We start from the raw sequence: 230,301 nt of genomic DNA on the forward strand, positions 1-230,301 counted from the left end.
ATCCAACAATTTAGATCACTTCGATTAAAAAAAAAGCTAATCTAAAGGGTTAAAATATATTACAAAATTAAAAAATAACCCTGTAATTGTTAGAAGTGAATAAGGGTGATTTTTATATATAGTGAAATGTAACAAAATTTTATTTCACACTAATTTTGATGCCAATACTAAAAGGATTACTAGGTAGTTAAGAATTGGAATTTTAGTGTGTATGATAAATTAGGTAAAAATAAAAAATTAATGATAAATAGTACAACTGTAACTTATTTAGTTCATGCTGGACTGAATTTGGATTAATTAGAATGACAATATTAAATTTAAAAAATGAAAAAATTTTGTATTCATGTATTTTTTACATGGTTGTTAACCAAGTAATTTCCTCCACATGTGCATCTCCCATCCCTCACTCGTTTATCATACACACGTTACATATAACGTGCTGCAACCTAAAGTTTTGCTCAACGTAAACTTTCTGCTACAACGTAAACCTCCTTCTTATTTGCTCGCGTTCTTTCTTATTGATCTACATTGCCTTCGTCGTTCTCTTCTGGTCGCGTTCATCTTCTCGTTTTTTTATTTCGATCTGGTTACGTTGCATTTATCTTCTTCCTATTCTTCTTCGTTTTCTTCTTCGATCTGCACTTCTAAATCGAAACAATAAATGACTTTATTTGAATTTGATTTTATATAATGGATTATGTTTCGTTCACTCAGTACTATATAATTGTTTCACCATGAGTGCTGTGTTTGGTTCATTTTGCAGAAAGATGTTTAAATTTGATTTTATATAATGGATTATGTTTCGTTCACTCAATACTATACAATTGTATTGTGTTCGGTTCACCATGAGTACTGTGTTCGGTTCATTCTGCACTATTCAAAACTCTTCTTCCTCACCTTCTACTGCTTCTTCACCAAAGAGAGAAGGAGGAAAAGAGAGAAGGAGGAAAAGACAAAAAAATACAACAGCAACAACAACAAAAGAATGACGATAGGGTTTTAGGGTTTCAGGGTTTAGGATTTTAGGGTTTAGGGTTTATGGGTTTAGGATTCAGTGTACAGGGTTCAGTGTGTTTCAAACTTTCGGTTCGCCCCGTGTATTAATTTCGGTTCACTGTGTTCATAGTTGAGGGTTTAGGGTTTACGGTAGGGTTCAGGGTTTAGGGTTTAGCATTCAAGGTTCGTTCACTCAATACTATACAATTGTATTGTATTCGGTTCACCATGAGTAGTATGTTCAGTTTACCATGAGTACTGTGTTTGGTTCACCTTGAGTACTATGTTCAGTTCATTCTGCACTATTCAAAACTCTTCTTCCTCACCTTCTACTACTTCTTCACTAGAGAGTCAGAGAGAGAAGGAGGAAAAGACAAAAAAATACAGCAGCAATAATAACAAAAAAATAATGATAAGGAGAAAATACGTGAAGAAGAAAGAAACGGAGAAGGAGGAACGCGAAGAAAAAGCCGAAGAAGAAGAAAACGCTCCGTGCGTAAACGAGCGTGAAAAGAAGAAGAAGAAGCGTGGGGAGAAGAAGCGTTGGGTAAGAGTGATTTTGTGTGTATTGGGCGCGTGTATTTCACGTTTCATTTAATGGTATTGGATTTTTTTAGTGTTGGGCCAACTTAGTTATATAGTTACATAAATGTGTAGCATCCCCGATTTAAAAAGTGTAAAATGGTTGCTGTAAAGACACATTTCGTCATCTTGACGTCTTAAAAGAGTAACATAACTTTTTTTTATTAGATTTTTACTAAATTATCTCATCTTTATACAGGGGCGGAGCTAGGTGGTGGGAAAGGGGGGCGATGGCCTCCCCTAATTTTAATTTTTTACATGTAAATTATATGTAAATTTCAGTTTAGCCCTCCTTAAAATTTTATTTTAGTCTTAGTTTATTGTATAAATATTTTTGGCCCCCTCTAATATTTTATCTAGCTCCGCCCCTGTCTTTATAGAAAGAAATCTCATATTTGTGGTTAAGAAAAAAAAAAAAAACCGAATCTTTAAAACTGTAAATACTACAGATTGTATTGAGTCTAAGAAGACGTGGAATCTCAGTTCAAAATACTGTTAAAAAAAAGTATAAGCAATTTTAAATAAAACTAGAGAATTTAATTTACTAAAACGCACGGAAGCGCTACGTTAATATCGATTCAAAGGATAAATTGGCATAGAAGATTGCTGTTTATAATATGATGAAACAATCCACCAACCCAAAAAAAAAAGTAAGAATAATTAAATAAAAAGGAGGTTCAATTATTGTAGCAAAATAGATGCTTGTTTATTATTATAATAATATTTCTTTCTGTCATGCTAATTGGATAAACTAAATTAAAAATGGAATATAGATAAGATACAAAGCACTAAGCACATCCTATCAAGCTTACGTGAGTTTACATTCAACTATGTCATGTGTTAGCAAGACAATGAATCATATGTTACACATGTACTAGTAAATTCGTTGTAGTCTTGGGCACCGCTATTTGGAAAATATAATCATAAATCTTGATGAGTATAACAAAACAGAACGTGATCTCGTTATCCGTTACAAGTTAAAACACAGAAATATACCAGCTGAGACCATTTTGTGCTAAGACCAAAGTTATTGAATTATAGTACTATAGTATACAATTTGTGGACCCGAACTAAACTGTATTATATATGAATTTTGGCAAAATGATGAGTTGATTAATGATGTAAGGTTACTTCATTGACGAAGAAAACATAGAATAACTATTATATTTGTCGATAGTTAAACACCAAATCAGAGTGGCGCAGCGGAAGCGTGGTGGGCCCATAACCCACAGATACCTGGCTCTGATATCAGAGAAGGCTTCCACTAATACAATTGTTTTGGACATTTTAATGATATACGTTGGTCTTTTTGTTGATGAGTTTGGGTCACACGAAGCTTTTTTTTTTGTTTAAGGGAGGCCCAACTATTATTTAGAATTTTATTTTCTTAGGCCTCAGAAATTCCACAATTTCTACTGCCCAAAAAATAAAACTGTTTTTAAGATTGTTCTTTTTTTTTGACGAACAAAATTTTCTGACAAGGGAATTTTTCTCACACAAACGGCTTAAAAACAAATTTCTCATTAACTCACATTAACATTGTAGAAAAATTTGTCTTTTCGCCACTTAAGCAACACTCATTTAGTACAAATTTAATTGAATTGAATTCCTAAGTTGATTTTTTTTATTTACTGTTTTATCCGTCCATCTACTTATGTAGCTTTTGTCATTAATATTGTACATTATTAATCTATCAGAATTAAAGACTACAAAATAAATAAACAACACCACTCACCAGAACATGATAACAAAAAATAAACACGTATACAAATAAATTTACAACATAGACAAAACACAAAAACAGGACCCCATACTCTAAGTAGGTAATTTGTCCAACTCATATAATTGAAGGATTTTCAAAGCATTTATTAGTTTCTATGAAGTGCTCATGCCCCACACACACCCCATAGAGAGAAAAAGACAACATAATAAACCACTATTGTAGCCTTCTTGTATATATAATTTGAACCAACATCAATGATGTCTATAACTATATATTATATAGTTTATAGTTTATAGAAGAAATAAGAAAAGCAATAGCTGCCGACACTTACTCCCGAACCTATGCTTATAGTAGCAGCCAGTGAGGTTTGGCTCCAAACTTTTATTCCGAGCCTTTCATTATTGTTATTATCCGTTATTTTATTTTAATAAATATTTTACCCTTCACAGCATAACCAGCATTTCACAGGCTTTTTGCTTTCCTCATTTGACTCTTCACTCCACCAACACCAACAATAACAAGCTTCTCCTTCCTTCTTTCCATGCATATTATATATATATATATATATACACATATACACACATTCTCTCACTCTCTCATAGTGACACACACACCACATATTTGTTGAAATTACCGTACCATTTGTTGGTGTTTTTTGAGTAAGTTGTTCATTTTGCTGATATATGCAGCATATTCCAAACACTATGTCTGTTAGGCTCATGAATTTAAGAGCACAAGTTCTTAAGCTTATTGTCCTCTAGTACAAATTTCAATCTCTTTTACTTCATCAAAAGTTTTGAGGGTACTACTCAATTTGGTTGAAGATGCAGTCAACAAAATCAGAATCAGATATAACAAGCTTAGCACCATCATCACCATCAAGGTCTCCAAAGCGACCTGTGTACTATGTTCAAAGCCCTTCAAGGGACTCACATGATGGAGACAAGTCATCTTCAATGCAAGCCACACCAATCTCCAACAGTCCAATGGAGTCACCATCACACCCTTCCTTTGGCCGCCATTCAAGGAACTCCTCAGCCAGCAGATTCTCAGGGATTTTCAGGTCTTCTTCAGGTAGAAAAGGGAGCAGGAAGAGGAATGATAAAGGGTGGCCTGAGTGTGATGTCATTCTTGAAGAAGGATCCTATCATGAGTTTCAGGACAAGGCTTACACTCGCCGTTGCCAAGCTTTAATTGCTGTCTTTACTTTTGTTCTTGTCTTCTCTGTCTTTTGCTTAATCATATGGGGTGCTAGCAGGCCTTACAAAGCTCAAGTAACTGTCAAGGTAAATCCCAATTTCAATCTAAAATTAATCAACATGGTAAGTATGTTAGTTAATCATTCATCGATTATACCGACTCTTTAGTAATTATGCGAGGGAGTACAGTAGAAAGTTGTCACTTTTTCATTTGGGGAGGGATATAGTTTTTGATAAATGTCACTTAGATGAGATAAATGCTGATTGCTGATTAAAGATCGGTTGGTGTTGTTTTAAAAAACTCCCTATAATTACCATAAAGATGTACATGTTTACATATAGTTTAGTTCTACTTGCCTAATTCTTGAATTTGTGTGAGTATATGCTGCAATCCAAGATGTTTTACAGAACAAAATGGAAGGATTATAGGATTCCTGTCTCTAATTATATGCTAATTATGAGATTATGTTGATAGTAATTGAGATTGTGAATGTTGCAGAGCATGACAGTGCATAATATGTATGTTGGAGAGGGTTCAGACTTCACAGGCGTCACAACAAGAATGCTGACAGTAAATGGAACACTAAGAATGAGCATATATAACCCTGCTACATTTTTTGGCATTCATGTGCACTCCACACCCATTAACCTTGTCTTCTCAGACATCACTGTCGCAACTGGTGAGGTAAGAAACCAAGACTATGTTGTTCTTATCCCTTTGTGACTTAAACTAGCTAGGACTTCTAAATTAAAAGGTAATGTTGGTGTTTATTAACATAACACAAAATGGTGACATTAAGTAGCATCTTATTATATGTATATTATATTCTTGTACATGTGATGATTTGTTCCTTGCAGCTGAAGAAATACTATCAGCCAAGAAAAAGTCACCGTATTGTATCAGTGAATGTGGAAGGTAACAAGGTTCCATTGTATGGGGCTGGATCCACACTAATAGTATCCCAAACTGGTAGTGTTGAGGTTCCATTGACATTGAAGTTTGAGATTCGTTCAAGAGGGAATGTGGTGGGGAAACTAGTAAGAACAAAGCACCATAAGGAAATTACTTGTCCTTTGGTGATCAACTCTTCTGAATCAAAACCTATCAGGTTCAAGAAGAATTCATGCACATATGGCTGATGGATGCTGATTCATGTCCATTTTTTGAGAAAGAATTCAGTTAATCTTTCTGTAATATATGTAAAATTGTGTAATCCACCGTTTTGTGAAAAATTTTCCCTGGTTGAGAAACTACATTTGAAAGAGGAGCAAAATGTGTAGTGTGTACATGCACTTGGAAAACCCTTTCAACTTACTAGTAGTTACTTGTGTTTCCAAACTTATAGTCAGTGTGGTGGAAATAAATGCATGAAAATTTGTATAAGCATATTCACATAATAAGTAAGATGAATGTATAATCCATGAGTTTATTCTTGAGGGGATGCCAATTAAGTTCGTCATGCAATAACTACTAATTTTTAGTTTTAATTGAGTTATTTTTTGGTAAATAAAAAGACTTATCATAACATCTATTGCAATATTGCATACACATCATCTCTAAAGCTCAACTTCAAAATATGATGTTTAGGCAATTCAAACAACTATCATCTACCTATAAATACAAAAATACTACCTATACACTAAAATTAGTCACTAATGTATTTGTGTATAAATATATGTATAGTTTAATTTATTTTCAATATATATTTATATTTTAACATGTATTTTGGACTGGTTACCGGCCTTAATGGCTGATTTTAGTATACACATAGTATATCTGAATAATTAATTATTACCATGCTTAAGAAGCATTTTAGTTGGGCAAATAAAAATAATGATTTTTTTTTTAATTTTTATCTAAGTCCATACCTTTATTCATATAAATAAAAATAATAAAAAAATAAAAATGGCACATTAAACTTCTAAAATATATATTATGCTAATATGACATTGTTAGGCTTTATATTTTCTATAAAAGTTCAACTTACAAGTCCTAAATCAAGGCAAAGTCATGACCAACACCAAATCTATTTTGGGAAAACCCAAAAGATGCAGGACACATGCTTTTTCTGGGGATGAAATATGAAACCTTATGACATTATAGCATAGATTTTATATGGACGAAAGTCTTAGAACCATCTTCATTGTTGTAAAAATCTATGATATTGTGAAAGGAAAAGTTAATACTTTTAAATTTTTATCTCTTAGAAGGTAGTCAGAGGATAGTGATAGTTATTGGTAGGCAATTAGACAAGTGAAGAGTACTAGGGTCAATAATTTGGTGAGGTATTGCGCTTTTTGAGATTGTGCCTAATTTATCAAAAAAGTCAAATACATAATATTTAATAAATTTTAAATATTTATTTTTTATTTTAAATATTTTATTTTTTATTTTTAAAAGCAAGTTAAATAATTTAGACACAATAATAAAAGACATTATAAAATTCATTCAATAACTTTTATGATTTGTAGTTATCAAGTAACTATTAATAATATTTTTAATAGTGTGAGATTTTATTTAATGATGTAAGATTGTTCATTTTTTTAATAGTGTGAGATTTCATCTAATAGTGTAGAATTGCTCAATTTTCTTTTGTTGATTACATATAAAGTTACTGCTTTCTAGACAAATTTTGCTGATTACATATAAAGTTACTGCTTTCTAGACAAATTTATTAGTCAACTTTACGTGAAGTTATTAATTGAGAGCAGTTAGATAAAAATTTAATCAAATCGATTAAATCATAAAATAATTTTTAACTATCAACTTCATACGAAGCCAATTGCTCTTTAAATTCCACCTTTTTGTTAACATGGATATCCCGGAGATTTAGGCGTGTTAATAGCTTGTCTAAACATTTTCACACTTGAGAAATTCACATTCTTCTTCTCTTCCCAGTTCGCACCATTTCTTCACTAATTTTAAAATGTGCCTCCACGAATGAGATCTTCTCCAAAGTCATAAACTTTTCACAAATCCCACACATATTCAACCTAAGATCTTCCTCCCACTACTACTCAGCACCATGTTCACTAGAAAAAACCCAACCTTGAGATTCACCCTTTATTTCACCCTCACCCTTCTCCTAATTCTTAGTTACAACGTTGTCACACAGTGTTCCGAGGCTGTCCCTGATGACGATGATTTGGAGGGCATTGAGGAATTGTTAGCAGTGGACGAGGAGGTAGAAAAACACCAACCAGAAGAACAAGGTGGTGGTGGTGGCACCGACAAGTTGTCGGAAGCAGAGGTTCTAACGAAGGCACAAAGGATCGTACTTGAACTCAATAGTGACAAGACCGAGAAGGTTATTAATGAGAATGAGTATGTTCTTGTTCTGGGGTATGCACCTTGGTGTCCAAGGAGCGCTGAGCTCATGCCTCGATTTGCTGAAGCTGCAACTTCGCTTAAGAAAGAGTTGGGAAGCACTCTTTTAATGGCGAAGATTGATGCTGAGAGGTATCCCAAATCAGCTTCGTTCCTTGGGATCAAAGGCTACCCAACTTTGCTTCTCTTCGTTAATGGCACCTCCCAACCTTACTCTGGCGGTTTCACAGCGTAAATTGCTCTCACAACTTCTCTCTTAGACTTAGCTCACTAGGCCTGTGTAGGGTTTTATCTGAATTTTTGCTATGTTTGCTAGTGTTTCTAATTCTTTATGGTATTTAGAGGCTTGTTTATATCTTGAAGTGATATACTGATGTTAGCTGAATGGAATAGATGCAGATTTACCTGAAATGTTGTTCACAGTGCACAGATAGCTTGAGAATTGGTCATGTCAATTATATTGGTGGAACTACTTCAAACATTTTTATCTAGTGGCCATGTGAATTAACATTGGGACTGTTGATTTCAGGGATGATATAGTGATATGGGCAAGGAAAAAGACTGGCTCGTCTGTTATTAGGATAAATTCGGAAAAGGAGGCAGAGGAATTTCTGACAAAGTATCATACATTTGTTATTGGTCGGTTTGACAAATTTGAGGTAAGAAACACTTGGAAAACTCCTTGTTAGTGTTTCCACTTTTCTGGGCTGTGCTAATTTTTGTGTGCAAATATATCAGGGACATGAATATGACGAATTCGTGAGAGCTGCAAAGTTGGATAATGAAACCCAATTTGTTGAAGTGAATAAAGTGGAGCATGCCCAAGTTCTTTATCCAGATATCCCATCCACTGTTAATTTTCTAGGAATTGTTAAGAGTGAACCTGAAAGATACACTGCATATGGTGAGTCGGCAATTGTTTCGATCCTTATGTTCAATCAGTTAAAATCTGGTGGACCAACATTGCACACTTCTTTTGTAAAACATTTTTTCTTCCTTCCTATCTTATCTTGTTTACCGAATAGTCTGATGTAAGTCAAGAATGCAAAACTTGCTGATTATGCAGACGGAGCTTTCACAACAAGTAAAATATTGGAGTTTTTGGACTACAACAAGTTTCCATTAGTTACAAAACTGACTGAAATGAACTCTATCAGTGTCTACTCAAGCCCCGTTAAGCTTCAGGTTGCTATTATTTTCAGTTTTAACCTTAAATTGGATTTTCACTTGGTTTGAATTCTGTTACTTTTCTGTCTCTTTATTGGAGTTTGTGCTCACAATTTTTAAGTAAGGTTTAAAATTTCTGCATAGAAAAAGCACATGTTCTGCATATTTTATTATGCTCTCCACTATTTTTGTTTTTCTCATTGATATCCATCTATCATGAGAATATATTACATTAATCTCATAGGTTCCGTTCTTTTTTTTTTCCCTTTCCCTGTAGGTTTTTGTCTTTGCCGACATTGACGACTTCAAGAATCTTAAAGATACTATTCAAGATGTTGCAAGAACTTTCAAGTCAAAGGTAGTTGCTCTTCTAGCCTACAATTGGGACATTTAAACTTTTCCTGCAATATGGTTTAGAATTCTTAATCTAAGTCTTTCATTCATCTGCAGATAATGTTTATATATGTTGATATTAAAGAAGAGAACCTTGCAAAACCCTTCCTAACATTGTTTGGTCTTGAAGAATCAAGAAACACTGTGGTTAGTTTATGAGTTAACCATTTTTTGAGATTTGTTTTATAAATTCTGATAATTCTACCAACTGATGCATTTTATTTTGTTTTTTGTGTTTATTTATAGGTAGCTGCATTTGATAATGGAATGAGCTCAAAATATTTGTTGGAGTCAGAACCAACACGAAGCAATATTCAGGTATGATCTTCTGTTCATGTACGGTATCCTCCCATTGATTAGCAATCAAGCAAGTAATAATGTTGAAATGGCTCTCTCAGGATTTCTGCAATAACTTTGTGCAAGGTTCTCTGTCACCTTTCTTCAAGTCTCAACCAATACCAGATAATGTGAGTTCTAAAACAAATTTCCTGCTTTCTCTCTTATAATTTACAGTCTTTGACTATATAAGAGCATTAGTTGTGCACTCATTGTAATATGTTGTCCTTTTTCTGTTAAGATATAATGTGAATTCCTTGAGTCATATGTAAAATATTCCAGATTTTCTTTCTAATGACACATATAGCTAGCTATATATTTTGTAGTAATAGAATGAATCAATGAAACCTAGAAGTTATTTGTTTATCTCCTAAAACTAAACGTATGCTTCCATTAATCGCCATGGTACTGGGAATTGCAGACAGATGCTACTATTCATGTTGTTGTCGGGAAAACATTTGATGATGCAGTTTTGAGCAATGAGAAGGATGTGATTCTGGAGGTTTGCAAACTTCAATAGTGTTTTTCAGTTTGTTTTTTTGTTTTTCTCTAAAGAAAGACTTTTATATTGGCTATGTTCTCGATGGATTTGTAAACAGGTATTTACACCTTGGTGTATCAACTGTGATGCAATTAGCAAACAAGTAGAGAAGTTGGCAAAGCACTACAAAGCAGCAACTAATCTAATATTTGCAAGGATAGATGCTTCAGCAAATGAACATCCAAAATTGCAAGTTAGTGTCATGAAAAAGCTTACTTTAAATGTCTCAATTTTTCTTTATGTTCTGAAAAATAAACCCTGCATCAGTTTTTGGAATTCGAATCATGTTATTTCGTTAAGAAATTTTTGATATGACCAAACACTTCTCTTTGCTTAATGGCAGGTGAATGACTACCCCACGCTTCTACTTTACAAAGCAGATGATAAGATAAATCCGGTAATTACTTCTTAGCACCCTGATTTTGGTGGTAAACATTTGGTTTCTTTAATGATAATCGAATTAATTATATGATGAGCACCCCTTGTTTTATGCAGATCAAACTCTCTACAAAATCTAGTTTGAAAGAATTGGCTGCTTCCATCAACAAACATCTAAAAGTCAAAAATCAAGTTGTCAAAGATGAGTTATAGAACACAGCAAACTGTTTTAAGAACGGCGAAGAACGAGGAAACCGTTGAAAGAACAAATATACTCTCATTTTCAATTCTTTCCTCCATTTTCACTCCGACTTTTTTTGTGGTTTGGATGAGTTAGTCTGCTACCGGAATTAGCTTATGCCGAATGGTGTCCGCATACAACAAAAGGAAGTAGAGATCATAATACTACAAAGAATGGACTGATCTACATTTTAATCCTATTAGATTTCATAGCAAATGAAACAACATTAGTGCCTAATTGTATCTAAGTCTGTACTTTTTAGAACAATTTATATCTCTGAAAGCTTGAATCAATATATATGAGCATGTTTGGTTTTTCTGTGAAACCATTATGAGTTCAACATGCTGAGTTTGCACAAACAATTAGCACTGAATTTTTATTACCTTGTTTATTAAGACATAATTTAATTATTCTGAGAAAATTCTGTAAAATTTAGCTTTGGTAATCCCAGAAGTTTTCAAATCCCATATACTTATGCTCTGCAATCTTTTCAACCATTCTTACTATGCCAACAGTTCCTGCAATGACATCAAAAACAGGAAGCAAATGTTGATAATAAAGCAATGGTGAAGCACTCAACAAAGAAGTCATGTTAATGAAACTTGGTACTTGCCTTGACCAAAAAAAAAAGAAACTTGGTACTTGCCTTGGGATATTGCACTCACCAAAACCGTGTCTGCCATTTATAAGTAATGAAACTATTTATTTGAAACTATTTATTCAGTTGCCACCATGCTAATTTTTTTGGGCTGCTAATTGGGAGGCATCTAAAGGTTTGGCGCTGCAGCCGAGGCCTAGACCAAGTGGCAATCATATTGCCTCTTAAACAAGCTGCACCAAGTTCGAACCCCAGCTGAGACTGGTATGAGGTTTGATAAAACCTCAAAGTGTGGGTGCGTGGGTGTGTGTGTTGTGATACCTACGATTGGGGTTGTCCAATCTATTTGACCAAAAAAAAAAAAAAAGGTTTGGGGCCACCTCTTCAGAAACACTAATGTGGGTAGCATTTCTAGCATCATAAAGGTGGAAGGCAATGGTGTTTAAATCCTTTTAAAAGGATGACATCTTTGTAAGAAGTCTTAGAAAAGGTGGTACTTTGAAAAAAAAGATAAAAAACAAGCAAAAGATTGTGTGTAGAGAAGCATGGAAATTGGAAGGTACTTGAGGAGGGATTCCTAGCTCTAGGAAGAGGGGTCCCAAGATGAAACCACCACCAAGACCAAGCAAGCCACCAACAAGGCCACATGCAGAGTATAGTATTAATTGGTGCAATCTTCAATGTGTTTTTTGATCTCCCTTTGATGCTATCACCCTCTTTTCTTTGTACAGAAGCACTGCTTGAAATGAAGTCACTCCTAATGCCACTGGTCTCTACATAAACAAGCAAAAATCCAAAGAAATATGTGGTGTTTTTATATGTAAAATTTGAGTTAAATTCATCCATTTTCTCAATCTTGTAATAGGTTAAACACCCAACATTCCAATTAACAAGTTGTTGTATGGCTCTGTTACAAAACAAGGAAAGGTATATTTCTTACAACAATATTTCTTCTTCATGGACATAATAGAGAGGAAAAATGAAGGAAAAAAATGAAATGGTTAAGGGAAAAAGCTAACTCTGCAATTTCTAAGGCAAGTATAATGATCCAGACACTGAAATCCAACCCAAGTGCTTTCCAACTAACATTTTTAAGAAGGTGAATATTATGGTGCCTATTACTTTATATCTAAGTTACTAAAAAAGGTAAATAAATAATATTTAATAAATTTTATATGATTTATTTTTTATTTTAAACATTTTATTTTTTACTTTAAAAGGGAAGTTAGACAATATAAGCACCATAACAAAGACACCATAGAACTCACTTTTTAAGAATGGCCCTGCATGGATAATCATGAATCAGTGATAGATAAGATATAATGCCATCTATTTTTATTATATAAAAATTGGCAAATCTATTATAAAATGAGCTTATAAGTTATAACATATTGATTTTTATAATTGAGTCATGTCAACAATTTTACATAGACGTTAATTTTACAATTTTGCAAAATAAAAATAATAGATTTCTAAATAATAATAATAATAATAATACAAAAATATTAAATTTAATACCTATTATTATTCAATTAAATTAAAAAATAATAGTTAATAAATATAATTAATATCTACATTAAACCTATAATAATAACAATTTTCATTTTCAAATATTTAAAGTGTATAATGACACAATAACATTTGTTTACTATGCATATATTCCAGTAAATCATGATTAATAGTATATTTATAATGCTATACTATATTTTTTGTATTTTCATTCTCGATTATTTTTGCTTTTTTTTTATTATCTCCAAATATAAAAAAAATTTAAAATTATACTATAAAGCATCTTTTACTCGAAAATATCAACATACAAATATAATTTGTTTTTTAAAGTCCAAATAATTTATATCTAAAAAATATTCACAAAGATAAATAAAAAAATCTATCTTCTTAGAATTGATTGCATTTTATGATAAAGTATAAGAAAATTTTCTCTTATATAAAAATTATTACAAGACAGACATAAGTAAATATTTAAGAATGGAACCAACTTCACAACATTTTTGTTGCATTTTTATTTTTTATTTTTGAATAATTATATTGAATTATATACAAATTATAAATATTTTTTACAAATAAGTCTTTAAGTTAACGTTAATCCACGTATTATTTAATTAATTTTTAAATAATATAATAATTAATTTAGCTCTCTACGGAGTCCACCCAAATCTTAATCTAGTTTCTATAAAAAAAAATATTATTATTCATTATGTAGTTTTATCACTCACCCTTTTATTAGATTTCTATTAGACCAAGTATCTACCTCAAACTAATAAAATTCGGGTTAATACTTAAAATCGTTCCGAAAAGATTACGTGTTTTTTATTTTCGTCACCGAATTATTTTTTTAAATCAAATTAGTCCCTGAATGAATATTTTTAAATCACGTTTGTTCTTCCATTAACTTCGTGACGCTGCCGTTAAAAATCTACTGACCTAGAACGTGAGTTGACAACCCATCCTACCAAACGACGTAGTTTCGCACTTTAAGAGTATGAAAGTTGTGAAATGCCACCGTTTTGAGAATAGAGAGTTTAACATTTTACACTTTGTCTCCTGAACAAATCCTCATTTGTTCTTCTTTACTCTCACCATGACTCTATGTTTCTCTGACCCATAAGCTACCATCACGAAGTCGAAGAAGACCGCGCCGTCGTCCGCAACCATTAGAGTAGTGGTGGAACATTGTTCGTGCGTCAGTTATGGAGTTTGGTGGAAATCTTGAAGGCAACGACACATTGTTATTTCTGTGTTCGACGTGAGAGGTAAAATTTTTGTATCTTGTAAAAAAAATTGATAACACTATGTAAACCCTTAGTTTTTCTATTATATGATTGAGTCATAGTGAAGAATCTGTTAGTGCATATGGTTTAAGGTTTTATCCTAGAGTTTGGTTTATGATCGATTATATGGGTAACAATGGCAAGACTCTGTTTTTATGGCTTCAAAAAATAATACATGTTGTTTGTGTTAATGAAGTAATGTTTACCTATTTAGTTGTTGTGTTGGTGATGAGTTAGTGTTATGCATGTTCTGTGTTAAGTTTTGATAGGGTTTGGAGGCATTGATAGTCTTAGATGGCTTGCCACATTGACTTTTTTTTCCTTAATATTGTTGTTTGGCGGTCCTCCGATGACATTCATATTTCATCATGGTGAAAATTTTAAAAATGATGAGAAATGAAGTAGAATCTATGAACCAGATAATACAGAAGTCTTGATAGGGGTTGATGGGGATACTCTTGATGTGTTTTTGTTAAAGGATACTATAAAGAACTGGGATATGCTGGGGGGACATATGCTGGTGAAAAGTTCCTTGGCTGTCACTTGAGGGTGGGCTGAGAAAGTTGGAGACTGATAAAGATCTGCTTAAAATATGTAAGACTTGTAGAAAGAATCATAACGTCATGAACATATTCTTTGAACACGGAGTTTCAGAGCCACACGTGGTGGAATGCATGAGTGAGGATGATGAAGTAATTTTGCCAAAGAATGCTTCTTTGTGGAAGCTGCCCAGTACACAGCCTGCAATGCAAGGTAGCAAAAATGCATCCCAGCCTACAAAGAGCCACTCACAGCTATCGAAGACTAACCTTCTCTACTCCCTTTCAAAAAATATAGCCAAAGCCAGTCCCACATCTGCTGGAGCTAATCCTTATCCCAAGAAAATAGACTATGTGCAACCCAATAAAAGGTCCTCCCAACCCACACAGAAGCCCATTGAAAAGCTCAATTCTCAGCTCACCAAAAAGTGCAATTCTCAGCCCACACAAAAGTCCAAATCCCAACCCAAATTCCAACAAAAAGTTTCTCCCAACCTGCAAAACCTTGCACTGATCCTATGAAACCTGCTGTTAAACCAAGAAGTGGCCATCAACCTCCAAAAAATTTACATGCTCAAAATAAGAAGAAAAAACCTTTGCAATTCACAAGGTCTGGTCGAGCTATTAAGCCATCTCCAATTCAGGATGATAGTGACTCTTATGACTCATATGAGAGTATTGAGGACAGTCTGTATAAACCCACTAAAGTCTTGAAAAATCTCAGTGACACTGACAGTGACAGTGATGACTTCAACAGTAGAGGGCTAAGAAAAACTGATTTTAAAGAGAAGCACAGATCAACTTCTTTTAGAGGGGCTGAAAAGGTTATCGACACCGATGACTCGAGCTATGAAGATATTGAAGAGGATGAGCCATCTGATTCTGGTAATTCATGATTAGTCTTTCTTATGTTACTCATGTTATTTTATATCACACATGTTGATTGGAATACTGAACTTTATTTTACTTGGATTGACAGACTCGGAAGAGAAAACTGAAATTGAAGGTGAATCTGACTGTGACTCCTGGCACTCGGAAGATATGGATAAGGTGTTGGACTCTGATGAAGAGAAAACTACTGTGTATCCATCATACAATGAAAAGGCAAAATTCGGAAATCTCAAGCTTGAGGTAAGCATGATTTTCAAGTCGAAGTACCACTTTATGAATGCAACTAGGGATTACACCATACAATGGGGGGTAGGAATATCATTTTTACTAAAAATGACAACATTAGAGTCAGGGATGTATGCAAAATAGAGAAATGTCCCTGAATTGTGTATTGTTCATGTAACAAGCAAAATGGAATTTGGCAGATTAAAATATTAGTTGATGAACACACATGTGCTAAGAAGAGAAAGAACAGGGCTGCAACACAGGAGTGGACGTTGGGTAAGTTGGTTCCTAAGCTTAGGAAGCACCCAACAATGAAGCATAGAGAGGTTTATGATTGGTTTGTGAGGAAGTACAACATTAAGCTAAACAAGTCCTACATTACTAGGGCCTTAAAGTCAGCAAGAAAAGTAGTGGAAGGAGATGCAGTTGCACAATATGCACTACTCTCGGATTATGCTAACCAGCTGTGGACCACCAATCCAGGTTCAACAGTCTAAGTTAGTGTCATTTTCATGCCTAAAAGTCCTCCATAGTTTCAAAGGTTTTATGTATATCTCAATGCGTGTAAGAAAGGGTTCAAGGTCTGGTGTCGAGCATTGATTGGTCTAGGCGGAGCCTTTCTGCAGATATTAAGGTTTAATAATCAAAATCATCCCTTGAAAGATCACGCGTTCTCCATTTTCGTCTCCAAATTATTTTTTAAATCAAATTAGTCTCTGAATGAATATTTTTAAATCACATTCGTCCTTCTGTTAAAAATATTCAGGAAGATATTCAGGGACGAACGTGATTTAAAAATATTCATTCAGGAACTAATTTGATTAAAAAAATTATTCGGAGACGAAAATGGAGAACGCGTGATCTTTGAGGGACAATTTTGAGTATTAACCCTTAATATTAATATTAATAAACGGCTACTAACTGATGAGTACTATTTGGCTAAAGGGACACCACCTTTAAAAAATTGTATATATCCAAAACATTGTATTTATTGGCTAAAGGGACATAACTCTTTAAGAATGGTGTATGTTTAAAACATTGTATATATCTATTAGTAATAGAAAAGATAGCTATTTGTGTACGTAACAAATTATAATTACTACATTGAATATGGATAAATAAGTCTTTGTCTACTATTTCAAATACACAAGTACTAAGTGTACATTTTACTTAACTATTAAGAGATTTTCTTTGTTCAAGAGAATTAAAATTTCTTACTATTGCTAATTAAAAAATTATTAGGTTTCATTGTATCATGGGAGAGTATTGTCATCAACCTCATAGCAACTAAGTATAGGGACAAATATCTCTATAAAGAAAACGATCTAATCGTGCCTTGAAACCATCTTCATATACCCAACAATTTTAGAGAGATATTTCTTAAAGATGGAACAAAATCAAAACACCACATTCAAGGTCATGAATCAAGAGTTTGTGAAGTTGGATCGTTTTGATGGAACAAACTTCAACCATTTGAAGAACAAGATGATGTTTCTTTTTTCGGTTATCAATCTTGCATATGTAATTGACCCAAAGACTACACCAATTGCCGATGCCGCTGAATATTTTACACTAGAACAGAAAATAAAGATTGTTCAATTAAAAAAAAACGCGATGAAGATACATTTGCATGTTAAGGTCATATTCTCAATACTTTATCCAACCGAGTCTTTACATGTCAATTCAGTCACCATTGGAGATTAAGAAGTTTTTGAAAAAAAAAGTACAACACTGAAAGACAAGAAACATATAAGTTTGTTATGATGAAATATTTTAAATTTATTATGAATGATATTATGCATGTTATGGATCAAATTCATGAGTTACAAATCCTTATAAGTAGACTTCGTGATCTATAGGTAGTAATTTCAAAATCATTACAAGTTGGAGTAATTATTTCAAAATTAACTTCATCTTGAAATTGTTACAGGAATAAACTTTTACATCTTAGTGAGAACTTCACAATTGAGAAATTACTAAGGCATATACGTATAGAGAAGGAAATTTAAAAACGTGATGTTGTGTATCTTTCTCAAAATTATAAAGTGAATCATATTGGTGAAGACAACACCAATAAGAAGAAAAGAAAGTTCTCAAAAAATTTAAAACAAGACAAAAAGAGACAAAAAGAGTGTTATTATTGTCACAAGAAAAGACATTACATCAAAGAATGTAGACTTCTAAAAAGAAAAGCACCAAAGACCAACTTAGTAAAAGAGAAGAATCTAATTGCTATGATTGCAGAAAAAATATAAAATATGCATATTGGCATGGTTACAGAACTCAACATGGCAACACAAGAAAAATTACTTGAGTGGTGGTTAGATTCTAGAGCTACTGTTCACGTTTGCAATGATCGCAACCAATTCAAAACATATGAAAAATTGAACAATAGAGAAGTCTTGATGGGCAATGACTACACAGCCAAAGTTTGTGGCCAAGGAACTGTAGAATTAAATTTTACATTTGAAAAAAAATTAAGTTTAATAAATGTACTTCATGTTTTAGATTTGAGAAAAAAATTTAATTTCTGTTAGTCTCTTGTGTAAAAAAAATTTAAAGTTGTAATAGAATCCGATAAAGTGATCTTGCTTAAAAATGATGTATTCATAGGAAAAAAGATATTGTACTAAAGGCATGTTTAAATTTAGTATTAATAAAGTGAATATTCCTGTGTATACTATTGATTCTTTTAATTTATTGCATAATAGATTAGCACATTTAAATTATAAATCAATTGAGTATATGGAAAAAAAAAACTGTATTGATCTTAGTAACAAAAATTTTAATAAGAAATGTAATATTTGCATACAATCTAAAATTATTAAGAATCATTTTTTTAAAGTTGAAAGAAATACACATTTATTAAAATTGATTCATAATAATATTTATAAATTAAATAGAAATATTATTAAAGGAGAAAAAATATTTTATAACTTTTATTGATGGTTGCTCTACATTTACTTATGTGTATTTGCTTAGAAATAAAGATGAAACTTTTCAAATGTTTAAAAAATATAAAATGGAAGTAGAAAATATGCATGATAAGAAAATAAAAATTCTTCGTAGTGATCGAGGTGGAGAATCTTTTTCTAATGAATTTGATAAATTTTGTGAATTACATGATGTTGTGCATGAATCTTTCGCTCTATATACTCCGCAGTAAAATGGTTTGACAGAAAAAAAAAAACCGTACCTTAATGGATATGGTTAATTCAATGGTATTGAATACAAAATTGCCTTACAATTTGTAGGGTGAAACATTATTGACATAATGTCATTATCCATAATAGGATAAAAGTTTTTCTTTATGAAAATTGTAAAGAAAGAAAACCTAACTTGAATTATCCGAAAGTGTGGGGATGTTTAGCCCTTTATTAGTGTCTAATGTAGTTGTTGAATCAAGAGAGGTATAATTTATTAAAAATAAATTTATCAATGATTCAATTTCTAGTTCAGAATATCTCCAAAATGATACAGATGTTTCATAAAAAATAAATAATCAAAATAATAAACGTTTAAGTGATAAATAATTAATTGAACCAAGAAAGAGTTTAATAGTGAAAAAAGAAAAAGACTTGGGTTCAAATTTTATTTTTTCTTAAGCTATTACCTTTTTGGTAGAAAGATCTAGGAATTCTGTGATAAATAAGATTCCTATTGTGACGAACATAGAGGGTGATCCTCAAATGTTCAAAGAGACTGACTTCAAAGGATTCTGCCTTTGGGAAAGAAGTAACAAATGATGAAATGGACTCAATACTATCAAACAATACTTGGGTCTTGGTTGATTTACCTCCAGGATCAAATCCTATAGGATATAAGTAGGTATTTAAAAGAAAGTATAACACTGATGGTTCACTATAAACCTTTAAAGCAAAGTTAGTGGCCAAAGGATTTAGACAACAAAAAAGTCTAGACTATTTTAATACCTGCACGCTTGTGGCAAGAATGACTTGTATTAAGACTCTTATAGCATTAGCATCCATTCACAAGTTTCATATACATCAAATGGATGTTAAAACGACTTTTCTAAATAGAGATCTAAATGAAAAAATTTATATGGAGCAACCGAAAGGCTATGTGCTACCCGAAAATGAAAAGAAAGTTTGTAAATTAACTAAGTCTTTCTATGGCCTAAAACAAGCACCCAAACAATGGCATGAGAAGTTTGATTTAGTGGTATTATCAAATCACTTCTAACATAATAGTGCGAATAAATGTATTTACTCAAAATTTACTTAAAATTATGGAATAATCATTTGTCTATAGGTTGATGATATGTTAATCATCGGAACAAATCTAGAAAGAATTCGTGTAATGAAGGAGTATATAACTTCTAAATTTAAGATGAAGGATTTGAATGAAGTTGATACAATAGTAGGCATAAAGATGTATAAGAATGAAGTTGACTTTACTTTAAGCCAATCTCATTATATAAAAAATGTATTAAAAAAGTTTGATAATATCACACATAAAGAATTCAATACACTTTATGATCCTATTTGTAAATTAGAAGAAAACATGCGAAGACCTATAGCACAATTATAATATACTAGTGCTATAGAAAATTTAATGTATGCAATGCATTGTACCATATCTGATATAGCATTTGCTGTGTGCAAATTATCAAGATTTATAGAAAATCTAACAATTAATTTGGAAAGCTATAACAACAGTTCTTGGTTATCTCAAGAAAACCATAAACTTGGGATTACATTATGGTGATTATCTCACAGTTTTAAAATGTTATTCTGACGCAAGTTGGATTACAAATTTTAGTGATAATAAATCCACTTCAAGATGCATTTTCATCCTAAGTGGTGGAGCAATAAGTTAAGCCTCAAAGAAACAAATATATATTACATATTCTACTATACATTCTACTATGGAGGTTGAATTTGTAACTTTATCAGGCACACTGCACAAGTTGAATACATATGCTTATGCAAGTTGAATAATACCTTATTGAGTAGTTGACTCATTTTGTGGTTCTTATGTTCAGAGATTTTATTAAGGCCAGCTAGGTTAAATAGACACAAATGAGGCCAAATGGCACGAACATGATTACTCCAAGATTAGACGAAGAATAGAGCTTGGGTACATAATTGAGCAATGTTTTGTTTTACTTTTAAGCAAACTAAACAGAAGAATTAAATTATGGTCCAAATATTATAAGATACATTGAATTAGAAGAATTAACAAGAGGACATCTAATTAACCCACTAATGAGATACAAAACAAAAGATTTGCAATAATTGAAGTTTGATCGAAAGAACACTAAGTCATCAACATTCACAGCCTGTGGACCTGTGCTGCCGTCCACCACCACCCACTTCAATTGTGTCAGGCATGTATCTGTCATCATAAATCAACAATAAATCAAACAAAATATGAACCAATCATAAGGGAGTAGTAATATGCATGAGATAGGAAAACTCACACTTCTTCTTCAGGTTCATTCTTGAGTGCATTTTTTGCTATACACTGGAAAGCAGCTTCAACATTGAATCCCTCTTTTGCAGAGGTCTCAAAGTATGGTATGCTTCCTTTGGAAGCACACCATGCCTTAGCTTTCTTCTCAGAAACCTGCACCAAAACAGAATATTGTAACAAATGCAGACATGTAGAAAATAGAATTATCCACCCAAAAAAAATGAAGGTATATATGGATAGTAACTCACAACTCGGCTATTCCCACCATCAACATCAATTTTGTTTCCCAATAGCACAAATGGGAAGTTTTCGGGGTCAGATGGACTAGCCTGAAAATGAAACAATACTCTTGTTTAGTCCTTAGTAATTGATCTGGTTATTATAACTTAGTTAAATCCGACCTATGGCTCATAAAAAACTGTTGCTTTGCATTAATAAATGGTCAACGAATAAAAATAGCTCAATTCTCTTCATTGCAGTATTTATTCCTTGTAATAGAAACCAAAGATTCTAAAAGTGGTAAATTCATGAGGTATGCTCTGAATTCTATCTCTAAGAAATCCTTGATAAAATATTCTGTGAGCTAACTTGAGTATCGAAGTACTTTTTGTAGGTATCCACTCCATTTTCATCAGGAGGTCAAAGTATACCTCGTTCGCAAACAAAAGGAACTGAGCATAATCACTTCAAGATCCGAGATATACATTGGTCAAGGATCAACAAGTAAGAACAGTAATCTAATCATGTTGAGATGACACTGAAGAATGTAGGATTTGAATCACCTGAATAAGGAATTCTTCTCGCCAATGGCTAAGATTGTCAAAAGATTTGACAACATTTACATCATAAACAAGGACACAACAATCTGCGCCACGGTAGAAAGCCACACCAAGACTCTGAAACCTTTCTTGACCAGCAGTATCCCAGATCTGCACTCAAATCATTATAATGAGGATGTTATGAAAATGATGAGCAAGAGAGAATTTGCTTCATTACCTGCAAAGTGAACATCCTATCTTGGAATTGAATTTCCTTGGTGAGAAAATCAGCACCAATGGTAGCCTTGTACTGATTACTAAACTTACGATTCACATACTGATTCATGAGAGATGTTTTGCCAACCCTGTTTAAAAAAGAAGCAGCAATTGGTTTGTTCCATTGATGTCATGATTTGGAACATGAAAATGCATGAATAGATAGATGGTGGAGTAAAACATACCCGCTGTCTCCGAGGATAATGACCTTAAGTAACATGCGGCGGCGAGAAGCCATGGTGGATGAAGAGTATTGTCAGAATTCAGGGATCTGTTTTCTGTTTCTGTTTCTGTTAGTGTGAGTTACAGGACACAGACACGTGGATCAATGCCAGTTACCAATTACAACATGCCGCCTTACACGCCATATCACTCTTTTTTCCCCTCCTCCATTTCCCATATTTAAGTTGTTCATATAAAACACATTTTTCTTGTATTAAGGGTACATGTTCAAACTTACAGAATATAATTAAGATTCGTCAATCGCCCTTCGCCGGCTGCAGAATTGCTACTACAATAAACTCAACTCATGCATCTGTTTTTTTTTTAATTTGCCTAGTAGTCATCACAGATTAATTTATGAACCTTAAAGCCAAGAATATTTTCCTCCTTTAGGTAGGTTCTTGCCGACTAATCAAATTTAAGTGATATTATATATGATAACCGTGATCCAAATTTATTTTTGCGATGTTACACATAATATTATTACATTGAAGACGTGGATCCCTTAATATAAATATGATAGACCAAGAGCAATTGGTATGAAGATAGATATGCATTTCCAGTTCAAAAATATAAGAATAAATATCCAAAAAATAAAAGGATAAATATCCATTCCAAAAATAATAATTATTACTTCAAAATAACAAAATCTTTAATAACTAAAGGTATCATGTTGCGCACCTGTTACTAGCATTTGCAAGACCGCAAGATCATATAGAACATCACTTAAGTAACAATAAAACGTTCTACCTTGTTTTCATCTAGGAACAGGAAGAATGAATATTCGAATTGGCTTAGTGAGACTATCTAGATCGCTTAAATTACTAAACTACTCAATACAATTGCAACTAATCCACCAATTTCTTAATAGCTGGGGAGCTGATATCGTGACGATTTCATAAAATCCGTTGAAAGGAAGTTAGCAATCACCATTCATTGATTACTAAACCTTACGCGAATAAGAACATGGCAAAAAAGGGAATGTCCAACAAGAATATACATAATCCAATTACAAATGTAACAGCAAAATAGATCAAAATAGACCACTCGTGGTTAACGGGAATGTCCCCAATAACGAAATGTCGATGTGAGAAAATTGGCCTACAGAGTATAGACCTTGCTTTATAAGAACAATTGCTGATCATTAATATGTTTATTGTTTTGGATTCTAACATACCAATCATCCGCAAAATACATTCTAAAATAAAATATATTTCCTGTATACTACTAAATAGAACCAATAACTGATGATTTATGTGCCATTTAAAAATGATCACGACACGAACCTGAGCTTAAGAAGAAATACACATCTTTGATGGATGAAGAAATTAAACTCTATCCAAAGGAACTGGTAAGCATTTTATATAACATGGCGGGCAAAACATCCAACGGAAAGGGAAAGAAACAACAAAAGACAGGGCAAAGAAGATCAACAGTTTCCCAGGGGTCAAAGACGACAATAGATGAAATCATGAAAAGCCAAGCAAAACAAATCAAAATAACCAACCAGGATAGGTAAGTATTTGTACTATTGAAGCAAAACCACCCTAAAATAATAACTTGATTAAAATTCAGGTGTCACTCTAACAGTACATACACAATATATGTTGAAAGAAAACAAGTATGATCGGAATAAAATTTTAATACATGAACGGTTATACCTAAATATTTTATGAAGTTACATGAACATGGTAGAAAGACATGAGAGGCAAGAGATAACCCAATTCTAATCTACTCCACAAAATTTAGTGTAAATCCTATGAATGTTTAGATATTATTCTGAGCATAAGAGTATATATTTGGCAAAGTAAACCATTCGAAACCAAAACTATAATTGTCATGCAATCAAACTGAATATCCAAAAAGTCTGATAATCATCTCGTTTAAATTTAATAGCAACTACAAAATTAAAGTAAACAAGACCAAAAGTGACAGAAGCAATGAGGCTATCAAAATAAACAAATGTTCCAAAAGCCTTGCGTCAACAACACAAGAATAACAATCTACCACTCTAATTCGGTAACCACCAAACAACGATCTTCTAATCCAAAAGGCTTATGCAGATGCAGCTGCTCCCTTCTTCCTTGGTGCAGCTTCAGTACCTATTTAAACAGAAACAAGATCGCATTAACGAAATGATGATTAACGGAAAACACAACAACTAAAGATCTGAATATAGATCGTGGAGGTACCTTCTCTGAAGCCGCTCTTGAATCGGCGAGGCACGTGGCGGAGGTACCTCATCCTGCCGGTGCCGGTGGTCTTTCTGCGGATGGCCTTCACGCTCCAATTATCTGTAAGGGTTGATTTGGCAAAATAGTACTAGAATCGTGAGAATTAAAACTAAAATGCGAGGAATCAGAATCGCGAATGAAAATGGAAGATATTAGGGTTTACATTTCCTCTTGCGTGCAGCGGGGAAAGCGCAGGCGGAGCAGCGACTCTTCTGGAGGTGAAAGCTGCGGCGGCCGCACCTCACACAGAGGGTGTGAGTCTTGTTCCTCCTCTTACCAAAGCTCCCTGTTCCCTTACCCTGTGTTACATTCACAAATACTCAAAGTTAATTCATCATAGATAGACACACAGTGAGCTGTGTGTGTGTGTGTGTGTGTGTGTGTGTTTGAGAGAGAGAGAGAGTACCATTGAAGCAGATGCAGAAACCCTAGAGGATGCAGCAAAGAACCTTTTTATGTGGCTGAAGAAGACGAAGCTGCTGAGAGAATAATATTTATACCTCTACTCCTCGATAATAAGGGTTTAGGGTTGAGGTATAATGGATCCAACATGTGCAACCAAGCCCACCCTCACTAGTAATCTAGTTCTGAAGTTTGATTCAAAATATTTTTGGACAATGGCCCAATATTATTTTTCTACTACAGCAATTTCTGTGTAAAAAAATCCGTTAACCAAAATATAAAAAGATTGAGTTAATCCTAAAGTTAATGGGCCTGGGCCCGTTGGTTGAAAAAAAATTCGAAAGTTAATTTTTTATTGTCCCAATTAAAAATAGTTTGAGAAATGGACGAGAATCTGTGTAGGAATGGAGCTTGTTTGTTTGGGAGGGTCGCCCACTTTGCCTTTGCAATACTCGAGGGATTAGTCATTGGACTTCTGGCCTGATAGATATTTTGGTGCAAACAAAAAAAATAGTTCCAGAGATTAGTAGGTCAATTAAAATAATCTCCAAAATACTAATTACAAAATTATATTTTTGAGATTCACAAAAGTATATTACATTAATCTCTAACAATATGATCAGTCAAAAGTCGAGAGAATAACATAATACACTTTTTGCCAATTTCAAACCAATTTCAAAGATGTAGCTGATGTAATTAAAATTTCATGACAATTTTAGTGCATACAACTGGTTTGAGTTACATGCTTAACTCAAAAGGAAATACATTAATCTTACTAAAGGGTTACTGGATTCGTGAGAAGTATGGACATCGGACTGATTATGTTAAACTTAAACATATATCTAATGGATGGAGTGTAAAATGAAATTGTTAGTTAAGTGATTGGACAATAATAACCCTTCTCCAAGTATAGTGTAAACCTAATTTTGTGAGTGAGGTCCTCCTTTGGTATATCACCAAGCACAAAGACACGAGTGTCAAACCACTAATCTATAATTCTGGGATAGAATCCCAGGCTTTGTTCAAGAAAGAAACAAGTATGTATGTGGAACTGCTTTTTAAGTTAACTTGATAGTTTAGCTTAAGGCATGAAGTGGTGGGTGGAGAACTTAAACACCGGCAAGTGTCAGAAAGTGACATCTCACAAAACGGAATGCCACTCATCTTATCTTCATGTCTATATAATCAAAATCAAAATTAGTCTTCACATCTCATTACTCTGTGCCAGCGTGACTCTTAACATTATTGGGGACCATGCTATATATGGAATTTCTCCTATAGAGACACATGCATGCTCATTAACATTAACAACTTATATACTCACTTCACGGGTTTGCTGTGTCACCATTAATCTCTCCCACTAATCATTCCCACTTTAGTATAAATAAAGTAATTAAGGACTAATTAAGGGGTCCCATCAATTCAAATTTAGATAAATAATAAGAACCTAGTACACAAGTTCTTGCTTCCATCTTTTAGCCTCCCACACCCACCACCTTTAGCTTTGCATCTCAACCAATGCCACTACACTTTCAACAACACGTAGTCAAAATATCAATACAATCCTTGTAAACAAATTACATCCTAAAGTCCCGAAATTAATACTCTTTTCTTTTCTTTTATGCAATTATATCTTTAACCTCAATGTAAGGATCATGTATGTAGAGAGACAGAGGGATTGAGAGGGACAAAGATCATGGGATGCTGTGGACAAACAAAAAGGTAATAAGGTTTGAAACCAAGACACAGGAAACACAAACCACCCTTTATAGTACATTGCCTTGGCTTTCTCTTTTGGTTACTACTCTTTATATGCAACATTATTGAAGAGTCTGCAAAAACTAACATATCCACAGAAAAATGCTGCCAAGAGAAACCATTCACAAGGCCAGGGTTCTGCTTCAAAAAACACTCCGAAGCTTCAAGTCTTTAGTCTCTGGAGGGTATCAAAAACTTCCCAGATCACTTTCCTTGAATCCCTTCCTCCGTCGCAGTGGCAATGCAAGAACTTATTACTCCAGCGACCAGTTCTACAATGAGTTCTATGATATTCTGCAGTCTGATCTCAACAGAATACGGATCAGGAACGATGACATGATCATGATCCGTTCAAGAGAACCACCACCCGCGTCAGCATCAGCATCAGCATCAGTAGTAGAAGATGCTGCAAAAGTTGAAGAAGGAACAAGCAAGAAGCAAAGTCCATTGAAGAAGAACAAAGGAGAGACTACTACTACTACTACTACTACTGCTACTCTACCATTGAAGAATAAGAAGGTGAATAGTAATAACAATAATGATGCTTTGGCAAAGAAGATGAAGGAATTGGAGATGATGGATTCGGGTGATGTTGAACACGTGCTGGACATAGAAGAAGCTCTGCATTACTATTCTCGACTCACGAGTCCTGTTTATTTGGACATTGTTGACAAGTTCTTCATAGACATGCAAAATGAGTTTAATGTTCCACTTCCACAACTTCCACACTCATCTTCTGTCAGAATCAAACGCTCAAAATCCAAGGGAAGATTTGGCTCCCTATCTGGCTGTAGATAGGTGTAAGATCATATATATTAAGCTACGAATGCTTTAATTTGGTTGTTTTTTTGTATATGAAATCTCTTTTAATTTGCTTGCTACCTGTGCCATTGAGTTCGTTTCATTTGTTTGGTTTTGAGTTCCAATTTTCTTTTGCTTTTCTGGTTTTTAGTTTTTACATGTTTGAATTCATCCATCCATTAATCAATAATGAGGTGGATGAACTACAGAATCATGATTATAAGAATTTTGAGTTCTTTTATTGTTGTCATGTAACCATGTTCCGTTGATGATTGTAGTTCTAATTTGTTTCTCACAAAGATGGTATATTGAATCTTACTAGTATAATAGAGTTTCAAAACTTTTATTTGTTTGGATATGAGTTAAGAGGGTAAACGGAAATGCATTTAAGAATGTACTAGTTTTGTAACTACCACAAAAATCTCTACTTGATATATATAGTATTATATACATATATATTATAGCTGTCATAAGATGCGACCTATGAAGAATGGAGCCCAATCAAGTTAAGACAAATCTCTTTCAGGTAACAGTAGTGACTTCAGTAAATTGTTTTTAATATATATGAAGACCATATTTTACTTTTTTTCTCAATAACAATGAAGAAATTCAAATAGGACACAAGGTTGTATAGCAAGATCATCATTATCTTCGGCATCATTATAAGAATATTTGTTTCTTTTTTCATGGATATGGGTTCAGTGAGAAATTAAAAGTGCACAAAACAAACATGGCGGGTAAAGAGATCAATAAATTTAAAAAGACATGCATACCCTCAAAGAGAAAGTTAGTCGATGGGGACATTGGGTTGGCTCTTTTTCCTTTATTTTCTTTTCTTCCCCTCTTTTCTCTTTAATTTTCTTTTGGTGGCCACATGTATAGGGTTTCATGGGTCTAAAATTCTTTCTCCTCTAACTAATATATTTCATAATTTTTTTCTTTTCACTTTAGCCATTTTTTTTAATCTCCATCAATTTCCTTGCATCCAAAATTTTATTTAAAAGAATAATATATTTTTTAAGAAACTCCCTATTTTACAATGCATTAGCATTCACCGTTCTAATAATAACTTCCCTCAATAGAATAATATATCACATCTAATTAGATATCAACTACAATAATAATAAGCAAAGTCTAGCACATGACTTATTGGTATATTTTCCTTTCACAATTTTATAGATGTAATATTTATTTTAAAAGTGGATGGGTTGTATTAACAATCTTTCACATGGCCATCTAAGAAATTGTTAACACTTTTCCTGTTCTGAATAGATCTCATTGTTTGGTCTAGCCATGTCACATTAATTCCTGTCACAAAATTTATAAACTTATAATATCGGCTATGATTTGCACTAATGTATAAAGCATTTCATGACGATAAAACAATTATAACAGCTTTTGGAGGCAATGCTTTAAAAAATGCTAACTATAATAACGGTGCGTGTTTGAACCTGATGAAAAAGGATTCCTAGGTTTAGCAAAAAGTACATATATCTTCAAATAAAAGAATAAGCGCAAGACTATTCAATAAGTACTCCATTGATTAATTAAAGATCAATGTAGAACTTTATACATTGATACATTAGCATTATAGAGCGGGCGTAAAACGAATACAAGTCTACATTCTCAAAAGGGTAAAGAGAAAAATGAAGACCTTCTAATCCCCAGGGCCCAGGAGAAACCCCTAGGTGCTACCAAATAATGATGAATCACAACTATTAAGAGTGGTACGTCATGTCACATATTCTCCAACTCAATCATAGAAATGCATGACATGACTCCAACTATATTTCAAATGATCTTAGTAACCAGCAGATGAAACCAAAACATTATGCTCCTTTAAACGTTTCTGAAAATGTGCTAATCGGGTCTGTAACTGCATGATGCCAGCAGCCTTCTGAGAAAGAATGGCATTTAGTTTTGTTATATAATCATCCAGCTGATTCCCTGGTTGATCTGCTTCAACCAAGAGGTTCATCTCCTGTATGTGCAGCGCGGATAAACATGAGTACCAAAACATTAAAGGGCACTTCAAATTTAAATATAGAGACCATTTAAATACCTCTCTAACAATATTCATGGTCTCCTCTACTTGTGTCCGGTGAGCATTTACAAGGTCCTCTTCTTCCTGAAATAACAGCATATGCTTCAGCTAACATGAATTATATATAGAGTAAATGGTCAAATTAGTCCATGAAAGATCACTCGTTCTTCAAATTGGTCTCCGAAAGATTTTTTTAATCAAATTCGTCTTTTAAAGATTTTAAATTAGTCATGTTAGTCTTTCCGTCACTTTGTTGTTGATAGTGTCAAAATTTGCTAATGTGACATGTTAAGTGACTCCAAGTCTCCAACACACACCTAAGAGTCTTAATTGACTATTGACATAATAAGTTTATGAAATTTGATCAAATCAAAACCTAATTGAGGGGAGAACTTGAAACATTGAAATCCCTCAATTTGGGGTTGATTTGATTTAATTTCATAAACTAATCATGTTAATAGTCAATTAAGATTCCTAGGTGTGTGTTGGGGTTTCGCTTAACATGTCACATTAGCAAATTTTGATACCATCTACAAACAAAATGACGGAAGGACTAACATGACTAAGTTAAAATCTTTAAAGGACGAATTTGCTTAAAAAAATCTTTCGGGGACTAATTTAAAAAACGAGTGATCTTTCAGGACTTATTTGTCCTTTTACTCATTATATATATATATATTAAAACCATTCTCTCAGTAGCTAGAAAACTTACCTGTAAGAGTTCAGTTAAATCATCCTCTGAGTGCATCGTTTTAGGTTCAGATCTTGGAAGATCCTTCCATTTGACCTGACCACTAGGTTTCTTTAATTTGTCTTCAGTTGTAGCATATGATTCCACCTTTGCATTATTCTTCAGTGATGGTTTCACCTCCTCGTAGTAATCTTCAGGAGGACTGAAATCATCTCCATCATTTTCATCCTGCCATACCTCAGTTGTGCGATCCTCATAGGCTGATGCAGTAACAGAAGACAATGGAACCGTGGTTGATTCTTTGAGGTTGATAGTAGAAGATAAAACATCTTTCTTGGAATTATTCCCTTTTGACAGGCTCTTCACCCTGGATTTTTCATTCATTTTTGTAATGGTGAAAGCATTAGTTTTCTGTTATCCAGCTGAAGGAGTAGGGGATATGAAACTAGATTTACAAAATTAAAATCTACTTTAGAGTATAGAAGATTCACCATTACCTGTCAGCATATCTTAATGTATTTAAAGTATGTTCACATGAACCAGAGCTTGGTGATATGCAAGATATCATAACAGTGCGCGAATTGCCAACAAATGAATCCCTCAAGACTTCAGTCAGTTTACTGCCTCTGAAAGGGATGTGCCCCTGATCATTATCAAGAGCTCTTATGCATTCCTTTAAGGCGAGTAAGCTTTTATTGATCTCGGCACCTTCTATTCTGCATCATATAATAATTTGAGGCAACCAGCGAAACAAGTTCATTAGGCTAATATGCAAGAGTTATGCCTACAGTCATCACAGAGATATATTGAAAGAAAAGAAGAAACGAATACAGTAGCTAATTTAAGATGCTACTAATAATAACTATATAGCCATCTATGTTTAATATAACTTTGTTGTTTAAATTTCTTAGGAATTTCTTTCATAATTACTTATTTAACCTGAGATAACTAACAGCATATGCATACTAAATTGTACCTTGTTTGTTTGTCATTGTCTGTGGTATCTGCTCCACGTTCACTTCCGGCAAGATCAATGAACGAGAGCTTGCCAATGGGGCGGGGAGGTTTGGATTCATTGCCATCAATCAACTTCTTGATAGCAAGCTGAAGTATTGCATGTGACCGTGAAGATTCCTCGTTTGCACCTGTGGTGCCCGTACTTCTTGTGGCGTTTCCTTTTTCAATCAGTTCTTTGATTTGTTCTACATCTGCTACTCGGTACTCTTGCAAACCCACAATGCAAACTTTCTGCTTACCATCCTCCCTCATGCAAAGTTTTCTGCAGAAGTACAACGTTAGCCCTCAAAATCACAGATTAGGGGGGTAGAAACAAGAAGGTATTTAACTTACTTTCGGTCATTAAGGAGATCAAAAAGCTTCCCACCATAGATTTCAAAGAAACTCACAAACAGTTGATAACCTTGATTTCTGTAAGTATGATACATTAATCTCAAGATGTCCCTGGATGCTTTAAGTGGCAGTGGCTTCATAGTGTAAGTTTTTCCACTTCCTACATAAGCAGAAGACGGTATTTAGAAGTTACAATTGGGAAAAAATTATAGCGACCAGAACAGAGCTTGCATTTGCATTTGCAATTGCAATTGCCATAAATATGACCGCCATCAGTAGGCCGTAACAGCAATTATTTCAAAATTGAGAGCCTTATAGTTACCCGTTTGGCCGTATGCAAAGCAAGTTGCTTTAGTACGTTCAAAGATTATTGGAACAATGGGCTCCACTGTTTCACGATACACCTAAAGAAATGAAAAGATTAAAATAAAAGTTAGTATTGGCATAGATTGTCACTTCATTTATTTTAACTGGACATATAACTACATTATAGTTACCTCATCATTTGTAACCTCCTCGTTTAAGACAGCATCAAACACAAATTCATGCTTCTCCACATACTGAGTTAGGTCAACCTATAAAACATTAAGCATATAGATTTTAAGATCTCAAAGAAAAACAAGACATCTACTACATTATTATGCCAAAATCTTTATATGAGAACTAACAAGGGAGGAAGTCCTGGCATTCTGGAAAAATATTATTATTATTATTATTATGGTATTATGGTAATTGATATAGCGAAGCTAAAAAATATCTTAGTTACTAAAATAAGCATAGAATCATTTTCTATTTTGAACACATTGGCAGAACCATATTTGATTTCTTAGCTCACAACTCACTATTGTCATTTAAGGCAACTTAATCTTATTCTAGAACTTAAGGACAACCATACCGCATTGGAAGCATTGATTGCTAAAGCCAATTCCACTCACCTTCAGTTTAGTCTCATGCACCGTTAATGAATTGGAATATGTCTCTATAATGTCTTCCTCATTCTTTGCTAATTCCTTCTTATTTAACGGTCTCTTTCGAACCTGGAAAAATTGCAAAAGACAACATTAGAATTTAGAAAATATTAAAACTAGTGCTCTATCTTTCCATCCATCTATATACAAATTAGAAAGAATTCATTGTGAGAGAACCTACCACAACTTTGATCTTTGCTACAGAACTTGATTTTTCTTTGTCAACAGGAAAACTTTTCAAGACGTTTTCAGGAGCACGACCTCTGTTAGTCTGTTTGCCCATCATATAAGGTTCAGAATCATCAGAGCTTCTATAACGGGAAGGTTTATACAAGGAGTTGCCATCAAATGCATTTGTTGCTGGAATCTAGCAGGACACACAAATTACAAGCAAAATTTAAGCCACATTTCTCATGCGCATCTACTTACATCACAAACAGAAGATAATTTAAGATTTCATTAATCTAAAACATATCCAATCCTATACTAGATTAGGAACGCTATTAAAAGTAGCATCATATGGACAATCTTCAAAACATTAAATATAAGGGTGAAAACATAAAATAGAAAATTATTGAAATAATAACCTCAGGAATAAGCTCAGTGTCAAAAGAATGCAGATCCAACAGGCCGGGGCTGAAATCGCCGGGCGAATCCTCGTCACTCTTCTTCTGCGTGGAAGCACGGTAATTACCCGGAGGGGTTGAAGGCTCCATGTAGAACTCATTTCCTCCATTGAAGCTCCTCTGCGCATTCCTGTACATTCTCCCACCTCCTTGAGCTCCTCCGCCATAGAAGTTATAGTCCTGCTCCCATTCCAAATCAAGGTTCAGCACCACGAGATCGTAAGCTGATCATCACTGATAGAGTGAAACAAATAGAAAAAGAGCAAAATGAATGATAAGATCCGAACCTGTAGCGGAGGAATGTTATTGGATTGAAGGTGCTGAAGGCCAGCGGATTGAAGCCACCTGCTGTTGGAAGATCCATCGAGAAAGTTGTCGGAGTACTGACGCTGATGGTGCACCCCCGCCGTACCAGATCTCTGCCTACCTCCTCCGTTCATCTTCCTCTCACTCGTCACTCGCACAATGCAGAAATCAGATCGGAAGGATCCTGAAGCAGAACCGTCAGCTCCAAGTTGCAGAGTTTTGAACAAGTGAAGCAAGTGGTGTTAGTGAAATGAGCAATGAGCAATGAGCAATGAGCAATGGGAACTTGAGATTGAAATTTTTTTGAAGAAGGGAGAGAAAAGAGACCAGGCTCTCTCTCTCTCTCTCTGGATTGGCACGTGCCAAGTTGAACCGGCGTGTGACTACGAAAGACTGGGAGCATGGAAGAGAGTGAGGGAGCTTGGTGCTAGTAGAAACGACGCCGTAACATGGTGGGTAGGGCCTCCGTGTTGTTTTGATTTTTGAACAAATGCCGTCCCACATGGGTGGGGACCACCGTGTATCGTTGCGCGCTTGGCTTCACATTCAAAATTTTTGCTACCTTCCACGAGATATTGCCACGTGGCATCTTTATGGCTTCGGGTTTGGCTTTCCGGGTAGTATACAACAATTCGCGGCGCTGCAGTGTATTCTGTTTGGGCCCACTGGCCCATGTTTTCCGGCCCTTTCTCCTTCTTTCATAGCCTGGCCTGTCTATATCCTTCGATTTTATTTTTAGTTTTTACTAATTCTCATTCTCAATCATAATTTTAAACCTCTTTTCTCTCTTTTGTTAATAATCGTTTGTTCTGGTCACATGACTTGTTATTTTTGGACAGAAATTCCATATTGCATTAATCAAATGTTTAGGTAGAAAGAGGCAAAACAAGAAGGTAGAACTAGAAGAAGTTTTTTTTTTTTTTGGTAAATAGAACTAGAAGAAGTTAATGGTTTGGTCTGATTATGCCCACAAAGTTTCAAAGCCCAATATCTAGTGGGCTAGTAGCTGTATCAGATAAAAAGAAAAAAATAAGGTCCAAAAAGAAAAGTTCTGTGATTTTCATTAGTTATCGGTCATTATCGCCGAGCCAAGATGCTAACTGCTAAGTAATGGAGGTGGGATATGGGCATATGGCAGTAATGAAATCATTTATGACCACCAAAAATGTTGTCGTAAACGTGTCATGATAGAATATTGGAGCACATCGTACTGTACGAGAGAGAGAGAGAGAGAGAGAGAAGGGTAAGTTACCTTTTGAAGTTGAGTTTACCTAAAACTAAAACGCTCCTTTGAACATTGATTTCGAAAAGGAAGGAAAGCAACTGCCAAAAGCAAGACACTAATAAAGAAAACGAAAGCATCTTCCTCTTCCCACCCAAGCAATAATTATTAACCCTAAACCCCTCCGAACTAAACTTCTTCCTCATTGCATCGCCATTCATGGACGAGTATCTAATTTTTCTCTTCCTTCTTCGCTTCACATTTCTTAATTTCCTTTCAATTAAAGTAAATTGAGCTGTTTTTTGTTTCACAGATCAGAGGAATATCCAAAGGATTACTACTCGAACGCGCAGACGGTGAGAGTGCCGTCTTCTTCCAGCTCATCGGCGACGACGAGCGTGCACGTGACGGCACTGGACGGTCTCGTTAACGTCAACTCGCTCTTCACCATCGCCGTGTTCGTCGGCCTCTCCCTCACCACGCCGGGACAGCGCAGCCTCGAAAATCGTTCCTCGTGCGACGCCGGCGTTGACATCGCCAAGAAGCTTCTCGTCTTCGAGGTTGTTTCCTTCAGCTTCTTCCTGTTCTCGTCTCTGGTGGCGCAAGGACTCAAGCTCGCCCTCAACCTCCTCAACAGCAAGGAGGTTGATGATGCTTTCCGTGCACACATCAACCTCAAGGTGCTCCGTTTCGGTATGCTTGGCTCCGCCATCGGCTCCGTCATGGGATGCCTCTTCTTGGTTCTTTCAATGGTGAATGTCATCGAGATCCGCCTCGGGATGCTCTCTTGTGGCAGCAAGTCCGCCTCCCATGCCGTTGCCGTCATGGTTGTTTTGGTCTCCTCTGCTCTTTTGGTTTATATCTCCACTGCGATCTATGCTTTTACTCATTGATTGATTGAAATTTGAATGAATGAAATGCTTTCTCTCTTTAAATGGAATGGCTTCTAAGTTCTAACTTCTATTATAAGTTTTGTAATTTATATTTGGTATGCTTGAATCAGTTGAATGTTTGGATAAAGGGAAAGTTCTAGAAATCAAAAGAGAAATGAAGAATTAATCAGTGAAATTAAAATCACATTGCTGAATTTTGGTGAGTTTAGGACATTTGAATGGTTCAGTTACTATTAAAGAAGCACCTGAGAGTAATCTCATAAGCTGAAAACACAGCACCATTCACTATGAAAGCTCTAGCAACAGCTGTTCCTAAACCTCGCCACAACACAACATAGCCTTCCTCTTTTATGCTCTTTTGGAGACAATCTAGGATACCATTGTATTTAGAAGAATGAAGTGTTTGAGCCTGGATTCTTGTCTTTATAACATCTAAAGGGTAGCTGAAGATCCAGCTAGATACCCCAGCTAATCCCCCTGCTACCAGCATAGTATTCAAGCTTTCCTCAGAACTTTTTCTGCAGCCAGGGTGAAGTAGTTCCCTTGCATATTCGTATGTCCAGAAGTATAAACCATGTGCAGGTGCATCTCTCAACACAGTAATGCTGAGTCCTCTGTAAATTCCGCGGAAACCTTCGGTTTTCAATATGTTCTTAGCAACCTTTATGGGACCCTTTTCGGCTTCAGATAATTGGCTTGTGTCGCGCACCTGAAGGCGAATTTTCACCAACTCAATAGGGGAAAGCAGTATGCTTTGGAGAGCACCGGTACCAACTCCTCCTAAAGCAACAGCCTTAAGAGAAGGAGGGTCATTAAAGGAAACTGGTGAGCAAAATGCTCTTGACAACACTGCATAACTTTGGAAAACCATAGCGTTCTGCAAAATGAATAGCAAAGCAATAGCTTTGATTAAACAGAATGAGGAAATGCTGTTTAAATACAGTTGTGGAATGGATGTGAAAAGTTGACCTGAAAAGTAACAGAAGCCAAAGGTGCAGCCATGCCGCGGTAAAGAGAAGTTAGTCCTTCCTTGGCTACCACGTTTCGAAGGATGGTGATAGCGGAGCCGGCTCTTGAATTCTGCTGCTGCAAGATTCGGAGGGTGTCCAAGGGGTAACCGGAGATTATACCGGCAATGCCACCAATGCCTCCTGCCACAAACTCTTTCCCAGAACTGCTAGCAAGAAATTCTGGCCAGAAATCCATTGTCACACCCTTCCTTTCACTGATCAATTATCAGAATTCCTAATACAGATGGAAAGAAAGAAACACACAATAGCCTTAACCTATGTTGAAACAAACCAAAAGCCTAAGTTTGTTGTTTCGGCCTCATTTAATCTCAGTTGGGAACACAACTAATACATTAGATTACAGCCAACAGTATCTAAACACCAAAATCCAGAGTTGGTGGCTCCATAAACTACCATGTTCAAGTGTTCCTAAACCATCTTCCTGTTGAGCCCCCAAATAAAAAACTATACGCTTTCCCCTAATGTGTCACACTATTAATTTCTTGTGACAATAGAATATGTTAACTACACATAAATTTGGAAATATATTTTGTTTTTAAAGCAGATACTGAACAATTATGGAATTTCCTTTATGCCATTTTTAAAAATTTAATATTAATTTTTATATGATATTAATGTAAAAGATATTATACCTTATTCTAAAAGACAAAAGATTTTTTTTTTGGTCCACGGTATCCCTAAATTCGGCAGGTCAAGGACGGGCTAATGTGTTGCTATATGCATAAGGCGGAATTCGAACCTCCCGCTACTTACTTAAGCGGACTAGTGAGCTAACTATTAAACTAACCAAGTTAGTTAATAAATTTTATATCCAATGTTTGATCTTCTAAATTTCAATTCATTTAATTTGGTCAATCTAATTAATTAACGTAATCAATATATGTCAATTAGTATAAGATGATCATCTAATTAATTGACGCATAATATACAAGTTGAGAATTGAAACTCCCTGAACTCGACTAAACCTCTAAAGTGGTTTCTCATATTCACGATTTTCATCATTTTAGTCTCTAAAAACTAAAATTCACTATATTGGTTTTCGAGGTTCAATTATGGGCACTATATTGGTTCTTAAACTCTTTCTAACAGAGTTAGTAAACGAAGTGCTGAGCTGGTTCTGATTTGTCACGTTAGACACAAGACTAAATAATGTTATTTTGTTTTGGCGCTTAAACTAGGCAAAAACAAAAAGTGAAGAAAAGTTTATATAATGTGCAAACCATTTTATCTTCTCTCATTTTTCAAAACGACCTCATTTTTGTCTTGTTTAAGCGCTAAAACTAAACAACATAATTTAGCCCTTCATGCATTGGTTCAATGCCAAAAAAGATCCAAAGACTAATATAATGTCTGGAATTGAATCTTAAAGACTAGTATAGTAAATTGAATATGAAACTAAAATGATAAAAACCGTGAATCTCATAAATTACTACGTGGCGTTTGATCCCTGCAAAGAGATCTCAACTTTGATGGATACACTATGCTTGAAAGCAACAGAAGCTGGATGCATGGCTGGCACTTATTAGATAGCGATTGGCTATAGCCGTATAGGACTGCATTTGTAAAAGTAGTTGATCGATTCATCAAGAACTTTCATGGCATAAAGGATCAAGGAGCTTGATTCTTACAAGGTAGAGTTCAATTCAAATTGTGAACAGAGTAGTTGTATAATAGTGTTGATGAATGGATCAAGTTAACAATACCTCTTGAGTTGATATAAAACGTATAAAAAAAAGGACTTCATATAAGAGGACATGTATATTAGTACTCATTACTCAACTTTCAGTCTTTTTCACCATTATAGTCCTTAAAAAAGATCAGTGTTTCTTGCCAACTTTTTAGAGTGCTGAAATTTATGGTGAAGAATGGTGGTCGCTTTAGGTGAGCAAGATCAATTGCATCATTTTAGAGCAAACAAAAAACATCGTCCATAGATGTCTAGAGAAAGATTTGTCTAGTGCACAATCTTGTGCACACAACACAATAGAAATGAGTGGACATGCATTGAACACACATCAACAAGTAAATATGTGTTAGGACTCCCAACATACCTTATAAACTGGACCAAAATCACCCTCTCCCACCTTATTAATGGATGAGAAATTTGTTTGAGGTTGCAATGTAGCATTATCAGATAAATTAAAAGACTGCATATCTATAATAAATAGGTTGCAAGAACATATAGAAAGGAAAAGTCTAGGAGGCCAGCAGTTTTATTGAATTTTGGCCAGCATGTAACCAGCAGAGGAAGGTGAGCCATATTCACTTTTAAAATTATCCTATTTTTAATACCAAATTCTTAAAATTTAATTTAAAAAGAACGAAACAAACAGATTTAAGTCATAATTTGGATTAGACAAATTCGAAAATAAAATAAAAAAAATTAGTTTATAGTGCAAAAAAAACAGTTCCACTTTAAATAAGTTTAATTATTTTTTCTTTATTTTAACCCTTGAAAATGTGCAATGAGAAAAAAGAAACTCAAACAGTTATTTCAAAAAATTAATCATCTCAACCCTAATTTACCAATATAATTTACCCTAATATCCTCTCCCAACCGTCTGTTACCTATCCTCATCAATCATCCCACTTCTCCGGATTAGAAACTCCCGCTATCAAACATAGTTATTAAAAAATCACCCCGCATTTGGGAGGGAAATCCAAAAAAATCTTTTTTATTTTTTACCGTGTTTGGCAAATTTCTAATAATAAAATTAAGGGCTTGTTTGGGTGAGCTTCTAAGAAAAGAACTTTTTTTGAGTTATCTTTTTTTAAAAGATCTTACAGAGAAGTAAAAGTAATTTTATGTTTGGATATCTCATGTAAAAAGGTCTTTTTATCTATCAATTATGTTTGGGTATAACAATATAAAAAGATTTTTATTCATTTACAAAATATTTTATGAAATTTGCTGAAAAATTTGCGGAAAATAAAATTTGTAAATTTTATAACAAATTTTTTACTATTGAAATCAAAATAATAAAATTTGCAGTAAAATTTGAGAAAAAGTAAATTCACAACTAATTTTGTAATTTTTTTTAAAAAAATTCTTATCAAGATATTTTATACTAGATAAAGAATAATTGTCGAGATGTTTTTTATATGGACTCCAATTAAAATAAGTTCGTCTAACCTTATATTTCTGATTTGGATTATATTATCAAATTTAAAGTCATTTTTAAGGTTTCATTTCAAAGAATTAAGGTCAAACTCATCATATGCAACTCTTGAATTTTTGAAGGTTGCATTTTATTTTTTTCATGATTCATTGAAGTGGAAAAACTATTTAGCAGGTGTTAATATGATAGAAGTTAGATTTTTTTTCTTTTTGAATATTAGCCTTCCTCTTAAAAAAAATATAAATTTTTTAATTTTTTATTATTATGATTGTACAAAAAATTGAATATATATTTTGTAAAATATGTAAAAAAATTAGAAAAATAAATATTAAAATTTATAAAATATTGTTATTAATTTATAAAAATACAATGATATAATACTTATCGAATATTCTATTTTTTTGTACAATATAAAAAATTTAATTAAATAAACAATGGAATATAGAATAATATTAAATTAAATAAATAAAAAAATACCTTGTATAATAAAAATGCAATTGATAAAAATTGAACTTAGATACTTTAAATAAAATATAAAATAATTAAATCAATTGAACTATCTATTTTTTTTATGAATACAACAATACTAAATTTTTTATGAAAAATTTGAGAGGCTATGCTTATTACAATTTCGTTAGTCGGTTAAGCTGAAGGTTGTGCATCGAAGACTCATTGGCAGTAGGGGTGAAAACAAGTTAGGCTAGGCCAGGCTTTATTCTTAACAGGCCTGATACAGTTGATTAGTCTGAGTCTGACCTGCAGTCTGGTATAGGCTCTTTATAAAGTATTAGACCTGACCTGTTATTCAGCCTGGCCTGGCCTGAAGCCTGTTAAAAGACTTGATAAATTTTTTTATAAAAATAAAAATATTATTTAAAAAAAAATATTTTTTAATAAAAATTGTTATATATAATATGTTATATATTTAATATTTATAAAAAATTTTAAACTTCTAACATATTTAAAATATACAAAAATATTTATAATAAAATATAATTAATTTAAAATATCTCATAATTTTATTAATAATAAATAATTATTTATATATTTAATTATATTTTAACAAGTCCAGACAAGTCTGCCAGGCCTATAAAACTAATTAGTAAGTTTGGGCCTGACCTATTAATATATTAAGACTTTTAAAAAAGTCTAGACCTGTACCTATTTTATAACAGGTCAAACCAGATCAGGCCAAACACAGGTCAGGCTGCAGGCCTTGCCTGCCAGGCCTTTTTCCATCCCTAATTGGCAGTGTGCAGTGCGTGACTGCGTGTATATATTTGAAGGTTTCGTCTTCCTCTATCATTCTCTCTCTCACATAGTCACATTTTCTCCTTTTCTTTCAAAAAGAGGCAAATTTTAAAATGGCGTGGTTGGGGTTAGTATTCTTCTTCTTCCTTTTCTATCATATTGTGTTTTTACATTTTTTCACATAGTCACATTTTCTCCTTTTTACATAATTTATTTTTGTTTGCAGCAAAATTACATTATTCTGCAAGATCATGGCGGCGATTGCTGCTTTTGGTTACAGACCGGTTGAAATGTTCATTAATTACTATCTGTTTGCGGAAGAATCTTCTAACTGTGAAATAGTTTATTTGTTTTTTCTATACCAATGGCCTGTTGCACTTTTAATTCTTCATATCGTGTACAGGAAAGAAGCAGATTATGGACCCTTTGAGTTCATTGCAAATCTGGGTCTGCATTCCTCCTTTGTAGTAATGCTATACAAACCGTGTCAGATTGCCCTTGGGTCTGCAATTAATGCCACTCCTCCCACTCTTTGGGAGGGGGTGTTTGTGTTTGGCATTTGTCCAGCTGTAATTTCTTGGATGTGGTCAGCTTATGGACCCCGTCGTCTACCCGGCTGGCAGGATGTGGTGGACATCTTCAACTTCTTCAATCAAAATGGGATTATTGCCGGTTTCATTTTCGGGCCTATTTTTGCTGGTGCTTATAAGAACGTGATGCGGATGCTCCTTCATATTTTTTTTAGTTGTTGTTGCTAATTTCATAGAATGGTGCGTCAATCACCACTTATGTCTCGTATTGCTGTTTTTGTTTTTGTGTTAATTGCCGTGCTTGTACAGGGTGCAGTATTTGCATCAAAGGGCTGAATTAATTTCAATTTCATTCTAGATGCAAATATTTTGTAATTTGGTTTATGATGAGTGGACTATTAAGTAATCAAACGTCTAATTGACTTTTCTTTAAAAAATTCATTTGTATGATTCAAATTTAAGATTGGCTAACAAATGAATGATTCTATTTTTAAATTACATGAGAATATTATTTATTTCCAACGTCCAAAGTTAATTGGCAAACTATCATAAGGAAATAAAAATATGGTATCTTTACATATCTTTATATTTATTCTCCTCAATGACATAATTGCCAACAAAATAAGCATTTTTATCCCTGCTAAAGAAATAAGTGGCAACAAAATTACATTTTAATCACTGCTAATTGAACTTCACCACTGATATGGTGATTATCTACAATGTTGCCTCAGACATAGTTCCATTACCACTGATGTTGAGATAGTTTTCTTCATCCACTCTCTTCTCTCATTTTAAGGTCCCAATGAGTCCCAGTGTTGTGAGCATCATCATTTAACTACCAACCAAACAGAGTAAATTTTAGAGATATTAGTAACTTAATTAGAGATAGATGTGAATAATTTCTATTGTTAGTTACCACAATGTGTTAGTTTCTTGATACACATTATCCTATATATAGTGTGTATCTCTAATGTAAATCTAAATCTCACCATTAATAAAATTCAATTCTAGCTTTCTATCAATTTTTCCTTCGTTTATCCATAGATCATAACAATAAATGAATATCATAATACTTTTCATATCTCTGCTAACAGCATAATTCTAAAGAATATATTCTGTAATTAAACATGTCCAAATATCAATTAACATATGTAGAATGGTGAGTGATTCTCGAAGAATATATTGATTTTGTTGAATTTTTTTAATATCTTATTCACCAAGGCCTTTGTGAGAATCCCAATTATATCTGTCCCAAGCAAACACAGTTAACAACAAAATTAACACATTGACCATTCTCACTAACCACCATTCTCCAATGTAACCATGATCTCATTATAGTTAAAAATTCATTCTCACAAAAGGGTAGAGCCTTTATCATAACTCTCACCAATCACCACAACCACAAAGATCAATAAATAGGACTAATATAATTATGTAGATTTTAAGCATCAACTATATTTTTAAAACAAACAAATAAAAAAACAAAAATAATGAACACCAAAAGAAAGGAAACATTGTTAATTAGATGGTATTCTAAACAAAATAATGTAACTATAGCAGCATTTTTTTAGGATAAAAACAATTTGTATATAAACTCCACACATCCACAATAAGGAATGATTTAAAATTGAAACTGTGATAATTGAATCATATCTATTTAGAGACGGAAAAAAACAACATATTTTCAAGTGAATTTCTCTTGTACTTATTATATTAAAGGTTCACAATTTAATTTAGTATTGAAAGAAAGATATTTAGTTCAGTTGAGAAAAAAAGAAGCAGCAAAATGAAAATCATTAGTCACTCCCAAAATCTTCAAAGGCAGTAGCAAATGGCACGTCTCTTTCATATGCCTCTCATAATCCTTTTCTGAAAAGTTTAAAAAATATCAATATTTATTCAGAAAATAAATTTAAAAAATATCAATAAATTTTTAGCACCATACTAATATTCTTAAGTTTCATATTAATTCAGATGTGATATCACCCCTTCTACATGCAACCATGGCAAGATAATTATTAATAATGATACAATGTAATGTGAATTAGCGTGTTACTACACAATCAACTAATATATGATGCAAGGAAAAGTATATGGAACCAACTAATAATCAGTTAAGAATGGAACAACATAATTAATTATAATTAGTTTTATTAATTTATAATTTAATTTGTTTGTTAAATTATTGTTGACCACGTCAGTGTTAGGAGAGAATCACAGATGCTTTGATCATTCATTAGTTGATTCCATATAATTAATTATATTTTATTAATGCGTAACACATGAAACATAGAAATCATATCCAAAACCATCTAATTTACAAGAAAAAGAAACATCTGTGTGCCTATTAGTAGCAACATCCGGTTACCAGTTGGCTGATTCTTGACTTATATAGAGTTGGTTTCCTAGCATTGTTGATCATGCAAACATGCACTGGAAGCAATTATTGTTTATTAATTGATTTAAAATTTAAAAAAAAAAACAAGATACGAACGTGACCAAATTATAAGTTAATTTTCATTTAACAAATTTGATCATTTGGAGTTTGGACATTAATTAATACTTCATTCATTCATTTTTTTATCACTTTGCATTAAGAATCTTAATTAGAATCACTAATAAAAAGATATAATTAGTATATTTTTTAATACTTTTATAAACTAAAAGCATAATGATACTTCAACAATAAATTATGAAAAGAAAAATGAGTTACAAATAATAAGGAACTAAGGGAATAATATAGAGCCACACAAACCCAAGAGATAGAAACTATTGACATTCTAAAAACTTGCCGCAAAAACGTTATTTTGTTGCGTAATAGAAATCTATCAATTTCTTTGACTTCTATGTTTCTTTTAACAATGATAGGATGATTAAATGATTCATTTTTGTTACTCATTTAGTATTTGATATTTATCATCTCATTATCTTGTTACCCACACTTCATTCTATAGTGATTATTTGTAAGTAAATACATAAGAAATGATTTATGCAAACATTTCTTATTTAGTTTTTCTTCTTTTACCTGCAAATGACTTTGGATAGAATGAAGGAAAGACTATTAATTTGTAGACAAAACACATACATAGAAAAAAAAATCAATATCCCATGAAAAATAAAGTCATTCTAATTTCATTATACATGCATATTAAGGAAAAGTTATCAGAAGTACTTCTTTTATGATAGTAACAATATTAAGTCTGTGCAATTTATTCAGTGAATATTATAAAACCTTTGATGCTAGAATAATTTCACTTGATCAGCATTATTTGGATTTCTAATAGCCACAGTTTTTAGTATTTTGGTATGAACAAAAATTCTTTAAAATGATGAGACAGAATGTTCATTTTAGAATTCTAAAAGAAAAATGCTTATATGCTGGTTACATGCACAGATTAATGCACATGAAAATACTCAGGAATTCGGCAATCATAGGTTAAAAGAACTCTTTCAAGCTTGTTCTCGTGTAAATGGAAACTACTAATGTTAATTTTTGAAAATTTAGAAGGAAAAATACTTTTTAACCACTCAGTGTTAAATAACTAATATTAGAAATTATTCAGGTGAAATTAATAGTGTTCTATAAGGATTTTCACGTGAAATCTCAACATATAAAGCTACTACATGCAGCCACTGTATGTTTAATATGCAGCTCAAATCTCCATCACTTAATAATATTTCTTCTTTTTAATTAGTTAATTATTTGAATATTGATTCAATCCACAATTCAAAATTCGCAGGTAGAATACAATATAAATAACACCATATCACAGGGTAGCGATTATTATACTTAAAATTAAACAATAAATTACCACAATTCAATTACATTTTCAATTTTAAAGGTAAAGAGCAATACTTGGGAGAATATATCTTGCAAGCTCCTATACACTAAATTGAACCCATGATCAACAGAAATTATCTGCAAAGTTTATGTGATAAAAAAAAGTGGGTTAAACACAATGAAAAGGAGGATCATTAAAAATATCTCTTCCTTATAAATTCACTCATTTGCAAAATTCACTCATAAATCCTAAAAGAATCTCTTCCTCGTACAAGAAACGATCACGCAGACAGAAAATGCAGAACATAGAATAAAAAGAGCATCTTTTTTTCATAAATTGAGAAGTTCTTTTATCTTTTGATTGAAAATCTTAAAAGTTCTTTTCCTTTATCAATAAGTAAGGCACAACTATAACCATTGACGAACGGATTTTCTATCGGTAAAGAAATTCACAAAAATATATAATCGCGTTGTAAGTATAGTTTCTAAACCAATAGAAAATTCTTTCGTACAAAAGTTTTGGTTGTCACAAGTAACAAACCCCTGATAAAATTGATAACCGAAATATTGAAACCTCGGGTCGTCTTCTCAAGGAATTGCAGGGAGGTGTTCTTATTATTGGTTATGCAAAGGTATATTTTGGGGTTTTCAAAAGGGTTGAACAAGTAATTTAATTGACAAGAAAAATTAATTAATAATTAAGGAAGAACTCTTGGCAAGGTATGAGACTGGAATTCCTATCCTAATTATCCTTATCAGGTGTGTTGAAATCGGGTTTTAATCCCACTTAGTTATCCCTTATTAAATAAAAGAAAGTCAAGTGGACTAATTAAATTGATCCTTAAGTCCTAGTTAACTTTCAGAGCGATCCAATTCAATTAGCAATTGCCAATTTCAACCACTGCTTTATTTCGACAACTCAAGCGTTACCAATTACTCAACCAAAGTCAAGAAGAGAAAATATATATTAAAACATCAATTGAGAATAATTAATAAAAAAAGTAATAAGTCTGAAATACCTCAAATTATATTAATTAAGAAAATCCTAACATGAAAAGTTCATAAGCCAATCTGGCAACATAAGTCAAACACGAATAAAAGCATTGAGATAAATAAAAGCATAAAAGGAATCAAAGTAAAGAAATATTGAATCTGATATGAAGAACAAATAAATCCTAAATCCTTTAAGAGGAATCTTAATTCTAAGACCTAAGAGAGAGGAGAGAACCTCCCTCTCTTAAAACTACATCTAATCCTAAAATTGTGAATTAATTCCTTAATTGTTCGCTCTCTATGAATGAATGGATCCTGCCACTTAATAGTCTCCAAATCTGTGTTTTTTGGGCTTGGATCTGGACCAAAAAAGGGACCAGAAATCGCTGGGGGCGACTTTTGTAAATTATGCAGATCGCGCACATCATACGTCTGCTTGGGTCACGCGGTCGCGTCATTTGGAGTTTTGCTCTTTCATGCAGCCGCGTCAGTCATGTGCTCGCGTCAGTTGTGTTTCGCGTAGCACGCGTTTGCGTCATGCACGCGTTCGCGCAGATGCTAGTTTGCGCAAGGCACGCGTTCGCGTCGCTGCCAGTTTCTTCAACAACTCTATTTTGTACTTTCCTTCCATTTTTGTATGTTTCCTTTCCATCTTTTAAGTCATTCCTGCCCTATAAAGCCTGAAAGTACTCAACACACAGATCACGGCATCGAATGGCAATAAAGGATAATTAAATTTAATATCTCTAAAGCATAGGAAACATGTTTTCACTTATGTCATGTCACAAGGAAGGAATTGTAAAACCATGCAAATTCATATGAATAAGTGGGTGAAGAATTGATAAAATCACTCAATTGAGCACAAGATAAATCTATGGTCACAACAAAGGGAAGAAAAATTAAGAAACAAGTATAAGAGACAAGTCAGACAAGTACCCAAAACAGTCCGAACCAAGGACGGGTCGTTCAAAAACCTTTTTGTATCAAGATGGGGTGGTTTCCCCCATAGATCCTCAAGAACAACAACAAAAGCACGCTCAACATCATCAAGCATCTCCCAGGTATAGCGAGACACTCTCACATCCCTCTGCCACTCTAGAGGGAAAGAAGGCTCATCATTTTCATCAAAAAAAAGGGGCGGGCCCCCTCGACAACACGAACTTTAAAGAAGTAATTCTTGAAGTCCTTGAAGGACTCATCATACATAGCAAAAACTTTGTGGCCCTGGGCGGACCTGAAAGAAACCCAAGAAGTTTTCTTTTTTGAAGAACCGCCAGGCTTGGCGGAAACAAACAAATAAAGGAAAAGAGTCTGGGAAGATGTTACATTTAATTCACGGCAGAGAAGTATTTTTAATAAAACCCCAGGAATTGGGGTGAAGCTGGGATGGAGCAATATTACACGACCACAACAGGTCGGTTTCAAAAGCAGTAAAAGGAAAGGTAACATTCAATTGGCTGAAGAAGTATTCATAAGCATAGAAGAAGGGTCGCTCCCTCTCAATGGAAGTCGGAAAATAAACTCTCTCATTAGAACCAGGAGCAATAAGCTCGTAATCCTCTTCACGGGCATTGATACCACAAATCCTATGGCGCTTCCTCAGCTCTGTGCAGAATTCAGCATCCACAACAGAAACACACAACAAAATAAGGGAGTCCAGCCAATCGGACATCCCCTCGGGAACTCGGGAAGACGTCTCTACAATGTTATTTCGAGAAGATATGAGGCCAACTAATCTTACAAGTAAGAAAGAAGATGGGGTTACTAAAAACATCTCGGATTAAGGGAGAAAACAACTCGGTCAACACTATACAGGCGAAGAAACAAGAAAAGGAAAACCCCAAGACTCAAACCAAAGTCTTGGGGCACCCTTTGGAGGCAGTAACAAAGCAAGGTTCCCAGGCAAGACCTACAGCGTGCACCCCAGCATTTCTCAGAAAGAATTCAAAACAGCAAATATTTTTCATCAAAGAAAACCACAAAAAGTCATTACAGTCTACCAAGCAAAAAGCATTCCCAAACATCAAAGCACGCCAAGCAGAGATCATTAAAGATGCAACCTTTTTCAAGATCAGACAAAAAGCAATCTCCAAAAGTGAGGAACATATGCAGATTTTCTATTAAGTATCAGACAGAAAACAGCCAGAAGCAACAGTAAAACCCTAGAAGACCTCGATAGAAATGCTAAGAAAATCCATAAGAGAAAGATAGGAAAAGCATGTTACAGCGACAAGCAAATACAAGACCACGAAAAGATTCAAACTTTCAAACATGCAAAATCAGAACTTCACCAAGAAACTAAAGACGAAGCTACGAAAGAAGCAAGAAAGCTAGTGCCAACCTGGAAAGAGCAGCGAGCTTCAAAGAAACTGAAGATGGAAGACGAAATCTGGGAATGCCTTCTCACAAAGAACGCGAATAAAGAGCAATGTCGCAGGGAGAAACGCAAAACTCCAGACGAAAACAGAAGCTCCAGAAACACCAAACGACGCTGCAAACACAGAAAAAGGAGAAGCGCGAAACAAAAGAGCGGAGAGAACAGAGAAAAGAAGTTATGAAAAGGGCGAAAGGAGAGAAACCGTTTCTGGGCTTTCAAAAATCGAAATAAAGAGCCAAAGGGAAACGAGGCAATTGCTAAAATTAAGGAAAGCATTAAACCCTCGCACGTTCCCAAAACACCGATATAAAAGCGCGCGCCTTTAGAGGAAACGTTCTACATTTAAAAGCTGCTACGAAGGAATCTACAAAATGCTTGAGTTCGGCTTCACCAAAAAAAGGACCGAAGTCAAGGACTCGACCTCAAAAAGAAGACTGAGCTCAAGCAGGGGCACTGTTCATACCCTGGGTCGAGGTGTCCGACCCGGGATGTTCGACGGACAAAGCGACCAATCTCTTCAGGTCAGGATAACCCGACCTCTTTCCAAAGAGCTCGGTCAAGTCCCCAGAAAAGCCCAAAGAAGGGCCCAAATAGAGGAACACCCCCAAATCCTAAGGCGGCCCAAGCCTACAGAGAGAAAGGCGGTTCCCTTGAAGATAAGATGACATCACTTAAAGATAAGATAAGATAAGATAACTAACTTATCTTATCCACAGAAGGCCACATCTCACCATTATAAATACACTGGAGCATCCAGGTATAACTCATACTCTGATTCTAATCAATACCTGCTTAATACCCTTGCTAACTTAAGCATCGGAGTCCCTTGCAGGTACCCCCCACCCTCCAAGGACGAAGGATCAGCAGCACTTTCAGTCCCACAAGTCGGACACACCAGCTCCGGCAGTTATACACCTGCCGGACACGTCGGCTCCGACCAACACAGAAGATCTCAACCGAGATCGACCTACAGTTTCAGGTAACCCTCGGAACAGAAACTACAAGGGCAAAATCGACAAAATGCTCGAGTTCGGCTTCACCTGAAGGTTCGAAGTCCTAAAACTAAGACTCTACCTCCAAATAAAGATCGAGCTCGAGCAGGGGCACTGTTCATACCCTGGGTCGAGCTCTCCGACTCGAGATGTTCTACAGACAAAGCGATCGACCTTTTTAAGGTCAGGAGGACCCGACCTCTTCTCAAAGAGGTCGGCCAAATCACAGGAAGGCTCAATAAAGGGCCCGAATAGAGGAACACGCCACAAATCCTAAGGCAGCCCAAAGCCTACAGAGAGAAAGGCGGTTCCCTTGAAGATAAGATGACCTCACTTGAAGATAAGATAAAGATAAGATAAAATAACTAACTTATCTTATCTAAGAAGGTCATTCTACGCCATTATAAATACAATGGAGCACCCAGGTATAACTCATACTCTGATTCTACTCAAAACCTGCTTAATACCCTTGCTAACTTAAGCATCGGAGTCCCTTGCAGGTACCCCACCCTCCGGGGACGAAGGATCAGCATCATCACCAAGTCCAACGAGTCGGACATAGCGACTCCAATCACCATCATCAAGATTGGACTCCGTAGCTCCGACCAGCATAGAAGATCTCGTCCAAGATCGACCTCTAGTTTCAGGTAACCCTCAAAATAGTGTGCGATGAAGATTTGCATTTGCCAATATAATAGTGATGACCATGGGGTCGTCATACCCTGTCGCGATGCCGGATGCGTCTTCCTTGGTAAAAGTGATTGCCGGGATGTTGGGTGCTTCCTTCCTTTCTGCGACGTGATATACGTCTTTGAGATGTCTTTTGCGAGATGATTTGGAGATTCCTCCCCCGGCGAATCCGCTGTGTATCATGTGGACGTGTATTTCTGGCATCCGGGATGATTGTGTAGTTGGTTCGACATCTTCTGCTCTTCTTCTTTTCCTTTGTTCATCCTCATGGGTGGCCAGGTATCGATCTAGCTTTCCTTCTCATACGAGCTTTTCTATGACGTTTTTTAAGTCAAAACACTCATTGGTGGAGTGCCCGCGGATCCGATGGTATTCACAATATTCAGCCCGGTTTCCTCCTCCTTTTTTGCCTTTGAGTGGTCGAGCTGGTGGTATTTTTTCTGTGCTGCAAGCCTCTCTGTAGACGTCCACGAGAGACACCCGAAGAGGGGTGTAATTATGGTATTTTTTGATTTTCTCTCCATGTCGATCTTCCTTTTTTCTGGGATCTTTGTCTTTATCTCGAGGGGTGAACCCTGCTTTTGAGGTCTCTCCTAATTGGGAGTTTTCCTCCATGTTGATGTACTTTTCCGCTCGCTCCTGTACCTCGTTCAGAGATGTGGGGTACTTCTTTGATATGGATTGACTAAAAGGCCCTTCTCGCAGGCCATTAATGAGACCCATGATGGCAGCTTCTGTTGGAAGGTTTTGTATATCCATGCATGTTTTGTTAAATCTCTCCATGTAGTTACGCAGGGTTTCCCGCTCTCCTTGTCTGATTCCCAGTAAGCTCGGCGCATGTTTTGCTTTGTCCTTTTGGATGGAGAATCTGGCCAGGAATTTTTTGGCCATGTCGTCGAAAATCGAGATGGATCTTGGAGGGAGGTTATCGAACCATTTAATTGCCGTTTTTGTTAAAGTAGTTGGAAAGGCTTTGCAACGAACTGCATCTGAGGCATCGGTGAGGTACATTCTGCTTTTGAAGTTGTTGAGATGATGGCTGGGATCCGTAGTGCCGTCGTACAAGGTCATGTCTGGGAGTTTAAAGTCTTTTGGGATTCTTGTCTTCATGATCTCCTTGGTGAATGGATCTTGGTCCTTGCGGGTGCTATCTTCGGGAGTGGATCGGCTGGCTTTAGTCTTGACATCGGCTTCGAGTTTTAGGAGTTTGTTCTCCAATTCCCGGTGTCACCTTATTTCTCTTTGTAGATCCTTTTCGGCCTCTCGTTGACGTAGAGCGTCTTCCTCAAGTTGTTTTAACTGATCCTGAAATGCCCCCAGGGTTCCCTCGTTTGGGGAGTCCTTATTGTTGATTTGGGGAGTATCTTTTGGTGTTGTGTCCGCGTTTTTATGCGGCGTTCTTTCTTCTAGATCTGAGCCGTTGTTGTTGTCATGGTCGTCCGCCATGGTGCTGGGATGACTTCCAGGTTCCCCGGCAATGGCGCCAATGTTCCAAGGGTTACCTGAAACTAGAGGTCGATCTCAGACGAGATCTTCTATGCTGGTCGGAGCTGCGGAGTCCGATCTTGATGATGGTGATCGGAGTCGCTGTGTCCGAATCGTTGGACTTAGTGATGATGTTGATCCTTCGTCCCCGGAGGGTAGGGGGTACCTGCAAGGGACTCCGATGCTTAAGTTAGCAAGGGTATTAAGCAGGTATTGAGTAGAATCAGAGTATGAGTTATACATGGGTGATCCAGTGTATTTATAATGGCGTAGAATGACCTTCTTAGATAAGATAAGTTAGTTATCTTATCTTATCTTTATCTTATCTTCAAGTGAGGTCATCTTATCTTCAAGGGAACCACCTTTCTCTCTGTAGGCTTTGGGCTGCCTTAGGATTCGTGGCGTGTTCCTCTATTTGGGCCCTTTATTGAGCCTTCCTGTGATTTGGCCGACCTCTTTGAGAAGAGGTCGGGTCCTCCTGACCTTAAAGAGGTCGGTCGCTTTGTCTGTAGAACATCCCGGGTCGGAGAGCTCGACCCAGGGTATGAACAGGTACCAAGGTGCTCTTTCTCCACTCATCAGGCATCTTCTTTGACCTTAAAATCTCATTAAAAAGCTTGGTTAACTAGTTGATGCCTTTTTCTCCAAGACCCTTCCAAACCTCAATCGGGATATTATCCGGTCCTACTGCCTTACTATTTTTCATCTGCTTTAGAGCCTCTTTTACCTCGAAGTCTCGAATCCTTCGATAGTAGTCAAAGTTTTGATCTTCTTCCCTTGTGCATAATCGACCAAGGCTCGGAAGAGTCTTCTGTCCCTCATTAAATAACTCGTAGAAGTAGCTCTTCCACCTTTCATTAATCTTCTCCTCTTGAGCCAACATCTCTCCATCCTTATCCTTTATGCACTTAACCTGATCCAAATCTCTTGTTCTTCTTTCCCGGCTCTTTGCGATTCTATATATACCTTTTTCTCCTTCTTTCGTGCCCAAAGACTGGTAGAGACCCTCATATGCTATTGTTCTTGCTTCACTTACAGCCACTTTTGTCTCTTTCTTAGCCGCCTTATATTTTTCCCAGTTATCTGCATTGCGGCATAAAGACCACTCTTTAAAGCATTCCCTTTTTATCTTTATCTTTTCTTGTATACTCGCATTCCACCACCAGGACTCCTTGTCTCTTGGTCCTATTCCTTTAGATTCACCAAAACTTTCTTTTGTTGTTCTTCTAATAACTTCTGCCATCTTCCTCCACATCTCTTCCGCGCTTCCATTCCCATCCCACTTTGCCTCTTCTCCTACCTATCTTAGGAAGCTTCTTTGTTCCTCACCTTTCATCCGCCACCACCTCGCCCTTGGGTTCTTCGTATGATGTCTTTTTCTCAACTTTTGCTCAACGCAAAAATCCATGACGAGCACCCTATGTTGTGTTGTCAAACTCTCTCCCGGAATAATTTTACAGTTAATGCAAAATTTCCGGTCGACTCTCCTCAACAAGAAGAAGTCGATTTGAGAGCTTGTCATGCCACTCTTATAGGTTATAAGATGTTCGTCTCTCTTTTTAAAACATGTATTTGCGATGAGAAGATCAAAGGTTGAGGAAAAGTCCAAAATAGTTTTACCTTCGGCATTGATCACCCCGAAACCATGGCCTCCATGAATACTCCCATATCCAGTCACTTCTCTCCCAACATGGCCATTTAAATCTCATCCTAAGAAAATCTTATCTCCCAAAGGTATGCCTTGAACCAAACTCTCTAGATCCTCCCAAAACCTTATCTTGTATTGTTCGTCCGAACTCACTTGCGGTGCATAGGCGCTAATCACATGGAAAGCACCTCCCTCCACCACAAGTTTGATAGAGATGATCCGATCTCCCACCCTCTTGACATCTACTACGTCCTTCTTCCACTGCTTATCCACAATTATTCCAACCCCATTCCTATTCTTCACCTTTCCTGTATACCAAAGTTTGAAATCAGAAGTATCCAACTCCCTAGCCTTTGCACCAACCCATTTCGTTTCTTGTAGGCACATAATGTTAATCTTCCTCCTTGTCATGGTGTCCACCACCTCCATGGACTTTCCTGTTAAAGTGCCTATGTTCCATGTCCCAAATCTCAACTTTCTGTCGCTTTGACCTTTACCTTTTACTTTGTGAACTAGCTTATTTACCCTCGTCCGTTCACGAAAACGCGAGAACCTTTGCTCATTTAACACTACATCCGGGCACCGATGCAGCGGCTCTTGCTTTGACACCGTACTCGAGCCATACGGCGTGTTGCTTCCGGACAACGACCTAGCTTTAGCGCAATAATGTCTTTGATTCATGTCATGGAGGTTCGGCGATATTTTTATGTTAGTTGCCGAAGACCTAACACAACCCTCCTCCTTTATCCGGCCTTGGGACCGACTATGTACCGCAAGTGTAATATAGGCGAAGTTTGACGCATAGTTGATACACTCATAAGACTCACCACTTGCTACATGTCAATATGTCATTGATCAGTTAAATATCAACCACACTTAACTACCTAAATCCATGTCACCAGAGAACCCACCAATAAATAAAGGTTGATAAATATATCTGTGCACTGCTGCAACACAACCAAAAAGAAACAAAATTGGATGTGGGTTAGGAAGATGTTCCACATATGCCGGTGTTCTTTTTGGAATATAATATTCAATATTTTCAACCATTCAGATATAATAAAAAAAATTACACACGCCCTAAATTTTGCGGATGAAATATATATGAACAATTGAACATAAAGTTTGGACTATGCATGTAAATATGCAACGGTTTATTTCTTCAACAAGTTTTATTAGATTGAAGTTTAAAAAGCTATTTTCCCCAGCCATGTCTATTTTGGCCGAGTTGCATTGAACCACGTGGCATTTTTTTATTTCTTTTTCTTTTAACGAGTTTCACACCCATCATGTAACGTATATACAACCAATTTGTTATTATGTATAAAAATACTATTTGATATGTTATAAAAAAATTTATTTCACTAATATAAAAAATTAGATTATTTGTTTATTATATATTAAATTATTTTATTATAATAAATTTAATTATTCTGATAAGTGAATATTTAACTAAAAAAACAAAATAACATGAATAATATTTATGTCCACATGATATTTTTGACCTTATAAATATGTATGTAATTAGCTTACAACTTATTTAAAAAGTAGATTAAATAGGTGAATCATAAATGTTATTAGGTTACCATGTTAGTCACAAAATAACCTAATATACATGCGGTATAATAATAATAATAATAATAATAATAATAATAATAATAATAATAATAATAATAATAATAATAATAATAATAATAATAATAATATACTCTTTTTCGTTAGAAATAAGTAAAGTGAATAAGCCAATGAGTAATAATTTAAATGGTAGTCTTTATATACTCACTTAAGAAGTTGCGGGTTCGAATCTCTTTATTTTTAGTAAAAAAAAAACATAATTAAAACATTTTCTTTTAATACAAACATAATTTTTAAAATAAGGCTTTTTTATTATATTAAATACTAAAATATCAAATAATTTTAATTTTAGATTTTTTGTAGAATAATCTCTAATAATTTTATTAATTATTATTATTATTATTATTATTATTTAGTGACTATATATATATATATATATATATATATATATCTAATGAATAAATTTATTATTACTTTTGTTCAAAAAATACAAAAAATTATGGTACAATATTATTATGCAATTAATAATAATAATAATAATAATAATAATAATAATAATAATAATAATTTTATTTTAATTTTTTTGGACAGAGGACTATTATGTCTAAGGAGAAAAATATTGGAGATTTATTTGTATATTAATTTTTTTGGGGACTAAAATGTTTGTTTTTAAAATCTTTAGGGACTGATCAGGGTAATGATTCTGTCAAAAAAAGACTAAGAACAGATTTATCTACCGGAGTAAAACTTTAGGAATTAATTTGTATATTAATTTTTTTTAGAGACTAAAATGTCTGCTTTTAAAATTTTCAAGGACTGATTTGGGTAATTACTCAAATATTTATTAGGATAAGAAGTGTATCCATAATTACATATAGAGATGCAGGTATATATGATAGTTGAAGACTGAAATTCAAATAAAAATGAACCATTCTAAGAAGACGCAAAAGCGGAACGATCTTTCATATTCGTTCCAAGGGTTATTTTTGTCCTTCAGGCTTCACTACATGACAAAAGTATCCAAGGCTACAGGTTCGTTGGAAGAATACCATATTTCTCTATTTCAGACTGCCATACGGGACTTATGGGTTAATTTATTAAAGAGTTTGTTATTGTTAGCTAGTAGAGTGTGCTGAGTTGTGGTGTATGATAAGACTCACGTCATTCATATAGACATCTCATTTTTCTTTTTTCAGTTTTTCTCTCAGTCTTCTAATTCTCTGTTTCGTTCACCATGGTATGCGGCTGATTTTTTTTTATATGAAAAACTTGGGTGTGTTGTGCCTCGTATGGAAAGTATAGGTGCTACACTCATATGTGGGACAGTTTTTTTTTGAAATAAGGGGTTGAAAAATCAGATCATGCATGTTCTTTGGAAGCACATTAATCAAACAGTCCAATTTGAGTGGACAAAAAAATTGAATTTGGGCAAAGTAATCGGATCGTCCGATTTTCATATAGTTTTAATTTTTTTTATTTTGCGAAATTCAATACGGACCGTCTGATTTGCTGTGTATCATATATATATATATATATATATATATATATATATATATATATATAAGTGTGTGTATTTCGGATTTTCTGAGTCTCTCATCACTTTCTTCTTCTGCTTTTTTTCTTCTTCTTCCCTCGGTCTCTCCTTCTCTGTTATTTCGGATGAAGAAAAAATGTTGATAGTGAAGTTCATATTTATATGAGAGAGAAAAACGGATGATAGAGTTTTACTAAAGGTATATTATTTCGGTCAGATTTTATTACAAACATATGAAGGAGAGAAATTTATTTGTGAAAATCCATTAGACATTGTTATTCAATCACAACCTCATTTGAAGAACTAAAAGGTGTGATTTGTGAGAAGATACGTTCTGAAGTGTCAAGAAAAATATCATGTATTTTATACAGATATTCGATACCGGTATTTGGTGGATTCGTTCAATTTCAAATGAAATATGTAACTGATGAAGCGAGCATGTAAGAGATGTTTTCAATGTACATTGAAAATCCCACCTAGATATCGTTCATTGAGTTGTATATTGAGTTCGAACAATCCGAAGCCGACCGGAATATTGAATGGGTAGATTACAACAGTGACAGTGAAAAAGAGTTTGAAAGCAATTACGAAGTTGTTGGTCCAGACGAAAACGAAAATTAAGGTGACGCCACTATGGCTCCAAATGTGTCAGACGTGACAAATACACTCGCAAATGGTGAATTTGCTGTGAGAATGGAATTTAGTTCGAGGGAAGTTGTTATTATGGTGATGAAAGATTATATCATTTGAAGAGGTGTAGACTATCAGGTGTATGAGTCGGAGCCGTTGACATTTTATGCCAAGTGTACACAGTATGGTCAGGTTGTGATTGGCTGATCAGGATTAGCATGGTCAGCAGAAAGTACTGTTGGGTTATAAGAAGGTATAATGATAGTCACACTTGTACCAGAGCCACCATTTCTCAAGATCATTCAAAACTGGATTCGAGTACAATTGTAGAAGCAATAAAGCCGTTGGTTGAGGCTGACCCCTCCATAAAGGTGAAGTTAGTTATTGCGGAAGTGCAGTCTAAGTTCAATTATACCATCAGCTATCGAAAAGCATGGTTGGCCAAGCAAAAGGTAGTAGAAAAAATATTTGGAGGTTGGGAAGCATCGTACGAAGCTTTGCTATATAGTTTGAGGCCATGTGTAATAAGAAGTCATCAGCAGTCGTCCATTTTGAGACTATGCCTGCATATTAAGGCGATGACTTGGTAACATATATCCGGGTATTGTATCGAGTCTTCTGGAGTTATTACCCCTGCATTAGAGCATTCAAACATTGTAAACCAATTGTCCAAGAAAGAAAAGAACCCCGAAACCCTTACGGCAAAATTCAACTCGCCGTAACTCCTCCGTCCGAGCTCCAATGGCCGCACTATTTGCGGTCACGCAACCACTGCGTCGAGCTCTACATTTCTACTGGAACAATTTCATAGATAACTCGCTTTATTATTCTCAGCCACTTCTTCCCCCAATTTTCAAAAATTGAGTAGAGGTATTGAATTTCTTTACTCTTTGATATTTTAGAATCTAATTAGCTTGAAAAAAATATTCACTCTTGCTTACGTGAAGCTTGGGTAAGGTGAGGATGTCATAAATTCTATTTAAATTACTGAATTTATGTTTTGAGTATTAAATTGGGTATATATGTGTTATGAATATGTATTAGATTGTGAAAAAATAATTGGAGCTTGAAATTGTGGACGTTGGAATTTTGGTGGAGGCTGGGCATTAGTATTTTGTTGAGTTTTGGGGCTGTATTTGTGTTGGGTGAATTGCTTTGGTCGCTACGTAGGAATCGGCCAATGTATGGTTTAGGTCTCTTTCATTTAATATATAATGTTCTGTGAAAACTTAGGCTAGACGACCACATGATAGGTTCGAATGGATGTGTATATAATTATTGCTTAGCATCTTGTTAACTAGTTGGTTTTGGTTTGGTGTTTGTTAACTAGTTAGTGAATTGAATAGTTTGTTGATTATAGATTTGAGGATGTAAATTTATGATTGATGATGCTTGATGATTAGTGGTGATTTGATGAATATGTTGATGATCTGAAATATGATTATTGTAGTGATTATTATGGTGATTGAGGAAGGGTATGTTGTGTTGAGTTGGTAGGTTTATATGTGAATAGAATGAAACTTTTGGAATGAAAATGAGGTTTGGGGGAAAATTGCAAAACTTTGGTTTTGGGCCAAACTTCGGTGGGCTATAACTTGGTTTCCGAAATCCCAAATTGATTCCAACTTATTTTAAATGAAAATTGGATTTGCGAAGTTTATGCCGTTCGAAGAACGGAAGAAAAACGATTTAAAACGACAGAGTTATGCCCGTCGAAAGTTTTGGTGTAAAATCTGTGATTAAGCAGCTGAACACTCCATGGTAATGCAGCTTTCTGGTTGATCCTTTTTTTTTTGAAGAACGTATGTCCACGCGTACGCGTGGCATGGGTTTTTGGCGATGCGTACGCAATTGGTCCTATGCGTATGCGTAAGGAGCTAGCAAGCATGTCCGCGCGTACGCATGACTCACGCATACGCGTAACATGAGGTACTCACTTGCGTGTACACGTGACAAGGAGACGCGTACGCGAGCTGCATTTTTACATTCCCACGCGTACGCGTGGCCCCTATTTCAACAAACATAATTTTTAGAATTTTAAACCGCACTTCAAGCTTCTAAACCTCTATTTTCACTCCTTTAGTCATAAATAATAGAATTAAACCTTATAATCAGATGAAGTTAGGAAAAATGGATAACTTGGAGGTGGAGTAAAGCTGAAAAGTGATGAATTGATTATGAAATGTTACAGATGATTATGTATGATATTTGGCTTGATAATCAAATGAATGATCATGCATGATACTTGGCCTGAATGATTAAATAATTTGAGATACGAGATTTCCTGGATAAAGTACCGTGGCTTGCCACCGCGTGTACCAGGTTGAAAACTCGATACTCTGTTGACCCTACGACGTAAGGGTGACCGGGCACTTATAAATTCACGGGAATGGTACCCCCATTGAGCGATTTGATATATATATATATGTGAGTAAAAGCTATGCATAGACTCATGGGGATGCACGTCGGGAGACAGTCCAATGGTTTAGCAAACCGGACTTGTCGGGTTGGTTGTATAACTGATAGATGAGCTCATTAGCAATAGGACAGCCATGCATCATGTGCATATTACTTGAATTATTTATTTGTGCTCTAACTGGGTTTGCCTAAGTGCATTTACTATGTTAAGCGTATATTTGTTACCTGCAGTACTTGTAACCTTCTTGTGTTTGTTTTTATCTGTTTATTTGTCTGTGAAATGCTGACGAAGATGGAGGTATAGAAGAATGGCAGTACGAGACTTAGATTTAAGATAAGTTAAGTTAGGCTTAGATACTTTTAGAAAATCACCTTTTATGGCTTCTGTTTAATACTTTAAGCTCTATAATATGAGTGTCGGCGTTCTAGGATTGCCTCTGACATTCCCAGGACCTTATCTATTATGCGTGTGGCACCTTTACCATACTGAGAACCTCTGGTTCTCACTCCATACTATGTTGTTGTTTTTCAGATGCAGGTCGATAGGCATCTCGTTAGGCGTCTGGACTCCTGAAGCGAAGTGGTTACTGGGTTATTTTGTGGTACAGTGATATATATATATATATATATATATATATATATATATATATATATATATATATATATATATATATATACTTAGCTTTCTCTCCGCATAACTTGTTCTTTTTGATCCTCTTAGAGGTTTATAGAGAGACAAGATTTTGTTTATGTACATTTGGGTTTTGGATATGTATATATATGTGTGTGTGTAAATATTCTCCAGCCAGCCTTGACTTCGCGAGCTAAGTTAGGAGCTTGTTATTTTATATCTTTGGCACTCTATTTCTACTTTTATTATCTTATGTGTGATAGTTATAGTTTTCTTAGCACGCAAGTTAACTTGTTTCTTGAGCATTGTGCTTTTATTTTGCGATTTTTATTTCATCTATTTTAAATTAAATCTATATAAAAAACATTTTGATAATTATTCTTTATCTCGTACGAAACATCTTAATAATAATTTTTTTTAATTTTACAGAATTAGTTGTGAATTTAATTTTTCTCAAATTTTACTGGAAATTTTATTATTATAATTTTAATAGTAAAAATTTTGTTATAAAATTTGCAAATTCTATTTCCGCAAATTTTTCAGCGAATTCCATAAAATATTTTGTAAACGAATAAAAAATCCTTTTTTTTAACAAGATACAAGTTTCCAACCAAATTTTTTATTTACTAAACTAATATTCTCTCACCTAATATCTTAAAATATATATATATATATATATATATATATATATATATATATATATATATATATATGAAAAAGTATACGTTATCAAGAAAGAATCTGCCAACTATTACCAACACGTGATAAATTAGGATTAACCTATGATTAACTTAGATGTGGCTTTATTTAGTAGATGGGTTTCATGTCCAGCCCAATTCAAGTTGGCAGATTTTGACAGATAAAAAGTTGGTAACGTAGCACTACTGTATATATATATATATATATATATATATATATAAACTCTCAGTCTCAGGTTAGAAACCCACACAACCGTCGTCATTGCCGTCTCTCTCTCTCTCCCCTCCGGCGTTTTACTACCTTCGTCGGCATAGCAGTTCGTCGTCGCTGCTTTGTTCTCCTCCGGCGTCGCCGCTTACTTCTCTGCTGCGGTTTCTGCGAGCTCCTCCCCCCTCGTCGTCGCTCTTCGCAGTCGCAACCAACCGTCGCTCCTCGCCGTTGCTCTTCGCAGTCGCTCCTCGCCATCGCTGCTCGATCCTCGCCGTTGCTACTCGATCCTTTCCCCTGGTTTGCCTCTGGTTCGCCGCTTCGGCCTCTCTTTACCGCTGTTCTCTGTTTTGAATTAGGATTCGCCTCTTTACCAAGTCGCAGACTCACAGTATCAGCACTTCTCTGTATGTCTCTATTCTTTTCTTCTTATTATTGATAATATAATTGATAAATTTTATTTGTTATGTGATTTTTCTATTGTTGCTGAATTCTGATGATTTCTGCAGAATGTAACGCTTGTGAAAGTAATTACTTATTTCAAGAGATTTCTAAGAGATATATGATACTTTAATGAGGAGGTTAAGGCTTTTGAAATGATGACATCATACTAGGGAGTATATTCAGAAGCTACTGGTTTTTAGGAATCAATTTGTATGGCTAGATTAAATAAGAGGTTATTTAATTGTAGGTGATTGCCTCTAATTGTACGTTTCTACTATTTATGGTCCTGATTGAACATTTTTCTGTTTTCTCCTTGCTGGTTTGTTGTTCATGGAGTTATATAACTGAGATGTGTTAAAGAAAAATGGTTGAGTACACAAACAAGGAAAAATAGATTGATAGAAATGTGATTAGTTCCAAAATAAGGTGTTTCAAGTTCTCTTTGATTGTAGGTGTGAAAAAAAGAAAAAAGCATTGTCCCTAAGTTTTCATAGTTTTCTTATTGTCACTTCATTTTGTACCTTTCTTGTTGTGACATAGCATTTGAGGGAAGGAAACTTGATATGTTGGTCTAAGTTTGAATGCTTAATTAAGCTTCGGCCTTACTTGCTTGGTTTTTGCTTTACTTTGATGTGTATTCATGATATAATACTTGTTGCTTTGAAATTATTTTACTCTAAGTGGAACCCAAAGAAGTATTACATGGTTGCATTATATCTAAATAATTTAATGTAATGAGAGTATAATATTTGATTTCCCCCTGGTTTTCAGCATAGATTTTTTTTCTGTCTTAATCTTTTTGAGATGGGATTGAGGGAGTGAAGGTTATATGGCTGGAATAACCCTTATTCATTATAGAGCATTTTATACTTCTTGGGATTATTGTTCGTTTCCTCGTAGATCCTTTTTCATTGCAGCTAGTTTTTATTTGTTCCGAATTCATCTCCATCTCTTTATTATCGCGGTTTCAATCCTCTTATATGCCTAATTGTAGCTCCAGATAGCTCATTCAAGTCAAAGTGTTTGTCTCTGATTCTTGGCTGAAAAATTTTAATTTCAACGCAATTCTTTCCTCATTATTCTCTGATTTCTTACACTTTACATGACACTTTTATTGTGTCATTTGTATTCGGATGCTTCTTTCTTCTTCAAGAATTCTAGCTCTGACGAAAATGAACCAAATTTTGATACGTACTTTAATAATAGGGTTTTCAAATACTAAGCACTTGCATGTACCTTTATAAATTATGATTTTAGCTACCTTAGCTGCATGGTAAATCTAGTTATATTGAATTCTGGGAATCCATATCCTTAATTCCTTATCATGCATTTCTCAGCGAATTTCATTTTAATGCAGCCATTTTCTTTGTTTGCTTTTGCAGGTAGTAATTTGATTATGCTAGATTAAGAATATAACATGAGCACCACAAAGCACAAAACTCCAAGGTCTCGTAGTCAGGCTTTGTTTTTCCGGGATTTAGCCTCACCTGTTTCTGCCAGGAGACAAAAGTTTTCAAGATCGGGCCAGGCAGCTGCAGTACCTGCTCTGTGGCGTGAGAATTTTGGTGGTTCGGACCTTCCACCTCCTCCTGTTTTTACCTTGGAAGACATGTCAGCTTTTTCTCCTGAATCAGGCATACCGGATTACCAAATATCTCCGGAGTCTAAATCCAATATTAGGACTCCAATTCAAGCTTCAAATAGAGAATTTTCAACTCCATTGAAAAGCAAATCCGAGGCCAGCACATCTTATGTGTTAAGAGGGGTGCAACAAAACCAGCTGAGCTCTACAGGGTTGAGTTGGTGGTCACCCACAACTGCAAAGAGTGGTGGAGAACAAGATGAAAAGGGAGGGAGTTCACCAGTTGAGGGTGTGGTTCAGCCTGGTGCTCTTATAACTCTCCCTCCGCAGCTGGAAGTAGCAAGGCCAGAGATTCAAAGGAATTCACTGCCAGTTGGGAATCTCAATGAGGAAGAGTGGGTAACTGTTTATGGGTAATGTCCTAACCTACTTCAGCATTTAAGTCTTGACTATTGATTGTAGTACTGCATTGAGTTATTAACTTTAATCCTGGTCCACTATATATATAACTTTGATTACGATTATGCACCTTATGCTATTGCCATGTATCATGTATGTAAAGAAAGCGTGAATAAAATATCATAAATTTTACCTAATAATTACCAAAAGAAATTGCTTCAAAGTTCAACCACTTGACAGCAATCATTCTTCCTGTGGCACACAAAAAGCTTACACTGAGTGGAAAAGAGTTCTAAACAATGTAAGAAGATGTGCAGCTATTTCTGTGCAAGAAATATACCTTCCACACAAATGATCATGTTTTCAGTGTAAAAAACGAATATGCTCTTGTACCTTTCAACAAGGCCTGTTAAATTTGCAACTATGTTTCAGATGTCCTTTCAATTATATGATGAGATATAGTTTTTATACTGTATATACTAATATCATTTCACTAACAAGTTCCACCTGCAGATTTTCTCCAGGTGATACTAATTTGGTTTTAAGGGAGTTTGAAAAATGTGGTGAAATTTTGAAACATGTTCCTGGTCCTAGAGATGCTAATTGGATGCATATTTTATATCAGGTTTGCAATCTTTCCCTTGCTTGAACATATTGATTAAATAGCGATAGTTGTGCATCAGTCAATCAAAACTATGCATACATACTGTTTTGATGATGTTATCAATGCATATGCAGAATCGTTCTTATGCACAGAAAGCCCTTAACAAGAATGGAATGCAGCTCAATGGAGTCCTAATAGTTGGTGTGAAACCCTTGGATCCCATGCAACGTCAAGCATTGGGTGAACGGCTTAACCATCAGGTATTTATACCCTTTCCTCTATCCTTTGCTAGAAATTCAGAATCAAGTATGCTGAAAGCTCCCTCTTGACCCTACCATCTGCAGAATGACAACTCAACTTCCCGTCAAACTGGAGGAGCCATTGTTTCTCCAACAAAATTAATGGCGTACAGGATGATGGATTGGCTATTTGGAGTCTCTGCTAGAGATTCAGAATCAAGTACGCTGAAAGCTCCCTCTCGACCCTACCATCTGCAAAATGACAACTCAACTTCTCATCAAACTGGAGGAGCCATTGTTTCTCCAGCAAAATTAAGGGTGTACAGGATGATGGATTGGCTATTTGGAGTCTCTGCTAGAGATTCAGAATCAAGTACGCTGAAAGCTCCCTCTCAACCCTACCATCTGCAAAATGACAACTCAACTTCTCATCAAACTGGAGGAGCCATTGTTTCTCCAACAAAATTAATGGCGAACAGGATGATGGATTGGCTATTTGGAGTCTAGATGAGCTATAATGGTGGATCAGATTATATCATTCTGTTTTGTTTTAAGTGATGAGTGACTGTTTCAGCTATTCAAATGCTGTTAAAAAGTTTGGCATGCCTTCTGGATTTGAGTTGGAATGTTTATACTTTGAATGCTAGTGGTTGGATTTTATTTCTTCATAATGTTTCATTCTCATTGGATAACTATAGGCCAGAGTCTTTGTAGCTGTGTTTTTGGAACATGATATATATTAACTACAGGTTCATCAATGGTTCTGTGAAGCTGGAACGTCATATATATTAAAGTTTCCTTCAATGCTGCTTGTGTATTGCAATTTGTGTATTGCAATTTAAAACAGCCATAACCTTAGATCTACGAGTAGCTCCATTGAAGGTGGATGATGAATGAGATTTGTGCCGGTTTAAATAATCCCATAATTTTAATTATTTTTTAATTTTTACATTTGTTTCAAAATTCTTATGTACTAAATTCATTGTTCTTTTTTAATTTTTCTCCTTTTTAAGGCAAAAAAAAATACTTTTAAAAGCTTCGATACCAAAAGTTCAAATGCTAAAAAACAGTTTCAAATAAAAAATGATTAAAAATAAACAATTATATTCAATCAAACAAAATTGCTATAAGATGAAAATGATTATCCTTCCTTAGTCTTTAATATGACTACTTGGACATATAAACATGAAATGAATTTTCATCAATTTTTTTCCTTCAAAAACGAAAAGCAAATATTCTCGTACATCAAAACTAATAGGGTATGCTCTTAAGAAGATTAACTTCCTATTATCAGTTATTATTATTTTTTTTTATTGAAAAAAGGTCTAAAACCATGATATTTGGATTCAAAGCACTTACTAAAAGGCACGAATAAAGTGAAAAGTAATTTCACAAACTGATATGTACATAATTTTATTCAAAAGAATCGCAAGATACCAAAAATATTATAAAAGATTGACATAAGTATCAAATCAGAAGGAAGATGAGAATAAAATTTGAGTTTGTGATTTAAATAAAAATACTTTAACCAACTACCGTACTCCATAAAAAAAAGGATTTAACCGTCTATCTTCATTACTTCAAAGAAACATGCTTATATAATTATGAAAAAATGACAAAATATATCGTGTATTGTCGTTGTATGTGAACAAAAATAAATAAAGCTAAGTATCACATTATGCAATATTATTAAAAGACCTCTGTTAAATACTACATTTAAACTTTATAATACTGTTGTTGGGCATCAAACTATTATTTTGATTTTTGAATAAGCATTATAATGCCTCTTTTTTATTTGATTAAGAATTATAATACCTCTTACAAATAATTGTTTCAACTTATATGCTTTGCAGAACTCTTTCTAACCATTGTCAAACTTGATATTACCTTATAAACAAATGTTGTCAAACTCTTTATTGATGGTGGTTTTAATGAAACAATATTGTAGCTATTAAGCCGAGGAACTTCAACAAAAAGCAAGGCTTTATGTGAAAATTGTTTACCAAAAAGACCAATATTTTCAAACTATTCTAATTAATAAAAATGTATAAATTCCTCATTAATCATACCTTGAGAAATACTGAAAAAAAAAGATGTTAGAGAAATACTTATTTAATATTAATTAATAATCATATTTATTATAATTATTATTAGTAGTAGTAAACAAAAGATAACACGAGAGAAAGGGTTTCTTAATTTTTTAAGCGATTCAAAAACTGATAGTTACACTAAGTCATAAACTGATAGTTACACTAAGTCATCAATATCTCCATAAAAAGATGTGAACTATGAAGTTAAGAACTCGATGAAAAGGAGATTCCATAAGAACTTGGTATGCATTGTTCATGTTAGGTGGTTCCAACTTCTAAATGCCCTTTTAATTGATTAGAAGAATTTAAAGGCCCATTTTAGGGTCATTATTGAAGTGTTTTAAGTTAAAATGATTCGGTTAATAATTATTAGAGGACCAATCACATCTATCTATATTTTATCAATATCAAAATAAAGGTGCAAAATTAAACATGTAAAAAGATGTGCAAAATTAAGCAGGTAAAACATTTCAAATAATAGAACTACTTAAAAAAGTTTGACCGCATATTATAAGTTACCACTCTATCTTTGGTTAGATCATGAAAAACAGACTAAGATAACTTCAAACATAATTTTCTAGTACAAAAGGGAATATAATCATCACTTCAAGAGCTTCTGTCTAGCTTACCAGTAATAAAATCTGACAGGTCTACTTCCTTCAATTAATCCTTAATTGACATTTGAATGGAATTCAACAATGCAAGCAGCTTTAAGCCAAAATTTCTACTGCTGAAAATTATCTTAGTATAAGAGTTGGGTGCCCTCAGTGGCTCCAAAACTTTTGCAGCTTCCTCTACATGGTCTTGTCAGATACCAACACTCCATTTTTCTTCATTCTCGGCCCTCTTTTCAAAACTTCCAACATGAGGTTATTCAATTATTTGCAATAAATGTGCACGACAGAACTCCCATCACCTTCAGGGTCCTTCTAAAAGTATTAGATGAAGTTGTAAGGTTAAAAATGAGCGATGTTGGTATGGCTATGCTATAGAATCCATATCAACCAACCTAGAAACACATCTAAGAATGAGATATAAAATTAATCATAAAAAATAACAACAAAATTCTTATAATTATTACTACTCTCTAGCCACAAAGCTTAGTTTTTTGTATTTACCATAGCAACAAATAGCATTAAAGCTTATGACACACAATAGACAACAAAAGTACCCCATTCCAAAAATCATGAACGGAGTAATGATATCCAAAGAAAAAAAAACAATTATGTAATACTTTTTCCTCAAAAAAAAAAAAATATCAAGAATCGATATAAACCTAATCAACAATAAAATTTAGATTCTTCCAAAGAACCATCACACATAAATATGAAAAGAGCCATAGTTGACGAGAACTAATCATTGAATTAAGTGCATGTTTGGGCGCCATTATTTTGTTAAAAAAAGATCTTTTTTCAATGAAAAAAGATCTTTTTTATTTTTTAACGTGTTTGGCAAATTTCTAGTAGTAAAAGTAAAAGCACTAGTAAAATCAAAAAAAATCTTTTTTGAGAAGCTGTAATTTACATCTTTTTTTAAAAGATCTTTTTTCCTTAAAAAAAAGATGTTTTTCATGTAATAAATAAACAAAAAAGTACTTTTATATTGTTATACCCAAACATAATTGATAGATAAAAAGACCTTTTTACATGAGATATCCAAACATAAAATTACTTTTACTTCTCTATAAGATCTTTTAAAAAAAGATAACTCGAAAAAAAATCTTTTGTTAGAAGCTCACCCAAACAAGCCCTAAACTTACTCATTATTCATGATGCTCCCTAATATGACGGGATAAATACTCCGCTACTCTATCTAGTTGTGTCAATTTAAAGACAGTCTACATTAAAAACAAGAGACCAAGAGGCATCTTATCAAAAGAGTTGACGTTGTAGACCAGAATTAACACTAAGTTCAAAATCAGAAGAAAATAATGAACAATAGGAACATGAAAAAGAAAAATTACTGAATAGCAATTATGAAAATACCTTATATATAATATGTTCAAGATAGTGGTTATACTAACATTTACATCACTATTAGGAAATAAATCAAAATTTAACTCCAACACCTCGATGCGTAAAAAAATTCTTCAAACAAATACTAAAATTGAGAAGCAATAAAATTAGACCATTCCTCAAAGAGATTGGAATTCAAAACCATCAAGTTTGACCTTTTGTCTTTCTATAATCAACTAATGAAATTATTAATATCATATAAAAGGTCAAATGAATTTGGGAAAAAAAAATAGAAAAAGCAATAGAAGGGAAGCTAGAAACTTGATAACCTACATGTGCCAAAAATTGGTCAAAAACAGATTCAACATATAATCAATTATTCTGTTGAACTATTTTAAGTTGTATTATATGACATTGCCAAAAGATAACTTGTTATGGTATGTCTTAAATCTTAACCGAAAGTTATTGCTACAACTCCAACCAATAAACAAATTATTTTTCACAACTCACTACAAGAAAAAAGGCCTATGGCCACGCTTTTTTCTTGCCACGTTTTTGGTGATCAATGGCCACGTTTTTATGAGGTGGCAGTAGATTAGAGATTTCGCCACATTTTTGCCACGCTTCAAAAGCGTGGCGAAAAGGATCAACGGCCACGCTTTTGTAAGGGTGGCAATTGATTAGAGAAACGGCCATCTTTTTTTCTGCCACACTTCAAAAGCGTGGCCATGAGAGAAACAAGGACGTTTTAAAAGCGTGGCGACAGAATTTTATTACGGCCACGCTTACAAAACGTGGCCGTATCCTGGTACTCTTTTGGCACGCTTTAAAGTGTGGCCAAAAGGTTTTTTCTGCCACGCCATAAAGAGCTACAAAGACGTTTTAAAAGCGTGGCGAGAGGGTTGAACCGGACAGAAAACCGACTGGTTTAAAAGAAACGGCGTCGTTTTTGCCAAACTTGCTTCCTTTCACTCTTGGTTCTAAAGCTCCTTCGTTTCTTTCTCCCTTTCTCCCTCCGTTTCTTTCATTCACAGAAACTCATCCAAAAAACTCTAGCACTGTAAGCCTACACCACCGCCGCCGCAAGGAGTGGCATACTGCTGCCGTCCGTCCGTCTATCTAGCTTCCCTCGTGCACCATGTCTTCAACTCCCGTTCGCTATCACCGATCGCAGCTGCTTCCTCGAGCTCGGCGTCCGTCGTCTTTGTCTGCTCAGCCGCGCTTCCGCCGCCGTTGGTTGCCGTTAACGTTCTCGTCTTCGTTCAGCCGTCGTCTTCATTCGCGTTCTTCGCCGTTCAAGTTTGCTCGGCGTTCACCGTTCGCGTTCACTCGCCGTTCACTGTTCGCGTTCACTCGCCGTTCACCATTCGCGTTCACTCGCCGTTCACCGTTCGGGTTCGCGTTCGTCTGGAAGCCACGTTGCCCTGCTTCAAACTCTGCGACCAACCCGTGCGCTCCACCTAGCCGTCGAACTGCTCTCTTTTGTCACCGCCGTGAGTTCCCTAAACCCACCACCAAACAATACACTCACACAACACCAATACTCTGCTTGAAACTCTGCAACTTCTTATTTCTATTACAATAAGTAACTATTTGATTTGGCAGTGGTTTGGATTTTTTTCATAGACTGAATTAAAGTATACAATAGTTATGTTCTCTTATCTATCACATTGATACTAAACTTTGAATTCTCTTATTTCGTTTCAAGTTTTCCGCACTCAACATGTTTGATGAAATGCTTTAACCATATTTCGGGTTGGTTTTATCATTTCTAGCTTTTAAAAACTTAGTACGTTGATTGCATGTGAAATTAGAATAATTGGATCTTAGTAATTAGGAAATTTTAGCTGCAAAAATAGCATCTTTGTAGAAAACATATTAGCATGATGATTCCACTTGCATTAGTGTTCTTCCGGTAAATTTTAACTGTTAGTGTGAACTTGTTGATTTGCTAATTGTTCTTGTGTTGTTGTTCTGTTGTTCTTCTGTTATTTTTATTTTATTTTTTGTTGTTGTGATTTTCTGTTTTTGAACCTGTTAAGTTGATAATTTGCTAAATTATTGGGCTGCTGTTGTTTTAATTTGCTAAATTGTTAGGTTTTTGTGATTTAATTTGTTGGATTTTCTATTTAGGTCTTGTTCTTGTTTATTTGCTAAATTGTTGTTGTGTATTTATTGTTGTCTTTGAGATTCTTGCTGGATATTGGTGATCATTGATTTATTATATTCTTCATGTTTTCATTGTTTTGTTGATTGTTTGTTTTGTTTCAGAAATTATTTTTTTGTGATCAATGCTCAAACTTTAAATGCTGTTCTGTTGGTTTTGCAGTGTTTGTCTTGTTTCAGAAATCAATTTTTTGTTATCAATGCTCAAACTCTGAATGTTGTTCTTTACAAAGAGTTGTTTATCTTGTTTCTTTAAATAGCTATGTAAGTTTAACATGCAGAAAATGTATTAATAAGCTAGAATGTGAGTCAATTTTTGAGCATTTTTCTATTTTCTGTACTAAATTTTGGACTAGCAACTGTGATTATTTGAACTAATTAGTTACCTTTATTCTTGCTCAGCATGGCACTCTCGGGGCACTTGTCCAAGATTCTGTTAAGAGCCACTACTAGACCCTGTTTTACTGTGCACCCACCCTCCGCCACTGCCGCTACCCCAGTGCCACCACTAGGCCGCCACCGTGTTGCTCCGGCCATTCACTCATCATCATCAATCTTTCCCTTCCCTTCCCCTGTTCCAATTCCCTGCTTCCCAGGTTCCCCTTTCATCTCATTTGATTTTATTTCTCTTAAGTGAATTAATAATGAAGAAACTCAGGTTACACGTTATAATGACACTCTTTAACATTTTGTTCTTGTTTTGATTTCAGGGTGAGATGTGTTGAAAGTTCAGTGTGTTTGTTCAGGAAGGGAATGTGCTGAATAATTATATTAAAAGATGGATTTAGGCATTCTTTTCTTCCTCTTTCACACCCTGCAGGTTTTGACAGCTACTAAAATTAGATATTGGAGGTTTTGTTCAATTAGATGCTAGGTTTTGACAAGTCCCCATGAGATGTAATGGCAAAAGAGAATTGATAGGCACACAGTTTCTTCTTGTTATCATGCTATATAAAAAACATGTCTCAGTTGTGGTGGTTTGGTTTGGTTTTTGTTGTTTTCCATTGCAGGAATGCTATTGATTCCTCTTTATTCAAGCAATGGTTGCATAACTTGCAAAGTGAGATTGGGATTCTAGCTGATGGCACCTTGGCTCTGAGACAAGTTCTAATTCAGGTAATTGCATCATCAGTGTTTAAAAAGTGGATATGATTTCTGATAATTAGGCCTTGTTAAGTGGTAATTTTAGTAACTGACTAACCTGTTAGTCTTCTAGTCTTATTCATGTTCTCAAATCAAAATCAACGAAACTAGTTGGACTCTTTTTGGTGTAAACAGGGTGTAGACATGTTTGGAAAGCGCATTGGGTTTCTCAAATTTAAAGCTGACATTTATAAGCCAGTCTATGTTTCCATTTTCTTGTGTTAATTTTAGCAAGGGGCTATGAACTAGTAAACATTTTACCTGTTATGCTCTATATATATTATTCAAAAATAGTTTCTTGTGCTTCAATATCCAAAAATTGGATTCCTCGTCATGGCAAGCAATGTATTAATAGTATTTGATTCATAGGCATACCACATTCTGAGCTATGTGGTATCTAAAATGCACAACTATTAGGATCTTTTGCTTCTTACCTTATGTTCTCAGGCATCCATCATTCCTCTTTTGCTTGTAATTTCTGTGCACTTGTACCTGATGTTGATTTCTTTCTTTATATATAATAAAGTAAACCGTGATTAGGTTCCAGGTATTGTATTTGCAAGAGGACCTGCTGTGACTGTGTTGATACTTCTGGAATCAGATGGTGAAACTTATGCTGTCCTTACTGAACAGGTTCTTAGATGTTGGATCCTTGCAGAGAGAACTATGTTTTTTTTTCAAACATTTTAACTAGAGTTCCATATTATGCTTATTATTTTTTATTTATCAGGCAAGGGTTCCTACTGAAGAATTATTTTGGAATTGCCTGCTGGAATGTTGGATGATGACAAGGGTGATTTCGTTGGCACTACAGTTCGTGAGGCTTCTCTCTCTCTCTCTCTCTCTCTCTCTCTCTCTCTCTCTCTACAATTCTCTTCATGGCTTAGTTGTGCCTCTGATAGGTTGAAGAGGAGACTGGCATAAAGTTCAAACTTGAAGACATGGTTGATCTCACTGCTTTCTTGGATTCTTCAACAGGATGCAGATTTTTTCCCTCACCGGTATACCTTAAGCATTCTGCATCAACCTTATTGCTTTATTGGTTTTGCAAATAAATAATTTTGTCGCTTGAAAAAAGAGCTAATAATGCATCTGCTTTATAGTTGTTCAATAATTTAGTTTGGTATTTTGAGCATAGTTTAGTTTCGTGTAATTGTACTTTTAGATTTGCATTTACCAATCAGTGAGCATTCAATTCAATTTCTGGCTATCTGTGGTTCAATCTAACAGTATTTGATAATCCTCGCTTATGGGTCTTTTTTTCTCTAAATAAAATAAAATAAAATAGTGAGAATTTATTATCTCTCTCTCTAAGGATCTAATTTTTTTGCTAAATGATTAACAGACAGTAGACTATAAGAGACCAACCTATGAAAAAGTTGAGAACCTCCAAGCCTTACTTCCAAGGGAGTGCAATATCTGCCAAATGCAAATCGGTGAAATGTTGAACTTTATGGATTCAAAATGTAGTTCAATCCATTTTCTTCACTAATTTTCACTTACTATGAGTTTGGAATACCACTGCCACTATTTGTAAATGGATGCTAGGTAGAAGCTGCTCATTAGGTGCCTACTACTTTTTGTAATAATAAAGATAAATAGATGTGCAAGGTGTTTAGAATTTTTATTCCTATTAGCATAACAATGCTGATGAATTTTTATAGTAGAATGTGAACCTGGTTTAATTTGGAATTGTTAATACATGCATAAATTAGAGTTCAAGAATATATTAAAATTACACTTGAATATTTTGTAATGCATTCGAATTTTAATATGGATAAAAATAATTTTAAATAATTAAAAAATACAATAAAAATGGGTGACACGTAAAAATAAATGTAGGAATAACCCCAAAATAAAGGAGGCTACTATAATTAAAAAATAAGACATGTAAATGAATACTATAATTAGGTAATAAATTAAAAAAAAAATACATTAAGACCACGGTTATAGTTTCGCTTTGCACTATATATATATTGACGTCAACAGTGAATACTCATTTTCTTTGTTACACGTGTCTTTCTCTTCTAAGTTTTCTCTCTCGCTACCACTGTTACCATCATCGATCAGGTACAACACTCTTGGATCTTTTGATTTTCTTTCTCATTTTCTCACTTCTTCGTTCTTTACTGTTAGGGTTGCATTGTGCTACGCGCGTTGAACTTTTGATTTCATTTTCTCAATTGTCTTAGTTCTTTACTGTTAGTTAGGGTACAATGCCTGATCAACACTCTTGGATCTTTTGATTTTCTTTCTCATTTTCTCACTTCTTCGTTCTTTACTGTTAGGGTTGCATTGTGCTACGCGCGTTGAACTTTTGATTTCATTTTCTCAATTGTCTTAGTTCTTTACTGTTAGTTAGGGTTCAATTGCATTGTACGTGCGTTGATCATTTGATTTTCTCACTTGTCTTCGTTCTTTACACTTAATCACGTTACTTTGATTCTTAGTAAATTTATTTTTTTTTTATAATTTTACTCTTAAAGATTTTTACTTATCATGAAATATTTGTAAAATGACTAGAATCACATTACTTTAATTCTACAAACATATTTTGAAGATGATAACGGAAATAACGGATCGTGTGCCTCCTGAGAAAATTGTAAAATATGAAGATGATAAGTCTAAAAGTCCTATTGCTCTAATGGAGGATTGGAAAGGAGGCTTCCATTGTTAATCTAGGAAGAATTGATTAAAAATTTGTAATATATATACTTCATATATGTCTTAGCAATATATGAACAGATTATTAAAATGCTTTGATATATATTGCATGGTGTTTTTTTTTTTTCTAGTCAAGATTCAATAGAGATGTCAAATCTTGAAAAATAAAAAGAACAAAATAGAATGTAAACAAATAAAAAGATATGGAATTTTTTTTACATAAAGTAATTATATAAAATAAAATATAATTCACAAGACATAAAATTTGTATGGCATTGTTGTTGAAATAATAAATGAAAATGACATTACTTCATCATAAAAATATGGGTTTTTTAAACTAAAATATCTCTATAGTGCATAGAAATAAAGAAAAATTGTAAAAACTTTCAATCGATTGGGTAACACAACCAATCGATTGAATTGGGCAAATCCATATTGTTTTGATGACTTCAATCGATTGGGTAACACAACCAATCGTTATCCAATCGATTGAATTGTGAGACCTCAAGTTATTTTGAAGCATTCAATCGATTGGGTAGTATAAGCAATCGATTGAATTTTAAAAAACCCACATTTTAGTCATCGTTCAATCGATTGGGTAATATGACCAATCGATTGATTTTTGTGAAAATCATGGTGCCTTGCAATTTTTAATCGATTGTTTTGTGATAACCTGTAGTCCAATCGATTGAGTTATGGAAACCTGAAATTCAATCGATTGTTTTGATAATCCAATCGATTGATTTTAAAAAAAACACGATTTCACAGCCCTGGGCAAACGTCACGGATCAAATATAAACTTTTAATCGATTGGAATGGCCAAAAAGTTTATTACGATCAATGGAAGATCTAATTCGTTATTGTTTTTTACTTTGATTGTTAATAAACATAATAGATGAATGATAAAATAATAATTTATAAAATAAAAAATAGTTTTTATAATTAAATAAAATATATGAAATTAATTTGTAATTAAAATTAGAAAAGGACTATTTAGTAATTATTAAAAAAAACTTAAAAAATATATTTTGTTATGAAACTATTTAATAGTCCAAACGTTGTGGGACCATCAAATCCTTAACCTAGTTACTTTAGTCTAGTTTTCTAGTCTTAGCTATAAAGTTTAGATTAAAATTATGCAAAAATAAAGAGCGGTGATTGAAGTCAAAACCATATTTTATGATGACGACGTTGAGAAACAGAATTATAGAAGTTGATTAGAACCAAATACAAAAATATAATTAGATTATAAAATCCGTTATAAACTTATAATCAACTGTCTACACAATGTAATAATTAGACTCAAGAATTTAATCCAAAATTTAAATTTGTGTTATAATTAGATTATAATCAAGTAACATTCAAATCATATTGCAAAATTCGTTTATAATCAAATTTGCATAAAATAATAATCTTGAGAATTTAAATCAAAGATTAAATTTATGTTATAATTAGATTATAATATGAAGATTCTCTAGAGAAGGCAGTTGAATAAAAAAATAAATCCCGCTAGGAAGTCAATGGAGTATCTTTACAATATGTATAATGAACGTTTATTTGGTCTAATATGAGTTTAAAAAATAAACATTCAGGATAAAACATTACTAATTTCTCAAACATAATACACCCATACTATTCAGAGTAATAATTTGGATACCAAAGATAATAAACATATGATATTCTACTGAATCGAACATCCCTAAATCCCCATTGTACACATTGTACATATACTCCATTAGTTCCCTATATTTCCTCTAAAAGAATACAATAATAATAATAATAGCAACTTAAAATAATGTAGTAGAATTTTCACTGTAATCATACTTGATTACAAACACTAAAACAAGTAAAATTACTCTTCACACACCTAAATTATACATAATTTAAAACACTTTTAAGTTCTCACTTAACTTAGAGAAAGGAGGAATACATGAACTCCGCATGAATTCACACCTCTAAAACACCACTAAACTCAAACCAAGATTAACAACCTCTAAATGCTAACCCAACTTAGAAAAAAAAATCCGATAAACATTAACCTAGTTCGTATTTTAAAACAAACAGTCAACAATATGTGAATATGATTTTTATTGAATTCTACCTTTTTTTTGTTACCCTTATGACTTTTTTTTATATATATTTTCACTCTCAAGAATCGATCAAATTAACAATACCTCATGGTTTGATATAAAATGTATTAAAAAAAAGGACTTCCTATAAGAGGACATATATATTAGTACTCAACTTTTACCATTATATTCCTTAAAAAAGATGACAGCGTTTTTTGAGTGCTGAACTTCATGGTGAAGAATGGTGGTCGCTTTAGGTGAGCAAGATCAATTGCATCATTTTAGAGCAAACAAAAACATCTTCCATAGTTGGTTTGTCTACTGCACAATCTTGTACACACAACACAATAGAAATGAGTTGATGTAAATATGCATGGAACACACATTAGTAAGCACAAATGTGTTAGGACTCCCAACATACCTTATAAACACTTAAACAGGACCAAAATCACCCTCTCCCACCTTATTAATGGACGAGAAATTGTTTGAGGCTGCAATGTTGCTTTCAAAATTGAATACTTTCACCTCATTACTTCTCCTTTCTTCTAGTTTGATGTTTTCTGTTTTGTTTGGATTCACTCCATTGGGTTCAGTAAATGATATCTTTTTGTCCAATTTTCCATCCACTATTATTGATATGAAAAGTATGATAATAACATGTAATTAGAGAATACAGTAAATGATAACACTATGTTTTAAATTATTAATTATGTTGGAACTTGGAAGTTGAAACTACCTTGTGATTTATCTTTTCTCCTTGAGACACAACATAAGCAGAGGATAAAACATGTTATTGCAAATGCTGCTCCAACCCCAACCATAAGCCATATCCACCATTTGTTTGCTGACAAATACAAACAAGTCCATAAAACAATTGCCATTCTTTGCATACATTTTCATCTTACCTAAATGAAATGCTAAATTTTCATACTTAACAGAACAAGGACTCTGCAGGGTTTGAAGTTTGAACCTGATCATACCTTTGTGTTCATCATTTCCTCTGCATTCAGTATGGTTCTGTTGTGTGCAAGAAAAACTTCTGATGTAGTTGCTGTATCCAGTTTGTTTATCATAGTATGTTGTCCACAGCATCACACCTCCATAGTTAGGTGACTTCGTTATGGCAGGTAGAATGTCTGTTACCAACACATTAACTGGAACATAGCCATTGCTTGCAGCTTCACGAGACGCCGGCAATCCCAAAAAGACTTTCCCATTTTTCACAGATTTAGTCCATTGATTCCAAGAGTTCAACAAATTGTTGACATCACCATCTTCATATTCACAACCAGGATTGTTGTAGAACTGGATCCAAACATAGTCAAAAACCTCTGTGGAAAGTGCAATGCCAAGTTCAGCATCAGGAAATGGACACTGAGGTGCTGCACTTAGGTAAACCTTTCTTGCCGGCGTGCTATGCGACTCGAGGTAGCGGGCGAGCTCCTCCCAGTGTTGTGGTGGCGAAATCTCAATGTCAAAGTCAATTCCATCTAACACAGCATCCCCTAACGGACGCGACGAGGGAGATGACTTGCCACCCAAGAAACCGTTCCACAAGTAATCAGAAACATTCTTGGCATCATCAGAGGAAGCTAGGCTGTAATTCCCATCTGCTCCTCCAATTGAGAGCAACACTTTGATCCCTTGCATTTGGCAATTCTTTATGTCTGTGCTCAATGTTTTGCAACCATCCATAAGAGGGTCACAGTGACTTGCAAGATTAATGGTAGGTACTGTTCCATTTCCAAAATTGTTCAGGAAGGCTAAGATCACATAGGAGTATTTTCCTGTTGCACATGTTTCTGTTAAGGTACCTTCTCCATCATTTTGACCCCAGTAAATGGCAATATCATTGTTTGAATCTGCTACAGAGTTTTCAAGCAGTAGAAGGAATAACAAGGAAGAGTGAAGAATTCTTTTAATCATCTTTGTTTCTGTTTTATCAACACAATATCTTCTAATCCACATTACTAATAAGGTAATAAACTTTGTAGTATCGTTGGATTTTGAATGATACATCATTGAACCAATCGTCATGTTTTATATATCTTTTGAGGCCGGCAATAAATTTCATAAAAAAAGAACATGAGTGCCAAGTAGTATTTAAGTTAATGTTTCTCTGTTTTTTTTCCCCATAAAATATTAGTAAAAGTGGATTAGAACGATGATTGGTTGATTCTTGCTGGCATCTAAAACTATGTTTTGATAAAGTGACAGAAAATTTTGCCTAAAAGGGTATATAATTCAGAGAATACTATTGCAAAACGTGAGGGAAATAAATTAAGAATAAAGAGCAGGTAAAGTAACTCAAGAATTTTTCAAACTTAGAAACTTTAAATAACTGAATATATATCCATCACTTCTAACTTCATCTATTTGAGGCATTCAATTCAATCAAATTCAAATAATGAATGAATGAATGAATATGCAATGAGCCCCACACTTGGCAGCCTCAATTGGACACGAAACTTTGGCAATGCCAAATGCCTCACTCTTGAGTCTTGTCATTGAATATTCTTTTCCTTTTAGCTTTCTCTGCCAGCAACCAAACAATTATTATATTCGTTTCTATCTGAAAGAATATATTATAAGTGGGTAGGGAATACAAAGCAAAGTAGATAAATTCATTCATATAATATTTATCTGAAATTTAAGTTAATTTTTATTTTTTTAACCAATAATTTTTAATAAATAACATACCTAACAAATGAACAGACTATATACCACATTGTCCTCGTCTACGAAGTATGGGTATTTCGCTGCGTATCAAACACATTTTAAATACTTATCAACATTCGTCCAATATACATATATGTTGTATCCAATCGTATCTTAATAAAAAATAAAAAATTTTTAAATATACTTAAACACACCTAAATATCATTACGTATCAGTATGTCCAATTTTATTATTAATATATATTTAAAATTAATTTAAAAATAGCATATTTTATTTTTATTAAAATAAAAAATTTTAAATACTTTATAAATAAAAATAAAACATTACAAATAAATAAAAAGTTAATTTATATTTTAATATTTTTAGAATTCATCTAAAAAAAATTTATATTTTATAGTTTATATATATACATGTCTTCTTGTGTCTTATAAACTTTTAAAATTCATGGCGTTCCCGTATTGTAAGTCCGGTATTAATATCTGTGTCCGTACATCATAAGTGATTATAAACTAGTATTAAACTCCAAAAATTAAAAATAAAATAAAATAAAATTCACAACTTTATCCACTAAATTCTTGTCCGTATGTACTTGTTTCCTTGCAACTCATCAGGTGGCGGCACAAAAAATTTGTGTGTTTGACTTAGAAAGCGAATAAAGAGAGGCACGTATCTAAGCAATGAAGAATCTCAGCAGCAACTTTAGGATCCTCAAATACACCTGGCACTTACTTGTTCATCCTCTCATTCATTCTTTTCTTCCTTTTTTGCGAAATTATTGTAGATTCTCTCTACTGAGTAGTGACCATTTCCACCTCTCTTTCTCTGTTACGTTTTGCATTATATTTCCCTTCTTGATTTTCCATTTTTCTTGTTATCAAGCAAACACCTATTTTTAGCTTTCTATAACCAAGCCAGCCATTTCTTTTTCTCTCTCTCTTTCTTTCTTTGTGGCTTTCGGTTCTCTTTCTTATTCTGGATTTTTGGTGGAGCTTCTTTCATGCATGCATGCACGCTGGTTCTTGTTACAACTTGATCTTTCTTTTGCTTTTTTCAATAATCACGTTATCTCTTTAGATTCCCGGGGACAAAAGAAAAAAGAATGCTTGAGAGGATGTTCAAGAAGAAAGTCTATTCAAAATGGTAAACAAATTCGACAATCGTTCTGTGCTTAATCTTTCTGCTACCGTTTAATTTGCCCCTGATTATGGTGCTAATCTGGATTAATTATATTTTGGCAACAGCAAAGCTTATGCGAGATTAACAAGGACGAGATTAGAGACCATACGGAAGAAGAGGAACGCAGTTGAGAAGTTTCTTAAGAAGGACATTGTAGACCTTCTTAGCAGCAACCTTGACTACAATGCATATGGAAGGGTAATTAAGTCATTCTCATCATTCATAATCATAATAATACATTGTTATTAATTCATGATTAATGATTAATTCCTATTTGATTCGAATATTTGCAAATGGAACAGGTTGAGGGGCTTTTGGTGGAGCAGAATATGTCATCTTGCTATGAACTAATTGAAAAATACATAGAATGCATTTTGGATCATGCTAAAGACCTTTATGATCAGGGGTATGATCTGTTTCATTTACTAATTTCTACTACATTATTTGCAACATTTGGAGAAATTCTTATAATAAACTCGCCCTATGTTACATAGCCGATCCCAAACCCGGAAAAATAAAGAGGGTTGTTAGGCCTGTGATAGCGACTCAATGATATATTTGGATCCATGTAGGGTTGTGTTAGGCCTACGACAGACAACTTAAAATTTTGTGGCAACCCATGCATGGATAAAATGCAATGACATCTTTGATCCTTGTTAAGTATGTAGCTAAGTAAGGGAAATTCTTAAATGAATGCTTTTATTTATTAACAGAGATTGCCCTGAGGAATGCAAGGAAGCTATACCTTCATTGATATATGCTGCAGCAAGGTTTTCTGATCTGCCAGAACTGCGCGACCTCAGAACTTTGTTTACAGCCAAATATGGTGCTTCCCTTGAACCATACCTAAGTAAAGAGGTAAGGAAGTAATTAATTATTGTTCACAACCATTGAGAATGTCTTAGTTTCTACCACTCACTTGAACATTTAATTTGATCAGTTTGTTAAAAAGTTGAAGCAAGATCCCCCTTCAAAGGAAATGAAGATTCAGTTATTGAGTGATTTAGCAGAAGAGTTCTCTATACGATTTGATAGCAAGGCTTTAGAACAAAAACTTCAATCACTACCACCACTTTCTGTGTCACATGAAGTAAGCAACTTAACATTCACTTTATTAATTACAACTATAAACTATTACATTGCTTGCTACCAATCTTACATAATATATACTAAGAACAAGTCACTAGTTTCAGGGAAAGGCAAAAGATGATGCAGGAAATAATGATACTGAGAAGAGTAATGATGGCAGCAAAATCTCTAATAATAAGGGTTCGGATGAAGATGGTAGCAACAAGAGGAGGACATTGTCCTTTAATGTTGTACCACCACCTTATTATGTGACAGAAAAAAACAATGCAGAAAACATCATGGTGTGTAATAATAATAATAATAACAACACAGCAACAGCAGTAGCAACGAGTGAAAAGGATTCATCAAAGCCAAAACCAAGATCAATGAGGAGGATAAAGCCTAATCCGCCACCGTATGATAATGGGCAGAGCATGATAAGAAGAACGATATCGGATTCATGTGACACTAAAACAGAAACAACAACAACTACTTCAAATTCAGTGGGAAGATCAACTTCTTTGAGTTCTCATCCAAGGCTACCCGATTATGATGACATTTCTGCTCGTCTTGCAGCTCTTAGACGCGCACATAACCATTAGGATATACATTTTTTGATGCGTGTGTTAGACTTCACATACTAAATGCAACAAATTATGATGATCAAATTATAGATGCAGGATTTAATGTTGATATATTACTATTACTATTAGTGTATACTTTTCTTCCCCACAAATTATCAAGAACACGATATTATTCACAATACAAAATAATTTACGTTAACGATATATGACAAATTACCACAAAGTAATATTATACCCTCTAATAATATATTACAAAGTAATATGACTTTTTTTAATAAGAAAAAATATAGGAAGCCAAATAAGGAAAAGTATTCTTTTTAAAAATGAATTTTTTTTTTTTAGAAGTCAATTCAAGACTCATATATTATAGGTACTTACATTTGTTTAGATAGATGAGTGAATTCACTACTCCATTGGTTTTATAGACTGGACAATGATACAGTAAATTATTGATGAATGCAATAATTAGAAAAACATTGTAGTAATTTAAAAGTTACAGTGAACTAATTAGAAGCATGACTGCATGAGTAGTGATGATTGGAATCAAGTGCGGGTATTCCTTCTGAAAAAACATACTCCATCAAAACCATTGGGCCGGTCCGTTACGGCCCAAAATCAGAATGGAGCGGCCCAAAGGATACCATCTTATGCGGAGGCAAGTTTGCGTGGTGGACCGGTGGCAGAAGAATGCAGATGGAGGAGGAGCACGTGATGAGCGAGGTCCACTTAGGATGCCCACCTGGTCTTTCAGATCCTCATAATTCAACATTCACGGTTCCGTTCGTCTTGTTCCATTTCCACAGCGCAAAGAATTATATGTCTTAAAAATATAATTTAATTAATATATGTCTTAAAATTATATATTAAAATTATTATTATTAGTAAAAATTTTAATTTTTATTTTAATAAATAAATAAATAAATAATATATTAAATAAAATTTTATATTTTATATTTTTTATACAAATTTTATTAATTAATATTATTATTAATATGTGCACTTAGAACAAAATCACAATGTTAACTAAATATAAATTAAAAAACTTTAAAATATTACTCCTTTAAAATATTTGGGAATGGCTCTACCTTATCCATTACTGCGTCTGTTGCACTGTGCATCAATCCCTAATTTTGCCCAAAACTTTAAGCCCATCTGCATTCATTAATCTCATTTCTTACTACTCGACTTATTTCCTTTAGTGCCAGGGTATCTCGGTGAATCAATTGTTCTGGAACGTTTTGATTTGCTTTTTTATTTATTTTATTTATTTTTTTATTTATTTTTTTTAATAGGTATAAACTGTATCTTGTCATTGACCCCGAAACAAAAATAATGAGAGTAAATTTTTTTTGCTGAAGGATAGATTAGAGCGATTAAATTTTGATCTTAAAAAGCATTCTCCTGAGTATAACCTCATACTTTAGCATATACGTGAATGAGAGATTTTTTATCTCAGTGGGAGTACTCATTGTTTTGTCCGCGCCTCCTCCAGAAAAGTGTGAGATATATTTTTAAAAGATGTGAAAAGTTATTTTGAAGAGTTACATCTCTTGATAGGGTTGTGACTTATTCAAAAGATTATATTGGTTAAAAGGTTGTAACTATTTGAATAGTTATATCTGTTGAAAGGTTGTAACTATTTGAAAAGCTGTATTTATTAAGTATGTAGCTGCATGTTACATGTACTCCGTCTCTATAAATTTTTCTCATTTTTATAATTGCTGGATAATCCATCTCAACACTTTCTTTATGCGCAAAAGAAAGAACAGAGAATATTATTCTATAAATTATCATTTAGTGTGAGACTTAACTGTATAAGTACATAAACAAGTTAAGTGTTCTTCATTGTATCATACAGGAAATTCGCCAGTAACCTATTTTACACACCATTGTATATTGGTGGGGGCGAATTAAGCCTAAAGGAAAATGTGTGTAACACACGCCTTGAAGAATTGCGCTATTTAATTTACTATCCCCTTTTGCACTGTAACTCAGTTGCTGGCTGGCTCCAGACGAAGAATCGAGTGGAGTTCCTGTTTTCCGTCTCTTCCTCCACTATTCGAATATAGTATTGCTTTCGCTGCTTTAGCAGGTTTGCTTTTGGAAATTTATACCCATCGCATGGCCAACGCCATTGTAAGATACTTCGAAGCGGAAGAAACAACGGGAGGCCCAGGGATGGCAGGGAGCGAGACAGCACGACAGGAAATCACGGCAGTGAACCCGCACTCTCCCCCGGCAACTAGCGAGACTTCTTGGTATGCTAGTGCCCTGTGTTACCTAGATTACTTTTTTTATTAATAATAGGCTTACTATTGTAATTATTTTTTTAGTGAGAGTACATAAAGAGTACATAGTATATAAGGTGTAATAACTCAACAAATATTTTCTAAGAGAATTTTTCGTGTAATTATTTTTTTAGTGAGAGTACATAGTATATAAGATATAATAACTTAAAAAATATTTTCTAAGGAAATTTTTCATTCTCTTCAATAATGAGAAGAACTTATTTTTCTCCCTCTCTTAATCTCTTTCGTTTCATCAAACCACCAACATCACACCTTGAGCAGCCTAGGACATTAGATTTTCTACATGGCGCGGGTGAACGTGAAGAGTAATCAAGTTGTGAATTAAATTAAAAAAATTGTAAATTGAAATCCAATCCAATTTTGCCATTTTCTTTCTATCCCTAATCTTTCTTTTGACATTTTCTTTTCCCATTCTTACCTCTTCTTTCAAACTCACCCAATAGAGTTTCATGAGAGGCTATTTCGCAAGATTAGCATGCTTACTGCTCCCTTTCTATCAACGGTAGTAACATAACACCACCATTGATCACGGAGTGGAATGATGATATACTCAGTGACACACAATTCCAGTTCAATTATCTCTAAAAAATATCAAGATTTGGAGATTTATCTTATTTGAGTTGATAAAAAATAAAAGTGTGCAGCAACAATCTCATAATATGACTTTTTAATAATGATTTTTTGTCTAAATACTAATATTACTTTGCTTTTTTAAAAAAGGAGAAGTAAAAGACATCTTTTATTTTTGTCTATTAAAATTAAAAAAATACATTTTTAAAAAGTCAATTGAAATTAATCCTTATATTTGTTTAGATAGACGAGTGAATTCAATAATTCATTAGTTATAGATTGGACAATTATACACATATACTCGGGTGTACATCACACTCTAATTATTGATGAATGCAATAATTAGAAAAACATTGTAGTAATTTAGAAGTTAGAGTGACTAATTAAAAGCATGAGTAGTGATTAGAATCAAGTGCGGGTATTCCTTGAGAATAGGCATACTCCTTCAAAGTCATTGGGCCGGTCCGTTACGGCCCAAAATGAGAATGGATCGGCCCAAAAGACACCATCTTATGCGGAGGCAAGTTAGCGCGGTGGACTGGTTGTAGAAGAATGGAGATGGAGGAGGAGCACGTGATGAGCGAGGTCCACTTAGGATGCCCACCTGGTCTCTCAGATCCTCATATTTCAACATTCACCGTTCGTCTTGTTCCGTTTCCACAGCGCAAAGAAGAAGAATCAGTGGCATGTGAGAGTCTGCAATTTGATGAAGATGGTGACCTCCTTCTTCGTAGAAGCAGCACTGTGAGAATCAGAATCCGCCATAATATCACTTCTTCAATTCCCAATGTTGGTCTCCAGGTAAACACTAATTACTTTATAGTTAATACTAACTTCATTTTTATCCTTTTTCTTTTCTCTTGTTTTATAATTTATTGTTTTATTTTTCAGGTATGGAGAGCTGAATTGGTATTATCTGATTTCATATTGCATAAAGCATTATGTTCATCTGAATTCCGTGGAGTTGTTGCATTGGAACTTGGTGCTGGAACCGGTATTTTCACTAATTCTCTTCTTGACTTTCCCAATTAGGCTCCTTTTTTATATGATTTTGCAATTATAAACCCTGAATAAAAGCTATTACTACTTGAATCACTATCGTGGTTGATTATGTATGTGATGCTTTATGTTTATGATTTCAAGCTTTCAAATCCTTTTCCAGGTTTGGTGGGTTTATTACTTTCACGTGTTGCAAATACAGTGTTCCTAACAGGTAATGTGCCTCCTTTTACTTTAGTGCCATCCATGCATGTATGTTGTTTATTTCCTTAATTTGGTTGAAATTGTTGTAATCTTAAGTTTGATTGTCTTGTGTAATTGCATCTTTCAGACCGGGGTACTGAAATTCTTGAAAACTGTGCAAAGAATGTTGAGCTTAATTTTGGATTATTGAATTATCAAGCTGCAATTCATGTACGAGAGCTTGATTGGTTCAATTGCTGGCCTCCACAACCAAGAATAGGAGAGGATCCTTGCACACCAAGGTAAAGTTTTTTATTTTAATGAATTAGTTTCCAGGCAACTATGAGTCTCTATATGTTTTTCAATATTTTTCCTTTGGTTAAGGATACCTTGGATGAACATAACTAACTTTAGATCAATTACATATCAAATGCACATCACAGTCACTTTATGGCTTCATCATGCAGTTATTCTTGGACGTCTGGCGAGATTGAAGATGCAGAGAATGCTACTTTGTTGGTGGCAGCTGATGTTATTTACAGTGATGACCTTACCGACGCATTCTTCAGCACCGTAGAGGGATTAATGTCAAAGGGCTCAAAAAAGGTTTATGTTCTCACTGCTTCTATATGCAAATTCTGTTTGATTGGCCCCATTTTTGAGTTTGAGGGATTTCACATGTCAAGGTTTTCAAATTGCTTGACTTGCTCCATCTATTATTTAGGTGTTATACTTGGCATTGGAAAAGCGCTACAACTTCAGTCTTTCTGACCTTGACATAGTTGCAAATGGATATTCACATTTTCGAAACTACTTCAAGAATGAGGATGGTAAGCTCATAGTGGAATCCATATTTTTTTTTTAATGCACTTTGAGTTTTAAGCTGATGTAATTACCGAGTTTATGCAATGCTTAATGCACATGATTTATTGCAGAAAATGAAGAAGGCCTTGAGTCTGTAAGCATGAGTAACTTTGTTGGGAAGCTGATAGACATGTCTCAAATTCCACAATATGTTAGAGAGTATGAAAGAGGACATGAAGTTGAGATTTGGCAGATCAAATATTGCGGACCAAAACATGAAGCCTCAGTTACCCGGGTTTAAAATTTTCAAGCAGAAAGAAATCTCTTACCATTGTTGTTTATGTATCTTAATGATTAACATCATCCAATTCATTTTTCCGATAGGAATGAATTTACTAAGTTAAAACAGTGAGTGGTGCATGGAAAGTACCAAGTCTGACAGCTAGTGACAACGATGCCATAATCTCAATCGGTCGTTGAGTTTTAACCAATTAAAGAAATGGTTTAAAAAAGGCCAATTTATTGCCATAGGCATGTAAGGTAAGTTCCCATCATGATTCCGAATTTGTGATAACGAGTCACCAACCACGTAGAAAGTAGAATCGCTTTTCTCAAGAGTTGTATTTTGCTCAATTTTAGTATCTGTGAAGCATAGCGTTAGCATAATTCTTAGATTTTACAAAGAAACAAAGGAGAATTTATTAGAATAAAGAAGAAACAAGATTTTAAAGAAAGAAAGTAATTGTAGCCATATATTTACGTAATAAATAATACTGTACATATATTTATGTGATAGATGTTAAAAACTAAGGGTTTAGCTAACAAGTATAATTACTATTAGTAAAAAATTTTAAAATTGATAATTTTAACCTATAGTTAAGGTGTGAGATGTGAGTCTTATTTTACAAGGTCATTGTGTGAATTCCGATTAATAATTAATTAATTAATTTTTAATCATAATTTAGATTAGATAGAATTTAAAAATAAAATAAAATTAAATTAGTTTATGAATAAATGACCATTCGTATTCATAAAAAATGAATACACTGTACCCACACAAGATTCCCTCCATGTGACAAAAGTATTCTACGTGTCATTTTCATCTGTTATGGTATAAATGGTCATTTATTCTTAGTTTATAGTGCAAAAAAGCAGTTTTACTTTGCATAGTTTAATTATTTATTTTTTCTCTTAACCCTTCTAATTTATTCATTGGTTCAATTTTATCCATAAACTACCTTTTTTGCTTTTTGTTATTGGAGAAAGTCTAGGAGTTAGCAGTTTTGTTGAAGGCAGAAACTCACCTGCAGTCAACTGCAGGTGAAGTTGCTTCCGGATGGCTGACACGTGTTATTTTATATAAATGGTTTATTTAAAAAAATCGGTTTGAATTAGACCAAACAGTTACTTTTATTCCTTCCTTCTTCGTTTCGCATGTAAAATTCGTTCTCTTTCAATCCCTTTTCAGAACTGATATGAAACTTTCAATTAGGTATGTTCCTTTTATTTATATTTCTTAATCAAATTTATTGTTTCAAATGTATTTCTTAATTTATGTTTTTATTCATTCCTCCGTGAATGATGAAAATTATTTAATAAATACGTACATATTTATGTCATCACACCATTTTGATGTTCAAGATCATAAATGCCAAGATAATTCATGGCAATTTCATGTGATGGAAGATAAAAATGTAATTATGGTATAACGTAGACTAGTTGATAGCATGAGCATTGTTGAAATTTTGGCATGATATCTTTCATATTTATTATATGTCTCTTTAGTTGGTAATGTTATAGTTTATTGCGATGATATGATGGTAGTTTAATTGTATGAGTTAGGTCCTTTTTATTTGGTTGAATTTTTTCTATGGCTATCATATTCTTGATGGCAATGTCAAAATAAATATTTTCATTAGTTGTTCTTTTTTTTCTCTATTTTTGAATCAATTTTATTTTAAAAAAAAATTATTAAAATTTTTTGTTGTAGACAAAATTAATAATATTATGTTCAATTATTTAAGGAGTCCAAATTAATATTTTGATTAGATACTTTTGTTTTATTGAAAATAAATTCTAATTTCATTAAAAAATAAATTCTAGTTGATAAGTAAAAACACAAAAACGTGCATGATAGTGAAATCATAATTTCTAGACAAGTAAATTATAGTCTTATTATCTTAAAAAAATAATTTATTTATAGAATAATATTCAAAAATCAACAATAATTTGCATGAAAATAGTTTATTAGTAAAATAAAAGTTAATTGATTGATTACCATAAAATTTAATTTAACGATAAATTTGCAATTGAACATATTTTTACAGCTTAATTTAAAATCTGTTTACAGCTTAATTTAAAAGCAACTGAAAATGTAAGTTATGAGAAACAAAACAAAACTCATCAAGAAAATAGAAACAGAGACACAAAAAAAAGCAAGATAATATCATTTATGCCATTCCTATAAAAAAATCATGAATTTTGTTTCTTTTTTAGAATACTAAATTTTACTTTTTCAAACAATTTGTATACATATATTTGACAAAAATTAAATAAAAAAATAGTTTCAGATAAATTTAAAGAAAAATTAGTCAATATGAATGAAGAAAAAGAACATATCAAATTCATCTGTTAAGAATTTAGGAATAACATACAATAAGAATTTAAATTATTTTAAAAATAGTTATTTGATCTATTCAAACCGGTTTTTTTAAATAAACCATTTGTATAAAATAAATTGATTTTTTTTTAAACGTAACACGTGTCAACGATCCAGAAGCAACTTCACCTACAGTCGACTGCAGGTGAGTTTCCACCTTTGTTGAAATCTGGCTGGTACTTAACTATAAAAAATAATTAATCCTATATCATTAGATGTCATCTCACACTATTAAAGATATTAATGATGAATAATTCTATGGTGCCTAACTTTTCCCTAAATTACCTTTAATAGTAATTTTAAAATATTTAAAAATTTTTAACTTTTATACTTTTAAATTTATAATTAATTATTTTACCTATTTTAGTAATTAGGCAGTATTTTTTAGGCACCATCACACACACACATATATATATATATATATATATATATATAGTGATTCTCTTGTTAGCTAGTTTCCTAGTTATCATGGCATGGGATTGGCGATGGCGTCCCCTTATGCACTCCATTCATTTGTTCCGGTTGATTGCCATTATTAGCTTGGGGACTTGTTGGTGGCTATGGCTTCACAAGAAAGCATATGCAGTATCACCACCATCTTCCATTCTATGGATTATCTATGTCGTTTATATTCTCCTCTCTATCGTCGTCTTCCCAGTGACCATCGACACGATGCAATTTTTACAAATCCCCAGACTCGGCCATTCTGTGATTGCGAGAGCTAGTTTCTCATTCTTCGTTTCAATTTCCTTTGCCACTCTGATTGCTGTCGCCGCACTTGAACCACCAACAGTCTCTCTCACTGCCAAACTAACCGGCTACGCAATTATAAACTTCTTTGCCAGTGCCTTGACGATTTCCAGTTTCCATGTGGTTCCTCATGATGAATCGAACATAGAACGATTGTTCCCAAGCAGCGTTTGTTAGATTATATCACATACATTATTCCTGTTATATCCTTGTTGCATGCCATATATGCAACGGGTACCGGTGTGCGATTAGCAGCTGCTTCTCACGCAGTAGTTGCTACGACTGAACCAGTAGTTTGTGATCCCTTTAAAGTCATTGCTTGTGCTGTAACGGCTTCCTGTGCGGTATTCTATTCAATATTCTTAGCTGGCTGCCTCCCACTGCGTCCAGGGAGTGGCCGAACGAGATCGAGATCGAGATCGAGATCGGATAAATAGGATCAGCTTTAGACCTTTAGTTAGTTCAAATATAGGTTTTTTTTTGTGACTAGTTCAAATATAGGTTTGTTACCATCTATATATCTATTTATATTTTTCATCTAAAATAATATATTATCTATATATAACGAGCACTTATACCGCTAGGTTTCGTTTTATAAATAAATATATTACATAATATTTCTTTTCCTTAAGGGTTTGTATATGATGCTAATAAAAAAGAATTTAACCATTCTTCAAAAGACTTTTTTTTCACTACTTTTACAATATAAATTAAGCATCCTATCTTTTTCTACTTTTTGTGATTCCGCGATATATTTTGATGGTATTTTCTTAATTTTCGAATCTTGATTTATAAATTCTATTCTAAAGCATAATATTTTTTAATCCAATTTTCTATTTATACTGGCGTTGTTTCCTTTTTCTTGATGTTTCGACTCCATTTTTTACTTGTATTAGGACTATTGAGTCTTCTTCACTGGAGTAATCTAATATTGCTTCTTTATTTTCAGTGTCAAATTCTCTAGTATTCTTAAGTGACTCTGTTGGAAAATAAAAGAAAAACGCGCACACACTCACAAAGAATATAAAATAAAAAAGAATGTATTGAATGTATTTGTGTATTTTTATTTATGAAATGATTATATAAGTATTTATATTTTTTTTGACGTCTAAACTTAATACATCCTAATAAACAAATGGTTTAAATTAAAACTAAATATAGACAATTTATTTAAACCGTGGTTTATATTCACTCTTAAATTATAACCATCAAATTTATTTTTAACATTCTCTCTTAAACTTGATAAATTTTCGACTCCAATCATAATCCTTAATTTTTAAAAAGCATCATATTTCAGAGGTTTTGTAAAAATGTCAACAAGTGATTTCACATACTCAACCTCCACATGCATGTTCTCAATACATTATTGAATGAAATGATACTTTATTTCTATGTGCTTGCTTCTGTCGTGAAACACTGGATTCTTTGTTAGGGCAATCGCTGACTTATTATCCATCATGATCTTGGTAGATTCAGCTTGCTCAAAATGAAGTTCCTTTAGTAGTATCTTCAGCCAAATTGCGTAACATGCACAGGCAGTGGCAGCAACATATTCAGCTTCACAAGTTGAAAGAGTGACTATAGATTGTTTCTTTGAACACCAAGAAATTGCATTATTTCCTAGAAAGAAAACAAATCCAGTAGTACTCTTCTTGTCGTCAATATCCCCAACATAATCACTATCACAATAGCCCATCAATTTGAATTCATCTGAAACTGAATAAAACACGCCATACTCAAGAGTGCCTATAAGATAGCGAAGAATTCTCTTGGCTGCCTTCGTATGGGTTTCTATTGGATTACAACTGAAAATAAAATGTTAGGTCTGATACAGGTCAAATACCTTAAACTCCCTACGAGACTTCTGAATAATGTTTGGTCAACTTTTCTTACACCTTCTTCCTCTTTGAAAAGTTTGACTCCACACTTTATGGGTGTATTGGTAGGATTGCAGTCTAGCATGTTGAGTTTCTTCAATAGCTCTCTTGCATAAGCCTCTTGTGAGATGAAAATTTCATCCTCCATTTGTTTCACTTCAATTCCAAGATAATAAGACATTAGTCCCATATCACTCATATCAAATTCTTGAGCCATTACTTTCTTAAATTCTTCAAACATTATTTGATTGTTTTCTGTGAATATAAGATCATCCACATAGACATAAACAAATAACAAATTTCCTCATTCCTCTTTCACATAGAGTGCATATTCATGAATGCACCTAGTGAAACTATTATCTTGAAAACACGTATTAAATCATAAGTGACTTCATTTTATGTACTCCAGTCCCACTTTGCATTTTCTTCAAACTCAACATCTCTGCTTATTATTACTTTATTATTGATGGAATTGAAGAATTTGTAGCCTTTAGTATTCTCCTCATAACCAATAAATACAAGCTTTTGGCTCCTATCATCAGGTTTCGATCTTTCTTGCTCAGAAATTTGGACATATGCAATAGATCCAAATACCCTTAAATGTGATACATTAAGTTTCAAACCACTCCATGCTTCTTGAGGTGTTATATCTCTTAAACTCTTGGTAGGTGAGCGGTTTGAGAGATAAACTGAATATGCAACTGCTTTTTTTCATAACTCTTTTGTTAATGATTTACTTTTTAACATCGTTCTTGCCATATTTAGAATTGTCCTATTCTTTCTTTCAACAATCCCATTTTGTTGAGGCGATCTAGGAACAGTTAGGGGACGTTGAATACCATGATTTTCATAAAACATCTTGAATTCATTTGAAGTGAATTCTCTACCTCTGTCAGTTCTGAGAGCTTTTATCTCATAGCCACCTTCTTTTTCAACGAGGGTTTTAAACTTCTTGAATTTTTCAAATGCTTGGTTCTTTTGCTTCAAGAAATAAACCCTGTTTTTCTTGAATAATCATCAATAAAAAATAAAAAATAGGCGCTCTTACCAAGTGATAAAGGCTTGATAGGTCTACAAACATCTGTGTGGATAAGCTGAAGTGGCTTGGTAGCTCTTGATTTGGACTGCTTTGAAAAATTCTTTCTTGAATGTTTTCCAAGTAAGCAAGCTTCACATAACTGATGAGGATGATCAATTGTTGAAATTTCTTTTACCATCTTCTTTGTTTCCAATTCTTTGAGCCCACCAAAATTTAAATGTCCATATCTCATATGCCAAATTCATGGTGGATCTTCAATACATGACTTTAAACATATAGCTCCACTGCTTCTCATGTTTAACAAGAACATATGATTTCTTATCATAGAAACCTTAGCAATAAGATTTTCATTTTTATTTCTAAGCCAAAGATAGTGACCTTCCATGACTATCTTGCAACCATTCTCCATAAGTTGTCCAATACTCAAGATATTATTCTTTATTTTTGGGATGTAATAAACATTGGAAAGAATCTTATGATTTCCATTCTTCGGCTCGAATAGAATCGTCCCTTTGCCATTGATCTCTACTTTTGATTTATCACCAAAACGCACGTGTCCTTTTACGTTGGTGTCGAATGCTACAAATTTACTCTTATCATCTGTCATATGGTTGCTAGCTCCATTGTCAAGATACTACGTACTATCTTCAGAATTTTGATCTTCCTTGAGCGTAAGGAATAATGTTGGTTCTTCAACATCTTCACTGTGCACAACAAGTTTATTTTCTTCTTCTTTGGATGTCTGACACTCCCAAGAATAATGTCCATTCTTTTCACATGAATAGCATTTAATGTGTCTTTTGTCAACTGTTCTTCCTCTTCCACGACCTCGAGAAAAAATTTGATTTCTTTTCTCTTGTGAATAATTTTTCTCATCTCTTCCTCTTTCGTAACCACGTCCTCATCCTCGACCTCGTCTTTGTCTTCCACTTTCGTTGGTTTCTCCTTTAGCATTCCACAAAAGTTTTGCCTGCAAGACATGCTCCACACATTCTTGCTTACCTTTATCCATTCTTTCTTTATGGGTCTGTAAGGAACCATTCAAGTGATCAATGAACATTGTATCCAAATCTTTGGACTCCTCAATAGCTACCACCACATAGTAAAATTTTGAGTTAAGAGAACGAAGGAATTTCTCAACAACACGAACATCTTCTAATTTTTCTCCAAACCTTTTTATTTGGTGCACTACCGTCAAAAACTTTGGTGAAATCATCCGAAATGGATTCAGTCTCCTTCATCATTAGAGACTCAAACTCAGCCCTTAGGGTTTGAAGACGAACCTTCTTCACCTTTTCAACTCCTATGACGAAATTTTGAAGAGTATCCCAAGCTTTCTTTGCGTTGGTTATATCAGCAATCTTCTCAAATATATCATCATCCAAGCCTTGATGAATGATAGTAAGTGCACATTGATCTTTATTTCTTTTATTTTCTAATTCGTCCTTCTGAGCATCTATTAGCTTCTCCACATTTTCTGGATCTACATAGTCTTTTTCAACCATCTCCCACACTCCTTGAGCATCGAGAATTGCTTTCATTCAGACTACTCAATTGTCATAGTTGAGTTTAGATAATTGTGGGTATTAAAAAGATAAAGTAGTTCCTTTTGACGAAGACATTTTATAAGTAGCTCTGATACCACTTTATTAAAAAATAAAAAAACAAGGCACACATATTCACAAAATATATAAATGAAGACGAATGTATTGAATGTATTTGTGTGTTCTTATTTATGAAATGATTACATATGTATTTATACTTTTCTTTGACATCTAAACTTAATACATCCTAACAAACAAATAGTTTAAATTAAAACTAAATATAGACAATTTATTTAAACTGTGATTTTTATTCATTTTTAAATTCTAACCATCAAGTTTATTTTTAACAGACTCATTTTCTATTTGAAAATTGTATTCAAATTTTGAACTTAAACCAAGCTTAACAATCTCTAAATGTTAACCCAATTTAGAAAAAGGAGAACAGTAGGAATATCAACCTAGTTCATACCTTTGAAACAAACAGTCAACAATACGTGAATATTGGCTTTTATTGAATTCCATCTCTCTTTACCTTTTGTTACTCTTATGACTTTTTCTATATTTTCACTCTCAAGAATGGATCAAATTAACAATACTTCATAATTTGATATAAAATGTATTAAAAAAAAGACTTCATATAAGAGGACATATATGTTAGTACTCAACTTTTACCGTTACAGTCCTTAAAGAAGATGATAGCGTTCCTGCCAACTTTTTAGAGTGCTGAACTTTATGGTGAAGAATGGTGATTGCTTTAGGTGAGCAAGATCAATTACATCATTAGAGAGGAAACGAAAAACATCGTCCATAGTTGGTTTGTCTACTGCACAATCTTGTACACAACAAAATAGAAATGAGTGGATGTAAATATGCATTGAACACACAATAATAAGTACAAATGTGTTAGGACTCGCAACATACCTTATAAATAGGACCAAAATCACCCTCTCCCACTTTATTAATGGATGAGAAATTGTTTGAGGCTGCAATTTTGCTTTCAAAACTGAATACTTTCACCTCATTACTTGTCCTTTCTTCTACTTTGATGTTTTCTGTTTTGTTTGGATTCACTCCACTGGGTTCAGTAAATGATATCTTTTTGTCCAATTTTCCATCCACTATTATTGATATGAAAAGAATGATAATAACATGTAATTAGAGAATCACAATAAATGATAACACTGTTTTAAATTATTAATTATGTTGGAACTTAGAAGTTGAAACTACCTTGTGATTTATCTTTTCTCCTTGAGAGACAACATAAACAGAGGATAAAACATGTTATTGCAAATGCTGCTCCAACCCCAACGATAAGCCATATCCACCATTTGTTTGCTGACAAATACAAACAAGTCCATAAAACAATTGGCATTCTTTGCATACATTTTCATCTTACCTAAACGTATGAAAGAGGACATGTCTCAAATTCCACAATATGTTAGAGTCTTAGAGAGTATGAAAGAGGACATGAAGTTGATGAGATTTGGCAGATCAAATATTGCAGGCTGAGTTACCTGGGGTTAAAATTTTCAAGTAGAAAGAAATCTCTTACCGTTGTTGTTTATGTATCTTAACAATTAACATCATCCAATTCATTTTTTGGATTGGTATGAATTGACCAAGTTAAAACAGTGAGTGATGCATGAAAAGTACAAGTCTGACAGCTAGTGACAACGATGCCATAATCTTAATCGGTCGTTGAGTTTTAACCAATTAAAGAAATGGTTTTAAAAAGGCCAATTTGCTATAGGCATGTAAGGTAAGTTTCCATCATGATTCCAAATTTGTGATGGTCAGTCACCAACCACGTAGAAAGTAGAATCGCTTTTCTCAGAAGTCGTTTTATTTTGCTCAATATTAGTATCTGTGAAGCATACGGTTAGCAATTAGCATAATTCTTGGATTTCATAAAGAAATGTAACTCTTAGATTTCAGTAAGAAACAAAGAAAAATTTATTCTAAAATAAAAAAGAAACAAGGTTTTAAGGAAAGAAAATAATTGTAGCCATATATTTAGGTAATAAATAATATTGCCCATATATTTATGGGTTAAGTGTGATTTTGGTTTTTAAGGTAGAGATTGAAATTTTTTTTTATTTACAATCTTTTTTAGTTTATAAAATCGTCCGTTTTTACCAAATTTTTTATTTTTATTACCAAATTATCCCTAAATAAAAAATATAAAAAAAGAAAAATTGGAGAAGAGAATCACGTTTGTGGGGTGGGGTGGGGTGGGGTGGGGTGGGAGGTTGTTTCCAGAGAAGAAGAGAGGGAGGAGAAAGGGGGAACTGGGGAAGGGAATCGTCGCCGCCGCTGCTCCTCACCGCCAGATCTCGCCGTTTTTTTTTTCTTCTTCAGCACACACTCACACTAATGGCAAGAGAGGAAAAAGCAGAGGGACAAAGGAAGATAAGCGGAGAGGAAAAGAAGAGAAGAACGGAGGCGCTGAGTTGAGGGAGACCGCGTCCAGCTCGCCATTCCCTGCCGTCGTCCTCATTGCAAACCGCCATTGTCGGTCGCCATCGAGCCATGTCCCTTCACCGCCGCTGGAATGAGGTCACGTCGACGCCAGCAGATTCGCGAGGTTGGACGGTCGTCAATGCTCTTCGCTGGTTGCCGTTGCTCCTCGTCCTCCTTGTCCGTTGTTGTTGTTGTTCTTCTTCTTATGCTGGTTGTTGTTGTTGTTTTATTATTGCTTCTGTTTTCTGCTTCTACTTGTTTCTGTTTCTATTGTTGTTGATTCAGTTTCATTGTTGATTCTATTTTTGTTTTCATTGTTTTCATTGTTGTTGTTTCATTGTTATTGTTGTTATTCTTCTTATTGTTGTTGATTTTGCTTCTGTTTCTGTCTTTGCTTGTGTCTCTATGCTTCTGGTTGATTTTGGCGAAGAAGGAAGAAGGGTATTTTTCGTTCGAAAGATGATTTTTAAACTAAGTTAAACCTTAGGGACGATTTTATAAACAAAAAAAGATGAGGACGAAAAGAAGATTTTCAACTCCTACTTTAAGGATCAAAATCGTACTTAACCCTATATTTATGTAATAGATGTTAAAAACTAAGGGTTTAGTTAGCTAACAAGTATATAAATTTTACATATTTTTTATTAAACTTTTTTAATTGATAATTTTAGTCTATAGTTAAAGTGTGAGATGTGAGTCCCATTTTACAATGTCATTGTGTGAATTCCGACTAATATTAATTAATTAACGACTAATCAGGGATTCGTATCCCCTAATCCCAAGTATTCAGTCAGCACTCAGCAGTACTCCCCTAGTTTCCATATCACTCAATCAAACAAAAATTAACAACATACATTACTACTCTATAGTCATTAGTCAATGTATATTGTATATACTTCAACAAAACAAAAAGACTAGGAATGAGTAACGAGTAAGTTTGTTTCTCCGCCAAATCTTAATTGACTTTGATTTCTTGTCTCTACACTCAGCTATCTACTCTCTCCAGCTCATCACACTCACTCAAACTCAATTATTCATTCTCATACTCTCTCACAGTCTCACCAACTCACATTTTCTTCCTTCTCCAAAATTCCCTTTTTCAAAAAGCAACTTTCTCTGTTCTGGATCCTTCATGATCCGAAGCAAGTAAAGGATCGAGCTTTGGATAATTGAGGAAGATGGGTTGCAACCAATCCAAGATCGAGAACGAGGAGGCGGTGGCACGCTGCAAAGACCGCAAGCACTTCATGAAGGATGCCGTCTCCACCCGCAACGCCTTCGCCGCCGCACACTCCTCCTACGCCACCTCCCTCAAGAACGCCGGCGCCGCCCTCAGCGACTTTGCCCACGGCGAGGTCCAGAATCCCCACCTTACCGACCTCCCCCACGCCGGCGGTGCCACTCCCGGAACCTCCTCCCTCCCGGTAGGCCCGCCACCGCAGCCCTTTGAGAACCTCCCACCGCCGCCCCCTCCCAGCTTCTCCGACGCCCCTCCCCTGCAGCGCGCTGTCAGCATGCCGGAGATGAAGATCCCCAAGCCAGAGCCCAAGCCCAAGCCCAAGCCCATCATGGAGGAGGACGAGGAAGACAAGGTATTATCACACATCAAATACATTATTTATCAGTTAGCTAGTTACAATTGTTAGTTACCAGTTAGTTTTCTGTTATGTTGATCATTGCATTGTACTTTGTACCAATCTTATATATAAAACTGTTGTGTTCATATCTTCATATTCAATGTAAGGATTTGGAGAATGAAGGGTCTTTGAGGAGAAGAAGAAGCAAAAGGGGCGGAAGTAGTGGTGGTGCGGCGAATAGTAGAAGAGTGGAGGAGGAAGAAGAGGCTCCTCCTCCTGTGCCACCTCCATTGAAACAACATCACCAACAGCGAGAGGCAACAACTGAGAGGGACCATGTGATTCATCATCATACCATGTCACAGCCACAACAGCAGAGTGCTGCTTGGGAGTACTTCTTTCCATCCATGGAGAACATTGCAGGGACCACCTTGAATGAGGATGAAGAAGGGCATCACCACCACTTGGAGAAGGAGGAGGATATTCAAAGGAAGCTGTTTGAGGAGAAGCAAAGTAAGGTGGAGGCTGTTGCAGAAGAAGTTCTCAGGAATGAGAGGGATGAGGAGGAGGAGGAGGAGGTTCCTGCGGTAACTGAAGAGCATGAGCCCGAGCCTGAGCCAGTGCCTCCCCCAGAGGAAGTGATGGTGGAGACTCCAGTACAGAAAGGATTTATGGCTAAGCAGATGCCTGTTTCCACAGAGGGAAAGAGGATCAATCTTCTGCAGATATTTGCTGAACTTGATGAAGAGTTCCTCAAAGCTTCCGAGAGTGCTCATGAGGTTACAAAGATGCTTGAGGCCACTCGGCTCCATTATCACTCCAATTTTGCTGATAATAAAGGTAGGTATCCATTGTTTCAAGGTCGAGGATTCCACATGGCATGTTGAGTAATTTGTTGAAGTGATGAACTTTGAACTTGTACTAGCTTTAAGCTCAATTGATGCCAATAGGATACGTTGTTATGAAGCCCAATATTTGATGATTGCTTATTTAGCAGTGAAACTGCATCCTAGATTCTTTTTGGGTTATTGAATCATATTTTCGTTTTTCTTGTGCAGGGCACATTAATCACTCTGAAAAGGTCATGCGAGTTATTACATGGAATAGATCCTTTAAAGGAATGCCTAATGTGGATGATGGGAAGGATGATTCTGACTCAGATGAGCAAGATACCCATGCTGCTGTATTGGACAAGTTGCTAGCATGGGAAAAGAAACTTTATGATGAAGTAAAGGTAATTTCACTTAACCCAAATTTTGTGACTTATACTTGTAGGAGATTTACTTTATTTATTCTCCTATCCAAAATTTAAGAATTTCTTTCACAAACTCAAACAGCTGCAAATATATCCAGTATCCATGTAAATGTAAATATATTTTAAGAATGATATTTTCTCTGCTTATCCTTTTTTTACCAGTCCAGTTTATCTTTTGCTCGTTGCATGGTTCTCGGTTAAATAAGGAGACATGTATATTTTTGGTGCCGTTCTGAATTTTCTGCTGGATTATTTTATAGGCTGGTGAACTTATGAAATTCGAGTACCAAAAGAAGGTCGCTTCACTAAACAAGCTAAAGAAAAGAGGTACCAACTCTGATGCATTGGAGAAAGCAAAAGCAGCAGTCAGTCATTTGCATACAAGATACATTGTAGATATGCAGTCCTTGGATTCTACAGTCTCGGAGATTAACCGTTTACGTGATGAGCAATTGTATCCAAAGCTTGTTGAGCTTGTTGATGGGTGAGTTATGTAGAATAGTAGTCATTAATCGCTAGTTTTTTAACCTTGAAAAAGTGCTTTCAGTTTCTTTCTTTCTTTTCCACATCTTTGAGATGTTACTTCATTCAAGCTTTTGTTAATGGTTCACTATTGACATCCTTGAATCAACTCTCATCTCTGCTTTAGTTTCGTGTTCATAATCCAACCAGATATGTAGAGAATGCCAAAATGCATCCCATACACACAAACTTCTCTGCTGATATTCGCTTTTTTTATGGACTGTAGGATGGCCATTATGTGGAAAGTCATGCTAGGTCGCCATGAGAAGCAATCAAGCTTTATGATGTCGCTGAAATCCTTGGACATTTCCCAGTCTCCTACGGACACAAGTGAACACCATCATGACCGAACAGGCCAATTGTTGGTTGTCGCGCATCAGTGGCATTCACATTTTGAGATGCTAGTTGACAATCAAAAGAAATACATAAAGGCCTTAAACAATTGGTTAAAATTAAATCTTATCCCTATCGAGAGCAGTTTGAAGGAAAAGGTTTCTTCTCCCCCAAGAGTTAGGAGTCCACCCATTCAAGGGCTTCTCCATGCATGGCAGGAGCGACTAGAGAGGCTTCCTGATGAGCTTGCCAAGACAGCTATAGGCAACTTTGCTGCTGTGATGGATACTATTTATAACATGCAACAAGACGAGATGGGTTTGAAGAGAAAATGTGAGGATACAAGAAAGGAGCTTGCCCGGAAAACGCGGCAATTCGAAGATTGGCATAACAAGTATATGCAAAAGAAAATACCAGATGAATTTGATCCTGAAAATGCAGAAGGTAGTCATGGCCCGGACGAACTTGTTGCAGAGAAGCAGTTCTTGGTTGAACAAATTAAGAAGAGGCTGGAAGAAGAGGAAGAAGCCTATGCAACTCAATGCCACCAAGTGAGGCAAAAGACCTTGGCAAGTCTCAGGAATCGTATGCCAGAGCTCTTTAGGGCTATGCAAGATTTTTCCATTGAGTGTTCCAAAATGTACAGTGAATTAAGGTCAATATCGCACAGCTTAGGCCAGAGCTCAACATGAGGGTTGGTTTGTGTCTTTTTTCCCTTTTTTTTTTAATTTATTCGGGTAAAGTATATGTTTATTGGTTGTTATATAATGTTCTCTTGATTCGGGATGAATGTTGAATATTTAAAGTAAGCTGTAATTGAATGTTCATATAACTGAGAAATAGGGAGGTTGAAATGTAGTAGTAAATATAAGAACAGGCCATAAGCTTACGGATGATTAATATGAGTTTATCATTACATATGAAATTGTTTACATAGAGAGGAAACTAAATACACCTTGAAACCATTCGTTACTCTGTTTCTTGATTCCAATGCATAGTGGGATATCATGTTGAGCAACAAAAGAACTTTCTCCCCCGTTCTTGTACTCCGCTGTTCAACTTCATTCCTGTAGGCTTCGGTGGAAAAGCTCTTGCTAGTCTCTTAGCTGCATTTATCATACATGACAAACAATTAATACAACTCAGCTGCTTTATTTTTTTAAACACGCACCTTGGTCAGTGATGAAAGTTTATGGATAAGTTGTATTAAAATTGGAATTTGAAACTTGTATCCATAAAATTTTCAATTCAATTTTACTCCATTCAAGACTTCCAGCACATGCATACCTATTTCATAGAAAAGCTCATTGATGTTCTCTGCAGTCTTAGCAGATGTTTCCATGTAGAACATTCCATTCTCTTGAGCATATTGCTCTCCTTCCTGGACATTACTAAATCATCTCAAAAAAAAGGAAAAGTCACAAGGCATAATTAGAGAGGGGAAGATGGATCTTAGCAATACCTCAGTTTCAACCTCTCTCTTCGGCTCCAAGTCAGATTTGTTTGCCACTAATGCCATCACCAACTTCTGACTTCCTACAAAAAACGGTTACAGTTTTACCATAGTGAGACAGCATTAAGGAACTAGAAATTTGTTATTCCATGTGACTTGAGGAGTTACCATGTCTCTGCAACTCCTGAACCCATTTTTTGGCTCGAACAAATGAATCCTGAAATAGAAGATAAGATCATTATGCAAATACGTTCTGCCCCTGACAATAACTATATGGCCTAACTTCTTAAGTTCTTTATCATCATTTTGACATCGGAGTTCAAAGTTCAAACAATGTTGCAGTAAAAGAGAGTTATATGGTTTAAACTTCCAATTCTTGCCATCCTACAACTTTCAACGCAAGAATTTAACTTCTGAATAGTTTCAATTCATGATTTGCTTACAATGTTTGAGATATCATAAACAACAATTGCGGCTGCTGCACCACGGTAGTACATAGGAGCCAGACTATGATACCGTTCCTGTCCTGCTGTGTCCCATATGTCGAACTTCACTGTTGCTTCGGATAATGACAATATTTGAGTGAAGAATGCAGCTCCAATGGTTGGTTCCTACATGTAATATATACATTGACTCTAAGGTTTTATAAAACTGCTGTGTTTAATGTGGACCACACTGATAAGAAAATAGAACATTTTTTTATTAATGAAATCGGATGGAAGTAACATAACCTGGTTAAGAAAGAATTGGCCTTTTACAAATCTTAGTGCTAAACTGGTCTTTCCAGCTCCCATATCTCCAAGAAGTACCTACACAGGGACATGTATAATGTATTCCATAAATCATTAAGACTAGAATCATTAAACATAGGTATTACATTAAAATTAACCAAACAATTGGAAATTTGATAGAGCAAAAGCTGCTTCTATCAAATCTTTCTGTCTGACTGAACATTTTGGTCAAATTATATAATAAACAAATCTTATTGGTCTATTGATCTTGCAATATTGATCTTATTCTGTTTCTCATGTATTAACAACCTCTTCATATTAATTATTCCTTCATTCGTGTGATTGGCGTGTAAGATTTTTTTTTTGTGGGGGGACCAAGCGTGAAAGAATATTTGATGGTGTATGGATAATAAAATAGGTAATAGTATTTTGTACAAATCGTATAAGCAATTAAAAATAATCATTTCAAGCTTAGGAACAAGAAAGTGTCGGGGCAACCATAGATTCAACGAAATGAATGATATCAGAAAAGAAAATGACAAACAAAATTTAACAATAAGGTGAGACATACCCACCAGCTTGGCTTGAATGATCTTATTTCCAGGCCTCGCCATACTGATAGATTGAAAATATTATTTGTTTTGAAGTTTACAGCAAAAGAAAGAGAAACTTATGAAGTAATAGTATTCTAGATCAAGGAAACTGCTAACTAAATGATTCATCTGGAACTTAACAAAGAACAAGACTAGAGACTGGTAGTTTGATTTGTTTAGAGTTGACTGTTAGTTAGCTGAATGTAATACACAACGTCAAGACGGGTTTCATATTCAATTATTATTCGTCATGGTGTTATTTTCCATTTTCCATTAAAAAGATTTCTTAAACTGGATATTGTGGGACCTAAAAACTACAATCATGCAGCTATATATAGACATGTCTCAATAATTAGTATTGAAGAGAAAACATACTCCATAACCCCTCCCCCCACCCAAAAAAAAACTAGTTCAAATAAATAAAAATGGAAGCTAACTCATATTGCCAGATTTAACCATAACCCACTATATAACAATGGATTAAACTCTTGTAAAGTGAGAAAGTTGATAAAATACTAAAACTAGAAAGTAAGTATTTAATCACCCTTAAAATTAAGATAATGAGACTCGCATATGATAAAAATTACAAATTCGATAGTGATTAACCCTGACTTTATCACTTTCTCAATTTCCTCAATTTAGAGGATGTCTTTCCTATACTAATATCAAAAGAATTTTGGTTTATACATAAAATATTTTGAAACATCAAATCCAATTCAGCTTGTACTTGAAGTAAAAGCAATGCTGATGATTTGAGAGGAATCATAATCATAAGCAAACAACAAAGAGAAGGACACATTAAATTAAATTCACAAGCAAACAAAATGAGAAGCTCCACTACAATTTCCCACACCAAACAACAACAAAAATATCAAATCCTCAATTAATTAAGAACCTACCTATAATTTCCATCTTTACAGATGTTCATACTTTGATACTTCAGGCACAGGCATTACCACAAACACCTAAGCTACAAGCAATAACAGATAAAACACAAAACAATGTTCAAGTTCTTAAAGAAGCCCATGGGAAACTCAAACTCAAAATCAAGCTTCTACACCTACCTGCTCCGAAAGCCACGTCACGATCATAATCAAAACCCCGTGGCTTATCTCCGGCGGTGGCACGTGACATGCACGGTGGGTTTCCTTCTCTTCCTGACCACCACCTACGTGTTGTGGCCGTCGGATCCGGCACTGAAGATCGTAGGGCTGAAGCTGAAGCGGATCAAGGTGCATCCCTTGCCGCATATCACCGTAGACATCTCCATGCTCCTCACCGTGAGAGTGCACAACGCCGGCGTGTACTCCCTCGATTTCGGAGGGGTTGACGTGGCGGTGTCTTACAGAGGAAAGAGGCTGGGGCACGTGATATCGGAGCACGGTCACGTGAGTGCCAGGGGTTCGTCCTACGTGGACGCTGACGTGGAATTCGCGGGAATCGCGGTGGTGCCTGAGATGATGCTGTTTCTAGAAGACCTTGCAAAGGGTGCAATTCCCTTCTTTACGGTTTCCCAGGTCAACGGTCAAATGGGCCTTGCCTTCTTTCACTTCCCCATTCAGGTTCCTATTTTTTCTAATTCATGCCAATGATTAAGTTTAAGAGTTTAATTACATTGATTAATCAGCTTAGCTAGAATTATTTTTTTTGCTTGAAGTTTCTGTTTGATTTGTTTGAACAGGCAAAACTATCATGTGAAGTATTGGTGAGTACAGTAAACCAGACAATTATTCACCAACATTGTCTCCATGAGGTAATTAATTAACTAATTAAGCTTAATATGGCAGGGATTGTTCTTATTATTATTATTATTATTATACTGAGTGAATATGTTTGTTTGTGATATCACTACAGTGATGCAGGGGCACATTGGGAAGAAACTATAAAGTTGAAGATGTTAGTTCAATCTTTTATGTGTGTACATATAAATATAATCAAAGGGGTTTTGGTAATGGTAGGTGCAATGTATTAGAAGCCTAATCTCTATTGTGATCATTATTCATTATTACAGTAACATTCTGCAAAGGTTCATTCGTGTAAATTACTAAATTATGATCACAAGTCACAACTACAAGTCTAAAAGTTTTAGTTTTTGGTATTTACAAGTCTACAAGTCACTTATTCCACCTTTTTTGTGTGTGAGAAAACGGGGCCTAAGCCCAAATACTTATCTCCACTGTTATTTCTATCCTTTTATTCATTGAGATTATGGCCAGGCCCAATGTAATCATGGCCCAAAATGGCCCAAGATAGTGGACTAATGTACAAAGTGTCCAAATTTGGTTTATATATCGAGCTAAGAGCAGCCCGTTTTTCTCGGCCCAATTTAAATTTTTTTTATAAGGTTTAGGTACCATATATCTTAAAGATACAAGTTAAGATTACTATTAATAAAAAAAATTAAATATTTTATTTTAATAAATATATAATTTTTATATTAAAAACTAAATTTTATATATTTTTTATAATAATTTTTTTAATTAATAACTTTAACTATGTTTTTGAAACACATGTTAGCTAAATCTTTTTTTTAATAATGCTTTTAATTTGTATGAGTTAAATATAAAGCCTTACTATGTCCAACAAAAACGAAAATAATATAAAACCTTACTAAAACAACACTTGAATGAATAATTTCAATTAGCAAGACATTTAAGCACTTTTTGCATAATTAATAACAACTAAGAGTATCTATCAAGAGACAAATAAGATGCCAAATTAATTAAAATAATAAGCCTGTTCAGGCTCAATCCAACATTTCTAATTATCCTTCTCCTCACTGAACCAAAAGAAAGAACATGCGCACCCCAAGAAAACATCCTCAACTTGTTGCTTATTTCCTGGAATATTGTCTTAATATTTGGACCCTCGAATCCAAACAATTGAATAGAACTTTCAACTTTCCCATTGCTGTTTTGTTTTGAAACAATAGACAATAGTCCTATGTAACGTAGTGCACAAAAAGCATGCCCCATGTGAGTGTAACTACTAACTACATATTTTACGCCAAAATATCAGAAAGTCATAAAACAACAATTTCAGCATTCTGACACATCCAAAGAGTTTTTTAATATTGCAAGAGTTCTTTATATGCAATAACTAATAAGTCCACATTCTTTGTCTTTATATGCATCTTTTCCAATTGAATTATGCTAGAAAACAAATAGAGTATTTATATAATGTGTACAATGAGTTATTTATTTGGTCTAATATAAGTTAAAAAATAAATATTTAGACTAAAATACTACTAATTTTTCAAACAAAATACACCTATATTATCAAAAATAACTATCCGAATACTAGGGATAATAAACATCTGATATCCTACTGAATCGAACATTCCTATACCCTTATTGTACACATTGTACAGATACTCCATTGGCTCTCTATACTTCCTCTTTCCAATTAAAATAAAATAAATATGTATATATAAGTAGGTTGTGTTAAGGTTAATTAATACATTCCCCCAAAAACCATGAAACTTGAGAATTGCTACACTCTCATTGTTTGTGGTAGTGCATTGATGACAACACAAAAGAAGAAAAAGAAGAAAAGGGCAAGCCTAAGAACATTGTGGAGGAAAATCAAGAGGGAAAAGAGGAGGTTTTTTATGAGTTCTTCAACGGTGGTTCATTTCCAATATGATCCCAGCTCCTACTCACACAACTTTGATGATGGTTATTCCACCGACCCAGATTGCATTTCTCGCTCTTTTTCATCTCGATTTGCAGCACTTCCCTCCAAGATTTTCTTCAAGAATAATAATGCTCAAATGGTGGATGATGTAGATAATAACAAGTTTAAGAGCAGCAGAGTGTTATATAGTAGTTGAGTTTTTTTTCTTTTTATTGTTATTATTTAGTTCTATTTATTGTTCAAGTGAATTATGATGTTGTTGCATGAAAATTAATCTCTCTTAATTTCTTTTATCATCTTTTTTCTTATCAAACTTCATCTAAAAATACCATTGAAGAAAACGCTCAAAACTCAAAAAGTTCATAATTAACCTGAGATTGAATTGTTTTATTGAACAAAATGATTACAAACTTAATTAAAATAAGCTTGCTTATCATGCATTGCACAAATTAAAGTAGAACTGATTTGATGGTCCTGTACTTGTTTATCTTTCATCAGATTCACTAGATCTTGCTATCTAGAAAAAGCACTTTATGTGAATGGACTAGTGATTTTTTTTTTCTTGGCTTCTTGCAATAACCAATTAATTAGAAGCCAAAAAGGATATAAAGTGGTGAAGAAGCATTTTATATTTTGGTTGAAGTGTTAATTAAATATTCCATTAGACTCACCATCACAACCTATACGTATATATAACGTAAGGTTAGAAAGAGAGAAAATTATTCTAAAGACAAACAGAATATAAAAAAATCAAGTAGAATATAGATAGCATATATAGGAGATATAGGAGCATTTTTCTTGCATCCTAATCTCTACTTTGGATTCGGTTACCACATAGAGCTGTCACTATCAATGAAGGGTCACATAGAGCTCATGGAATTTTATTTAAAATTTATACCTTTTAATTTTATTAATTATTATCATTAATTGGTATCATATTTTGGACCAAGTTGGCCATATAAATGCTAATAGTACATTATACCCATCAATTAGAAATAAAGTTAGAGACTCTGAATTAGAGACACTAACCACACATATCTATAGGATTAAGTATGATTTTGATCTTAAAAGTAGTGTTTGATAGAGAGATAGAGACTAAAAAATTAGTATTGAGAGACATAGATTTAGAGACAAAAACTGAAATAACTTTAGGTATTTTATTTGGTGCAAAGTAGGAGACAAAAATTAAAACAAGAATGAAGTTCTAACTTAATTTGTACAAAGGATAAAATTGAAATTAATTAATTAAAATGAGGGTATTTTAGATATAAAAGGTTATTAAAATTTTAATTTCCATCTCTAAAAATTTCAATTCTATGTGTCCCTACTTTTTGGAGATACTGAAATTTTGGAACAGAGAGACAGAAATTTTAGCACCAGTCTCTGAACTAACAAATATGATACTGAATCTCAATCTCAGTCTCTGAACCAACAAACATGATACTGAATCTCAGTCTCTCAGTTTCTGTCCGAGTACCTTAAAACAAACGCTACCTAAGGTATAGCCCGAAATTTTTTTTTGTTCCCAATTTTTTTTGCATACAAAATGGTTTCTAAAGTTTAACTTAGTTTTAAAATCATCCCTAAAATTTAACTTGGTTTTAAATTTTTGACAGCAGAAATAGAGGCAGACATGGATCATGGACGGCTTCTTTTTCTTATTCTCTTTCCTTTTCACAGGAGCAGAAATACTTTCCTTTTCTTTTTTTTATTTTATAATTTTTTTGTTATGAATAATTTGGTCTAAATTTTAAAATTTAAATAAAAATGACGATTTTAAACCTTAGAGACATTTTATATAAAAAGAAATTAGAGACAAAAAAATTTTCAATTTATATTTTAAAAACCAAAATCATACTTAACCTTATCTATTACGAGATCAAATTCAAATCAAAATCATCAATACTATGACCCTATATTTCTTTGCTATATATGCATCTATGAGACACACTCAAATTGCAGCCGCATATACAATTAAGTGCCAGAATAATACACAAGAAGATCATAAATGTAGCTGAAAAACATTGTCATTATTGGCTCACTTGTTCTACTAGGTAGTAGTTGGCAGCTTCACCGGAATTATCATTGCTTCTGGCCCTGTGGTCGTGAACATAAAGACCAAAATGTTAGTAAACGCACGTTTGAAAAAGTTGAAACTCTTGACGGATAAAGCACTTCAATGGAATTGTTCTAAATTCTAATACTTTGATTTAGCAAGCATGTATAGTAAGAATACGTACATATTAAGATTATTAATTAATTTTTTTAAAATAAAAAAATTTAAGTTTCTAAGGTTAGCTAAACTCTGTTAAATTAAAACGAAAATAAAAATTAGATATCAAAAAATAAATATTAATAAAATTATTAAATACTTTTCAACAAAAGTCTCACCAGAGAAAAAGAAAAAATCTACATTAAGTATTTTAGAAGCTGTGGTCATTGGTCAACATAAACATAAATGCAAGATTATAATTCCTAAACTTTGACTTTTAAAATCCGCTATCTTTGAAGTTAATTTGATTTAGTGGAATAATCACTTCATTTGTTGTCCAAAGTTCAAATCCTACTTTATTTATGTAGTAATTTTTAGATTGAAAAATATCATAAATAACAAAAAAATCCACTATCCTTGTATATCCACCAATTCTAGGGGTGGCAACGGGGCGGGTTTTCGCTCTATCCGATCCCGTCCTGCCGTACACCAATCCGCATAGAATCTGTTCCGCTTCTACCCGTGTGTAGTAAAACGTTGAACACTAACCCACTTCTGCGGGTATCCGTCCCTATAATTATTAAAATCCAATAAATAAAATTAAATTTTAAAATTTATATAACCATCATCACATACATAACATAAATTAAAGTAAAAATTTAAATATGATACAATATTATTAATCATTTACTAATTATTTTACATATATTATACATATTATATATTAAAATAATATATATTATATATATAGCGGGACGGGTAGGGGCGGGTATTACCTGAACTCGACCCCGTCTCGCCCCTCCTAAGAACCCGCTCCGGTGCGAAGCGGGTAATTATCCACGCCGAACGAGTAGGGGTGTGGTGGGTATCCGTGAATTCGGGTGGTATTGCCATTCATAACCAATTTTTTAAGGAATACTTAAAATCCATAAGAATTAGGAAAAAAAAAAAGAAGTATAGTTTATGGGCTCAATTTTTTTAATATTGTGATCATCTCATATATAAAGGTGTTAAATACGCTTTTAGACTCATTTTGGTAACAAATAACACTGAAGACCTACTATTAAAAAAAAGTTCATAGTTTATGAGTTACATAAAACAATATAATATTGAATGTAATCATAAATATTTTTAACACACATATTAAATATGTTCTAAAAATATACAATATTTATTTCATACATCATTAAAATGTCTTTGAAACACACGTACATATTAGGTATACTCTCTTGATTTTAATTTATTGGTCTTATTCTATTGCGAAGGATAATTCGTGATAATTAAATAATCAATAATTTCGTACTATATTTATTTATATAAGGGCAATTCCTTTTATAGTTTTTATAAATATGAATTATCAAGTTAATTTAGTATTCTTCTTAATAGATGGATTTTCTTGTTTTGAGGTAATATTTTCAAATAAAAAGAGTATATTATTTAATTTATTAACTTATTAGTATTAAAAATAATTAAGATGTAGAATATCAATAACATTAATTTTTTTTACTAACATGCAAGAATTGACTCAATTTCCTCCTGGAAAAGGGGAGGAAAAAGGCACCGGCTTATTGAAAATGTTCTTTGACATGATATATATATATATATATATATATATATATATATATTTTGAAAAGATTGATGGATTGAAATTGTTATTCAGCTATTTTTAAATTAAACTAGAGTGAATTGAACTTCCTAGACCCCATTTTGGTTACAAATAACATGAAATAGTTCATAGGCAAATGTCAGAGATGAAAGGGTATTAAAGTAGTACTAATTGAATTGACCATTAATAATTACTCACAAGTTTTTTACAGAATCTTTTATCCAGTTTTGGCTTCTAAAAACATATGATTGACTTCATAGTGACTTCACTCAAGCCGTTGATGAGGGACAAATAATGAGTTTAATTAGTTTAGGGTGAAAAATTTAGATATAGAAAAGTTTTGGATGATTTGGGTGAAAATGAAGTAATTTGGTATAGTTGTAAGGAGATGAATGTTGCCGGAGTAGTGTAGATAATGTCTCAGTGTTAAACACCTGGCATCTTTTTTATTACACATAGGGAATACGTTACACGATTTTTTAGTACATTCATAATATTAAAAAATATCTCAAATGATAATATTCTGCAAAAATAATTTGTAAACTACTATTAAATAGTCTTTTAATATTTTATAAAAAGTGTATTTTTTATTGGTCAACTATAGTATTTAATGAAAAAATAATATTACATCTTAAAATAAGAAACAACAAAAAGTCAATCACTTTTCTTCTACTGTCCAATAAATTAAAGAAAATTTGCGAAATTCAAAAGACAACAATTTAAACAGTGAAATTTAAACGGTAAAATTTTAAAATTCAAAAAAAACTAAAAAAATATGTATATAATAATAATAATAATAATAATAATAATAATTTTATTTGAATTATATTATTTTTGTTAACTTTATTTTTTGTAGAATAAACAAATAAAAAAATAGAAAACGAGAGAAAATAGAGAAAAAAATAAAGATGAAGATTCAGAGAAGGAGTTTATTAATTTTAAAACAAAAAAATTATTTTAATTATAATAAAAAATATCATATGATAGATTTTAATTGTTCACATTACTAATATAAATTATAAATTATATATAGAATGGGAAGGATAAACAGAAATAAAAAAATAAAGAGAAATAGATAAGAGAATTTAGGTAGAAAATTTATTAAATTTAGAGAGAAGTATTTTCTTCCAATTCTAATAAGAGAATGTCATGTGAAACATTTGCTTATTAAATTAGATAATAATATATAAATATATAATAAATTATATATAGAGTGAAAAAGGTAAAGAGAAATAAAAAAATGAGAGAAGTAGATGAGAGAATTATAATATATTTTACAAAAAATATATTTTTAATTGGTCAATTATAGTATTTAATAAAAAAATAGTATTACATTTTAAAATAAAAAATAAAAGAAAGTCCATCACTTTTTTGCTGTTCTCTAAAAGGAATTAACGACGCAAAAATTCAAAAGATAACAAATACATCTTCAAATCGCAATTAAGAGATAGCAATTCTACAAACTTTTTATTTTACTGAGACCACAAAGTATTACTAACATCTTATTTTAATTTCTCTTTGACCAATTTATCAGTCACTCATTTTGCCTCTCTCGGAATAACTTTGAACTCGACCACCCAGCAACGCAGAAGCAGCTTATAAATTTTCAATAATATATCTTCATTAAATTATCTGAGTGTTACTATGTCTAAAAGATAGTATTTAAACAGTAAAATTTTAAAATTAAATAAAAAAATTAAAAAATATATATATATAATAATAATAATATTTTTTATTTAAATTATATTATTTTGATAACTTTATTTTTTGTAGAACAAAAGATAAAAAAATAGAAAATGAAATAAAAGAAAGAGAGAAAGATAAAGATAAAGATGCAAAGAGGGAGTTTGTTAATTTTAAAAGAAAAATATTATTTTAATTATAATAAAAAAATATCGGACGACACGTTTTAATTTCTCACATTACTAATATAAATTATACATAGCTTGGAAAGGGTAAAGAAAAATAAAAAGGAAGAGAGATAGATAAAAGAATCTAGGAAGGGAGTTTATTAAATTTGAAGAGAAATATTTTTTCTCAATTATAATAAGAGAATGTTATATGAGACATTTGTTTATTAAATTAGATAATAATATATAAATATATAATAAATAAATTATATATAGAATGAGAAGGGTAAAGAGAAATAGAAAAAAAAAGAAGTAGATAAAAGAATTATAATATATTTTACAAAAAGTATATTTTCAATTAGTCAATTATAGTATTTAATGAGTAAATAGATTACATCTTAAAATAAGAAATAAAAGAAAGTCAATCATTTTTTTGATGAAGGAATTAAAGAAAACTCAGCTAAATTCAAAAGACAACAATTACATCTTCAAATAGCAATTAAGGGATAGCAACTCTACCAGCTTTTTTTTTATTTTATTTTACTGAGATCACATAGTATTGCTAACATTTTATTTTAATTCTTCTTTGATCAATTTGTCAGCCACTTTGCCTCTTTCGAAACAACTTTGAACTCGACCTCTCAGCGCCGCATATGCGGCTCATAAATTTTCAATAATATATTTTTATTAATTACCTGAGTATTACTATGTCTAAAAGTTAGTATTTAAACAATAAAAATTTAAAATTAAATAAAAAACTTAAAAAATATGTATATCATAAAAAAACAATAATGAATTATTAAAACAATCGATTAAATTTTAGGTTTTCCATCACTCAATCGATTGGACTACAAGTTATCACAAAACAATCGATTGAAAATTGTAAGGCAGCATGGTTTTTGCAAAAATCAATCGATTGATCATATTACCCAATCAAGTGAACAATGACTAAAATGTGAGTTTTTTAAAATTTAATCGATTGCTTATACTATCCAATCGATTGAATGCTTCAAAACAATTTGAGATTTCAGAATTCAATCGATTGGTTGTGTTACCCAATCGATTAAAGTCATCAAAACAATATGAATTTGTCCAATTCAATCGATTGGTTGTGTTATCCAATCAATTGAAATCTTTTACAATTTTACTCTATTTCTATGCACTATAGAGATATTTTAATTTAAAGAATTCATATTTTTATGATGAAGTAATGTCCTTTTTATTTATTATTTCAACAACAATACCATACAAATTTTATGTCTTGTGAATTATATTTTATTTTATATAATTAATTTATGTAAAAAAATTCCATATCTTTTTATTTGTTTGCATTTTATTTTGTTCTTTTCATTTGTTCAAGATTTGACCTCTCTATTGAATCTTGACTAGGAAAAAAAACACCATGCAATATATATCAATTTTAATAATCTGTTTATATATTGCTAAGACATATATGAAGTATATATATTACAAATTTTTAATCAATTCTTCCTAGATTAACAATAGAAGCTCCCTTTCCAATCCTTTGTTAGAGTAATATGACTTTTAGACTTATCATTTTCAGATTTTACAGTTTTCTCAGGAGGCACACGATCCGTTATTTTCTCATTGTAAAGCTCTAATAATGTTACTTTCATGTTGTGCTCTGCATTCTGAGCCTCCAAATATATCAAACATCTGTTTTACAGTTCCGGAGATAACACCAGTATCACTCGGTAATTCGCCATTCTATACGATGAAGAACACATGATAATTGGATTTTAATACAAAACATTTGAGCAGACATAAAAAGTAGTTAAAATAGGGGAATATTGAATATCTCCTGCACCGCCAATATCCCCTGTACTACCGGTATTTTCAGTTGGGGGTGTTTGAGATGAATTTCTCAAAAAGGAGAAACATTTCAAGCAACAAATTTCCTGTAAAAAATAAGAATATTCATTACCAGCCAATAGGGGTGTAATCGGCTCGGTTCGGTTCGGTTTTGGATCGAAAACCAACCGAACCGACCTGATCGGTTCTTCAAAGAGACCAACCGTTCGGTTGGCTGCAGTTTGAGCAACCGAACCGAACCGAACCGAACCAACGGCGGTTTGGTTTGGTCGGTTTTTTCGGTTTTTTTACACCTACTTATCTAAATTTAAAATGCCATAAAATGAAATTTAAAACCTTCAATAAACTAGAAAAACAAGAGTTTATCACATCCAAATCCAATACAAATTCAACTTAATTAAACATAAAACAAAAACAATTAAAAATGTCTAGCAAAACAACAAGGTTAAAGGGTAAATGTGTAAAAACAAGGTTTCTGAACCAATATTTCGGTTCGGTTTGGTTCGGTTTGGTTTTTACTGAGCCAATCGAAAACCGAACCAAACCGATCGGTTTAATTCGAAAAAAACCAAAAAAACCGATTTTTTCGGTTTTCTTTTCGGTTGTTGTAAATTTCGGTTCGGTTTTGCGGTAAAATTCGGTCCGGTTCGGTAACTTACACCCCTACCAGCCAATACATCATTTTAAAAAAGGGTAAGTCAAGAGACATTATAACTACCTAGGCATTGAGTCATTAGTCTGCACCACTCTCTCATGATACATAAAGAGATTGATACACTATTCTAATGGTGGGATTGAATAATTGGTGATAGATTATTCACCAATTTATAATGTTAATATTAAAGAAAATATAAGATTAGAGTATCTAAATCAAAATAAAGTCTTAAAAATTAAATATAGAATTTTAAAGTTAGATAGATGTATAATAAGATAATAATTTATAAAAACAATAAGAAAATTGAAAATGGCGTAGTACACAATTCAATCGATTGGGTAACACAACCAATCGATTGAATTGGGCAAATTCATATTGCTTTGATGACTTCAATCAATTGGGTAACACAACCAATCGATTGAATTGTGAGACCTCAAGTTGCTTTGGAGCATTCAATCGATTGGGTAATATAAGAAATCGATTGAATTTTAAAAAACCAAGATTTTAGTCATTATTCAATCGATTGGGTAATATAACCAATCAATTAATTTTTGCGAAAATCATGCTGCCCTTACAATTTTCAATCGATTGAGTTATGGAAAACCTGAAATTCAATCGATTTGTTTTGATAATCCAATCGATTGATTTTCAAATAAAGATCAAATATAAACTTTTAATTGATTGAAATGGCCAAAAAATTTATTACGATCAATGAAAGATCTAATTCGCTATTGTTTTTTATTTTGATTGTTAATAAACATAATAGATAAATGATAAAATAATAATTTATAAAATAAAAAATAATTTTTATAATTAAATAAAATATATAGGATTAATTTGTAATTAAAATTATAAAAGAACTATTTAACCGTTGTTAAAAAAATTTAAAAAACATGTTTTGTTATAGGACCATTTAATGGTCCAAACATTATGGGACCATCGAATACGGTGCCCACAAAGTATTGCTAACATTTTATTTTAATTCCTCTTTGACCAATTTGTCAGCCACTCAGTTTGTCTCTCTCGAAACAACTTTGAAGTCAACCTCCCAGCATTGCAGAAGCAGCTCATAAATTTTCAATAATATATCTTCATTAATCATCTGAGTGTTACTATGTCTAAAAGTTAGTATTTAAAATTTAAACAGTAAAAATTTAAAATTAAATAAAAAATTTAAAAATATATATATATAATAATAATAATAATAATAATAATAATAATAATAATAATTTTTATTTGAATTATATTATTTTGTTAACTTTATTTTTTTAGAACAAAAAGATAAAAAAATAGAAAATAAAAGAAAAGAGATAAAAAGTTAAAGATGAAGACTCAGAGAGGGAGTTTGTTAATTTTAAAAATAAAAAATTATTTTAATTATAATAAAAAAATATCGGATGACACATTTTTAATTTTTCACATTACTAATATAAATTATAAATTATACATAGAGTGGAAAGCATAAAGAGAAATAAAAAAAAGGGAGAGAGATAGATGAGAGAATTTAGGGAGTTTATTAAATTTGGAGAGAAATATTTTCTCTCAATTTTAATAAGAAAATATCATGTGAGATATTTGCTTATTGAATTAGATAACAATATATAAATATTTAATAAATTATATATAGAGTGAGAAGGATAGAGAAAAATAGAAAAAAAAAAGAGAGAAGTAGATAAGAGAATTATAATTTATTTTACAAAAAGTGCATTTTTAATTGGTCAATTATAGTATTTAATGAGAACATAGTATTACATCTTAAAATAAGAAATAAAAAAAAAGTTAATCACTTTTTTTCTATTGTCTAAAAGAAATTAAAGAAAACTCGCATAATTTAAAAGATAACCGTTACATTTTGAAACCGCCGTTAAAGCGTAACAATTCTACCAACTTTTCACTTTATAAACCGCCGCGTACTTCAAAAGATAACCGTTACATTTTCAAACCGCCGTTAAAGCGTAGCAACTCTACCAACTTTTCACTTTATAAACCGCCGCGTAGTAATTCTACCAGCTCTTCACTTTACCGAGACTACAAAGTATTACTAACATTTTATTTTAATTCCTCTTTAACTAATTTGTCAGCCACTCAATTTGCCTCGAAACAATTTTAAACTCGGCATCCCGGCACGGCAATAGTAGTTCATGAATTTTCAATAATATATCTCCATTAATTATTTGAGTGTTACTATGTCTAAGAATTAGTATTTAATTTATTAAAAAATTAAAAATTAATATGTATTTTTAAAAATATAAAAATAAATAACTTTTAAATATTTAAAATTTATTATAAAAAAGAAGTTAGAAAAAAACTAGACGCCAAATAATAAATACTATAAAATTGACAAAATATAATACAGTAGTCAACGAATTCACATCCATTGAACCAAATTATACTTTTCCTTTTTCAATAGGATTCGGCCGAGAGGCATGATCCTCAGCCAAGCTCATGCTTTCTACCAAATTCTTCTCTAACAAAACACACTTATAAATAAATGAGACATAACCCAAGTTTGTCAAACATGATTATATTTTTCCTTGAGAATTATCATAATCAAGGATTATTGCATATTCTTTCTATGCCCATTCATTAGTGTTCTTTTATTTATAACCACACACACGCTTTCCCTTGCACCACTTCATTCATCCACATTCTCATAACTACAATATACAATACAATAACAAAAGAAAAGAAGGAAGCAAGATGCCGAAGAAGGTTCAGAAAACCCTTCAAGACTACCTTGCTAAGGTTAAAAGCCCTCGCCATTCATCACAAAACCAGTCACAGAAACCGTTTAACTCGTTTTCATTTTTCTCCTCCAAAAACTGGATCATCGCAGCATGCAAGCACCCAAGGACACCTTCTTTTGCCTTTGATGATTCTCACGGTGGTGGTCGCGGCGGCAACAACAGCAACAACCACAAAGACGATGCGGCCACCCTAGCCGACGTTGATCGCTTCCTCTACGAGAATTTCAAGTCTCTGTATTTCAGAGAAGGTGAAGAAAACGAAGACTACAACACCAGCAACAAAAGAGTAGATTCATCGGGACAGATCCAACACGATCAAGGTGCAAAACTAATACCGATGTTCGATTCATTGAGGTTGGCGGAAACACCACGCGACCTCGGTGGATCGAACAGATTCTTCGTGAAAACTGGTTTGTCGGGATCACTGTTCCTGGACGATGGTTTAACACGAAGTGGTGATGATCATCACTATGCAGGATCGAGCTCAAACTCGACTGTAACGAACACCGATTCATCCTCGAATGATGAAAATCATCATGAGAATGAGAAGCTCCCTGAGAACTGCATCGCTCTGTTGAGAAGCAGTTCGAGCCCGTACGAGGATTTTCGGCGCTCCATGCAGGACGTGGTGGAAGCGAGGTTCAAAAGCCATGGAAAGGTAATTGATTGGGAGTTCATGGAGGAGCTATTGCTTTCTTACCTTAGACTAAACGAGAAGAAGTCGCACAAGTTCATACTCAATGCCTTCGTGGATGTCACCGCTGCCATGCGTCCGAATTCTGAAATGACGGATCCCCATCCCCGGAGCGTTCGAACTGTTAGGTTTGGTAGGGGAGTAGCGAAGAAGACCAAAGAATTTACCTTAGAATTTGGGTCCTCTAATTCATGATTTTTCTTAAAGTGAAAATTCACTTGCAGCCATAGTAGTTGCTAGTCAAAAATCTTTAGATGATTTGACATTATTTGACATAAATACAGCTGCAAGTGAATTGTCACAATTTTCATCATCACGTTTTAAGAAATCGTGGATGAGTGATGAGTTTCAAGTTTAGTATTTTTCCTGCTTAATTCCTCCTTAGGAATCGCATGCTGTAAGCAATAATACCATGTGATTTTGAGTGGTCCGGAAGAAAAATGATCACTCTCCTCATAACTTTGTGATTTAACTCTGAAGTATTTTTCGGTAAGACATCACTGTTATTGATGGTGAAATTGCCTATATCATGGTCCCCTTGCATTACAATCGAACACTATTCTTTCTTGGAGAAGATAACGTTGTTCCGGACGCTACTTAGTATCGTATTAACAATAGGAAATAAGGTACAGATACACATGAAGCGATAGTGAAAGAATTCTACTTTGTAATCCTAAAACACAAAATTCTATAGTTTCTTATTGAAAACTATGTGCTTTAAAAATAAACCAAGTCATTTATTCTGTAGTTTGAACTGGAATTTTCATATATAAAAATGATAAACTTGTCAAGATTAAAGCCAGGGTGAACCTCTATCCCACAAAAAAAAAAGAGTATTTCACATTTTTTGTTTTGCCTTAGTTATATACTTATAACATATATGCACAAGGAAAGAAAACAGTAACATCCTTTGTTTTAGTCTGTTTATTGTTTAAGACTAAACCTTAATATATTTGGATTTTTCCCCCAACGGTGCCTCCTACACCCTCCAAATTGGGGCACAGAATCTCACGTGTCAAATGGTGGAAAGCAATCCCATGAAGCCTTCTACACCCTCCAAATTGAAGGACCAGTGATCTCACAAGCAAATTGGTGGGAAAATATTCGGACGGTGCCTCCATCCTCCAAATAGGGGAAAACAATCTTCCATTCACTCCCATAGTTGCAATAGCATCAAGGCCCAAGCATATCCTCAGTTCTCCTTAGATTATGAATTAGTACAATGGTAAGAAGGACTTCACAACCCGTTTGTGAATTGAGACTTGGAGGTAAAAGCATGACAACCTACTTATGGGATAATTCGTTTTCACTTTTCAGAACTGCCTTCAAAAGATACCAAATTGATAATAAACAACGAATTGAATCTGAAAACAGATAAACGCATATTGGAAATGCAAACTAAAACTTAAAAATGCTGACAAAACAACATATAATATTTTTTGGTTGCTTAATAACATACAATCTATATTAATTTCAATGTAGCTTCATGCATTAAGATCAAGAGTTCGGACATAAATTAGGTCCATGGAACAGAGACCAAAAACAACTATAAAAACGCACTGCATTTCCTCTTGGGGGTATAACAAATGCTTCATAGAATAGGCTGCTATGGGAGTGAGAATGTGAGATGCATGTTTGTTCTCAAATAATTGATATAATAATGAAAATATCATCATATCCAGGTGAACAGAGGATTTATTTCGAGAGGTTGGATTACATACAGGCCTTAAAAATAAAATAACTAAACATTTTAATAAATATCAACAACCAATTCCTGATTCAAATGCCTGATCACGGTGTTAGATATAACGGCCCGTTTGGTTCATGTCTATGTCCACCAGATGGATACGGTAGTACGTAGTACACCGTTTGTTTATTGAGACACAATTTTAATAGACACGGTTATACATAAATACACATAAAAAACATATAATAAACATCTCATGTCATAAAATCACTCATTCTAAAAACTTAAGTTAATTTAGGGAGTTCACCAAGGATCGAACCCTTGACCTTTCGGATCTAGAACTCTAATACCATGTCATGAACCCACTCATCCCAAAAGCGTAACCTAACAGGATAATGTAACACTAATGGTCATATCTCTACCTCTATTGTACACATTGTACGCTTAGACCATTGGCTCCCTATACTTTTCCTTCTTTCAATATGTGACACTAAGACACAATCCATGACACAATTTTCCAATTCTATCCCTGATTATTTTTTAAAATTCCAATCTTGTCCTTTACCCTAACCCTCCTAACTCCCCCTCTCCTCCCTTTGTCAGTTCCATCCACTTTCCTACCTCCATTCTACCACTTCCTTCTCCTTCTACCATTGCTGCTGCCGCCACTACCGGTGTTGCCACTGCCTCCCTCCTTTGTTCGCCTCTCTTCTGCCTTCTCTCTCTCTCTCCCCCCTTTGCCCCTGCCCCGGCCCCGCCTCCCTGTCAACGTTGTTGTCGTGTCTTTGACTGCCTCTCTTTCTCCTTCTCTTGCGCACGCCGACGCCTCCCTCACCTCGCCTCCAGATCTGTATTCGTCGCTGCCCTCTTCACTCGTCGTCCACTGCGTTGCCCTCCACCATCAACGTCATCATTCCCGTCATCATTTTGCCGCTACCCTCTTTGCTTGTCATCCACAACCTCAACAAACCCTCACCCTCCCTCTCAGATCTGTTTTTGTTAGATTTGTTTCTATTTATTTTTTTAATTATTCCATTTTTCTTTTAATTTGAATTTTGTAACTGATATTTAATTAGAGTAGTTAATTTTAATTAGAGATAAAATTGAAAATTAGTAATGACGATAGTGGTGGCAATGGAAATTAGAGGTGGTGGTGGTAGTGGTGTTGAGGTTGTTTTGGTTTGGGGTAAAATTGACTTTGGAATTAAATAGATGTGTCTTGTGCATTATCATCAAACATGTTATAAAATTTGTGTATCTTTGTGTTCATATCTATGTGTCTTTGTGTCTATGTCTCTATCTTTTTGAGACACTAACCAAACACAACCTAACATCCTAGTAAACTTACAAGTTCTACGTCATGCATTAATTCCTTCCCACATCCTCAGTCACAAAATCCATGAGATATGCTAAAGGTGCACCTGAGTTCTAGCCGAAAAATTGTAAGAGATAGCCATGAGCTGAGCATATTTGATTAGCCTTCCACTAACTTTTTCTCCCCAACATAATGCTCATACAAGGAATGATACTTTGCTGGGATGTAATCCTTGAACCTGTTGTGCAGAAGATGAGAATGACATGATAAATTTAACATCCATTTTAATTTGATCAAATGTCAAAAGTATGTTTTCAAAACTTTTCATCATGTGAAAGGAGGAATCATGCAAGGAAATGATAACTAGAAATCCGAAGCCAGAGAAGTAGCTACTTCACAGTGCTTACTTGGCATATCAAATTATATGACTTATTTCTTAATGCTCATATACTACAAGGATGTTATAGTAGTAAAGAAAACAAGCATTGGCTACTGACAAATGGTAACAACTAACAAGGACAGCTTCAATGGAGGAAAGACCGGTTTTAGTATTATACTTTCACTAAATAGTCATACCTTTTAAGTAGAGGTAGTCTCTCGGGTCCTGAGAAGAGTCTACAAATGCACTGCAAAACTTCACCGATCTTCATTGCTTTGGTCTTTAGTGCCTTCATATAACCCACAAAGTCTATATATTCTGAAGCACTGAGCTTCTCTCGAACCTGTAGGCCATATGATTAAAACAAAGTATCTTACTCCAAACTTAGCATCACAAGTAACGAACGGAAAATTATTGCCATGTTAACAACCACATTCACAATACCAGAAGGGTTGAGGCTAACAAAAGGTATTTCTGCTTCTAAATGAAAATGCATCATTTTGGGGGATACGGATTCATTTGGAATATAAGCATTTAAAAGAACCACATCCAAATAACCTGAAACTTATAGTTAGTGAATCCAAGTAAACTTGATATGTACATCAACCTCAGCTTAGCAAAAACACTAGACTCAATACTTCGGAAATATTCTCACCTACCTACAAGGATAAGCAAAACTAGGTAAAATACAGAATAAACCTGCATTCCAAGCAGTAACATTTGACATCACCTACAAAGGGCTTCATTTATGCCAGGTTATGTTGCAAAATGTTTAGTGATTTTTCTCTAGACTGTATCGATTTATAGCATAGGACAGAGTCAATAGTAAAGGAAGCCAGTGACGGGCAGCCAAAAGTCTTCCCACCAGTGTAAGAGGGACAGTGTTACAGTCCAATGAAGAAGCATGTCAGTGACATTAGAAAAATTAAAGTACACTCAACAGAATGCAGAATACCAAAATAGAGGGAAAGCAAGAGGCAAAATAAATACTTCAGACAGGAAAGCAACACAAAGATGGTGAGATCCAACATCTCATGCATGTAGGCAGATCAAAGTATCACATATAATGAATACCACCTGAGCAAGGAATGCTGATCCTTGGGTTTCATTAGTAGCAGAAGGTGCAGAATCACCAGGAAGATCACCTCTTTGACTATCGATCTCCAGACTTCTCTTTTGGAAGGTCCCTTCATCCTTACATTGCAATTCTCCGCTACCTTGACCATTTTGACAATGCATTATAAATCTACTGATATTTCTATGATTCACAAAATTTGAAACAGGAATGAGCCAATTGATTGAAAGAATTTATACCACATGAAGGCTCGTGAGAATCTCTAAACTGTTGCTGCAGGTTGTACTCTCCTGTTATAAATCTACGTTTCTTGACTGAACAAGGTGCTATCAGCGTATCCTTTGATTTTTCACCCAGTTGACGAGTATCAGTCAAATCAACCAATTCATGTTCTTGTGATATCACAGTCTTCTTTCCAAGAAAAATTCTGCCACATTTATCTCTTGAACTTACACAATCTACAATGTTGCAATCATCAGACGCCAGAGATGATCGATTAGCAGGCATAATTTTTCCAAGGAATGAAGTACTGCCTTTTCTAGTACCAAGACTTTCAGCCACTGGTGTAGCCTGCATGTACAAATACAACGATTAACAAGCCATAAAGCCATAGTAGCTTTATATGATTTACAAAATAAGAATCATTACAACACTCAAGGAGTTACCACAGGTGAGAGAAGTTTTTCAACATTAAATTTATCATCATAGGGATCAGCTGATGTAATTTCTCCCACATTTCCTGTGTGAAGAAGCAGAATCTGTCTCAATGATATTTTTAGTAGAAAAATAAGAATATAAAAAAGTTGTTCTCTGCAAGACATCAAATTCATATATACAGACATGGAAGATCAAAAGAAAAATTCAGTACAGTTCTAGTATAGATTCACTAAAGCAATTCACTTGCATGTTGCCCCAAAAATATTACATGAAATATATAATATCAAAATATATTTGCATATCATACAAAATCCTTTGCTCTATGTTTTTCACATCTACCTATCTAAAACCCTCAATATCTTTTAAGTACATTTTAGTATAACAGTCAAAAACTGAGGTAGGAAGTAGGGACCACAAGTTGACACAAAAAACAAAACAAAAAGATGTAGAACTGGAGGACACTGACCCCCATCATCAACCTCTAATAATGATAGCTTTGTAGGTCCACGGATTGTTACATCTCGAAAAAACCGGGTTAGTGTATAAACAACTTCTCCAAATCTTGAGAAACACTGCAAGATTAACAAACCAATCAGTAGTTCAGTACATTAAAAGAATTTCAAAAAGACAACTCTGGTGCAGAATAGCACCTTGATGTGAGGTTGTATCCATCGAGAGACTTGGGACTGACGATGTGGATGTGCAAACCTGTAAACCACTTCAGGATTAAGAATAAACCTAATAAAAAACTGGTATGGGACAAAGCCCAAATTAATAATTACAAAGGTTTCATAACATTCCTTGAGAGTTGAGACATAATAAAGAAAATACAAACGCGTATCTTGATACATGTATTAACTGGCTTAGATTTGTGTCTGCGTTGCAGTAAATTTAGATAAAACAATCTAAGTAGATCATATCATATTATTATGACAATATCAACTCCAATTTACATTAATACTTCAGTCATTGTATGAAGTGAGATGCTGGAGAGAGAGAGAGAGCATTGTTTCAGGAAGCATATAAAGAACTTTGTTACTTGCTTCCATGATATGTATTTTACAGTAGATCAAAACAACTAAGGGTTAAAACCTTTCATCACAGAAAATAATTGCTCCATAGTCATGTCGATGGCGAATGACACGTCCAACAGCTTGGTTCACAGCTCGGGAGGCTTGTTGGTTATACCACTCATCTCCAGTTAAAACCTGTTTATGCACCACATAAAATAAGTATGTATGTCATGTATAAGTTCTCAACATTTGGGTCAAGTAAACAAACATAACCTTGACTAATTCTCCGCGTGGATGAGATTGTTGATCCAAGTATTCACGTTTTAGACGAACCTGTTTTAGCGAGTTAACCCAAATGAGTGCAATTTGTTAATAAACACATACATACAGAAACAATTATTTAGTATTAGAATGTTCAATGGCTGCAATTAGATCCACATGTTCAAGCCAAACTAATTCTCAAATATCAGAGGACTGAAAAAAGAAAATGGAAAAAGAAAAGAAGATTATCAAACCTTAGGATCAGTATATGTAGCATATGGCAAACCAGTAATTACCACAGCTCTTCCAGCATGATCCGCAAAATCTAATCCTTCACTTACCTATTTAGATGGAGAAAAAAAGTTTATTTGCAATGTATTGGCACAAGTGAACTTCAGATGCATCCAAGTGAGAAAATAAGCTATTGGTTGCTTTGCAGTACAATCTCTGGTATAATGCTTATTTAGTTCTTTTATAAATCTTTCTATCTGAATTACATATGACTAAATATTTGAAATATTTTATTGTCTACATGTTATTGCATCCTAGAATTTTAAAAAATATTGCCATCCCCCCTCTCATCAAGTCACCATATGGCTATACGCATGTATCATATTAGTACAAGTATGCATACCCATCTGTGTAACATACTACATATGATGCATATGAGAACACAATGGTAAGTTGTTTATCAACAACTGTAATCAAGCCATACCTTACCACGACAAACAGCAAAGAAAACTGCTCCAGATGTGGAGGTGTCTTTCAACTTAGATATGTAATCCTGTTTTTTTTTTTTTCAAAAAAAAAAGAAGAAAAAGAAAAAAGAAACACCACAATACAGGTCCACTTTAGGATATAAAACATCCAAATGATAATTATGAAAGAATGCTGTTTTAACCATGCTACATATCAAGAATTGATTAAGCCTAATTCATATTGCTCTGCTGATTATACAACTAACTGACGTGACATGACATAAACAATAATTTTACCTTGATTGATGAGGGAAATAATGAAGATTCCCTAGGTTCTATAACTGGTTTTTTGTGTTTGCAAATTCTCTCCCATATGGACGTTGAAGTTTCATTACTCTGAAAAAAAAAATGCACCATGAGCCAAGAGCAAATAGATTCGGCCCTTCATTAGGTTTGTGGTTTGGATTCTTACCAAGCTTTTCCAGCACCCAATGCATTGGTCCAAAAGGTAGTAAGAGGGGAAGAATACAAGAAGTCCATCAGGAACAATTCGGGCCAAATTTACTGCAATACAACATGAAAATGAATTTGTAGGCAGTCATTAGCTATCCCCAGTTTTTCTTTTCCCCATTCTGTCAGGTTCCTGGCTTTCTATTATAGTGTAAATGCATAGAATTTTCTTTAGTTTTAATGAAATCATATCATAGCACATATAAAATCATGCAAATAAATAAATATATACAATAGTAACTTTTGGTGTCTGAATTAAGTTTTCTCCCTTACATTTCAGCATCCTATCATAAGTTCTTGATGTGGTTATGCAATATCATAATCAAACCTAAATAGTTGTCTGCCTTAAACAATGCCACATCTCATGTCCTTCTCCAAATTAATTACTAGATAAGAACACAAATTATCAAATCATATGGCAGCTTAAACTCTATCTCGTCCCAAACTCAGGTGATTAAGATCAATTATATAAATCCATAGCCAAAATCAATATAAACTATACCTCATAGTCATACCTTTCCAAGAATGATTCGTGTACAACTAAAAACTATCAAAATTCCCAAATTACAACATGCGCAACAATAATATGTTTGACTAGCAAAAAACAGTCAATCTTAAGAACTCCAAAGTCAGAAATGCACCCAAGACATAAAAGCATCCATCACAGGAATACACTGCTCAGTGCTCACACCATAAATGAGATTTCAAAAAGTGCAATTTTGATTCCTTTGAGTAGATATGCAGTTTTCAGGTATAAAGAAATAAAACTTCTCCAAACACTGTATATACATAAGAGTGTCACATACCAATTGCATTTCCAAGTTCCTGCCTGTACTCTTGAGAATCGCGAGTGCGGTAGGAGGAGTTAAAAGTACGTCCTGAAGGACCAACTGGTACAACTCCAGCCCATATCTGATTTGGGGTTATTACATGTGGATTTTCCAGCTGAATGGGGAAATCTCTGAGATGACCAGAATCAACTCCAGTAGTTAATGACAACAAACATATTGTCAGATGAAACATAACCAGCAAGAAAAGGAACTTACAGTTTCAGTTCCTGAGCAAAAGAATCCATGGGGGATAATGTCCCTGATGTCAATATAATAGACCTGACTCCCAACCTATGAAATTCTTCCATGGCTATTCCAGGATTAAAACACCACCAGCTGAGTGTCCTTGACACATTTCCTGCAGCATCAGAATATCAAGATATAACAACTGATAATGAAAAGATGTTTAAAATTCTGATACTATAAAAATCTGTAGAAAACAAGTCAGAATGTCTGTAGAACGAAGTTTGAAAGCAGTGAAAGCTCTACATTCTACTGGAAACACAGCCACCTATTACATCTGTCAGGTGTATTATATATTAGAAAAGATCCAAGTTAAACTTACACATGCTTATTCCTGTTGAGAGACCACCCAGAAAACATGTGTCCCAAATGCTTCAACATGACATATTATATAAAACTTCTAAACTTATTTTAAATGCATCAAAATTGTAAAATAGATTGGCTGAGAAATTTGATGGGTAGAGCAAAACAGATGGAAAGCTAGTTAAGTGAAAAATATTGAGACCATTTCAGCTCCATTTAAACATAAATGTCACCCAACCTATTATAATAAGTTGAGAAGTACCTTTAGACCCATTGGCAGTCCTAGCTTCGAACTCCCGCACATGAACCTTTTATGTAAGAAATAAAGCTTAAATGGTTAGATATCATAGTACAAGGGAAGTAAAAATATACAAAGCAAGACCAAGAAATACTATAGAGAAACAAGACAACCAAAACCATCACATGAAATATGAAAAACTAAGGGAGTGCTCACAAGTTGCGATGGGAAGGAAAGGGAAGGCTTAAGATTTTAAAACCCCCTCTTGTTCAAGAGTTTAAAACAGGTAAGGAATAGGGGTTTGGAGGGCTTATTATATATTTCTACAAATTTAAAATGAAACAAACCCCTCTCCCCCCCCCCCCCCCAAAAAAATATATTTGGGGGGAACTTGAAAATTGGGGGAGAGGGGGGTTTGGAGGGCTAACAAAAACCCCAAACCCTTTCCCTCCAAATAATAAAACTCGTTCATGGAGTTAACCCTCCAAAATTCCCCAAAACCAAACACGTAAGCACACCCTAAGAGAACTTACTCGATAGTATGTAGCATGAGTAGTTCTTCCACCCTTGAAAACAATGTCAAGAATTTCACCAATGCTATCCAACCTGCAGATGGTACCAGTTGATTTCTGCTGGTTATCCTCCTCAATAAGGGTTGAAGCAGCTGCAATTATCGCGGAAAGCTTTTTAAAAGTCTTGGAAGTGATGTTAAGATCAGCTAGCAGTTCATATATATAAGGCCCAGGTTTGGTGTATCCCAACTCCTTTGATTCAATAGGCACCTGAGCAATCCGCTTTTCAAGTTTTAGAAGAAGTGCTGAAAGAATGAAAACATCATCCTGTACCTTAGAAGCCAAAAAATATACAGCAAACAATTCTCAAAGCATCCTGAGCAGAAAATTTAAAAAAAAGAACGCAACGTGAAGACAGTTAGCTGTCCACCAGAAAATCAAGTAAACATAAAATAAACAAACTTTAGCATATATAACTTTTTCTCAATAGGCTGCCAAAATAAGTTAAAGCATGCATCATGACATTGTGTAGAGAAATTGGAACTGGAACTTTTGCAACTATACAACACACCTCTAAGGATCGCAAAATCATCTGGATTCTGTGACTTATCATTTGATTTTTCTCTTCTTTCTATTGAAAGGTCAACACATTTTTGAGCCTCAGAAATGCAAGCCGTTAGAAGCCACGAAGGCAAATCAAAGGAGGCTGCATCAGCACATATGCCTTCCTGCACAAAGATAACTGTTGGTAAATAAAAACAAGCAAACTTGAATAGCATGAACAAGCTTCAATAATACATTGACAGGATAGCAATAAGGCAAATACTAAACATATATTAACAGTTTGACAATTAATAGTTCCACACAGAAGATCATATTCCTCAATCACAAATTTGTAACATCTTACAAGGTTGTGAGCTTCATCAAATATGAGTATACTATTGCTCCATGAAAGTTGCAGAGATTTTCTATATGCATGATCAATAAGATAGTTGTATGGAGCAAATACTATATCCACAGACTTATGGAGCTCCTTTGATAAATAATAAGGACACCTGAGAAAAGCAGACAGGAATTTTAAAATATAAGTCCAAACAATCAACAATTTAATTGGGATTAAAAAAGGACAAAAAGAATACAGATGAGTAAAGAGCCAATAGTAAATAAGGTTTTCTTATAAAAGAGTTATAAAAAGAAACAGCATAGCTAAGAAAACCTACGGCCCAAAACTCTTGCCAATATTGACCAAATCCTCAATATCTACAGGTTCTTCTCCAAGATGAGGATTGCTCTTCAAGTAATCTGCAATAGAATTTCAGGAACACTCTCAAGCTAGTCTAAGTCAATATGATAACTCTTCAAAGCTCTTAAAAAATTGGCAATAAGTTGATTTAGCATTTATACATGACAGGTAAAGGACACCGATCCACTTATATGAAAGAAATGCAGTGCATTAACTCCAGAAATGCATAACACTATACGGTGGTCATACATAAAATTTTAACTGTCTAGACAGTATCCATGGGAGTTGCTTAAAAGGTTACCAGCAACTTGAGGTAAATGATTGCATCGTTGCTTCCCTCTACGCTTTTGGCAGAGTGCTCGACAAGCATTTGTTTGTGTTTTCCCGTGAAGTGACTTCACTTTATCATGAATGCAAAGCTGCTCCCTAGATCCTAATACTATCATCTTAGGCCTGCATATGAACAACGACTACCATTTAAGCTTATGCCTAGGCCTAGCACACTTATATCACCACAAAAACTATACATGACATTATCGGAATTAGAATCACATTGAACAGTACATTACCAGAAAATTTATAAATCATTAATTTACAGAAACTTCATTTGAAAAGGCAAAAAGTTAAGAAAATAAAAGATGTTGCAAGGTATAAATTTACCTGTAAGACGATCGTTTCAGCTCTTGAATCACCTGACGGATCTGGCTGTGAGTGCGCGAAGTATATACTATTGTAGGTAAACCTGAGGACTCAGATTGCGAGGGCGGGGACGATGGCAGGGACGAAGGCAAAATCTCGGTTTTATCCTCGGACTTATCACCTGCGTTCATGCTCAAACCAAATCTGAAATTTCCGAAACTCCTGCGCCACGCCAAGGTAGCACAGAGAAGACACAACGTTTTACCAGTTCCTGTGGGACTCTCCAACAGTGCATTGCAGTTCTGCCATGCCACAGTAACACAAACGCACAAAAAATCAAAATCCACAGCACAATACAAATTGTTGTTATTGTTAACAATAATGAATCATCAACCGTGAAGTGGAAAAGAGAATCGAATAATCGAAAAATGCGTGGTTTACCTCCTGAAGGGATTGGATGACTTTGTCCATGTAAACGATCTGCGAATCGTAGGCTTCGTACGGGAAATCGACGTCGATTCCCCTGATCTTGTACGTTGGCATTTTTTCTTCGATTCCTTTCGTCTTCAACTCCGCAACAAATGGCTTCTCAGCAAGCTTGTTTCAAGTTTTAACTTGAATGAACCCTAAGGTCAGTTGGCGCTAGCTACCGAGTCAAGTATAGAGGGTGATCATTTTCCCGCCATTTCATCGGATATTTGTCATGCGACGTCGTATTATTATCCGCGTTATTTATTTTTTTATGATTAAAATTTACAACACAAAATTTAATCGCCGTGGCAAATGAGAGAAAAAAATTTCTCTAAAATAACGAAATTATTAAAACAAGAAAAATAACGATTTGATTATCATTAAATTTATAACATTAATATCATATGAGTTTTATAGTCTTAATTTAAAGTAATCTGACTTTCATTTTTTTATTTTATTAATCTTTTTACTGTCAACAAATTTATTTAAATAAAATATTATTCTTGATCTCTTTTACTTTTGTACACAACTTAAATATTAACAGAATCATACCAAATAATCGGAATAAAGATATTTAAACTAGATCAAATCTCAATTTCAATTATGTTTAAAGTATTCTATGGTCAATTTTGAATTTAAAAAATTTACTACTATATGTATTTTTTAGTAAATTTGAGTCATACTTTCTTATAGTTTAATTTAGAATTTAGTCCAAGTCATATGACTATTTGAAAAAAACATATTTTAACAAAATTTGCTGAGTTCTAAGATATGGATAATTATATTAAGGGGGATGCTACACATCAATGTAACCATGTAATCAAATTGGTCAACACAAAAAAAAATCCAATACCATTAAATAAAATGTAAAATACGCGCACCCAATGCACGGCCCAACGCTTCTTCTCCCGCGCTTCTTCTTCTTCTTTTCACGCTCGTTTACGCACGGAGCATCGAAACGTCTTCTTCTTCGCCTTCTTCTTCGCGTTCCTCCTTCTCCTCATTTTTTCGCGTTCCTTCTTCTTCACGTGTTTTCTCCTTATCGTTATTCTTTTGTTGTTGTTGCTGCTGTATTTTTTGTCTTTTCCTCCTTCTCTCTCTGGTGAAGAAGCAATAGAAGGTAATGAAGAAGAGTTTTGAATAGTGCAGAATGAACCGAACACAATACTCATGGTGAATCGAACACAATGCTCATGGTGAACTGAACACAGTACTCATAGTGAACCGAAATCTTAGTTATGGTGAACCGAAAACAATATAGTTGTATAGTACTGAGTGAACGAAACATAATTCATTATATAAAATCAAATTCAAACAGCTTTCTACGGAATGAACCGAACACAGTACTCATGGTGAACCAAACACAGTACAATTGTAAACATAATCCATTTCCGTCCATTTAATTCAATTCAAATTAGCAATTGCATTCCATTCAATTCAATTCAAAATCAAATAATCCTTTTTTTTTTGGTCGGTGGATTGGACAACCCCCAATCATAGGTACACAATACACACCCACACACTCCTTACATATTTACCAATGTTTTCTTCTCGGTTGCAGCTGGTAGGACTCGAACCCGAGACCTTTGAGATGGGGAGGGGGTGGAATGCCGTGTGAGCTATGACTCATTGGCAAAAATCGAATAATCCAAACTTTGTCAGTTTGATTCGTTTCAGAATAGTAATCCAAATCGCTCTCCTGTTTACCAAAAAATTATGAACCCCTAAACCCTAAATCATAAACACTAAACCAGAACCCTAAACACTAAAACTAGAACCCTGAACACTGAACCTTGAACCTATAGCCCCTAAATCCCTAAAACCCTAAAACCTAAACCCTGAATTCTACACCCTAAAACCTAAATCTTAAACCATAAACCCTGAATCCTGAACTCTGAAGTCTGAACCTTGAACGCTAAACCCTAAACCCTGAACCCAAACCCTAAACATGAACTCTGAACCCTAAACCTTAAATCCTAAACCCTGAACCTTACTGTAAACCCTAAACCCCTAAAACCCTGAACCCTGAACCTTTAACCCTAAACCTTAGACCCCTAAACTCTAAACCTTAAACCATGAACACGGTGAACCGAAATTAATACACGAGACGAACTGAAAGTTTGAAACACACTGAACCCCTGTACACTGAACCCTGAACCCATAAATCCTAAACCCTAAAACTCTAAACCTTGAAACCCTATTGTCATTCTTTTGTTGTTGTTGCTACTGTATTTTTTTGTCTTTTTCTCCTTCTCTCTCTGGTGAAGAAGCAGTAGAAGGTGAGGAAGAAGAGTTTTGAATAGTGCATAATGAATCGAACACAGTACTCATGATGAACCGAATACAGTATTCATGGTGAACCGAAATCTTAGTTATGGTGAACCGAAATATTAATTATGGTGAAACAATTATATAGTGCTTAGGAAAGAAAACAGAACATATTGGTATAATTTTTGTTAGACTCCTTTATGCGAACCGAACCGAAAACATGAAAGTAATGAACCACCTCTTTAGTACTTACCGAACCGAAAAGTTACTCACATTTACTCAGAGTTACTCACAATTATTGATACTCACAATTACTCACAGTTACATATTATCAATTCAGTTGAATTCATTCAGATGTAGATCACCTCAGTCCATTCAATTCACTTCAAATAAAATTAGAAATTTCATTCCATTAAATTCGATTCAGGATTCAATAATCCAAACCTCATCAAATTGATACGTTTGAGAAGAATCATCAAAATCGCACTCATTCAACTGATTTGAAGTTGATTCATTCATTGTTTCAATTCAAAAGTGAATATTGAAGAAGAAAATGAAAAAGAAGAATGACAAAAATAATTGCGTTGAATCAATCCAGATTCATAATGCAGAGAAGAAAATCGTGAAAGAGAAGAACAACGAATTTAATTAGGTTGAAGAAGAAGAAGAAGAAAGAGGTTTACGTTGTATGAAAATGTTTACATTAAGAAATGTTGATAACGCAAAATAAGGATTTGTTATATAAGTTATAAGAGGCGCATGTAAAACAAATGGGAGTGTGAGGCGTGGAATGAAAGTTATTTGGATACCATCCATGTAATTTTTACATAAATGTAAAGCTTTTCTCTTATATTAATTTATCATTATTTTTTAACTTAGTAGTTAAAGACAAAAAATAATGTCATTTGTTATAATAGATAATTTCTAGTATCTTCAATTCGAATTCTAAATCTAAACAAAAGATCACACTAGTAGAAAAAAATTACTTTATATATATATATATATATTATTTTTTTGTATAATTTACACTAAACACTTTTTTTTTATTTGAGTAATGCTATTTGTATAAATCTTTTTGTAAACTAAATTTAATAAAATTAATCTAACATAAATAAACATTATTTTTATTATTCTAATTTATCGATTCATACAAATTTTATTATTTAACTTAATTGAATTTTGCTAATGAATTATAATTCAAATGACATAGTCTTTCTATACTTACATAAAAAGATGCGGGTTCGAGTCTCTCTATCTTTGTTCTTTGATTTTAAAAAAAACTTAATTGAATTTTATTAAAAAAATTATACATATAATATTTTTCTTTTTATTTATAGCCCTTCTTATCCATTCCTAAGATAAAAAAAATCTTCCAAAATACTCTATTATCCCCTCAAATTTCTCAATATCGTTTTCTAACCACCTTTTGTGAGCACTTTACAGTTTTCAATGTTACTTGAGTAATAGAACTTAATTAATTTTTCTCACACTATTGATATACAATATGATTAAAAGTGAACTCATCGAATATCTAGTATTTTTAAATATATGGTAACAAAATCATTGAGAGTATTGTCGTTGTGAAAAATTTTTAAATTATACATAAATTTTTACATTTAAAGTTTACTATTACAAATTATCTCTTTCTCAATTGTTATATCTTCATTATTTGAGTATTTTGATTTTAGTGGATTTTTTTAATTTTTTAGACTATAAAAAAGACTAAAACTATAAAAATTATAAATTAAGAGACACAAATTGAAAAATAGATATTAAATTAAAATTTTATATTGTATTTAATATAAAGTGTATAGAATTGAATTATGTATTATTGTCCTATTTAATTTAAGATAAATATAAGAGTAAAGTATTATTTTTTCCCAACTTTTAGAACGAATCTTCAAATTATTCTAAGACTTGGTTTGATATTTTTTTTTTGAAATACTTGCAAACACCTCATTTTATATTTAGTAAATAAAAAAGATAATGTATTTATATTTGTAATTTTTAAAAATTAAAAATACTTTTAAAAATTTTTTAAAATTGAGTTATACTTATTAAACTTAAAAATTTTAATAAAATCCTATATAATAATAAATATCTAAAATTACCCATATTAATTATTAACACCAAATTTAATTTATTTTTCTGCACACACTTTTTATAATTTGGAGTTCTCATATATTTTTAATTTTTTACCTTAACCTTCACAAATGTTATGCCCATCACACGTTAGAAATGAACTTATGTAAGTAGAAAAAAAATTAAATATATAAAGATGTATCAGTTACTTTTTCATACTCGAGTTAATGAATAAGGATTTAATCCTCTCTCAAAATTATACGTTTAATCAAAATACAAGATAAATATGAAATTAGTGTTAAAACAATAATAATATGGAAGAGATCACATTTTGCAATTGAGAATTTGTTTATTGTTTTTCATGACTTTTTTTTCAAGTGATGTTAATTAATTTATTCTATTGCAGTATTGCTCTCTTTACAAATATATTTGGTTTCTATACTTTTCTTACTAAAATTGAATAATATTTTATGTTTATTAGTCATATTAAACGATAATAGTATTTTATGAGGTTCATTATTCAATTACACATAACAAATATTTAGGTATATATATATATATTTTATTTTCAATCTCTCAATATGAGTTTATGGAATAATTTTTTATTATTTATATTATATAAAATTCTAGAACTAAAAAAATATTCTTTGTTATAGATATATTTATTATAATTATTTTATTTTTAAAAAATATTTTACCTAATATAATTGTAATGTTTATACTTATTAAAAGATATTTTTATTTTAATTTTATTAAATACAAGTATTACCGTAACTTCCATAAGTTACTCAGAAAAATAAAATTTTACCAATTAAATTTAAGTCTTAAGAACAAAAGTAATACATTATTTTAAAAAAAAAATCAAATAAAATATTATTGAATTTTAATGAAATGACAAAAAGGTATTGAAGTATTTGATAACATTGATTGTTGAACAAAACGTCCAACCACAAACCTAGCCAACCTAAAGATTGAAATGCTAATTATATTTTTAATAGAAGTCATGGAAAAGCTGTAAAAACAGAAGCCCAAAATTACCCCAAACTTGCATATCAAATTGAAGGCCCAAAAGAAGCCCAACTAATATGCCAAAAAATAAAAAAAAACATGTGAGAAAAATCTAAAATGTTGATGATGAGTCTTGAGCCTTGTTGACTCGCATAAGATTCGGCTTACGAGAGAGATCCCAGTGGGTGGGTGGTCGTGGATGTTTCTAGAAGAAGGCAGTATCCTCCAGACGTCTCCATGAGTCCATGACCAATCCAACACACTTTTTGATTCTTTTATTTAAAAGTTAAAATAAAAAAAATCAAAATTCATAAAAATGTCATCACCAGTTCAAAATTTGAAATTTCTTAATTAAAAGGTTCTAACAGAAATTTAGAAGTAAAGTTCAAAAATTCCACAACAGCCCCAAAAGCAAAATACTCGGGGTCTTAAGTTGCCCTTTATTAAGCGTTTCATTTGCCAGTCTTGTTAATACGTTGTTGTTGCTGAACAAAGGTTTCAGATTGTTCCAGAAACCCCAACACAAAAACCCTTCCTCCCTTCTCTCTGCCGTCTCTTCTTCCTCCTCGATCGATTTGACGGGTAAACCTAGTTCTTCTTCTTTTTTTTCTTTGGATTTAGCTACCTTTTCAATCTTTTTTCCCGATAGATCTGTTAGCTGGTGCTCTTATGTTTTTGCATCTCTTTGTTCTTGATTATTATACTGGCTTAACACTATTTTTTGGCCGTTCTTATGTTGAGATTTTGCAGCAGTGTTGGTGTGATTGGTTACTTAGCATTGTATGATGATTAGTGTGTGATTAAGTTTAAGTTAAATCGCATTTTTATGGAATAGATTGGGATGTGATCTGATGATTCAGAGATTATTTTCTATGTATGAAACTATGAACTAATCATTTGTATTTGATTATGTATTATCGCTGTTGAATTTATCTAATTACTGCTATGTACAATAGCTTCTCTTATATTATTTTGATGCGTGAGCTGCTTGCTATTGATGCTTCCATATATGGTAGCTAGTCATTTTTAGTGCTTTACTTTCTTGAAATATTTATCCATAAGATGTGAAATTGACACCTTTTTTGTTTTCCAGATATTCTTCTCGTGTGGGAGATTATCCAAAGATGAGCGTGGTTGGTTTTGATTTTGGTAATGAGAGCTGCATTGTTGCTGTTGCAAGGCAGAGGGGGATTGATGTTGTGCTCAATGATGAGTCCAAGCGTGAAACTCCTGCAGTTGTATGCTTTGGTGACAAACAACGGTTCATTGGGACAGCTGGGGCTGCATCTACGATGATGAACCCTAAGAATTCAATCTCACAGATAAAGCGGTTAATAGGCAGACAATTCTCGGATCCTGAACTGCAACGAGATCTGAAGTCATTGCCCTTCACAGTTACTGAAGGGCCTGATGGGTTTCCATTAATCCATGCACGATACTTGGGTGAATCTAAGGCATTTACGCCTACCCAAGTCATGGCAATGGTGTTGTCAAATCTTAAAGAGATTGCCGAGAAAAACCTAAATGCAGCTGTAGTTGATTGTTGCATTGGTATTCCAGTTTATTTTACTGATCTTCAAAGGAGGGCAGTCATGGATGCTGCTACTATTGCTGGTTTGCATCCACTTCGTCTGCTTCATGAAACAACAGCAACTGCTTTGGCCTATGGAATTTACAAAACAGATCTTCCTGAAAATGATACACTGAATGTTGCATTTGTTGATGTTGGGCATGCTAGCATGCAAGTCTGCATTGCTGGTTTTAAAAAAGGGCAGCTGAAAGTGTTGGCTCATTCATATGACAGGTCTTTAGGGGGTAGGGATTTTGACGAAGTTCTCTTCCATCACTTTGCTGCCAAATTTAAAGAGGAATATAAAATTGATGTTTTACAGAATGCAAGAGCTTCATTAAGGCTGAGGGCTGCATGTGAGAAGCTCAAGAAGGTACTTAGTGCAAATCCAGAAGCACCTCTGAATATCGAGTGCTTAATGGATGAGAAGGATGTCAGGGGCTTTATCAAACGTGAGGAGTTTGAGCAACTAAGTATTCCAATTTTGGAACGTGTGAAGAGACCTTTGGAGAAGGCACTTGCAGAAGCAGGACTTACAGTTGAGAATATACACATGGTCGAGATAGTTGGTTCCGGTTCTAGAGTACCAGCCATAAACAAAATCTTAACAGACTTTTTCAAAAAGGATCCTAGAAGGACAATGAATGCTAGTGAATGTGTAGCCAGGGGATGTGCATTGCAGTGTGCAATTCTTAGTCCAACATTTAAAGTAAGAGAGTTCCAGGTAAACTTTCTCTCACTGGGTTATTAAATTCAGAATTTGTAATGTGCTTAAATTGCATGCTTCTGTTTAATGGCTTAGTTTAAAATGTTTGACAGATTATGACTTTCAAGCTTTGTTTTGTTCACATACTTTGGCTCACATTGGATATAACGTTGCTCTTTATTTCATAATGTGAAGGTCAATGAAAGCTTTCCTTTCTCAATCTCTCTTTCGTGGAAAGGTTCTGGTCCAGATGCACAAGATAGTGGACCAGATAGTAAGCAAAGCACTATTGTTTTCCCCAAGGGAAATCCTATACCAAGTATCAAGGCTTTGACATTTTATAGGCCAGGGACCTTTACTGTTGAAGTACAATATGACGATGTCAGTGAGTTGCAAATACCTGCTAAGATCAGCACATATACTGTAAGTTAGTCTATCATGATCTCTTTATTTATTATTGTATTTTCTTTTTCCTTGGCATTCATTTGACCTTTTGATATGTGCAGATTGGCCCATTTCAATCTACCAAAGTTGAAAAGGCTAAAATTAAAGTTAGAGTGCGACTGAATCTACATGGAATTGTATCTGTTGAGTCTGCAACTGTAAGTATATTTAGGCCTAGAGGATGCTTTTCTGTTTTGCCGTACATAATGTCTCTGGTGTACCAAGAAACATATATGTTCATTATATGTTTTTTTACCTGGTTTTGTTTTGTTGAGTTTAGCTCATTGAGGAGGAAGAGATTGAGATTCCAGTTTCCAAAGAATCAGCTGGAGAAGATACCAAGATGGAAACTGATGAAGCTGCTGCTGCTGAGGCTCCTGCACCTCCTAGCTCGACTGATAATGATGTTAATATGCAAGATGCCAAGGCAACAACAGATGCCAATGCAACCACAGGTGCTGATGCCGCAGGTGAAAATGGTGTTCCGGAGGCAGGAGACAAGCCTGTTCAGATGGAGACTGATAACAAGGTATATAGACTGTCCTGAAAGTCCTATTATTATCTGATGTTAAATATCTAAGATTAACTCAATTTTTGGTCCTCTCAAAATTTGTTACATAGACTGCCAAAGAATTAATTAAATATCCATGTCTAGATCAATTTCTTTTTATCCATAGTATATAATTTGATGACTCTGATTGTAATGTTGTAGGTTGAGGCTCCAAAGAAGAAAGTAAAGAAAACTACCATTCCCGTGGCAGAGGTGGTTTATGGAGCACTGGCACCTGTGGATGTCCAGAAGGCTGTAGAGAAGGAGTTTGAAATGGCTTTGCAAGATCGAGTGATGGAGGAAACAAAGGACAAGAAAAATGCTGTGGAGGCTTATGTTTATGACATGAGAAACAAGGTGAGCATTTATTTTATTTTCCTTATTAACGTCAAAGTGATTGATGCTCAAGCTAATATATTGCCATGAATTCAGCTTAATGACAAATACCAAGAGTTTGTCACCGACTCGGAGAAGGAAGCTTTTACTGCTAAACTTCAGGAGGTGGAAGATTGGTTATACGAGGATGGTGAAGATGAAACCAAAGGTGTATACATTGCCAAACTCGATGAACTTAAGAAGGTAAGAAAATTCTTTCAGCCTTTTGTCCGTGTTTTTCATGCACACACAAATCTGATGGATATTTTAAGTATTGTCTTGATAGTTTCAGTTTCTGAAATTTTGATGTCGATTTATTTGTTTGCAGCAAGGAGATCCGGTTGAAGAACGATACAGAGAATACACGGAGAGGGGTGCAGTAATTGATCAACTCATCTACTGTATAAATAGTTACAGAGAAGCTGCAATGTCAAGTGATCCCAAGTTTGATCACATCGAACTTGAGGAGAAACAGAAGGTAATGGGTTTAAAACTTTTTCTGCTTGGTTTCATTGGTTTCAACATCCGACATTGTTTCTCATTTTCTTTGTTTCTAGGTCCTAAATGAATGTGTAGAGGCTGAGAACTGGCTTCGGGAGAAGCAGCAGCAGCAGGACATTCTTCCAAAATATGCAACCCCTGTGCTGCTGTCAGCTGAAATAAGAAAGAAAGCTGAGGCCGTTGATAGGTACTCGCCCAAATTCTTGCTAATTTACCAGATTTCTACGTTTTTTTAGCCCCTTCTCTGATCCTTGTTCCATTGATTGATCTTGTTTATGATTTTGATGACTGATGTTTTTTATTTGCGTTGATAGGTTCTGTAAGCCAATAATGACTAAACCCAGACCGGCAAAGCCAGCAACACCAGAAGCACCAGCAACTCCCCCACCTCAGGGTGGCGAACAGCAGCAACCACCGGAGAATGCCAATGCCAATGCCAATGCCAGTCCTAATCAGAATGCAGGGGACAGTGGGAACAATCAGGCCCCGCCGGAGGCCGGAGAACCAATGGAGACTGATAAATCGGAGAACACGAGCTCTGCGTAATTTTGGTTGTCAAATTTTTGCTGAAATTCGTGAGGATTTCCAATAGTCTCTCTCTTCCTTTGTACAAGAATATGGATGAATTGTGCCGTGGAAAATAGGTTGCGGTGGAGTTCCAGTGACTAGATGCTATGCAAGTTTTTACTTAATGCTATTATGGTCTTTTTGAGATCCGGATTTTTTTTAATTTTATTTTTAAAGTCTACGTTCTCTAGGGACAGATTATTTGTGTACCATCCACAAATGGAATTACAATGCTTTTTTTTTTTTTAATTTTAAATTACTTGATTTCATTTTCCCTGGCATTGGAATTTACTTGAATTATCACCCATTACTGGTATTGTGGATGATTTGTTTGATCAATTGGAGACCACACGTGTTTTGGAGATTTGTGTGTAATCTCACCGAATAGTCTTGTATTCTGGTTTTCATGTGTTGTATTCTGGTTTTCATGTGTTAGACAGGTTATTGGCTGTGAATTATCAAAATTTTCTGAAGTAGTTGACTCTTCTGCATACTGCTTTTTAAAATAAGCAATAGATGTAGCATGAAATTACACGTAAAATGGCATAAAACTTACTTTATATGTTGGTATAATATTGTTGAAAGTTAAGCTACTAGGGATATCTCAATAATAACAGCTAAATTTAATTTCTATAAGCACATGAAATAAAACTGCGGTCCCTTTTTGCCTTGAATTAACAAACATGTTTTGTTTAGAATAACACGGTAATGGGAATGAATGATAAGGTACTGAAAATCAAGAATAACATGGCCAAATTTCATCAAACTATCACGGTGTATAAGAAGTGGGAATGTTAAGGAGGCTCACAGAACTGTTAAAAGAATCATTTTTCAATTCATATAACTGAAAACATGCAAGACCACATGAAATGATCTATGGATTGAACTACATGATCTTGCTTCTAAATATAGGGGACAGAGAGCATTATTCCAAGGGAACATTGGTGATGAATTGAAGATAGGAATAACATGGCTGGATTGTCCAGCTATTATTCTAGTAACTGGTAACTATAATAATACATCATTGCCAGGCAAGAGCCAAGAGTATTGTCTCACAGGGAAAATTTGAACAAGGAAAAAACTGCCTCTAATCCCAAATTTCCAATTGAACAACTAGTGAATCTAGTGTCTACCTTCTATGTCACATGACAGTAGGAACCATAGTTCTTAGTTCATATGACATCACATACCATTTTCAGCAGAATCATCATCATTCTCGTCATCTCCCTGCTCTAGTTTCCAAATCTTACTCTGCATTCTCTTCAAAATCTGCCTTTTCTGTGTCTCCAATTCCTTATGCAAATCCATCCTCATCCTTTCCAGCTCCACCATCTGCTGCCTTTTACTATTTTCAATCTTCTCGTATATCTTACTGAACTTATGAATGGAATCAGCTAGCAATCTGAATGAACAAGCTCCATCATTGCATCTTCTTTTCTTCCTTTTCTTTCCACGAGCCCCAATTGAACCGTCTTCGCTAGTAGATTCTGTAGTCTCAGGACTATTCCTCGTCTTATCTACTCCATTTGGATGGTTCAAATTAACTCTCGAGTTAATAACGGAATGCTTTTGTGATTGCATTTCACAGGAGAGACTTGTTTGCTGTGGTGGAGGAGACATTAGTTTATTCATCCTTTCGAAATAAAGCCATTTGCTACTTCCAACACCCATTGCAGGAAACTTCATGATCTCCTTTTTGTATTTTTTCTTCAATGTATCAATACGATTTCTACACTGAGTATCTGTCCTATCAATTTTTGAAACCTTTGATACTTCGTCTGCAACTTCATGCCATTCATCAGAGCGAAGACTCTTCCTTTCGCGTTGAAGAAACCGGTCACCCCAAGCATCAAGAAGAACAAATGTCTCATGCTCAGTCCAGTCGGTAAGTGAATTCCTACCACCTGAAGATGGTTTAGGAGCTGAGGTAGCCACAGTTGATGGGGCTGGCACCCGAGGTGCAAGTTCATAGGCAGATACCAAACTCTTCAGCTTTTGCTTTTTTGGGTGCCACTCCAAACCATCTTCAATCTTAGTGCCATGACTGTTATCGTTATCATCATTACCTTCATTATTGTTATCATCATTCTCATTGCCATCTCCATCTGTGTCACCTTCCTCATCATCATTGTTATCCTTCTGGGAAAGCCGAAAATTGTTACGAATTTTCCGGTTATCATCATTAGCTTCATCAATGTTATCATCATGATTATTGCCATCTCCATCTCCATCTGTGTCACCTTCCCCATCATCATTGTCATCAGCATCCTTTTGGGAAATCCTAAAACCATTTCTTCGATCTATACCATCATCTTCACCCTCTCCTAACTGCTCCTCATCTTCTTCATCCACATCATTATTATCTTGTAGATATTCATTTGGAACTGGCTGAGAATATGAAGAACCCCTCATGTCAAGTTCCTGATAATCATAAACTTGGCTATGATTATCGCTATAATGGTTTGGGGGATACCTTGCATCATCCTCAATGTCATCCATACAGAAACAGATCACAGTTGTAACTTGAAACCAAATCTACAGAACTATAATTTCCCTAAGAAAGGGGTTCCTAAAGCTTTTACAACAAAGTTTGTTCTTTCACAGAGTAACCTATCTTATCTGGCTTCAGAAAAGCTAAGACTACCAATTCCACTTTGTAAAAACAGTATACTATATCCCAATTTCTACAGAACTCTTAAACTAGATGCAACCTTGCCCCTGATTGATTCAATTCACAACATCTTTGTTGCGAATCACATCAAACAAAGAGGAAAGCTGCAATCTTTCAACAATTCCAGATCAAAATAATGTTCTTAAAAGAACGAAATCGTGAAACTTACTTTACATAAATAATGGAATATGTGGTTGAGCTCCAATTCCACGTTCATCCGATAAACACAAACAAGAACGCAGAATTAGCGAAATAATTTCTAAGAATAATAATACTGTGTTAATTCACCTAAGAAAACGAATTTTGCATAAATCGAAAATGGAAACACTATTTGCGAAGCAGAATAAGAAGGTTCGCAGATATATCATGCCAGTTGCTAACGTCAGCCTGGTGCGTACATTAACTTTTTTTTCCACGGCCCAATTTTTTAATACTTTATTGGGCCAAACACAAATTTTGGGCTTTTTTATCCATCTATTATGATCCATGAAAGCCATTATTTTTTGGTCTTATCGCTGGTGGCCTGTGAGGTAGAATCTAAACTAAAACTGAAAAAAAAATTATAAATTACATTTTCTTAACATTTACTTTTTACTTTTTGTCTTGGGTTCATCTTATATAAATTACCATATTTTTTGGTCTTATCGCGGGTGGCCTGTGAGGTAGAATCTAAACTAAAACTGAAAAAAAAAATTATAAATTACATTTTCTTAACATTTACATTTTACTTTTTGTCTTGAGTTCATCTTATATAAATTACCATATTTTACACATGAAACGTCCTAAAAAGATCCAAGGCCAAAGGTGGAATCATTGAATGAAGTTAAATATAACACGATATACAGTACTAAAATTGGGACCAGCTAAATCATGAAGGTAGGTGATGTTACCCATGCCTTTGCATTATAAATTGACGTTTCATACAAAATTTCCTTATCTCACCCAAAAAGAAAATATTGTTACTAACATTTTATGATGATTGATGAATAGTGTCCCTTTCTATTTCTCCATAAAATTTGATAAGCTGTTGTTTTGTTGTTGTTGGTTACATGCTTTGTATGGCTTCTATTAAATCTTTTGGTATATGACTAATTGAATAAGAACAACTGAAAATAAATAGAACTTTTTTAATAAAAAATAAGATATGTACTTATGTAGAGTTTTTAGGGGGGGTGTTTTTTTACCTGCTTTGAAATGTGAAGTTCGTGACCCATATCTAATTGGACCCACACATAATGTAACTTTATGGTTAATAGTAGAAGTTGTGGACACTGCTCATATTTTTTCGAACCCCACTCAGCTTTCTTCTTTTGTCCTTTTCTGCCGAGTATCCCACAAAAAGTTGAACCACCAAGAACCAACCAACCTATTTATTTAACTAAGGCCAATTTTCTTGTGCTCTGGTTTTGGTATCAAAGACTCAAAGTTATCAAACCAATTTTTTAAAGTAAATATAAAAAATTTAAAAATTACTTGTTTCATATTTTTAAATTAAATATTAACTTTAATTATTTTTGGTAAATTAGACATTAAAATTCAGGCACCATAGCAATTATTTTTAATTAATTGCATTTTGCAAATCACCAAATCACAATATATAGGTTTCAAAAAGCTGTTTAAGGAGTATAAAAAGATGAACAAAATCTGTTTATTTTGTATATGGTATCTTAACAAGAAAAAATAAATTTAGGAATTACTGTAGAAAAAATTAAATTCATCTTAAATGTAAATCTTATATGCATGAACTAACTACTAACAACAAAATTATGACTTCAATCGTACTTATTCATATATGTATATACATTAAGAAACTTCAAATCAAACGATAACTATAGAAGTGCTTATAAACTTACTTATGTATAATATTAATATTTATTATGCATTTTTTGGGAAATTTTAAAATGTTTAATAAATATTAAGGATGTATATAACTTGGAAAAGATTAAATTTTGATCAAATCTTAATATTTTACTAGATTAACATCAAAGTTTAAATTCAATTCTAAATTAACTTAAAAAGAAACAAGTTAAATTAGGTTACTTTAATGTATGATTAATGTATATAGTGTAACAAATATTATATAACATTTCATTGATAATATTATGGTAAAATGTGTATATTAGCTATAAAATATAACTTTTAATCAAATCAAATTTATCCTATTAGCTCAAATTATATAGGACAAAAATTCAGAAGTCTAAACTCAACAAAATATAATTTGGGTCCCCATACTTGCAAGCTCATTTTTATTATTTTATGAAATAAATAAAATTTATGCAACTTGTTTACTACTCAACCATTTTTATGCAATAACTATTGTAAATGACATTATGTATTATACGGTAGAAATACGGGTACACTGTATTGATCATTGAACGTATTTGAAAGCTCTCAATCATGATTCATGAGAGAGAGAGAGAGAGAGAGAGAGAGAGAGAGAGAGAGTAGTACATAGGAAGACTCAGTGGTTCATTGTTCTCTGACTATGATGCATGCAACCTCCAAACAAAAAAATCAATTTTGATGATTAAACGAAAGCTGAAATAATGTAAAGAGAGTGAATCACTGAGCAAGTTTTGGTCTTTGCTGATCAGTTATCAGTTATCACTGATGTTCCTATCTGCAAGCAAAGTATCCACATTTGGGTTTCTCATCTTCTCTGCTCTCTGAGTGAAGAAACCAAAGTAGGTGAGTTCACTATTTTTTTTTTCTTTTTTTTTCCTCTCTCTTTCTCTGTGTTTCGATTTCTGACCAATCTGATGCATTCTTCCTTTTCGGTCTTCTTCAGATGTTTGTAGATGGTTTGGGAGTTCATTTTTGGGCTTAAAAGATTTGTTTTTTCGGTAGTAATCGGACACCCATTTGATGCTTTTGTGAGATTGCCCAATCAGATTGTGTATCCAAGTTTATAGACTAATTTTGCTGCTTATATTTGAGCTTTCATGAACCATTTGTTAAAAAAAATGGTGAATTCCAGTTCAGTGGACTGTAGAAATTTTTAAGGGATTTGTTTGATTTCATTTTCTTTGTTTTAGTCCAAGTTTTGCTTGATCATTGTTAAACGTTCATAAATCCATATTTTTCCGAGTTGATTTTACAGCATTTTATTACCGGCTGTGTACTGGAAAATAATTGTTCGGTTGCATAAATTCTCATTAGATTCACCATCCTAAATTGGTCAATTTGATTAAAATTCAGATTTTGTTTTTGTTTTTGTTCTTCTTTTAATTGCTCTTATTGCAGCAAGTGTTCTCAGATTATTATTGTGAGCTGCAGAATGAATGTCCCAATACTTTTGGCAAAGATGCACTTTAGCCATTATTGTAATTGTTCCAATTGGCTATTGGTAATTGATGCCAAAATTTTTCAAGTAACACCTCTTAAACCATTTACATGGTTAAATTAGCAGTGGAGCAGGCAACTTTTCATGCCTTGTTTGGATTTGTTTCCAATTTTACCATGTTTTATATTGAATGGGAATTTATACAAGACTGTTTCCTATGGATGTTTGGATTTGGTGCAGCAATGAAATGATTGCTTCATCCTCTTGAGGGGAATGGAGCTCTAGATAATGCTGAAGAAGTGAAAGGGACATTTGCGATTTCATGGCTGATTCTTCTTCCGGTTCCTCTTTACCTAGTGAAAATACATCAAGCCTGAGGCAAATAAGCTACTCCTTGTTCCACAATTCTGGTTGTAGGGTGGGGCCTGCAGCAAAAGGTATACCGGATTCCGAATCTGCTTGGAGCCCTACATCTCCTCTGGATTGCAAGTTATTCTCAAATTTTAGCAACCCTTTTGGTGTTAAGTCTTCTAAAGCATCATTTGGATCTGGACACAAGAAGCAGTTGAACTGTGGTAAAGTAGGCCTCAGCATTATTAGTTCACTTGTTAATGAAGCCAACCTTAAGGATGATGAAATCCTTGGTAATTGTCAGCTGAAAAATGTGCTTTTCCGGCCACTGATGAATAGTGGCATTCTTAAAGTCTCAAAGAAAAGCCAAGAATATCTGTCCCCTCACAGAAAATCAAATTCCTTGCCTAAAAACTATGTGATTTCACTTCCTTCTGAAACAAAAATTTCCAAATTTGAAGTTGAAAGCTTTGATGATGTTTCTAGCAAAGAAGAGTTAGGTCATGAAGGTAAACCTTTCAAAAGTAATATGACTTCTTTGCCTGATTCCTTGAGGCCTTCTTCATCATTAATCTATTCAAATCACAAGTCCAATCTGGGAGTAATTGATTTATGTGTAGAAAATGCATCTTCTGCATTGAATTTGGCTCCAGTGGCAGGTAGAAGTTTGGAGGTAGATAATTCTTTGAAGATTCAATCATCTTCACTTCCTGTATCCATTGATTTTAGTAAAGGGTACATAGGCTCACTTTCCGCAAGAGATATCGAGCTTTCTGAGGATTATACTTGCATAATTTCTCATGGTCCAAATCCTAAGAGAACTCATATTTTTGGTGACTGCATCCTGGAATGTCACAAAGATGACTTTACTGAGTTAGGCAAAAAGGAAGAACCTGCTTTTGGATCTTCCCAGGTTTCTACTTTTTCAGAAGGCTTACCCCCTTACCATTCTGATAATGCTTCTAGCTTCTGTTACTCATGTCACAAGAAATTGGAAGAGGGGAAAGACTTTAACATATTCAGGTTTGTCTCAACATATCACAATCCCCATTTTTTTATAACTTGCAGTGAAGAACTAATTATAACTCATTTTGATAACTTGCAGAGGTGACAAAACATTTTGCAGCTTTAACTGTGGATCCGAGGAAGAAGTGGAGAAAACTTGTTCTAACTCAACAGACAGCTCTCCTGGCTCAAGTTACCATGATCTCTTCTTCAAGGGTCTGCTTTTGTCCAAATAATTGAATTTATGATTGCTATGCAAATTATGTCATTTGTTAGTTGTCATGATCCAATTTTCATGGTTTTATGATAGTTTTGGTAGAGTTCTATTCCTTCTGAATCTTGGTAACTTCTAGAAAGATAAATGCATTATAATGTTCACTAGATGAGACAGAAAGAGGCCACTGGCCCTCACTCATCAGTTTTTCATTTTATGTTTTGTCATTACTGTGAACCCAATGAATGAACTCTTTGATTTGATCAGTTCACCCAGCATATTGGCCATTGAGATTTTGAATATTTCATTGAACTATTCTTATTCTAGAATGAATATGGTTAAATTTCAAATGGATAAACATTACATCAGTTCACTACTTTTTAGCTATGGAAATTTTGAAATGGAACCTATTTATTATTTGAGGCCTAATTATGTGAAGAGAAGAAGGCTTACACTTATCTCACAACAATATGTGCCAAAAATTGATGTCAATGTCTATTTTTATCATTATCAATTTGTTATACATCATTTAAAAAATAAAACAAAAGATAAAAAAATATTGTCTATTTTTGTCATTATCAATTTATTATACTTCTTTCTAAAAATAAAACAAAAAATATTAAATGATTAACCTTTTTATTAATTTTTATCATATATTTGAACTAGCGCTAGCAAACTTATACTTTTTAAGACGAAGTATTTGTATGTGGTTGGATGCCATTGAATCGATAAAAAAAATTTTAATAAATTTTTATATATATATTTTTTAGTATGTTTAGTAAATTTCTAATAATAAAAAAATCAGAAAAATAAAAAATATATTTTTTTAAAAGGGACAATTTGTCTCATGACATTCTCTCAAGAAATATGTTATCATTGAAAACAAAGTGTCTCGAAAAATTAGGTAGCATTTGTTTTGAATATTTGTTGGTCCAGAGATTAATAATAAAATTTTTATATTTTAGTACTTTTAAAAAGTGTAGACAAGATATTAAAATTTTTAGAGACGAAAACTGAAATTTTAATAACATTTTATACTTGAAATACCCCCATTTCAATTAATTAATTTTAAATCTATCATTTATACAAATTAAATTAGAGTTTTATTTTTATTTCCGTCTTCTACTTTATATTAAACATAATACTGAGACTTTTTTTAATCTTTATCTTTCAGCTTTTATTTCTCTGTCTCTCCTCCAAATCCTACTTTATTGTCAAATATTTGGAGAGTATTACTTCTTTTTCTGTTTTGCAGCTAATATAGTCCCTTATTTATATTCATACTTCCATAACTACTAATCGACTAACTAATTACTCCCTAATAACCTTCATTAGGTTCATAGCAACTATTGGTAGCCCAAACAACCTTTTTCTCAAAAGTTTGTAAAAATAAAAAATACAGCAAAATCGTTTTTGAACCCAAAATACAGAATATTTTTTGGTCGTGGGCTTTGCCCAGCCCAGAACCCACCCGAAGCCGCACAGACGGCACAGTTTCTGGCCCAATAAAGCTCTCCTCTGTGACTACCCTATGCCCCCCATTTGAAGAGAATTCAAAAAACTAAAGAATCCAAGCCAAGCCCAAAAAAAAGAAGCCAAGCCCAAAAATAAAAAAAACTAAAGAAGCTAGCATCAGAAGCTTCATCCTTGGGACAAAAAAAAAAAAAGAAGCTTCATCCGTAACGGCGCTTCTCCTCCCTCGTTAGCCAGCTGCTGCTCCTGCCTCCGGTCTGCTTATTCCCGCCATAGCTACTGGAGGAGCTCGTGTCCAATTCGATTGTCTGTCTCTACCATCGCCATTTCAATTTGCAGATTCTTAATTCTGAATGCAAATGCCTCAGCAGCTATGCTTGAATTTGCCAAGATTTTCGCAGCTGTTCCAGATTCCAGTAATCAAGTTTCCCCTGTAATCCCTAATAAGTGATGCCGATGCTGCAATTCCTGTTCTTCCATCATACGCTGCGTCAACATTAACCTTTACCCAATCTTAGGCGGCGCTTTCCAGGTAATTTGCCTGTTGGATTATTAGTTGCCCTGTTGAATTCTGCTTCCAACTTTTTTGCTCTGATAATTGCTGGTGCTGGATTAATTCTATATTTTGAAATATGAACTGGTTTCTAGTCTTCCACCGTCCAGCTAAGAAAGCCTATGTTACTGATTAAGAACTAAGAACACTGTTCCATTTAATTGTAGCTAAAGAGAGAAACTCCTAATGAACCAGGTTCACCAACTTTTATTATGTACTTATGTACGATCCCTTATTTACTCCGTGATGTCCCTCATTAGGTTCATATTATCTTCGGTAGCAGCAATGCTCTCTGGATCTCTTGCCACAACAAGGAAGATATCAACTTGGCCTCCGTTCTCTCGGAGAATAAAGCAAACAGGTGCTTTTCATTAATATATACCAAGTTTTTAGAAGTTTGGTTTGCTATCACCTTGATTGTTGCATCTAAGAAGGAGAATAATTATGCCAACTTTGATGTTTTTGTTTGTTATTGATTTGAATGGATGCAATTTCATGTTTGATTGTGTTATGTATGGATTAAAACTGGCAGAAAATGAGATTGTCCAGATGTTTCGTTTGCCTAATTCCCGAGAAGAAAAGCTTAGCTTTCCCATGGAAGGAGGATGTGATTCGAGGAATGGCCATAACGCTCGCATATTGGATGAGAGATTCATTAGGATCTTGAAAATATTTAAATGGGGACCCGACGCAGAAAAGGCATTGGAAGTGCTGAAAATGAAGGTCAATGCTCGCTTGGTTCGTGAGGTTCTGAAGGTAGATGTTGAGGTAAATGTTAAGATTCAGTTCTTTAAGTGGGCTGGGAAGAGAAGGAACTTTGAACATGATTCAACCACTTACATGGCTTTGATACGCTGCTTGGATGAACACGGATTCACTGGTGAACTGTGGAAGACTATACAAGACATGATTAAAAGTTCATGTCCAATTGGTCCTGCTGACTTGTCTGAAATAGTGAAGATCTTGGGCAAGGCTAAGATGGTCAACAAGGCTTTATCTGTGTTTTACCATGTTAAGGGTCGCAAGTGCAGACCTACAGCAAGCACTTACAACTCCGTTATCTTGATGTTGATTCAAGAGGGGCATCACGAGCTAAATCGCGGTGACTCTGCTGTTAGATTATTTGATGAGATGAAGGAGAATGGATTGCAACCAACTGAAAAAATTTATACAACTTTGATGGGGATATACTTTAAGTCAGGTAAGGTTGATGAAGCTTTGGGCCTGGTCCTGGAGATGAGAACACAACGTTGTTCCCCAACTGTTTTTACTTATACAGAACTCATAAGAGGATTGGGGAAATCTGGGAGGGTTGATGACGCATACAGCGTATACAAGAATATGCTGAAAGATAGTTGTAGACCTGATGTTGTTTTGATGAATAATTTGATTAACATCCTGGGCAGATCAAATCGCTTAAAGGATGCTATTAAGCTTTTTGAGGACATGAAATTGCTGGATTGCACCCCAAATGTTGTGACATATAATACCATTATTAAATCATTATTTGATGCCAGGGCTCCACCCTCCGAGGCTTCTTTGTGGCTTGAGAGGATGAAAAAAGAGGGAGTAGTCCCAAGTTCATTTACCTATTCAATTCTCATCGACGGTTTCTGCAAAACAAATCAACTGGAGAAGGCTTTGTTGCTTCTTGAGGAGATGGATGAAAAAGGGTTCCCACCCTGTCCTGCTGCCTACTGCAGCCTGATCAATAGCCTTGGAAAAGCAAAACGCTATGAGGCCGCAAATGAACTGTTCCAGGAATTGAAAGAGAACTGCGGACGTTCAAGTGCTCGTGTCTATGCTGTGATGATTAAACATTTCGGAAAATGCGGTCGACTCAACGAAGCCATCAATCTCTTTAACGAGATGAAAAAACTCGGATGCGCTCCAGATGTTTATGCTTATAATGCTCTCATGTCTGGGATGGTGAGAGTAGACATGATGGATGAAGCTCTTTCCCTCTTTAGGGCCATGGAAGAACATGGTTGCACCCCGGATGTAAATTCGCATAATATAATCTTAAATGGCTTAGCTAGAACAGGTGGCCCAAAGCGCGCAATGGAAATGCTTAACAAAATGAAGGCTTCTGCTACTAATAAGCCAGATGCAGTTTCTTACAACACCGTTCTTGGTTGTCTCAGCAGAGCAGGTCAGTTTGAAGAAGCTGCAAAACTTATGAAAGAAATGAGTTCACTTGGATTTCAGTATGACCTTATCACTTACTCATCAATACTTGAGGCAGTTGGTAAGGTTGATGAAGATTCTAATATACTAGACTCTTGAAATCAACCTGCTATAACATTTGTTGTAATTTATTTTATATTATATATACACACCTTGCATAAGAGAAAATGTCTTGCAGCTTTAGCTAAGTCTTACCTACTTTATTCAAGGTTTTAAGTTCTCTTGCTTCGGTAAATATATTGCTCCTCCTTCTTAACCCGTAGTCTGTGATGTTTAAAACCATTTGATAAATGAATTTGATTCAATTGAACTGGAGTTGGATCCTTTTTTTTCTTGGATAATGGTTATCAATGATGTTTACTTCTCAATACTTTGCACAGTTCTTTTTCTTGAGACACGTTGAACTGAATAAAAAAAATTTTTTTTTACTAAAAATAGAGAGACTCGAACCTACGATCTCTTAGGTGAGTACATCATTTGAAATATAATTCATTCCCCATAGTGAATAAAATTTTCAGTGGCCAAAGCATAACTAATATAACTATTTAAAAGAAAAAAAAGTAATAATTTAATTATTATCTCAATACTTTAAATGACTATATATCAATACCTAATAAATTAGAGTTTGGCAAGGGTTTATAAAGAATTGGAGATCTAGTGTATGAAAATTGAAAATTGAAAATTGAAAAGGGTGGGGTGGGGGGTACTAAAAATGAATTAAATCTTATAGAATATGAGCATAAATTCTGATTTATGATTTATCTCTCTTAAAAAAAAAACATAATTATGTAAATACATTGTCATAAAGTTGAATCTTAAAAACAGAAAATTAATTTTACAGTTTTACTAGTTGATAATAGTAGATTAGTAGTATTTAAGAGGATAACTATCAAAAGAAACTTAAGGAGATACTAATAAGTAATAATTGATTTTTTTTTAATGGGATAGTTGATTAACCTAGTGTTTCCATTTCTCATAGAAGAGCAGAAGAGAAGAAGAAAAGAAAAGGACCCTTTCGTTTTTTGAAAATAAAAAATAAAAAAAAATTGGAAAAGGAAGCTTGTTTTGTTTTTGAGTTCACACCGAGAATATCACCAACCACAGTCGCTACCAACATGAGTTGACTCCCTCGATAGCACAAAATCATGGAGTGAACTACCAACTCACAAAACAGAACAAGGCATACTTTGTGTTTGTGTTTATGTCTGAGTGAAGTGGCACCCCAAAATAATGGCCTTTATGGCGGGGAGTTCCTTCCTCCCCTATCATTTACCCTCTTCTTCTTTAGCTCCCAGAAGGTTCCGATCCTCGTGCTACTTGCGCCAACAACAGCAACAGCATGATCCGATCTGCAGAAAGAGAGCATTTTTGTTGATGGGCTTCGCTGTTCTTCCACTTCTCCCATTCAAGAATACCCCAGCTCTTTCTCTTCAATCACCCAGTAAGTAATTTCCCTTGTTCCCAACTTTTCCATTTCCCTTAATATTAATTTTGGGGTTTCAAGTTGAAAGTTTTCACCCATACTTTGACATTTGTTGTTTGTATTTTTCTTGAGCATTGTTGATGTGTTTGTGGCAAATTTGTAACAGAAGAAAGTGAGGTGAAGGCACAGGATGATGACAAGAACATGGAGGTCCGATTGCTTTTGTGTTCAGATACTATACTCTTGTTTGAATAGTTAACTGTCCCCCTTGCTTGTTCTAAACTGTGTAGAAATGATTCTATCTTACTACAGACGGCACCTGAAACAGACAAGCCATCAAATTCATCTTTTATGTCACCGCTGGCTGTAATAGGAATACTTTCTTCTGCTATGGTGGGTGCTCTCTATGCATCTGCTCAGAAAGAGAATTCCTCGGCTGTTATAGTGATTGAAATGGTAAGTATTTATTGGAAATGAAAAAAGGTATCTTGCCAAAGAAACTCATGCAGAAATTAAGGGAAATGAGTAAGTATTCTTCCTTGTTATCCTGCTATTGAAGTAACAGCATCGACTGATTTTTGTTTGGTTTTGAATGCTTAACTTTTTCTGTGAATGTATTGTTTTGAGTGTATTTGTTTATTTAGCTTTTGAGTCGTGTGTATACTTGATTGTCAATGTGAGCAGTTGCGCCGCGAACTGAAGGAAAAGGATGAGATGATTGTTTCCTTAAAGAGGAACTATGAATCAAAGTTACTGAATGAGCAGGAGGAACAAGTGAAGCTTCTTGGAAAGGCAAAGGAAGAGCAGCAATCTTTGATGAACCAATTACAATCTGCAAACAGCACCGTCAGCCGCTTAGGGCAGGAGCTAAAAAGTGAGAAAAATTTGATTGGGGAGCTGAAGAGTCAAGTTGACAGTCTTGAAACTGAGCTATCGGAGACTAATGCAGACAAGTTGGATCTTGAAATCAGTTTGAAGGAAAAGATAGACTCTATTGGACATCTACAAAAGAGAATTGATCTGTTAAGTTTGGATCTCAAGGACAAAGAAGATACTGTTCAAAGTCTCAACTCATCCCTTGAAGAAAAGGAGTTGGAATTGAGCAATTTGAATTCTGTCTACGAGCAAACCAAGGATGACTTATCCAACGTTCAGCTTCAGATTCGAGGGTTGAAAGACGAACTACTAAAGAGCCAAGAGGAATTGGAAGCCAAAGATTCTGCCGTGAATGAACTAAATTCAACAATAACTTCCTTGACTGTTGAAAACCACGATTCTAAGAGTAAGTATAAGATCATGGAAAAGGAATACAATGACCTAAAGTTGACTGTTGAAACAAAGGCTGCTTTGGATGCTAAGGCTCTAAAAGAAAAAGAAGAGGAGCTTCATCAGCTAAAGGATCAACTTGAACTTGCCACAGATGAATTAAGCAGAAACCAAGCCACCATTAAGGATTTATCCCAAGAAAGAGAGGTTTTGAAGGAATCTCTGGAAAATGAATCTAAGAAAGTGAATAACTTGAAGTTCGAACTTCAAATCGTTCAGGAGAATCTTGGAAAATCAAGAACCGAGTCAGCTGAATTGGAAAAATATCTGACTGAATCAAACAAAATGAACAATGAGCTTGTAGTTGAGGCCTCTAAACTTTCATCTGAGCTCATTGAAGTTAGAGAGTCACTACAGAGTAGGCTTGATGATGCAAAACGTGAGGCGGAATTGCTAGCCAGTGAACTTGCAACAGCAAAGAAACAATTGAAGCAAGTTGAAGCAGAGCTGCAAAGCGTGTCCGATGAACTGAAGGCTGCTCTGGAGAGCCGTGATAGCCTACAAAGAGAATTAGCTGACATCTACAAAAAGGCTGAAACCACATCTGAGGATTTGAATGAAGAAAGGAAGTTAGTCACTTCACTGAACAATGATCTAGAAGCTTTGGAGAAGCAAGTCTCGAAAGACAAGAAGGCTCGGGAAACTCTTGAAATGGCCCTGCAGGAGGCTACCAAATCACTGGACGAAATGAACAGAAACACTCTGATTCTTTCTGATGAACTAGAGAGAGCTAAATCTCTTATATCTGGTCTTGAAAATGAGAAGGAGGTGATTTACAAGTCCCTTAAAGAACAAAGAAATGCATACAAAGTGGCTCAGGAAAACATGGAGGATGCACATAGCCTCATCATGAGACTTGGGAAGGAGAGAGAGAATTTGGAGAACAGAAAGAAGAAATTGGAGGAAGAACTGGCTTTAGCAAAGGGTGAGATATTGCGCTTGAGGAGTAGAGTCAGCAGCTTAAAATCACAAGTTGAAGATAACAATAATGAGCAAGTGCAGAAGAAAGATGAAAGTGAAAGCAAGGTCACTGTTGATGGCAGGAAGAATTTCAGAAGAAGAAAGGCTAACCCCCAATAACTTAGGAGAATGATACTATTACTTTGTGATAAATTTTCATGCGAGGAAGTTGATGTTGTTGTACTTTATTCTGGCTTTGGCTTCATGCAATTTCAAGCATTTTCATTTGGCAATAAAAATTTATGTAGAGAGAAATTGAAGTTAGATCTTTCTTCTTTTTTTTTTTCCTTTTTTTTAATTTTTTTTTTTGCTTGAAAAAGATCAAGCTTGTCGTTTTGTTGATATCCATTATCCAAAACGATCAATTTTAAGTAGAAACGACACATGGAACTGCCTAGCTGAGCTCAAATTTTTAATTTCTTTTTGTTTTTCAAAATTCTCATTCTTTTATCTCGCAATTTGTTGCAATTTCGCTCCTTGAATCTCACTTTTTCACACTTTCACCTCATCTCGGAATATTCTCAGAAAGTAGGAATCTTTTCTCCCCGTTTGTTCAAATTACCGAAATCCCGATTGTTGCTGTGTTTCCAATCTGATCTGAGTGCCCATGACGCGGAGGTTTGATCTCCAATTGGAGATGGTGGAATTGGAGATGGTGGAAGTTAGTGCAATGCAATAATAGTTCAGGGATATTATTGGGGTTTCTCCAATTGGGAATTTTTTTTAGGATTCAGGGTTTGGAGTTCAGTAATAATGTTCTATGGTGCGGTGGTGTGGGACCCTTGGCTCATTCTTGCTCAGATTGTATGCTTTCAATGCTTGTACTACGTCACTCTCGGCTTCTTCTTGGCCATACTCGTTGGAACTCGCGTCTCAAGAATGACCCTCGTTTATTTCTTCGATTTCGTTACAGTCACTACCTCCACCTTCACCGGCTGGTGTGTCATTGCCTCCTTTATCCTCACCTCAATTTCAGGGTACGTATTTTAATCTGCTTAATTGTGATTATTAAGTTATTTTGGGTTTTGTGTACTTTAGGGTTGTGAATTGAACTCTTTAGTTGCTCAAAGTTTTGGTTTTTATTTGATGCAGGGCAGTGTATATGCTTTATGTGATTGAAAGGGCAAAGAAATGCTTGGATTTTTCGGTTACACTCTACATAGTTCATAGCTTTATATGCATTGTGTATGGTGGCTGGCCTTCTTCCATAACTTGGTGGATTGTGAATGGTATTGGAATTGCAATGATGGCTCTGCTAGGGGAATATCTCTGCATCAGGCGCGAACTTCGCGAGATACCAATAACACGATATCGTTCGAGTAAGCAACTTTCTTCTTTACAGATGTTTGGCCAGCTAATTGGATGTGGCAATGGTTTTAAACTGCAATCTTGGTTGTGGTTGTGGAGCACAATTTTAAACTTGTTCTGTGCAAGTTTTGTATGATTTCTTACTTTTGTGTTCTTTGCAGATGCTTGATTGGCATATGTAACTTCAGCATTGAAGTCAAGAGAAAGCATTGTCTTGCTGGTTGTTAAGACCCTTTGGTAAGTTCTCAATCTGTTCAAGAAAGAGAAAGACAGAGTTATTAGGAGCAGCTCCTAGTATTTATGCATTTGTTCTGTATTTGGGAAACAAATGAAAGATCATGAATGGTTTCTTACAATTGCAATTTGATGAGCCTTGTCTCTGAGAAGAAAGACTAGAATAGTTGACAGAATAACTGTTGTCAAGGGAGCAGCTGCTGAAACCCAAAATAGTTTTGGTTTCCTCAAGCTCTGCAGAAATTATTGAGAATTTTCAGAACTTAAAGAGGTAAATGAATTGCAAAAGAAAACAATAGTTGTATATAGTTGTCCCCACGAACTTTTGGATTTGTTTAAAATTTTGGAAATATAGGTCAATTTTGTGTCATATAAGTTTAGTTGTTTTTTGTCTTTTTGATAAACTTTTAAATGTTTTGCTAGCTTATTGATCTTCATCTGTATGATTTTCACTATTACTTGTTGAAATAAAGTCCCAATTTGTAAGATATCATACATAACTCAGAAATAAGAAATCTTAAAAGTATTAATGGCCGGCAAATGTATTACTTGAAGTCAAATAGAAGGAGCCGAAAACCATATTTCCACTCTTTCTTCTTTGTTTTTTTCTCTTCCATTACAAGTTCTACTCATTTTCTCTGCCAGAATTAAATCATCAAAACATCTCTCTTGGATGCTCTTTCCCTCTAACAAACGTCAAAATTGTTAAAGTAGCAGGAAGTATAATGCTAACCATCAAACCTGATATACAAACATACATTCTGAAAGAACCAAGCCCAAAATTTTCAAGGTTTCTTTTTTTTTTTTTTTCCCTTTCTGCTTTCTTTGCTCGAAACAAGAGCACTTCTAGCATGCAAAAAACTCCAAATGTTCTAAAAGTTTGATGGTTTCTACGTCGTCTATTTCCTGCGTCCCAGAACACCATTTATGAACAATCAAGGCTCCGCTTTCCAGGATGATGAAATGTCAGCCACAGCTTCTCCGACTGTGAGATAAACACCTTTCAATCCAAAAGAATCCAAAACTGTTGATGTATGTAACTTTTCCATCACACTCCCAACAGGATTTGCTAATACAAGCTGCAGTAGATGATTGTAATGTAGACATTAGAAACAAAATTTTGATAGCATTTTTTTAGACCACCTTCAATGTATCCATCAGTCTATGTACCTGAAGTGATCTTTTCTCCAGCATCTTTCTAAGTTCACATAATGTGTCAAGGCCACTTGTGTCTATGGCTGTTACAGCTGACAAAACATAATTATTTGTTTAGTGAAACTCTGCCTAAACATTAGATAATTAACTAGTACTTAGCCAGTAAGCTCCAACGGAATCTGTACCTGTCATGTCTAAAATTATGCACCTCAATGAACTTCTGTTATTTGCTTTTGTACACTCTTCCTCTTCGCGAACCCATCTCAGGATCCTGTGGAAGGAAAAGCTCTCAAATCAATCATATTCCATCATGAATTCATTCAGTGCCTCTGACATATCCTAGCTCTATTCTGAATTATACCAAAGAAGAAATATCCTTTACAAACCTTTCTTGAAGGTAAGTTGAATTGGCAAAATAGATTGGAGACTCAACAGCCAAAATGAGAAATGAAGGAACTCTTAAAGCTTCTTTGTATTGGTTTACGTTGTGGAATATTTGTGTTCCTGGTATATTCCCCAAAACCAAAGTGTTTGGTCGAGAAACATGAAGCAGAATCTTGAAGACTGATATTGCAACCTGAAGGTTTTGGTTAAGTAAGATGGTATTAATCACATTGAACAACATTTTCATGCAATGTGTATATATTCTTCAGGAACAGATTAACGAATTATGAGCTCACCGCTATGCCGAGGCCTAAAGGCACTGAAATGAACAGAACCCCGAAAAAGGAGCACACACAGGCCAAGAAATCAAGTTTGTCAACCTTCCACAGCTTATATGCACCTTGATAATCTATCAGGCCAATCACTGCAGTGATGATAATGGCTGCTAGGACAACATTTGGGGTATAGTAGAAGAGTGGCATGAGAAATAGAAGGGTAACAAGAACTGCCGCAGCCATGATTATGTTTGAAACTGCTGTTTGTGCTCCAGCGTTATAGTTAACAGCGGATCGAGAAAAGGACCCTGCAAGTACATTTTTGTCTCTTTAAATAGGGATGGAGATTTTCTCAAAATTGTTGCTTCTTAGATCATTTATAGCAGATTGAAATAAGAAGGAATTCAAGACCTGTTGTGACATAGCATGAAGAACATGAACCAGCTATATTCATAAGACCAATGGCCATCATTTCTTTGTTTCCATCAACCTGGTAGTTCTTCAGTGATGCAAATGTTCTACCTACTGCAATTCCTTCCTGAAATAGATAGAAATAGGAGAGTAAGTGAAAGTTAAATCAAGTGGTGAATATAGAATGACATCGATAATCTTCTGTAACCAACAGTTTTTCTAGTTTTTAGTCAGCTTACTGTGAGAGATAAGAGTCCTGTGACTATGCCAGTTTTGATAGCAAGAGCCAAGTAAGCGCCATTGAAGAATAACATGTTTGAAGATGGTGGATTAAGACCCTTTGGTAAGTTCCCAATCTGTCCAAGAAAAGAAAGAGACAGAGTCATTAGGAGCAGCCCTTAGTATTTATGCATTTGTTCCGTATTATGGAAACAAATGAAAGATCATGAATGGTTTCTTACAATTGCAATTCGATGAGCCTTATGTCTGAGAAGAAAGACTAGAATAGTTGACAGAATAACTGATGTCAAGGGAGCAGCTGCTGAAACCCAAAATAGTTTTGGTTTCCTCAAGCTCTGCAGAAATTATGGAGAATTTTCAGAACTTCAGAGGTAAATGAATGGCAAAGAAACAACAATGGCATGTATATAATTGTGTTTAAGCAAGATAGGAAAATTTACAATGTGTCTTGTTATCAGCAAGAAGGCCAAGAAGCCAAATCCGAGTACAATTGTTTGCCATGACCACTGCACAAATTGTTCAAATATTTCAGTGAACATGCATGTATATAAGATTACACTTGCATTCACAACAGAGTTAAAGAAAAAGAATAAAGAGAACAACATGTTTTACTCTCCAAAGAAAAATGTTTTGGAATCTAATTCTCTCTTGCAATTCTTTACAAAAACATATCTCAAAAAAAGAGATGTCTTTGTCGTAGCAATCTTGGAGTGTTAAAGAATAAGTGCCATTAGAATGTTTGAGAGAGTTTAGTAGTGGAAAATTATTAGCCTTGAGTCATTGACCTTAAGAAGATGCAAAGCAGCTAAAGATAAAAACAAAAAAAAAACAAACTTGGTTAACTAACATACTTACCTCGTGTCTTTGCTTGAAAACAGATTGAAGAACCGGAATTATTTGCATCTTGTTGGTGAAGTGCACTATTCCAAGCAACCCTTTCAGCTGCTGCAGAGAAACTATGATGGCTGCACCTGCCATGAATCCCAACAGTGTTGCCTTGGATAGAAAATCAATCACAAATCCTAACCTGTTTGTTTACATATATTAATCAATTCAACCATGATTAATAAAACAGAGGAGGATGCATGCATGAATTAGAATGAGTACCTTAATATACCGAGTGAAGCTTGAAATAAACCAGCAAAGAAAGTGGCAGTGAAAGCCAGTTTCAGATACAGAATTGGATTCTGCGTGCACGAAACTTGCTCACTAAGCATTGATCCCATAACCAAAGACGCAATTGAAACCGGTCCAACACCAAGATGTCTAGAACTCCCAAGCAGTGAATATATCAATGGTGGCACAAAGCTTGAATCTGCATCATAGTTAATGTGTGTAACCATATTTATATACTTAACAGTTTACAATAATAATTCAATAATGCAACTGAGAAACGATAATGAATACTAACATAATCCAACAATAGGTGGCAGGTTTGCAAGCTTTGCATAACTTATTCCCTGAAACAGAAACACAAGTTAGTTCAAATATATGTAGGTACATATATATATAGTAGTATGAAGCATTAACATTAGCGAACGCAAAGTTGTTACCTGAGGGATGGCGAGGCTGGCAATGGTGAGGCCGGAGATGGTGTCGGAGCGGAGAAGGGAAATGGTGTAGGTGGGGGCCCAGTGGAAAATGGGGAAGAAGTACTGAAGAGCCAAGAGGAGCTTCATGAAGCATGGTTGATTCTTGAAGCGGTGGAGAGGGTCGTCGGGGAAGAAGATTTCAGAGAGTCTTTGCCTGAGTTTCTGGAGAGTGGTTCTCTCAGGTGGAAGCTCTACTCTGTGGATTTCAAGAGATGGTGGCATTGATGATGGCATTGAGATTTTGATGGTGGTGGTGGTTTGGCCATTATGGGAATCGAAGTGCTCAACTCTGTTGGAGTTCACACCCATTATTTCTCTCTCTCTCTCTTTCTCTCTCTCTCTGTTCTTAGTTAGTTGGTTTTGTCTGAGAAACACACACTGCAATGGTGGCTATTTATAAGGAAGGGAAGAGAAGAAAGAAACATGGCAATGGCAGTGGCATTGGCAGGTGTATCATGTTCTTTATCACTGGCTACTATTTACAAGCTTGTAGGGGCATTTTCGTCACTTCACTCCCATTCAAATTTTACAATGATATACGACACTAATACAGATACAGGATAAGCAGCACACGAATTTAAAATTTTTATAAGACATATGAACATGACATATATATAAGGCTAGACATGGATGATATTTAGATATGTTTAAACGTGTTTGAAGAAATTTTTATTTTTATTAAGACACAGTCGAACACAAAAACATACGCGTATCAAATATTATTAAAAATCAGTTTTATAGGTATGTCTAATCATATGATACTAGATTAACTAAAATAACTAATTTTTACTTTGCATGGTTAGTTGCTAAAAAATCATAAAATTAAATAATTCTATAAAATATTGTTACTACATCAAAATTAAAAGCGTATCTTATTTTATATAAGTTGTCTTTATTAAATGCTATTATATTCTTCAATACACATTAATGTATGTAATTATAAAATTATAAAATTAATTTTTTATTAAATGTGTACTAATTATTCTACATGTGGAATTAGTTAAAATAGTAAATATCTTATATTTTTGTTAATAAGTCTTGAAATCAGATATTTCAATTTTTTGAAACAAACTAGTCTATTTTAATTCAAATGGCATCATTTTCCTGTGGAAAATAAGAACTATCCAATTTTTCAGAACACCGAAGATTGAATTTATCTTTTTTTTATTTGTTCTTATAAAATAAGTTTGTGTTTTATAATATTTTCATATTTATGTCTTGAAATATTCATTAAATAAAGTTATATTATAAAATTATGCACATAAAATAAAGACAAATAAATAAAAAGTATGGCTAATAAGAAACATGTTAATATATATATATATATATGAAAAAATAGTGCAAATATTGTCACTTAAAATATAATAGAACATTAAATATATGATATCTCTCTATTGGTAAGATTTAATGGCAGTCACCATTTTGCTAGACCCAGTCCCTATTGATTACCTTTTTTGTGGTCTCTCATGATCTCAATTAAGATTCATTTTAATTAATTTGACCAATCAAACAATCTATTACAAAGGTAGAACTGTTTTTAATATTTTTTGTTTCATACAAACAAATCTGATTTAAATTATTAATATGAATTTGTTTGACCAGTGTCATTAGGGTACTTGTTAAAGATTAAAAAAAATTCAAAACTTCTAGTGATAATAGACATGTTTAATATTTTTGTTCATTCTTTCCTCAGTGCTCAACTATATATCTAGTTGACGGAATTGTTTTATTACAATAATATTTAGGAGACAAAAAAAATTCAATCTAAACAGTTTAAATTTATTTTATTTAATATAATTAATAAAATTAAATAAAATAAATTTGGATTTATTTTATCTTTTGAACATTATCAATTTAATTAATTGTTTGGTACTATTTTTTTCATTATTCCTCTGTAATTATTGGTTAATGAAGCAGTACTGACCAATGAGCTATAACTCAAATGACATAGTATCTCTATATTCATCTAAGAACTCGCAGATTCGAGTCTCTTTATTTTCGGTAAAAAAAAAATGGGGGAGCATTGATACTATTTACTAGAAGTTGTATGATCTAATGAAATTTCACAGTGCTGAATTGTTACTATCATCGTTAATTATGGGTGTAAATAATTAAATATTATATTCCTAGCTACTTGGATTTGGCAACATCATAGCATATTGTGATACCATTCTAATTGACGAAAATGAATAATCTGTTCATGCATGTTATCTTCTTATCAATAATTCTCTCATATGTTATATATTTTTGTCTGGATTTGCACCTTTTAAATTAATGGTACTAGCTAGATCATACATGAAAGATTTATATAAAAACTTTAACCAAAAAAAGAAGAAACCTATTTTCCTAACTTTACCTGTTCGTGAATCAAGCATGCGCGAGTGTCTAGCCTTTTAAATATCACATCTTCAAAGTCCAAATAATGCAGCGTACAAAGTAGGTTAGATAATGCAGAAAGTATAATAAAGTTTTAATATTTTTGAGTTTTTAAGTAATCGCTTTTTGGTAGCTTTACTGCTTTAGGATAAGTACAATTGTGGTTTTTAATTAATTAGTTTTCTAAGAGAAATAGTGTTCTTTTAATTATTATTTTGGAGGCAAAATATACCTATATAAAAATTCAGTAGGTGCAAAACTCATGAATGGTTTAGAATTTGACAAGTAAGAATTATTATTTTCATTTTCATTTTCAACGATCAGAAAAGAAAACAATCACTGCTTAATGCTTATTACTGCCATTCAATCAGCACCGTTCAGTAATAGCTTTATGCCAAAGGATAAATTCCTTGCACCTTTGCTCCTTAATTAGTTCATATCATTATCATTGTTCATAAAAATGTTGAATTCATGTATTCAAATACTAATATAAATTTAGTCTTTTAACTTAAAATTGAGTGGCCTAATTTATTCTAAAAAAGTTAGTTTATATTTATAGATGAATAAATTGAATTAGATAAAGAAGTGAGATAATAGCTTTATTCTTTATATACAGGAGACTTGTAATAGTTATTATTTTTTTGAGTAAAGTATCGTTTTTGCCCTCAAGGGGTAAATCCTATTTATATTCCTAACGTTTAAATCGTCTTATTTGTATCTTTAACGTTTGTAAAAGTGATTCAATGTTATCCTGCCGTCAATTACACATCATAAACGCTTTAGTTTGAGTTTTAAGAATCTCTTTTTGAAGTTAGAATACAAATGTCTGGGATGGAATCGATGATCTACTCCGAAAAATAGCTTATCAAAAGTTGAAACTAATTCCTACAACATTTACATAATTCACTTTTTTAGGGATATAATTGAATCTAAATACAAATAGTGGGTATAATATTAAAATCGAACACATCTAAGTGAGACCTAATTGAGAATGAATACATTCAAGTGAGAATAATTGAAAAATATAATCTGATTTGTTAGTATAATTGATAATAGGATAACATTGAATAACTTTTATAAACGTTAGGGATACAAATAGGACGATTTAAATGTTAGGGACACAAATAAAACTTACCCCACTTTTTTTATCAAGTTCACTTTTGTGATCAATGATATCATTGAAATGTAGTGATAGATTCTATTCTCTAACAAGGAAAATAATTATTTTCATTCTTTCTTATAGCAAATGTGTGAAAAGGTCACCTTGTATATTGTATTAAGTGAATCCAGAAATATGTTCATGATTTGGCTTTAGAACTTATCATCTTATATTCTTGTTCTTATTTTTCTATTTTTATTATTATGTCAATCCTAACTCTTCCAAGCAATGAAGAACCAATATCAAAAGTCCTTTTTAAGTTTGACCTCTCCAATAATTAAGCAAGTGTGTGATTCTCTTCCAAATTCAATCACTTAAAAAAACATATTCAGAGCAAGAACAAATTCTAAACATTCTCTGCTTGCTATTTTCAACAACAAGAAAATCAAGATATGGCTGCAGTATGTTTTACCCTTTTTTTATCCACCCCATCTTCTCACTTTTTCCATGGAATTCAAGACCAAAAGTATGATTTTGTTTAATCAGAATAAATAACAGCAATTATTTCACTGCAAAATTTAGCTAGTGCTTGCTTTGTCATATTGATGAACCTCTCACCAAACAAGTCAAACCTCCAAGTTCTACCCATCTTTGACTGAAATTTGCTCATATAAAATTAGACCAACTTTATGCAAATTAAATGAATTTAGATCTTCTAAATTTTGAATTTTTACTTTAGAAAGAAAAGTGTGATTTTTCATCCTTAAATGATTTCTCTTTCATATTTTCTTTTAATCCCACTTATGAAATAAACGGTGAAAGATTACACTTTATCTTCTAAGGTGAAATTCAAACTTTAGAAAATATAAATCCAAATTAAATATATCAAACTATGAATAGTTACATGGAACACAATAGATTTCAGTATAGAAACGAGTAAGTAAAATATTTTGTGAATTAGTACACACTAATTAGTAAACAAAATCGCTTAGCTGATAACGTAAATGTTTGATAACAAAAAAATATTAGCAAAAAATAATTAAAACTTGCTTTATTTAACATTCATTCGCATTTATGAATGAATGTTAAATAAGGTAAATTTTGACTTTTTTTTTTTTTATCTCCCTAGTGTTACTAAGTTGATAAATTTATGTAATTATGACTTTAACTACATACAGGTAAGCTTAAGGTAGGTTTGGTTAGGAGAATGTTACAGTTAATAATACAATAGTGGGAGGCAACATTAATCTATAGTACCCCATCTATTATCCCTCCACTTTGAAGATTCACCATTAGAATGCCTACATGTGTTTTTCTTCTTATAAAGACAAATGAATAAAGTCACTTATTTTTTTCATCAAACTCATAATTTGGCCACTGATTTCAATTAAAGGGGGTTGCAGGATCACTTTGAATAATCATAATTTTGATACCATGATCCCACCAATAATCAAATCACCCTTTCTAACAGTAAAAGAGGGTTCTGCCTAATCCTAATCTTTTGTTCTGTAAATTATGCAATCTGCAAAGCCTTAATTTACTATTTCAACAAGTTGTGCTGTACTTTCAATTGGTAATAAGAACAAGCTGTGTATCCTAATTAGAGACATAATGGTCACTCACCTATCATTTAACTATTAAGATTACCTACCTAAAATCATAATAAATGTGCAACTAGATAGACAGCATGTACATTCCAAAATCCAAAGTATTCATTATTCTAAAGTTCTCAAAGTTAGGCATATATCAATAGAGTTTAACACATTCGTTCTTTTGGATGATTATTCGTGCAATCAACGTGAAAGGTAGTTATTTTTACTAATGTAGCATTAACGTAATTGGATTCATGTGTAAAACTACTTTACACTGACAATGCAGCAAAATTAAATTCATATCAATAATAAGTTACTACTTTTATAAAACTACAGATTCAGCACCATAACTTTTCTTTTTCCCTTGTTTTTTAACTTGTTTCACTCTTAGTGTATGAGAACCTGTTTCTACAAACTGAAAAAAGTTTAGTACTTGTCTTAGTAGTGCAGAATCATGAATAGTCAAAAAGTTTAAGCATGCTCAACCATTGGTGATTCTAGCTAGTTCTTGCATTAACATATCAATAGCCACCAATGTTTTTGTGATGCAATCTAAGGTAGATAGATTTTTGGACATAAAGAGTGAAGGGAATGGAACACATGCTGAGAATTGAGGCTTATAAGTAACAAAGATTCTGATTGAAAGGGGAAAGGGACAGAGAAATATACGCGGCGAGCGCGAGTTGCGTAATGACTTGTATGGAAAAAGAGAACTTGGTATTCAAAATTATTCATAACCATATATATATCATAATCATATCTTGATATGAAGTGAAAAGAAGAATGCATGATCATGAATAAGATGGCCACAATTGATGGATCAGATACTCTCCTCAGAGCCAATTCAAAAAGGAACACAATGGATGGACAGGATGCAATTCCGTTTCTCTCTAGAGATCCTTTTTCTTCAAGAAAAAAAAAATAATTCAGAAACATAATAAAGAAAAGTTTGATGTGAACACATGGCTTATTGGCTTGCCATCAATGACAGCTGAACTTGTTTGCTGTTGTTGTTGTCCTAATTGTTACACATCAACCCCTCACTTATACATTTTAATTTTTATCAGACAGGAATTTGATTCCTTCTTTTTCAAATAATCTAACAAAGATTTCTGTAGAACATAGCATAACTTTCTCTTTGTCAATGAAGAGAAGGAACACTCTGTGTTGTTCTAATACTAGTATACTGCACTAACTTTGGTTTTAAACTAAAGTTAATTAATCACGTTCATCCATTAAGAAATATCACTTAAAAAGTTTCTGACTTGATTGGCAAGCTAACTTGAACTTAAGGTTCTATTTAAGGACACTCAATCATAAATTTGAATAAAAGAATGGTCTCTTTGGGTGTAACATATATTAAAATTAAATTAGCCACATAATTTTCATTGATTATATAAGGTAACTATTAAAATCTTCATTGATTTATAATAGTCACAACTTTATCAGGTTAGACTGTCTATATTATATTCTTTGCGTGCAGTCCTTTTTGAATCTTGTGTTAATATAATATACTTGTGTATCGAATTGTTTTTTTTTTTTTCAACTCAAGTAATCAGAAAAGAAAATGTATATTTTTCAATTTTTTTTTACCTGCTCTTAGCTTCCTTCACATGATCCAAAGTAAGCATAAGAACTAATAACAGGCTCATCCCACATTTTGGTGCCTTTTCCACCATGGACCATGATTTTGATTAAGATAGAGCAAGAGGCCAAAGGAGGGGTTAGGTACTAGCTAGTGGTGCTCTTAAGTCTAATCAAATTGGTGGTGTCTTCTGTGTTGGAAATGCATTACAATTAGGAAGAAACCATGCTAGCACCAAGGCTTTAGTGCCATTTATGGACATACATTACAGCACAACTCAAATTCTGAGAAATTATTAGTACTTATTATTATTATTATTAAAACAAAATATAAAACAAATGTAGTACTTATTATTATTATTATTAAAACAAAATATAAACAAATGTGGTAGTTATTATTATTAGTCTAAGGGAAGAAGGAATTGAAAAATTGAAGTTTGGAAGGTACATAAAAGAAAAAGGCTTTGAGAAATTGAAGTAGTGAGTGGAGGAGTTTATTCTTGGAATATACCCTTCATAAGGACTCAATTATATATGTGAGCTTCCTTTTTTTCTTCTTTTCATACTAGTTTAGTTTCATAGGTATAATCATTTTCACTTTGGTCCTCCAAAGAAAGTCAACTCTGTCAAGTCAATATCTTCAATTCCGTGCCATTAACAATCATAGTGGTGAAGCCACTCATGACGGACATCCATGCATATTCCTCAAGTTTTTTCTTTCTCAAAGTAATAAGCTTAGGACATTTATGGATTTTTACGTTGATATTATTGTTGCCCATTTGTGTGGCCTAACATGAAATTATGACCAAAACATGGACTAAATCTCCATTTTAGTCTCTGAAATTCATTCGATTACTCGTTTTGGTCACAAAAATTTAAAATTATCTATATTGGTCCTCGACTATTTTCGGGGATGATAAGGCAAACAAAATGTTAAGATGACACCCTCCCTACCACGCTAGACGTTGTAATGGCTAGCTGGCGAGAGTTGTATTTGTATTCAATTTAGTCCCTGAAACCTTAATTATTTTATTATTTATCTGAGTTATAATGACAAAATTTTAACAATGAAGGAATAAATTAGATACAAATACAACCCTCGCCACATCAACTAGTCGTTATAGCGTCCAACGTGATAGGAAGTGTGTCATCTCAGCACTCCATTTGTTTAATTATCACTGGAAAGAGTCGAGAAACTATATTGATGTCTAAATTTAAATTTGGAGAACCAATATAGATAATTATAAATTTCAAAGACTAAAATGAGTAATGGTGTGAATGTCAGAATTAAAATAAGAATTTAGTCCCAAAACATGACGTAATTGCATTTTGCACTAATGATGAAAATGAGCAATTAGTGACAGTGTTGTTGATTGCCGTGTGTACCAAAGAAAAATTCGTATTTATCGTATGATTTTGTCATATGCTTTTTCTCCTATTTATTTTTTTTTTTTTTGTATTGGGATAACGATATGATTCATCAAGTAATGTTATAAACTAAAGTAAGATGGATGTCACTCTATTATGACTTAAATTTATATTGATGAATGCTACTGTGCCTATAATGTGGTGTCTATTTACTAAAAAGGTTAAAAGTTATTATTTTATTTAAAAGATATAAAAATAAATAATTTTTAAAAAATTAAAATTTACTATAAAAAATAAGTTAAACAATATTTAAGCAAAAACTCATAGACACCATAAAATTGATCATTTATATTACTGAATTATTTTCATATATGATGCAGTATCTACAAGGAGAAGGGCTTTTGATATGGAAAGGGCAACTTTGTCTTTATTCTATAATAATATTATACAATAATCAACTTGCATTAATGGATGTTGTTAGTTTATTATTCCGCTCATACATATATCAACTCATTAATCAGCGACAAACTTTTAAATAAAATTTAAATTTAATATTAAATTAGTTAATCTTTTACTTATTAGATTAGAAATACGTAAAAAAAATCATACAATAAATAAATAAAAATTTAATTACATAAATATTTCACTCTTTTTATGCCATAAATTGTAAATAGTTGTGATATAGATGTTTATAAATAGATAATTTTTTTAAGATTAAGAGACTCATATTATTAAGAGAAATTACATTTAATAAAATTTGAAAAAAATATTCATTGTAAGTGTATAAATAAAATAGTATACTCTGTGATAAAACACATAACAACAATATATAAAACACTCCTCTATCTTGTAACATATATTAAATTATTAATAAATATATATGAATTATTTTTATTATATTGAGCTAATAATATTATAAATATTAATATTAAATTTTTTATTTATTTTTTATTTTATATTTATTTCTTTTTCTTTGTTTATTTATTTTATAACATGGAAAACCTTAATTTATTTTTTTAATATATAATTTAAATTATAAGAAATTTCTCCAGAAATTTCGGAACAAGGATTTTTTTAGAACTACATTAACTTAGGATCAACTTTGTCAATGAAGATTTTATGGACATTTAATTTTTAAAAAGTCAAAACAAATTAAATGCTGAAAGGATTAAATGGTGTATCTGATTTGGGTCCCTGGAGAGCATTTTGTCCAACACACTGTCCCTTATTATGGGCCAATAAGGTCAACTTGGCCCGTTACCACTTTATCCAATCTTATCCCATCTTTTCATGTTACGTACTTAGCCACAAGCCCACTATTCTCAGTGCCTATTTAGTATTTACCTAATTAATTTACAACGTGTAATGCATTTTTTTGGTCAATTGCTCTTACTGTTTGCGTGATTCATGAACATGATTTGCAATCTTTCTCTCACAACTCACAAGTCACAGCCAGATACCATCAATATATCAAAAGATTTTTTATTATTTAGTAGAATAAAATGACAAATAAATTTTTGAGTATTTACATTTCAGACATATTAGTTTTTTAAAAAAATATTAATAAAATTTTTTAAGATCACAAACGTAGTCAAGTTAGTTTAAATTAAGTTTTTCTATTCTAATTATAGGATTAATTTAAAAATAGTATGTTCACATCTATTATTTTAAAAAATTTTATTAATTTTGTTTAGAGATCAATCTATTCAAAATGTAAGTTTTCAAAGATTTATTTATCTGTTTAATACTTATTTTGGCACCATTATTTTGATAAAAAAATCTTTTTTAATAAAAAATATTTTTTTTATTTTTTAACGTGTTTGTCAAATTTTTAGTAGTAAAAGTAAAAACACTAAAAAAATAAAAAAGATCCTTTTTCTCTTAAAAAGAAGATATTTTTCATATAATAAATAAACAAAAAAAATTTTATATTGTTATACCCAAACATAATTGATAGATAAAAAGATCTTTTTGCATAAAATATCCAAACAATAAAATTACTTTTACTTTTTCATAAAATCTTAAAAAAAAACTAAAAAAATAGATATTTTTTTAAAAACTCACGCAAAAACCTTTTAATCTATTTAGTATAAATCGATTGGGTTAATTACTTAGTTTATTAACTCATCAATACTTGTTTTTTGCTGAATGCTTATTCTACATGAATTATACGTTACCAAGTATATTGGAAATGTTGAATGTGTAAGGAAGATTAACTATTAAGATATTGACCAGTTGAAGATGACGATGATAATAGACCAAAAATGATGGAATATTGACCCATATCGTGGCGGCCACATATAGCTCTTTGTATTGTAGCTAGCTAGTAAGCCAAATCTAAGAAGAAGGATATCAAATTCGGAAGCTCAATCTAACGCGCAAAATCTATGAATTTAGAAAACGAATTGTTCCATTTCTTAATTGCAAAGCATCCTTTACTATATATGTTAACGTAACAAACACCATCCACTCATCACTACTCCTATCTACAATTGCAACTTCAACTTCAAGAAACATAAACATCTTAATTGAATTTTTAGTGCCACCACCTGCATAATATGGTGGGTTATTTCATTTTCCCTCTCTGTTTTTAATTAATTACTTTATTCTGCATTCTCTTAATAATAATAATAATAATAAGTTATATGAAGTTAAAATGATCAAGTGCATCTTTTACTCTACTTAATTTCATATTTTATGACCTATAAAATATATAATTTTTTCATGCCAAATTCCAAGCTTCTTTTACGATAAATAAATAAATAATCCACGTAAAAATTTTATAAATTGCCCAAATAAGTTTACGTATTTCTCAAGGTGGAAACTCAGGTATATTCGACTTCACATAGCTGAGAACTGTTAGATGAAAATTTAGTCAAATCATCTAACGGCTCTCAGTTATCAACTTCACCTGAAGTCGACTCCAGCTAAGTTTCCACCATTTCTCAATTATATGGTCATGCATATATGCATTAGCTTAACGACGACATAATGTGTTAACTTGTGCTAATTGGTTCTCGTGATTTGATTTTGTAGGAGCAGAATCTCTCTCTTGATTTTGAGGTATTGTTACTTTCTAATTTTCTATGTTATCCTTTTTCTTTCTACTTTTCATTCTTTCTATTCGATTCTGTTCTTTAATACACATTTTTTATTTTTTCTAACATATTTCCCGTTCATAATTTCTTCTGGATCAGCATGAATTTGTTCAGAACTCGGAAAGAGTGAAATCCGTTGATCTACATCCAACTGAGCCATGGTAATGAGTAATGACTAATGACACACAAAAAAATGATTTATTTAATTATTTTCTTTGCAAATTTTCAAGTGAATTCCTGCATATTTGAGATGAGGGAATTCATAAGTTATCAAGTTTTCTTTCATCAGTTACAAGTTTATCACAATACATCTGGTGTTTAATTCATGCGGGTTCTAGTGGGTTTGTATTCAGGATCTATTTCTATATGGAACTATCAGACAAAGGTAAACATTTTTTTTAATTCTGAAGTTTAGGCATAAGAAGGATGATAGTTAATTAATAAAAGCTATTAAGAAGATTGCATTATTATTGTATTAACCTTTGTTTTGATGCTATGACAGACTGAAGAGAAGTCATTCAAGCTTAGTGAATCACCAGGTAACTGTCACCATTCAGCATTTGTCTAATAAGATCATAATCTTCTGCATCCTTCCGTATATGTCTTGTTCTGTATTTCACCATCTCTTAATGCTTGCAGTAAGATCTGCCAAGTTCATTGCTCGCGAAAATTGGGTTATTGCTGCGTCCGACGACAAGTATATTCGAGTCTGCAGTTATGAGACAGGCCAAAAGATTTCAGAATTTGAGGAACATACAGATTACATTAGGAGTTTGGCTGTGCACCCTTTCCTGCCATATGTTGTGTCAGCTTCTGATGATAATGTTCTAAAATTGTGGGATTGGAAGAAGAGTTGGGCTTGTCTTAAAACCTTTCAAGGACACTCACATTATGTGATGAGTGTAGCATTTAACCCCAAGGATCCATCTACCTTTGCTAGTGCATCCCTTGATGGGACTTTAAAGGTATAATTATTCGACTACATTACGTTTTTACCAAAATCAAGCTACCAAAGTCAGTCAATAGTATAAAATACATATTAAAAATAAATTAAAATATACACGTATTTATATGAGCTTTTTATTTTTAATATTGGAGTGGTAGTGATGTTTTTTTAAAATGTGGATTGTTGAGGTGTTATTCTCAAATGTGGAATCGTTTAACTAGAGAAGTGGAAATCGGACTGTCCGATTTATTAAAGATACAAAAATTGGACCGTCCGATTTGTAGAGATACAGAAATCGGACCGTCTGATTTGTGAGAGATACACAAATCGGACCGTCCAATTTGTGTTAAAAAAAATTAAAAAATTTGAAGTATAGAAATTGGACCCCCCTATTTGTGTACTTTTCACAGTTTTAAAAAATACCAAAAATTACAATGTTAAAGTATATCACCACTTTTACTTCCATAACAAAAAAAATTAGCCTATTTATACACAAATATATTGATGATTGATTTTAATGGTTGATTTTTATGTACAAATAGTATTTTTGATAATTATTAGTTCTTTGTTAAAATCAAAATAAAAATACAAACCTGGTTAGAGAATAATACAGATATAAAGACAAGAAAAATGTTTTTGTATTACTCTAATCAACTCATTAGTAGTTAACACTCTGATTCCATTGTGTCTTCATTTGTAGATTTGGAGTGTTGATTCCTCTGCTCCAATTTTGACCCTGGATGGACACTTGAAAGGAGTGAATTGTGCTGATTACTTCATAAGCAATGATAAAGAATATCTTATAAGTGGTTCTGATGATTACACTGCAAAAGTGTGGGATTATCATTCTAAAAACTCTGTACAAACACTTGAAGGACATGGAAACAATGTCATAGCAGTGTGCTCTCATTCTGAGCTTCCAATTATAATAACAGCTTCAGAGGATTCTACTGTCAAAATATGGGATAATGTCACAACAGGTACATCTACTTGAGGTCTCATTTTCTCTAATCTAATAATATAGATACATTTTTAACATTTTTAATTGTTGTCATTAATTTGCAGGCTTCAAAACACCTTGAAATTTGATCTTGAGAGAATATGGAGTATTGGGTACAAGAAAGGATCATCAAGGTAATTACCTCAAACTTTTAATTTCCTTTTAAGAAAAATTTCTGATTTCTTACATTTTGTTGCTAGCTTATAAGTTATAATCACATTGATCATTACTTGGTGCAGGGTTGCTTTTGGTTGTGACAAAGGATTTGTTATAGTTAAGATAAACATTGAAGCTGTCAAACAAGATTAAAAGTGCAAATTAAACTGCTTCATCATACTTTGGAAGTAAATGCTATGCTGCTGCTGCTACAAGATGAAAGAGAATAACATTTACTCAGCTGTTGGTTTCGTTTGTATTTTAAGTTGTTATTTTAGTATATGATTTGCACCTACTTTGAGTTGTGACTCTTCACCATTGTAATATACAACCATTAGTACGAAATATATATTAAAATATAAATATATATTAAAAATAAATTAAATAATATATCTATTAATTACTAATTTTGATAGTTTCAATGGCCCGTTTAAGTCCCTGTCGTTTTAAAATTGACTCAATGTTGTCTTATTGCTAGGGATCCGTTAACAGAATTGACAGTGAGACAAAATTGAGACGATTTTGAAACGTTATGGACTTAAATAGAACGAAAACGTTGGGGACAAAAACGATACGTAAAAATAAATTTTAATTTTATCTTTTAATAATATCAATTTTTTACTATATATAATATTTAATTATTTTTAATTACTTTTAAGTAAATTACACTTAATCACACAACTTTCATTCTAAATAATTTTTTTATATTTTTATATTAACTTATAACTTTAAGTATGAAATTATAAAAAAATAAATTTATTGTAATGTGATTAAGTGTAATTTACTTAAATGTGATTAAAAAACAATTGAATACTATGTACAATAAAATTTTTTGATATTATTGAAGGATAAAATTAAAGTTTATTTCTATGTATCATTTTTGTTCCTAACGTTTTCATCCTATTTAAGCCCCTAACGTTTTAAAATTGTCTTAATTTTGTCCCGCTGTCGGTTCTTTTAACGAATCCCTAACGATGGGACAACATTGAGACAATTTTAAAATATTAGAGATTTAAATAGGACGATTGAAATGTTAGGGACAACTTTGACACTTACTCCAAACATTGGTGATAAAAATGATACTTTACTCATTTTAATATGTAAATAATATTTTTGTGTAACATATAATTTAGTGTTTAATAATAATTTTAATTATCTCTTTAAAGATTAAGTAAAAACGAAGTCTAAAACAGTCAAATAATCTAAAGTCTAAACGTCTCATCACATATGTACCAATAACAAATTAATCCACATTTCACAATAACATCTTAAACATATTAAAATAAGTCTGCTAACATTTCCTTTAATATATACCGCTTTGCTTATCAATTTATGCTTAACTGAGTAGTGTAATTGACTACGAGGGAAAAATAAGTCATCTAAGTTGATACAGAAAAATAATTGCAGAACAATAGTGTGAACCAATGTTCAAGTTTTGAAGCTCCATTATGGAAATTGTCCATTTACGAAGTTAAATCCATGAATAAATCTCAAAACAACCGACAAATGCTTCTTTTGATCTGAAATACGTAAAATATTATTAAAGAACAATGCATGTAAAAAATATTAATATGAGGGCCCAATGATCCACGTGGCGATCACGTTACTGACCCGGTGACCGGTGACCGGTGACGGTGCTACCCTTCATTAAACACGTTGTTAGTTTATCAGAATTTGTTAACGCCCAAACAGAATCACTCGTTCGAATCTCAACCGTTCATTTAATTGATCTGCGGCGGACCCCATTTCCATATGGTGCGACAACGCACACGACAATGTACTCCCAGTGGCACTTTGGTAATCTGACATTAACTGCAAAGTTCCGCTTCCCTCTTTCTAATGACATTTACACAATTACACCGTGCTCCCTTTATAATACAAAAGCCTTTTGTCCCTTCTCTCTCTCTGTTTCCGTTTCTCTCTCACTCTGAGCTCGATCTCTTTGGGCTCGTTCGAATTTGGATTCTGATCTCCGACGAGTGATCTCGATCGACGCTAGTTCACTCTCCAATCTGCAAAAATGGTGAGCTTCCTCTTTGATCTGTTCTCTCGCAAATGCCTCAACATTCCTAGCAACCTTAGATCTGGACCGAATTCTCTTTGATTTCGTGTTTTACTCAATGTTGCCGTTCGCTCTTACGAATTTCAAACGCTTTTCTGTCTCTAACTTAAAATGCGAGGCTCTGAATTTTGCTTACTTAATTCGTATGGTTTCATTTTCGATGGGATCTATCGTGGAATTGTGCATTGACTCGTTTTTGTTTATTTGTTGCTTGCATTTGCAGCCTCTCAGACTCGAAATCAAGGTAATGTTTCGTTGGTTATTCTGATTCAATGTTTATTTCGTGTTTGTCTCACGAGAAATTCTGATTAGCTCGTAAGTGAGATTAGATTTCTCGGAGTCCAAGCACAGTGTGGATATTTGCCTTTCTAGCTACTCAATCTAACATGTTTTCCTAATCTTCAATCAGAGGAAGCTTGCGCAAAGATCAGAAAGAGTAAAATCTGTGGATCTACATCCGACAGAACCATGGTAATGCCTCATCCTTGTCTAACTTGGTGTGGTTCTGAAATAGTGTATGATATGAAGTTCATTTTATAACGAGGAATATCTGGATGTTTTCTCCCACCTTTAGATAATGCTCAAGTCCACCTGGTATCTACAATAGTTTGAGTCACCAATAGTGATTTTCATGTTTGCTATATGAGGCTACTTTGGCATTATTTAATTACTGTGGCAATTAGTTTGATTGTAAACAGTTCATACTTCATAATTATATGTTTTGACAAATTGCATGATGTTGCCTTGTCAATGTAGGATTCTTGCAAGTTTATACTCTGGAACTGTCTGTATCTGGAACTTCCAATCTCAGGTATGCTATTTTTTATTGCCCAGAAACCAAAATGCCATAGAAAGGATAGTAACCTCTTTTATTCAACCATAACTTGATGGCCTGGAACCTGTATATTGAGAAGAGTAGTTTTAGTTTAAAAGTAGTGTTTATTTACTTTGTTAATTTTCTGGATTTCTCTATTTGTTTGCCAGTTATCTATCTGACACATGTTATATTTCTATTAAGAATCTCGCAGTTTTTTAGAATTTTACACAGCAATTTGTGTTTTTGCAGTTTATAATGTTTGTCAGTTCATTTATTCCTTCTTAAACATGTCTTTTAGTGGTTCATTTATAATTTTATATACTTTGGTGTGTTCTGTGGTATCCATTAATTTGCATTAATAGATTGTAGCTTTCAAATCATCAGTTTTATATTTAAATTCTTTACAACCCTTCTGCATTTGATGGGTCATTATAACTTCTGCAGAAATGCTTGTGTAATTAACACTCATTTCTTTTATGCTATTTCAGACTATGGCCAAATCTTTTGAGGTTACTGAGTTGCCAGGTTAGTGAACATTTTATATATGATGCATTTTCCTGGAAGCGTGCTTTTCTAAGTCAATTTACTACTTAGAAGCCACTTTGGAGCTCTTATACAATATGATTTTGCAGTTAGGTCAGCCAAGTTTATTGCACGCAAACAGTGGGTTGTTGCTGGAGCAGATGATATGTTTATTCGTGTATATAATTACAACACAATGGATAAAGTCAAAGTATTTGAGGCACATACAGATTACATTCGGTGTGTGGCTGTTCATCCTACACTTCCTTATGTGCTGTCATCATCTGATGATATGCTTATTAAGCTTTGGGATTGGGAAAAAGGCTGGGTTTGTACCCAGATATTTGAGGGACATTCTCATTATGTCATGCAAGTAACATTTAATCCTAAAGACACAAACACCTTTGCTAGTGCATCTCTTGATCGCACCATAAAGGTATACATGTTATCTTGTCTCCATCTATTTTATGCTCTTCTTCTTCTTCTTCCTCCTGCATTGATATTCCTGTTTTCTCATCTTACCAGATTTGGAATCTTGGCTCTCCTGATCCTAATTTTACATTGGATGCCCACCAGAAAGGTGTGAATTGCGTTGATTACTTTACAGGTGGTGACAAACCTTATCTGATCACTGGCTCTGATGATCACACTGCCAAGGTTATCTTTCAATTCTTGTTCTTGTTGCTCCCTTGATTTATTTGCCCATATGTGTAATATATATGAATAAGACTAACTTGGATACAACCTATGAAATAGGTATGGGATTATCAGACCAAAGGTTGTGTCCAGACCCTTGAAGGTCACACGCACAATGTTTCTGCTGTGTGCTTTCATCCGGAGCTTCCTATAATAATTACTGGTTCTGAGGATGGTACAGTACGAATATGGCACTCTACCACTTATAGGTAACCTGTGAGCTTTAACTTTATGCTCGTTTTATTTGGCATATTCCTCTGGCTTATTTTTCTCCATTGTCATAACTATCTTATGGGGACTGGAATAATTTGGCAGTGGTTGAGTATTGGTCTTGCATAATAGGGCCTTATAAACTATGCAGTTATACTTGACTTGTTACTTCACATTCTTTTTCCACTTTGCATGATGTGATTTAAGTTGTAGATAGTGATTGAGACTGAGAGATTGTACATCGTTATTTCTGCTCTGCATCTCTTTCTCTAATTTATTATATGTTTCACATTTTAAGATTTTAATTAAGTTAATTAGAGGTATATTTGAAACTAAGGACATACACTAAGTCACTAATTCCTCAATTTTATGTTTTGGGCTTGTTAAATGTTTTGCAGGCTTGAGAACACATTGAACTATGGTCTTGAAAGGGTTTGGGCCATTGGATATATGAAAGGATCACGTCGGTGAGTGTTTTTTCTGTCTGCCTTCTTTGAAGGGTTTGGGCGATTAGTTTGAGTGTCATTTTTTACACATTTGAATATTGGCAAGTGGCTGTTGTCTGAATAATAAAGTATTGCTATATTATCTTTCACTTGCTTCTTGGCCTAAATTACCAAATTGTCTTCCTCTGCAGCGTTGTGATTGGCTATGATGAAGGGACTATTATGGTTAAACTTGGTCGAGAAGTACCTGTGGCTAGCATGGACAACAGTGGGAAAATTATTTGGGCTAAGCATAATGAAATTCAAACTGTCAATATAAAAAGTGTAGGAGCAGATGTGGAGGTATGGGATCAATTTCCACTCTTATTTCTGTAAAATGCAACAATCTGTAAGTATTTGATTTTATTGACACATGCAAATACTATGCTTCTTAGGTTGCTGATGGAGAAAGGTTACCCTTGGCTGTTAAGGAGTTGGGCACTTGTGATCTCTACCCACAAGTGAGTTAATATCCTTCTTCCTCACGTGATGTTCCATTTTATTGCTCTGCTTCCTCTGTTTTTGAAGGGTTTACGCTCTTTCCCGATTCCCATCATACAACCCTTTCTTTGTGGGATTTTGAAAATGAATGATTGGCATGTTTTTCCTGATTTATTATGCCGTATTTTCCACATGTTTCCTGAAGCCTACCGGCAGTTTTGTTGTGCTTCTATGCAGAAAGCTTGATTTTATTATGTAATGTTATAAATTGAAATTGAGCTATTGAACAACTTAATCTATAAGGATGTAATTGTATAACATAAATATGTTTAAGCTATTTCTGTGTTGCACAATTTATATTAAAAGAAGTGAGCTTTCTATTAATATTCTTTACTACTGTTTCAACTATTCTGATTCTGTTTTGAGTGATGGTTGATTGTTGATTAATTTTTCTCAGAACTTAAAGCACAACCCAAATGGGAGATTTGTTGTTGTATGTGGAGATGGTGAGTATATTATATACACTGCATTGGCATGGAGAAATAGGTCTTTTGGTTCAGCTCTCGAATTTGTTTGGTCTTCTGATGGAGAGTATGCTGTCAGAGAAAGCACATCAAAGATCAAAATTTTCAACAAAAATTTCCAGGTTTGCACTTTTTGTTTGTACACTTTATTTACTTTTTAATCGTAATTGTGATGGTAAATAACAAATGCTTGCTATTTCTAAAAGGATGAAGGCTAGGTTATTTTTTTCATTGTTATTTTTGCATGGGCTGCTTCCGCTGTTGTAAATACTTAAATCTTCTTATTTCTAGCTGTCTTCTGCATGAAATAAATTTTCCGTCTGGAAATTTTAGTTGGAGTCTAAATATGGGTATTTCAGGAGAAGAGGAGTGTCCGACCAACATTTTCAGCAGAACGTATTTTTGGAGGCACTTTATTAGCGATGTGCTCAAATGATTTCATCTGCTTTTATGATTGGGCAGAATGCAGGTTAATTTATCGGATTGATGTCAATGTGAAAGTGAGTGCTTTTTTAACTAGGTGATCTAGTTTTCTGCTTTTATTGTTATTGCTGCCCCTTTCCTTTTTACTTCTCTACATCTCCTTGTTCATCGTTTTTTTTTTGTTATTTTGTGTTGTGTCAGAACCTCTACTGGGCCGATAGTGGTGATCTTGTCACAATTGCTAGTGATACATCATTCTATATCCTGAAGTACAATGTGAGGATTCTCTGAACTACACATTTTTCCCATTTAAACTTTGGCTGAAAGAATATTTGGAAGCATCATACAGGTGGCAGCACTGTAAACATTTTAACTTTCATGATTGCAGCGTGACATAGTTGCTTCACATTTAGTTAGTGGAAGACCTGTAGATGATGAAGGTGTTGAAGATGCCTTTGAGCTCCTTCATGAGATGAGTGAACGTGTCAGGACAGGCATTTGGGTTGGGGATTGCTTTATCTACAACAATTCCTCTTGGAGACTGAATTACTGTGTTGGTGGCGAGGTACTAATTCTTGTCCCTTCTAGGCTAAAAGAGAATAATTTTTTATCTATTATTTTTACAATTGAATGTCAAGGATTATATGAGATCTCTTGGTGAATGACATTGTGAATTCAGGTAACAACAATGTTTCATTTGGACCGCCCTATGTATTTATTGGGTTACCTTGCAAACCAAAGCCGGGTATATCTGATTGACAAAGAGTTTAAGTAAGTGGTGTTCATTTCATATCAAACGAAAGAAAAAAAAATGGAAATTTCAGATCATTTAAAATGCATTAACTTGACTTTTTATTATCTATCAATTATTGTCAGTGTTATGGGATACACACTGCTTTTAAGCTTGATTGAGTACAAGACATTAGTTATGCGCGGTGATATTGAAAGGGCCAATGAAGTCCTACCATCAATTCCTAAGGAGCATCTTAACAGGTAGTAGCTCCGCTGCATTCATTTATAAAACAATGGCAATTTTCCTTTCATTGTGGAGAGATGTGTTAAAGTGGTTTTGGACTTTTGGTTGCAGAATTATGCTTTAAATGCATATCTAGATAATTTTAATGCAATTATATGTTACATTCCCTGTGAGTGTCTCTCTGTTTGTTCCCAAAAAATGTTTGGTTTGATCCCTTTAGTAGGGGTTCAACCCACTGGGGTGCCGAAACGAATAATCTTGTCCAAGTTGTTGCATTTAACTTGTAATCTCTAGAGGCTTCTTGTCCATCATTATATTTTCTTGTCATGTTTGTATGATATTAATCCATAGTTTGCCTTGCATCTTGATTTTTTTTTCTTCTTTTAGTAGGCCTTGTATTGTTTATTTAAATTCCAAATTTCAGTTATAAATTTAGGTACTCAGTGCTGGTATGTATGTGCATCCTAATTGAAATACTTGATTTTTGGTAGTGTGGCTCGATTCTTGGAATCACGGGGGATGATAGAGGAGGCTCTTGAAGTAGCTACTGACCCTGATTACAGATTTGAACTAGCAATACAGCTTGGAAGATTAGAAGTTGCAAAGGTTTGCTCTTGTAGTACCTACAAAGAGTCAAAGAGATATTAGTTGGCTTGTAAAAGTTGTTAACTTGGTAATCAAATTTCTATATCTGTGGTTCACATGAATAATATTCGCCCTCTTTCGCTGCAGAGTATTGCAACAGAAGTGCAGAGTGAGTCTAAATGGAAGCAGTTGGGAGAATTAGCTATGTCTAGTGGAAGGGTACTTTTCTATGTTATTTGAAACTTAAATTGTATTTCTCCAACACCTAAGCTGAATTTCATTCCTAACTATCCATGTCAAAATATTCTGAAGTGAGTGCCTTGTTGTCTTGCAGTTAGATATGGCTGAGGATTGTTTGAATCATGCGATGGATTTGAGTGGGTTGTTACTGCTGTATTCTTCTTTAGGAGATGCCGAAGGAATATCAAAACTTGCAACCCTTGCTAAAGAGCAAGGGAAGAACAATGTTGCTTTCCTTTGCTTGTTTATGTTGGGTAGAGTGGAAGACTGCCTTCAACTGTTGATAGAGAGGTAATCTTCAATAGTGTCTTCTTTTCCTCTATGACGTTACTACTAGAGAGGGGAGGGGAAGGGAGGGGTGTTAGGTCTACTGCAGTAATATATAGCTAAGTTATGCTATTTGCAGCAATCGGATTCCAGAGGCAGCTTTAATGGCTCGATCTTACCTCCCAAGCAAGGTCTCAGAGATAGTAGCAATTTGGAGAAAAGATCTTAATAAGGTAATTAATGACTCAGATATATAGTATTTACTCATGAATCATGATGGAAGTTTATGATCCATGGAAGGAACTTCTGGTCTTATTCAATTTCCTTGTGGATTGTGAGTTCTGGATTGAGCAATTGTATATTTCTCTCATGTATTTGATATTTTATGCAGGTTAATCCAAAAGCTGCTGAATCATTGGCTGATCCTGAGGAATATCCAAATTTATTTGAAGACTGGCAAGTTGCACTTGCTGTTGAATCTAAGGCTGCAGCAACAAGGTCAGTGTAGAGAATGTATATATATATATATATATATATATATATATATATATATATATATATATGATTGATTTATTTATTTGCATGTCTCTGGAAGCTTTGTAGTTGGTCTGATTAGGCTGTGTACAAATACTTACTATTAATTTTTTTATTTTTTTAAGGAATGTTTACCCTCATGCGGAGCAGTACATCAGCCATGCAGATAAATCACATATAAGCCTTGTTGAAGCTTTTAGAAGCATGCAGATTGACGAAGGCGAGGAGCCTCTTGAGAATGGGGACTCTAACCATGAGGTAAATTGATATATAGGGCTAACGCCACACAAAAGCTTAAAAAAGTTCCTCATATGTATGCCTTGTACTGCCAATTGAATACCTGAGTAGATTCCTAGTGGTGGTTTTAGATTTTTGCTTTATTTTTGTTCATTTTGTTTCGTTTGACTGAACAGAATGGAGAAGAGCAGTATACAGAGGCACAGGAGGAGCATAATGGAGAAGAAGGAAGCCAAGAAGAGGCAGTTGTAGTGGATGCCGATTCTACAGATGGTGCAGTACTCGTTAATGGTAACGAGGCTGAAGAAGAGTGGGGTACGAATAATGAAGGAGGCCCGTCAGCCTAAAAGCAATTGGTTGGGGTGGTGTGAAAATCGAAATTTTGTCTCTGGTGATTAATTGTTTCTGAAGTGCCATTTCTAACTCCCTCACCTAACTATTTTTACTATAACTACTACTTCCACTTGAGTCCTACCAATACTAGCTGCTTATGGTTATTAGTGTGTCATATTTCACCATAATTAGGGTGTCCGTTGTCAATAAGTGAATAATTGATCAAAATATCTAACTCTGAGCTATGTTGTCACGATTTTGTATGTAGTTTGGCTTGGAAGTTTATAACATTTTATTGCTCATTGCATGTCTTTCCCTCTCTTAAGTTGCCCCAGGAAATCTTGCTGATGCATAAAATGATTGAGGTTAACATCATCACTAATGAATTTTGGGGCATATCATATTCATAATGATGTAAAAGTTCTACCAGTCTTGGTCTTACTGGTTCCTAGTAGTGTGCCCTTCGAATACAAAGTGGATATTTTAGTTGAATCATTGACAAACTTAAAAATATTTTTTCTTGTTATGTCTATTTTGTTGTGAACTTTAATTTTGTTATGATATTGTGTTTATACCATAACTTTTGACCCAATTGTGAATGTCACCTCAAGAAAGCTTTAGTCCTCACATAAAGATTCATCTTTGTTGACAGTGCTTGCGCCACGTCACTAGGTCCCATCAAGACAGTCGGTTCCAGCTTCTGGGCTGTTTGTCTGAGGTTAGAATAAAATTTCGATATTGTACTGCATTCAACATCATATCTAGCAATTTTAAATTACTTTTTCCGCATTTGCAGCTACACCATTTTGTTTGATAAACTACTTCTTTCCTACTTCGGTTCCAGCTACATTTTTTCTTTCCCTATTGTGGCGGCCTTAGTTTCATTTTAATTCATTTAAATGCAGGTCTCCTCACGGGACCATAATGAGAGTATGCGGACTGGTTGTTTCTGTTTCCTGGTGTTGTGGTTTTCTAGTGGCCTGAATTTTGTCATTTTGCTCGCGGTATAACAATATTCTTTAGGTTCAGATAGTTACAACTTAATAGGATTTATATCACATTCTTTTGAGGTTTCTACCTCAATATAATTCGTGCCAGTGTGAATGTAGAAAAAGCTGAATGATGGTTGCCTGTTTAAATTTTAGCTAGTTGTTCTCTTGAGCATTTTCTTCTAAATTTTACATATCCATGGACTGTAAAACGTGGATCACTGGATGGTTAATAGTTAATACAGAACAATAATGATTCTTTCCCGATGTAGCATCTATTGACACCATGCCTTCCCAAGCTCCTGTAATGTTTGAAATCGATACATATATGAAGAGTTATCTTTCTAATTTTCCGATTAAACTGGAAATGTTTCCCATATATTCCATGTGCATTCGTAGAATGGAGAACTATACATGGAGCTTGGTTGTCTTTAATCTAAAAGAACGTACTTGACATGGCAGGCAGTTCATCTGCTGAATGATTGAACTAGGGTTGGATAGATGTGGCATCAGTTGGCTCATTCTATGAAAAATGCTACCAAAATTATTAATATTAACCATGATAAAATTATGATTGTAGAAGTGGCTCACTATAATATTTATAACTAAAATACAAAGCTCAAAAATAGCAATTTAATAATAGAAATACATATGGAAGTTAAATAGAAAATTAGTAGATGATCAAAATTTTAACTTCGAAAATAAAGTGCTAAAGTTTTACGTATTATTAATAGAAGCCAATTAGCATTTTTAAGGCGTTTTTCAAAATTACAAAAGGACTGGAGTTTTTTTTTTTTTTTTTTGAAGAAAAGTGCTTATTCTGTAAATTTCTTTTCAAATATCATAGTTCCGTATTTATGTCATTTAAGTTCCACGTGCATAAAAGAGCCATTAAATGTTTGCTAATATGATAGTAACCAAATAAAATAGTTGAAGTGTTAAATGTTGTTAATACATAATTAAGTGACAAATAAATTATTTTGAACTATCAATGGCTCAATGCATTATAAAAATTAAACTCGTGAGAAAATTGCTATACTATTTTCATGTTGAGATGTGATAAAGATAGAAATTTTCATCTAATTCTAAGAAAATACATTACTCTCTTCTAAAATTTAAATTGTTACGTCTAATATCTTTGTATTTATTTATAAAGTGTGACTAAGGATCATCATAATATACAATTAACCTCTTGTAAAAGGGAGGTTTATGAAGAAAAAAAATAGATATATTATCTGATGAAAAAAAATCCCCATCACACTATCGCTATTCACTAGCAAGTTAGGATGTATAGTTATATTATATACTCACAAGTCACAATTATACTACATGAATTGAGTGGACATTTGGATTTAAGAAGAAAAAATAGACACCGGATCCAGTGCAAAGTGTTTGTGTGTGTGTGTCTGGTCTGGACTAGGCTTCTTTCTTAACCCTTCAATTTTTTGTTCAAAGGAGGAATAAAAAAAAAGGATGGTGGTGCCAGCTGTGTGAGTGATTGATTATATTGGGTGCTGCGGCTATATCATGTTCTTCCCCTCTCTCTTTCACTTTTCCATCTTCTTAGGGTTTCCAAATACCGTTTCTCTCTGCAATCAATCATCGCTTCCTCTCACTCTTCACAACCATATAACAGATTTTCACTCAATTCCCTGAAACCCAAAGCTACCGACACAATCGCCCACCATCGTTTCTTGTTTTCCCTGTAAGTAGCATATACTATCCTCTCCTTCTTACTCTTATTTGATACTATCACTGCTACATGCCCGAGATTTTTTTTTTTTAATATATGTTCTTGCTATTTCTGATATTAGCATAATCGTAGTATTGCTTTCGACATCTTTTGCTTGTTTTGAGATTCAAATTATTTTGTTACTTTTTTTTTTGGAACTGGAGGTTGTTAATCTTCTTATCGCTGATTTTGTCTCGGCGTATTTATATGAGTATAGGGCGTTGATGGGATTATTTTAGGGTTCTACATGTCGAAGTCTGAAAATATGGTATTTGAGAATTCGGTGTTTTAGTTATTTATTCGGAATTTGTCGCTATCTAATAGTAACAATATATATTCATTTGGAATAATTGTCCGATCTTTTGAGCTCTGTTGTTTTACTTTTCTTTTTGAAATTGCTCTGCTTTGTGAATGGGACCAAATCATGGGTACAAATGAATTATGTAAGGACAGGTACATGCTGGGTTTATGCTTTTTTGTGTTAATTTCTGGTGTTATTAGGTGGTCTTTTCTTAGCATATGGAAGTCGTTTGCGAGATAGCATTAAGTTTGCTATGAGGATTCTGTGTGATGCATATTATGCCATTATTCAAGTAATTTGGTTATGTTGAATACTACACTCCATTTGTATTTTGAGAAGGAAGGAGTGAGAAATTCACCTTTTTTATTGCAGCCATTTTTGTACCACGAGTTTGTAAAATAAAAGTTCTTAAGTTATAGTTCACTACTGACACCTTGCTTCAATGGGGGATGCTGAGAATGCCCTTCCACCTTCAAAGAAAAGGACCGCCGGAGTGCAGCTCACTAAAGATACTCCTGTTGATGATGGGGAAGATGTCCCTGAACATGAGACTGGCACTTTCAAGAGAGCTAGTGATGAGGTTCTGGCAACCCGAAGGATAGTCAAAGTTCGTCGCCAACAGAACAATTCTGCTCCTTCTTCAAACCCATTTGCAGGGATACGCTTGACAACTCCCACTGACTCCGGTGCTAATCCCGTTGAACCTACTGCTGAAAAACAATCAGCTGGTGAGAACAGTGGTGCAGATGATTCAAATGGCAATGATGCTACGTCAAAGGATTCTGAGAAAGCTAAGGATGAAGAAACTAAGCAATTGGAGAGTAAAACTGATACAGTAGAGGACAAATCTGCTGCAAAGAACGATGCTGCAGAAGAAAGCAATGCAGATCAGGAGCATGCTGCAGAAAAGGAGAGTACTGTTGATAAATCTGAGGCAGATAAGGAACATAGTGAAGATGTCGACAAAAATGAAGTTGAGGAGAAGAAGGATGCTGCAAGTAAGGAGATTGCTGCTGAAAGTAATACTGGAAACGAGGATAAGAAAGATAGCACTGATAATGGCGATGAGAAAGTTGAGAGTGCAGAACCAAGTGCTGAAGGTGGCCATTTGAAGTCATTTCAACAGCTCTCAAGTAGCCGAAATGCATTCACAGGTCTTGCTGGAACTGGTTTCTCTTCTACTTCGTTTTCATTTGGGTCTGTTTCAAGTGAAGGGTCAGGTTCTATCTTTGGTACAAAAAATGACAAGCCTTTTGGTCTGGGTTTATCCACCAATGGAAGTTCTGTTTTTGGGGTATCCGCATCCTCTGCTATTTCCAAGAGCGAGGGAAGTGGTTTTGCAGCATTGCAGGAGGTTGTGGTTGAAACCGGTGAAGAGAATGAGAAAGTGGTTTTTAATGCAGATTCAGTGTTGTTTGAATTTGTTGATGGAAGTTGGAAGGAAAGAGGAAAGGGAGAACTGAAAGTTAATGTTACAACTGGCGAAGAAAAAGCAAGACTTCTTATGAGGTCTAGGGGAAATTATAGACTGATTTTGAATGCTCGTCTTTACCCAGATATGAAGCTCACAAATATGGAGAAGAAGGGTGTTACATTTGCATGCATCAACAGTGCCACAGAAGGAAAAGTTGGTCTTTCAACATTTGCCTTGAAGTTCAAGGACCCTTCCATTGTGGAGGAGTTTAAAGCTGCTATCACGGCACATAAGGATAAGGGTGGTGGTGCTGCAACATCAACAACAGCTCTCAAGACCCCAGAAAATTCTCCAAAGGCATCTGATGATTGAGAAAATTATTGGTCCAGAAAGTGTCTCACACTTTTGTGCTAGATGGATGCTGCTTTACTATGACAAGAAAAATTTTCCATTCATAGTTCATTTTGCCGTTGTGTGGCAGAGTCTACTATCATATATTTCTAAGTAGTTGTATGTTAGTTTAAGTCAAGTCTCCAAGCGATAATGGAACTTAATTTTGGATAAATCTCGGATTTTTTAGACTGTATTACCCAAATTCTCCAACACTGAAACGATCAATATTGTTGCTATTTCCTGAACCTGGCGGACGTCTTTATCTATTTTGCCCCTATACCTTGGGCGATTCAACTTTCAAGGGACAAGGAAGGTAGATCATTTTGCATGAATGCTTAGTAATTAACATCAATGATTATATTTCATTTCTTGATGATAATTATTAGTATTAAATAAATTAATTATTAAATAAGTCACTCATATGATATATGTAAAAATATAAAATATATATTAAAAATAAATTAAATAATATATGTATTTATATATAATATATATTAATAAAATCTAATAATAGAATCTAATTATATTAGATTAATTTAGTTGTAAAAATTAATTATTGCTTTTTGTCGAACTTTCTACCAAGATTCTTTCTTTAGATTCATTACTAATTAAATTTTACTTTCTCCTATAATCTGTTAATTAGTTGTCTTAGTGATGGTAATTCTAAAAAAAAATATTAGATTTTTAATATTTTATTTTTATATTTTTATTTTATTAATTAACAAATTTTCTTTAAACATTCTTTTTAACTTCTTGTTTTTATATGAATTATCACACATGACTTATCTTTTGTGCACGAGTATAATTGGTTTAAACGCAATATACAGAGACTATAAGACCATCTTCAGTAGGGAACTCATCCCAGTTCCTGTTTATAGTCCACCTGTCATAAAACGTAACTTCACATCAGTTTTTGCATCATAAACAGTAAAGAGGAACTCAAAGCATCTCTCTCTTCTCCATTAGGAGGAACTGACTTTAGTGCCTGTTGTGGTCCCACTTAATTAATTAATTAAAATACTTGAAATTAATGTAATTAATTTTTTTTCAATAATATTATTTAAATTTATAAATTTAAAAATAATTTACTATTAAAAGATATTAATATTAAATAAATTCATATATAATAATAATACATAATATATAATTCGAAATTACACTAATTTATAGTTTTGTATTTACAACTGCTAATTTTAAATTTTAAAAATAAAAATAACCAACTCAACTAAAAATTATTTTGTAAGATGTAAAAATTAAATTTATTTTTTAATGTAGGTAAATTTAATTAATTATAATTTAATATAATAATATAAATAATATTTAATATTAATTATGATATAAATAATTAATATAAATTATTAATTAAATAGAAATTTAATTATTTAATCTAATTAATTATTAATAAATTAATTATAATTTAATTATTTAATTAATTATTATTTAAATAATTAATATAAATTATTAATTAAATAAAAATATAATTATTTAATATAATTATTTATTATAATTATTACTAATTTAATTATTATTTAATTATTTAATATAATTAAATATAATTATTTAATTATTTTAGATTTATATTTTTTTTTAATAACTTGTCAAGTGGCAAGTTATTATTGGTTGATTGGAGTCCCTGTTTAGAGGGACTCCTTCACCTTGAAATATGTGCAGGAACTCAACTCTTCTCTCCAATGGTGGTTCTCTGCTTTTGTCAGAAAATAAGGCCTCAACATTTGCCCATTGGAATTGCTCTAAATATCCAAAAAAAGAAAGAAAGATAGAAAGAAATATAAGAGAGAAAGAAAAATAAAGTTGAAGTACTACTACTACGTCCGTAATTTATATAGAGTTCGCTGCACCCCGGCGAACTATATGTTGGATTTCAAAAATAAAAGCATGGCTGCTGAAGAGTAGATTATTAAAGCACAATATTGGTTTTTATTTTTAAGGTTGACATTTTCTCTACGATGTCGAGGAATCCATTGTTATCCATTTGTTAGGATGGTGAAATAGTGTACGACGAAGAAGGTTCTATAATTTTTAGATTGGGACAATCGATATTCACCTATATGACACCGGAGGTTGACAATTTAACAGTTTTGAAGAATTTGATATTGTATTCTGCGGGCAGCAAGAGGAAAAAAGGGGTGAAAGATTTACTATAGATATCCGATCGAAGTAGATGGCAGTTTGTTTTATAAAAGGTATGTTACACTCGTATTGTCTCTGTTACTATTATATTTATGAGATAACGATTGTGAAGAATACGTTTGTTGTGTTGAATTAGGTACTGTTTGTGCGATGACGAGGACGTACAGCTCATACGGTCGTGGCACAACCGATGGACAAATATTCACCTGTTGAAATTATTCATGTATCTCGTTGGCTGATAATAGTCCGTTGAGTGGAGCTGTTAAACGAACTATCAGAAGAACTATGGTGGCCTAAATATGCCACCCGAGGGAAGTCAGGAGGGGTCTAATATTGAAGCTTGTAATGCTGACTTAATGGACGATGGGGTTGAAAGTTATGATGGTTCTGCTATTAGAGATCCGATGATAGATCAATATAAAGTTAACCCCCGATGACGTAGACGATGCTGATGAAGAACCAGCTGAAATTCCCGATGATGGTGACAAGGAAGAAGAGATGAACTATTACAGTGATGCTTAGATCGCTCTTACACAGCCCACCATCTCTCGACCATATGACCGCCGAATCATTTCACGAGGTTGAATCTCGATGCAATGACTTCGGATTGGTCGTTTACCCAGGGAGGTCCAGAAGATGATCCAAGCAATGAGTTTGAGGTTGGACAACAATTTAAAGTCAAGGAAGAAATGATGTTGGCAGTTAAGCAGTACAGCATTAGGAGGGCTATGGATTACAGAATAGAAGAGAGTGACCATTTGAGGTACAAATACAATGCACAATGTATCCAGTTCGGCACCGGTTGTAATTGGAGCATACTCATATCGTATCGCCGGAAGCAAGAAAAGTGAGAGATTAGGAAATACAAGGGGCTCGTTCTTGCATGCAAACTTCGATGGGACAAGACCATGGTAGGTTGGATTCGAAGGTGATTGCGCAATACATCTTCATGATGGTCAAAGTCGATCCAACAATCTGCATCAGGGTTCTCCAAAGAGGTGTGGAGAATCACTTTGGTTACAAGGCGTCCTATAGAAAGGTTTAGGTTGCAAAAAAAAGAGTGATCGCCAGAATATAAGGCGATTGGGAGAAATCATACAACGAGTTTCATCGTTGGTTATTTGCGATGTATATGTACTTGCCAGGTAAGATTTATTTCAATCTTTGTTATTCACAGTTAAAAAATTCAGATGTGTACAAGTAGGCAACTAAGTTTGGCTCTTTAGGTACTTGGGTGCAACTGGTGACTCAGCCTTGACCTAGTTCCACAGATACTATCATGTTTCATCGGGTCTTTTGGACATTTTTATCGTGTGTTGAGCCTTTCAAGCATTGCAAGCCACTTATTTCTATTGATAGCACTCACCTATATGGTAAATACGGTGGGACCTTACTGATGGTGATAGCTCAAGACAGGAACGCAAATATTCTGCCTATTGCATTTGCCGTTGTCAAGGGTGAGACAAAAGAGACATAGTCGTTCTTTCTATCGTATTTGTGGGAGCATGTCACACCACAACCCGAGATCTTAGTGATTTCAGACAGACACAAATATATTGATGGTGCATTGAATGCCGAGGGGAGTTTACGAAAACTACTGAAGGTATCAAGTTATGTATGCGAGCGATGGACACAGGTCTATATGATGGTGTATAGGCAGATGATGGTGGACCCGAGCATCCCACAACTCATGCCAGCCACCGAGAAGCTGCGGGAACCACTCTCTGCAGCCAAACCGACCATCCAACCTGTGCATGTCGTCTATGTTCAATGGCCTAGTCGGAATGTGCTGCAGGCCACCGAACTGACATACGACTTGGTCCACCTGATGCCACTCGATGATAGCAAAGCAAAGCAACGGGCGGTTAGCACATAAAATTAGAGTTTCACTACTAATTAATTATAACAAAATAAAAAACACTTAAAAAAAGTGTATCACTCTATCAAACCTGTCAGCAATGTGTTTAGCGTGATCCAGTCTATACATCTTACCCTCGTAACCTAACAGCTGCTCCTCCATCTAAATATAATCCAGTAAAATAAAATTACAAACACTAAATTCACCTTTTACCTTAACCAAATTATTAAATAAAAAATTATATTTAATTATTTGACTTGGCTTATAAATATAATAATTCTAATTCTGTCCCAACTAACTGACGCGGTCAACTACCTAATTAATTAATTAATAACTAACTGAATTCTAAATTTTTCAAATCAAATTTTTTCTCATCCAACCTAACTTGATTAATTCTTCTACTAATTACCTTCTGAGTCACAACTTAAACTAATTATTCTAACTAAACTGACTAACAATTTACTTTGTTATACTAATTAACAAGTTATAGACAATAAACAACAACTATACTTAAAAATAATTACATAACAAATTTTAACTAACATGAAAAATAATTAACAGTAAATCTAACTAACATGTCATTAGTAACTCTGTAACTCTAACTAACAAACAATCTATAACTAATTATTTTAACTAGGAAAAGTATAGGGAACCAAGTGTGTAACCAGCCAAAAATTGAACAACTCAATTAATTATAATTATTAATAATTAATTTTAAATTTTTTAAATTCAAAATTTAAATAATTAGAAACTGATTAATTAAACCTAATTAAAAACTATAAAAACCTTCTCCTTCTCTTCTATATTAACCTGCACACCCCCAACAACAATACACACAAATTCTCTCCCTCAAAAAGTTCGCCGCCAAAGAAACAAAACTATACATGAAGACGATCTTGTTCTTGACCGATTCTTTTGGAATACTCATTTATTCCAATAAAGCGCATCTCGAGTAACTTCTTAAGAAGAAGGTCATCAATGTACCTCCTTGTCTTTTTGTCTGGTCTCTTACTGCCATTTGACTATTTTGTGGCGGTAAATCTTTCATCTTTTGAGTCAAAATGAACATAGTTGAGCTTTCAATTTGGGAACTCCAAGCATCCATAACTAGATTTTTAACTTCCTCTATGCCACACCACCTCTCCTAAAATTTGAACCTCCTCTTACTTCGTTTCGATTAAGGGCTTGAGTCTAATAGGATTGGGGAGTTATTTGAGTTATTTCCTAATAATTGAAACACTGCATCTGAATCGTAAAGATCAATCCAACCCTGTTATGCTAGCATTTTATCAAGTACTTCTTCAACCAGTGCATCCTTCCTCCGTCTGTTAGTTCACGTGAAAGGCCTGTCCACCATGCCAAGGTCGTGCAGCTCATTGCTATCAATAAAATATGTGAGACTAACAATGAAAGCTGCTGATTCAATGCCACCTCCAATTTTTTTAGGTGGTTGGTGATGGTGCTAAAGTCACCCATAATCAAGGAAGAATGAGTGATGGAGCACGAGCTATTTTTAAACAATTGCAAAAATATATAAAAAAAATCTATTTAATATAAAAAAAGCATCCTAATGCTTTACAAAAGAAATATTCAACTATAAGATTTAAAAAAAAATCATATAATTATTAAAAAAATAGAAATATCCACATTAATAATACAAAAAATTCAAAAAATATATTAAAAATACCTATTTAGTATGAAAAAAAGATATCATAATGTTTAGTAGAAGAAACATCCATATATATCAATTTATCTTTGTTAAGACGAATTTTGAAATCAGATCCATTAAAAAATTGGCAGAAGTTGGTTAGACCCTAGTTAGTTCCCTAGCGGAACTCTTTTAACTAACATGTCAACAGTTACGCTAACTAAAAAAAACTGACTCTAAGTAAGAAAAAAATTTAACCCTAAGTTATTATTTACTAACCTAGAACTAAGAATGTCGTCCGCATGAACTTTACGTGTGTCCAAAAGACAGGATAAAAGAGGAAGAGAGTGAATTTGGAAGAGAGATTGCAAAAGAATAGGACAAACAGTTTTGAAGCTATGTTCTTCATTCATTCATTTAATCGAGTTAGTTACTGCTTTGAAGCAATTTTAGTTTTCTCTGCTTTCTGATTTGTCTTGTACGTACGTACTTTTCCCAAACTGATGCATGGTATAATAATGATGAATGATATTCACATTTCTTTTAATTTCCATAAGTTGGTTATTGGGGTTTTACTTTTTCTTAGATCAGTTGTTCATTATTATTTATGATCGTGGTTTCACTATTATTATATATGATCATGAGTTGATTTTGTATGCATTAGTAGTGATAGGTGAATTGATGCATGTCTGATCTTAAAATTCTTAATATCAAGTAATTAATGGAGCATGCATCAGTAGTGAATCCAGGCCTGAAACTGTTAATGGTGAAACTAATAGTAATGATATATAGTTAGTTAATTAGTTGGAAATTAACTTGTACGTGATTATATATGTAGTCATCAAACATATATACTATTTAATTTTAGAAAAAATATAGGTAAATAATGAAAATATTAGACAATATGAACGATGGATATATCGAATGTTTAATTTATTCTGTATACAGATGGATGGAATGGTTATCCTAATATTAAGATTTAGATGAGTAATTTAGGGGTGTAATGTGTTTTTATTTTATTGGGCCAATTTTAAAATCTATTGTTCACATTGTTCACAAAAGTTATTATCTATTTAACAAAGTCTTTAATTTTATTATTGAACTTATGTCTAATTGTATTTTTTTTTTATTTTGACTCAAAATAAAAAATATTTTAGTACGTCAAGGTATTAAAATTAAACTTTATTAATTAATTTATATATAGGCCAAATTCAATGCTGAATATCGTCACATTCTATAAATTAGAAAGTTTGATTGGAGAGGATCGATGTATACCAATATACCATAATATATACAGTAAGAAACTAAGTACTAACATTATTGGTAAAGCAAGATCTTTTATTTTTATTTTTTTAAAAGCTAGATTTAGCTTGGATTAACTAAAATAGGGAGAATGCATGATAGATTCTCGTGAAAATTACAGATACGATATGATTTATAATATAAATATATAATCATGTTAAATATATATTAAAAAAAATTAATTATATACGTATCTATATATAAATATATTAATAATTAATTTTAGAGAAAATTTCACTCCCCTCCTCTGTGAGATGCTAAAATGACACTCTCCTCTTCTCTATCTTATAAATGTATATTTTCCTCCTTTCTAACTTTTAAAAAACTTCATTTTTAATCCATTTTAAACTTTTTGTGTTAACTAATGTTAACTTTATCCATTTTTTAAGAAAAAAATTATTTTTTTAAAAAATATTCATTAGCAAAAATTTTATTTTTTATTATTAAATTTTGCTTAATAAAATATTCTTTAATAAATTATTTTTTTATTGATTAAATTGTATTTTTAAAAAATTTAATAATTATGTTATTTTTTTAAATATCCTTTAATAATTTTTTAATTATTAAATTATAATTTTACCAAAATTTTTGTTAACAATTTGTTTATATTTTACTATTAATTTTTCGATATCTATATATTATTTTAACATTAAATAAAAAATTTTAGTAAGATTATTTTTCAATATCAATAAATATTAATTGTTATACATATTACCAGTGGTAAGATTTTTTTATTTAATATTAAAATAATATATATTAATATAAAAAAATTAATAGTAAATATAAAAATAATTGTTAACAAAAATTTTAGTAAAATCACAATTTAATAATTAAAAAATTATTGAAAAATAGGTATCTTAGAAAAAAATAATTTAATTATTAATTTTTTTGAAAATATTTCGTTAAAAATACAATTGAATTAATAAAAGAATAATTTATTAAAGGATATTTTGGTAAGCAAAATTTATTGATAAAAAATAAAATTTTTGTTAATGGATATTTTTTCAAAAAATAATTTATTTTTTTTTCATAGAAAATGGATAAAATTAACATTATTAACACAAAAAATTTAAAATGGATTAAAGAGGAGGTTTTTTAAAAGTTAGAAGGGAGAAAAATGTACATTTATAAAATAGAGGGGAAGAGAGTGACATTTTAGCATTTCGCATGAGAGAAGAGTGGTATTTTCTCTTAATTGTATATACATTTAATATTTTTATTTAGTATAATATAGACCCAAGATAAAGATATATAAAATAATTAAGTTGGGTTATAAACATGAAAGTGGTTTCTATAAAGTGTATCGTTTAAAAAGTAATAAGATTTGTATCAAGGAAAAATATAGGGTATCAATATATTATCTGTCAATTTATTGTTAATAATAATTAATTATTATATTTTAAACACATATATAAAGAGACACATCTAAAAAATATATCTATAAAGACATTTCTATTAAACATAACTATAAAAAAAATATTTTTATTAGACACATCTACAAAAATACTTCTATTAAATACAGTTATAAATAAGAATTGACAGGCATAAATGCTGTTAATAACGTAGCAGAATTGATGTATCAATAATTTATCTTATTAGACATAGAATTATTATTTTTCTCGTCAACAATTCAAATGTCCCGCCATTTGGTTCGATCAATATATCTGTTGATTAATGCTGAAATTTAATTGAGTTTGACACTGAATCTCACCAATGTCAAATATATGTTCGTTCAATATAAATATTTATAAAACTCGAATTACTTTTATTCTCAACAAACTATAATTAAAATTTGGTATTCTGTTAAAAACTGATTAAATAGATTAAAATTAAATCATATCTTATCTTATATCATAAAAGGATAAGTAATTTATATATTTTTCTTGTTGTAAATTATAATTAAAAAGATATGCAAACCTGTATAAAAAGAGGCTTGGGATGCACGTAGTTAGATATCTAGTCTCTACTCTCTACTCTCTACTCCTTGTGTTGTGGCCTGATCACTTCACGTGTCAGATCCCCAACCGCCATTGAATTCCCATAAATACCCTTCACAATAAGATAATTCCTCCAATAAACCACAACCCTGTATTCTTTTTTTTAGACCCTTCTTTCTCTTTCTTTTTGTTTTGTTTTGTTTCTTCGTCCTTCAGTTTCAATTGCGGAGACGACACACTAAAATCTCCCAAAAAAAATATCTAGGGTTTCGCCCCCTCTACAACCCGACTTCAATTCAATCTATAATCTTCTTCACCCTCCCTTCCTCAATTCCCCGTTTTTCCTCTTTACGCAAATCGTCTACTTTGTTTATCGTTTTCGGTTTCGGTTTCCAATTGGCTGCGATTTTGCCTCATTCGTTTTTGGCCTTTGCAGCAGAAAGCTTTTTTGTTTTCTTTTTTATTGAGTTTCACTGTGACGCGCGTTTTGGTTCGTTGCGCTTGATCGAAGTTTGAATTTGGGGGGGTTAGGTTTTGGCATTGATGGGCAGCGGTGGCGAAGAAGATGTTGAGTACGAGAGTGATCCCGAGGAGTCTAAACGAGCCCTCGGAATGCGGAGGAGGGTTGAGGCCAGTGACGATGAAGGTGACGCTGAAGCAGAAGCCGAACTCGAAGCTGAAGCCAAGGGTGCAGATCGCCGCGTGATTTGTTCCGATGTTTCCGACGGCGAGGGAGGAGTGGCCGATTACGATGAGGAGGAGGAAGAAGAGGAATTGGACGAGGAAGAAGCTGAAGAAGAATTGGATGATGAGGAGGAAGAAGACGAGGTGTACGAGGAGGAGAGGGGCATTGATGAAGGTGGGGGTGTGAATGGCTCAGTGGCTATGCCAAAGGGTTCTGATGGTGCTGATGAGAAACCCCATTTGGAAGAAGAGGATGAAGAAGAAGGAGGAGAATCAGGGAACAAGGATGACGAGGAGAAGAAGGAGAATGAGCCATTTGCGGTGCCCACAGCTGGAGTGTTTTACATGCACGATGACCGTTTCAGGGATAATGCTGGTGCTCGCCACAGGTATATTCACCCAAAAACTCTTTTTGAGTTTTAGCATCAACTGTGTAGTGCTTTAGAACTCAGTTAAATAATAATGCATTTTGTTCCCTTTCAGGAGAATGCGCGGTGGAAGGAGGCTGTGGGAGTCCAAAGATGATAGGAAATGGGGACACGATAAGTATGAGGAGATTACTTCTCAGGAAAGGCACTACAAGGAGGTGATCATATTCCTGACATTTATATCTGAAATTACAAGCTTCTGACATGATTTTGTAGTCCGTTAATCAAACTAGCTGGTCCATATGTTACTATCATCGTCTACAAATCTAATACTAGTATTTTTACCTTTTTCTTTAGTGACACTTTTTTTAATGCATTCTGTATACAATCCAGGGAAGGAAGCTTTCTAGGGGTAACTATAGAGGAGGGCGGGGTAAAAGTCGTGGTGTTGGTCGTGGAGGATATGCTCGAGGAAATAGGAAAGGGTATGAAAACAGTGGTAATCAAACTCAGGTTCCGAAAGCGGTTGTGCGAGGGAGAGGGCCACGGCGGTATGAGCCTGCCATGAAAAATGGTGATCAAACATCCCAGATGCAAAATAGACAGTGAGTATCACGTTAGCATTTTATAAGAATGGTTGGAGTCATGGTATGTTTAAATGTCAAGACTTTCTAATTATTGTTTTGTTTATTTTGCTAAGATCTTCTTCAAAGCCTTTTGAGAAAACTTCACATACTAGTTCAGGGAGAACCGCTGGATCTACCTCCAATTATGAATCAGATCCTGTGCCTGCTGCTAAGAAACAAGTGTCTTCGAATTTGAATTACGCATCTCCCCCGTTTTACCCTTCAGGCTCATCCAACAAAGAGATGAATCTGGCATCAAAAAGGGATGTCCAAACTGGCAGCACAAGCAGGAGTGGTCGTCCTGGAGTTGTGGAAGAGGGAGTTTCAGTTCAACAAAACAATGCTTTGCTTCGTGGAAAGAATGTTGTTGATACTACTATAGGTATGGATAAGCTGTATATTGAAGAGTCCATCAATCCGTCTGTTGGCAAGTCCTTGAACAGTATGCATGCTGTACCTCCTGGATCTTCTGGGGTTAATGCTTCTCAATCTTCTCATCCAAGGGCTCCATTGAGGGGTGGGGCAATTCCAGTACAGATGAATTTTCAGCCTTCTATTGCACATAATCAAGTGAACAAATTTGCTCCAACACAACACCAGTCAACTGTCCAAAGGAATCATGCACCAGCACGAATTCCAACCACTTTGCAAGCCTCTGTTCTGCAGATTGGTCAACGTCCTGGTACTGGTTCTCAAGCTTCATCTCCGCCAAAAACATCTGTGGCAATCAGTTCGTTGGATTCTGGAGAAATTGACGCTACTTCAGAATCAGGTAAATCCAAAGGTGCATTGGTTGGGAAGGGAAGGGGGGGTTCTCAGGGAAGTGGAAGGGGCTCTTTCGTTTATGGTGGAGCTATGGGGACTGCTGGAAATATGGGGGGTAATCATGGAGATCCAAACTTCCCAGCCTTCTTGCCAGGTTTGTTAATTTAGTTGCTATTTCATACTGCATTTTCATTTAGAACGTTTGATACAGCCTTCTTTTCGCAGTTTCTGATTTTGGTGTTGTAGTGGAACTTTCTTATGTATTAAAAAGTTATATAACATCACTAATCCATCAGATGACAAATTGTTATATACCATGTCCTAGCTGTGTACTTTTGTATTTATTGGAATCCCCTTGGTTTTGTTATATGTTTTCCCTTTGGATTCCTTTTACACTGTCTTTTTCTTCCAACTACCTACCATTATTTGTTTACTAACTTCAATTGGGATATGGTTGGACACAGTTATGCAGTTTGGAGGCCAGCATCCTGGGGGTATTGGAGTCCCTGCTGTTGGCATGGCATTCCCGGGATATGTTGCTCAGCCTAATGGTTTGGGAAACTCTGAAATGACATGGTACTGATATCAATTTTGGCATTTTATTAGTTTTTAAATGTTTGGAGGACTAGTATATTTGCTAAGTTACTGTTTTGGTCTGTTTCCTTCAGTTTACTCTTTCCATTTTTAGTGGAACAGTTGTTTACTACTTCCTTCTTTGGTTTCAGGCTACCTGTTTTGGCCGGTGCAGCAGGAGCTTTAGGGGCTACATACTGTCCACCCTACCTCACTGTTGACGGTGCATATCATGGTCGACAGTCAGGGCAGGCATCTGCAGCAGCTACTTCAAGGTTGGAATTATTATTTTCTTTCATATTGCGGAATCATTTACCTGGTTCTTATCATTTGTGTTTTAATTATTGTATATTTGCAGCAAGGAAACTGATGCTAATAAAGCTTCTAATGAGTGGAAGCCACCACAGAGAACTGGTAAGAAGACATCGTTTCTCTCCCACTTTGTTTACCTGTTGCTTTGGTTGCTAGTGTTAATTTATTACTTGTAACTTCTCTGTCTGGCAGAGCCTGTAAACGATGAGTTTGGACAGCGGCAGAATAAACCCCGCAGGCAAGTCCTTAGTCTCTTTCTTCTGCTTCTATTAATGCATGAATTTTCTTCGGGTGTTAGGGGTGGTTTTGGGGTAGGGTTACAATGCTCATGTTCATACTATTTGGGTATTGGGATGATTTTTAATTAGCCTGAGGTCAATGTCTAAATGAATGTTTTCATCTCAATCTTGAGGGGAAAAGTAATCTATGTTGGCTTTGCTCTATGCAGATACTCAGAGATGAATTTTGGACAGTGAAGTATTTTACATACGATGCAACTTGTTTGAATAAGACTATAAAGGTGAGCTACTTCCCTGTAGATTATTTTTTTAAGTTTGTGTTTTCTTGTATGATTGCAGTTTTTTTAATCTTGATAATTTTGTGTAACAACAGGCCTCCATCAGGCCCTTTGTTCTCCAGCATTTGCTCTGGAGTACTTTGGGCTGCAATAGGTTTCAAGATTTTTTAGGTAATTGCAAAACGAATATCTCCAGTTAGAATTTGAATTTCTTTACCATTGACTTGGGCTTTAATTTGCTCATGCACTACCTTTGTTTTTTGCTTGCATTCTGCGCCCAGTTCTATAACGCCTGTTGATGCTGTTTCCCATTTAAAGAAGTTGTTGCAGCTTGGCAGGTGGTAGTTGCTTGTGTAATTGTGCGGTAAGAATCACAAACATAGTTGAACTTACAGGCTATCATTATAATTCTTGCATTGAGTGCATGCATTCATGGGGAAAAATATCAATGACAAATTTTGCTTTGTTTACAGGTTTTTCTTGCGGTTTGCTTGCATTTTTAGTGAAGCATAACAAGATAACATATGCTGTGGCCTCTCTACAACTACTACTACTACAACCATGCATATGTCCAAAGAAAACGATATTTTATTTGCAGCAACTGATTGCTTGTGGGAGTTATAAGATTTCTCATGTTAGTGGGCTTCTTTTTATATTTATCTGCTATCTCGAATTGTGGGTTAAATTATTTAGGTCCACGGAGACATTTTTATAATGTTTTCGATTTTTTCCTTCTCTTTTATATCTAAGTATCCGTTTTTGACTGTATGGTTTTGCTATTGAGACCTGAGAAACCATCAAACCAATTTCCGAGTTATGCTGTATTAGCTATCAAATATGAGTTTGTTTTTTTTTTTTTTTTTGTTAATTATTAAATTATATCCTTCTGAGAATTGGCTTTACTTGAGTACTTGCGGTGTCGGTGAGTGAACATAACGTAATATGACCTCGCTATTTGACTTGTCTTAAAACGTCAAATGACGGTAATAGTCCTGATTCCTCAATATTCATCTACTTTCAGAATTTCTTTCCTCCAAAGCAATAAAGGCTCTGAAAAGTTTGTCAACTAATAATCAAAATTATAAATTTATTTTCCGCCGTTCGGATCAAGGGGTTTTTTTTCTTCTGGGATATTAAGGAATGTTGTTACGGTTTGTATAATAATAATAATAATAATAATAATAATAATGCTATACTATCTAGAAACATAGAAGAGGTGAAAAATGTTATCCTATTTTAAATGGCTTGAATAAGCTAAAGAAATGGAATGAAATAATGAAGGCTTACGTGAAGTGATTAATTATTGTGACAAGTAAACCACAAAAAATGCAGTTATTTAATTACTAATATAATATTCTTAAATAATCATGTAAAAAAAAATTAGACGTGAAAAAAAAGTTGTTATAAATGGAATTGGGAACCACTATTAATAAATCCTAATAGAAAATAGGTACTGGTTTAAACAGAAGACAAAAGTCAGAGCTAGGGGACCCGGGGTCAAATCCAAAATCAAAGCTTCCGATTGATCACACGTGTATGACGCACGTGCATATCACTTGCACTGAGACTGAGACTCGTGTTTGTCTTGCAATTCTGAGAGTCTTCTCTCATCAATCATCAATGCTTTCGTCCAGCTGAAAGTGATGCTCATCTCTCTCTCTCTCAAGTTGATAGTTATTGCAATCCAGAAGCGCAGATTCATTCACACTGTGTTGGTAATAAGTGTAAGCGATGAAGTAACTTCGTCTTCTTCTTGTTCTTCAAGAATCACTGTTCAAGCTGAACCACAGATCTTGAAAGCAATCCATGTAATCTCTCTTCTCTTCTCTGCCACAGCGCTTTTTGTTCCTTTTCTTGCTTAAGTAGCTTTTTTTCAGCTTTCTACATTTCTTCAAACGGTAATCACTTCCTTTTTCAGTTAGGAACAGCTAACACTATTTTCGGTTCTTTCTCTTTCTCCTTCGTTTATTTAGTAATCTCTTCCATATGGATTTAGGAATCTTGAAATGCGCATTAAACTGCTCTCAACTATATTATTTGTTGTGTGTCTCATGTGTTGAATTCAGAGAGCCTCTCGGGCTTCAAGAATCCAAGGCTTGTCTAGTGATAGGAACAAGATTATAGTTTAGGGTAGTAAATGGAGGAAATGAACAATAGAGGGGAATTTGTAGCAAAGTCTTCATTAAGGTCAGCGGCAAGTTTTAAATCAACATTATCTGGAAGATCATCCCCGCGAAATTCCCCAACCTTTCGGCGGCTGAATTCCAGCCGGACACCAAGAAGGGATGGGAGGACTAGTGTAGGTGGTGCATTGTGGTTGCGGAGCAATCGTGTGCTCTTGTGGTTGCTTCTCATTACCCTCTGGGCTTACCTTGGATTTTTTGTTCAGTCCAGATGGGCTCATAGCGATAAGAAGGAGGAATTTTCAGGCTTTGGAGGCAGGTCACATGATATTGATTCAGATGCTGAGCAGAGTCAGCGTAGAGATTTGATTGCTACAGATAATTCCATATCTGCCATGAATGAGACATTTAGAAATGAAGAATGGAATGATAAATCAGTAAATGTAGCTTTGGCCAAGAAAGAAGAGGGTAGTGCTCCCTCTGGTCGTAAGACAAACTCGAAGAAGAAGAGCAAACGATCAGCACGATCTTCAAGAGGTAAAGCTCGAGGTAGGAGAAAAACAAAATCAGAAGTTGAGAATAATGATGCAGAAGAGCAGGAAGCAGAAATTCCCAACACAAACAGTACATATGGATTGCTTGTTGGTCCATTTGGCTCAATAGAGGATAGGATCCTAGAATGGAGTCCTGAGAAGAGATCTGGGACATGTAACAGGAAGGGGGACTTTGCACGTCTTGTTTGGTCCAGAAGATTCATCTTGATATTCCATGAGCTTTCCATGACTGGAGCACCACTTTCAATGATGGAGTTGGCAACAGAACTTCTGAGCTGTGGAGCCACTGTTTCAGCAGTTGTGCTTAGCAAGAAGGGCGGTTTGATGCCAGAACTTACCAGAAGACGAATCAAGGTGCTTGAGGACAAAGCGGATTTCAGCTTCAAAACTGCAATGAAGGCTGATCTTGTCATTGCTGGATCAGCTGTGTGCGCATCATGGATTGGTACGAATGGATTATTGTGTCTGCATTATAATTTCTCATGTTTCTGTTCATAATTCCTCACTTAGATTATAATTCTCCTCTTCTTTACAAACCTAATTGAAAACGTTTATCTTCATAATTGCTTCCAGAACAATATATTGAACATTTTCCTGCCGGTGCAAGCCAAGTTGCCTGGTGGATTATGGAAAATCGACGAGAGTACTTTGATCGCTCAAAAGATGTCTTGAACAGAGTAAAGATGTTGGTTTTCCTTTCTGAATCACAATCTAAACAATGGCAAAAGTGGTGTGAAGAAGAAAGCATAAAGCTTAGATCCCACCCTGAACTAGTTCCATTATCTGTTAATGATGAACTGGCATTTGTAGCTGGCCTTCCTTCTACACTGAACACTCCTTCATTCAGTACTGAGAAGATGACCGAAAAAAGGCAGCTTTTGCGAGATTTAGTCCGAAAAGAAATGGGCTTGACTGAAAATGATATGCTTGTGATATCTCTAAGTAGCATCAACCCTGGGAAGGGCCAGCTATTACTTCTTGAATCAGCAATCTCTGTAATAGAGGAACCGAGACAATTGCCAGATGATAAGAAGATGAGAAAACTGAATATAAGAGAAGGCCTATCAACCCTGGCTCGAAGACGTCGTATCAGAAAAATGTTACCGCCGTTGAAGGATGGCGATGCGGTTCTGAAAGGTGCCTCCAAAAATTCTTTAAACAGGTTGCTGAATCTCAAAATAAAGTTCTACCACTTATGGCTGTGTATTTGTATTCATTTGTAATAATTATGTAAATCTTGACTTCCACAGAAAACAGGTTTTGTCTAGCAACCAAGGAACAATGGAACAATCTCTCAAAGTTCTTATTGGTTCTGTTGGATCCAAGAGTAACAAGGCTGATTATGTTAAAGGTCTTTTAAATTTCTTACAACAGCATCCGAACTCCTCCAAATCAGTTTTATGGACTCCAGCCACAACACGGGTTGCTTCGCTTTACTCTGCTGCTGATGTTTATGTCATAAACGCTCAGGTAGTTATGTTTAAATTATTTAACTTATAAAAATAGGTAATGCTAAGTGCATTTTTGTGCCACTAGGTGTATTTTTGTGCAATTGTATAAATACACTTGATTATTGGCCTAAATACAAGAACTATCTCCCCAAGAATTCACCTTCATGATGGAATTACAGAAATATGCTTTGATGTGTGAAGCTGTGGCTAATTGCTAAACTTGTGTATAGGGCCTGGGAGAAACATTTGGACGCGTGACTATAGAAGCGATGGCTTTTGGGCTTCCGGTATGATTGCCACTTGCTTTTACCTGCTTTATCAAGATTAAAAAGCTTAGGTGCTTTAAAATCAGTGTGATAAACTGTTGTATTGACTTTTGTTGAGTAGGTTCTGGGAACAGATGCTGGGGGAACAAAGGAGATCGTGGAGAACAATGTTACAGGTCTTCTTCATCCCATTGGACACCAAGGGAATCAAGTCCTTGCACAGAATCTCCAGTTTTTACTCAAAAACCAGTTGGCAAGGAAGCAAATGGGGATAGAAGGAAGAAAGAAGGTGCAGAGCATGTATATGAAGCAGCACATGTATAAGAAATTTGTAGAGGTTATTGTGCGGTGCATGAGAAGCAAGTAAACAAAATAATAACTTGGTGGCTCTTGCATTACTCTTAAATTCTTTCATTGGATTCGCATTACATAATCCTCAGTCTTCTCTGTATGAAGTGCCATTCTCGTGCTCAATCTATGAGAAAACATTACCAGCTCCCAAATTTTCTTTTATTGGTAAATAAATGCTCTATGCAATTCTGGAAATCAAAATTCACTGGTGTTTGACGTCTGAGTGTGATGTCTTCAAAAATTTTAATGCAAATTAATACGATTTTTTCGTTGTCGTTTATCATTGGCAGCACCCTTTTGTCAATGGTTTGCCATTGGTCAAGCTGCACCCAGATAAATGGTGTGTGTGATAAATACAAAAGAATATAATATTCCAATCCTTAGCCCTTTGGGACTTTGGGTTACTATAAACATATTAGCAACTTTTAGCATGAAGCGATTTATACTTTTTAACTCTGTTTATACAAAAATTTAGTCACCGTGTGTGTTATTATTTCACATAGTTTCGGGGGTTGGCTGAAGCAGTGGCTTTAGCAAACCCAACATATGCTGTAGCCATATACAACATCATCCCTGGACTTACTTTGCTCTTAGCCATTTCGTTTAGGTATCTCCATACTCACTACTCACTAGTTCCGTTCCGTTTATCATATCTATGATTCTCTACCGTTATGTACGTATGTATGTATCTTCACTTTTCAGATTGGAAAGTGGCAACCTGGGAACATCAGCAGGGAAACCCAGGGTTCTTGGAACTTTGGATGGAATTGGTGGCCCAATGATTCTTACCTTTTATAAGGGTTTTGACTTTTGACATTCACATTTGGTCAACCCATATTAACCTAACAAAAACTCACCACGTGGACTCACACCGTACTCAAATTTTGGGCTGTATACTTGTTCTTGGCTATGCTCTCATATTCAATCTGGTTGATCATTGAGGTAATTTTAAATTATAAAATATTTGAACATCAAGAATTTAACGGCAAAATATACAAATTAATGTAGTATCCATAAAAGATTAAATTAGTTCAACAAAACTACTTAAAATGAGTAATTCGTTGAATCTTTTGTCGAACTAATCTAATCTGTTATAGTTTTTGGGTTAGTGCCTAAATTTTTAATTGTACTAGGGAGTGGTGCCGTCTGGAGTAGCATGGGTTACGATAACGTGGTGCGTACGTTTGAAAGGACCACTCTATGCTTCCATTTTCAATCCCCTCCTTCTTGTTCTCATGGCAGTAGCTGGCTCTCTCAATTTGGGAAGGTAATGTCAACTTTATACTATTGAAAAAATTTCAAGTGTACCGAAAATACCGATGTTTTAGTTATTTTAACCGTTAATTTCAATTAATATATATTATATATTTTTTTTATAATTTAGATCAACGATCAAAACAACTAAAAACACCAATATTTTCGGTACACTTAAAATACTTCCTATACTATTTAGTTGGTATGTGCTTTTAATTATATTGGTATTAAACTTGTGTAATAGGATCAGTTAACAAAAGGGTCTCTCCAAGTTGAACCATTGGAGATCATTGCTACAAATGATTACGACATTACAGATAATTTGGACAAAAAAGAGAACAAATTCCAATTTAGTAAGGAAACACGAACTCAAAACCAATTTGATGTACGCTCTTTTTTTCTTAATGCCTATCCATGTGCCACTATTGAGTGAAGAAGAAAATACGTGCAATACAAGTCATAAACGTTCGACTTTAACTTAGAATGTTTGTCACCATGTATTACGGTATTAGCAATAGCCGTAGTTTTCTTTTCTGTTGGTACATAACACTATTTCCAACTACATACAGCTAGCTTAGGTTTCTCTCTAGTTAGTTAAGAAGGGTAAAGTTTGTATTGCAAAACGAGCACTCTATATATATATAAATACAGCTCTTTGTAAGCCAAACAAAAATTAACCGGAAAATGTCCATTGCCTTAAGCTAAGCAACCATAGGAAACAAAAATGTTGCTTCATATTTACGTAGACAAAGTACATTATAATACAGTACCCTAAATTTCCAAAAGGCAACCAAATTGGACATGGCCAGTGTAGTTTTCTGGGCTCGATAATTTGGCCCAATTACTACTCTTCAAGTCCAACAAAAAACCCATATGTGGTTGTCCGAAACCACTTGATCCAATTAACAACAATGCTCCTTCCCGCGCTTCCATATACGAAACATTACGTATTTCCTCCGGCACCTTTACCACCGTCTGCCACGTGTCACGCTTTAAGACCACCACCTCACCATCTCGGCAAATGAACAATTCATCATCACCGCCATCGACGCAAGTCCTAGGACAGGTGCCAGCATCCAAGAACTCTTCTTCCACTGGGCTCCACTGACACGTGGCAGCATCAAACTCCTCTGAGCTCTTCTCAAAGCGGCCCTGCATTTCAGTGCAGTAGCCGCCAATTATGCAGAGGCGTCCTCCCCGAACGATGGCTTTGCACTCGTCACGCTCTCTAGACATATCAGGCAGCGCGGCCCATGCATCGCGTGCCACGTCATACGCCAACACGGATTTCAGTGCATTCTTCTCGTCGTCGTGGCCGCCAGCAACGTAGACCGTACGATCGTTATCCGATGCACACGCAAAGAACGTTCGGGGCCCACCGGGCATGTCGGCCCCACGTCGCCACGTGGCAGATAGAAAGTTATAGATAAAAACTGAATTGGAAGCTTTCCAAGACTCTGGGTCCCACCCGCCAATAACAACAAGGTCGTACCCTACACCGGCTATACGACAGAACATGGGTAACCCGTTTGGGAATTCCGGTGCGGGTGGTAACTCGCTCCAATTACCAGTTTTGGGTTCCAACACGCTGAGTTGGTAAACCGGGTTCGTTGCTGCCTTGACCAGCAAGCCGGTTCGACGTTTGTCGTCGGAGTCAACTCTGGATTGAACGGCGACAAGTATTTTCTGAGTTTGATTAGCGGCGGTCCTTCTACGGCGAAACTCCGGCGACTGGATCTCGGTATTCCAGGCTTTGGAGACAGAGGAAACTGCTGGAAAGTTTTGATAAGAGATCCGAATCAAGCAATCTCGGGCTACGTCCTCAGGTAGAGCTGAAATAAGCTCCATGGTAGCAGAATAGAAAACAAGTGTATGTGTGTGTAGGGATCGGAATATAGAGAGAGAAGAAAAGAGAGTAGATTGAGGAGTAGAATTTAGAAATGAATATGTATATATATATTTTGAGGATAATGGGTAATGGTGTGTGGTGATGTGGTCATGATTGTGATTTTTATAAAGAGAGAGGGACGCACATGCTGCTTGCTTGGCGATAAGTTTCAATGAATAGCAACAAAAATAGAAAAAGGTGGGTCTTCTAGAAGCTTTTTGGCTACCGGCAAAGCAGAGTACTACTAGCTAGTAGTTATGCCATATGTCGGTTTCTGCAACTAATTCATTGCCATTGGTTTCTCTTCTCATTTTAAGCTCCATGGTTAGAATTCTAATGAATTAATAAAGGCATAAATAAATAATTGATGCTCGCTTGCTGATTGTTGAAGCGGTGAGGTGAGGTGATAGGATGTTGCCTTCTCTGTGGGCCTGCAGATTCCTTTGTTTGAGAGTATCCATTTTAGGGTATAAAATATTTAATATTAAATTAATTTTTTCCACCGTCTTCTTCCATACGGTAGCTACTAGCTTTCCCTTGTCTACAGTATAACATAGAAGGATTCTAGAAACACCAAACAATTTTGGTGTCAACGCTTCCTGGGCAAGCAAGGTATCATGAGATAATATCCCTCCTCCGTCATTTAATTTTTAATATTTTTAATATATATTTTTTAAATTTTAAATAAATTTTATATTATTTTATAGTTATTTTTAACACGAATAATTAATAAAATAATTGACATAAACGTTAATAATATTATCATAAAATCATATTTTATTCTATAAATTAAAAACATAATAAAAAGATTTTTGTAATATTTTTTATGAATTTTTTTTGTAAAAAAATTCAAATTCTATAAATTAATTATAAATATTCCAAAATAAAAAAATTATATAATGATTATTAATAAATTAATTTCATTTATGTACCAAAATTATATATTATTAATTATTCGTATTAAATTTAATTATAAAATAATAATAAATATATTTAAAAGTTTTTTAAAATTGAATACGAAATTTAAAAATTTTTTAAATTAAAATAAAAAATTTAAAATATTAGACACTAAATTAAAATTTAATATATAAATTTTCCTAAGATAACTAATTAACTGAGGAATGCTGTGGGGTAAAAAATACACAGAGGGTCTAGAATCTAGTGACATGCGAAGATGCGTATGATAAGCTTAAAGCGATCGAAGTGGGGTCTAGTTCCACCGGCACTCATTAACTGAAATACACTGTGAAAAGAATTGAAGAGACCCAAAGTTCCCCCCTACTCAAAATACGAGCAATTTAACTTTACATCTTCTTTTTGAAATGAATCTTTTCAATTTTTTTTAATAATGGAAAGAATAAAATATAATTTTTTATTATTAATTTTGTAAGTAAGAATAAAAATAAATATAAAAGAAAATAATAAAAAGTTAAAAATTACATTTTATACTTTTAATTTTTTTAACAATCGAGAGAATTTACTCTCCTTATTTTCATATCAAAATATACTCTTTTTAAACATATAATGTAGAGTTACTTAAAAGATACTATTTATTTAGAGATGACTCAGCTAGGTGTGGTGGCAAAGTCGTCGTAATAATAATTGAAGGGAGCAACTTGCATAGCCGCAAGTAAACGAGAGTAAACCGCAACTTGAAAACTCACAATTCACCCACAAACAACTAGCTCGCCAAGAAGCCAGATAAGATACTATGGCACTACTATGAGTATGAATTGGGCAAGTAGGCCTCCTTCATCATAACACATCAAGATACATAACAACAATAACAAAACTCCATATTTAATAATTAAAACATGAAATTGAAAAAATAATTCCGGTTGAAATTTTCTGTTCTCAGATCTTCGGTATATTTAGATCTTAATCATTCAAATATATATATATTAAATTATAAAAATTTAATTATTAAATTAATATTTAAAGAGATATTTATTTTTTTTTTGTTTTCTACAGTATTCTCAATCCGACAAGTCAAGACTTAATCCGTTGCAGATTTAAGTTCCATTTAAGAGTTTGTCGCTGAACAATAGGTTGCTACATGCACAAGACAGGATTCGAAACTCCAATATTTGCTTAAGCAGACGAGTGAACTAACCACTCGACCAACCCGAAATAGTTAAAGAGACATTTAATTTGGTCACCAAATTTGTACGAAGTCTTAATTTAGTTTCTAAAATTTCAATTGTCTCTGTTTAATCTCTAAACTCTACAGACATAATTCATGTTAATCTCTAGAATAATTTTTTATACATAAATATCAATAGAATGTTGACGTGTTTATTAAAATTTTTCTTTTCAAAATAAGTGATCGGATATCATTTTTAGGCTATTTAAACACAAAAACTAAAATTACGTCATTTTACAAGTTTTAGTGTAATATCTAGTCATCAATGTTTGCGTTTTATTAATATTTGTGTATCGAAAATTATTCTATATTTAGTGTGAGTCACTTTTGTAAAATTTAAAAACTAAATAAAGACAATTAAATATTAATTTTATTTAAAATATATATTAAAATATAAAATATAAATTAAAAATATATAAATATCTAGTAATTAATTTATTATGTATTTAAATTCTTTTATATTAAGAAGGTTGTTTTCTAATAAACTGACAAACAAGTGGCTGCTACCAAAGCATGGCCTTTTGTTTTCTATCCGACTCATTCAATCTTGTAAGAGATGGATGGGACTCCAAAGTCCAAACCAAAAGATCAGATGCAATTTTTCAAATGGGATCCATCCAGATCAACTGAAGAAGAGTTCCAATTACTCTTTTCCATGGACGAGGCACCTCAATTAGAAAGAGTTCAAGGAAAAGTTCAACTTGATCTGACTGGGGCATCATCGTTAATAGCGTGTGGCCCCTACTTTAATTAATAAGTTGTGTATTTTCTTCTAATGCCAAACACAGTGAATAGTGTTGACCCCTCTTCCTTTATTATTACATTAAGATAGATGTCATAAATCATGCTACTATGCTAGTGTAGTGCCTTTTTTGTCCTCGTTTAATTATCACGCTTAATCAAGACTTTTCCTTCATTAGCCGTGTAATTCTGGATAATAATATTAACATATTGTTGAAAAGCAAATCGTTGCGTATAGATAAACTTGAAATCATATGCCTAAACAAGACAAAAAACAGCCCTTTTTCTCTGAGTAAAGTATATTATTTAAGCGAACCATTCAAATAATTATTTAATTAACCGAAGTTAATTGTAAATGGTAAAAACCCATATGTAATTTTTTTTATGTAAATAGATATTTAAAAATTATTAAATAATTTAATAAATTTAATTAAATTATTATTTAATAATTTTTAATTATTAATTTTATATAAAAATAATTACACACAAAATTTCATCTTTAATTTGTAAATAATCATCATCGCTCGTTCATTAATAAGAATTAAAAAAAGTATAGGTATCTAACAATATTGGTAAACAATATAAAAATAATAGATATATCAGATATTTATTTCAATAGATGTATAAATAGTTATTCTAATATTATGATTTAGGTGGTATATAGTTGTTTTTATTTTATTAGTAGTTGTTCATGTTGTTCAAAAAAATTATTGATTACCTAACACCTTTCTAAAAATTATGAGTATTCATGGATTTGATTTGTATATTCGCAGTGTTTATCCGAATCTAATATGAAATTGTGGATATAGAGCCGATCCACACACTAATAAAATCGAATTGCAGATTTTATGTATATATCACATAAAAAAAAAAAAAAAAAAAAAAAAAAAAAAAAAAAAAAAAAAAAAAAAAAAAAAAAAAAAAAAAAAAAAAAATATATCCAAATCTATACTCGACTAATATAGATCTATATAAATTAAGTAAAATTCTTTTTTATTTTTTTATTTTATAAAAATAAATAAGTAAATATTCTTTTTATATTTTATTTTAACTAATAATTATTATATATTATATTATATTATTTTATTATTTAAAAATATTATATTTGATATTACTTTAAAATAAATATATTTAAAATAATTTAAAAAATTATTAATATTTTTTAATAAGTTTTTAAAAAAATTTATATTTTATACATATACTCTTTATGTGATCCGATCTGTAAATGTATAAATCGAATTTAAATTTAAAAATTATAAATATTATATTCAATTTAATCCAATAATTTTAATTTAGATCGAATCAAAATTTTAATTCTGTCTAATTGACTAATCGCATCCAATTCAATCTGTATTCACCCTTAATAAAAATGAATTCAATAACTAGGATGAGGATGTGACGGTTGATGGATGCAGGGATGGGATGGAAAATTGGAAATATTGAAATTTGCATGCACAGACAAGGATAGCGAAGTCCACCACATCAAAATATCGATGTGATTTCAACTTTATCTTTAATTATTTTAACGTGTTTTATTTTGTATTGTTTTCTGAATTTTAGTATGTTTTTTAAAATAAAAATTTTAATTTTATATAAATTTAATAATTAAAAATTATTAAATAATTTAATAAATTTAATTAAATTATTATAATCCCGATTGAGGTTTGGAAGGGTCTTGGAGAAAAAGGCATTAACTGATTAACCAAATTTTTTAATGAGATTTTAAGGTCAAAAAAGATACCTGATGAGTGGAGAAATAATACCTTGGTACCTATCTACAAGAATAAGGAGGATATACAGAGTTGCGAAAATTATAGAGGGATTAAACTTATGAGTCATACTATGAAGTTATGGGAAAGGGTGATAGAACGGAGGTTGAGAAAAGAGACACAAGTAACAGAGAACCAATTTAGATTTATGCCAGGAAGATCTACCACTGAAGCGATATACATATTAAGAAGGATGATGGAGAGGTATCGTAGTAATAAAAGGGATCTACATATGGTGTTTATTGATTTGGAAAAAGCGTATGATAGGGTACCAAGGGAGGTCTTATGGAAGATTTTAGAAAAGAGGAGAGTAAGGATCGCATATATTCGGGCAATTAAAGACATGTATGATGGGGCTACAACTAGTGTGAAGACTCAAGGTGGTGTGACAGAGGAATTTCCTATTGGTATAGGATTACACCAGGGATCATCCTTAAGTCCATACCTTTTCACATTAGTCTTAGAAGTACTCACAGAGCACATCCAAGAACCTGTGCCATGGTGCATGCTGTTTGCCGATGATATTGTTCTTATGGGAGAGTCAATGGAAGACCTAAATAAGAAGTTGGAGTTATGGAGAGAAGCTTTAGAAGTGTATGGTCTGCGCATAAGCTGTAGCAAGACGGAATATATGGAATGTAAGTTCAGTCTGAGAAGGGAAAACCCCAATATAGAGGTGAAGATTGGAGAAAACATCCTAAGAAAAGTTAAAAGTTTTAAGTATCTTGGGTGTATCATACAGGATAATGGAAAGATTGAACAGGATGTAAATCATAGGATCCAAGCAGGTTGGTCAAAATGGCGGAGTGCATCTGGTTTTATATGCGACAAAAAAGTGTCTTTAAAACTTAAAGATAAATTCTATCGCACAGCCATAAGACCGGCTATGCTGTATGGTACGGAGTATTGGGCGGTTAAAGGGGAGCACGAACATAAGCTGAGTGTGGCAGAGATGAAGATGTTGAGATGGATGAGTGGTTATACGCGATTGGATAAAATAAGGAATGAAGATATAAGGGAGAGAGTTGGAGTAGCACCCATTGTGGAAAAGATGGTTGAATCGCGTCTCAGGTGGTTTGGACATGTGAGAAGAAGACCGATAGAACATCCAGTCAGGAGGGTAGATGAGATAGAAGATGGACAAAGGACGAAAGGCAGAGGAAGACCTAAGAAGACCATCCATGAGGTGGTCAAACGAGATATACATGTAAACGGTCTCTCTATAGACATGATACATGACAGAGCACAATGGCGTCGTTTGATTCATGTAGCCGACCCCACTTAGTGAGACAAAGCTTTGTTATTGTTGTATATATCGACTAAAATTTAATAAAATTACTGACCCTAAATTTTTCTATCTAATAATTTTCAAATATCAACATATTCCAATGCTTTCATTTATTGGTGCAGTTGCTTTCGGGCCATGGAAAAACCAAAAAATGTTCTGCATTATTGTATGTGTCCGTTTATATGAGTCATTACCATGATAATTCTTCTAGAAACATTTTGCCATAATAATTGCTTGGAATAGTCAATATATACTAATTTATAATAATAATAATAATGAGTTCTGCTAAGAGACGTAAGGAATAATTTTATACCAAAATATGTTTAATCGTGACAATCAATATATATTTTGGATGCACAGAAACTTATTTTTTTTAATGAATTATATTTTATAAATAACATACTTTAATTTATACTGTTCATATGTTTCACAATTAAAAAAACAAGTGTTAATATCATTATATATACTACAGGCCAAAGGGCACGGCACCACCATAAGATTTAAACAATCAATATGTTACAACGAACGTACGATACAGGGATATAAATAAACATTCAATCAACTTCAAGTATATACAAGTTTTTATACCATAATAAATAATATAAACTAAGATAACACTAAATATACACTAACTAATTAAATAATAATTTAATAAGGGATATCACTATCAACAGGATAATAAGGTACAATAATTATCCAATCTAGAAACATTTTTTTCCCTCGCTTCGTCAAAAGAGCTTCTTCCAAATTAATGGATAAACTTCAAATGTTCACAGTTGCCAACTCCCCCACAAAGTCTTCACTTAATTATTTAATTTTCATTATAAAAGTCTATATAAACTCATCAATAATGATCAGTGACCAACATGTAGACCCTAATTAATTTAACTATTTTCACCTTTTAGTAACGAAAGTGTACCTTTTAATTTTTTTTTTAAATGTTGAACCCTTAAAATTTGCGGAATATGTTCTCACTTTTTTAAAATGAAAATTATATAGTTTATTGAGCGATTTTAACATATATTTTTTCAAGAAATTTTGACATGCGATCGAGACACCTATAAATGACATATAATTTAAAGTAAAAATTTAGGTAAAATCATTTTTACATAAAGTTGATACCTTTTTATTTTATATTTGCATCATTAGTTATTTCTCTAATTTTTTACACTCAAAATATCAATCTTCTAATACTTTTCTTAACCTTAATATTAATATAAGGTTCTAGGAACTCTAAATATTTATATTCTTAACCTTATATTAGAGTTCCTAGGTCCCTACCATAACTACTATAATGGGATTATTATTTTCATGAAAAGCAAACCATTAAATGGAGTTTAGTAGCACAGCAGATTAGTTCTTAACCTACTGAGTTGGAGATACGGTGGGAAACTAAAATTAATATTAAAAAAGAAAAAGAGGAAATTAAGAGCATATGTTTAGGAGTTAAAAGAGTAAAGCTATGCTGCGCTTTAGGTCGGTAATGAAAGCCAAGAAGAAGTGTGAATTACGTAACCGACTTGGTCGTCCCAGTGACAGATATGAATTGAGTCTCTCGTGACTTTGAGTCACGTTGCAATTCCTATATACGGTTTTTAGACCTTGTACTATTCCTAGTTAGGCATACATCCAATCCAATACTTCATATTAATTATAGGGACTTGGGAAGAATGTTTCTTATTTGAAGCTGGGTTCTGCTAATTAATCTTAATATATTAGTTGGTTGCTTAATTAGCAGAGCTTAACATATTTACTACATTCATCCTAAAATATAACTTTATAATTTTAACAAATTAAGGGTAATGATCAATAACGCCACGCTATGTCATTCAATTTGTCTATCTAAATTTCTAAAGTTTTTTTTTCTTTTTTCCCTTTAGTTTGGTGGTTTACAAATTACAACTCAATAATTATGTTGAACTTGTGATGTTGTCGTGAACAAGAAGAATATGAAGAGAACGTGTTGTAGTTTGTTAATGATAATTGGCTATGTGTTTGTACATTATAGGAGGTGATTTGAATAATAATTTTATTGAAAAGAATCGTGAACGACAGGATTCGAACCTGCGCGGGCAGAGACCACATGATTTCTAGTCATGCCCGATAACCACTCCGGCACGTCCACCTTTCATATTTATTTTTCAATAATAAAATTTATTTAGCTTGTACAATAAAAAATGAAAGCTGAAAACCATGCATACACAGGATTTAAACTTGCGCGGATAGAGCCCACATAATTTCTAGTCATGTCAGATAACCATTCCTACACGTCCACTTCTCATGTTTGTTTTATATGTGATTTCATTTTTTTGTATTTTGTAATAATTAATAAAGTAAAAAAAATAAAAATTGAAGAGCGTGAAGAGCAGGATTCAAACCTAGATAAAGCCCACGTGATTTCTAGTCATGCCCGACGAAAGTTATGCCTTACTTTGAATACGAAAACAAACATATCCTAACTACTCATCTCACATTCTCAACGATGTTTTCTTTGCTATACCTGCATGTGGAATTTTCCTTTTTAGTATTCTGCATGATGAATTTAATGGGAACAATATCAAATTGTTTATTCTATATTGCTATCTAAATATTTCTTATACAATGGGTCTCATGCAATATTCAAAAGCCCAATTTCTTTTAGTAGTCTAGTTTATTTTTTTTGTTCACAGTCCAGTTAAGTTATTAGCGATTGATGTGAATATTGGACTATAATATAGAACTCAGCCCACAATTACTAGCATAACAAAAATAAAAACCTATAATGAAAGTTGCACAATTTGTTCTATAAATATTTGGTCATTACTCTACGCACACCAAAAATTAATAAATAAATCATTATATATAAACACCTTCTCAGACAGCAGCAAGAGATCATGTTTAAGTTAGTAAGAGTTTAAACAAGTTTTTAATAAATTGGATCTAAAATATACCTGAATATATAACAGCTTTTAGAGCAGTTTTACTAGTAGATGAATGTTTTTTTTTCTATGAAGTTATTGAGATATCACTTCTAAATTAATAGGAGATATTTTAAGGGTTAGTTTTCGTCGTATCCGATCTGTATGAAGTCTGGTCAAAATAGGTAATATCACTTTTTTGAATGAACTTTAATTTTTTTAGATCTGACTTTATTTTGAATTAAGATATAAATAATTTTTTAATTTACGTAAATAAATATTAAAAGTTTAAATTCTATTTTTTATATATGCAGCAAATTATTTGCCAACAGCAAATCCATTAAATAAAAAATTAGGAACACATATTGCATATCTTGTATTCAAGGAAGAAATGGTGGGCCACAATCATCGACCTACCCCAGGCCCAATTCGGGGCCCATTCCTCACAAAATCGTACAAACTTTGTGACATACTCACTCACTGGAACAGTTGACTTCAACCATAAGATGATAAGAATGCATTACTTGTCAACATGTGATGTCAAGGACTCATGAATGCTTTGTCGTTCGAACATCTCCAATTCCATTGTTGGGATTCATTTTTCTTACTATTAACTAATTTTGACAGTACTAGCTACTTAATTGGTACTTGGCTCATTTACTTTTTCTACCATTTTTTCTTTGAACTTGTCATACTTATTCTATTTATAATCAAAACATATGAATAATCAGGCAGTCTATAGTTGCAGAAGTCATATTTGCATCGACTTTTTATATTATCGTCAATCATAGATATTGATTTCTTTGTTAATTATAATGACGAATTTCTTTTGTTTCTTGGCATTGATAATGATTTAGCATAATTATTAAAGCCTAATAATAGTAACTGGACCTTAATAGGCAATTGAAGTCCTTGTGTGGACCTAGCTAAGACGACCTTATATGATCATTTGTCGTTGGTATTTTTTAATTTATCTTTTAATAAATTTTTTAATAATTTATCTTAATAATAATAAACGGGCAAAGCATGGGTATGATCTTGTGTGTGTGTGAAACGAGTTACATTGGCAAGATTGCGGAAGAAATAAACATAGTTTAGTGCTGGACAAAAATTATAAAGAAGTGGAAGAAATTAAATTCAACCAATATAATGATTATATAAAGAATTATTGTCCGAAATGGTGTGCTAGCTTGAAATGTAAAAGAAGTTACTAAATCCTAATTGATAAGAATTTCCCGAATCATTCTTTCTTACCATTACTTCGGTCTTCTAGATAAAAGGTAATGTTTCAAAAATTTCGAAACACATACACATGCACGTCAGCGTGTCACTTTCGTAATAAAAAAGAGCATAAATTGTACCAGACAACCTAACATTGAGACAAAATTTTATACACGTTTTTTAGGTGAATTGTTGGACTACAAATGGGGATTTTTTATTTTAATAAATAAAATAAATATAATAATTATTAAAATAAATAGCTTAAAAATTTATTATCGAAATCCGTCACTTTCTTATTTTGTTTATATTGTAAACGAGATAATTTTATACGTATCTTGTTTACAGTGTAAACGAGATAAGACACGTGGACGTAACACGTGTATATCTTGTTGACACTGTAAATGAGATACATACGTGAAAATTTATCTCGTTTACAGTGTAAACGAGATAAGAGAGGGCGACGACTATATATACAACTCGTTGACCGCGTTTGACCAAACACCAATTTAAACTTTTCAACCACTTTCTCCTTACCCCTTCCTGAATATATAATCGATAAATACGACGATGGCGCGCGTAGCTGGTGACAACAGAGACATTAACAGGCTGAACGAAACTTAGTATTACGTCGGGGCAGCCGACTTTGCGGTTAGTTCTATTTTGTTGAATTTTATGCAATCCCATATAGATATATGTGTGTATGTAGTTATGGTTAGGGACTTAGGGTAGTCGTCAAGAACTAGAATATTGTTTGTATAGCTAGGAATAGGTCACTCGTAGAAATTTGAAATTCTCTTTTACTTCACTTGTGTTAAGTTGGTACTATATAATTATTAGTTTAAAATTCTATTTTATTTCTTTTAGTTTCGTCAAATTTATAATTATATTTTTTATATTTTTATTTAGTTATTATACTCTTTTTAGTTTTATAATTAATTTTTTTATGCCAAATATATTAAAATTAACAGAATGATATTTTTCTAAAAAATATGTAACTAAATATCTAATTATTTTCTTAATTATAAAATCTATAATTTATAAAAAATTATTTATTTAACTTTAATGTTTTTATACTGAAAATATCTAATTACAAAACTTAAAACAGTGCAGGAAATTAATAAAAAAAAATATAAAAACCTATTTAAAAATTTAGTGATATTATAAGGACCGTTAAACTTAAAAGAACCTATAAAAGTTTTAAAATTACTTATTGATAATTGTCAACATATATTTTTTTTCAGAGGCCTCGCCTTCTACTGTCCCAACGAGTGAGTCATATCCTTCCTCTATCCGATGCTATTGTCCCATTTCTGAGGGAGGCTGGATTCGACGACATGGTGCCTCTCAGGGATTTCACATTCGACAATGCCCTTATTACGGCATCGTGGAGCGATGACATCCGGAGACCCACATGTTTCATCTTCCGTGGGGTGAGGTCACTATCACTCTGCAGGACGTGACATACCACCTAGGTCTACGCGCCCATGGAGACTCTGTTGGGGATGCCATACAAATGTGTGCCATCGATGAAAACAAACGGCTTGCAATGCTTGAAAGCCTCAACACAGGATGGAAAAGCTAAAATACTTTATCGAACATGCCACAGTCACGTACTAGAAGGTGCCCATCTTAGTACAGTACTGCTCATAGCTCACAAATAGTTTTTGGAAAACAACTCTGCAGCGCCTGAAGTAGTTTCGGCACCTTGTTGTATGACTCCTCCCAATTCCCGGAGATATGAGCAGTTGCCTTCTGCTTCGCCATCCACACTTTTCTGTAGGAGGGTTTGAAGTGATAGCTCTGTCGGACCGCACCTTGCAGGACAGGAATGCTGATGGAGAAGTTGGACTATATCAACGGCCAGATGACCTTGTAGATGAAACTGCTATCCAGCTGTCGATAGTCTTGGGGCATCATTGGTGCTAAACAAGTGTGCACTCCACCAACCCTCCGGACATCCCTGACAAAATAAAACAGCCATGTTTAGGCGTCATGGTTCAAAAGTACTTAATATATGGCAACCATAAATGAGTAAGTACGCTTCAATTAAACTTGAACTCACCAGTATCCAAGGTTCTGTCGAAGGACAACACGGAGACTCCATGGACAGCTATTTGCAGCTTGACGTCATTGCACATGGTACTTTAATCGGTCTAATTTGGTCACTCGGTACTTTGCACTCCGTTGAATACTGTAGTTCTTCACAACCTGCATCACTGCATCTATCTCAGTATTTGAATCTGTAGCCAACCTGAAACTCTACCCCACCATCTAGGTTGTAATAATCCTCCTCTCCCATGTTGGAAAACGGAGTACTCTCACACATGGTATCCAGATCTAACGTATGATAGTGACTTGGTACATCTGATACCGCCAGAATTTGGTGGGGGGAAGGCAAAACATAGCACACATACAGCTTCCTCGGTGGACAGTGGCAATGATTTCCCATTCTTTTGTGAGGCTTCTAAGGAGTTTTCTTACTAGGGTTTGTTCTGTTTAGTTTGTACCCATAGCATCAAGGTTGTTGATTATGATTGAGAATCTCTCAAACACTTCATCAATGCTTTCTCCATCCTTCATGTTAAACATCTCGTACTCTTTTCACAGCATATCAATCCTCGTTTCTTTGACTTGTTTAGTGCCTTCGTGTGTAACCTGGAGTTTTCCCCAGATTTTTTTGGCTGTCTTGATTCTAGACACCCCTCGGTACTCTTCAAAGCTGATAGCACAGTGAAGAAGAGATGCTAGCATTCAGCACATGTTATCTTTCATTCATCATCTTCTTCTTTTTATCACCATACATCAGCACTTATTTTTGTTGGGATCTTGGGATCGCTCACAACAATCTTCCATATGTTATAGTCAATGGATTGGATGAAGATCCTCATCCTCTCTTTCCAGTAGGCATAGTTCTTCCCGTTGAAGAAAGGTGGCCAGTTGTTTGACTGGCCTTTAGTGAGGGTATATGCAACTGTGGTTGTGCCCAAATTGTTCGCCATTGGATCTTTGCTCCAAGCGGTTAAGCTTGATTCTTGAGACCTTAGCTCCTTATACCAATTGAAGGTTGTAGTAGGCTTAGAGAAGGGGGGGTTGAATCTATGCCTTTCTTTTTGTTACTGAAATGACCCTTTAAAGCAAACTTTCAATTTTGATTCTGTTTGAACTCAACAGCGAAAAATTTATGAGAAAATTTATTTTTGTCTCATGAATATCAGAAAACAGAACATAGCAGAGAAGAGAGAAGCTAACACCAGCATGTATCCTGGTTTGGTTGCCATGTGCTATGCAACCTACGTCCAGTCTCCTCCACAACAATGGAAGAATTTTCACTATAGTTATAAGTATTACATACACCAATTCCACAGGATTGACACAATCTTTTCACACTCAAGTTCTAACCTAACTTGACATTGGCTATGCTAATACCCAACTCTTCACTCTTAGTACTAATCCAACTAAGAAAGGGATACCTCACAGGTACAAGATACAAGACACATACATACCTAAAGAAATCTGAAAATAACTCTAGGCATGCAAAATCTGTCCTCAACTAGTAGTTTAGTGAAAATATCAGCTAATTGCTCTTTTGATTTAACAAATTGAATGCTAATATTCCCTTTTTGAACATGTTCTCTTATTGAGTGAAATCTCACTTCAATATGTTTAGTCTTAGAGTGCAAAATTGGATTTTTAGAAATATTAATGGCACTCATATAATCACACAACAAGGAAATATTTTTAGCACTTAATTTGTAATCGTCAAGCTATGTTTTTAACCATAAAAGCTGAGAACAACAAGAAGAAGCAGTTATATACTTAACATCTGCAGTGGATAAAGCCACTGTTGGCTGCTTCTTTCTTGACCAAATATTCAAGGACTTTCCAAGGAAGCAACATAAGCATGATGTGCTCCTTCTATCAACTCTATCTCCGGCAAAATCTGCATCACAATAACCAACTGCAGAAAAATCATCAATCTTAGGATACCATAAACCAAAATTAGATGTGCCATGAACATATCTAATGATCCTCTTTACTGCAGAAAGATGAGACTCTTTTGGTTTAGATTGGAATCTTGAACACATTCCAACACTTTGTATAATATCAGGTCTAGAAGAAGTTAAGTGCATAAGAGAGCCAATCATTCCTCTATACCTAGTCTCATCTACATCTTTCTCAATTTCTCTCTTATCTAATTTTGAATTAGGGTGCATAAGAGTTCCCATGGGTTTAGCATTTTCTATACCAAATTTCTTAACTAGTTCCTTGGGATACTTCTCTTGATGAATGAAAATACCATTTTCAGTTTGTTTAATTTGTAGCCCAAGGAAGAAATTAAGTTCACCCATCATACTCATGTCAAATTCACTTGCCATGAGTTTTCCAAATTCAGTGCAAAGAAATTCATTGGCTAATCCAAAAATTATGTCATCAACATAAATTTCGACTAGAATAAAAGAATCATTAGAATTTTTGATAAATAGAGTTGTGTCTATGGTGCCTCATTGAAAACTATTTTTTAAAAGAAAAGAGCTAAGTCTCTCATACCAAACTCTAGGAGCTTGTCTTAAACCATAGAGAGCTTTTGATCATTTGAAAACATGGTTAGAAAGCTCTTTATTTTCAAAATCAGGTGCCTGCTCCACATACACTTCTCTATCTATCACACCATTCTAAAATGCACATTTCACATCCATTTGATATAATTTAAAACCACAAAACGTAGCATAAGCTAAGAGAAGTCTTATGGCTTCCATTCGGACAAAAAGGGGCAGAAGATTCATCAAAGTCTATTCCTTCTTCTTGGTCATATCCTTGTGCCACTAGCCTTGCTTTGTTTCTTGCAATGCTACCATCCTCTCCTAACTTGTTCCGAAAAATTCACTTGGTGCCGGTTACTTTCTTTCCATTTGGCCTTGGAACCAATGTCCACACTTGGTTATTCTCAAATTCAAGAAGCTCATCTTCCATTGCCTTTACCTAAGATGGGTCATTAAGGGCTTATTTGACATTTTGAGACTCCATTTGAGAGAGAAGGGCAATGTTTGTTCCTTCATTGTCCTTTCTAGTTGAAGACCGAGTTCTAACCCCATGGGAGATGTCTCCAATGACGAATTCTTCAGGATAATTCTTCATGAATCTCCATTCACAAGGTCTAGTGGACTTGGAGGCAAATTCAGTCACCAATGGATTCTGGGTACTGCTGGTTTTAGGATCTCCTTTAGATTCATGAGACAAAATGGAATTGTCTCTTAAATTTTTAGCAACTGCAGTTTTTAGTTCAACTTGTCCAGAATTTTTATTTTCATGATTTTGAGTAGTTTCATTTTCCTTTTGAGCTTGATTCCCTACACCACAATCTTTCAAAATACTTTGAACCAAATTAGTATCACAAAATGTAACATGTATGGACTCCTCAATAATCCTAGCATCTTGATGATAAACTCTATATGCTTTACTAGTTGTGGAATATCCTACAAACAAGCACTCATACACCTTTGGATCAAATTTTTCTAAATTATCTTTGTTATTAAGAACAAAATATTTGTATCCAAAGATGTGCCAGTAATCCAAGTTTGGTGGGTAACCTTTCCAAAGTTCATATGGGTTTTCTTCAAAAATTTCCTTATGATAGTTCTATTCAAAATGTGGCAAGCTGTGTTAACCGCTTCAGTCCAAAGGAATTTTGGAACATTGCTCTCACAAAGCATAGCTCTTGTCATTTCTTGAATACTTCTATTTCTTCTTTCCACAATACCATTTTGTTGTGGTGTTCTTGGACAAGAGAAGTTGTGAGATATTCCAAATTCCTCACAAAAGGATTCAAATAAATTGTTTTCAAATTCGGTTCCATGATCACTTCTTATGGAAGAAATATTTAAATCTTTTTCATTTTGAATTTTCTTGCAAACGATTTCAAAGGCCGAAAAAGCTTCATTTTTATGTGCAAGAAATAAGATCCAACCAAACCTAGAATAGTCATCCACAATTACTAAGCAATAGTGTTTATCACCTAGGCTTTGAGTTCTTGTTGGACCAAACAAATCAATATGTAGTAATTCAAGTGGTCTTTTAGTAGAGATGTCTTCCTTTTGTGATGAACTTTTTGTTTGTTTTCCCATTTGGCAAGCATCACAAGTGATTTCTTTGTCAAACCTTATCAAAGGAAGACCTCTTACTAACCCTTTTTTTACAAGTTTGTTTATTTGAAACATACTTGCATGACCCAATCTCGTGCCATAGCCACTTTTCAGATTCTTTAGAATGAAAACAAGCTACATTTTGATCCTTTAGTTCATCAAAAGTAAGTCCATACACATTATTAAAACGCTTGGCAACAAAAAGTACTTCATTAGTCTTTTCACTTACAACACAACACTCGAAGTCTTTTGAAAGTCACTAAATATCCTAAATCACATAGCTGACTTATACTCAAAAGATTGTGCTTCAGCCCACATACCAAAAATACATCATCAATGAAAGTAGAGTGTTCATTACCTACTTTTTCAACAGCAGTAATTTTACCTTTACCATCATCTCCAAAGGTCACAAAGCCTCCATCATACTTGTTTAGTTTGATGAAGTAGGTTGACCTTCCAGTCATGTGTCTTGAGCATCCACTATCCAAGTACCACATATCCTTTTTGTTCTTGGATGCTAGACAAATCTGCATCAAAAGCTTCAAGTAACCTTAGGTATCCAAATTAATTTGGATCCTTTGAAGTTAATCCATCTTGGTTGCCCAAGTGTATTGAAATCACAAACAATATTATAAATTTGGTTTCCCACAATTCTCTTTTCAATGAAGTATTGTGAATGTGAATGACCAAATTTCTTGCAATTAAAACAATAATTTTTTAGGTGCATATTTCTAAAAATGATATGAATTACCATGCTGAAAATGATTAAAGGGCTTAAATTTTCTGGTTTTTGGAAGAGGTACTTTTCTTTAGATAGAATGATTTTTGTTAAAATTATTTCTCTTTGCAAAAGTGTTCCAACCAGAATTTTTTGAAACATTTGGACTTTTCGAATATGAGATTTTGTTGTAAAAAGGAATGTTTTTGAAACCTACCTCATTTTTCGAATTGAACCCCAAACTTGGCCTAATTGAAGTAGGTTCGGTTCTTTGTGAAGGCTCAGTTTCATTTGTGTAAATTTCATCGAATTTCACCTCAAATAAGGGAACATGTCCAATACTAAATTTGTTGAATGTGGATTTAGTATTTGATGAATAAGCTACAAATTTCATAGAGAAATCATTAAAAACTACACTTTCTTTGGTTATATAACCTAAACCAGATTTTTCAAACAATGGTCTTTGGCTTGCAAGTAATTTGTCCAAGTTACTATAACTTTGAGCAAATTTTGTTAAGTCACCATTCAGCCTTTTAATCATATCATTTAATCTTTCATTTTCAGCAATTAACTCTTGAGAAGGATCCACAATGTGCTTTTCTTTTAATTTTTTAAGTTCAAATTTTAGAAATCTATTTTCTTCAATAATGTCCAAAGCACACTCAGTTTCCTTCACTTTTTCTTTTAAGAAATCATTTTCACCTTTTAACACATCTTTTTCAGATCTGCACTTATTGTACTTATCTAACAGTTTTGAGGTGTTTAGAGTAAGATCATCAATAATGGCATGTAAATCATCTATAGACAAGTCATAGTAATTTACCTCATCAAGATTATTGTTTTCAGCCATGAAACAGTCTTTATCTTCACCTTCGGACTCTTCTTCTTCATTAGAGTCGTTCTCAAGATCCTCCCAAGCTGTCATGAGCACTCTTTTCCTTTCTTTCTTTGCCTTGTCCTCCTTCTTGAGTTTTGGATAGTTTAGCTTGAAATGTCCAGCCTCCTTGCAATGATGAAACTTCACTTTGCTCAAGTTCATCTTGTGTTCCTTTGAGCTTGAACCCTTGTATTTGCCCTTGTTCTTCATCATCCTTCTAAATCTCCTAACAAAATATAAGTTCATTATCTGAAATACCATCACTAGACTCACTTTCTTTGGGTTCTATTTTTTACTTGAGGTCAATTTCCTTTTTCTTTGAGTCCGGGTTTGTGAGTATGGTTTCATAGGCAAGGAGTTTTCATCTCATCTCATCATAAGTTATAGGGCTTAGGTTGTTGCTCTCGGTTAGGACAATGGCAGTGGTTTCCCATTCTTTTGTGAGGCTTCTAAGGAGTTTTCTTACTAGGGTTTGTTCTGTGTAGTTTGTACCCATAGCATCAAGGTTGTTGATTATGATTGAGAATCTCTTAAATACTTCATCAATGCTTTCTCCATCCTTCATGTTAAATATCTCGTACTCTTTTCGTAGCATATCAATCCTTGTTTCTTTGACTTGTTTAGTGCCTTCGTGTGTAACCTAGAGTTTTTTCCAGATTTCTTTGGCTGTCTTGCATCTAGACACCTTTCGGTACTCTTCAAAGCTGATAGCACAGTGAAGAAGGTTGATGGCTTTAGCATTCAGCTCTATCTTCTTCTTATCGTCTTCATTTCATTCAGCTTCTTCTTTTGGAGTCACCACTCCATCAGCACTTATTTTTGTTGGAATCTTGAGACCGCTCACAACAATCTTCCATATGTTGTAGTCAATGAATTAGATGAAGATCCTCATCCTCTCTTTCCAGTAGGCATAGTTCTTCCTGTTGAAAAAAGGTGGCCGGTTGTTTGACTGATCTTCAGTGAGGGTGTATACAACTGTGGTTGTCCCCAAGTTATTCGCCATTGGATCTTTGCTCCAAGCGGTTAAACTTGATTCTTGATACCTTAGCTCCTGATACCAATTGAAGATTGTAGTAGGCTTAGAGAAGGGGGGTTGAATTTATGCCTTTCTTTTTGTTACTGAAATGACCCTTTAAATCAAACTTTTAATTCTGATTTTGTTTGAACTCTGCAGTGAAAAATTTATGAGACAATTTATTTTTGTCTCATGAATATCGGAAAATAGGACATAGCAGAGAAGAGAGAAGCTAACACAGCATGTATCTTGGTTCGGTTGCCATGTGCTATGCAACCTACGTCCAGTCTCCTCCACAACAATGGAGGAATTTTCACTATAGTTATAAGTATTACATACACTAATTCCACATGATTGACACAATTCTTTCACACTCAAGTTCTAACCTAACTTGACATCGGCTATGCTAATACCTAACTCTTCACTCTTAGTGCTAACCCAACTAAGAAAGGGATACCTCATAGGTACAAGATACAAGACACAGACATATCTTCTGCCGCCTCACGCCTCGCCACCTCCGCCTCCGCCTCCACCTTGCTTCTGCTTTCTTATTTTTTGTTTCTGTTTGGTGTTGTTTCTGTTTTTGTTTGGTGTTGTTTCCTGCTTTCTTGGTAGTGGTCTTGGTGGTGGTGGTGGTGGTTGGTGGTGGTTGTGGTTGTGGTTGTGGTTGTGGTTGGTGTTGGTGTTGGTGTTGGTGTTGGTGGTGGTTGTGGTGGTGGTGCTGGTGTTGGTGGTGCTGGTGGTGAAGGAGGTAATTGTGTTGGTAGTGGTGAGGGTATTTTGGTCCAAAAAAAATTAAAAGGACGATTTTAAATTTAAATACGACTTTAAGAATGATTTTAAATCAAAATATACACCAGGGACGGGTTCGATTCCGACCCTCAACGTGAGGGACCAAAACAATACTTATCCCTAAATCAAACCTTGAACTGATTTAAATTAACTTTTTTTATAAAAAATTATTACAATAACTCTATTATAGAAAATAACTAAAATACTCATATTATATATATTTTT

General features: G+C 33.7%; 31 protein-coding genes and 1 non-coding gene across 57 annotated transcripts; 21 read left to right on the forward strand and 11 right to left on the reverse strand.

Annotated features, from left to right (window-relative positions):
* The first annotated feature begins 3,562 nt into the window (after positions 1-3,562).
* On the forward strand, positions 3,563-5,948 carry LOC112703671 (uncharacterized). Its single transcript, XM_025755226.3, has 3 exons — positions 3,563-4,587; positions 5,000-5,185; positions 5,359-5,948. Exons 1-3 carry the CDS (start codon positions 4,126-4,128, stop codon positions 5,638-5,640), a joined length of 930 nt encoding a protein of 309 aa, XP_025611011.1. The 5' UTR covers positions 3,563-4,125; the 3' UTR covers positions 5,641-5,948.
* Positions 5,949-6,337: 389 nt separating this feature from the next.
* On the forward strand, positions 6,338-11,243 carry LOC112703673 (protein disulfide isomerase-like 1-6). The gene is made up of 12 exons (XM_025755228.3): positions 6,338-8,059; positions 8,358-8,487; positions 8,567-8,732; positions 8,895-9,013; positions 9,273-9,353; positions 9,446-9,535; positions 9,635-9,706; positions 9,787-9,855; positions 10,146-10,226; positions 10,324-10,458; positions 10,609-10,662; positions 10,761-11,243. The coding sequence occupies exons 1-12, from the start codon at positions 7,527-7,529 to the stop codon at positions 10,854-10,856; spliced, it is 1,626 nt and encodes a 541-aa protein (XP_025611013.1). The 5' UTR covers positions 6,338-7,526; the 3' UTR covers positions 10,857-11,243.
* A 9,726-nt stretch (positions 11,244-20,969) lies between these two features.
* On the reverse strand, positions 20,970-22,834 carry LOC112703674 (ras-related protein Rab7-like). Its single transcript, XM_025755229.3, has 6 exons — positions 22,582-22,834; positions 22,359-22,485; positions 22,145-22,291; positions 21,611-21,691; positions 21,370-21,515; positions 20,970-21,284 (listed from the first exon to the last, which is right to left on the reverse strand). The coding sequence occupies exons 1-6, from the start codon at positions 22,632-22,634 to the stop codon at positions 21,215-21,217; spliced, it is 624 nt and encodes a 207-aa protein (XP_025611014.1). The 5' UTR covers positions 22,635-22,834; the 3' UTR covers positions 20,970-21,214.
* A 1,599-nt stretch (positions 22,835-24,433) lies between these two features.
* LOC112703675 (large ribosomal subunit protein eL37x) lies at positions 24,434-25,404 on the reverse strand. Of its 2 annotated transcripts, none has more exons than XM_025755230.3 (4): positions 25,259-25,404; positions 25,016-25,151; positions 24,811-24,912; positions 24,434-24,720 (listed from the first exon to the last, which is right to left on the reverse strand). In XM_025755230.3, exons 1-4 carry the CDS (start codon positions 25,259-25,261, stop codon positions 24,674-24,676), a joined length of 288 nt encoding a protein of 95 aa, XP_025611015.1. In that variant the 5' UTR covers positions 25,262-25,404; the 3' UTR covers positions 24,434-24,673. The 2 variants fall into 2 exon arrangements, with proteins under 2 accessions (XP_025611015.1, XP_072056093.1); XM_072199992.1 differs by having other exon boundaries at positions 24,434-24,716; positions 24,807-24,912; positions 25,259-25,393.
* A 1,314-nt stretch (positions 25,405-26,718) lies between these two features.
* Positions 26,719-28,153, forward strand: LOC112703677 (uncharacterized). The gene is made up of 2 exons (XM_072199993.1): positions 26,719-26,976; positions 27,111-28,153. The coding sequence occupies exons 1-2, from the start codon at positions 26,951-26,953 to the stop codon at positions 27,808-27,810; spliced, it is 726 nt and encodes a 241-aa protein (XP_072056094.1). The 5' UTR covers positions 26,719-26,950; the 3' UTR covers positions 27,811-28,153.
* A 1,181-nt stretch (positions 28,154-29,334) lies between these two features.
* LOC112703678 (kinesin-like protein KIN-13B) lies at positions 29,335-34,201 on the reverse strand. The gene is made up of 12 exons (XM_025755232.3): positions 33,780-34,201; positions 33,454-33,672; positions 33,048-33,233; positions 32,834-32,935; positions 32,396-32,473; positions 32,221-32,302; positions 31,899-32,058; positions 31,525-31,827; positions 31,046-31,264; positions 30,570-30,915; positions 29,876-29,941; positions 29,335-29,794 (listed from the first exon to the last, which is right to left on the reverse strand). Exons 1-12 carry the CDS (start codon positions 33,930-33,932, stop codon positions 29,615-29,617), a joined length of 2,094 nt encoding a protein of 697 aa, XP_025611017.1. The 5' UTR covers positions 33,933-34,201; the 3' UTR covers positions 29,335-29,614.
* A 645-nt stretch (positions 34,202-34,846) lies between these two features.
* Positions 34,847-35,955, forward strand: LOC112703680 (uncharacterized). The gene is made up of 2 exons (XM_025755235.3): positions 34,847-35,247; positions 35,334-35,955. Exons 1-2 carry the CDS (start codon positions 35,240-35,242, stop codon positions 35,911-35,913), a joined length of 588 nt encoding a protein of 195 aa, XP_025611020.1. The 5' UTR covers positions 34,847-35,239; the 3' UTR covers positions 35,914-35,955.
* Positions 35,956-36,136: 181 nt separating this feature from the next.
* On the reverse strand, positions 36,137-37,153 carry LOC112703679 (mitochondrial arginine transporter BAC2-like). Its single transcript, XM_025755233.3, has 2 exons — positions 36,883-37,153; positions 36,137-36,790 (listed from the first exon to the last, which is right to left on the reverse strand). The coding sequence occupies exons 1-2, from the start codon at positions 37,117-37,119 to the stop codon at positions 36,137-36,139; spliced, it is 891 nt and encodes a 296-aa protein (XP_025611018.1). The 5' UTR covers positions 37,120-37,153.
* Positions 37,154-61,504: 24,351 nt separating this feature from the next.
* On the forward strand, positions 61,505-65,530 carry LOC112703681 (nuclear pore complex protein NUP35). The gene is made up of 5 exons (XM_025755236.3): positions 61,505-61,911; positions 63,331-63,943; positions 64,443-64,554; positions 64,668-64,793; positions 64,878-65,530. Exons 2-5 carry the CDS (start codon positions 63,366-63,368, stop codon positions 65,277-65,279), a joined length of 1,218 nt encoding a protein of 405 aa, XP_025611021.1. The 5' UTR covers positions 61,505-61,911; positions 63,331-63,365; the 3' UTR covers positions 65,280-65,530.
* A 4,247-nt stretch (positions 65,531-69,777) lies between these two features.
* On the forward strand, positions 69,778-73,825 carry LOC112703682 (nudix hydrolase 14, chloroplastic). 5 transcript variants are annotated; one of them, XR_011864272.1, is made up of 8 exons: positions 69,778-70,310; positions 71,386-71,579; positions 71,694-71,803; positions 71,994-72,099; positions 72,262-72,759; positions 72,857-72,943; positions 73,029-73,127; positions 73,472-73,825. XR_011864272.1 is itself a non-coding variant. In XM_025755237.2 (7 exons), exons 3-7 carry the CDS (start codon positions 71,944-71,946, stop codon positions 73,616-73,618), a joined length of 582 nt encoding a protein of 193 aa, XP_025611022.1. In that variant the 5' UTR covers positions 69,778-70,310; positions 71,386-71,579; positions 71,694-71,943; the 3' UTR covers positions 73,619-73,825. The 5 variants fall into 5 exon arrangements, 1 of the variants encoding a protein (XP_025611022.1); XR_011864273.1 differs by having other exon boundaries at positions 72,653-72,759; XR_003154674.2 differs by having other exon boundaries at positions 72,667-72,759.
* Positions 73,826-77,286: 3,461 nt separating this feature from the next.
* LOC112703683 (acidic endochitinase-like) lies at positions 77,287-79,173 on the reverse strand. The gene is made up of 3 exons (XM_025755239.3): positions 77,840-79,173; positions 77,596-77,703; positions 77,287-77,485 (listed from the first exon to the last, which is right to left on the reverse strand). Exons 1-3 carry the CDS (start codon positions 78,894-78,896, stop codon positions 77,292-77,294), a joined length of 1,359 nt encoding a protein of 452 aa, XP_025611024.1. The 5' UTR covers positions 78,897-79,173; the 3' UTR covers positions 77,287-77,291.
* A 1,112-nt stretch (positions 79,174-80,285) lies between these two features.
* LOC112703684 (uncharacterized) lies at positions 80,286-82,499 on the forward strand. 2 transcript variants are annotated; one of them, XM_025755240.3, is made up of 6 exons: positions 80,286-80,678; positions 80,780-80,912; positions 81,017-81,120; positions 81,428-81,572; positions 81,655-81,804; positions 81,902-82,499. In XM_025755240.3, the coding sequence occupies exons 1-6, from the start codon at positions 80,638-80,640 to the stop codon at positions 82,382-82,384; spliced, it is 1,056 nt and encodes a 351-aa protein (XP_025611025.1). In that variant the 5' UTR covers positions 80,286-80,637; the 3' UTR covers positions 82,385-82,499. The 2 variants fall into 2 exon arrangements, with proteins under 2 accessions (XP_025611025.1, XP_025611026.1); XM_025755241.3 differs by having other exon boundaries at positions 81,908-82,499.
* A 3,273-nt stretch (positions 82,500-85,772) lies between these two features.
* Positions 85,773-87,639, forward strand: LOC112703686 (uncharacterized). The gene is made up of 7 exons (XM_025755242.2): positions 85,773-86,046; positions 86,137-86,239; positions 86,408-86,458; positions 86,576-86,729; positions 86,895-87,033; positions 87,152-87,257; positions 87,363-87,639. The coding sequence occupies exons 1-7, from the start codon at positions 85,798-85,800 to the stop codon at positions 87,530-87,532; spliced, it is 972 nt and encodes a 323-aa protein (XP_025611027.1). The 5' UTR covers positions 85,773-85,797; the 3' UTR covers positions 87,533-87,639.
* Positions 87,640-98,382: 10,743 nt separating this feature from the next.
* Positions 98,383-102,172, forward strand: LOC112703687 (protein ALTERED PHOSPHATE STARVATION RESPONSE 1). Its single transcript, XM_025755243.3, has 5 exons — positions 98,383-99,152; positions 99,305-99,977; positions 100,196-100,371; positions 100,653-100,876; positions 101,141-102,172. The coding sequence occupies exons 1-5, from the start codon at positions 98,739-98,741 to the stop codon at positions 101,937-101,939; spliced, it is 2,286 nt and encodes a 761-aa protein (XP_025611028.1). The 5' UTR covers positions 98,383-98,738; the 3' UTR covers positions 101,940-102,172.
* LOC112703688 (ras-related protein RHN1-like) lies at positions 102,054-105,601 on the reverse strand. 7 transcript variants are annotated; one of them, XM_025755249.3, is made up of 9 exons: positions 105,089-105,501; positions 104,924-104,994; positions 104,003-104,046; positions 103,432-103,509; positions 103,144-103,311; positions 102,869-102,917; positions 102,710-102,783; positions 102,535-102,628; positions 102,054-102,353 (listed from the first exon to the last, which is right to left on the reverse strand). In XM_025755249.3, the coding sequence occupies exons 2-9, from the start codon at positions 104,934-104,936 to the stop codon at positions 102,253-102,255; spliced, it is 621 nt and encodes a 206-aa protein (XP_025611034.1). In that variant the 5' UTR covers positions 104,937-104,994; positions 105,089-105,501; the 3' UTR covers positions 102,054-102,252. The 7 variants fall into 7 exon arrangements, with proteins under 7 accessions (XP_025611034.1, XP_029143912.1, XP_025611036.1 ...); XM_029288079.2 differs by having other exon boundaries at positions 104,007-104,046; positions 105,089-105,500; XM_025755251.3 differs by lacking the exon at positions 104,003-104,046 and having other exon boundaries at positions 105,089-105,539.
* On the forward strand, positions 105,293-105,910 carry LOC112701690 (uncharacterized). Its single transcript, XM_025752419.1, has 3 exons — positions 105,293-105,586; positions 105,706-105,777; positions 105,887-105,910. The coding sequence occupies exons 1-3, from the start codon at positions 105,293-105,295 to the stop codon at positions 105,908-105,910; spliced, it is 390 nt and encodes a 129-aa protein (XP_025608204.1).
* Positions 105,911-118,089: 12,179 nt separating this feature from the next.
* On the forward strand, positions 118,090-119,782 carry LOC112703691 (transcription repressor OFP14). The gene has a single exon (XM_025755254.3). The coding sequence runs from the start codon at positions 118,517-118,519 to the stop codon at positions 119,450-119,452; it is 936 nt and encodes a 311-aa protein (XP_025611039.1). The 5' UTR covers positions 118,090-118,516; the 3' UTR covers positions 119,453-119,782.
* A 188-nt stretch (positions 119,783-119,970) lies between these two features.
* On the reverse strand, positions 119,971-131,538 carry LOC112703689 (regulator of telomere elongation helicase 1 homolog). Of its 5 annotated transcripts, none has more exons than XR_011864278.1 (24): positions 131,302-131,538; positions 130,882-131,162; positions 130,523-130,674; positions 130,199-130,280; positions 129,886-130,033; positions 129,550-129,706; positions 129,000-129,283; positions 128,491-128,536; positions 127,899-128,040; positions 127,659-127,813; positions 126,815-126,906; positions 126,640-126,738; positions 126,360-126,428; positions 125,899-125,985; positions 125,657-125,716; positions 125,463-125,578; positions 125,021-125,078; positions 124,850-124,942; positions 124,379-124,452; positions 123,953-124,283; positions 123,716-123,855; positions 122,836-122,981; positions 122,366-122,497; positions 119,971-120,576 (listed from the first exon to the last, which is right to left on the reverse strand). XR_011864278.1 is itself a non-coding variant. In XM_072199995.1 (23 exons), the coding sequence occupies exons 1-23, from the start codon at positions 131,401-131,403 to the stop codon at positions 122,419-122,421; spliced, it is 3,006 nt and encodes a 1,001-aa protein (XP_072056096.1). In that variant the 5' UTR covers positions 131,404-131,538; the 3' UTR covers positions 122,142-122,418. The 5 variants fall into 5 exon arrangements, 1 of the variants encoding a protein (XP_072056096.1); XR_011864275.1 differs by having other exon boundaries at positions 124,837-124,942; XR_011864276.1 differs by having other exon boundaries at positions 119,971-120,580; positions 124,837-124,942.
* Positions 131,539-136,811: 5,273 nt separating this feature from the next.
* Positions 136,812-141,764, forward strand: LOC112703692 (heat shock 70 kDa protein 15). Its single transcript, XM_025755255.3, has 10 exons — positions 136,812-137,271; positions 137,783-138,983; positions 139,161-139,388; positions 139,472-139,567; positions 139,690-139,938; positions 140,122-140,316; positions 140,392-140,538; positions 140,663-140,812; positions 140,892-141,022; positions 141,150-141,764. The coding sequence occupies exons 2-10, from the start codon at positions 137,814-137,816 to the stop codon at positions 141,379-141,381; spliced, it is 2,598 nt and encodes an 865-aa protein (XP_025611040.1). The 5' UTR covers positions 136,812-137,271; positions 137,783-137,813; the 3' UTR covers positions 141,382-141,764.
* Positions 141,765-142,327: 563 nt separating this feature from the next.
* Positions 142,328-144,405, reverse strand: LOC112703693 (uncharacterized). Its single transcript, XM_025755256.3, has one exon. The coding sequence runs from the start codon at positions 143,899-143,901 to the stop codon at positions 142,585-142,587; it is 1,317 nt and encodes a 438-aa protein (XP_025611041.1). The 5' UTR covers positions 143,902-144,405; the 3' UTR covers positions 142,328-142,584.
* A 2,000-nt stretch (positions 144,406-146,405) lies between these two features.
* LOC112703694 (FCS-Like Zinc finger 10) lies at positions 146,406-149,192 on the forward strand. Of its 4 annotated transcripts, none has more exons than XM_025755258.3 (4): positions 146,437-146,761; positions 146,862-146,916; positions 147,597-148,730; positions 148,813-149,192. In XM_025755258.3, exons 3-4 carry the CDS (start codon positions 147,679-147,681, stop codon positions 148,946-148,948), a joined length of 1,188 nt encoding a protein of 395 aa, XP_025611043.1. In that variant the 5' UTR covers positions 146,437-146,761; positions 146,862-146,916; positions 147,597-147,678; the 3' UTR covers positions 148,949-149,192. The 4 variants fall into 4 exon arrangements, with proteins under 4 accessions (XP_025611044.1, XP_025611043.1, XP_025611047.1 ...); XM_025755261.3 differs by having other exon boundaries at positions 146,484-146,757; XM_025755259.3 differs by lacking the exon at positions 146,862-146,916 and having other exon boundaries at positions 146,406-146,761.
* Positions 149,193-150,563: 1,371 nt separating this feature from the next.
* LOC112703699 (pentatricopeptide repeat-containing protein At3g16010) lies at positions 150,564-153,449 on the forward strand. Its single transcript, XM_025755267.3, has 3 exons — positions 150,564-150,931; positions 151,213-151,313; positions 151,485-153,449. Exons 2-3 carry the CDS (start codon positions 151,238-151,240, stop codon positions 153,236-153,238), a joined length of 1,830 nt encoding a protein of 609 aa, XP_025611052.1. The 5' UTR covers positions 150,564-150,931; positions 151,213-151,237; the 3' UTR covers positions 153,239-153,449.
* Positions 153,450-153,805: 356 nt separating this feature from the next.
* LOC112703696 (MAR-binding filament-like protein 1-1) lies at positions 153,806-157,112 on the forward strand. The gene is made up of 4 exons (XM_025755265.3): positions 153,806-154,580; positions 154,729-154,772; positions 154,875-155,018; positions 155,247-157,112. The coding sequence occupies exons 1-4, from the start codon at positions 154,370-154,372 to the stop codon at positions 156,966-156,968; spliced, it is 2,121 nt and encodes a 706-aa protein (XP_025611050.1). The 5' UTR covers positions 153,806-154,369; the 3' UTR covers positions 156,969-157,112.
* A 5-nt stretch (positions 157,113-157,117) lies between these two features.
* Positions 157,118-158,878, forward strand: LOC112703702 (uncharacterized). Of its 2 annotated transcripts, XM_025755273.3 has the most exons (3): positions 157,253-157,825; positions 157,941-158,167; positions 158,318-158,878. In XM_025755273.3, exons 1-3 carry the CDS (start codon positions 157,602-157,604, stop codon positions 158,323-158,325), a joined length of 459 nt encoding a protein of 152 aa, XP_025611058.1. In that variant the 5' UTR covers positions 157,253-157,601; the 3' UTR covers positions 158,326-158,878. The 2 variants fall into 2 exon arrangements, with proteins under 2 accessions (XP_072056099.1, XP_025611058.1); XM_072199998.1 differs by having other exon boundaries at positions 157,118-157,825; positions 157,941-158,518.
* Positions 158,879-158,907: 29 nt separating this feature from the next.
* Positions 158,908-162,899, reverse strand: LOC112703698 (probable sulfate transporter 3.4). Its single transcript, XM_025755266.3, has 13 exons — positions 162,409-162,899; positions 162,267-162,315; positions 161,963-162,170; positions 161,711-161,882; positions 161,296-161,361; positions 161,077-161,190; positions 160,855-160,971; positions 160,616-160,742; positions 160,226-160,512; positions 159,932-160,122; positions 159,731-159,816; positions 159,561-159,637; positions 158,908-159,469 (listed from the first exon to the last, which is right to left on the reverse strand). Exons 1-13 carry the CDS (start codon positions 162,754-162,756, stop codon positions 159,326-159,328), a joined length of 1,986 nt encoding a protein of 661 aa, XP_025611051.1. The 5' UTR covers positions 162,757-162,899; the 3' UTR covers positions 158,908-159,325.
* A 9,903-nt stretch (positions 162,900-172,802) lies between these two features.
* On the forward strand, positions 172,803-176,046 carry LOC112703701 (coatomer subunit beta'-3). Of its 3 annotated transcripts, none has more exons than XM_025755271.3 (9): positions 172,803-173,027; positions 173,503-173,529; positions 173,664-173,724; positions 173,894-173,949; positions 174,067-174,103; positions 174,204-174,529; positions 175,211-175,490; positions 175,576-175,644; positions 175,750-176,046. In XM_025755271.3, the coding sequence occupies exons 1-8, from the start codon at positions 173,025-173,027 to the stop codon at positions 175,590-175,592; spliced, it is 807 nt and encodes a 268-aa protein (XP_025611056.1). In that variant the 5' UTR covers positions 172,803-173,024; the 3' UTR covers positions 175,593-175,644; positions 175,750-176,046. The 3 variants fall into 3 exon arrangements, with proteins under 3 accessions (XP_025611056.1, XP_072056098.1, XP_072056097.1); XM_072199996.1 differs by having other exon boundaries at positions 172,892-173,027; positions 173,664-173,725; positions 173,854-173,949; XM_072199997.1 differs by lacking the exon at positions 173,894-173,949 and having other exon boundaries at positions 172,806-173,027; positions 173,664-173,725.
* A 411-nt stretch (positions 176,047-176,457) lies between these two features.
* LOC112703695 (coatomer subunit beta'-2) lies at positions 176,458-186,274 on the forward strand. 3 transcript variants are annotated; one of them, XR_003154682.3, is made up of 26 exons: positions 176,458-177,689; positions 177,952-177,972; positions 178,138-178,199; positions 178,485-178,539; positions 179,034-179,070; positions 179,178-179,503; positions 179,593-179,724; positions 179,824-179,972; positions 180,372-180,440; positions 180,611-180,761; positions 180,854-180,919; positions 181,357-181,545; positions 181,783-181,923; positions 182,048-182,122; positions 182,235-182,411; positions 182,526-182,617; positions 182,723-182,839; positions 183,314-183,428; positions 183,555-183,626; positions 183,742-183,938; positions 184,054-184,147; positions 184,306-184,412; positions 184,574-184,706; positions 184,862-185,076; positions 185,671-185,736; positions 185,924-186,274. XR_003154682.3 is itself a non-coding variant. In XM_025755264.3 (26 exons), the coding sequence occupies exons 1-25, from the start codon at positions 177,687-177,689 to the stop codon at positions 185,688-185,690; spliced, it is 2,739 nt and encodes a 912-aa protein (XP_025611049.1). In that variant the 5' UTR covers positions 176,458-177,686; the 3' UTR covers positions 185,691-185,736; positions 185,924-186,274. The 3 variants fall into 3 exon arrangements, 2 of the variants coding, with proteins under 2 accessions (XP_025611049.1, XP_025611048.1); XM_025755264.3 differs by having other exon boundaries at positions 184,862-185,000; XM_025755263.3 differs by lacking the exons at positions 185,671-185,736; positions 185,924-186,274 and having other exon boundaries at positions 184,862-185,544.
* A 135-nt stretch (positions 186,275-186,409) lies between these two features.
* LOC112703700 (nuclear pore complex protein NUP50A) lies at positions 186,410-190,092 on the forward strand. Of its 2 annotated transcripts, none has more exons than XM_025755268.2 (2): positions 186,410-187,712; positions 188,413-190,092. In XM_025755268.2, exon 2 carries the CDS (start codon positions 188,483-188,485, stop codon positions 189,824-189,826), a length of 1,344 nt encoding a protein of 447 aa, XP_025611053.1. In that variant the 5' UTR covers positions 186,410-187,712; positions 188,413-188,482; the 3' UTR covers positions 189,827-190,092. The 2 variants fall into 2 exon arrangements, with proteins under 2 accessions (XP_025611053.1, XP_025611054.1); XM_025755269.3 differs by having other exon boundaries at positions 187,345-187,712; positions 188,241-190,092.
* An 8,667-nt stretch (positions 190,093-198,759) lies between these two features.
* LOC112703703 (protein MLN51 homolog) lies at positions 198,760-203,424 on the forward strand. Its single transcript, XM_025755274.2, has 12 exons — positions 198,760-199,816; positions 199,911-200,013; positions 200,189-200,400; positions 200,496-201,340; positions 201,651-201,762; positions 201,912-202,034; positions 202,118-202,173; positions 202,264-202,309; positions 202,520-202,591; positions 202,684-202,759; positions 202,870-202,952; positions 203,062-203,424. The coding sequence occupies exons 1-9, from the start codon at positions 199,287-199,289 to the stop codon at positions 202,545-202,547; spliced, it is 2,055 nt and encodes a 684-aa protein (XP_025611059.1). The 5' UTR covers positions 198,760-199,286; the 3' UTR covers positions 202,548-202,591; positions 202,684-202,759; positions 202,870-202,952; positions 203,062-203,424.
* A 139-nt stretch (positions 203,425-203,563) lies between these two features.
* Positions 203,564-207,534, forward strand: LOC112703704 (uncharacterized). The gene is made up of 6 exons (XM_025755275.3): positions 203,564-204,396; positions 204,655-205,710; positions 205,839-206,427; positions 206,516-206,735; positions 206,947-207,003; positions 207,104-207,534. The coding sequence occupies exons 2-6, from the start codon at positions 204,726-204,728 to the stop codon at positions 207,347-207,349; spliced, it is 2,097 nt and encodes a 698-aa protein (XP_025611060.1). The 5' UTR covers positions 203,564-204,396; positions 204,655-204,725; the 3' UTR covers positions 207,350-207,534.
* Positions 207,535-209,196: 1,662 nt separating this feature from the next.
* LOC112703705 (F-box/kelch-repeat protein At1g80440) lies at positions 209,197-211,067 on the reverse strand. Its single transcript, XM_025755276.3, has one exon. The coding sequence runs from the start codon at positions 210,433-210,435 to the stop codon at positions 209,359-209,361; it is 1,077 nt and encodes a 358-aa protein (XP_025611061.1). The 5' UTR covers positions 210,436-211,067; the 3' UTR covers positions 209,197-209,358.
* A 7,392-nt stretch (positions 211,068-218,459) lies between these two features.
* Positions 218,460-218,541, reverse strand: TRNAS-AGA (transfer RNA serine (anticodon AGA)). Its single transcript has one exon. It is a non-coding gene; the product is annotated as a tRNA-Ser (tRNA).
* Positions 218,542-230,301: the final 11,760 nt, after the last annotated feature.

This window comes from Arachis hypogaea, chromosome 7 (assembly GCF_003086295.3).
Source record: "Arachis hypogaea cultivar Tifrunner chromosome 7, arahy.Tifrunner.gnm2.J5K5, whole genome shotgun sequence".
In the NCBI taxonomy this organism is placed as follows: Eukaryota; Viridiplantae; Streptophyta; class Magnoliopsida; order Fabales; family Fabaceae; genus Arachis; species Arachis hypogaea.

Excerpts from the sequence above, each read along its gene's own strand:
- LOC112703693 (XM_025755256.3), bottom strand. The coding sequence starts at position 143,901 with ATGGATGACATTGAGGATGATGCAAGGTATCCCCCAAACCATTATAGC.
- LOC112703671 (XM_025755226.3), top strand. The coding sequence starts at position 4,126 with ATGCAGTCAACAAAATCAGAATCAGATATAACAAGCTTAGCACCATCA. Across the intron at positions 4,588-4,999 it reads AAGCTCAAGTAACTGTCAAG|AGCATGACAGTGCATAATAT; the intron begins GTAAATCCCAAT and ends TGAATGTTGCAG. Across the intron at positions 5,186-5,358 it reads TCACTGTCGCAACTGGTGAG|CTGAAGAAATACTATCAGCC; the intron begins GTAAGAAACCAA and ends TGTTCCTTGCAG.
- LOC112703686 (XM_025755242.2), top strand. The coding sequence starts at position 85,798 with ATGGAGATGGAGGAGGAGCACGTGATGAGCGAGGTCCACTTAGGATGC. Across the intron at positions 86,047-86,136 it reads TTCCCAATGTTGGTCTCCAG|GTATGGAGAGCTGAATTGGT; the intron begins GTAAACACTAAT and ends TTTATTTTTCAG. Across the intron at positions 86,459-86,575 it reads AAATACAGTGTTCCTAACAG|ACCGGGGTACTGAAATTCTT; the intron begins GTAATGTGCCTC and ends TGCATCTTTCAG.
- LOC112703692 (XM_025755255.3), top strand. The coding sequence starts at position 137,814 with ATGAGCGTGGTTGGTTTTGATTTTGGTAATGAGAGCTGCATTGTTGCT. Across the intron at positions 139,389-139,471 it reads CTAAGATCAGCACATATACT|ATTGGCCCATTTCAATCTAC; the intron begins GTAAGTTAGTCT and ends TGATATGTGCAG. Across the intron at positions 141,023-141,149 it reads AAAGCTGAGGCCGTTGATAG|GTTCTGTAAGCCAATAATGA; the intron begins GTACTCGCCCAA and ends TTGCGTTGATAG.
- LOC112703684 (XM_025755240.3), top strand. The coding sequence starts at position 80,638 with ATGCTTGAGAGGATGTTCAAGAAGAAAGTCTATTCAAAATG. Across the intron at positions 80,679-80,779 it reads AAGAAAGTCTATTCAAAATG|CAAAGCTTATGCGAGATTAA; the intron begins GTAAACAAATTC and ends TTTTGGCAACAG. Across the intron at positions 81,805-81,901 it reads CACTTTCTGTGTCACATGAA|TTTCAGGGAAAGGCAAAAGA; the intron begins GTAAGCAACTTA and ends ACAAGTCACTAG.
- LOC112703689 (XM_072199995.1), bottom strand. The coding sequence starts at position 131,403 with ATGCCAACGTACAAGATCAGGGGAATCGACGTCGATTTCCCGTACGAA. Across the intron at positions 129,707-129,885 it reads TTGATGAAGCTCACAACCTT|GAAGGCATATGTGCTGATGC; the intron begins GTAAGATGTTAC and ends ATCTTTGTGCAG. Across the intron at positions 122,982-123,715 it reads GATCAGCATTCCTTGCTCAG|GTTCGAGAGAAGCTCAGTGC; the intron begins GTGGTATTCATT and ends TATGGCCTACAG.
- LOC112703674 (XM_025755229.3), bottom strand. The coding sequence starts at position 22,634 with ATGGCTTCTCGCCGCCGCATGTTACTTAAGGTCATTATCCTCGGAGAC. Across the intron at positions 22,486-22,581 it reads ATTATCCTCGGAGACAGCGG|GGTTGGCAAAACATCTCTCA; the intron begins GTATGTTTTACT and ends TTTTTTAAACAG. Across the intron at positions 21,285-21,369 it reads AATGAACCTGAAGAAGAAGT|ATACATGCCTGACACAATTG; the intron begins GTGAGTTTTCCT and ends TTATGATGACAG.
- LOC112703705 (XM_025755276.3), bottom strand. The coding sequence starts at position 210,435 with ATGGAGCTTATTTCAGCTCTACCTGAGGACGTAGCCCGAGATTGCTTG.
- LOC112703696 (XM_025755265.3), top strand. The coding sequence starts at position 154,370 with ATGGCCTTTATGGCGGGGAGTTCCTTCCTCCCCTATCATTTACCCTCT. Across the intron at positions 154,581-154,728 it reads TCTTTCTCTTCAATCACCCA|AAGAAAGTGAGGTGAAGGCA; the intron begins GTAAGTAATTTC and ends AATTTGTAACAG. Across the intron at positions 154,773-154,874 it reads ATGATGACAAGAACATGGAG|ACGGCACCTGAAACAGACAA; the intron begins GTCCGATTGCTT and ends ATCTTACTACAG.
- LOC112703694 (XM_025755259.3), top strand. The coding sequence starts at position 147,679 with ATGGCTGATTCTTCTTCCGGTTCCTCTTTACCTAGTGAAAATACATCA. Across the intron at positions 148,731-148,812 it reads AAAGACTTTAACATATTCAG|AGGTGACAAAACATTTTGCA; the intron begins GTTTGTCTCAAC and ends GATAACTTGCAG.
- LOC112703683 (XM_025755239.3), bottom strand. The coding sequence starts at position 78,896 with ATGACGATTGGTTCAATGATGTATCATTCAAAATCCAACGATACTACA. Across the intron at positions 77,704-77,839 it reads AGGAAATGATGAACACAAAG|CAAACAAATGGTGGATATGG; the intron begins GTATGATCAGGT and ends TGTATTTGTCAG. Across the intron at positions 77,486-77,595 it reads GAGAAAAGATAAATCACAAG|TGGATGGAAAATTGGACAAA; the intron begins GTAGTTTCAACT and ends TATCAATAATAG.
- LOC112703677 (XM_072199993.1), top strand. The coding sequence starts at position 26,951 with ATGGGATGCTGTGGACAAACAAAAAG. Across the intron at positions 26,977-27,110 it reads TGCTGTGGACAAACAAAAAG|AAAAATGCTGCCAAGAGAAA; the intron begins GTAATAAGGTTT and ends ACATATCCACAG.
- LOC112703703 (XM_025755274.2), top strand. The coding sequence starts at position 199,287 with ATGGGCAGCGGTGGCGAAGAAGATGTTGAGTACGAGAGTGATCCCGAG. Across the intron at positions 200,014-200,188 it reads AGGAAAGGCACTACAAGGAG|GGAAGGAAGCTTTCTAGGGG; the intron begins GTGATCATATTC and ends TATACAATCCAG. Across the intron at positions 201,763-201,911 it reads GGAAACTCTGAAATGACATG|GCTACCTGTTTTGGCCGGTG; the intron begins GTACTGATATCA and ends CTTTGGTTTCAG.
- LOC112703688 (XM_025755244.3), bottom strand. The coding sequence starts at position 105,274 with ATGCGGCAAGGGATGCACCTTGATCCGCTTCAGCTTCAGCCCTACGAT. Across the intron at positions 102,784-102,868 it reads TCAGGAGTTGCAGAGACATG|GAAGTCAGAAGTTGGTGATG; the intron begins GTAACTCCTCAA and ends CGTTTTTTGTAG. Across the intron at positions 102,354-102,534 it reads TGAGCTTTTCTATGAAATAG|CTAAGAGACTAGCAAGAGCT; the intron begins GTATGCATGTGC and ends TGATAAATGCAG.
- LOC112703695 (XM_025755263.3), top strand. Across the intron at positions 180,920-181,356 it reads CTTGTGATCTCTACCCACAA|AACTTAAAGCACAACCCAAA; the intron begins GTGAGTTAATAT and ends AATTTTTCTCAG. Across the intron at positions 182,618-182,722 it reads CTGATTGACAAAGAGTTTAA|TGTTATGGGATACACACTGC; the intron begins GTAAGTGGTGTT and ends AATTATTGTCAG.
- LOC112703682 (XM_025755237.2), top strand. The coding sequence starts at position 71,944 with ATGTCTCAGTTGTGGTGGTTTGGTTTGGTTTTTGTTGTTTTCCATTGC. Across the intron at positions 72,100-72,666 it reads TGAGACAAGTTCTAATTCAG|GTTCCAGGTATTGTATTTGC; the intron begins GTAATTGCATCA and ends AACCGTGATTAG. Across the intron at positions 72,944-73,028 it reads TTTCGTTGGCACTACAGTTC|GTTGAAGAGGAGACTGGCAT; the intron begins GTGAGGCTTCTC and ends TGCCTCTGATAG.
- LOC112703687 (XM_025755243.3), top strand. The coding sequence starts at position 98,739 with ATGGGTTGCAACCAATCCAAGATCGAGAACGAGGAGGCGGTGGCACGC. Across the intron at positions 99,153-99,304 it reads AGGAGGACGAGGAAGACAAG|GATTTGGAGAATGAAGGGTC; the intron begins GTATTATCACAC and ends ATTCAATGTAAG. Across the intron at positions 99,978-100,195 it reads CAATTTTGCTGATAATAAAG|GGCACATTAATCACTCTGAA; the intron begins GTAGGTATCCAT and ends TTTCTTGTGCAG.
- LOC112703700 (XM_025755268.2), top strand. The coding sequence starts at position 188,483 with ATGGGGGATGCTGAGAATGCCCTTCCACCTTCAAAGAAAAGGACCGCC.
- LOC112703679 (XM_025755233.3), bottom strand. The coding sequence starts at position 37,119 with ATGGATTTCTGGCCAGAATTTCTTGCTAGCAGTTCTGGGAAAGAGTTT. Across the intron at positions 36,791-36,882 it reads TGGCTTCTGTTACTTTTCAG|AACGCTATGGTTTTCCAAAG; the intron begins GTCAACTTTTCA and ends TTCATTTTGCAG.
- LOC112703704 (XM_025755275.3), top strand. The coding sequence starts at position 204,726 with ATGGAGGAAATGAACAATAGAGGGGAATTTGTAGCAAAGTCTTCATTA. Across the intron at positions 206,736-206,946 it reads TTTATGTCATAAACGCTCAG|GGCCTGGGAGAAACATTTGG; the intron begins GTAGTTATGTTT and ends ACTTGTGTATAG. Across the intron at positions 207,004-207,103 it reads CGATGGCTTTTGGGCTTCCG|GTTCTGGGAACAGATGCTGG; the intron begins GTATGATTGCCA and ends TTTGTTGAGTAG.
- LOC112703673 (XM_025755228.3), top strand. The coding sequence starts at position 7,527 with ATGTTCACTAGAAAAAACCCAACCTTGAGATTCACCCTTTATTTCACC. Across the intron at positions 9,707-9,786 it reads CAACACGAAGCAATATTCAG|GATTTCTGCAATAACTTTGT; the intron begins GTATGATCTTCT and ends TGGCTCTCTCAG. Across the intron at positions 10,459-10,608 it reads ATGAACATCCAAAATTGCAA|GTGAATGACTACCCCACGCT; the intron begins GTTAGTGTCATG and ends GCTTAATGGCAG.
- LOC112703675 (XM_025755230.3), bottom strand. Across the intron at positions 24,913-25,015 it reads CGCTGCACGCAAGAGGAAAT|ATAATTGGAGCGTGAAGGCC; the intron begins GTAAACCCTAAT and ends CAACCCTTACAG. Across the intron at positions 24,721-24,810 it reads CAAGAGCGGCTTCAGAGAAG|GTACTGAAGCTGCACCAAGG; the intron begins GTACCTCCACGA and ends CTGTTTAAATAG.
- LOC112703681 (XM_025755236.3), top strand. The coding sequence starts at position 63,366 with ATGAGCACCACAAAGCACAAAACTCCAAGGTCTCGTAGTCAGGCTTTG. Across the intron at positions 64,555-64,667 it reads GGATGCATATTTTATATCAG|AATCGTTCTTATGCACAGAA; the intron begins GTTTGCAATCTT and ends ATGCATATGCAG. Across the intron at positions 64,794-64,877 it reads GTGAACGGCTTAACCATCAG|AATGACAACTCAACTTCCCG; the intron begins GTATTTATACCC and ends TACCATCTGCAG.
- LOC112701690 (XM_025752419.1), top strand. The coding sequence starts at position 105,293 with ATGCTCCTCACCGTGAGAGTGCACAACGCCGGCGTGTACTCCCTCGAT. Across the intron at positions 105,587-105,705 it reads TCTTTCACTTCCCCATTCAG|GCAAAACTATCATGTGAAGT; the intron begins GTTCCTATTTTT and ends TTGTTTGAACAG. Across the intron at positions 105,778-105,886 it reads ACCAACATTGTCTCCATGAG|GGGCACATTGGGAAGAAACT; the intron begins GTAATTAATTAA and ends ACAGTGATGCAG.
- LOC112703691 (XM_025755254.3), top strand. The coding sequence starts at position 118,517 with ATGCCGAAGAAGGTTCAGAAAACCCTTCAAGACTACCTTGCTAAGGTT.
- LOC112703699 (XM_025755267.3), top strand. The coding sequence starts at position 151,238 with ATGCTCTCTGGATCTCTTGCCACAACAAGGAAGATATCAACTTGGCCT. Across the intron at positions 151,314-151,484 it reads TCGGAGAATAAAGCAAACAG|AAAATGAGATTGTCCAGATG; the intron begins GTGCTTTTCATT and ends TAAAACTGGCAG.
- LOC112703678 (XM_025755232.3), bottom strand. The coding sequence starts at position 33,932 with ATGAACGGAGGAGGTAGGCAGAGATCTGGTACGGCGGGGGTGCACCAT. Across the intron at positions 32,936-33,047 it reads TAGCAAAGATCAAAGTTGTG|GTTCGAAAGAGACCGTTAAA; the intron begins GTAGGTTCTCTC and ends CAATTTTTCCAG. Across the intron at positions 32,474-32,833 it reads TGCATGAGACTAAACTGAAG|GTTGACCTAACTCAGTATGT; the intron begins GTGAGTGGAATT and ends AATGTTTTATAG.
- LOC112703701 (XM_025755271.3), top strand. Across the intron at positions 173,530-173,663 it reads ATCTCTCTCTTGATTTTGAG|CATGAATTTGTTCAGAACTC; the intron begins GTATTGTTACTT and ends CTTCTGGATCAG. Across the intron at positions 173,725-173,893 it reads TCTACATCCAACTGAGCCAT|GGGTTCTAGTGGGTTTGTAT; the intron begins GGTAATGAGTAA and ends TTTAATTCATGC.
- LOC112703698 (XM_025755266.3), bottom strand. The coding sequence starts at position 162,756 with ATGGGTGTGAACTCCAACAGAGTTGAGCACTTCGATTCCCATAATGGC. Across the intron at positions 162,316-162,408 it reads CCAGCCTCGCCATCCCTCAG|GGAATAAGTTATGCAAAGCT; the intron begins GTAACAACTTTG and ends TTTCTGTTTCAG. Across the intron at positions 160,743-160,854 it reads CAGGACTCTTATCTCTCACA|GAAGGAATTGCAGTAGGTAG; the intron begins GTAAGCTGACTA and ends TATCTATTTCAG.
- LOC112703702 (XM_072199998.1), top strand. The coding sequence starts at position 157,602 with ATGTTCTATGGTGCGGTGGTGTGGGACCCTTGGCTCATTCTTGCTCAG. Across the intron at positions 157,826-157,940 it reads ATCCTCACCTCAATTTCAGG|GGCAGTGTATATGCTTTATG; the intron begins GTACGTATTTTA and ends TATTTGATGCAG.